Source organism: Hylaeus volcanicus, chromosome 6, assembly GCF_026283585.1.
Source record: "Hylaeus volcanicus isolate JK05 chromosome 6, UHH_iyHylVolc1.0_haploid, whole genome shotgun sequence".
Lineage (NCBI taxonomy): Eukaryota > Metazoa > Arthropoda > Insecta > Hymenoptera > Colletidae > Hylaeus > Hylaeus volcanicus.
This window is the reverse complement of record NC_071981.1, coordinates 15,208,107-15,429,081: the sequence shown is the minus strand read 5'-3', so window position 1 is coordinate 15,429,081 and position 220,975 is coordinate 15,208,107. Positions and strand designations below refer to the sequence as shown.

General features: G+C 40.1%; 2 protein-coding genes across 8 annotated transcripts; one reads left to right on the top strand and one right to left on the bottom strand.

Moving 5' to 3' along the window:
* The first annotated feature begins 19,295 nt into the window (after nt 1-19,295).
* On the top strand, nt 19,296-193,865 carry LOC128878186 (5-hydroxytryptamine receptor 2B-like). Of its 7 annotated transcripts, XM_054126186.1 has the most exons (10): nt 19,296-19,510; nt 34,389-34,586; nt 106,107-106,218; nt 143,028-143,136; nt 143,209-143,474; nt 158,109-158,242; nt 187,651-187,794; nt 190,823-190,978; nt 191,655-191,815; nt 193,284-193,865. In XM_054126186.1, exons 5-10 carry the CDS (start codon nt 143,357-143,359, stop codon nt 193,768-193,770), a joined length of 1,200 nt encoding a protein of 399 aa, XP_053982161.1. In that variant the 5' UTR covers nt 19,296-19,510; nt 34,389-34,586; nt 106,107-106,218; nt 143,028-143,136; nt 143,209-143,356; the 3' UTR covers nt 193,771-193,865. The 7 variants fall into 7 exon arrangements, with proteins under 7 accessions (XP_053982161.1, XP_053982160.1, XP_053982162.1 ...); XM_054126185.1 differs by having other exon boundaries at nt 19,296-19,495; nt 143,028-143,474; XM_054126187.1 differs by having other exon boundaries at nt 19,296-19,499; nt 143,028-143,474.
* Nucleotides 193,866-202,975: 9,110 nt separating this feature from the next.
* On the bottom strand, nt 202,976-209,508 carry LOC128878420 (protein hairy). Its single transcript, XM_054126616.1, has 3 exons — nt 209,189-209,508; nt 207,462-207,689; nt 202,976-206,353 (listed from the first exon to the last, which is right to left on the bottom strand). Exons 1-3 carry the CDS (start codon nt 209,372-209,374, stop codon nt 205,190-205,192), a joined length of 1,578 nt encoding a protein of 525 aa, XP_053982591.1. The 5' UTR covers nt 209,375-209,508; the 3' UTR covers nt 202,976-205,189.
* Nucleotides 209,509-220,975: the final 11,467 nt, after the last annotated feature.

Genomic DNA, 220,975 nt, shown 5'->3' with positions numbered 1-220,975 from the left:
TTACCGACCGAGAATTCAACATTACCGACAGAGCGCTCTACATTACCAACAGAGTAACCTGTATTATCGACCGAGCACTCTACATTACGGACAGAGTAACCTGCATTATCGACCGAGCACTCCACATTACCGACAGAGTAACCTACATTACCGACCGAGCAACCTGCATTATCGACCGAGCGCTCTGCATTACCGGCATAGCAAACCGCATTACCGACAGAGCAACCTGCATTATCGACCGAGCGCTCTGTATTACCGACAGAGCAACCTGCATTATCGACCGAGCACTCCTCATTACCGACAGAGCAACCTACATTACCGACCGAGCAACCTGCATTATCGACCGAGCGCTCTGCATTACCGACAGAGCAACCTGCATTATCGGCCGAGCACTCTACATTACTGACAGAGCAACCTGCATTATCGACTGAGCACTCTACATTACCGTATAAACGTGTTGCCAGGTATTAAAAAGCTAAAGTATTGAAATAGTTTTATGATTGCATATTGAAACGTGTTTCTGAAAACCACATACAACAACTACAAATATTATTAATCTACAGAAGCAACCAAATGTTCGCGTCCCACCTACGTTTAAACACTATGACTCTGATCGCAAAGTGACAAGGGGTTAAGGTACATGGAAATGTTTAAGTAAGAGAAGCAGTTAATCGGATGACTCCGACAGAAACCATGGTCTAGATTGCCGACAGAGCAATCTGCACTATCGACTTTTAACGACACAATTTTTGTGAAAAAATCCGCCAGATGCTTTGGTTGGTCTGAGTTAGGTCTAATAGGTTATCGGCCGATAATGCAGATTGCTCTGTCGGTAATGTAGAGTGCTCTGTCGATAATGCAGGTTACTCTGTCGGTAATGTGGACAGCTTGGTCGATAATGTAGGTTACTCTGTCGGTAATGTGGAAAGCTCGGCCGATAATGCAGGTAACTCTGTCGGTAATGTAGAGTGCTCGGTCGATAATGGAGATTACTCTGTCGGTAATGCGGATTACTCTGTCGGTAATGTGGAGTACTCGGTCGATAATACAGGTTGCTCTGTCGGTAATGTAGAGTGGTCGGTTGATAATGCAGATTCATATACATTAACTAGAAATTATTTCATGCTTTTCATTGGATTTCCCATACTTTTAAAAAATTATATCTAGAGTTAATGCGTATTCATATAAATTAACTAGAAATTATTTCATACTTTTCACCGTACCTTTTTTGAAGTCGGTTAAATTTTTTTCCCAAAAAATTATTTTATTTCACTCTTTTTAGTGGAAAACTATAACCAACAGGTTAATGCAATAACAACAGTTACGAGCAATATACAGGATGACCCAAAATCGTTGGAGGTCCTTGAAAAGGCTTGTTCCGCGGGGGGGGGGGGGGGGTTGAAACAATTTTTCCTTAGCGAAAATGTTGCTGGAGGCTTTGTTAAGGAGATATTCCAGAAACAGAAACTCCCGACAAATCAGAGCGCGAGTATGCCGGAGGAGCGCCTGCGGTAGCATAGGCCCCGGCATACTCGCGCTCTGATTGGTCGGGGGTTTCTGTCAATATCTCCTTAACGAAGCCTCGAACAACATTTTCGTTAAGAAAAAATTGTTTCAGATCACCCCCCCCCCCCCTCCGAAACACCCTATTCAAGGACATCCAACATTTTTTGGACACCCTGTATAATTGCAAATGGGATTATCAGGAATACATGTGTAAATACATGTGAAAGGATTGATTGCGTTTGGTAAATTCCTTGTCGAGCTACACCAGAGCATAACAATTTCGCACCAACAATAATTTTAAACAATAAAAGTGTCCATAAATTTTTGCAAATGGGAACATCACGAATTCATCTATTATGAAATGCGGACGGTTCCATCACGCTCGGTAATTTTCTCACCGAGTTACATCATATAATAGGAATTTTGCGACAAAAATAGTTATAAACATTACAAAAATTCGTAAATTTTTGTATCTGTGATCATTGCGAGAACCTCTCCGGCACCAAATTTTAGGGGTTTCATCGATTTCATCGGTTTCAGGCCAAACATACGTGAAACAGTACGCTTTTTGCGATAAAAAGTGATATAAAGTGGTAAAAAATAAGACAAGAACAAATGTTTTGTTATGGGACCAAATGGCAAGTGCTCTTCCAGATGCAAGAGGTTTCATTCCGATTGGTCAAGACATCTCGGCGTAATCGGTGAACAGACATTAAAAAAAAAAAAAAAAAAAATATACCTGTCAAATTGAGTAACCTCCTCCTTTTCGAAGTCCGTTAAAAATATGTGGCAAGTGGAATCATTTTTGCAAGTTACAATTTAAAAATAGTATTCTATTTACTATTTCATTTGGATCGCGATTGCCTTTTAGACAAAGAAATTATACGTCTGTTCATTGCAACCAATTTTGTTTTTTATATCATTTTCAATAGTCATTAGCGGAAAATTTAACTTCCCTTGAGCAAAAAGGACACGTGGAAAAATCGATTTCCCGCGTGGGGATTGCAGCCGTGAGAGTGTTTTGTGGTCGACGTGAAACTCTACGAGCATGGTCGGCTGCAAAAAGAGCATGCATTTTTCGAAAGTAAAAAGTTTCCACGCGACACCGTTCTTCTCTTGTGAAACTGGGAAAAGTTTCGTCCGTGGGAGCAGACACGGACTATTACGCCTAGACGAATTGAAATGCGTTTGAGCTTTCGCGCGCCCGAGTAATTGTCTTCCCTTCCTTCATTGAAATATCTCGCACGACTCGCAGCGAGATTCTAAAATTGAAAATCTTTTTATTTTCGAACAGCCGAAATTCATGTCCCGTTATATGGTGAAAAATGCTGTGATTATATTGCTGTGACACTATGAATATTTTCGAACATGAAAAGTTGAGAAGAAAATTTAAATAAGTAATCGTGAGATATTTTTCTATATTTTAATATGTATTGGTTGGAGCAATTAAAACTTAATATCTCCGATATAATTAAACATTTGTGTTACATACAGTATCATTCAGTGTTCGATTGAACATTAATGACAATTACGGTTCAGAATAAGTATTCATTCGAGATATTAATCGTCAAAAATTTGTCAATATTTTAATATTTATTGAATGCACCAACTGAATATTAATTTCTGACAATAGTTAAATTAATTATTAACAATACTTATTATTTAAACAATGATGGGGAATATGATTATGGTGTGGTATTAATGTTTCGTAAATTCTTTTGTGGATGGATCCAACGAGTCGTCGAATCGACATGTCACACATGTCACGCGGTTGTTGTTCGCCCTTCCCCTTCTCTACTTCCAGACGCACAAGCGAACCGCGACCCTCGAGACAGGTATACGAGGGGCGAGAGCTCATTCTTCGATGATCCTTCGGTCGGTATGGATCTCGCGATCGTGCGTCCGCGTCTCGCGTCCCTCCTATTTGTAGTTTCCCTCAGTATCAGCTTAGCTTGGTATTGGTTGTGGTATTTAGTTTGGTTTGGTTAGTTTTAAGGCATGCGTGTACGAGTGTCTTTCCTCTGCCAAATAATTATTAATCATTTGTTGAATTCTTTTGTTTGTTCGTAAGTCCATATTGGACTCGCAACATCGTTCTTCACTTCGGTCACTATTGCTTGATGCTATAAGTGAAGTGACCAACTGTGTAATTGGACAGAAAGGTCGGTTGTCGTCCTCCTGGTGGATCTCTATTCGAGAGGAAGAGAATGGGGTCCTCCGGATCGGTTATCTACTCCCTGTATCCCGTCTGGTGTAGTCCAGGCTCCCGGCGCAGTGCAGTAAGTCCAAAATCGCAATGAGACGGGTGCAAGTCGGGTCCGTCGTGGCTCCCAGATGGGTGCAGAGTGTGTAGGACTGGTTCGGAGGCGTCGGTCGTCTTCCTCTCAAGTCCAGATCCATCAAGAGGATCCATAATATATATATCGCAATCTAATATAGGCAATCTTTTAAATAAATTTATAAGTATACATGTGTACATTCGCTCTCCACTGGTATCCATCATATTAATCCATCAAAAATACACTATATTCATTTGCGGATCCATCATTCTTGCGTTTCAAAGCATATCACGTCATTTTATATAAAAGTGTCATATTGCCAGTTCTAGCCTGAACCATTCTGTGAAAGTATGGACACGAATAACGTTTGATCGATCGTTCTTATTCTATTTTCTTTTTCCAATATCATTCATGTTGCAAATAATTTCTCTAGCAAGAATGCAAATTATTTTTTGCAGGACTCTGTAAAATTTATGCTCTTGAGTTGTGTTACTTTAGAAATAAATACGTGACATATTAACGCATCGCTTGTTAAATTAATACTTGCGAAAGTTTGATTAAAAGTTTATTTAAGCATCATTTTTAACGCGCTACCCAGTTTTATTTCCTTCAACGCGTCACCTTTAAAATTATTTTTGTTTTGTTCCATCGTCAGTGAAAAGCTCTATGTGTATCATAAAATAAATCTAGGTAGGAGTTTTACTGAAACTTTCACAGAGAAGGCAAAAACCAGTTTGCGAGCTTGGTAGAAAATTTATTTGTAACATAAATAAAATGGTTGACGCAGTGGTCAACGGATTAAAGAACTCCTATTCATAAAAACTTTCCCCATTTTTCCGTTTTCCTATTTTCTTTCCTCTACCGAAAAAATGTCTTCCATCGGAAGCACGTCATCCCTTTACTATCGCATACTGTACACGTAGTGTCGCGAAATTGCTCCAGTTTATTCGATCGAGAATCATCGATCGCTTTTGTCAGAGAATTTACGTTATGCGACGCGAGGTGTCGGTTCCACTTTGTTATTTAGCGAAATGTTTATCCGTGTCATAAAAATGTGGAGCAAAGTTGGACGAGAGAAGGTGGACGTTACGGATTCTTATTGATTTCCGATATGGAGGGTGATTCGTCTAACCTGTCGACCTTAAGTTACCCGTAAGCTGTTGTATGAAAAATTATTCAAATTTATGTTCCTGGTACTTAGGGGTATACATAATTCAGTGATCAGTTACTTTGCTTTTTTAGGAAGATAAGTACAGAGATCCGTTGGTCTCTGGCGAGGGTAACAATCAAGTGGCATGAGAGAGATTTTCGACTACATGCTGAAAAATTTTATACGTTCTCTTTTCATGTATTTGTTTTTATCGGTATCTAGTATGCGCAACCTATGTTTCGATGATGATACTGTTTCGTGAGGAAAGAAAAGGAGAAAAGAAGAAAAGTTGGATCATTTAAAATGTGTTCACGTCATGCATATTAACAATATGTGTAATTGTATTACACATTACGATATCCAGAAGATAAAACATACTTTAACTGAAGTTTCTGTTCTTTATCTGTGTATATAAAGATATGAATTTGCATAAACATCTGCCAGTTAGTCACTAGTCTATTTTACGAGAATATTTATTAGCGAGATGAATTTAAAAAGTAATAAGCTGATGATTTAATGATCAGTTACCTTGCTTTACTACATAAGTAGATGTGTTCATCCATTAGTTTATGGCCAATTCCTCGACGATAAAAATGCTGATAAGTGGTACTTGTGGTAATAATAGCCACGTTCGAACAACAAGAAGAAGCTGAAGGCCATTATGGACATGTTGCTGTTAAGATCATAGAGTTGAGCGTAAGCTCACCTCCTTTTAACGGGATATGGATGACGCTTCTGACATTATAATAATAATAATGTCTTTATTACGTCCTATAAAGAAAGTATCGGGTGGGATAAAGGCGAGGATCAGTCTCGATGCTATTAAAATTAATTTATGCATAACATCACGATGAAAGTAGCAAAAGGATAATTAATAAACTAAATAGAATATACATATTAGTTTTTCCTACGTTTAAAAGATTTTCCCATCGCACAACAAATCTCAACTAGTCAAGATTCGACTACCTCGCCACCTGACTGCTCTCGGTTAAATTTCGAGGCTGTACGACGCAAACTTCAGTGACAATCGAGAGTTTTCTCGACGATAAAAGAAATAGAAGAATCCTCAGCTAAATAAGGGACGAAAGAAAAGAAAAGTCTCGCCGAGCGATAATTTTTTCGGAAAGAGACAGTGGAGGCTCGCTATCGTTCTTAGAGAACCGACCGTGCGCGGTGATCATTTGCATTTTCGCCTCTTCGAAGTTGGAATATTTAAATTTTTCACTTCTCCGCGGCCTTTCCTACAGCTGGAACGCAAAAAGTTTCGCACCGAGTAGGCGTAACTCCGTCTGGCTGGATTTTCAGTAAGAGCTCCCAAATCCCCTATCTTCCATCTTCTTTTTGTTCTTCGCGAGGGCCGACACCCAATTGACTATATCTGATTTTGATCAAACTTGGCGCGCGTTTAACGTGTTTAGTTAAACGTCTTGGAAACTAACGGACTTATTGTAAGATCTTTAAATATAAAAAGTGTAATAACTCCTTAGACACAGTGGTGAAATTTTATTAATTCTTCCCAAATATATTTGGAATTCCTACAAGTCTATTACATTATTTTCAGAATACTACTTTTATTAACTGAAAGTATGCATGTGTTGATAAGATTTTTCAAAATCTTTGCACATGGTCACGAGTGATGTTTCTAAGCGGCTGTTCGGACAATCCTTTCGCGACCAAGGGACGGTGACCGTAAAAATTGAACCGCGCCCTTTGAAAATTAATGCGGGAATACTTCCGCGAGAGTTTCCCGGGGCCAAGGGAAATTCCAGGGGCGCGACGTGATCTCTCACTGGCGCAGTTTCTCTGAGTAATCGGTCCGTAACGTCAAGCAGCGACTGAGCTACTTTGCGTGGCTCTACGGTCTTGTTTCACGCGCGCCGTACACAGGAAACCGGAAAACAACGTTGATAATTCTGTTTCATGTTACGAAGAGCAATAATTTCGTATGCAAGGTGTTAAAGGGAAGGATTTAGGTATTTAGGGGGGGAGGGATAATTCTTGACTAATTTTGCACGCCATTTGGAACTCATTTCGTGATTTTTTTGTGGAGTAAATAGTTGACATATACTTTTGAAATTTGGTACGTTTATTTGTGCACGTGTATTCGAGACTTTGTTAAATTGATGAGGGTCCTGTTCAATTTGTTTTAAATTAATTAAAATGGTTAAGTGATTGAGCACGCTCTGGTGGTTCGAACCAATGAACATTAATTTTGCTCTATTTATTATGAATATAAGTATCCTTCATATTTTCACAGAAATTTTTGCTTTTAATGACCTGAAAGAAATAGAAATTTTTGACTAGAGAAAAAGATTTACCCTTTGAATCGGTGCTCCTAAGACCACAATATTGAACGTCCCTTACGAAAACATGTGTTCCAATGCGTATAGCATGAAATTTTAAATTCGTGTTCGATTAAATAATAAAGTCACGTAAGATTTCCTTAATCTGTATTGTCCTAAATGTAGTGGACACGAAGTTTTTGAATATGAACGAACTATTTTACTGTTTAAAAGGTTTGTTCTGAATATTTCAAAAATTTTCTGTCCACGTTTTCCTAATGGACGGTTAATTAGGTATTTTATTCTCCATACACACGAGAAGTCTCCAAACTTTTTGGAACACGTCCCACGCAACCGAGAATTTTGCATACAGAGGTACTTTTGCTTGGCGACATCAACTCCAGCAATATTACTACTAAAGCTCATAACAAGAGTTGCTAATTCGAACCTCTGCTATGTCATTTATTATATTATCATTCCTGCACAAAATGTTTCTAAAGTGATGCTTTAAAAATTGCTTAAAAGTCATGTTTCTATTACACTTCCATTCCGATATATTGAAACATAATCTCCTAGTATTCTTAACATTAGTACACTAACGACGATGATTGATCGAACTAAGATTAACAAGGCAAAGGAAATGGTTACAAAAAGATTATTAAAATCATAATCGATTCCTGTCTTCGCCAATTAAATACAAATAAGTTAATTCACGAGCACTGGTGTTTTTAATTATCTAAACGAACTATTATTTAGTTCACCAAATATAATATACCTTCGAATTTCCAAATCACTGTTCCCGACTCTGTACGTTCAAGAAAAGCTGAAATAGCTATTGTAATTATAAAAAGCAGCCTACTTCCTAAGAATTTTCTTGCTATTCTTTGTTTTCTGATATCTTTACATTTTCCAGCCGTCGCGGACGTGCGTAGCAGCCCAATTTACTCGAATTTTCTCTCTTACGACTCGTTCTCTTGCGTTTTCCTGAAAATGCATATTCAGGTTCATTACATACACATACACGGACGTACTATATCGCGAAACTGAACAAATCCTCTGCCGTGAACTAAATTCCACCAGATTTGTATAATAGACCAACGAGATTCGAGTATTTTTAATATCATACCGCGATAAAAATGATGGTCTCTTAACGCTCGAATAATTTCAATACAGAACTGCGTTTCATTTGTCACGTGGAGGTAGGTAGCTCGCAATCTTCGCATTTACAGTGGTCAGGTGCCTGCAATTTGTCAGAATAATTAAGCTCCACTTATTCAACGGGCGGAAGAAACGTAGATTACGTTCTCTTCCCTGCAATTTGTTAACTCATTAAATCTGTCTGTTTCCAGACACCTCCTCGTACAATCTTCCCTCGTATAGCGTTATAATAAATTCAATTCAGTAGCAGAAAACGTCGCGTTTTGTTCGAATCTCTCCACCCTTGGTACCGGGGTCTTTTGTTTGATTTTCGACAGCTTTTTACATTCTGCGTTACGCGATATTAACACGTTGATTATTACGTCGATTTTACAATACTTCTCCTGGTCCCTTTTTGGTCATTTATATTTTTACATGGGTACCTTCATTAATATCTTACTTCATATAGACTTTATATCCTACATCCTATTTTGCTAATTTGTACTTTTAATTTGATACCTTCATTTATTTCATAATTTATGTAGACTTCATATTCTATAAATGTTACTCATAACTTTGTTAATGGAGAATGCATTTTTCGGGTTTGTCACAACATTTGGGGCGTATTAATCGAATTACAGTTTTATTTTAATTGATGTTAATGAGTCCTTCTTTATCGAATTTTTAAGAAAAGCACATTTTTGTTGCTCTGATATAAAGCACTCCAAACTCCAAGTTTGCCAACCGATTAGCTTCCAAACTTCACGGTATCAAGCATGCAAATTGTTTCCTTGTAAAATTCCCGTGAGCTGAATATACGAGGAGAATATTTTCACACAGCCGTCGCAGGGAACCGCATAGAATCCGCGAGGAAGCGTCTCGAGCACCTATTTCGAAATAAGATGAAACACACCGGGGACCAATTTTCGAGGATCCTCGGTAGATATTGCCTTTGATCCCGCGCAGGATATTCTCGAAAGATATTATCGTTGATCTCGCGAAAATCGGGCACGGTTATTCCAAGTATTTTTCAATTCAACGTCGCATTACGAAACGTCGATGCTCGTACGCGAGCCACGGCACGTCGCCTCTCTATTTTCTCTGCGCGTTTTCTTTCGCCGTGTGGTTGGGTGGAGCGTCGCAACTTAAAAACCGTCGAGAAGTTCCGCTCGCGTAGGAAACTAACCCCGCCATCGGAGGGATTTTCGCTGCTTGAAAATGCATGATGCTCGGCGCCGAAAGTTTCGCAATCTCTGCCATTTTGCCAACTATAATGGCGTCAAGTGCGAAATCTTAAGCGCAATTAGAAAGTTTGCCTGTGGCGTGCACTGGTTCGAAACAGACGTTGCATAGCCAAATTCTACAGTAATCAAATAGTATTTGAAGAAACCACCGACAAATAGCTTCAATTTGCACCATTGATAAAATATTAGAAAAAATTAACCCTTTGCACTCGAGGCCTTTTTTTCTGGTATCTATCAACAACTCGAGATGCCTTCTTAGCATTCTATTGTCACGAATGCTAAGCTTAGATTGACTTCGAAAATGAGATCTCTAATTTGAGATTTGAAAATCAGATCACTTCTGTCTCAACGACAATCATTTTATTGGCACTTCGAGTTCCAAAGAAATCAAACCCAAAGGAAACCTAGTGCTGACTGAGAGTCACCTCTCGAGTGCAAAGGTTAATCATTCTTATCAGTATTGAATAAAGTGCTTCCCTCGTCCAACAATCGCATAAATTCCAGGATTCTTCCAAACATTTGACCAATCGAAACAACTCCTGGACACCTGGTAAACCCACTAAACTAATGATCACTTTAAAAATGAATCCCCAAAGATTTTATTACCTTCGACATGCAATGCAGCCGTAATTTCTGCGGCCCCGCCAAAACTCATCCTCGCAAAAGGGGCGATCAAAGCCCGTGTTATTTATCGATGGGTGTCCTTGCCCTGTTTCTTTATAGTCGCGTAACCGACGATTCGAGCCCCGCGGATCACGAAAGTGACCGATTTGCCAATAACCGAACGACCGCGAGCCCTCGTTACGGCGTTCGACTAAATAGAAGTAAATGAAACGCTGATCGCAGCACTCTAGACGATGATGGCATCGATTTGTTCTTTCGACGATGAATAGAGCCTCAAAGCTCTCGCACCGGTTCGCATGCTATTTCTAGACGGGGGAAATTGTTTCGTCTAGTAGTTGAGGCATTTAAAACGAGCCACCTCAACGATTCTCATGCTTTTAATTTAGAAATATTTAAATTGTCAACAATAATATACCGTTTAGAAGACGAAACATACTTTCATTTAAGTTTCAATTCTCATAAGAGCAAATTTTTCATAAGAATTTTTCGTAAGAGCAAATATTTCCGATACGTTCTGTATATGCTTTCTATACTCGTATGTGCCATAAACACACAACAAAAAATTTGTAATCCAACTATAGCCTGTGACCATCTTACGAGGTACGTATCTTAGGTGCCGAACATTCTCGAGCAGCTTAGCGTGATATTCTCGCGAAGGACTCGAAATCTGGCATACATATTTATGATGCGGACGAAGCGAAGACGCCTGAAGTGTTTCGACGGTCTGAAAGCGTTTAAAGTCGGCAGAGTGTCGGATAATAAAGTCTAGGGTTTTGGAAACAACATTCTTTTCAAGGTGGAAGCGCGCTGCAAACGAGAAAGTCGCGGTAAAGGTGATTCCTCGGTCGTATTCTTGGGAGAAAGAAAGACCTTCCGCGTGAGTCGCGTAAGGTCAGACGTTATGGTCACTGTACGTAAGGTAGAATTACTCGACACAGTCCACATTTTACTTACTTGTCGTAGAGCTATGTTCCCCTTAATCCACGACAGTTCCTTCTTGTCTCCTGTAATGCTTCCTCTCACAGGGCGTCGTTAATGGAACGGGCGAGAGCACGGTTAAAAAGAATAAATAGTGTGGTTAATGACGATGGTTTACGTGTCGTGGAAATCCTATGAAATAAGAAATTCTTTTTTGACATAATGTTTCTGTTCTGAGGGATCGGAAACCATTAATCGTCTTCTTCTAAAAGAAATATGAGTTATGATAATCGTGATTGTGACTTCCTTGGTCACTTTCTTGAGGTGATTATTTATCTACAAATTAGTGGATTAAATGTTGAGATAGCTTACTGGTAAATGAGTTTATATGTGACTCTATACTCTATACATATGCACGAATATATTTAATGTACACTCTATACATAATTTATGCAAACGAATTGGAAGAACATCCTGCAATTACTTCAATGATGGAATCTTGGTACCAAAAACACTTTTTAAAATATTCGGTGAGACATTCAGGATACGTAGTGGTTCACAATTTACATTATATTTATCATCGAATTTGAAGGCAATAAGGTGGTAAAAACTCGGGACCTCCAACTACATGGTAAATGGCCTGCACTAAGGGAAGAATGTTAGATGATCCATAATACTTTTGCCATTATGAATTTGCATGACTTAAGAGGGGATACCAGACCATTAAGACCAGAGAAAGCCAACCTGCCATGCGTCAAGCCAAAGACGACAGCGTCATACGGAGGACCTTTATACTTCCAGTGCACTTTAACATTTTTGTATACTATCCATTTTTAATATCTTTATAAATAAGCTGCAGATTTTTTTTTTTTTTATTATTATTTGAGAACCTCAGATAAGGTTCATATATAGTAGTATGTATAATACAGTTTACGTGTACATTATATCCGCAGTTTACATTATTTAAAAAAATCAAAAGTATATGGACAAACTGCAATATTAGGTTTCGCAACAAGCGATTCAACATTAAGTGGGAGACACAGTTTCACATTTTGGAGCTTCTTAATTAGCTTGGTCCTTGAACTGTCGTAGAGCCTGCATTGTCAAATCACATGATTGGTGTCTTCGATTTCATAGTTGCATTTACATTTAGGCAAGGGAAGCAGCAAGATTATAATGGCCAGACCTAATACGATTTACTGTGACAATAAATTCTCTTTTATGTTTACCCCAAAACTACCAAGGTCTGCTACTGCCATTGAAATATAATTGGAAGTATTTCATCCCTTCAAAGGCATCCTGGTCCTTGATCATACTCAAAGTGTTTTGTCTAGCTTTCTCTTTATAAATTTCAAAGATGTCGATGAAAGGAAACTGCAGATCTGCATAGATGATCCGATCTATGCAAATTCGTATTTTTACAAATTCAGATAAGGTAGGACTCTGAACAATTTCGATACTTTAAAATTATTCTATTCTAATAATTATCATTTTTTAAATGTTTCAGATAGTAACTGTTTGAAGACACGCTTTAAACACCCTATTAGATTTGAAATAGGACATTCTAAATGATTGTTGTATCTGATTCTCGTCCAGATGGTATCGGCGAATCGACCAATGTGCGTTAGATCTTAGACACCGCTAACATCGATCGAACCCGACTCAAAACTTTGTTCGCAGGTTGCTCGTAAATCGTCCCGGTTGCCGGTTCAATTTCCAACGACGCGCACAGGCGACAATAATTCACAAAAATAATTCGACGTTAAGCGGCAGTCGTCGTTCCGAACGTGTTTGCTTTTCATCTCGAACGGTTTCCGGCGGATGCTGGAGAAAATCATGACTTCCTATATCAATTTTTCACGTTGGACCTTCGAACCTTTGAGATCCCGTCGGCGTCGACCTGTTTGCAAAAAATATTTGCGTTTCATTCGAGACTCTTGCGTTAGTTCCATCAGGATGTTTCTGACGTTTCGATTAATTTTTTTTTTATCGTTGCATTCGAAGTAAAAATTCATATTTCTTCGTGTCTTTAGTCTTATTGTACTTTTCGAAGAAGCGATTTTTGCGATAATACTAGAAGGATGATAATGGAACCACAATTTTTGTTGATGATTCAACCCAAACTGAAATTAAGCTGGTTCCTATTGGGTTTTTTTTTAAGGTTGTCTATATGACAACGAAAGAAAAAGATAATATAATAAAAGAAGGTTATAAAAACTAACATTAAAAATAAAATATAGTGAACACGAGTGAAGAAAATGTGACCCAAGCCTTATACGAATTTAACAATTGAACAAAGTCCTGAACAAATAAAAGAAGAAGACAATATAATAACGGAAGTTACGCAAAAACTAACGTATAAATAATACATTATCATATATAGCAGTAATAAAGTGCAACGAACATAAGTGAAAAAAATGATATGAATGAATTCCAACACTTAAGCAAATTTAACGATCGAACAAAATCGACTCGAATGATAAATTACAAAAAAAAAAAAAACTTTACCTCCCGTCGCAACGGTTGCAAAACAATTTCCACTACGCGCAACTGTACCAAAAATTAACATTGATCAATCTCCCTTCTGAACGAGGAATAAATTTTCAGCGAGATCGTAAATTACCATAGAGAAAAGAAACAATTACTCGGTTGAAGGATACATCGCGAAGGTGACCTTACACTTGGAGCCGGCAGCCTGGTTATCCCCCATGATTTACGGCCGGATTGCCATGAACGAAATTCACCGATCGAGAGGTATCCCAGAAACACGTATCCAGGATACTCGCGTGTCCTCGAATCTCAGAAAGTAAATCGCTGTCGTTTCCCTCGCTCGCGTTGGTATTTTAACAGCGATAACTCTTCGGCGGCGTGTCACCCACGAAATTTACGTCTCGCGCTACGGAGTTAAGTGTAACCCGCCCTGTGCATTAAATATAGCCGAGAGTACGGGCGGTGCAAATGGCTCCCTTGACGGTTACGTTGCCGACGAAGGGTGATCGCGCGACGCAACAGCGTCGACGGGGGGTGGGTATCGATAGAACGACGATAGGCGAACGAACAGACCGAGGAGGGGTACGAAGTTGGAGTTTCGTGGCTCTTGCCGTTCACACCCTCTGCTTCCAACCCATTGAACCGTCTACTTACCTGGTCTTAGACATCCCTTTGTCCGCGCAACCCTGCGGAAAACTTTCCACGACGTTCAAGAAGACAGAGTTCGGTAATCGTGTCAAATAGTCGCGTTTGCTGTGCGCGAGGATCGTTAGCCTTCCGACTCCATGCGTGGTTCCGGCTACCTTCGAAAATCATTCGATGTCTCGCGTTTATACTCCTTCGTCTCTACGTCGATTCGACTTGAGAGGACGAAAAATTCGTGGAAAATGGACGGTCTTTGAGATTTATTTTTAGGCGAAGTAAAGGTAATAGGGAATTAAAATTGATCGAGATGTGTTGGGACACTGTTGGAGATAATAAAGAAATATTTGAAGAGTTTTCTGGTTTACATGAATTAGAATATGCAAGGGGGTTCATCATTTATTGGCTCCTTGGTTTAGGTTAATATTATTATGGAAGATGTTTCAGATAGAGTTGAATAGTTTCGAACACTAAGCTATTAAATATCTCTTAAGCTGACCAAACTGACGATGAAATCCTATAATTTCACTCAAAACAATTTCAAGACCAGTAGTATTAGTTGGCCTTCAAGTTGACTACGGAGAAACAAGAATAAACAATAAAAGAAGTTCAGTAATCTCGAATGGCCCATTCGCGTAGAAAACCTAAAAGATCGACGTGTTGCAATTGGCGGACGTTCCTCGTTAGTCTTGTCTGAATGAGAGGGTCCTTATAGGTATACTTTGGCTGTTTTCGTCAAGGAATTTCAGGGGTTTTCTCCGAGGAATTTTCAGGGTTCCATCGAGAACGGCCACGAAGATGGCTATCGCTGCACGAATGAAAGGGCTCATCAACCCTTAGTTTCTCGAAGAAAGGCCTTCGAGACTACTTTCTCATCGAGATCGCAATCTTTTCCAAGAAACATGGAGGACGTTGCAACGATTGCCATTACAGCTACGGGACAGCTACACATGTGTGTAGCGTATGCATGAGAGGACAAGCAGAGCAATCGAGGATCAAGAATTGTGCTTGTTGAAACAATTTTGGAAGATTAGTCGAGTTAAGGATACAAATAAAAGGGTCGACCTAGGAAGTGCTCGTGTCTTTTTATTTTGTATTCTTCATCGACGTTTTATGTGTAAACGCAACACTATCTTCCGTAATTTACATAATATTTCACCGATAATTCTGTGCCATTTTCCTATACATTAACGTTCACCAAGCTCCCTGGTACATAATTAAAAGGCACCCAAAGCTTTACGTCGTATTGGATGTAATAAAGTTTCCTTATCGACCAGGGAAACATCGAAAATAGAACAATGGAAATGAATGGAATATCGAGAGATAATTTTGAGCACGTCAAAACGAAACAGTATAGAACGTCGCGAGGAAGAACGTCAGCGGAAGAACGTTGATCGAAAAGAGCTACGCTGGGGGTACGAAACTGTGCTGGGAAAGATTGAAGCGGTATATGTCGATTCTGGAACGACAGCAGCGTTGCCAACGTTACCAACACAGAGGGACGTCATGCGAAATGCATTCAAGGGCTTCCACGATATTTTCCATGGACCAACTTATTAACGAAACCCAGTTTTATAAAATGTATGGATAATACAAAATCGACCATAGTGTGTAGCTCAGGAAAAGGAATATTTCGAACACAGTTGATGATCAAATTATTGTGAACATTTTAAAACGTATTTGTTTGATGTTTTTGATGGTAGTGTAATTTCTGTAATATAATAATATTCGAGATTTTTTTTTATTTTCTCGTATAAATAAATGAATTGATTATAGTTTCATGTGATCACAACAGTGATTTGTTCTTTATTGTGTACGGTAAGATGGAGATTTATAATGATGACATTCATGTCAGCGGATAATCTATAGGAATTATTAAAAATTCATGGGAATCGCATGCTTTTCTTCAAAATGTCGAAGCTTTAAAATCAAGGTAATATCTACTTAAAAATATAACAACATATTTTCTAATAAACAATTTACCACTTTGAATGTCCTTTCAGTTGCACTTTTAACCACACTTGAAAAATGTTGTAATTTAAAAGTGTTCATAATACTTTGATCACCCGCTGTATTTTAAATAGCAGATGACGCACGTGTGATTCAAATAAAATTATATTAAAGGGAAGGATAAATAATATAAATGTTCCAATATTTTCTCCATTCTCTTACACCTTCGTAGAGACGTGTTTTGTCTCATTAATCCACCTAGGATTTTACATGGCGTCCGTTCGTCGCTCGCCGCTGACAGATTCCGTCATAATCGAGATCCGATAATGGAAAATCTGGATAATGAACTTTCGGTTAACCGAAACGATATTCAGCCACGGTCGCGCGTCCCGTCGTACCGGAAATCCGATTTCGAGGGCGTGGTACGTTTTAAAACGGCGCAGCGATCGCAATCGGTGAAAAGGTGTATCCGGATAAGGAGATCTAAAATGACTCTGAACCAAATTCAACTTAGGATGGGTCACTCGATAACTTTTAATACAAAAAGAAAAATATACGCCAAGTATCGCGACTCTTGAAAAATCAATGATCACGTATTTACTCGATTTTTCAAGTATCAAATTTATTAAATTCCCTCTCAAACGAGATTTTTTGTCATTCGTTCGCTTCACGAGTAAAAATTACACGAACGTGTATTGTCACTTTCAGGAAAAATCCGAGATGAATTTTAATTTTAATTAAAACGTTTTAATAAATTCAAGCGAACACAACTCAAGCTTTATAAAAAATGAAATTAATAAAAAAAAAAAAAAAAAAAACGGTCAATCCTTCATCCAAACAAACCATAACTTCACCTCGGATAGCTAAATCTCAACCGAAGGTCCCCGGAAATGTCGCGTTCGCCTTCGTTCTACGTCGTAACGAACGAATCAGCTGGCAAAGCGAGTCCAATCAAATCCTGGAGCGCTCCGGGAAGAAAGATGGAAAAGCATGGAAAAGTCGAGGGTTCGTGCGCCTCGGGGTATCGAAGGAGCACGGTTTCTAATGACGGAGCTGATTCGATGCTTGTAATTCTTCGAGGATCCAATGGCCTTTTCTTTTTCTGTTCCATCGAACACGCTCCCAGGGCTGAGTTAATTTAGATCGATCGCGATTTACCTTGCGATATCTCTTAACACTGTATTACTAGTTGGTTCCGATGAAAATTGAAATACGGTTTTACTATCCGAGGATCGAAACAATTAGGGAATGTTTATGGTAAAACGTTAACAATGAAAATTTTATATCATAATTTGATAATAAATGTTTGAATGAAGGTAGACAACATTCTTGAAAATGGAGATTCCGGTTTGAATAAAATTTAAAAGGAACAAGAATAGAAAAGGAACAGGAAAGTCTTGAATCAGTATTTACAGAAATAAAAGTTATCCGTTTTTTCAATTCTCGTAATTACCTGGTCCCTGTATTACAAGACACGTAATTGAGAGAATGCAGCACAAATATCTTCGGTTTGCTCTCCGCCACATTCACACACCAATGTCTGCGTATCGCCATAATTATGATCCTATATAGTCGCAGCTCGGGTTATCGGCTCTCGAGTAACGTCGCGCGACAGCTAACTTGCTCTATGTATACAGGGTGGAGCACATTAACCGTAACAACAAAACGTTTTCGAAAGTTTTGTGATGTTAACCATTGTCATCACGTAAAATCGAAATGTCAGTAACTCCCATTCCTCTTAGATATAAAAAGTGCACAGTGTAAAGTGTAAAGTGCAAACGTGTAAAGTATAAAGTCAAAAGTGTAAAGTGTAAAGTGTAAAGTTTAAAGGGTAAAGTGAAATTAGATTTAGATTAGCAGGGACAACATTCAGGAGCCGTAGCTGGTATTAGTGGTCCGCAGTGGGGATGGTTTCCGTGCATTTATCGTTATAAAAATTTCTGCGTATAAGGTTTTACTGTAGTAACAAAAAAATATTCCGTTACAATTGGGTCTTAGTGCGTCACGAAGCAATGAATGAGTTTCCTGATAATAAAAAGAATAGCCTGTCGCGGAAAATCATTAAGTATGGTACAGCAGGTGGCGGTTCGCGATCAGTTAGTTTAGTTAGTTAGATTTTCAATCTTTCCAACTCTTGCGTGTTCGCGAAGTCTGTAAATTTTTTAGGTTGATTTTTCAACGCAACTATTATACCTGGAAGTTCACGGTTACTTTACTTTTAATTACTTAAATGAATTTTCTTTTGCGCAAGACCTCTTTCGTGCGTCGATGCATAGTTTCAGGAATTTTTAAGGACGTTGATTCAAATACCCGAAATTTCTGTGTAAAATTATTATAGTTGGGAGTATGCCACGAGCATTATAGTGCAAATGGATACTTTAATATAAATTCCTGTACATTGGTTCTATGAATTCTGATTTTAGCAGCCAAGCTGGAATATATTCTGCACGTTATGAAATAGTTTTGCGAGACTATGAGAGAACAATTATGAATTAAAAGAATTAATTAGAAGGAATAAAACATTGGACATTAGACATAGTCCATGATAATGAACTGATTGTTCAACTGATCTTTCAAACCGATTGTTGTGAAACATTAAATATTAATTATTAATGGTGATTTCCCTTTACCATGAATTATTTATGTAGTAAAAAAATGCTTTTTAGATAAATGTTCACCATTGGACCAATCTCATCCAATACCCATCATCTGGGTCTACTGGAAGAAGAGGAGGGTACATGGTCGTCATAGAAAATCTCTGATACAGAACATACCCATTCAAGAATGCTGATTTCCCTTTATCATGAATTATTTAATATAATAAAGAAATAGTTTCCAGAGGAATGGCACATGGTCCCCGTTGAGAATCTCTGGTACAGAACACTCCGATTCAGAGAGGTTGTCAAGGGGGTGGACGTAGGTGATCGCGAGGCGAACTGTTATCCAGCGCCTGCGTGATACCGACTCTGTCTACTTGTCAGCCAAGAGGAGCTGCCACCACCCTGCCCGCTGTTCCCTCTCGCCGCTACTCGATAACAAACTCCAGAGTACCAGTACTGGCACGGTACTCCGGACCACCGGGTCGCTCCAGAAGATCGCGCGGTTTCCGTTCGATTCGACCGGACACCGATAGCCGGAGTTCGTGTTTACCACCCCGCGATCAGTGAATGTTCGTGTCTCGTGCTTGAACAATCTCGACTGTCCACGGTCGTCCGGCACGTTTCCAGGATTTCGACTGGATTCATACCTAACGCAACGGTTGCGTCCACGCCGGTTCGTCAGTGAAAAGTTTGTCTGCCTTTTATTTCTGGAACACGTTTCGCTCTATATCGTCGCCCGGTGACACGTCGATTCTTGGAACGATCCTTGGGATCGATTTGTCCGTTGGATTTGATGTTTACGCGTCGGTGTCCATCGTGATCGTTTCTTGGGCAGATTTCCCTGCGATCGGCGCGAGAGAAACGCAGTCCTTTACGCTCGTCATTGGTGTGTAACTTGTTGCTCGGGCTCGATGGTTCGGGGATCGTTGGCACAATTTCGTAAAGCCTATTCGCAGGCTTCTTAATCTCGACAGCTGCAAGACGGAATAATGTAGGAAGTAAATGTTTGTGGTTTCAGTCGTTGGATTTTTATTCGGTCAATGACCTTTTGTAAGTTCTCTTTGGTAGTTTTGTTTTGTGGTAACAGTAGACATAAAGTATTTATATGAATTGGTAATACGAATTTGTATGACTTGGTAATAATTAAATGCTTACGGATTTTTGACAAGTGAAAATCTGGAAAAAAGTATGACAATGTGTACGATTCCAAAAATAACCCTGTTTGGAAGATAACACATACTTTCATTTCAATTTCAATTCTTTATCTGAATCTGTGAAACTATAAATTTGCATACCTAGTAAAAATAGAAACTTCTATTATTTATACGAATAAACTGGTATGCAATCACTAAAGAACAAATCTACTAAAGTGAGCTTACAGAGGGTCGAAAACGTTTTGATACCGAATAAATGCCCAGGGACTATAAACACGAATTACAACGTTCCCTGTCACAAAAGCATTCGATAAACAAATATTAACACAGAATATGCTCCCGTGTTTCGTTCAAAAATTACAGAATTTTGCGAACAACAGCTCACAGGGTCGATTCCAAATTATTCGAATAAATTTAAATTAGTCTGATAAAGTGTCGAATCGTGAGCGCCATAACCTTCACGCGATGAACGATCGCCAGGACTCCTTCCTCCAGCATCCTTTCCTTCCCACGTCGTTCGTCGATCTCTCGAACCAGGGTGTCGAATGCACAGTGTCGTGGATTACTCGAGAGTCTAGAGCACGTGAATGGAGAAAGGGATCTTCGGTCCTGTTCGACCCAACTTCTCGTTACTCGTGGTTTGGGAAGCCAGGAAGCAAACACGACTTCTATGCTCGTGTACTTGCTCCACGGATTATCCTGTTTTCCTCCGGATCCCGAGTTCCCGAGGATTGTAGCGTTCACCGACGCTCGAGCATTCCGCGAATGATACTTGTCAACAGGCTGAGCGACTGGACGTCGAACAGTGCACCCGATTCTCTTGTTGCTCCTCGACGCCTGGACGTCATGCGAGATTCTTGGGCCACAGCCGCCGTTGCAACAAACTAGTGACTTGTACTTGGTGCAGTTCTTTTTTCGATAACCATTGAAAGAGTATTTTTAACGGGAAGGGATGCTCGTCAGTAGTCAGATCGTTAGTGATTATTTAGGTGTCAAAGGTATGGTCTATGTTAATTTAAACGAATTTGAGGCATTGTGTCATCGGGCTTCAAATAATAAATTACAGTTTCATAAGGATTAGTGTTGGTGTACTTACTGGAAGTCAGGTTATCCATGATTATCTAAATGTCACAGTCTACATAAATTTAACAGACATTTAAAGGCCTTTGTGTCGTAGCCAGCACGCTTCGAATAATATTAAACATTAATTTTAATTATCGTCAAAGAGGTATCTTGATGCCACAGTTATAGATCATTTCATTCAAAGTTAAGACATTTGTCATAGCCGCCGCGTTTCGAATAATAAATTAAAGTTTCACGGCGATTTGGGTTGAGGCATTCCTTCTTTGAAAAATTCAGGAGTATCTTTAACGAGGAGGAATGCTTCCCTCGAGTGGCATGCTTAATTAACCCGCCAGAAAAGAATTTAAACGAACGCTTTGTCTTGCGAAAGTTATGGTTTGTATCGATTGAAACGACATTAATAAATTCGGGTGAAAATCACAGCGGTATATAATAATAAATGAGAGGTTCGCGAGGACCAATGCTGGGGCATTTCGCTATTTCGGAAGAATTTAAAAGGAGTATTTCGAATGGGAAATAATGCCTCTCTGGAGAGCCATGGTTAATTAACCTGTGGAAGGAGAAATTAAATGAACGTTCTGTTGTCTAGAGGCTAAATGTGCCTATATCAATTAAAACTAAATAATTAATTTCCGCCATGACCTCGACGTTTGAAATGATAAACGAAAGGTTCGTAGTGCGGGTATATTTCCTCTTTTGAAAGAAATTTTGAAATGCATTCTTGTTCTCACGCGTAAATTATGTACATGTTTCCTACGATTAAGAATTCCTCTTTAAAGTCGACTTTAAAATTGCAACGAACGTTTAGTTCTCCTTTTATACCCCTTTTCACTTTCGTATGATAAAATATGAAATGAAAGCTTGCTCATACTATGCATGAAAAAGTACGTCGAGCAATGACTTTTAATCTCTCCAGCTTCGAAGCTTTTTCCCGAACGTTGTCTCTAAGTTGGCGGATCCTCCGTGACTTATCGACATACACTCGTTCCCTTTGGTATTTTCCAAACAAGAATGTGTAGCGCTGTCAAATATGTCCAATAGAGAGACAAATTGAAGACTGAGCTTGCTAGGTGATTCGATTTTCGAAAATTTACTTCACCAGCTACAATGTGTATCTAGCCGCATGTGTAGTTGTCTCGTCTTGTTATCACCGCGTCTCAGACTTCACCAGATTAGACAGATTAGACTCGGTTAATGGATATTTGCGCGAAGTTACATCGAAACTTCCTCGTTGGTAATAGTAGAGTGCGATAGACACTCGTGACGATCGTTTAGTTTTGTGGAGTGCAATTTATCACATATGGCATCCACCTGATCGGATTCTGCAGGTTTTAAGAGGAATTAGACGTAAATGGTTTTGTGCATACAATTTTTATAGACAACAATCTTATTTAATTGAAATGAACCATACATTAAGTAATGTTATATTTTATTCTCTCTGACACTCTGTTATCATATTCATTTACCAAGGAGTTTAATTAATTCTTCTCTCGCTTCTGAAATTTTAATTTAGGTTACTTGATGATTATAACCTATCGATAACCTTTATTTATTAATAATTACTGATCGACGACTTTATTCGTTTATTTAAGCTTGACTATGTTGTATACATGTATCTACAAGAAGTCTATAATAGTTTATAATAGTAATAATAATCTAGTGGTCACAAAATATGAATATCAACATGAAATTTTCTTTTTCACAGATTCATTCTACATAGAATTACAGGTATACCATTAATCGTGAAGAAAGGTATCCAGCCTGATTCTTACCACATAAATAAAATTTTGTCCTACTCTTCAAGATACATACAAACATTCTGTACTCGACAAATTCGATACTTTCATCCACATCCTCGAAATTAATTTCCAAAAGAAATCTTACAACGAAGCAATTTAACATGTTTAATATTATCGAAGGTCAGCACCCCAGCAAACAAGATTTCAAGCTAAAAAGAATCCCAAAAATGGAACCAGGAAGAAGTGTCACTTTCACTCCGTATGTATGTGGTATTTTAGAAAAACGTATTCCGAAGACGAAGTGACTCGTTCGCTCGAAAGTTTCCCTCTCCCGATGGAAAGTCCTAAAAAGCCGATGAAAGAAAGAAATTGGAAATTCTCACGGGGACAAGCGCGACGCTTTTACGACTACCCCGATGTTTATTCCTCCCCTGATTCGCTATGATTCACTACGATTCTCTGGTGACCGAGATCACTACGCCGTAAACGAGGTTTCCTCCGATTCTGATAATTTCGATATGCTCGGACTCGGTTATTCGCTCTTTTAAACGCGTTTCTCGACGTCCATCGGCGCCTGCGAATAAAACGGACATCTGGGTGAGCGACAGGGGCTGCCTCGTCGACTACGAGGTGCGACTATGTCGGGGTTTCAATTTCACGCGTCGAAATTCCGTCCCGTAACTCGCGCCGCTCTAACCCAGTCACGGAGAAGTCGATCCCACGGTGCTCGACAGATTGAATCTTTCGTTCTCGGATTTCTTGTCCCGCCAGAAAGATCCTGACGAACCCAAGACCATCGAGGAGACCCGTTTCGACGCTCTACGGACAAGGGACGTCTTCATCGGTCCTCTTTTGGAACGCTTCTTTTGGAATTTGGTCGCTTGTCGGGAAACGTTTCCTGAACCACATTTGGAACCCTTTGAGAATATTGTAGTAAGTGAAGTTTGATGTGGCGACTTGTAGGATATCAGGAAATTTGGTATTTCTTAGAAAATGTACTTTTGTAAGTCTTAATACTTTGTGACAACAACCCTTTCCCTCTTTCCAGGAACCAGATTTATCAAACAAACTCAATTTTAAGAAACTACTCTTTTTTCTGAGTCAAATAATCGATTCTTGTTGCCTAAGATTTTCTAATCTAAAATCTCTCTATTAAATTACATTGGAGAAATTACATTTCCATAAATTGGAGCAATGTACATATTGCACAAATGCATTGTCAATGTAATATCCACTATCCTTTGGAGTATCCTCATCGAGGAGATTTCAGCATCGATGACACTTCACCATTTCTCATTAATTTTTTCCAGCGCTAATAAGCAACCTGAATTGCCCCATGATTGATCAACCGTGACCAATCAATCACTGCATCGACAGTGTTTGTCGTAGAAAATGAGCCATGGTTATCAAGTGGTTATAAAGCTTTCCACGCTATCAATCATAATCTTCTTATTAGTAAATTTAATTCCACATACTTCGGTCGTAGCACCGTTGCTTAACTTCAATTATTTATAAAATACAACAAACCACTCGTCCAATGTTATGTTTGTTCCATCAGGTTCGCCACGAGGATCTTAGATTCACTTTTATTTATTCCTCAACCACATTTTCATTGCTTCTCAATACTGCAGATTTTCAATTCTTGCCGACGACCTATAGTCGACAGAGTGGATTCAATTTCAAATGTCATCGCTACACAGAGAGACCTGATCAACCGGATCAACCTTAGCGATCGGAGTAAGAATAAAATACTAAAGGTCAACGCTTTCAAAGGGCATATCATTTCGTTCCTTCGACGAAGAAACATAACTCGATCTTGCGACTCCATTAACCCAGTTACATTCGACGTCGTTCCAGAATGATATGGAATACGTCTCGACAATAATTTAGATACATTGTTCTATCTCCATTATTACCTTGCTATATTTCTAATCGACTAATAATCTTTCAGAGTCACAAACATCCTTTGATTTCGTCCTGAGACAACGAAGGCCTCCATCGAGCTCGGGATTAATTTCTAGCGATCGATCGTTTCATCGTTCGTGGGATTGATCCTCTTCCGCATTTTCAAAAGGTTCGATGTTGGGATTCGGTCGTCCGACAAATTGAATTCGCAGTTGTCCTCCGCGGGGGAGGACGTTGCTCTCAGTGGAAGTCGGTGAACGGTTCGCAGGACTCGTTCGAATAGTTTTCCATTGTTCCCGATTTTCGATACTTGGGTTAGAACATGCCAACATCCAGCAGCAAAATATTTAGAGGCTCCGAAATATGTAACTAATTGGAACGATGGTAAAGTCGATGAAATTATTAAAGAAACCGAGGAAAAAATATTTTCCGGGTCTTAAAGGAAACAATGTTAATAGAGGATACTGAATTTGTAAGCATCGAATCTATTCAATTAATTAGACGAATTTCTTCGATAGTCATAGAGGATACGAATACTTATCGAACTGACTGTATAATATTATACATTATGTATCATTATATGTATATCAAATCGATTGTATTCAAGCAATCAGACGATTGACACCATTATTTAATAAACGATTCCGTTACGACTAGATCGTTCGTCAAAACAATAATCGATTTGGCGTGAACGGAACGTCGGAATCGCGTTTCAAAAATTTCGTTTCTCGCCGCGCAAATCGTTCCTCGATGCTCCTTTGATCGCGGCCACGTTACGGAATCTAAATTCCACGAGCCACCGAATACCCAGCTCTCTTCGTCGATCGACCGATACGTAGATCCTTGTTGGCAGGCAAATTGAATTTTTCTCGACTGTTCTCGGTCCAAAAGGGGTATGCTCTGGTTCTTTATTAAAAAGTCTCCGTTTCCAGCGGCGTTCGGCAAAACGTAATCCACGATTATGGTTATCGAGCAGGCAGAAATCAATGGGAACAATTAACGAGCAATTGGGTATGATTAAACCTGAAAGATCACAAATTACTGATTTCCGTTTGGAGGTTACGAATTTAAGTCATAATTAAATTATTATTATTGTCGTTATTCAATTATTTTTCTTCATTAATTTTAAATATATTTCGAAGACTGGGATGAATGAAATTCTTTACGGATCTTTGGAACAGAACAAGCAAAATATTTAGTAGATTCTTAAGTCGTTATAGTAATTTGAAATATTAGATATAAAAATAAATTCTATGCCTTTAGATTTAATTATTTATGATTGTAGCTTATAGTTGACAACTTCGAAATTTGGATTGTGCAACACTATGGGCTCTCCGAAAGTGTGCGACTCGGGAAAGATTCAAATTTGCCTGTTTTTTTCTTAAATAAATCATGAAATCATTTTAGGAAGATATAGAATTAATGTTTATAGCTAACATATACATTTGGCAATGCATTAATACGAATCAAGAAAAATTACGAAGAATAAAGGAACACTTTGAGCCTCATTAATATAGTCCAATCTAAAGATTACGAATGTTTATGCAAATTCATATTTTCAAAATTCATATTTTCATATACACCGATGAAGAGCAGAAACTTGAATTAAATTATGTTTTGCCATCTAAATTTCATTCTTTACATATACATGCATTAGTACACATCCTTGTACATTTTCAAATCCTGTATGTACACTTGCCATGAATGCATAAATACCCGCGAGTCCACCGACTAATCCGACAATTACGAATGATTATTACAAAAGTAATTACAAAGTAATCACCGGCCAACTTTCATTTCTGGGAGATTAATCGACGAAACAGGCCACTCGTCGCGGTTCCTCGGCTCGTTACTAGATCGCTGGAGCTAGGAGAATCAAGCAATTACCGCTTCTTTCGAACGACGTTAACCCGACCTCAATCCGTGCACTCTCTTTTTCTCGTTTGCCTGATCGTCGACGATCTGTAAAGCTCCTAGGACGACGGCGACCGCAACGACGTCGCCCCCGGAGTTCGACGTAACGCACGGGAAAGCACCGATTACTCGCTTCGAGTAACCACCTTGGATCGTCGTTAGAAACGTTGCTTCGAGTATTTACAGTCACACAGGACCATCGGTCCCTCAGGATCGGCTCAGGATGTAAAAATAAATATGCGATTTGAAAGCTTACGTGCAATGCATTTGGTCCTCTCTTGCGGTATCTCTCAGACTTTGCCCTATCGTAAAGTCATTTATGGAAGCGTATCTTTGTAAAATTGTTTGAGAAATCGAGTTTTCTGGCATTTCTCGGATTTTAACCGTTTGAGTCCCAAGCAGCGCGATCGCATTGTTCAGACATTATGTCGAGAAAATCCAGTACTCGTTTAGAGAAAGCAGGGTTGCACTGTTTGTGATTCTTCTACAGTGTTTTTTTCAATACCCCCTGGGACTCAAACGGTTAAATATCGCACGCCTGAATCAAAGATCGTTTCTTTTTAACACACATTTTGAAACTACCCGTGGATTGACGAATATCGATAGTTGGGAGACCACCAAAGGCACTTGTCCTCGACCAGCAGCCAACAGCAACTCGAGTCCGTGTAACACGGTGACAGCATTACGACCCACACACCCCCTCCCCCCTGCCGTCGAAGTAATGCGAATCACCCTCTTTCTTGGAGGCCACGGACGCCTGGGATTTGAAACGAGAGATCGCGGACGATCTCTCGCGTTGCTGCAACGGCATCCATCGAATCGACGCGGTCCAGAGTTTTCCCATTACGGAAACAACGCGGTCATTCGCTTAACGTTGCGGCTTTTCACCGATCGCCGACGAGTTCCCCAGCCACGGAACGACAATACGTTGCGACCTAATCGTTGTTTGCGCTCGCCAGTTAGAGTGAAAGTTTTCAGAGTTTTCCGTCCACGGTGCAATTCTTACTGTTCAGTCTTCGTGGTCGCAAGAGGTGTTACTGTAATTTAAAGAGACCCCGAGCTTTAGAAACGTCCACCTCTCTCGTAATTGAGCCATTTATTGCACAAATTATTACGAATTAACTCCATAAAACAAAAAGTTGAGAAATGCGATGAAATAACGTACATTGTTTTTTTTTTTTAAATTTCCTTCGTAACATGAATTCAAATAAACATCGAAAAAAGTTCTTTCTTTTTCGGGAAAGTTGATATAAATATAAAAAAGTCATTACTAGACTTTGAATGTGCAAGAAACTACAAAGTGCAAACAATGTGCAAGATTATAAAACAGATTGAAAGTAAAGTTCGTGTTATAATATTTTCAGAATAAAATAAATTCCTATTTAGGTTCAATTTTTGTAGACGCGTGCACGAAGGTTGTACTTTGCATAAAGATCCGCAGTCTAGTCATCACTATACCAAGTGCTTTGCACTAAAATTTAAGATTTCACAAAAAAGTGGAGTTAATCGATTCGTGCAGTGAACGGTTCGATTGTTCATTCGTGTCAGACAGAACAGAGGGACTGTGTTTCGTTTGACGAAAATCGAGGATGGTTAGGTGAACGATCCACCGTTTTGTTTCGTTTCTTGAAGAGGGGTTGGGGGCCAACCTCCAACCCTGCGATTAAGTCTGGCCGCTGTCTCTCCCCGCCAATCTCATCCGGTGGCGCTAAAACCATTCGTCGGAGACGGAGAAAAGTTTCGATCTCGACTTCGTCGGAGTCCGACAATGAAAGTTCTTCGGATAGTTCCCTCGGTTTCTTCCAAAGGCGATGCAAATGCACGGCAGCGATGAAAGGAAGTTCGTCGCGACGTCTGACAAGTCGACAGCTCCCTGGGCTGATTTCTTCCTTTCGACTCCACGGAAATGAAAATGTTCCACGATGCTGGCTCGGATATAAACGTGACCTTTGTTTCCATGAATTTATCGACGAGATATTTTAGAAATAGGGAGGAGTTGTTTTTGTAGAGAGTAAGCGCCGAGTTCCGGAGATCCTTGCGGGATACTTGTTAGCGAAGCTTATTAATTATCTGGTAGCGCGACTCAGAAGTTGCATATCTATTGTGTACACTTTTAATCTACGATTTCATTTTATTATCGATGTTTGTATATCTATTGCGATCGTAATAGAAGAGAATAGTCTATACATCTGAGTATAACGACTCTAAACTAAAAAAAGAAAAAAATTAGTATAAATTTAAATTATGCAACAGGGTTTGTTGTAAAATATGAGCCATGGTTATCAAGTGCATATAGAGTTCAAAAATTTAAATTTAAATGAATTTAAATTTTGGAAGAAGTTCTTACATTTTGTCTATGACTTTACCCATGCCTCCACACTATGGGGGATAGTACTTCAACTTAACGATGTGGTGATTAAATATTTCAGTATAAACTAGCCCTACAAATAATTCAATGTAATCACGCAGGATTCATTCCTACACTTAACACTTTATTTACCAACTATTATTAAAAATAGTATTTGAGGTACTTTCTCTGTAAATTATACCCAGCTCTGTCGGAAGAATACGTTTCTCTACTTCATCCGTCTGGAGTTCTTTCGAGTTTCCTCTCGCCAAGTTTCCCTTTCAAATTCCCTCGCAGCTTCGACACTCCCGTCACGTTCTCGACGGAATAGGAGAAACGTTCGATCTCGACGCGACCCTGTCGGCCCTTTGTTCGTCACTCGCGATTATTAAAATTCATTAGTTCATCGAGCGTGATAACCCTCGCTCGACGGAGCGTAAGATCGTCGGATTAAGAAAGGTCGTTAACAGGGTCACCTTTGTCGTCCGCTGCTACGCATGCCAGAAATACATCCACGATCGTAACGCGTTACATAAGGTCTCGTCGCGTATCCTGTGGCTCTGGTTGGAACTTCGTCCCGTTTGCTCTTTCCTACGGGACGTTAAAATGGTAGAAGGTAAATAGTTTTATAGTAGAGTGGGTAATTTAATATGTCAAGAAATGTTGCGAGTTGGTACAATGGTTTTACGATCGTGGAAGTTAATGATTTGAAGTATCAACGCTAAACTTACGAGGTTTTCAAATTTTTGTATATAATTCTTAATTCTTATTCAATTTAGGTTCACGTGAAATATTTTTGCATTTAATTGAAAAAAGTGTCTCTGAGACTATTCGCTTGTCCCATCACGATAGAAATAGTTATAAATGATCGTCGGTAGGTTTAGTGTTAAGGAGAGTGAATGTACTGAAGAAAAAGTCAATTAAAGTATTTCTTTTTTATAATATAACAATATTTTTATGGAGATGTCTGTATCCCAGACAAAGGGTTCCTAGATCATTATTCTCAATTTTTATTATTCCTGACAGGTACGCTTCCCGTTAAGTTCCAACACCCTACTGCTGTTGACAAATAAGGGACTCTGTTTAGAGAGATATTAATTTCTTTCCCTCTATTTAGTTTATTTTCTCTAGCTAGGTACTTCTGGCTTAAAATATTAAGCTTTCCCATGTAGATGCCTATAAGAAAATTGTAAAAGACAATTTCTACCTCGTGGCGCGAGAAACGAGTAACATAACGCCCTTCCATCGAAACTGTGACATCGAGAGACCTGTCCCTCGCTCTGCAGTGATTCTATCCCATCCCATCCTCCCTTTCCCTTCATTAACTCAGTCACAAATTTTTCTTTATCCTCTTATCGGATTCAATTCGGTCCCGGCTTAATGGCCTACAAAAATTCCCAGCCACCTAACCCGCCGGTCCTCGCGCAAATACTTCATCTCGAGAGGATGATTTCCTTAATCTACGGACAGTCAGAGGGGGAAAAAGAGAATTAGAAGAAGTTGGCTTCCATCTGCTCCGAAGTCCGGCTATTGGCGATTTTACATCGCGGCGAATCAATTAGTACGCTCTTTGAATGTTAAATATTGGCGACGAATATTAATTAAAATATTAAAGACGGGGTGCCAAGATCTATTGTTTCATCGTCTTGGAATGAGAAAGCTTCTCGTTGTCATCGAAACGAATGATCGTTTGACTAGAAACCGCGATTCATCGCTATTTGATTTAACAAGGAAATTATGGGCAGTCTTTGTGGGTTAATGGGATCGATTTTATGTGCGTGGAAAGAAAGACGGATTAGTGTACTTCTAAAATATAATAATGGGAAGAAACATATTTGTATGAATATTCGTAAAAGTAATATTGAACTATTCGCATAGATACAATTATAACATTAACAATATTAAAATTTTCATTCGAACCTAGAAACATATGTGCAAAACACCAGCAACTATTTCAAGGACACTAAAATCTACAACAGTATATACTGTTACGCCGGGAGGTGGTGGCACATCGAGGAGTAGACATTTTAAATAATCAACGCGTTTACACTTTACACTTTACACTTTACACTTTACACTTTACACTTTACACTTTACACTTTACACTTTACACTCTACACTTTACACGTTTGCACTTTACACTCTACACTTTACACGTTTGCACTTTACACTTTGCACATTTTATATCTAAAGATCTTATTACCAGTTCGCAGCCATTAGTTCTCGATATTATTCGCGACGAATGATTGTTTGTGCGTCTCGAAGTAGAGAAGGGGAAGGGCGAACAACAACCGCGTGACATGTCGTGACATGTCGATTCGAAGGCTCGTTGGATCCATCCACAAAAGAATTTACGAAACATTAATACCACACCGTAATCATATTTCCCATCATTGTTTAAATAATAAGTATTGTTAATAATTAATTTAACTATTGTCAGAAATTAATATTTAGTTGGTGCAATCAGCAGATATTAAAATATTGACAAATTTCTCACGATTAATGTCTCGAATGAATATTTATTCCTAACCGTGATTGTTATTAATATTTAATTGAACACTGAATGATACTGTATGTATCATATACGTTTAATTATTTCGGATTAAGTTTTAATTGTTCCAATCACAAGATATTAAAATATAAAAAGATATCTCACGACAAGCTGTGTAACGGGACATATTTATTCTGATACTACGTACCCATTTCGTCGCCTCACTGCATTTTTCACCATATAACGTGACATGAATTTCGGCTGTTCGAAAATAAAAAGATTTTCAATCTTAAAAATGTAAAAATTTCGACAATGATATTGACGTAAAGTCTATCGATGATAGCAATTCGTTGTGTACTTGAACCTCGACTACCTAGTTCGCCTAACTCGTACCTACTTGACTTTTTGGTTCCAAGCACCTAAACCTGTTGCTGCACAAATTAAGCATGCAAGGATGACGACCACCTCGGTATCTCGCAAGTTGGCTTCCAGTTAGTTAACGCGAAGTGCAAGGATTCGCAATTGAAGGGTTAAACATTAAACTCGGAAGAGAAACAAATAACCAAATTACAAAATTACATGTAAATTTGTTTGTTCTGCGCGAACAATTAATAAAGTATTAGGAGGAATAATTTATTGGATTTAACAGAACATTCGGGTAAACCGCACGGTACCGGAAATTTAATATTATATTAATCGGATTACAATGATGTGTACATATAGTCACAAAAGTACCTCTCCACTTCATTCTATAGTATTAACAATTCTCATTCACTTTAATGTGGACCTTAATTAATGTACTGCAAAATATTAATTATGCAGCTTGATAAAAGAAGTGAGATACTCCTTTGACAAGTACAATAGTTATATTTAATTATAATGATGTTGCAAACTGTGTATCTTAATATAAATCAAACCTTGGATGTTCAGTAACATATGAAAGATTTAAACCAAAGGTAAAGTAAAAGTATTCGTAGTGATGGCAATTATTCTTATAATCAATTACATTTCTTTTGAGTAGTTTCGTGTGTGGATGACCTAATAGGTTCCGAAATATTGGACCACGTAAGTTTCGTCCCGCTAGATCGCTGAAATATCACACTGTGCGTTCTCTTCTTTATTTGCTGTTTTCTTCAAACTGTATAACAGAACATATTTATTTTCTTACTTCTTACCCATTTCATCGCCTCACAGCATGTTTCACGATATAACGAGACATGAATTTCGACTGTTCGAAAATAAAAAGAATTTCAATCTTAAAATTAAACTAAACCTTCGCCCATTAAAAAGTCAGGATCTGCAGAAATCGGACTTAATGCAACCATTTCTGGACTCGCAACGACAGCGTAATTGGTCCCCGCTACTGCAAGTACTCTCTTAACGCAGAAGCTCATTAGAAACCGTGCGTTGCTTGTCGCACCGCGAGCTCTTCTTGGGAGACAACTATTAGCAAAGGCTCCTCTTGCGACGCGGTTAGCGCTTGGTACCCCGGCGGTCCTAAAACCGCTATAAAACGGTGGTAGTTTGCGCGGAGTCGAAGCTCACCCCCTTCGTCGCGCGATAAACTGACCGCGGCCCAGAGTTCTGGCACCCCAGAGAGGCGGACGCCACCGAAAGTACACGAACTACCGACAGACCATCGGGCGAGACTCTAATACCCGCTATCACACCTCTTACTCCGTCCCTTTCAGCGTCGTTCGTTCCAAAGCCTGACGGTCCCGGATCAACCCCCTACCCCAGATACTAAATCCACCCCGAGGCGTCCTGTTCGGTGCTCCCAGCGAAAAACGAGGCCGCGCCGCTCGCTGGTACTTTCAGCTTGGCTAAAACGCGCCCGACACCGGATTATCGGCCGTCGTGATTCGGTATTCGTTAGAAATAAATGGCCGCTAATGGTATTTCCGGCAGGTGTCTCGGCCGATAATGCGCGGCCGCGGCTAAAGCGATGATAACGCCGCGCTGGTCACTGCCCCGACTCCTGGGGGGCCTCCGTTAAACCACTCGCGATCCAATGACGTCGGGAAACTGTCTTTACTGGCTTGGAAATCACGCGAGCGGATGGTTGGTTATCTGGTGAATTTAATTTACGAAAAGAGGAAGGATGGTGTTTTTCGGCGTTTCGATTGGGAGTGGTAGGGTAAAGATTGAGAGAGAATGTCTGCCGATGATATGCCACTTTATCTAGGAGTGGAGCTGTATATTTTCTGGAGAATATTGTGATTATTAGACTGGCGGATCTTTATGCATTTATAGAAAATTTGAATCTGCAAGAAACTACAAAATGCAAACGATATGCAAGAATATAAAAAAGGTTGAAAGTAAAGTTCATATTATAATATATGCAGAGTAAAATTATTTCCTATTTAGGTTCAATTTTTGCATAAAGATCCGCAGTCTAGCAATAATGAATAGCAGAAAAGAATACTTAAGGAAAGTGTGAAGAGTGTAAGGGTAGGAATAATGGTTCTAAAGATTCAAAAGGAAATGAGTAGTTATTCTCTTATGCTTTCCAAGAATATATGCACCCTCTTTGGAAATTGTTGTTCATTGAAGTATTACACAAGAATCAATGGTACCATTGAACTGTAAAAATATTAATCTTAAATTAGAATTCTTTAAAGAGGAATGTTGTTTCTTTTCAAATGTAATTGTACACCTTCCATTTCGTTACTACTCCGATCTTTCTATCAAGCCTTCAGATGGCTAATATCGTTATTTAAATTCTTGACGAACTAAAGAATTGTTGAGAGAGTTATACGATCGAAGAATTTGTAAAATTATTAAAAAAATTGTGAAATTATTGATTTACAAGTTCACGAAAGTATTGGTAAATTTATATTCTCTTATCGAATTATTTGAACATTCACCTTTTATCGATCCCCCGAAATTTCAATACAATATAAATAAAGAGAAATTCATATTTTGGTTTCCAGGACAGCTCGTTCGAGGAACGCATGTTTTAATCCTCGCCGTCGACCGTAAACGTCGAGCCACGCTGGATCCATCGTTGTTCGATCACGTACAGCGACGTCCTGGACCTGCGTCGCGCTGTCTGGGGAGGACGTCAGTGGCGACGATAATGATGCACGTCGTCGACCGCTGAGGGATCGAGGCCTGCGTCAACATTTAAGGTAGGAGCTTACGAAACAGTCACGTACACACGCGCGCGTGACTTCTGCCGAGATGAATGTAACGTCGATTGGTCGACTGAATAAGGATAGCCGTTGCGCAGGGGAAATCTTTTTCGATAGATTTAGCGACAGAGATAACTAAATACAGAACAAAGATATTCATAGAATGGATCCGAATTTTTTCTGATTAAATTTGAAAGTGTATTGTTTATTTCTATAGTAACAAAAATGGTAGGAAATAATCAGGGCGTGATGTAACTTCGATAATTGTTTCTTAAGAAAGTTACGAACATTTTTTGTGAACAATTTCTTTCAGAATATTTTGTATATTGGTTTCCCTTTTACTACTAACAACGATTATCTAAAATATAGAATTCAAAGGAAAATAAAACGATTACATGCTAGTTTATTACAATAAATTGAATTTGGCTAAATGTCTTCTATAGTAACATCGGGTATAACGTAAAATTTACAATGCTCAAAATTGGAAGGGAAATTGCTTCCTGGATACTCTATAAGTCAGATGAGATTGTTACGGTGGATTTCCACGCCCAGAAATAGCCTCGCATGTGACCTTCGATACTAATCCGTGGATAGCAGATCAAGAAGTTACCTTGTCAGCAGAAATCAATTTAGGGTTAAAAGATCGAATTTTCTCTACCCGCGGCTTACGTCGCTCGATTTATCCAGAAAATAGGCAATCGTCAACCACTCCCGTCCACGAGTTTATACTCTACGGAAGAACGACGCGAATTATCCAACCTATTTTCCTTCCATCGACCTAATCGCGAATACATTATCCGAGCTGAAATCGTCGGAACGGCCGTTTTCAGTTACTGGAAACATCTGCACGTTCTCACAGAGCATAGGGTCGAGTTCGACGGGCTGTGTATCGTATCATTGCTGTCAAGCACAGGAACACATTTTTTTTTATTTGCTCCTTTCCGTCCACGACGTTATCGTTGGCTGCTTCTACGTTCCATTATTCGACCGTGAACAATTCAGTCGCGTTGGATTCCAGGCAACGGCGAACGTCTGTTTACTAGAACAAAATAAACGGTCCTATTCAATGTCTAGTCTTCACTGGACTGTCAATGTGATAGGGACGCTGTCGTTTCCGGTACAAAACATCCCGAATCTTTCGCTTCGCTTCGATGCTTGTAACGTTCCATGCTATCGGGATGGCCTTGTCTGTTCATGCATCTGCCTGCTGGTATCTTCATCGCCGATGGAAAATTGTTGTTTCGCCATTAGAAATTGTCACGTAATTTCGCTGAGGGATCCAGTCGCGTGGAAATGATACTGATGAAATTAATTGTATTGTATGACAATCATAATAAATTCAAGTCGAATAAATTCGTTAAATATGTATTTTAAATATTATTATATTCAATATCAATCAATTCATGTTGGGTATACTCATTGTTAATGTATTGTAAATATTGTAATATTCATTACCAATAATAAATTCATTCTAGATGAATTCCTTATCAATGTATTATAAATATTGTAATATTCATTACCAATAATAAATTCATGCTAGATGAATTCGTTATCAATGTATTATAAATATTATTATATTCATTATCACTAATAAATTCATGCTGGATGAATTCGTTATCAATGTATTATAAATATTATTATATTCATTATCACTAATAAATTCATGCTGGATGAATTCATTGGCAATGTATTATAAACATTATAATATTCATTATCACTAATAAATTCATGCTGGATGAATTCATTGGCAATGTATTATAAACATTATAATATTCATTATCAATGATAACTTCATGCTGGATAAATTAGTTCTGATAAATTCATGTTCTTAATATAATTAAAACCAGGAGTTCTATAGAGTTATAAAAACTCTAAACACCCATAAGAATAACAAATTCCAAATAGGTTCCCTGTCGAGTGATTTCTAGGTCCTACACAAGGTTTGTCCAAACGCGTTCCCTGAATAATTTAAGTTCCCCAACGAATCCCGATCGAGCAAGATGGAAATAGTTTGCCTCACCTAAAGATAGCTACCACGGACAAGAATTCGTATTCTCGCGGAACAAGGGCGCGAAATAAATGGACGGTCATCAAACCTGGAAAAAACCTTGGAATTGGACGGGTGTACTCTTCCCGCGTTTTACGCTCGCCCTCGAGAAGCACGAAGGATATTTATGCGTTCCCATTCGAGTGTTCCCATTCTGTTAGCTTCGTTCGATCGTCGTTCGACGCGATTAAATTCGTCTTGTTAACGGTTTTCGAATCAGTGAGATTGCCTTATTTACAGTGTATGCGGTTAATTGCCCGGTTTTAGCTCTGTTTCGCGCTAGAGGATCGTGCCTCGGAGCTGCCTTGTCGCCGGGTACAGATTCGCTAAGTCCACTTAAGCTAATAATAAATGGACGTCCGCGCGCTCTCCCCCCTTTGCCTTATACAAGTGAAAATAAGCGCATAAATTTCGCCCGCGATACGTGCACGCGCTGATACATCGTACGAATACAAAGACGGGTTACCTGGGAGCGAATAATGGAGTGGAAACCCCCTCGATGATCTCGACTCCCGCGCGGCATCGCGTTTTCCCCGTTCGCGCGTCGTTTTATCTCGCGAAACGTGAAATTTATTCCGTCTCTCGCTGAATCCGTGCGCACGCGAACGGTTAATATTTTCCGGCCTCGATTACGCTTTCATTCGCGCCGATTAGCCCCGACGGGGTTCCCAGCGTTCGCGATATGATTATATTAAAAATTGTACCGAGCCTTTCGTGGAAATGTGTTAGGGAATTGTTGAGAAAATTGAAGCACTTATTAACAGGGTAGCTGAATGATATGGAAATTTTGAATATTTTTAAAATCCGCACATTCGTTCTGTGTCCCTACGAAAAGATTTGAGCTGTTTTTAGTATTGGCTAATAAGCGAATAAGTCCTTTCGTCCTGGTCAAATATATGAAATTTTATTTTCAATAAATACGTATGAAAATCTTTTTAATAAATGATTTTTATTAAATTTAAAAATATAAATAGTAGCGCACCTATTCGCTGTTTGAATGCGTAAGATGGTTCCAAAATTACCGAGAATGTACGTCTATCGTGTGTAATTAATAATTTGCTCACCCACTGTGCATTTTACTATCGGGCTCGAACGTTGTACAGTATTACGCCGGTCAAAGTGTTTCTTATCGTCCAAGCAGAGTCGAGGAAAGATCAAGGGAATTTCCTACGTGGAACACTCTTCGCGAGGAAACGAGCGGGAGGGACCCGGTATCGGCGCAGCCTTGACGGCGAAACCCTTGTTCCTTTAATCTAGATCCCTCGCGAATCTCGCACGGTGCAGCCGCCTTTAAAGGCTTGTCTTCCAAAGTGAAACTGTTAACTTGTTGAATTCACGTTCAAGAAGTCTCGCTTTCAGAGAGACCGAGACTCTTTCCCCCGTTAGCTTCACAGCGGCCAGTCAATTAGGCCGTAATATTTAAAGAGCCACGCGCGCGCCTTTTCCTTTTGACCATTCTTGCTGCTCGCGTACTCGCAGGACCAAAGCTCTCGCATTATTTTTTTTTCCTACTCGACGACGGAAATCTTGGTAGCATTTTTCGTCAAATGATGTCTCAATTTTTTACTCGTTTCTTTTTCATTACTTGTTTGTAGTCGCGTGAATCGCTCGAGTCAGTCATTAGCGATTCGGTGGGGGCTATTAGTTGCATGCTACGGGTTCTTTTCCAAAGGATTCGTTTGCATAAAATATTTTTGAAGCTGCGATACTTTGGAACGCCTTAAATTACCTTTATGCAGAGGTGGAATTAATCTCAAAAGCTGTCGGTAGGGAATTTGATACAACGAAGGATTAAAGGAAATTTATGTGGTAGTTACACTCGAGATAAATTCTTTGAGAAGGGAAAAATGAAATAATTCAGTTTCTTTTGAGCTTGCCTCACGGGTATTAAATTAATCCATCTTGTCCATAATTATCTTGGGACCATCGATGCACGTAGTATTCAATAATTTGTATACATTTTTTGTAACAGGCATTAATAATTGTTTTCGAACGTTATGTTCTAGATACACTTGAGATAAATTCTCTGAAACGAGGAGAGTTAAATAATTTGTTTTCCTTCGAGCTTGTTCCACGAGTACTTTTATAGAAATAATTCTTCTGTGTCGAACCAATTCACTTCATCTGGAATTATTTCAGGAAAATCGAAGCACGAACTACTCGGTAATATTTATAAACTTTTTAAAAGGGGTATTAATAAATATTTGTGAATCCATTTACCCAGTGAATCCTTTTATCGAGAATACGTGTCACGGAATTATCGCCACATTGTCGCGAAATGATTCGTTCCTCGAATTGAATTTCCATTGAAATTTCTGGAGGTATAGAGACAGGTTGAAGGTTTGTTTATTCGTTCAAAGTTTGAAATCCTATTCGCAGCGATACAATCCGTGAAACGATGGTTCAACAGCTACCGATGATTTTGTTTTTCGTTTTTCCTCGTTATTCTTCGCGTTCGTTGCTTCAGCTGCAGTCGGTGTAGACAGTACAGTATTGACGAGCAACAATTTTCACATTTCAAAATAATAACATTGCCGCACGCTTGCTTTCATTTTTAACGCAAATAATACACGCTTTCGACACTTCTTAGTATTTACTTACAATTTTATTTATGTATTTTTATTTTTTATTAATATTTTACATCTCCAATCTGGTGCAATTCCACGTCACTGACTTTTATAGGAATCATGTAAATAGGGAGTACCTATGGGAGTACCTAACTGCTGAGTCCAAGTGAAATAACTCGATATTTAGTCAGACAATGAAATATTTCACACATACAGATTCGCTTAAATATTTAATGCAGTCTTGATATATTATGAAAATTTAATTTTTTAAATAAATATAAAAAACTTAAACATTTAATAGATCGTATAATTATTCTTCATGAAAACGAAAATAACTTGCAAATCGCAAACTATCGAGTTTAATCGCGTTACTAAATATCTTTCTAGTGAAAATTAATTATCCTCAATAGTTATTTTCATTTCTTTAAACAAATTCTCAGCGAGAAGTACCTCCTAGAATTCCGAGCATTTAACATCTAAATTCAACTACAGCTATAAATCTATTAAAAGTTTAGTTCCGCACGATTAGAACCAAAGTAAAATGTGTGATTAGAAACAAAACTTCCCAATGGTTTTCCCAACGAATCTGAACAAATTAACAATTCACAAAGTAATAGAATTATAAATTTAATTCCACGTTACGCTCGAATAATATTATACGTAAGGATAATGTTTTCAAATTTCATTAAAACGCCTCTATGGGCACGAGAATGAATACATTTAGTTTAAAGTTCGAGATACGCTGAAAAACTTTTCAGGTGGTGTGCACGTGAAAGCCATGAGTTTTCGTTTGATCATCTCCCTCTGGTCGCGTTTTATTGCTACGCAAATAATTAACAGAAAATTCAGCTCCAATGTTCGCGCGCAATATTAACGCGCAAATATCTATAACAAAATTTGAATCGTCCATTAGGTAAATGGACATGTTTATTTAGTTACACGTCCTCGTGTTACACAAGCACTCGGCCGTTGCAGCGTTTGAAATGGAATTGAACACGTTACCATCGCACTGCACGCCAGAATTCATTCGTAGAGCGACAAAACTAATTGTCTAATTTCAGAAGCGATAACGATTCATTATACGGGCTTCAAATAACGTCACAATCTGTTTATTTCAAATAAAACGAACCGCTGTGCAGAATATTTTAGTCGTTCAACTGATCGTGATGTTATTTTCGCCGATGGGGGTTGATTAAAATCAAAGGCTTTTCTTTGAGTAATTCATCGTATCAATAAGAAATTATCTTACACAGAAAAGTGAGTAAATTATTTGTTGAATATTTTTCTAAATATTAAGATTCTATTTTCGTCGATGAACAAATAATTTTCAAATGAAAAAAAATATATTATTTAGTTACCTATGATACAAAATCACTAATAAAAGAATGTAACGTTTCTTATAATGTATTTTCAAAGAATCGAGAGTTAGAATCCTTCGAGACTAACATTTCGAAAGGCACCTCTTCAAGAAAATATGGAAAGAAAGGAATCACACTTTTTCTTCCATCTTCTAACTGAACGGGCCCCTCGACTCGATCGATTCTCGTGCAACGAACAACGAAAATTCGAGGGCTCAAAAGTCTTTCCAGCTCGTTAAAAGTTGTTCATCGAAGACACGTCACCAGCCTCGGGATTAAGTTTGCTCTAAGGTCGCAGTCGGTAAACGCGCTCCACTTTCAAACTCGGGCCACTTGATTTTCGTTCGGCGCGATCTTCGACGCTTTCAAGCGACGAACGAATGCTTCCGTGAACCCGTTTTCAATTTTCCTTTTCGCGAGGAAATCGGAGAAGGCCGCAGAGAGGAGACGACGCCGACTAGCGACCGATAAATCATTCCGATTAAACTCGTGGGAATTCGCGTACCGTGAAACCATGGTTTACGAGTGTAATTATCGTTCGCTATAGTAGATCTAAGCAGATGACATGTTTATGGTTATCCCCGAAGATCAACGCGAGCACACGTTTGTTTTCAATGAGCTTCACACCCATACACACCCCACGACTTCTTTTTTATCAATTTCGAGGCAATTTTCACGATTTCCGAACAGGTAACGTACTTGACATAAACTCTTGACGTTTGTTCATTTTTGTGGAGAAAGAATCGAATGATGACGAAGTGGTGGGACATTAAACCTAGATACAACCAATTTTTTTTAATGTAATTTGATAGAAATATTTTTCATACCTCGAGCAAAAAGAATATTAATATTCCGTTATTTTATAATACAAAAAAGAAGACTACACTCTTAAGAAAGAACAATGTGGGACTATTGACTTCGTGGATGCGTGCATTATCAATCATAAACGACATTTTCTTGGTATCATCTGCAATTGTTATTGTTGATGAAATACAGGACGATGAAATTTTCATTAGTTCTTTTCACCGGGAATCGCAACAATGGCTCGCGTTGCTACATGCTCCGACATGAATTGCTAAGGGAGAATTATCGCAGCTGTAAATTGCAGGGATAATGGCGAGCCCGGAACGACGTCGTTTCATTTCACTTTTGCGAGGCAGAAGACGAGGAATTAAAAGCAGTCAGGCTCTTTTACGTATAAGTGAATCCGATACGGTCGAAGTGGAAATTTCCCCTGACACAGATACCGGATAACCAATGTTATTGTGGAGTATCGACGATTGGGTTGAAAGTAACCTGCTGGCGAGATCTTAAAACAATATCTAGCCCTTGTTTTGAATCTGCTTAATTGGACAAGGGAAGCGTTCAATTGATATTTATAATTCGAGTCTTTGTAACTTCGCCAGAGTTTATCCAGTGTCTACGTTTTAGTGAATTAATTTTGTTATTAGTATGTACAGACAATATATACTTAGATGGAAATGTGTATGATTGAAATTTTCATTTCAGTTTATGGTACATTCGTGTCATTGTGTCCTATCACATTCTTATAGGGCGTTAGAAACTGCAAAATTTTTGGAATATTCATGATTCGAGAGATACAAATGTCAACAAATCTTTGAAAGAATGTTTCTACCCCTGGAATGTAATTAAGAATTTTAACGAAAAATATCGATACTTGAAAAGTCAGTTTCGTATGTACCTCGCGTATTTCTGAAAACCTCTTGAAGTGTCTTGACTGGCTCCACAAGAAAATTACTCGATGGATACCCAAAGAAAATACTCGTATTTTCTCTGATATTTCTTACAATTGTATTCCAGTACACCCGCAATCAGTGGAGTGTGCAAAGTCTCTCGCGACAGACTGTAAATGATTGACGCTGAAAATCGATTAACTTTAACGCGCGAGCTCGAACAAATACACGCTCGAGACCATAGAAACGACAATCGAACGAGTTTCTGAAACGTGTAGCACTTTTCCAATGAAAGAAGAGTATTTAACCGACGGACGACGCTCGAAATCAGCTCGGAAACGAGTCGGGTCTCGAAGAAGCTCTGTAAACTCAGTGTCGAGGAAATAATAAAGTTCCAATTTGCGGGCTAAAGGGAGCACGAGGCGCTTTGGTCGATCGTTCGGCAAAGGGTTTGCTTTGACGTAGGCGAAGTGCGCTCGCGCGGCATCCTTGGCCAAAGGTTTTAATTGTTTTCTCGTGGATTGCATCGCTGCAGGTCGCAACTTTCGAGGCACTAACTTCGAAGCGGACTGTTGCTGAACATTGTCCATCGTCGTGTCGTTCCATTGTCCTCTGTTTCTCTTTCGCCAGGCCATTCTTTCCCGGTCGCTCTTCAATCACCACGGTACGCGACGAAAAGATTGCTTCTTTTCGTTTTATTTATCCACCCATTACTTCAAACACGATAGACTTTTTCTTTAATCTTCGCTTCCGTTGCTGTTTTCGCGATGGACGAGGTGTTACTCGAAAGGGGTAATTGATCTCTGTGCGAAAGCAATACTATATAAAATTGTTTGATTTTAATTTAAGTTGATTATAAATCTACATTTTCTTTGTCTCTGTAATGAAAACGTTGTAGTAATAACAATAGCAATTGCTATCACTCTTGTAATATTTCACACTGCCACTGATTGTTACAAAATACATTATAACAGATAATTGTGATATCTGAAATATATAGCTTGAGAAAATGAATCACATGACGTTACCAAATTAAAATTTCGTAGTAGCAACACCTATCGCTATTTGCAATGTATGGTACTGCTCCACGCTACAACTGATTGTTATAAAATATGTTTAAACAGGTAACTGTGGTATATAAAATTTGTAGCCCCAGAGAATGAGTAATTTTAAAGATCGTGTACATTACTGTGCTTTGTAAAGAGAGCAAAGCTATTCCAACTCTTTGATCGTGACACTTTTCATCGATCTCCTTGATATTAGGAGAACTGGAAAGTAATGTCATTTTTGCAATTTTAAATTCTTGTTTATCATTCATCAGCTCAGTGATTTTTATCGATCTGGCATTGAAAGTTCGCACACTATATGGCAAGAGGCTGTTAATTATTATGTATTTATTTGAATTTAATGTAAAAGACACGACATTACTTCCCAGTCTACCTAATACATTTTCTGTCAAGCCCTTAGACCCTACAAAAACCCAACATAACACGGTAAAAAGTTTCACAGCCAATCAAGGGATTTAGTATTCCAGTCGCGCAGATTTGTTGGCAATAAGGTCTCGACACGCGCGTTAAAAAAAAACTCGCCATGCTCGATGGCAAGAGTCGACGAGCACGTAGAAGAGCCCTGGAACCTCACAGAGAAATCTTCCCACATATTTTACCTGTAACGGCAGATACCCACGGGGCTTTATCTCACGATATCGCGCATTCATCCAGGGCGAATTGCGTCGCGTCAAAGTGCTTGCGCATAACCGCGATGATCAATGAACGCTTTCGACCGCGTTCGTGTAATTTAGGAGAGGGAACGAGGGTGGCTCGTTGGGTCCTCGATGTGATTCCTGCGATCGATGCATCGATAATTACTATGACGAGTTCCAGATCGAGATCCTCCGCGCTAATGGAAAAACCGACGAATATACAGCCCGCGACGAAGTGATTGGTCTGCTTGGTTCTATTCAGCCTCTGTTAGATTGATTGTTTACAGAAAAATAAAACAGAGTTCGTATAGAAATAAAATTAGGAATTACACCCAAGAACGTAGAGCAAAAAAAGGGGTTCACAAATTATATTTCTCAAGATACAATTAAACATTGATTTTTCTTGAGTCTCATGAATATCTACATACTTCGTGGACGTGATGATCCCCAAATGAGATGTTTGTCGAGCCCACGAACGAGAATATAGGACCGTTGGCTTTCATCGAACGCCATGGGAAGGATTCATCATTCCCAAAGGGTTAATAGAAAGACATCGAGCCCGTTAATGAATCATCGTGGCACGAGCATCCATTATTCCAAGATCAATGTCCCGCACCCAGCGATTAATCGAACGTGCAAAGTGTGTTCCGACTTTCGACAATGGGAGACGACACGCTCGTCACGGTTCAGCCAGAGAAAGCGACGAAGCGCTGCCTCGATACACGTACCTCGGAAAAAAGGTCTGCTAGAATGTCTCCGACGACAAAATTTTCGATGAACGGTTCGCAGGGGACATCGAGCCGACCGTTACCTGTAATCGATTTCCTGGAAAGCCGTGCAGTGTCAAATTGCACGCCGTCGGGTACACGCATCGGTGCATTTAACTCACGGATGATCGATGAACGTTCCGCCGGGTCCGCACGAGCAGAAAATTATGCCCTTGAAATTTATATAGCTTCCCTGCGATATAGGAAAGGGCTGACCTAATTGGACCACAGCGTGCAAGTCCAAAGGGGGTTTGGAGAGCCCAAGAGCAATGAAATTAATTATCTCGAAAGTTGAGGGGGTACACGTAGATATCATAGTTGAAATTAAAGCTGATTTCAAGATTTAAATATATATATTTCTATTTAAAATAAAGAGGAAAACTACAGTACAAGTATCGAACTTGGTATGCACATTTTTCTATTGAGATGTATTTAAAAATGGCTAGGATGCATCAATCATCTAGAAACGCTTCTTTTTTCGGTGTTCGTGATAACGTGTCGCGACGTAACGCGACATAATACAATATAACGCTACATAACACAACGCGACACCACATAACACAGCATGACACAACGTACCACGACATAAAGTTTCATCGAAAAGTACCAAAGACATCCAGACGTTCCCTCCAAGATTCGAATGGCCCATCCTGTATATTCGTCCCTGCATAGTATCCACATTTCACCGAAGTTAGTCGAAACGAATAGAAAAGGTCTCCTGACTTGGTCGAACGGTGCGCCGCGCCGTGCGAAAGCGCATCTGTGGGATAAATTTATCGCCCAGTTCAAGGGGGATCAGCATTATCTCTGAAATCGCCGTGAATCGACTCGTTCATGGACTATGACGTATCGTTTCGGCGTATCTCTGGTCGCTTCGAGATTGCGGGAACCGTGAAACGGAAATTAAGTATCAAGCGATCGCAAGCAGCGTGGCTCGCTTACTTCGGAACCACTTTCGAAACGACGCTGAGGATGATGACTAAATCGCCCCGTGCAACTAAGCACGCCAAACTTGCACACGGAGGGGGATGATAGATGTTTCACGGTATTAAGAATGAGATATTGCCACGGTCCGGATGATGTATCGAGTGTATGCGCGCGAGATCAGAATCGGTGACGGAATAGCGTTTTATCCGTAGGAATAACGTGGCTTTTGCGGTAACGTTTCGAGATGTGTCAACTTATGGGAGAGGATAGTAATGCATTGGTGGAACGTGACTATAAAGATGGAGCTGCGTTGAATGTTATCATACTGATATGGAGGTTTTCTATGCTCGATCGATTTCCAACTTACGATATCCGCGAGGTAGAAAAATGCAGAAATGAAACGGGCAAGTGGAATTGGATGGTAATGGTCAAACGGGATAACATTGATAGAACTGGAGTGAACCCTTTTTCAACTAATAATATTTCCGAGTGGATAAGAATGGTTTGATTAGCTATGGACGAGCTGATGATGAAACTATAGCAAACAAGATTAATAATAAATGACTCCCTTAAAGTAATTATCATCCAATTAATAATATTGCAGCATGGACAAGAATGGTTTGTTTACCTATGGAAGAGCTGATGATGAAACTATGGTAAATAAGATTAATAATAAATGACTCGTTTAAACTAAACATTACCTTCCAACTAATAATATTTCAGCATGAATGGGCATGGTTTGTTTACATATGAACATGCAGTTAATGGAATTAGAGAGAATAAAATTAATAATAAATGGTTTAATTAAACTAAACACAATCTTGTAGCCAATTACACGAATGATCATAGTTTATTAGCATATTAACGTGTGAATTGTGAAACTAGAGAGAGGTTAATAATATGTGACTCGATTAAACTAAACGCAATCTCGTGGCTAATAATAGCATGGTTTGTTTACATATAAACACGTACAATACATGACGAAAGTAGACAGAATAATATTAATAATAAGTGACTCGATTAAATTAAACACGATCTTCTAATGAAATTGCTTCTATACACATGCATTTTATTTATAACCTTCACATAGAAATTAAAAAATGAAAAATAAAGGTATAAACGTGTTTTGACAACTCTAAACGAAACAAAATACCCAGAACATTTTCTTTTATTCAAATAATTATTACTCTTCCCAAAAAGAATATCTCCCATCAATAATTGGACGTCGATATAATTCGCTCGCTCGTTCACTGGCATTTCCACCCGAGCTATCTTGAAAGGGGATCAAACTTTTGCGCCCGTGGAATGACACGCGGAAAAAAAAACGTTTCAACATCAAGCGGTTGAAAAAGTTTCGAGAGCGCGTTTTTCTCGTTTTTCGATTCCAAAACGCGACTCGAGGTTGTAACCGGCGTGGTTGCTTTTCAGGTCTGTCCTCTCGTCGGTCCCGTCGATTACGCGAATTACGTTCAAAGGGCCTCGTTTTCACGGAAAGTTCCCAACGAATCTAACGGTCTCGCGATTGGAATACGAGGCACGGACACGGGAGGGCGTAATTTTTAACGTAAACTCGCGGACCCTCGGATAGAATCGCGCTACAAAACCTTTTTGGTTCGACGAGATCGCCGAGGGTCGAAATTCTTTGAGTTTTGTGTTGATTTCATATGGACAAAGCGTATCCGGTTCAATTTGCACTGAACTGTCGAAAGGAGAGCACAATTGTTGGTGACTGTGTTCTTTCGAAAAATTAATTGCAAAAATTTCAACACACAATTTTTGAAGAAAGTGTAGAATAAGTATAGAGCCTTGGTTATCTAATTGAATTTGGAGAACGTGGATGTTCGAAAAAGGAATTTTCTGACAACAGAATATTTTGTAGAACTTTCTTGATGATGATCTTGGTATACAATACAGTGTCTTTAAAAGAAAAAAATAAACATAATATATCGACAATAAAAATGAGAAATATTGAAATTAAATATAGTTTGGTTAATATTTTAATCTATTACTAACTATGCGCCATTTTTCATAGACTTTTATACCAGAGTCAGTAATATTATTCCAAAAACCTCGCTAATCTTCTTCACTAGTGAACATTCCTACTTCCTCGTCCTTAAAAAGAAAAGTAACTCATTTCCAAAACGAAGATTATTAAAGAGCGTTACGTAGGACCAGTCTAAGAGATTCTTTTGCGATTTAACACATCTCTTTATTTTCGCGCGGATGGTTAACCGCGATTCTTCCGTGACGGGACTTCTTACAAGCGCGAGTAACAATTTCCTCATTAGGGGTTCCGAGAAGTGTCCCCGTCAGAGCGGAAAAGTGGATTGGTCGTTCATTTAAGCGATTCTTCCGCCCTAATTCTGGCGCGCGGGGGGGAACAAGCGAGGCCGCGAGACCAACGTTCGCGTCTGATTATTGCGGTCCTCGTAATTCGAGGTAGCAGGTTCGCACCCACACGGCCGGCTCGCAAATTTATGGCGATTCGCAAGGTGCCAGTTGGTCGGACCAATTTATCACGAGACACTGGCAGGGCTCCAGTAATCTTTTTACGCGGCCCGCATATGCGGTGTAGGCGAACTAGCGCCCTGGCGTGCACTCGTTTCGACCCTTTATCTCCTTTTATGTAGAAATGAATGTGGTCGCGGCGTTTAGAGAACGTTTGAAGAAGGCTGGAAACAATTTCTGGTATTTTCACGATAAACTAAGCTCCGAGGAACGACCTGGAGGAATGGGTGCTCGAGCGTTGTTTTTAGGTGCTATGAATTGAAATTCGAAGATAAACCGATTTGGCAATACTTGTGTTATTAATTGTTTGTTTCATTCTTGATGTACAACTGGTTGCTGGTGATGTCATTTTACGTTGTTTTATATTTATTGAAGAGATTGATTTTTATTTATTTATTTGAAGTCAGACACAGACTTTTGGAACACTTTTTAATGTAGATTTCTAACAATAAATTGATTTTAAATTCTTCATGTTTATTTCGTCTCATTTTTGGATGTGTTATTGGTTGCTGGCGATGTTTCATATTTTTCAGGGAAATTAATTTTTATTTATTGGAGTTCATGAGCAGCTTTCAGAGAAATTCTTTAACACAATTCTTTTTAATTGTAGCCCTAATTTTGAGTTTAAATCTAATCACGATTATTATTTTCACTATTGTATATACATTAAATAATATATATATTACTCACACGTACTGAAACGTACATGTTCTCCAATTCATAAATAAAGAAATCATCATGGGTCGTCGCCCTCAATAAATTGCAATCCCTTCAATCGCGTTTCCTATTTTGGGTCGCAGATGTTCCTTGTCAGTGCCAAGAAACACATTTACCGAACGATTCCACAACCACGCTAAAAAGAGAGGAAGTAGAAATTTACTTGCCCCCTGTATCGTTCCGGAAACAGGTTTGGCGAGCCACGCGAGATAGTCTTTTATTAAATTGAATCCCCGATTCCCAGGTTTAATCTCGCCGTTGATCCCAGCTCAGCGAACGGAACGTCGCGTTCGTGAGATTCTTACCTGCATTCTCTGTGCGACTACGATTCATCTCATAGCGAATCCCGTGGTCGTATCCACGTCACCGTGCTTTGATCAACCTGCTGCACGATACTTTGGAAATATTGGCCTACTCCGTGCATTTCCTATTTCGCGATGAATATCATCAATGGCGACAGGTTGTCGATGAAGAAGCTTTGAAAGAGAATCGAAAGCTTCTCCAAGAAGCAGCGGAGGCTGCTAGGCGATCAGACGAGCGAACGGAAGTTTATCGCCATTTCATCACGGTGTTTCGAGAAGCCTTAATCTGTCGTGGCTGCCACGTCATTGGAAAACTTGTATTATTTTTAGGTGAAAGTAGTTGCAACACGGTGATTTTCGTAAATCACCGATAGTTCACTACTCACATAAATAATTCATAATAATAAGCTACTTTTCCTTTTTTATTGATAAATCGACTCTGTACGTAGATATTAATTTGTTTTTTAAATTTTATGTATTTTTGAAGGATTTATCGATTCGTTTCATATGGATTATTCGGCCAACCGTGGAACCACCAAAAATTAAAATAAATATACTGATTGCTAATTGATATAGTTTACTATTCAAGGATTTCTTTTCGCGTTTAAACTGAAAATCGATTCGTTCAGTCGTACGTTTACACCGCTCTCGAAAATATGATCATCAACGACACACGGGATGTTAATTAATTATATTCGGGTATTTAGTTTACGAGGGAATCGATATTCATACAGTTACGCACTGTGTAAACCACAGGGCACAGTTTTCACGGCGTTGATTGGCGGCTCAAAATGATGGCCGCTCGAATTTATGCCTCCGAATATCCCCTTTTCGCAAATTTCTGTGTTGGAAGTATTATTGATTTAATATTAATTAAAAATATCTTCCCGATGCTCGTTAAATTTGTTAGGTAGTTTGCGAAGGTGGCTTCATTTAATACACTTTTTCCTTCCCCGGTATGTTATTCATTTAACGTTTTAATTTCACGTGGGTTCCTTCTTATGATTAATTAATTACAACCAACGTTCATATACTATAATGTAAAAAAGGGTTAGAGAGTAATTAATTAATTGATCTACCTACGCGAAAAACGGACAGAGAATAAGGTAAGTAGGAAGTAGTTTCTCTTATACCTGAGAGCAGATTAATGCATTTCGTATCCTACCTTCTAGTGGACTCTTGAATAAAGCTTGTCTTGCAAATTCTACCTTTGTTACAGTGAGTCATTTGAACAGTCTCTACTTAAGACTAATTGAGAACAAACTTAACGTTGGGAAGAACTTCGTAGTAGCAATACTTCAAAGTAAGAATGAAACTGTTGGAATAGAGAATTTGAGGCTCGTCGGATACAATAATTGTTAAAAGCACTTTTCTACTATTTTCTTTTTTAAATATTCGACCACTATATAGCTACTATATATTCTTATCGACACTCGTGATTTTAAATAAAATATAACGTATTCAGGACTTGAAATATCGTTCTGTATCGTGTGCTTCGATATTTTTATTAATTAATTTTGGAAGAGATGAAACCTCTAGTTGGTATTTGGAATTGGTCATACCACAGATATCGATGTCTATCTGGAATCATTAGGTATCATTCAGACCAATGAGGTATCGATACCTGCTTTCCATCAAACGTTATCACTATCACTTAGTAACCATTTCAAATTGTCTGGTTATTGGTATTAAACATTGATATCAGCTACCTCAGATCGATACCTATCAGATGATACCTCAGACTGATTACTTTAGGCTTGAATTTACTTGAGTATCACTGATACTACTGTATCAGTCTGAGAACCAACTATAATGCTTCCCACTCGTTACGTTACTATTGAATTTCCTCGATTATAATTGATACATGCTGCAACCCTTCGACTACAAACTATAACACTTTCCCTCCAGGAAAATAAACCTGAAATACCCAATCTCTTAATGACAACCAATTCAACCCCTAACTATAATGCTTTCCTTACAGGGAGGTAAAACTGAAACGATCGGTCTCTACATGAGAAAGCAAATTAACGTAACACAGCGCGGACGAGCGAGCGTTTCTCCTCGTTAGGGGATGATTCATCAGACGGTTGAAACGGTTGGGCGAATTTCGATAACGCGACGCCCGTTGTTCGATCACAATTTTCCGCTTGTAATTACGCGTTAATTATTCCAATCGGCGACTTTCGACGCGGCAACGATGATAACCGATGGGGAGCCGGTAATTTCGTCCCTGTCGTTCGATTGAACAATGAGTCCCGGCATGCGCGCGGATTATTCGAGCCGCCTCGGTTTCACGGAGGTAATCGATACGCCTAATAATTCAAATTTTATTCCAGGCCAGGATAGCGTTAAAACTATCCGACGAACTCGCTCCGAATATATTGGGTAATCCGGGAAGCTGGTGGAGTTTTGCAATACGCAACATTAACATAATTTAATGTTCGAGTGGTACGTGTGCGATGTTCACTGGGGGATGTTCAGCTACCGTTGGTAAAAATTTTGGGGGAGATTTCGAAACAAAAAGAAAATGGGGAGTGAAATTGCTTTTTGGGCGATTTAATTTCCAACCTGAAGAATAAGGTGTTATAATGGAGACGAAGGGGAATGATAAAAAATGATTAATTGTGGGGTGGCTCGTAAAGGGGGTGGTTGGAATAAATGGATCGATATTAGATATCTTATTTCTATAGTTTTCTCTAGAGTGTTAGTTAATATTTGTGCGAACCTTTCCTGTGTGAAATACAAATATAGACTTTTATTAAATAGATTTGTTAACATCGTCCTTTTAAGATTACAAAAGACGAATGGTTGGAATCACTTGCTGATGTCTACTAAAACGAAATGTCTTCATAAATATTGTACCATATATCAATGTGCTATATGTTAACAAGATAAATGCTACAAACCTTAGAAAATTCAGCACGAATTTCCTGAAATTACTATTACATCCAAGTTCATGTGCTAACGATTAACACGAACAATAATACACATGTGTATTAATTTTCATTCAGTCCTAATTGTTGTGTCGCAGAAAAGCGATCGAAGTTTTCAATTTCAATTTAAAGTTCATGTCATTTTAAACTGGACCAATCAGCGTTAATGGCGATTTCAAATAATCGTTTGAATAACTCGTCGCGTGCCCGTCCTTTGGGAGACAAACAGAAAAGGCGTGAAGGAATCGGTTACGCAAGTGTTCAGGTGTACACCGCAGCACGACGTAATGCGAAACGCTGTTACTGGGATGGGGTGTAATTATTTCGTTCCACGCGGATCTGCTAATAAATTGCGCAACCATTGCGGGTTGACGTTGACCGTTGAAAGGGGCAATGAAATGTTAATGAACATGTGTCTGGGAACGCACGCTTGCGAAAATATTTTATTGTTCGCTAGCCAAGCGTTAACAAACTACTCATGGTCTGATCCTGAACGAAACGAAAAGTTATGTGGCTTTGGATGTCTCTGGAAGAAAAAAGGATTAGTCCTGGAGGGTGTCACAAATGCGAATATTATGGATGGAATATAAAATAAATTATTAAATATTTTTCATTATTCCTATAACTCTAGTTAGCTGAAAAAAAAACCTAAACCAAAGAGTCGAGATACTAAACTAATGACATTCAAAATGAGTGCTTCGAACGTCCAATTAATAATTTCCCTAGCAATAAAGGAAATAATTAGATACTTTATTTTACCCAGAGCCATTTCCAAATAACATGCTCATTCTTCAGAATTCCCGGTTACTTTTTGACTTGTCCACGTAGCAATGACGGACGTTCCAGTGGATAGCGCCGATATGAAACGGGACACGCAAAGGAACGATGGAAAGGTGTAAAAGCACGAGGAAATAAGAAAACGTTCCAGATGATGGAAGGGCTATGAAGAGCGGTAAAGTCGAGTACCGGGGGAGCCTGTTTACGGGGATGAATGAGAGGAATAACGCAAACGAGAAGCTCAAACAAGGGATGCGAAATTTTTGAATAACGTGCGCGCGTGTGTCAGCGTTTATGTCGCCGCGGGCACATGAAGTGGTAACGAAGAGTTGTAGAGGAGTGAAAAGAGTGCGATCGCGGGCAAAGAGCGTCGGAACTCGAGCTCAGCAATGACAATAACGCTGCGTTAGAGTTAAAGAGACCTGAAGAGCGAAACTTGGAGAACCAAAGTGTTACGGAATTGCGTGTGTCGTATAAGCTGTATAGTTGGAGGTAAAGTCTTCTTAGGTAGACATAATAATCGACACAGTGTCTTATTCCCTAATATGAATTCATCTACTTTCATTTAAACTTTATTTTTGTACGTGTAACAGTAGAAACATGAATTTGCATAAACATCTGCGGTCTAATGATAATTCCTACGTGAAATTAAATGTCCTCATAAGTAGACTTTCATAAGATCACGCGAAGTAACGGAAGAAGGAAACGTAAGATGAAACGTTTTCATAAGTAGCTATTCATAAGAATATGTAAAATAATGTAAAAATGCTTAGGTAGGACAAGATGTCTCCACGAGTCTACTTACGAAGTCTTTTCGCTTGACGTAAGCAGCTTTACATCATTTTATCGTTTAACTTCTGTACTTTTACCATTAATCCCTTAAAGGTTTCTTCTGCCAACATGAATTCAATTTTCATGTTTTAGGTGGAAACACTGTCTTCATTAACGATTATGTCAAGGAACGTATAAGGTACTAAACTCTACTTGCGAAGGTTATATAAATTTAGGTTAGAAAAGCATTTGAACCAATCACTCTTAGATGACATTGTTATCGAATATTATTATTAAATTTCCAGGAAAAATCGGTCCTGATGCATTAGCTAAACAGCCCTGAACATTCTCCTTTCTGTTAGCATTTCACACCCTGTTGCTTCCTCGTTTAGAGCATGTCTGCTTCCACAAGGAGCGACTCAAGTGTCATCCAATCAAACAGAAAAATACAAATTCTTCAATCCTTCCACCTATCAAAATTACTACAAAATTATCCAATAAATAAGAACAAGTATTTTGTAATAACCCTCAGATACACGATAAATTGTATCATATGTAAACCTATGTAACGCCATATAATTCACATTATTCAGGAGTTTCACAGAGGCTGAAATAAAGAGAAAAGTTATCCAACGAAGCACAAACATAAATATAAAAATTCCAATGTGCTTTTTAATAGTTACGACGAATCAATCCCGGAACATTTTTTACAGGAGAAAACAGATCGATCAGAGCTCTTCGAAATTAGCATACTAAAGCGATACAAATCGTTTCTTGCCATCGAGTGGCAGCGAGGCAAAGGGAATCGAGCGTTGCTCCGACCGACGACGCCGACGATCGCGGACGGTCGTCTTTCCATTCGAATTGAAGTGGCCAGCCTCGACGAGGTCTGAAGAGGTTTTATCGGCGCTCCGATAAATGCGCAACGTTCAAAGTAATTTTCGAACCGCGAACGAACCGGCCGGGAACCCCTTGAGCTTTAATTTCCGACGATCGATCCGCCACCGAAAAGGAATACAAAAAATCTGGAACGTAACCAGAAACGGTGCAGTTTTGGTAAATTGAATTAATTTTGGGGCGGGAAATTTTTACCGGATCAAATTAAACGGGAAACGCCCTGGATAGAGGCCGTGTACGATCGTTTCTTTCCTTTTATTTTTTTATCATGAATTTACTGGGCGCAATGTATAGCGGAACAGTGACTGCTCGTAATTTGCAATTTAATGCGCGCGATCCCCACCGGGTTTGGACTGAAACGCTCACCCGCGATTGGAAATACAAAACATAAGTTTTTATTGCACATTTGGTTTGATTTAAATCACAGGGACTCCGTACGAGCTCTAGCCTGGGTGGAGATTAATTGAATAAAATTCAAAGCTCGCGGGTGGACTTGGGGAGGGATATACTCGGTACTGGCCATCTGAATAATTCATTCGCGTTCGAAGGTAGGTATAGGTACTTAAAGTGTGCAATTTTGTTTAATTTTTTAGAAAGACGTCATCTTTTATTGTCGTCCGAAGAGAATTGTCAGGCGTCCATAGTTGAAATACTTTGTTGATTAGTGGTCAGTAATAGTTGGTAACAGTGTAATCTATGGATCGCTAACTGATACGCGGTAAATATAAATATAATTAATATCGGCTGCGATAAGCACGATAACCCTTTATCTTTTGTTACGAAGAGTTAATAGGGTTAATAATAATAATTGATGGCGGGGACGCGCAAACTTTGACACGCTGTAGGCCACGTTGGGGAGTACAGTGCGACGGAAATAATTTACAACGCGTCGCGAATGGTGAATGGAGTCACATTAAAAAATGTTAAACCAGTAATTCATTCTTATCGGCTGATCTTTATGTTCGAGGGGTGAAAACTGCCCCTGAACGTTGTAAACGAAATACCTAATATTCCATCTCGATAACGTGGATCCATAACTTATCAAATAATAAAATATTACCATTTTATTATCGTCTATATTATATCTATATAATTAAAATACATTCCTGATAATAAAAATAAATTTTTGTTTACTTCGAAAAGTCAATACGATCTGGAGAGTATAGATACCATATTTGTTTTACAAAACCATCCACTTTACTTGAATATATAAGAAGCTCCAAACGACCGAAACGTTGAAAGAATACAGTACCCGAAAGCAGAATATGTATTGCTTCCTATTCCCAGTACTCGATAAAGGAAATTGTACATTCTCTACGTCCTATGCTCCTCCACATATACTCTCCTTGCTCTGTACCCAATATAAAGGATGCAAACTGCATTAATTCCATATCTTCGAAATTTAATATCTCTCGTAGCAAAGAAAAATATAATATCCTCTAAACAACCCAAACAATTCTATCCTATTCTATCCTGCATGCCCCTGCATACGTAACGAAATTGAAACGTTATTACCGTCATCGAATCCCCATACTTCTCCAAAATAATTTCGAGAATTGAATTCCGCGTGTATTCCACGCGATACGGGGTCCATAGATTTTGCTGAAAAAAATAGGCGCGCCAGCTGGACGACACGAATACGCGACAGCCGGGATGGCGATTCGAAAAAGCGATAGAAATTTTCCGGAATAAATTTAGCAGCGTGAAACCGTTTCGGGGGCAGGGTAGGAGATAAATTCGGAGATTAACGTGAAATTTTCGTGCATCGATCGAAGGAAATGCGTTCAACAAATATGGCCGGACAGCCCGTCTCTGACGCGGAAGTAGAAATGTGTCACTCTGGGAAACGATATCCGCGCGCCAGTGTGCATGTTAATTTTATAAAAACGTTTTCGTCATTTCGGCCTCGGACTTGCGTTGAGCGCTGACGCACGTGAAACGCGTTGTTATAACCAGAGATGAGCTGGACGACGAAAGTGGTGGTTTTTATAAGTAGGATACTTTTATATAACGTGTCTGTTGTGGGAAGTCTGAAGAAATAAGTGGATAAATGGGTTAGGTTGGTAGGTAAAATAATTTTCTTTCTTTTTTTTGTACTGTTCAAGTTTAATATTTAGTAATGTATGGTATATGAAAGTGGTCATGTTGTATATCGTTCAAAAATATGGATTTTGTTCTATAATTTGATGCGAAATATTGTATGTTTATCATCTAATGGAACAAAAAATTATTACATTTTCCATTACATCTTCACAGTTGTGCCAATAGACTGACCAGGTTTCACCAACGAATCTATATAAGACATTTTTCCCTATCCAAAAAAAAGTCCACTATCCAGTTGCTGCGTTTCTAACAAAAGTTTGATCAGGGAACTAAAATTCTATTTCCAGTTTGAGCAACAAATACTTAACCATCATTTCGACCACTTTCTCAATTAGCACCGCTCAATTCTGACAGGGGCTCGTTCTACGCAGTGCAGATACCTGCGAGTGTCCTCTTGAAGAATTCATTGCCGGGAATAATCCCGATAATTGTCGAAAGCGTAATTACATTCATACGCGATATCACGTATTGTCGCCAGACCGTATCGGAGCTTTAATTGCCAGCGGTGATATTACAACATTTCAACGGCAATATTTCGGTTACCGATGGCGGTAACTAAAAGCGTTCCAGCGCAGGATCATTTCACCGCTATTGACTCGTCCTTACGAAACGTTTATTCGACGCGTCCCATTGTCGAGTCCCCGTCCGTCCGGGTCGGGCGTCGTTTTTAATTAACACCAGCCCCATCAACGCTATGCAGCGCCTGCACAGCGGGGACAAAATTACTTCTGCACGCTTTCTAACGCGAGAATAATGTAAATACGATTAACGCGTCCTCTCTCGGCCCCGTTGTCCGCTCGATTCACCTGAAAAATCTGCCCTGCGCCCCTCGCAACGTCGTGCCCCTCGCTTCTTCCGTCCCCAAAGACGGGGCGCAATAAAATCGTATCACGAGATCTGCTCTCTCTTAGCTCGTTAGTCGCCGTCACGGGCACGCAGTTTGCATTTTAAACGAAAAATAATGCAAATGAGTCGACGCGCCGACGCGGACGAAGCGCGCCGCGACAGAAATTACGTCGTCCGCCGGAAACCGACGCACCAGCGTTCCGAGGATCTATTGGATCATACGGAAAGTTCCCAGCGTTTCGTCGATGGATCGCGTTATTAGCATAGCTTGAGGCTTCGGTCCTGTACTTAGCTAATTGCTACAGTTTAATTTTCAATGTTTGGAATCTAATCTCACTTTACATTCTACACTTTACAAGTTAATTTAACTATTGTCAGAAATTAATATTTAGTAGGTCCAGTCAATAGTAGTCAATAGCCTTAATTAACAGGTAAAAAATTGCTACCGCTTCAAATTGTAACGTTGGAGTGAATTTCAATGTATCCGGAAAAGTAATCACATGTATTTGTTAACAATTTCTCATCGTTATTTTCCAATAAACGCCGTTTTCTTTGGAAAACAATTTATTTTGAACAAACAACTGCTTTTTATAGTATGTCATTCTTACTAAAAATAAATATTGGGAAAGCTGAAATTTGCTCAGTATATTATCAATATTCTAACAGCATTTTATCAACAGCTTCTGTTTAAATTAATAAGATGCACCCTGCTTGGAATGTTTCGTTTCCGGTGAGAGTTTCGCTGGAAAACAAAGAACGTAACACATAAATATTACCTTTGTCGATAATACCATACTATTCTTACCTCGAGACTGATTTTTCTTTCTCTTTACAATACATATTTACGCGAGTCGTCTTGCGCGGTGTTTGACTCGCACTGAAATCCTCCAGAACAAATTAGCAGCGCAAGTCGAGGACTGATTCTATTATTGTATACTCTATTATTGTTACCAAGTTTAACGACATGCAAACCAGCACTCTCGCCATTAAGTTGGCATGAGAGCAGCGGAACATTGCAATTAAATTCAACGTAGCACGTTCCGTTCCCAACAATAGCCGAGTTCAACAATTCTACACGAGGTAGTATCCCTGTTTGGCCTTATCTACACTATTAGGATTCTTTTCTTTATTTTCTCTATACTAATTTCGGTACAAGTTAAACCGAAAAATTAAATCATCTTAATACGAGAAAAAAATAATTCAGTACACTATGACTTTGATGTGTCCCAGCTATGTCGTCCCAATAACACACAGTGCAACGATCCAACAATATTTTTGTATCCTCACAGTGAGTATAATACCCTGTTAAAGTTAGCCCAACTGTTTCTGGAACACTCTGTAGAGATGAACCAGTACTTTTCCGAGGGTAGAGGAAATGCAACGGCTTTTAAGGATTCTGAAGGCAGGAGCGAGGGTGATAGGATGTGACGGGGTTTAGCAAGTTTCGTAGGGGACAGGGAGGGCGACACAAGGTTAGTAGGGCACGGATAACACAGTGTTTACGGTCGCGAGTGTTGCAGCCTGTACGTGGGAGAAGTCGCGCGTAGATTAGGGTGGATACAGCCTCGATAATTCGACCTAACCAGGGCGGAAGTCGTCTCGAATTATCAGATTCCCAATTTAACGAGGATTTAGGAGGAACTTCTTTTGCATCACTCTGTTTACTATACTTTGGAGATCATTATTCTTCAGACTTGTCATATAACCATTTAGATGACCCTGACAGTGTATGACAACTTTCCTTGTACGAATTAACTTTCCATAAACTTTTGTAACTTTCACGTCACTTCTAATCCAGCCTATTCAGCTAATTTTTAACAACGCGATCATTTAACCTTTCCAGATTTTTCCATTACGCGATCTTCATTCTGCACATATTCTGTTATTCCGTTCGTTATCCATCATTGTATTACGAAGCTACCACGTTCGATTGACAGTGAATAAATTATTTTTCCGCGAGTAAAGTTCTCGTCGAATCTTCGAACGTTTCGCCACGTTGGATTTCCGAATGAAGAGATTAAGCAGTTGAAAGCGGCTCGGATACCTGGTTAAATGAATAATTAACAAGCGTGTTCGCTAATGATCTTGCTTCTGCCTGCAATTTACCGGATCGATGGGGCTAATTAATAAAGTATCGGGAAAGTTCGCCGCGGGTTTCCGTCACGAAGCAGCCTGGGACAACTGCTCGAAAAAGACTTGGTTGCCGTGGGGAGTGGAAGTTTCGAGAGGTGAATCGTTCAATTAGCCGTTTTCCCTGATGGCCGACGAATTAATGGCGCGGTCCTTTTGATTGAGCGTCGCGTAACGGTGGCTCGTTAGCGAACAAATGACAGAGAATGGTACAGGTTTCTTTCGTTCGTTCGACACGCTCGTTCGAGAGGCACCTCGTGATTTATGGCAGCTTGTGGAATAATGTGCAGCATGTTGGCTGTCCCAGGGAAAGGACAGATCTTGGTGGTCGAGCACTTGGCGTAGTTTTTCCTTAATATCAAGAAAACTCGGTGCCTTCGGCGATACTAAGTGTAAATGATTACCTAAAGTGAATGAGTAGTGAAGGTACATGGATTCTGCGACAGTGAGAAGGAAGAGAATATTGGATGGTAATGTAAACTACTCTGTGGGTAAGATTTCGAGGTAGTGTTCTGTATTGCCACCAGAGTAATCAGCTTTATCGACTGGGTGTTCTACTTTACCGAAGTCTTACCAACAGAGTATTCTATATTATCGACTAGGTCCATTTCACTGTTACAGGATCCTCGAGGATTGCAAGGCTACCAAAGGGTCAGTCTTTTGAAATAAATCTTCGAAATTAATGAAATTACAACTGATACTCCAATCAATATGGGCATTCTAACTTCTTAAAAATCTCTCACTTCGAGCATAGCAAATGACAAATCTGACGAATAACCTACTAATAATCAAAGATATGTACGAAGATGATTATTCTCATAAAGAATAGCCTTCATGTAACTCAGTATTCTACAAGATAGAGGCATTTTATAATAGAAACTGTGCCTGGTGCGTTTCAGGGGTGAAGCGTTCTTGAACAGCCAATTGAGTTTGATCCGATTATAACTCTCGACTAAACCGAATCCTACTTGAGACTCCACTCTTTGTTCGTTAGGCTGCGTCTACTACTCCAAATCCATTGATTTGAGAATGCATCGGGCATTTGCAATCCTCCTAACAGAGTTAACATGTTAACAGAAAAGAAAACTAACTCGTTTTTCAGGTATCGTTGACTCTCAGCTTGACTTTCACCAATGAAATCCTATCTTAAAGCACAAAACTCATAGACCTTGACGCCAGCAGCTCTTATTGGTTGCCGTAACACAACCACCCTTTCGAATATATTTTTCAATGAGCCCGAAACTTTCTCGAAAAGTTCAAAGACAAGATAACAAGGACTCCGAGCTGGTCTTCGCCCTTCCACGTTGGATCGTGTCGCGGAATAAAAGCGAAGCCTGACAATTGCGAGCTTTCTTTGTACAGGACGAGCTTCGTAGTTCAAACAGGCATCGCGTGCACGTGTATTGACATATGAGGATTAAGGAAAAATCGCGTCTATGGTGGCAGCGATTGCTCGACAGGATTTTCAGAATAAAATTCCAAAGGCAACACCGACAGTCTGACGGTGAAAGGGTTGTCTGGATTTTTACGTTCGAAAATTGAGGGTTGTTTCTCATTTTTATTTGGTATGGTGAAATTGTTGGAATGGAGTGTAACTTGGTAGATGTATACTTTATATAATTGTGTTTAGCGAGGTGTACTATTTCAGTTAAAAGGGTGTATTATATCTTCGAAATAATTATTTCTGTTTGATTACCTTCATTCAAAACGTACTTAGAGGACAACATTTATATAACTAATATATTCGTGCACGAAATGTACAAATGATAGCACAAAGTGTATATAGTGTATAAAATAATAAGAAACATTCGCTTCTTCATCCCACTTGAATAAAAAATTTCAAACAGATATATATATATATTTTTTAAATGTATCACCTTTATGAGTTTATCTCATACAGTTACTAACAGAGTTTGCCAGACTTGCGATACCTCTCAGAGGAGACACCATTTATTTTCGATAATGTTCGAATAAAAAGAAATCCACAAAGAAACGCCATTTCTTAGCGTTCTCGAGGAGAAAAATCCGCAAAGGCACGGAGGAAGCAACGCAAGGATGATTTTGACGTTCTAAATTCTCCGTAATGCGATCAGTGATATCGCCTTATGTGTCATTAAAGCGGGGCCACGGATGTAGTTTCCGGTTCGGGCCACTGCAAAAGAGACTTGGGCGGAATCGAGCCATAGTATCTCGATAGGGATAATAAAATTCGACCGATAATTCGCGTGTAGCGTTGCACGACAGAGCGTCTTATATTTATTAGATTCGTTACCGACTGTCGAAACGACGTCCTTTTGTCCGCACACCGAATTCAGGGGACCAGAAAAAAATGGGTCGGGCAGATGGAACGCAATTATCGTGATCGTAATTCTCGCTAACGAGTAATAAAATTGTTCGAGCATGTCGGGATTTCAGGGTGGGTTTCTATAAACGCTGCGAACCCTGATTTGTGAAAAGAACCACGAAGTTTGGGGATGAAAGAGGTATGTTGAAAAAATGGTTTATTTTAGGAAAGCTAGGGCACCGAAATTAGGCATTATTCGTTAGGTTTCGAGAAATTATAAATTCACAATTGTATGTATTAATTATTTCGAAAAGTCGACGAAGTAGAAATAATGAATATTTCTTGCTTGGTACGTACAAAATAATGGTTACCTGATATCGTACCTTCGTCGGTTTTCACGAGTGTTAATTAATATTCACGCGAGCTTTCTCTAAATAAAATACGAATATAGATTTCCATGTATACAATAGTCTGTGAATTTTTGTATTTCATCATTTTGACATCCTTCTTTAAGTGACTTGCTTTCTATTAACTTTCAAATCTAATCTAAAATTAATAGTAATTTAAACTCGAGCAAACGGTATTTCGATGCTTAAATTAAACAATATTTGAAATCGGGATTAGTTTGCAAAATTCCCCGGGTTTAATTCAAGTTTCAACAGTCATCCAGTTTTGGACGAAGGGTAGATAATTATAAATTTCGAAATTTCTCAAATTTATCCAGCAGCGCACCTGGAACGTATTCACTGGATAAACGAGCTCCCGTTTCATCGAAGATTTATAAGGAATCCGTTTCGTGAATCGAGGACCGTTTTTCCTCGTTATGCCAACTTGTCAATGGAATTTTCAACGGTCTATGTTTATTTAGCAGGAAGAGAGATCCATTCGTGTAGAAACATTATACAGGATGTATCACGAGGAATATGACACCTTAGTCCGTTCAGATAAAAATGAAATGAAAATGTCATAAATAAATGTTTGCTCGTGTTGACGTCAATCTCTATGCTGTGAACTTTCAAAGACAATGTCAAATAAATGACCTGTTTACATTTTCACACTTTACGTTTGTACTGTTTATATTTTCACATTTACAATACGATCTTTTACCTTGACATATTCTACCTCCCTCCATTCTAACAGAGATACTTAGGTGTTCTGTTATTCGTGTTATTCTGTTACTCGCCCTGTATTCCGCAGTACCTAAGCGCGTGCATCTAAGCCTCAATCAGCACGCAAGTTACACTAGGTGTATTTACAGTGTCGCGCCACGTTTAGTTAGCTGTTGAACACGATCAACTACAATACCTAAGAGGTGTTCGATACCAGCCACTGTTTGGTAAACGCGAGGTAACGAAGACCCATAACAATTTACTACCCACACCCGACCAATCTAACCATACATAGAAGCTATTAATTACCAGCTCTAACTATCAGCAACGACCCTTGATTAGCCTTGATTATTCTCGAGTCGTCGAGACAGGAAATTACTTCGTCCTTTAATTCTCGATATATTTATAAAAAAACTGAAACACTGAGTCATTATCCTCTTTCCTAAATAATATTTTTGTGTTTCGACTCTGTTAACGAAGACTTAAAAAATTAGGAATATTACACGGGGCAGTAATATACAATTTAATGAAATTTCTTTAATTTTAATTAGTAATTTCATATATCCTAAATCAATTCTAATATTTCTGTCTCGACTTTTGTTTAATAATTCACGGTGTTATTTATGTAAATCAAATGTTCTTCGTTAACATTTTCAACGCCATTAAGATATGTGGGTCATCGAAAAGGCAGACGAGTCGACGAAGGAAAAAAGAGAAGATGAAATAGAGAGACGAGGGATCGTAAATCTAGTATCGCGCGAAAATCGAGAAAATATCGTCGCACGGCAGGCAGCGTTTTTCGCGAGCATTTATCAGCCAGATCTCGATCAATCTGCTTGATCTATCGCATTCTTCACGCGGCATCGGACGTAGCTTCGTACGTGCCTGGCGTTAACCATTCTTCCAATAAAAGAAGCAACGTCGCCGTTTTTCATCCTTCTATAGCTTGCTATCTACTCGGTGACAAATAATGATCTGGCCGATGTGATTCGGGATTAAACCAGAGCCCAGTTTCGAGCATGTAAATTAAATCGTCGGCCCGTACTATCTCAATCAATTTCATCGAATAAATCCAAGAAGACAAGGAAATTCAGTGTTCGTAAAAATACAGCCGTGCATCTAGGTAAATAATTTTCGTCAACAGTTCATGCTCAAATTAGGGCCCAGTTTCGAGCATGTACATGTAAATTAAATTGTTATCAACCCACCCTTTTGATCAATTTCGTGCAATGAATCCAAGAAGACAATGGAAGTCTGTGGTACCAAATATAAACCAGTGTACCTATTCCAATATTATTCGCCAACAGTTCAGGGTTAGATCAGGAGCATGAGCATGCGAATTAAATTGTTCTCAGCCCCCCCCCCCCCCGCCCTTCCCTCTGATCTATAGCGGAACTGGGTCGAGCCTGTGTTTCGGGGTGTGAAGTGGTCGATGCCGCGAGGAGTGGATTTCTGATTGAATTTAGGACAACCGGAAAAAGGGTGTCGACCCTCACGGAGTGCGTGGCCTACTTGTCTCGCCCCTGCGCCCATCTGTTCATCCGTTTCCGTCGTGTTCCGTTCGTTTATACGATTCGAGAGCGGCCAGTAACGCGATGGGATCGTTTCCCCCGATGTTATCATCCGCAGTTATAACCGCGAGAGGATATCAAAGAAAAAATGATACCAACCCGAACTCCCTGTGCGCTCCTTTGCCCGAGAAGAATTTCCTCTCTCGGGAAATTGCAATCTCCCCTGACTTTTCCTTCTCGTTCTCTTATTCCCTGTTTCATATCACGAGTGCTACAGATATTATTAGGGGAACGCTGCCAAAACCATACGACTCGAGATACTTTACATTATGATTCCTGCTTGGTACGAATTTGTAGATAAATTAATATTAAAAGTTGTAGTTTAAACTCCAAGGTGTCTCTTAAGCCTGTTTTTAACACGATATAAACTACATCACAAAATTAGCGGGACACTTTTTTAAATGTTCATAATTATCAGAGTTTTCAACCGATTTCGGTGAAACTTCGCGAGGAATAGTCTTCAAGTGTCTTCTGGGTGTGTGAAAAGTTGCATTGGCGAGGGTTAATGCGAAGGAGTTAATTCATCCCCTTAAATGATACAAAATATAACTAACACCCTTGTCAGTATTAAATAATTTCTATTTCTATTGCAACATCAACTGTGTGTTCTTCTTCTATGGATTATCCTGCAATGTTCAGCATTACTAGAGATCACGTTCACTATTATTTTTCATGATAGTATCTTCATTTTCATTGTGAATTAAATGGGACAACTACAATAATCGAAATTTGTCAAGTCCAATATAAAGTTCTCTACGTAAACAAGCGTCAACGTTGGCTTAGGAAACTCGCTGCAGGTAATTCGGACCGTTCCCATGCTCCGCGAAGTGGGAGACCAGTAAAGTCTGATAACGAGGCTTTAAAATCCTTTCCACAGTCTAATCCCAAGTCGAGCATTCAGGGCTTGTCAGACAAACTTGGCGAAAAGTGCAATATCCTGGAATATTGCGGGAACTATTACTCTTAAGACAAATGCGGCTTAAAACTTCTGTTCGTAGAAATCATTGTTTTATCGACTTCCAACATATTATGAAGGACTAGTAATTCCACTTCGAAAAACAAAATTAATCTTTCAATCTGTTGCACGTTACGTCTTCCTCAAACGATAGCAACTTTTATTACCAACGCTTCTCCTTGTCGTGAATTTTCAAGGAGTATTTAAGGGAAAACTTATAAGGAATATTTACCTTAAAAACATGATTGTTCGAGCGTTGTGTTAATTTCTTTTTTTATCTGTTATTCGAATAAAGTGCTACCAATCTCTGTTCTCTGCCAAGTACCGATGGCTGTATTTTCAAGCGATCGGTAAGCCTGTACGTACGGAACGTATGCTTCAGTGGTGGCTAGCGAAAGGAGTGAAAAGTTTCTGACACATAAAGCACCCAGCTGCCCAAGAATCCTAGTTGATGGAGTCGCAGGCAATAAAAAACTTACGATCGTTTCATTTTCCGCGATTGCATTGCTAAGTCTTCGGCGACATTTCGACTCGCGATCCTTCGACATTTAAAGGTTGTATTCGTTAATCTGCACGCGGGAAACGAGTGGTGGGTGGAATCGGAACAAACGAGAATTCATTAGCAACGACGTTTCCACGGTATTGAATCGCTGAAACTGATAAATGAGGCTTGGAAAAATCGCTTTTAAATTGCCAGACGGTCGGGCGTTAATTTCCAGCGTGAAGTACACCGAACCAAGTACGGCTAACGGGTACGCTAAATTGCTGGATCCCTTTACTGCCTTTTGACTTTTTCCTCGAGCAGTTTTCCGCCCGCTAAAGAAGATTAAACGGCCCGTCTTCGGGAGTTTAGAACAAGAATACTGTTAAGCTCTCGCGTCGAGCGTTTCCAGGGGGTTTCGTGAAATCAATCTTTCTTTTTCGGCTCCCGTCGCTTGTTTAACTTACTTCCCGAGCAACCGAACGTTCGAAGGGATTCGTTCGTTTACTCCTCGATGAGTCGAAAAAGAGTACACCTCGCGATTTGTTTCGTTAGCAAATCCAAGAAAAGTTTGTCGCTAATTCCACCAAGCCTTTATTGATGTATGATTTGTTCAGTTTGGAGAGAATTAAGTTTAATTTATATTGACAATCATTTTACAAGCGTAACTGTCCATCTCCATCTGTATTCTTGCTAATATTCGTTTAATTATTTCAAAATTTTCAAGCGATTATTTTAACAGGAATTTTTGTAACGGTATTATGCTGACCATAAAATACCCTTGGACTAAACATAGATTAAAGAGTTAACGAACTTCAAGTGTACTCTCGTACGTAAACTAATTTAGTATAGACTGTCCTTCGGTTAACGCGTAAATTCATTTAGACTTGTATTATGTTAGGGGATCTGCTTAATCACTCTAGATAATACAACTGTACTCGCGTAGTCCAGATGAAGTTGTGCATTTAGAGGAGTTGATAATTCTGGGCTAATTATACGATAAAAAATCAAGAAGGTTCATTCAGTGAAAGTTCGAAAACAAAAAGAAAATAATTCCTTTCAATTTATGACTCATGCCTCGCCACAACTTACGGCCACTTCTCAAGAATTCGTACTATACGCAACTATATTTTCCAACCTATTACAAACACCACACGTAATATCTTATAAGAGTAAATCACAGCAATGTTTTCATTCACGTCCCCGGCGATCCTAACAATGGCGACAGGTTTACGTTCGTCGATGAAGTGATAAAAACAGCGAGAGAAATGAACGCGTTCGAAGTCCGAAGCGATCGTCGAATAAAATACGCTCCACGCATACATCGCGCCTGGAACGCAGCATCCGGCTTGTCAATCTCCTCCATTTTTATCGCCAGCGCACGGCCCGTTTAGTTTTTGTTTTATAGACGACGATTATCGAATGAGCCACGGCCGGCGACTGGTGCTGAAAACCGAGTACCGATTCGCGATTTACGCGATCTTCATTTGTCGTCGGTCGTTGCGCCATTTCCTCGATTTTCTTTTACGGGCCCTGTCGCTCGCGATACACCAACCATTAACGCTGATTTATTACTTCCACGAATGATGAGGAGCAAAAATTTAACGATTATTTGCGCCTAGCTTGCGTTAATTAAAGGTATATTTGTGCAACGCAAATTCGATGGTTTATCGACACTATTTATTCGAGTGAGTAATACTGCAAACAGATCAGAAAAGAACCGCTGGTATTAATGGGAAATGTGTCGGTTTTTGCGTGCTTTTGATGAATAATTAATTAAGGAAAGAAAAATGGGAGTTTTTCTACAAATAGAGCAGACGTAATAAATAAGCAAAACTAGATATAAATAGGAGGAACTGAACTGTGTTGAATATCGTTGTGTGCATTGGTTTATTTATATCATGTCTTGATGAATATCTATTAAAATCTTTGATTTTTCCATCAAGCTTGAGACTTGAATAGCTTGATGAAGACATTAATTTGTAAAATATCAAAAATATCCTAATTCGCGTCAGTAGTGTCTTTTATATGTATGCAAATAAATATAAACGGTCATTATACGGGCAATCTTGAAACCCTTTTAAAATAATTTGCTAGAAATATTTGAAAGACTTAAGTAATAAGACAAATCTATTCTTAACCCTTCCAAAGAGTATCTCTTTAAATGTACATGGTCATTTTTCCACGATGCACGAAAGAGTGAAACGAACTGTTCCGCGTTATAAAACTCGTACAGCTGTTCCTCGAGTATGCTAACATTATCAGACTGATTTTTGACACGCCCGACGTCGTCACGGGGTTCAAGTTTTTTCATTAATCCCAGATTCGACGTCGGGGAAAAAGTTTCCGTTCCGTTCTGTCGCGTCAAAGTCGAATAGAAGGGCTGAGGGTTCCATGCAATCAGACAACTTATTCATGAGGCTGGATCCACCCAGCGTCGACTTACAAAATTTAACAGAATTCTTCGTCGAGCGACCCGAGAACGGAGTTAAACAACTCTTCCATGGAGAGTTTTAAGAAAAAGTCGCTTAAACTACGACTCCGCGGTCCAGCGTCTGTTTCCTCATCGGAGTCCATTTCGCGGAAAACTCTAACTACCGCAACTACTTTTTCTCGGTCGTTTTACTCCCCTTGCCTAAAATCAACCAGGGTGGAAAGTTAATGGCGACTGTCTCCAGCGACGTTCCACGCTCGAAAGCAATTTATCGGTCCATAATTGTTTTTACGATTCGTCTTCTTCGTTAGCGGGCAAGAAATCCACCAAGCGGGGGCCTCAAATAGTTACACTCTGTCGTTGGACCGCCCTTTTACTCGTACCACGTGTTTTCTTCGGTGAGTAATGACTGGGAGGTTCCTCAGTTGTTTTGGAGAAAAGCGTGGCGATGGTTTTTTCTCTTTTCATCCATTAGCCGAATTTGTATCGAAGAGGACATCGACAGCCGGAGAGCACTATTTCTTCGTTTCGATCGTGAATCGTCTCCGTTTCTCTCGAACGTCGAACGAGGGGCGTTGCAGTTCGAGATTTCACGAATTTTCAGTGAATTCACGAATGTAGAAAAATGAATTTTCTTACAGGATCGTTAAGCAGAGGAAAATAGTTAGAGAGATTATTTTTATTTATAAAACGAAACTATAAATGATGAAGCAGACCCTTACACCGAAGAATTCTATTTTTCAAATTTAGGACAATTTTTATTTCGAGAAGTAATTGACAGGAGCTCTCCTTTGAATTTATATTATTTTCGTTTAATTTCTGACGGCACACTGTACAATAATGTTAGCAAAATAAAATATATAAGCAGGATCAATATTTGTACTTTCTTCAGCGGTGAGAATGTACCATAAGTGGACTAAAATATTTGCGCAGTCCTGTTAAAAGATAATCGTAATCGAAGCCAATAATTTCGCATGCTATAAGCGTTCTGACGTTCACGGCGCAAAATCTATTTACGTGTTTGGCGGAATTGCATTTTGCTACGATGGAAATCTCGTTCCGACCGACTTCACTCGACGTCGACTATTATTGTTTCGGCTGCAACGATACGAAGCTGGGAGGACAACGCGTGCAATTACAATGCAAAGTACGAAACAACGAGGTTGCTCGATCGACGGCAATGGCTTGCCATCGGGGGAGCCCCGTCGATGCAGCGTCGCCTTATAATTGCATGCCATCGCATCGCGGAAACCGGAGTAATTAGAAAAGTTGTGTTACGACGCAACGGCGATAAATCTGCTGTTTCTGGTCTATATAGCTGATTGTTGTCTGCGAAATTTCGCTACGAAGACAGTTCCATTACCCGACAGGCTATATAAACTCTCCTTCTGGATGTTTGCCTTTAACAGCGTTCAATCTACCCTTAGAGCAACCCACCATACTCTTCTAGCTACATATTCATGATACGATGTCGTACAACCCACATTCTATTTACCGAAGACAAACTTAGCCTACTGAAATAACAAAATAAAAAAAATAAAAAAAATTAGATCATTTAACCTATCTTAATTTTATTATTAATAGTTGTGTTTTAATGCCAATCTTCGACTTGGACATATTTATTCTGTTACTATCCATCCATTTCATCGTCTCACAGCATTTTTCACCATACGTGAGACATGAATTTCGACTGTGCGAAAATAACAAGATTTTCAATCTTAAAAGTGATTAAATAATGTGCATTTACTATTTACGGACAATAAATATAAATGACATTCAAATTGTTTTGCAAGAAGACTGTAGAACACTTGGAAATGTATGATTTAAGTGATAAGCAATTGCGTACCTCAACGAACGAAACTGTACGCAGACATGAGAATTTCCGTGTTCCAGTCTGTTTTAAATATTTCACGGTGGTGGAAAGAAGTTTTAGAGTTCTCGAGGAAAGTCAAATATTGAAACACGCTACGTTGAAGGCAAGGATTCGTATGCGGTTACCTTTTACGACCCTCTAGGTGCATTTCTCTAGGTAATAGGCACTGCGTAGAGGCCGTGCACGTGCTCTACAAACGATTTAGATGCTCAAATATTAACACTTTCGTAACCGGCTACTACAGCCTCGCGACCTAAAATTCGGACCCGAAGGCAATTTACAAAAACTTACAAATGCTCCCCTCAAGAAGCGAAATGAATATGAAAATGAAAAAAAGAAATTGCTTTACGAAAGATTGTAACATCGTACTTGTGACCACTTGATGTTTGAAATTAAATGAAATTCGTTTAAAATTTAAATAGAAGACAAAAGATGGACAATTAACACAGTGTGTGCGTGGCTCTTATGATGTTGAATTAAATTTTATTGAGATACAGAATAGCAAACATTTATTTACAAAACTTGAACATGTGTGTGTAGTTTGTATATGAAAGACAGAGGTGGATGAAAAATTTAATTTATATTTTGTAATTAATATACATAAAATTTTCTAGTTGGCTTTATTCAGGTCAGTTATATTATTTAAGATTTGGTTCATGCAGTCAGTTAATTACAATCACCACAAAGGTTTCTCTTAGAAATTCATAATTAACATTCTTCATAATTATAATTCAGAATTTATATTTTTATGATTTCGTCTAAACCTTCAAATATTAACTAATATATTTTGGTTTTTATTACAGTTCCAATTTAAACATCAAATGCTAACTACTTCATACGCATGATGAGTGTTCTCATCAAAACCCGAAGTGTTTCTATTTCTTCTCGTCAAAAGTAGTTGACGGTTAAATTGTTTTACTAGTTGACATAATGGAAGTATTTCCTGTATTTGATAAATATAGTCGACCAGCCTTCGTTGAAATAAGAAACAACGACATACCGATATACATCGTGCCACGAAGCATGTAATACGGTGTGAACGACAGCTGGGAATGGACAACTTAATTAACCTTCAGCCGCCCCTGTGCATATTTCAGGAACGCGACGTTTTTCGACGGAGAACGGTGCAGAGGGGCGGCAGAGAGAGACTTAAGGGAAGAAGCAATTTCAGCTTAAACAGAATCATCCCTTTAATCTGAAAACATTGTTCGCCGGGACAATTATTGTGAAATAAGTTTCGTGAAGCCTTCTGCTGCAGATATCCCTTAAAAGCCACGGCGCCTTTTCAATAAATGGAACAATTATCCCGAATTATCTCGTGCATTAAAAAATTACACAAACCCGCCTTTTATCGGGGATCCCCGCCTCTGTGTTCTTTTTCTGGCTCTTAATCCTGCTTTCCTGCTAATTAACGGCTACCGAGATAACTCAGCGTGCATCTGGGAAGCGTCTTCCCGACGAAAGAAATAATTATCCCGAAATTACGCTTGTTCCTTCGAGATTAAATTTTCTCTCGTCGGAGATCAGAATTTCTGTTTTCGTGCTTGTCATCGGGCGATCCATGCTTCCGTAAAATAAATCTGAGAGGATGGACATTCTTTCGATTCCGCATTTTTCTTTCAGGATTTGTTTAACTGTCAAATATCATGAGAAAGTTGTTGAAAAAGTCGATGAAGTGTATTGTACAAAATCTGTGAATCTAACTTCGAAACAAAAAAGCAAGAAACATACAAACTCAAACACTATTTCACATAAAAAAGTGTATATTTATACTACTAATATATAAAATCATACACGTTATCCAATAAATCAATCACTATCATATAACATCAATTAATAAATCAATTACTTCTATACAATATGATTTATTCTACTCGAACGCTTATTTCCATTTATGGAAATAACGTAGTCATACGTAGTCATACCGACCCCTTTTCCACTACTTAAACTACGCATTGGCCGTCGAGTTTTGCCACGTTCTGAAAATTCACGTCGCCCTAATCAAGTTGAATAAATCGTTGTCTCCTCGCGAGAGAAATTTCTTATCGCCCGAAGCATGGCTTGGAACATTTGATGTTACACCCAAATTAATGCCACGTATGCCTTGTACACGCCGAACGAGTGATTCGCGTTGACGACCGACGGAGAAATTTATGGAACACAAGTATTGTGCCAGGTTCCTGTTAATTCGACGCCAGTCGCTGGCGGCGAGCGCGTACGCGCGTCGTTTCGCTGCCGTTGAGTTATGGCGGGCAACAATTTAATAAATGTCACTGTCGTGAACGCGAACGCGTCCCTGGATTGAAACACGTTTGCCGTCTATCGTTGACAGTCCGCGTGCGATATCTTGGACCAGGAGGATTCACTGTTCCCATTTTCGATCGTGGATGCTCCATTAAAGGGATGAAGTTGACCATCGGGGGAGGAACCGTTGGTACGCCTTTCCTCGAAAAACAACCCTTCAGGCTTCGATGCATCATTCGAGCTGGATTTCGTAACAGGTTGGTGTTCTCCTTGCTGGTTAAATTGAACTTTTAATTAAAACTTGACGGATACCAGGCGGGATTTTCGCGCAGGTGGTCGAAAACGGCGCTGCCAAAGTGATCGGTTTTTGTTAGTAATTCTAAGACACTTAGAGGTGTGAATTAAAAAAAAAAAAAATTAGCTTATAGGGAATGATAGGACGGAACTTGTTTATATTTACAGTTTATTCATAGGACGTTTAGTTTCCGAGATAAAAATTTGTTTCGAGGAATGTTGTTTGAAAGAACTGTTTCTTCTGTTGCAGAGAAATCAATATTTTGTAGATAAATACGCCACCAGCAGACAGGAAAACAATAATGAGAAGCACGCGTGTACTCGACGGAAGATTCTTTTCCAACTCCTGTTTCAGCAGAACATATTACCGTCTTTATATTTTTTTATTTGCCAACAAAGTCACCATTTATCCATTCATGTAGATACTTCCTGCATTGATAGTGGAAATATGTTCAAACATGCCACGTAATGAATTTAACAGTTCACCTGAAACAAAAATTAAGATCACGAATCGGAAGCTATTATCATGAAATTAAAAATTGTCCATGATTATCAATTCTGTGAACATTTCGAAAATTTCCTGTGGAAATAATCGTCGAGAAACAATTACTACACCTGTATATATACTGTATACTATATCGCAAGGTTATACTTCATAATATCGTGGAACTGTTCGATAGAAATTTTCGCAAATATTATACCCCGAATACCATGGTATCTCGTGGAATAATCCCTCGTGCGATTTTTCCTTAATTCGAGTTCCCCCCGTTTCCTCGCGGTGGAAGGAAACAGAATTTCATCGTGGAACGCGAGCTCGACGAAAAAAAATCCAACGATTTAAGGAGCGAAAATTCTCTCTCGGTCTGATGAAAGATTTCTTTCCTGTATGAAAATTATTCACCCCAATCTTTCCTACGGAATTTCCCAGCGTCGACGGTCCCCGGGAATCGTCGCGGTCAGGGGAGCAAGAAATTTTTCATTTGATGAAATTTTCCGAATCGTTCTCCGCCCGGTAAATAGAATTAAAATATTTGTCCCCCGGAGGGGGGCAGCTGTTAAGTTATACGATCCCTTCGTCGGGTAGGGTACGAAATTCTCATTTTTCCGTGGAACGTAGTAACTCCTTTCGCGTCGAAGTTTAAAGACAAATGTCTCCCAGTGACGGAAATACGTTTCCAAGAATAAGTTAACTAGTTACCCGGCGCGGATGATACTCGGTCGTCTATATCTCTGATTGGTTCAGTTCAGAGCACTAAAATCTTAGCGAAATCGGAGAGGTAAGAGTGACGTGGATAATCCAATTACTATAACTCGGGACTTCGGGTTGAAGGAGAACTCGGCTCGAACTGCTTCGGAGCTCGTGGTATCTCGAAATTCATTTTGAAATTAATAACGCATTCGGTTTGGCGTGCGGTTATTGTATTTCTTAGTGGATTCTTCGTGCGACGCACCGGCGTGTCGCGTTACAAGAGTGCTTTATATTGTTCAGGAATAAAATGTTCACTAAAACGCGTAATTCTAGTTTGTTTAATGAGTTGAATAACTGGGGGAGTATTTCTGTATACGAATTTAAATATACTTCTTTCTGAAACAGTTTAACGTAAGGATTTCCATGAACTAATAGTACATAAAATATTACCCAGTGGACTGTGATGTTCTATAAAACTTGATTCATCTATGGTGACACGTCTGGTCCAACAGATCCTGGTCCAATACCAACAAATTCACTACCTCCGGGACCTCACGTCGCGTCGTGCAATTACGTCCAATACAGGTCAAAACATTACTCGCAGATGTTCCTTCGAAAATATCGGATTTCCCCCTCGACGCGTCCTTATTATTACTAACATTTCGAATGACCAAAAAACACGAACGTGTTGGTGGATTTCCCAGAGATAGAATTCCATTTCGATTAAAGTGCCACGGTGGATTCACAGGACAGACGCGACAAGAAATAGCAACGCAGCGCTTTCGTCACGCGTGCGAAATTCTAACAACGCGATGTCGGCTGTAATGCAACGGTATCGTCCAGTCAGTCCCATCGTTATGGGATCGTTAGTTGCCGCATTACACGCTGCCAGTTCGAAACACCAGACCCACGCAATATCTACGACGATGACGTGGGGAACCGTTCAACGTGAACTGCAGATTCTCTCGGGTGAAATGGCTCTGTTCTCGAAATGAATTTCATGGTGACGACTGGATTATGCCGAAGTAGGTTCTAGTTATGATGGGGGACTCGTTGGTTAGGTATCAAGTGTACAAAGAAGGATGTCGATGCTTTAGATTCTATTTCAAATGAAAGGATACTGAATACACTTGGTACTCGAACGAAAATAATATTATTTTTATTAAAGTTAATCTTCCTTATTTTGGTTATCATCAATTTTGTTAGGGCAGGGTAATATAATGTAACACGATCGATGTGAATGTTTAGAATATAATATATATATATATATATATTTGTACTATAAATTTAACGAAACATCTTTTGGAATAGCCGATCCGATATAGCCACACGCATTCCAACAAGGGAAGTAGATGGCGCTCGAATTGATATCGGTCCAACAAATTTAGTCAGTAAAATTATAAGTATTAGGTAGAATAATATAATAAAACCTTATTGGAACATTTATATCATTACCAAGATTTTGGTTACTGGTAAAAAAATACACTGCCTTAATGTTTAGCATAAATAGTGTGCTATTGTATTTTAATGCGTTAGTAGAATATAGTTTACGTGTACGAAATAGCACCTGCGAAGAATTTTCTTCGCGAGAATAACTCGAAATCTTGAAATCTTGAAGCAAAGTGCTTGATGCGATTCTTCATAGTGTGCTTGATGCGATTCTTCATAGTGTGCTTGATGCGATTCTTCATAGTGTGCTTGATGTAATAATGTAAAATAAGTTTCCTTTTTCTTCCTATTTCGCTTGGATTTTCCGCTGCACCTCGAGACATGTCCTTGTAACTTGCATGCAGAGTGGCGTGCGAAAGTTCCCGGACAGATGCTCCTCTAGATTCCTCTGCGAGAGGTAGAATAAAGATAAGTCTAGAATAACATGAGATAGAGCAGGGTGCAAGGAACCACATTGAACTACCTAATAGAAACATTTAGTTCATTTTCGAGGAATACACTCTGCAGGACGTCATCAATGTATTTAAAATAATTACATGCATGTGTTAAATACGACGATATTATAAGAATGAATTGAATAAAATTAATATTCTATACCGATGAAGATATGAAAATCGATAAATGAATTATATTATATATCTGAGACAGAGCAATATAATAAAAGCAATTTGAAATATAGCGAATATTCTTTACCAATATAAATACAAAAATCAATATAGGTCAAATATAGAGATCAATCAATATACAGATGGAACAACATAATAAAAATGCACTGAAACCCGTAAATAAAATTTCACATCTAAAATGGAATAACCTAATATAAATTCACATCTGTCTCGAGGAAATAAATAAATAAATACAACAAAAATTCCTCGACACGTACAATCATCATCTTTTGTTAACAACACATGCTAAGGCAATCACACATTTTTCTCAGACGGATCAACCATTGCACGCCCCAAGTTTTCAGGTGTTTGGACCAAAGTAGTCGTCGGACACGGCTCATTAAATACGAGAGGCGTTCCCTCCGCGGACCCGCAAATGCTCTTAAGAGATAGTGTGCTCAGTGGGTTTATTCCGTGTCAATTCGAGCAATCAGCGGGGACGGCTTATCCCCGAGCCGCCAGAACGACGAACAAATTGCTCGAGCATCAGAAAACCGCGGAGGTCGCGTTGCAAATTTCTTGCCGTCGAAAAGAGACCGCTGATGAGGTGGTCGGGGGCTTCCAAGCATTAGGTGCACGCGGTGAACGCCGCAACGACAGACAATTTACCAGCGAACCGTTTACCCCGCTTAAACAGATCCAGCTGAAGTTAAGCTATCCGCTCGTAAAAAGTCCAAGCTCGATCGACGTTCCCCTGGATTACGCTGAATGGATTTCGCCGTTTGCTCGTCGAATGCGGTCTTACCATAATTAAAGCGACGCCACGTTTCGCGGTACAATAACCGCGCCATCTCCGATGGAGGTTCGTCCTGATAGCGGTGATTAGCAGCTACAATAACGCGATAACGCGATCATCTACACAGCCTCTCGCGTTCCTACAAACTTGGCGAAACGACGAGGCGCCGGTTTACGGGCGTCAATAATTATTACTGTGGGTTGTATCACTGACAGTGACTAGCAACAGGAATGAGCTCGGCATCCAGTTGAATTCTGATCCATTCGGTGAAACACACAGTAGTGCCACTACGAATTACACTATTTTTAAAATATTGTAAGGTATGCTTAACCCTTCCAGGCCAATTAGTTTTTCTTTCTCGTGCTAATGTAATTTAATTGTTAGTGTTAACTTGGACTAAAATTAAAAAACTGGTCTTTCCTTATGTGAATAAATAAAGACAGAACAAAGAGTTCTCCAAAAAGGGCTTCGATAGTAATAGAATCCTAAAGACTTCATTAAAGAAAGAAACTCTCACCTGAGCATCGTCTGTGTTATAATTTCTATTCCTACACTTTAGTGCACGATGATCCCACATGGAAAAACTGAAGCATAGTAGAATATTTTATCAATACGATTTTAATCCAAACTTTGACAGGAGTTTACGGATTGCTGCTCCTCCCCATAAACAAGACATGACATATTTGTCCTGGAACGCTTAATAAATACGACTCCAGCGTAAATTTTGGAAGGTTCTTGCGTGCAACTGCTCCAACGCATTAATAAGAAAGGATATATGTATCTCATCTGAAGGAATTCCTCGTTAATTCCAGAAATGAACCACCCAAGCTCCACCCGCGGTGATCCATGTATTCGTAAATGCGATCAACGCTATCTCGAGGCGCTTCCCCGGTCGGGATTGGCCGCTGTACAAATGAAATACAACGAAGAAGTTCCCTCGTTCAGCTTCGTCGGGAGTTGGGGATAAACTTGTCGCTTTGCGGCGAAGTCACGCTCGGATTGTAAAGTTCCGCTAATTTCATTTCTTGCGGGACATTACATTCATCGTCGATGCAAACGAGTTAGACAATCTCGCGGAATACGTTATTACGCGTCGAATTGCAGTTCCTGAAGAGCTTTCACTCGTGTTTGCGGGCGTATCCGCGTCCCGTGTCTCTCTAAAACTCCTAGGGCGTAATTGCATCTCTGAGCTTCGCGAACTTCGTCTCTCCGGCTTCTGTGCGTTACTTTGAAGTCGTAGAACGCTTGTCGCTCGTCATTACACGGAGGGGTTGGAGGGGTGTCCTGATTATCTTTCATTTCGCTTTGCTTAACGACTTTTTTCAGCATGTTAGATTACGAAAACACGAGAACGAGTACGAGATAAACTGCATGTTGAGGCGAAGGAAAGGAGTCTTTGAATTTAAAGAATTTTTTTTATTGAATTATAATCCTTGGTTCCTAGTTGATCTCAAAGCATACTCTATGACTAAGGTTTTGAGACATGACTGTCACAAATGAAAACTTTGTATTCGAGACATCGATTTCTTTTACTCGGGCCTTAACCCTTAGATGCCTGATTTTCCAAATTAAATTCAACAAAATATCAATGTATTTATTGTTTGAACAATGTTGACAGCTGACGTTTATTTTTTTGACTTACAGCTAAATATTAAAAATGAACCAATTGCAGGTGTACAATTCGATTTAAAAACATCCTGTTGTGCACAAGAAGAACAATGTAAATATTATGGAGGATGGATAAGAGTACAATCTGTAAAACGTATATGAACAATAACAAGCTGAAGATAGTAGACAGGCGCGCAAATAGAGGAAGCTTTCGACAGTTGATAACGTGGCAAGAAGTTGCAGGAAAACGTACACAAAACCTGGTGGCACCTACGTCATTGATATGTGACATTTAATGGAGGCGAAGCAAAACAAGAGTTTTCGAGGCAAGAACTCGTAAACAAGAGAAGAAAAATGAAGAATCCGTCTCTGTCACGTTTCAGAATGCTGGAAAGAAGGAGTAACGTGGTCGAATATTTTGTTCGGATCACCGAACAGAGAGGATAGTTGAGAAGAAAGACAGGGTCCATAAAACCGCAACGCTTGAAACGTTATAGAAAGTAAAATGAAAAACTGCGCGTTACCCCCGTAACACACTAACTCTCGCTCACGTTACGCGAAGTCAAGGTAGATCCCATAAGTGATCGTGGAATTATCATTTGGCTCACGTCACGTCGAAGAGGAATGGAGTTGGCGTTTCCTATCGATGGGAAAACATCGATAAACCGCGGCGATAGCGGAGCCTAGTTTAACCAGCTGCTGGCGCACCAGCGGAATATGAGCAAGCCCGAACAGGAATGCTTTAGACACTGATAACATTTAAACGCCGAGTAACACGCCATTCTAGGAACATCAAAGAGTGACGTGTATTCCCCATTGTCCCATCCCTCGTGTCAATAGTTGAATTCGCATTCGAAGCGATCATTCTTTGCGATCTTCGGTCGAACTGCATCCCCGCCCATCAATCCGCTCGACCTGTCGAGCTCGTCGCGTTCCTTTTTTTTTTCGACGAGAGAGAAAAAAAGAAAATAAGGGAACAAACAACCCGTCCATCCATAGGATACTGCTGGCCGAAATTTGTTACTCCTGTCGTCGAGGATGAACGCGCCTGTTAGGGATTATTCGCTCTGTTGCATAAAGATAGGAATGCCTAGAATTTTGGGACACCTCGTTTCTTCTATTCGATTATTTTCTGTTGGAATATCTACTGTAATTCGACCTTTTATTTTGCTACAAAAATAAATGTACAATGCATAAACAGTCAATCGCATGAATATTCGTACCCTCTATGTCTGTCGAAGAAATTTGTTTAAATTAAATTGTAGATTTGACGTTTCCAGACGTATGTTTGTATAAATATGTTGATGATATACATAAATATACATATTATATATATATATGAATAAGCTTATACATGTGTATATTTATATATACATCAACATATTTATATATATTATATAAATTTATATACATATATATATTTATAATGAAAAATTCATTTGGTAATATCGAATCTATTATTCAATTTAGTCAAACTTTTTCAATAGACATATGAGCATAGACTTACGATTTATGACGTTTGTCTGTTAGTCTTGACCAGCTCCTCATAGAGAAAAGATTTCAACTTATCCGTGACATTTCAGAAATAAAACCAAAACTTTTAGTTAATAAAATTAGTATTTCGTTATTTCATTATACCCCATTTTCAATATTTCCTTTTTTGCGATTGAGCTGAAACGTATTGACTAAGTAACTCGTGGAATAATATAAATAATCTTGAGAAACAAACATCGATGTGTTTGAAAAGTCGTCTCCCAAGTATTGATATCGTTTAGAATGATTTAACGTTTAGAATTATTCGTAAAAGGGATAACGCATATCCTTCCTTATCATTCCGCAATAGAGTGTGCCACTGGCTGGAGCGAACACTGGCTCGCTTCACACGGTACGAACTTTCCCTTCAAAGAGCTTCTAGGTTACGTTGTTGCTCGCAGTCCTCTTACCAGAAGACATCGAAACATTCTCCATTCCGTGGCCAAATCCCTCCCAACAATACCTTCGATCCTTAAACAATGCAATGTGGAACAGCTTGCCTCTCTCAATACATCCAAACCTACTCTAAACAATGAACCCTATGGTACTCAGTGGCTACGTGACTTGGAGTTCCATTCAGTCTCTGATCCAGTCATGGAGCTGGTTTCGACAGCCAAATACTGGCCAGCGTTATTCAAAAGGTGTGAACTGCACCCTGGATGAAGTATTTGGTAGGTCGAATGTAACTGTTAGGAAATGAGGATCTATTAAATAAATAAATCCTTAATAAATAACTCCTTAGGTTGTAATTCCTTTTATAGCACTTTTATTATATACGCAGCATTCCTTCCTCAAGCTCTTTCTGAAAGGAACTGAACCACTGACGAAAACGTACAAAGCCGATAGTTTAAAGCATTAGCGACTAAATTCGTGTGTGTGCGTGGCCCCAAATCGATTAACTCCACTTTTTGAACATTTTTGTATTTATAATAACTTTCCTGAATAATACAGATTAACACTATTAAACGACCAAATTTGTATGATTATTGAATAATAGATCATTTATTTCAGAGGCTATTTCATTGCATTTCTCAATCGTTCGTTTCCTGGATTTAATCGATGTATGCAATGAACGGTTAATATATGCTATATGTTTGGAGAATAAGGCGGAGAAATCGATGTTTCGAGACCTTCAAGTTGATGATCCCGCTTAACACCAGTATCGCGGCTACCATGGAACCTCCTCGACACGCTATTATTATTGTTGCACGAATCGAGGCATGGTACGCTCGGGTACTCGGAAAAATCACTTTGCTTTCCCGCAATTTTCAGTTATTGCCATTTCAATTACCGTATCGCGGGAATGTCGAGCGAATTTTAGCAATTTCGTAGCCGTAGCTGCCGGCTCGTAGGAAAGCACGATTGTTCGTGTACGAAGGTCGATGAATAATGAGGCGAACGAAAAGGCGATTTGATTACAAATCGCGCTGGCGTCGCTTTGCATACAGAGGGAAAGCAGTTCCATTGGCATGCGGAATGAAACAATAGGGGAATTCTGCAACTCCAGCTTTGATGTTCATGCCTTTTCGGATAATCACGTCGCTCCCATTTAAATCGCCGTCGTTTCGTTTGTTTACGCACGGCACGCGCGCGTCGACATCCGACTGTTAGCCATTTCGTTCCCTCTTCCCCTCCCTTGTTTCCAAAAGTAGTTAAAAGTGACGTAATTCAATTAATAATCGCTCGAAATTAACTGCGAAACAGTAATTTAAACCGAATCATCAACGTGACTGGAATGGCACTTGAATGTCACGGTGGATATACATTCGAAATGGAATTAAGTATAGTTAAGGGAGAATGTTAACGTAAAAATGGATCATCGCTGGTGTTCAAGATGGGATTTGGAATAACTATACTTTCGTATGTTAATATTTATAGTCGTGGAATAACCGAAACTGAAATAAGTTTTTGTAATAAAATTTCGTAATTCCATTAATTGGAAGCAAAAGTAACATTTCTATAATTAAAATTTTTCATTAACCCGTTTATTGTTACGTTCGTAATTTACGTTCGTATTGTTAAATTACATACAACATTTTTTCGAATTTAATTATAATTGTATTCTCTTTCGTTTAAAATAAAAAAATCGGATATTTTTATTAGGAAACAAAATCCTGGAGCTTTCTTACGGGGAACGCTCGGAAAATGCGCGCGGAGAGAGTTCACGGGGTAGCTAATGAAGACAAAAGGCGCGATAAATAGTCGGTTAGGATTCTAACTGCGCGACGTAAGAGACGAATAAGCGAAAAGCAGTGTCACGAGTCTGTCGCATCCGTTATTCCTGGACGTATGACCGAAGAGCAGAACCTGGTAATCCAGGAAGTACGTTCACCGTTTATCATTGACTTCCACGATGCTGCGTGTATCCTCGACTCGGTACGAGCTGGATAAGTGGTAGAAACGAGAAAGGAGGAGACAGAGAACAAGGGGAAAAATGATATTAGTGGCATCGGACTCATTTCACAGAAGGAAGACTCAAATGTTTCCTGATACCGCGCTTGACAGGATGATGTACAGTCTGTGGCTCGATATCCTCCGACCTCCAGCGTGAACATAAGCGAGTAGTATGGGAATCCCTGGCCACGCGACGCTTTAACACCAGAAATATAAAGCTGACTACATAGATTCACGTATGTCGGAATTCTTTCTATAATTAAATCTTTGCAAATGTATCCACAAAAATTGAACCTAAATAGAAATATTACTCTGAAAATATTACAATATGAACTTTAATTTCAATACTTTTGTATATTATTTCATTCTGTGTGCATTTTGTAATTTTTTTGTACGTACGAATTCGTTGTAAATAATATGATTATAATTACTATTAATATTATATTTTATATAATCGTACCACAGCAACCTTGTTTTAGCTAGAAAGTGATAGAAACTCTTGTAAAATAAATTGAAACAAGTGATCACTCGATCTTCTCCAAGAAAATTTTTATTTAAGTTTGGTTCTACGTAACGAAGACCATCAAAATCTAAAAATTTTACGAGAGATACAATTTTCAGAATAAAATAAACAATATGTGAAAACTTGAGAAGCCAAAAATAATAATAATACTGAGAGTACCCGGACAGCCAGATTTGAAATATCTCGATTCTCATAAAACACGAAAGCATACGGTAAAATTGAAGACTCAGAATGAAGACTCGGTGCGCCACATGGCGCCACTCAAATTTCCCCACGCGTTCCCAGGAAAACTCGAATTAATTTGACGCCGGGCCATTTCACTCGTCAGAATAATGAGGCTTAATTAAAAGGTTTATCGTAATTGCCAACGCGCGTGACATGCGAAACTCGTATTAATGATTCCCGGAAACGCGCGCCGCCTGTACTATTAATATCACTCGCCGGGGCGCTGTTTAAATCAATTCTTTTTTCTCCGTCGTAATTAATGCTCATTACCACGCTCCAGTCGTTGTATCGGACGCATTATAAACACATTAACTGCGAACAAAGGATTGGTGTAACATTAAATGGTACGTTAACAATAGGATTCGTATAATCATTGAAATCGTTCGCTGAAAACATGATTATAATACTATTGGGAAATGGAAGTATCGTTCAATCGTGAAATGCCTTTATACAGGGTGTCGAAGAAGCACGTGATACGACACTTAAAAGAAGTAGAATATCTATTTAGTATCCCATAATCCTATACCCTATAATTATGATTCCAAATCTGAAGGTGACGTAAGCGTTTGTATCGTTATTAAACTGGAGACGTTTCTGCATTTATAAAAGTATGACTAAGTGTACGAGAATGTGCACTAATTCAAAAGTGTATGAAATATCAACAATACATGTTACACTGTCCAGAAGATAATAGATACTTTTATTTATTTTCTTTATCTTTACCTATAGAACTACGAATGTGCATGAACATATTTGTCAAATCATTACTGTAATGAACCACGATTATACTCCCATTTCCATTCATTTAACAGCGGAAAGCGTTGCTTACAAGTGTCACGCGTCTCCAACCGCATAAAGAAGCGGTTTTCAAAGAGCCGATTCGAGAAACTCGAGTAGCTAGGGAAACAGAGTTGGCTTTTAACGGCAAATTGCGACCATCTATTACCTGTTGCCACTGAGAACCGTTTGCCAAAAAATCTTGGCGTCTCGGTCAGTGCCAAGGTGCGCGTGACTATGATCGACGACGACGAGCTCCCTTTTCCGTGCCCCGTGGCTCGGGCAATTCCCGAACGCGATCGTTTCCCCCCGAGATCGATGGATCGGTCGTTGGGATCAATTTGAAGAGAATTCTTTCTTCGGCGTGCGCGTTTCAAACGAACATGTGACGAATTGCTGAATTCTTTCAACCGCGACGCAGCTCCACGCTCGAAATTGGATCCACGCTCGAAATTGGATCCACGTCGATCGGCATTATACATCCTGCGCGACTCACGGGAAGAATAATTGTGGAACAGGAAGATGCGCATGTATTATGGAGAATTGTGTGGGATTTATGGCGGTGGAGATGATGTTGAAGATATTAATTGGTTTCTTGGTTTATAAAATTTCAGTAGACGAATATAATAGTATCGTGTTGTCGAGAGAAGTTCGAGGCAATTTTTAAGAAAGTCTTAAAGGCAGGTTACCTTTTAAGGAACGTAAACGTGTTATTTGTTTTTAAACATTCCGATATATTCAGACCTGTGCGACCTACCAGAAATCGACATGGACTATATAACCCAATATAATAGATATGGATGTAGCGAGGACAGAGATACATTAAACGAATCTTTTGTATTATAAGCGAGAAACAGTCCCAGATTTAATAAATCCTCCTATAGAAGACATATTATGCCATTTATTTGTTTCTCAAGAATAGCGCAAATGATAGAAATTATTCTAACAGTACTTCGCCCGTGGAATTTCCTTACAAACTATATTCTTTTTATTAAGTTGAGACGCACGCGAATCGCAAGATTATACTTTCGACACAAAATATTCCACTTTAATTTCGAATGGAGCCTGTCCCATGGAAAACCTAGCCGTGGCAGGAATATCCCGGCGCACCGGTGACAACGTATCGAGGCACGGCCGAATATCGGTTTTCATCCGCACACATTTTCGATACAATACGAACCTCGGGCGCGGCTCCGATACATTTACAATTCTTATTTCGGATTACGTGGCAGCCAGACCCCGTTCGGCCGCAGATAGACCGCAGATATTGAATGTCCCTCGCAGTACCGCAGAATCTGCGTGAAATTTTATGGATACTTTCGGCACATAATTTGTCCCCAACTACTGGAATTACCTTCAAACAGGACCACGAGGCGCATTTTCTACTCGTTATCGATGGAATGGAGACAACTCGAGACATCCGTACTGAAGGAATAAGGGATAAGTATAGTTCGTTTTTCAGTGTCTGACAATCCAACGCGAACATCGTCGTTAACGACACTTTGGAGGCGGAGTTCTAAACCGAGTACGGATGTTTCAATTCGCGGCGCGATATCTGCGAGGCGGGCAACTCTGAATATATGGAAATTACGCTATTACGCGGCGAGCGTGCGAGAAAATCGGTGGAAAAGCGAGACGGTGGCCGCGTCACAGAGGAAATTTACGGACTATCCTGGCCGAAAGTTTTTCCATAAGGCCGACCGAACGCGCTGGAGTAGCAGGAGCGTGGATAGTTAGCGCCGTTCAAAGTTTTAAGTGGCCAAGCCTGCGGGACCGCCCTCAAATCGAATCGCGTTAAGAGAGTGCCGCTTGTAAATATTTTCGGTCGACACGATTAATCCGACGATGCACACGTCTCAACACCGGCCAGCTAAAAACTGACTCGGGCTGAATGAAAATAAATCGCGAAACTTGCTGCAGTCTTGGGCCTTCCCTTTCACGATCTTGTTTCAATCTTAAGGCCTCTGTTTCATCAAAGGGTTAACGATTCGTTTCAAATTATTCCTGTTTTTATTAATAGTGGTCTCACTGAATCTCTTGTCTGGGGCGAGATCACCTGCATTCTATGAACAATGACTTAGACACAGGCCTCATTAAATCACTTGACTCAAGTGTCTTCATCTTCCTTCTGCGTGTTATGGCTTTGACAAGGGTCTCGCTGAATCTCTTGTCTGGTGTAAATTCATCTCCCTTGAATATTCTATGATTTAGACAGAAGCCTCGGTAAATCATTTGTCTGGAGTGGGTTCGCCTTCCATCTGTCTATTGTGGCTTTGGCAGATCGCTAAATTTTTTGTCTGAAATGAGTTCACTCCCCTTGTGTATTCTACGAATTAGACAGAGACCTTACTATCTGACCAGCATGGCTATGCCTTACGTCAGCGCTACTAGAATATTGCCCTTTTCATAGAGCATTACGAATATAATAGTAAGTAAATTTCACAATTGCACATGCTAATGTAATACATTATACATATTCAATAGCGAAATTCATAATCTTCGATGGGATATTGAAACGACTAGCCTGGGGATTTTATGCATTTATGGCTTATGTTAATAAGGAAGATTCACGTAGAATATACTCGATTTAACAACATAATAATATTAAAATTTCATTTCATATATCTGCATTGTATTTGGCACACGATTAGCATATGTTTTTCATGCCCACGTACGTCATAAATGTATAATATTTGCAAACTAGTAGCAACATTATAATTGGTTAAAACAATACCGCGGGGGCGAAAATAATTAACTTTCTGTTTATAATACGCGACAGAAGCGTTTGGTTGTGAATTTCCTTTTCAAAGATAACGTTTTGAAACTTTGTTCAGTTATTCGCACATCGACAGTTACGATAACGACGTAAATAGTACAACGTGTTACCTAACGAACGACTATTTTCTGGTAATAATCCGTCCCGGTAAATTCCGAAACAAATTAACGCGACAAAGGTAGCAGTTTCAGATTAATTTGATCGCATCTGCCACGTCTTTCGAATAAACGTTTCGTTATGTTTACGCAACATTAATTGGACGAAATAGGATCGTTTACCTTTATTATGAAATAACAATGGATCAACGATGGGTTTTCAAGCGTCGAGTATTATCAACGCTCCAACAATGCAACGATGGGTAGACAGACTATCCAGAATTTGGGGAGGGGCCATTCTTCCGTTCTGGTTGAATTCGGTTTTTCGCTCGTATCCCGATTATACGAAAATGAGAGGCAAGTTAAGCTGCTGTTTAACCGCGCTGCATGATATTCCTATAAAACAATTAATTTGCTGCGGTCAGAACGTGGCTACGCACGGATTTCCATACAAATAACCGCAAATTGGGCTGCGCGTCGTTATTGTATTTCGAAACTGCGGCTAATTCCCTCGCATACCGCACATTTTCACACTTGTCCGCCATGTTTGACGTAATTTAATTACAAAATCACGCAGAAGAGGTGGAAGTTAAATGTCTTCCGCTCCGAGCACATGTGTAAGGTGTGCTGGGTTCGAGCACATAAAACGTTAGAAACATATGTAGAATGCCGCTGGAACAGAAGTTGGTGCAAGCTGGAGAATACAGCTGGAGATATTTCTTCTACAGTTTTTCTAGATAAATTAACATTTTTATATGAAACCTACCAGAAATATTTTTAAAAATATGTGGTTTAACATTTACGTTAGACATTCATTACGAGTAAATGAAGAAGTATGAATTGTAAGAAAATTGTATAACAAATAAAGTATAAGACAGTATGTGTCAATATATAGTACTTTTTGTTGCATAATAATATTTGAGTGACCCTTCTCTTTACCTAATTATCTTTTATTGTCAACACATTAAATTTGGAAATGCCAGAATTTTGTTTGCCCCACTAGTTTCGTCTCTCCTCAAACGTATCAAATTGAATAAATATTCTTTAACAACAAGTTTGCCATCATCGCATCGTTTAATGCAATAATCTGCTCTTCCCTCTCCAATATCCCCGTGTAGTCGTTCCAAACGCGTTCGCTTGAACTCGAAGACAACGCCAAGACGGCTTCCCCAAACCTAGCGTTGCAGTTTCGGCGCAGCTTCGCAAAAATCGCAATAATCGTGGGTAAATGCTCGTCGCGAAATCGGAAGACGCGTCCCAGTTAACTTGTTAATAGCAGCGCACGGTGATTTGTAAAGGACTGATTCGACCAGGCGCGTCGAGACGCGGCTGGAAACTGCAGCCATTGAATTCGAAAGTTTCGCTTACTCGGGAAGCGTCTTAGTTCGTTACTATGATTTCAGCGTTAAACCCACGAGCGCGTCTCGGATTACTGATTTAACCCTGTGTTTCAGCTTGAGAAGAACCTCCGTTTCCTTGTCCCACTCTCTTATTTGTTACTCCTATTTTCGATTTATTTCCATACACTGATTATTTTTAGAAATCGTAAAATTTATAGAAAGGTGAGCAAGTGCAAGAGAGGAAAGAGTATGGTTACACACTTGATAACGATGCTAAAATATCTCCACTGTAATTTCTCTGAAAATCGAAGTAGAAGTGTTAACGTTCCTGGCGACGGAACGCTGACGCGGGTAGGCCAGTTTCGATGGAACGATGGAAGAACCGCTTGGCCTTCGTCCAGAATACAAATATTTTTCACCCGCCGCGCCCACGATTTTGCTAGGAATAACCTTTTTAAAATTCTAGGAATACGGGGAACGCTCCCCGCGACAAAGTGTTGCCACGGCCACCGCGCGCGTACACTTTTTCCTTTAATTAAGGCAGGTTTCCTGCACGGGAAATATTCCTGCTGAATTATTGCGCAATCTTGGGGGAAATATTTCGCTAGTAATAGCGTAAAAACAGACGGTTCCATTTGTACCGCTTTTGCCGAGCCGCGAGCAAAGCTTCGCGGAATAAGTAGTATAAGGGTCGCATTTGTCAGACATCGTCCGCCCACGCCGGGGCCATTCTCCTTAATACAACGGTATCGCCTGCCAGTGACACGTATTACGTGCTCCAGCAGCTCCCCTCCCCCGCCCCTGCTTCTCCCGTGACTATTCCATGGCATGTACAGGGTGTCCCCAGCCGAAGAAGGTTATTCAAAGAGTCTTTCTGCTGCGACCACCGAAAATTAAGATTTTCTTATTTTCTTATTTTTCAACTAGGTAAATATATGTTTCGTATCGCATCGTGTAATGGATACAAAAATTCCGAGAAATGTTTAGATGTTTGGGTGGCCTCCTTCATTAGGGGCACCCTGTATATTCTGTCCAACAGACAGAACACAACGGGAATAATCAGTTTTGGGATTGTTCGGTAAATTGAAAACTCGACGTGTGCGCCGCCGCGAATTGGATACCGCCCGCCCTTGCAGCGCCGCTTATAAAGCAGATTACTGGAAACGATTTTGTAAATTGTTCGCTGTAGCGAGACCTCGGTTAAACGCGTCTTCGAAACGGTGGACTTCGTTTCCAGGTGATGTCGTTTGATGGGTTTCCAAGTCCAAAGACACGCGCATACGAGTAAAACTAACGTATAACAATTCTTCATTATGAAATTCTTGTACGTGTTGTGAAAATTCTAATTTGTATTTAATGTAGAAAGAGTAAATTGAAATTGATCTTTGTATTGTAAAATACAAATGTTGTTTCGTTATTATCCTTCATTTATTTGAGAACTATTTATTATAAATCGTTTTCATGATCTGTAACGCTTACAGTTCTGAGCATGATACTGGACGTGAACGAGTTTTTATTGGAATAAATTTAAACTTAAAAAATAGGAAAGAATTAGAAATTCACAAGAGGGTGATACTATTTATAAAACAAAAAAGAAACAGATGTAGGTATTTTGTATTAATGGCAAACGGTTATGGTAGATATCGTTATAAACCTAGTGCCACAGATGAGCAGGCATGTTTTCTATAAGCTATTGAAATTGTGAGTCGAGAGCTCCATTAATTCTTGAGATATCACTTCCGTAAGCTTGAAAAGTGAGGTTCGAGAGAAACTGCTTTAAAGTTTCCAATCGCCACTCGCTGCTTCAATAGTCCCCTTCAAACTCTCATAACTTTCGTCAAATTTTACTGTAGCATTCTTAATGCCGCGGATTGTAAGAAAATGTAACAAAAAGATCGAACTTTCGATTGCGTGAAACGTAAAACTGCCTTTAAGAGGGTCTTTTACTGTGGAACTCCATACAAAAGCGTTTCTTTCCGAATCTTTTACCCGAGCACTATTGATGACAGCTTTTTCAAAGATTCCCCATTCAATTTTATATACTTTAAAGAAACCTATATATTTCTTTTCTTAAGAAACATTAGTAATTCATTCAGGATTTTAATAAACACTAATATTAGAACTAAATAGTGACCAAAATAAATGTTACATCAGATCAAAAAGCTATCAAGGCGTTTCATTTAATATTTCTAATTTAAATATTTCTATTTAAGCTATAGCTACAAATGATTGAATGTAAAGGCACAGAATTAATTTCAACGCCTAAAAAAGCAATCTAAATAAATAAATGGAGCTAGAAATTTGGAAGTGTGTCGCGTCCAAAATCACGCTGATCACGAAAATTTCGGTGGCAGGGAGTTTCCGTCCATTTCCCGCGACTTCCAGCCGCGAGACGTTACTTCGGAAACGCATCCAAGTAAACCTCGGCTACCGTCTATTCCTCCAGCTTAACTCGCCATTACGCAGGGAAACTTAAATTAGATTCTCGCGGTTTAACTTTTCACTTTTGAGTGGCAAGGCCACGAAGCGGGTTCGAAACTTCGTAACAGAGAAATCCTCCCAGTTGGAAATTGCGCGACGCTTGGATTGATTTATCGCGACCGATCTCCATCCAATGCGCTCGGAAACTAGCGGTTCGCGACGAATCGTATCTCGTAACTGCTGCTCGAAATTCCAGAATATGATAACTATTCTCGTGATTGTTTATCGCATCCAAGGTCTAAGAATCACGGTTTGCCATCGCTGCCAGGGTGCAGAATTTTCCGCTGAAAAAGCTCGTTCTCTTGACGCTTCGCAACGATGATAACGCCGCGTATGCACACGGTATCCACGAACCACGTGGAAAACAGCGACGAAATATGGTCGTGTGCTTCGCGTGTACACCCCGCCGTTGCGCTTCATGAATTTTACACAGCCGACCGTTCCGCGATCTAACTTCGTGCGGAATTTTAATATGAAAAGCACGAGCGTCTGCGCGAAGAAAAAGTGACTCAGCGCGAGAGTGTTTCGAAATGATAATTTCGAGGCCACAGCTGTAATTATTTCGCGAAATTCGCGGTCAAATTTCGCGGGGATAATTACAACCGACCGAAGCGTGCGTTTCAACCTCAACGAGGGTTATAAGTAGTCGGTGTAAATGCTTGCAAAGTAAGAACGAGTGTAAATTTAATTTAATTTTCAGTTGAATATCGAGCGAGTGTTTCGTGGTTTTGAGGCTTGGCTAAGAGTATAATAGACTGTGGATGTTTATGCGATTTCATGTTTTCCTAGACTCAAACTGTGATTTAGACGGAAGCGTATCTTATCTTGTACACGGTGTGACAGATATTTTATATCTTGCACTCATGCACATCCTCCTACATTTCCCCATATTTAGTAAAGATTGTTTAATTTATATTTATATTGATGAGCGACTATTTTCGTATTCGAATTTTTGTGTTTGATTTGTATACCCACAAAAAAGTCATTATAATAATTTAACGAACAATCTTTCACGCTGTGAATTTTTTTGCGATTTCTTTAAAGCGTAATCTACACACAATAAAAGTTCATGGAATTTCTATTCAGCAGTTTAATTTCCATAAATTCCCAAATAAGTACGCGTGTTGCGTATTTTAAACGATCCATTTTTGAACATCACTGATGCCTCATAGAAAAAATATAAACTCCGGTGAAACTCTGGAAACGTATTCGTCGATCCGTTTCGTCCGCCGCGTGTACGCAGAATAACCGCGAGAAGAACAAAATCCCAGGATAATTTCAAGCGTAAAAGCGTTAAAGCGAGCGTAAACGGTCTCCTACTTGGGCGGGCGTAAAAACGAACGTAAAACCGTTGATTTATATTTTGTGATACACGGCGCGCGCATAACCGAGTCGCACCGACGCCGGGAGCTTAATTTAATATTTATTTAAACAGCCGTAAACCGGCGATAATAATAACGGTAACGCCGGTCGAAGAAATTCGCGGGGACGAGCAACATTTATCGTCCTCGTAAATTCGCCCGTTATTAAATCGAATAACTCATCCGCCGTGATTATCGACTTCTGCTGAATATCAATGAACATCCGAGCAGCGGGCTTGCTCGAGGCTCGCTTTGTTTTCCAACCTGGCAGAGTCGTTTCTCCGCGACGCAAGAAGCCTCGTCTACTCTTACTTGTCGACATTGTTAATTATCCTTGTCGAACGCCTCCTTTTGGACGTTGCATCATAATTGCACGACTACAGATTTCGCGTAGGACCATCGGTTCTTTGAAAACTGGTGAACAATTCTGTTAATGGTCACAGAAATGGACTATCGGTCTTTCTGGGTTGACACTAGAAGGGTTCTTTATTTTTAGATAATTCAATTGTCCTTGGTTCTTGGTCTAACACGTTGAACGCCACAGGACATCGTCAACGTATACAGAGATTGGACTTAGACGTGTTTGATACTAGGACGCATTCGCTTCTGATACCGATACTCTTGGATCAATCAGTTCGGAGGTATATCTACGAAGACAATGCATATCAATTACGTCTAGTTTGGATTCATCGGAAATGAAATAAGCGATGGTAACACTCCTGAACGGCAGGCATACTTGTTTGACAGAGTCGCGACTCGTTTGACATATTCTTACTGGTATTACGTTTCCTTTGATGATCATACGATCTCTTTGAGAATGTGTAGAAATAGAAATTCAAAAGTATTTAAACTATCATGAATATATATTGAACATACCATAAATAAATAATAAATACATCATAGAATAAATGATCCGCAGTCTAGATATTAATAATAACTTCGCATGTGAAAAAGCACGTGTAATAGCATTTAAAATTATTTTGCAAATTTATCGATAATAAAGATATAAATACTCTTGTATACTTATCTACATGTTTCTGGGCACCATTAATGGTTAATATTTATTTTAATGGAAATAGGAATAGGAATAGGAAATAGGAATATGGCTATTTCTTCTAAATGCCATCTCCCGGAAAGATTCGCCGATTCCAGCATGCTTTCCAGATCATTCACGCGTTATCGCAAAGTATAAAGGATGCTCCTCACGCTGTAAATTCATTAAAAACGTGAGATCGCTGCGCTGGCGCACATTTCTTCCGTAAATAATGCTTAGCAATGCACGAAACAGATGGCAGACATTACCATGCCGGGTAAACCGCGGCGAATATAAATACGTTGGAAGGAAAAATCTCTCTGAAACGTTAGTCTTCATATTTTATCAACGATCATAAATCACCTTCGCTTCTTTATTGCTTTCTTCCATAATTCCAACGCCGTGGCTCTTCTCATCTCGCGACTGACTTCGTCTTTTCACCCTCTCGCGATGACATCGCGTCATGCTCGTTATGGCTGAGGGGATGCCAGGATATATAATAATAGACGTCGTCAAAAGGACACTACACCTGAAAGAAAACATTTACGTCATCGGTAGGAAAAATTCTAGATAAATATTTCGAACGAGGAATAAAATTGTTCTAATCACGTGAAGCAGATCGTCAAGATTATAATTATGTCTCGTACCCTTCGAGAGCTACATCAAAGCGGTAGACAATGTATTAAATTTTAGTTTATAAGCAATGTAGATAGAATTAATTTTGTTTAGGAATATGAAGGATGTGTCCTAGTGTAAGGATTCTAGGGGGATTAAAGCAAGGAAAACTACAAATAAATGATTTCATATTTACCAATTCAGATTTTAAAAGGTACACCAAATTTTCTTCTCCTATTAGTATTAATATTCCGCGGAAAATGTTGCTTGCCAAATGTCAGAACAATGAAATTACTCCCAGCAATAAAACAATTTCAGAAAGCTGGTTATGCTCCACGAATTATGTGAAATATAATTTTTGAAGCTACAAAAATGTAATTTTGCTATACGTATGTCTAGATACGAGTAGCACAGAGGAATCGAGGCTTTCGGCAGTGAATATGTTAAAGGACCCTCAGGCATCATCGATAGGTATAATCGATTAGTTTGAGAAACTAATTTAGACAGGAGTTGGCTCAACGAGCAATCAGTCACCGAGCACACAACCACACACACTGTCACTGTTATCGGCTTGTAACTTCGTTATTTGTTGAAATCGACACATTGAAATCAATTTTCCCTCGAGAATTCCTTCGAGCGATATTAACAGCATTTTCGTGCGGAATTCAAGGCTGTGACCACCAGGTGCCACGTCGTGGCCTCAACGAATGTGCAGCCTTCTTTCTAGGACACTGTATCGACTTTCATAGTCTATTTTTGTAAATGTGTATCACGTATCTCCTCGAACTTGAGTTTCATCGATGCATCCTGCTCCTTTCGCTGACATCGAAATAAGGCTGAGAATTGTTCGCTTACGACGATGAATATTCTAGGAAGCATACATTTCTTTTCACCTTTAACGATAAGAAGTTCAATTATATTCAATCGAGATATGGATTAACTTTTCCTTCTCGCAATCCCCTCACGTAGCTTCTCAGAATTTAAATTTAAAATAATTCGTAATTTTTAAGCGGTCATAGTAATTTGATCAACCCCTAGATGGAAACGCCGTAATTAAAACATCGATAAATTCGTGAATTCGTTCGAGACGTCGCTTAACCACATCGAGATGTCAATTAACCACGTCGGGAAACAATGTTCTAAGCGAAACTGTCGCGACGAGCGTCGGGCTTGTCGCTGGCAGAAAATTCCATTCATTACGCCGCGATTGCTAAACCGCACGAAATTTGTATTTCGTGAGTTCGGTAATGGCGTTTCGCCGGCCGTTACAAACGGCGCTTTTAGTCGGTCCACGGAAAAAGGAGCAAGAAAGGACACGTCCCGATACCGCAGACGTTCCGTCCGCGCCGGGGAAATAACAGAAATTCGCAGGACATTTGAAACAAGCGAAACGACTCTCGATCCCTCGACCAACCCCTTCCCGCCCTTCTAAATGGAAACACGTCGCTCGGTTTTATTTTCACAGGATATCACGGTCCTTTTAGCGATGTTTAACTAAATCCTCGACGGTTTCAATACGCGACCGGGGAAACGGGGCGGTGGCAGCCGTGGAGCAAAATTTATGTTTGCGAGCTGCTTGAAAAATGCACTCACCGGCTGGCGAGATCGATTCGCTTAACCCTCGGGCGATTGCGCGATTTCAACCCACGACGAACGTCCGATGGTTTTTAGGAAGGGTTCTCGACGAAAGAAGTCACGCGTCGTAGGATACTTTGGTAAAGATCGATGTCGAGTGGGGAACTAATCCGTGATGTTTGTTAGACGGAATAGAGCGGTGCATACTTCGGAGTGAGAATAGTTATACGCGCGTTGAATGTGCGCGTTTTTGTGGGATTCGATAATAAAACTTAATTTGTGACTTAAATTGTTGGGAAAGCATGTTGGACAGCGGATATGTTGTTGGTATGATTGTTATTATTTAGGATTGTGGTTTTCCATCCAGGATGGCGGATCTCAATCATTTGCATGATTTCATCGCATCGTTCTGTGATTGGTCGACCACAGCGTGATGCATCTTTAACATCAAAATTTTCATAGAGCATTTTGTCCGTAAAAACCACGAATTCTTTCACAAGCTTGCGTAGCATTCTTACTTTAATCGAGCGACAAAACTCCACGAACTTTTTCGAATACCCAATATATAATGTAAGTTGTACAGGCACTGTATTATTGTTTTAAGATCAGAATTGAACCTTGAATGTACAGAACAGTACGATATGAGAAACAGTCTTTCATGCGTTTAAATAAAAACAATATATGTATCAGCCTTCTTTTAAATTAATTCCAAGTACATATCGCCTCAACAGTTGACTCTTGCAATCTAGAAATACTCCCATAGTATAGAAATAAAAAATACGTGTCTTAATTACTTTATCCCGCATCGCAGACAAAGTCGCAAAGCAACAAAATAAAAATGAGAAACTTCCAAATACTAAAGCTCCTCGCTGTACTTCGAATACGTCAAATGACGATTGCGTGCCCTCGATTCGTGACGGCCCGATTAAAAATGAAACCGCCGAACCCAAGAAATCGCGAATCAAGCACGACGCAAGCCGGAATCTCGTGTTCTCGAATAATTTGCATCGCGCGATGATTATGGCGTTCAAGGTCGAGAAGCACCGGTCGGTGCTTGTCTCGAGGATCGTGATTAAATTATAGACCGCGATAAAACACAAAGGACGACCCTGTCGCGTCATTATACGCGACGAGGCCATAAAGTTCCGCGCAGCATTGAAAATCCTCGCGGACAACCGGCATACTTATCGTCCTAATGGCGGTCGTCGTTAACAGCAGACGCGGTCGCGTAAAGCGGAATTTAATTAATTTATCGCCCGCGACGACGGACCGGGATCGGAATCGGTCGACGCTACTTCCGATCAAGTCGTGCCAAATGTGCAATTGACCCAGAAGCCGAAGTCGGCTCGTGACATCTGTAATGGATAAGAGGATCAGCTGCTATTGGCTCAACCAATACCGTTCGAGCGAATGCAGGACCTGGTCTGTTCGCTACCATCAGCGCTACGTTAACTATCTTCGTGCGAGTGAACGAGTTACGTCTCGTGCATAGACGCTCCTTCGAGGGTGCATCATTTAACATACAACATTTAACATATTGTAGGATTTTACTAGATAGTGGCAATGGATGATATTATTACTAAAATTGTGGTGCAGGATTATAGTGAAACTATCGTTGGTATGGATATGAACTAAAATAACGCCTTCGTTGTTAGTCGCACACGGAGTTTGACACTCTGACTTTCGCTGTTCTTTACGCTTCGTTCTCTAACTTAAATCTAAACTCTTGCATTCGTCCAGGCGTGACTTCCTCTTATCATTCATTCCCAACCTGGCAGTTACTCCTGTAACCCAAACATTCGCTTGATTCCATGAGTTTCCTTTCAGGCATACTTCAAACTATTTCTTTCCAAACGCTCTTCTTTCACGCCTCAGGTTCTCGTCATCCATGCATTCGTCGAACTCTGCTATGTTTATTGCAATAATTGATTGCATCAAAAGTGAGATCAGATGTTTATTCAAGAGTATCAATTATATACTTGTACCGGACTAATCATACATAATTGAAATAAAGATAATTTTATAGTAAAAACTTCTTCCCAGTTTAAGAAAGGTTTCGGTCCTGAGTATAATAGATTCATCGCTTTGCCAACAGAACTTCGGAACAAGGAGATCATTTCTCCCGAAAGAGGATTCACCGTTTCAGGTTTACAAAGTACGCGTCCAGAGGCACGCCTCTGTGGCATCCGCTGCGTTGAATTTTTGAAGACCAAAGCGCATTAATAAGCCCTTTAAAATTGAAAGGACTCCGTGCTCACGGATGTTTCTTACCCTGAATTCGGAACCGAAGTTAATTACGATTCCTCGGCCCGGAACGTCTAGTGGAGCGAGTCAATAATTACTACCGTTTCGGGCTGCCTCGAAGTCGTAGGTCCACGTTCGCCAGGAGAATGGAATTCTGATGGCATCAGAATTCCATTCTCCTGGCGCACAAAGAACTCGAGAAGCGTTCTGCGCGTATAAACAAGCAGCTAACGAAGTACTCGCCTACACAAAAGCGTCGCGGCGGGCCGAGAGGACTTCGAAAGAAAGCGCAGCTGCTGGCCACGGTAAATAAAGGGATCCCGTGGAGACACCGTTCCCCTCGACGGAATGATTAGAAGTAGAATCGTGTGGTACCGAAATACCCACCGTTCGAGTGGGCCTAATCGAACCTGAACCGGACGACTTCGAGAAGCTAATCCGAGATTACGAGACGGCGAGCACTCAGAGGCAAAATCGGAACAATGATCCTTGGTGGTTGGCGTGCTCGAGCTGACCGTTAAGGTGTCGGTCGACGATGTCTGTACAAAAGCTCTAGTTCTGGGCTAATTATAGAAAATGTAGAATCGAATATATTATATATTCATCTTATATTAATCATGCAGCCAAGGTCGATGAATATTTAAAATTCTGCTATTTAATATCTTTAATGCATTAATTGAATTTTTTACTTAATAGTTTCTCGCCTGAAAGAGATATTTACATCTTTCTGTACACCAATTCAGCAAATTCGTTCTACATATAATTTCGTAAATCCATATTGTACATTAACGTACCAATAATTAATTAATTATATCAATTTATCATAATTTCTTTCTATCTTGTTTCACGAGAGCCTAACACACTCGCAACTTAATTCGCACCAGGACTGGATAATAGCTGCATTACTCGGCGTTCTAGATATACGATTAGAAACATCGGGTTGTTGTAGACGACGTTATTAATGCGCGCTTCTTTAAATTCCAGAGGTTGTTGGGTAATAGTGAGCTTCGTACACTCGAAAGTTTCTCCCGTAACACCCAACATCGAGGGCCGCTCCTTAAAATCTCAGACGGCGCGCTGGTGTGTTCGTACGAACTCGGGACACTTTTGCGCCTCCGAGTATGTACTTGCTTTGCTACCCGTTCGCTCGCGGCGAACGATCTTCGAGCTTTGTACACTTCGAAAATGTAAAGTTGACTGGCGGGAAGTTCGTAGAGGCAGAAATGATCGATTTTCCCGGCGTCGAGTTTCGAGTGCGAAATTGTAACGAGTTTCGAGCCTTAATACGAAAGTCGAACGAGGAATCGAGTTGCAACCCTTGAAATTTTCGAACGAGACCCTGTAACCGGAAACTTCGCTACATGAAAACTCTGGATTGTCGACGATATTGATACTCACTTTTTGTAATATCGCATTCCTGGCGCGTATAATTGATCTGTGCCGGAGGAAAAGGTATTCGGTCGTTGCGAAGTCAATTACAGCCATTTAGCTTTATTCTTTCCGGCTTCAAAGAACGCTGGGTAATTACTGGACTCCGGAGCTTGATGCAGGTGCATGTTTTTCTATAACGTAAATTGAAAACTGGGACCTGGGTTGAAATATATTTCCTCATTAACCCCTTCACATTTCGCATCGCGAGACTCTTTTTTTTTGTAATTTCTGTGTTTTCCGAAAATTAGGGAAGACTATGAAATTCCACTTGTCAAGAAATAAGAACGGGCTACTCTGTTTCATTAAAATCAATATTCAGCGATGGTTTTTGATTAAAATTACGCTTGTCTGCAATATTGAATTAATTCGTAGAGGGTAATTAGGTAGCCCAGTTTGAAAACTCGATTACGTCACTGGAATTTCGAAGGATGCAATTGTTGAAAAACTAATGAAGCTTGGAGCATATTGTTGGCTCAAATTTCAGTTTGCCCCAGTTACAGTTTAACTAACGTTTCCCGCTGGTGAATTAGTTTAAACCGATAAACGCCGAGAATTAGCAATTGCCAATAGTTACAACTTCTAAATAATTAAGGTTTCATTATCGCATCATACGTCGAATATACTTTTTCCATGTATTAGGTGGGTATCGAATATTCTCATACGTTGTATATGTTAATACATTATAGATGAATGTTTCACATATTTTACGCGTGAAATATTTTAACGAGGTTTAGTTGATGTACGTAACATAATTCATTAAAAGTAGTCACATTGGCGCAATAAAGTGTTTCTAGTGTCTATCACAGTTCCAAGGAAAAATACATCTTCTGAACATCCATTGACAGATACTTCATAGTAAATAAGGAATACTAAAGTTGTCTTTTACTTAACATTTCTAGTCCTTTATTTAAATACTTTATTAATCTAATTTTTCGAGGGGATAATAATACAGCAATGTTTATCATTTCTGGTCACCCTACAGATCCGATTTGAATACATCTATAAATAAATGATACTACATATATTTCCCCTAATCTAACCCGAAACTGTACTCAGTAACAAAAATATCATTCCATTTTATTCAAGCCAGTAACGAAAAATTATGCACATCGCCGGACTGCGCCATGGAGCTTCGTCTTCCTTGAATTTTAGAAGCGAATAAAGCAAACGTTGGAATTTGAAATTTCGATGGAGCAGACATTATTGAGCCGCGCTCCTTAGACTTCTGTGCACAGTAGACAATAGCACGCGTCGTTCCTCTGCAAGAAGCAGATAATATTTCGCCGGGTACCCTGAGAAATTCAAAGCGGAGAATCTTACTGTCTCGCGGTCGCAACTTTTCAAATATAACAAATTCCTGTTCATACTTCGCAATCAAGGTATGCATTTTTCTATTCGTATGCACGTCACCGGGTTGTCCTTGGGGTCAGGTCGCCGCGAGGTCGAAATATTCAACGAGTGTCATCTCATCGGGGTTATTTTCCGCATTCCCATCGTCGTGGACGCGACGTCAGTCATACAAGAAAGTCTGAAACATCTGAAATAATGTTACAAACGTAGAGAAAATAGCTCCGTATTTACTGGACTGATATATAAGGAAATAGTTAAGATAAAAGTTTGAAATTTTCGGGGCTTGTTCCTACCGTTTCCACGTAAGAACCTTGCCAAATTTCAAATACTTTCAGCAATTTTTACCGGAGATATAAAACATCCATTTATTTTCCACTTGAAACTTCCGAAGGTTTGAGGCACGTGTTAATGTTAACATATTGCAGGAATTTTCATTCATGTATTTGCAAGGTATTTGCGACCGAATAGAGCGCTAAATTTTTACTAGTCGTTTGAAACATATATTTAGGATTTTAAAAAATTGAAAATCTTAATCCTTCCTCGTTTCGAGGGCTGGCTTTTCGGTATATATTGTAAGGTTAACGCGTGAATTTGTGTCAGAGGGAACTGAAAATGCGAAGGACTGGAACGCAAGGGACCAGAAAGTTGGGAGGTCGGGGAAACGAAGTACTTCCTAAAATTAACGAGACAGTGTCAGATATTAAGAAGTTTGGATGGGGAAAGATTTTGGGAGGGTGACATTCTGTAAATTGAAACTTCATTTCTTCCTCCCTATTCTTTGTTCCAGCGAAAGAAGGGATGCAAATAGAGAAGACATAGACTCTTACACAGTATGTTTATGTATTGATATGTTCGTGTATTAGTATATCAGGTAGCTAGTATGTATTGTGACAGTCTGCGTTGTGTGTGTTTTATATTAACACGTTGGTGTATTAATGTATCAGTTAGCTCGTACGTCGTCGGTGTATTGTGCGTTTGTTTGGTGATCCGTTAGTGTATTTATGTGTTTGTATGTCAGTGTGTCAGTGTTCTTTTTTTCTTTTTGACAAGATCGCAATACAAATGTATCGCGCGCGAACACTTTGTACCGCCTCGATGGTTCACGTTCGATTACTTTCTGGCCTGTTCCCCTCGGATTTTCGCAGTTCGCGGGCGGATTTTATCGCCAGAAAGATCTCCTGCCAATATAAACAGCGCGTATGCTCATGCACCGTGCAAATCGTGCCCGCTGGCCTTAAAAACATCACACCGCGCCTTCGAAACACGTACGCTTCATTACGCTATCGATTTCGAACGGGGGCCGCAGCTACGGACGTTCAGTTCGAGTAAAAATTCCACATAAAAATCGTGCGATGAATATTCTGTATTCTTTAGGTATTCGCAGGCTACAGTAATTGTCTCGTTTCTTTCAGAAATTCATTCTTGAGGCTAGAATAAACAGAAATTGAAACCAATATTGATTCGACGTCGATGGTTTAATTATCGATATTTATTTATAACGTTCGTTGGTACTTGCAATGTTGCGATAGGAATAGGTATGAATCAAGCTGATCTCGTATCGAAGTATATGCACGAGCACAAGGATGCTCAAAGCAGCAAAATGTCACCAGCCCCAGGAGAAATCATCGTGCAGTCATCGTATTATATTAACACGAAGCGTGCAGATATTGCGAATACAAATATCCAAGAATTCCAGAAACTCATACTGGCAAAGTGCATCGAGAATCAGACGAATTTTCCTTTTCATGCCAGAGAGTACACTTTTTAACATTTCGAAACAATGCTCGTATCTTCGTTAACCTTGTACTTTTGGAGGAGTTGACAACGATAATATGCGCTTAGTTCTTTGCGAATAAAGGGTAAAAATTTATACGAAATTAAAAATCGTGGAACATCTTGATTCATATGAGTGCCTCTAGTGCTAAAACCAGAACTCTTAGGAATTATTGAAAATTAAAACTCTTTGTTATTTCTGTTAACGATACACTCCAGTCCTATAAATATTCGTAATATCAAATGATGGGTTTGATGTTTTCAAATGAATCTTTCCTTATAAATATGTACATAAATAAACTTTACATTTGTATATATATAATGAAAAACTTATTGGAAAACATCAAACCCATCATTTAATTTAGACAAACTTCTTTAATAGACATAGAGGGTACGAAAATGTATGAGGCTGTATATGAAACTTGATACAAATGCAGGGAATCAAAGAACAGTCACGGGTCTCCCTAATTTTCGAATCGTTCATTAATTGTTTGAATTCGACAAATATAACAAACGTATTCCCAAAGTTCTACACTCCAAGAAAACACCCCACAAAAAATACATTCTTTAAAAGTTCTAGAGTATACTACTTCCTTAAAAAAATTACAAGTACCAGCATCTTTTTGTGACTGTATCATCCCTAAGTTGCTTCGATAACCTGTTTCGCGACGTACCGTTCACCGTAACAGCATGTAGTACTGTCCCGTGTACATTCCCGCGGCTGGAGACCTTCGATAACCGTTCGATTTAATTTTTAAACGGACGACACGATTCCCATGACGCAGTGCCCGAGCCAAGAGCGAGCGAAGCTCAGGAAACGGTGCTTAGCTGGCAAGCCAGCTTTAGCCATCGTGACCCCTCCCCCTCTTTATCGGAACCTTGTTTCAACGCGAGAACTTGAGATCTCGCCCACGGAGTCGTGACTTGCCAACTTTCCACTTAAAGTCATCCGCCGGACGACATGACCCAGAATCGAACTCTCGAATGGGGAACAATGACGCAGCGCGAATCATTGTTAACAATTTACCTAAGCGGACGTTTCCGTTCTAATCGTCGAGGATCCGTAGTTTCGGGGTCCAAAGTTCATTAAAGAAAACGGCTAATCAGAATTTATCGTTCGTCTGTCTGTATGACGGCCATGTAATTTACAATGGACGGCGAGCCCTTCGTGCTACGAGATTGGTTAATGAGAACGTAATTAATCAAACGTCGACGTTGCTGGTATGGAATTCTCGAAATTCAGGGACTTCGATTGTCTGTTAGTTTTCGTGGAAACAGTTTAGTATGAATTTAGCTAGTCGAAATCTGATAATTGTTATTATTACTCATATTATTGTTGGGATATTAATGTCACATACCTTGAATAAATTTTATTGAATAATATAATTTTTATCATTATCTTTGACATCTTGCCAGCGTGATTGCAATTTGTATATCATTTTTAATGAATACGCGCATATGTGGTGAAACTTGTAACCGGAACGGACAGAACCTTCCGGTAGACCTCATATAAATGTGTCCCTTTGCTAATTTTTATGGAAATCATTGTTTTCGTTATTTTAAGTCTCGCCCATATTTTCCGGTAACATGACAGATCGCGACAGGTATTTGTCCAAATGGAAAATCTTCATTGAAACGAAAAGCATTAAAACGGCAATAAATATTTATGTTCGAGTTCGAAATATAGAGTGATTTATAAGGGGAAAAGATTTCAATGCTGGATTATAAAAACAGTTTGGAATCGATGGTTATCAACGTGTCAGAGTTGTGACACAAGTACAGACGTCATACGTCCAAAAATAAATTTTCGATTCAATACACATGTTAGTAAAAATTATTGAAACTGATCCTTCCGCTACGTCAACCGACATTATTTACTACTAAAATAGTAAACAATTGCTGTGATATTATTTTCACCGACGTAGTGATTGAAATTGTCCCTTCCATGACAATATTTATTTCTAAAAACGTAAATAATTACTGGCCCATTATTTTCACCAGTACACCCTAATCACGAGAGACAAATAAAATTGTAAAGCTGCCCACAAGACAGAAAGAGAACAGAAGCAGACATGAAATTTTTCCCGCGAGAAACGTTTTTCGCCAATGTTTACGCGCGTTCCTCGTCGAACCAGCATCCGGTGAGTTATAGTTAATTAACGAAGGGATCCGAGCGAGTTGAAATTTTTCAGAACCACCAACCCGTGCATGGTAAGTTGGCGTAATTCGGAATTAATCCACAAGGTGGAACGAGTTAATACACACGGACCCAGCCGTGGAAAGTTATGCCGCATAACTTCGAAATTTATGTCTCTCTTCTATCCCAAAATGCATTGCATGGCTGCGTTCAACTGTCGCGCAACGTAATTTTCTATTTTCGTACGCTCCGTTTCTGTTTTGCACTGTTTCTTCAGCCTCCCATGCATTGTTTCGTTGTTCAATCGTTCGAAGGCCTAATCTATTATGTAAAACGAAGTAAACCCTGCAAAGATCGTAAATCGTTACGCTTACACATAGGAATTTTCAATTTCCTCTGATAAACATTCCACTTCGCGAACTTCGCGAAAGTTACCATCTGCGTGCCGAATATATCTAACAATCGAGCAAACTGAACCGAATATTTCCACTTCTGACTCGCGACAACGTTAGGAGTTCGATGCGTGACGATTTGACGCGAATGGTTCACGTAGCCCTCGTTTATGTCTCTCGCGCTCGGAAGTTTCCCTCGAGCCGGAGAGTTTCTTATTTTCCAGGCTAAAATAGTCCTGTCCAGTTTTTTCATAAAGTCTAGCCCAAGGCGCGATTCACGAAGAAATCTATAACCGAGTTTGCATAAGTGAGCAGCTCTCGCGAAGTCAACATGGCGTCCCTATGCAAACGGGATGATTGATTAATGCCCAGTGGATTACTGGCCGAGCATCTGAAATTTACGCCTGCGGAGAAACATTATAGGTAATTAGGATCGCTGTTTGTCGGCCTCGACGAGAGAATTGTTTATTATAACCGAATCATGGATCTCGCGTCTCTGTGGCGAATCTACTGAGACTATTTTTTAAAATAAATTCTATATGGATGATTTAGGAATTTAATTAAATGTATCTCGAATACATGCACTTGGGTAAAATGAGGGTGAAAACTTTCCTAAGAGTGGCTATAATATTTTGTTTATTACATAAAACCAAATGGCACATATACTCATATACATATATTTCTATCACATATCTACTTTAATATTTCCTTTTTCCCTTTCGAGGGTAGCCATCCCTTCTATTTCGAAGGACACCGAGAATCGGTGCACCAGGATCCATACCGAGACTATAGTTAATCCACACAGACGATGCTGATATTCTTCGTGTTTGCGAATTCTCGTGGCACATATCCATGTATGGCCAGAATACTGAAATAATCCAATCATTCGATCTATTCGATATCGATTCAGCTATTGGCAAACTTGAACTGGACGCAGATAGGATTCCAAGCTGGTCTTGTTTGCATGGGCTAAGATTACATCCTTCCAAATCCTCCCTCTCTTTGTTCTATCGCCGTTCCTTACAGATAAACTACCACCAGTTTTTCTCACTGTTAACACTGTCGTTATTCATCCGCCCGAGGTCCATTAAAAACCTAGGCCTTCGTCTTGATCCGACTTGGAGTTTCAGCGGTAAGCTCTTAAGCTCTACCGTTATATTCGGCTGCTTATCGTACATCCATCGCAACACCTTCTCCTTTCTACCCAGAAAACTTGTCTCTCGCCATTCCTCGTGATCTATCTTATAGATCATCGCGATGTTGGGTATAGTCTTTCTCTTGTCGCCTCACCTCCCACCCCTAACGGGTCCAAAAACTTTTTTCTCTGTTTCCAGAACAGTCCTAGTAAATTGTAATTTCTCCCCCTCTGTTTATAAAACTGTCTTGGTTATCTAAGAAATTGTAATTGAATCGACAACACTAAAATTTCTTTCAGTAATTTCTATCATAATAAATAACAAATCAATCTAATTCCAAATGAATTCGAACGAAAGTAATACAAATCCTCTGTTCTCCTTTTCTTAGGGAGGATGCCCGCCAAAATGTTGGGAAACCACTGCCACCCGCAATAAGACAAGTAAACCAAGATCGTGGTGCACCAAACGCTGATCATGCGCTGCTGAGGTCGATCTGCTAGGTAAGTACATTTCTCGAAGACTATTCTCGACTATCAAATTATTATTTCCGTCCACTCTTGTACGCCGGGGTAGCGCGACGACGGCGGGGAAACGCAGTGGAATTTTCGTCGCTCGAAACTTTCACGAATCCGACATTAACTTTAATTGAAGCCATCGAGAGGGACTTGGAAGCGCGGAATTTCATTTTCGCCCGTCGCGGTCGCGTTAAACGCTCCTGTTAATTCTGGTTCACCGTCCACAACGGACAAACTCATCGACGAAAGTTCTGTTCGGGATTACGTTGACACGGGCCGGACGATGCCATTTTTCAAAGAATTTAATAAAATAATACTCGCACAATTTTGTTCGCGTGGATTAGACATTCTTACGAAATACAAATAATTTTAGTTTATTTCGCAAGATGACATATACGTCGTAATTATATAATGTCCTTACGATGATATTTGCCAGCACCATCAACTTGAAATATCAGAGTCTTGTAAATTGCCTGTAGAACAATGAAATTCGGCCCACAGAGGGATAAATGACTGAACATAAACGCACAAATTAATTCGTGCACCTAATATACATATGTACTTACTATACTTCTACTCATGAATACGTAATATTTTTGTTTTTATTACTAGAACTTAAAAATTGTTGAGATATGAAAATCGAAAATATTAGAAATAAAATGAACACCAAACGATCGCGTATCATCGAGATCAGGGACGATCAAACGATTCAATGGCAAATATAGAGGGTCGCTTCGTGCACTGGTGGCGCCGTTTCTTGCTTCGCGATCAGAATAATCCGAATCCGATAGCTCAGCGCTAGTATATCTCAAAATATGGAGGCTATCGCAGCCGTATCAAATTCTGTACGGCCAACCTGTTGCTTCGAGAAATTTCCAACTGAAGTATGCCGGTATGCGGCCACACCCTAATTAACCTACTCTCCGACGTCCGAACGAGACAGCTGGAAATGGACGCTCGACTTGCCACACGGAAGAATACATGCTCGGGGTTACGCCGTGTTGCTCGACGGGAAGGATTAATCATCCGTCGCCCTTTCTTTTGAGCATTGAAACTTTTAGGAAAACTACCAAGTAATACTCGATCGTATCTAATTCTGCAGAAATTCCGATTTCTCGTATTGCTTTTCTCACGCTGCATTTGAAACGACGAACTTTCGTGGTTGGTTAACGAATCATATTTGAAGACTTCTATTGTGGTTAGTATTTCCGAGTGTTCAACTTCCGTTCATCATATTGGAGTTGGAAGTTCGTACTTCTGGCAAGGGTACCGAGTGCAAGCTTCGAACGATGGTTTTATAATACGTCAGTCGCTATTGAGGACAAAGCAGTAAAACTCTAACAAGGAACATCCACGAAGTGCTTCGCTCTTTCGATTCTGATGAAACTTGGCAGGTTTATAGGATATAGCCAAAAATAAGGGGCAGGTATTTCATTTTAGTGACGATAACTCAAGTATGAGGGCTGGGATTGCTCTTGAAAGTATCATCCTTATCTTGGGAAACCATTGGAGAACCTTTACGAATTCCTTATAGGCTATGATGCAAAAGAACGCCATCGAAAAGATTAATAAAGAATGAGGTACATTTATTTTCGATTGGTTATACATAATACGTACATAACCATTGGAGAACCATTGGAGAATCTTTCTAAACGAATTTATTATGGGTTATGATGCAAAAGAACACCACTGAAAAATGAGATACATTTATTTTTAACTGATTGTATATAATGTATAACCAACCAGAAACCTCCAAATGACGTTAACAAGATTAAGAATTGGTCACGCAAATCTAATATACTGCTGGGTAATAATAAAATCGTAATTACAATTATGCATCTCTTGCAATAATTGAAGAATATCGAGGAATGGTGAAGGATCGAATAGAGTTGAAACTTGAAAATAATTTACAATTAATTTTCAACAACAAAATCGTTACTTCAAACTAATAAACATATGAAGTGAAATGGAATATACTAGATACGTATTGAACTGTGACACAACTGATATCATATAATATTGTCATCCAATCCCACGAATTCCCACTTACTCCTTTCGATATCTTTCAAACAAAGCGATCAGATGTGAATCAGAAGATGTGAATACACCCTTAAATAAAATAGCTATAGAAATAGATATCGAACTGTGACACGACTGATTTTCTATAATATTGTTCTCCAATCCCACGAATTCCCACTTACTTCTTTCGGTATCTTCCAAACGAAGGAATCTAAATCGATACCAGTTTCCCTCAGCCAATGTGAAAATCACCACCGTAAACGTATCAAGAGAGGGGTGACCGCGGTAATCGCCTAAACGACCCCGGCCGCTATGAAGTCGCAATGCAATCGCAGTCACGCGACGGAGGGAAATTGAAAAATTCTTGCGCAACAGCTGGACCGTCGCCGTCGTTCTTTCCGGCACGGAACAGGGGTTCTTGATACGGGTGTTGTTGCACGCCGCGGCGAGGAACGCAGATTTCAGGCGATGCTGTTTCATTCCGTGCTCGTGCTCTGAGAGCCGTCAGGATTTTACGAGACGCGCTCGAAGAATTACCGTCCCCGACCTCCGTGGGAAATGCTCACCCGACGAGATACCGTTTTTATTTCACACCAGAATTTGCAACGGGGAGAGAGCTGAGAGCTACTCGCGAGCGGCTTCCCCAGTAATTTTTGCGGTTATTAAAACTTTTCAAAGAATTAACGCCTCGAGTGCGGCTGGTTTTACGCGTGCACGCACCCACCCAGCGAATTCCTCTCGTTCTCTTCGAAGCCTGGATGCGTGAAACGGGGATCCACTTCTCGACCTTTTTTACCTCTTTAGGGTAAAGTTATTTTACCTGTTAATGACAAAACTTCGCAAGACTGTGTCGTAAGACTATTCCTTACTATTGGTTCCTTTGTGAATTTCTTGTTGGAATTCTGTATTACTACATTTTTGTGGTCTTGTGTATTGGTAAATGTACCAGAAGGATATAAATATTTTTTTTTAATATAGACAAACATGAGCCGTTCGGTGCACGAATCGATTGACGCCATTTTTATAAAAATCTTAAATTTAAGCTTTAAAGCATTTGGTATAGTCATAACTTTTTATAATAACTTTCCTGAACAATAAAGATTAACACCATTAAATGACAAAATTTTATTTGCCATTGAGTAATAAATAATTCATTTCAGAGGCCATTTCATCGAATTTCTCAACTTTTTGTTTAATGAAGTAAATCACTACGAGTCTGAAACCTTTAATATTTTCTCGTATAATCTATTAAAAATTATGCATATGAATTCTATTACTCTACAACCACTTTGACTCCGTTTCATCGCCGTACAGCATTTTTCATCATATAGCGGGACATGAATTCGGTTGTTCGAAAATAAAAAGATTTTCAATCTTAAAAAAGAATCTTCCCCAATGATGATTACGCGCATCGTTTCAAGCCTTTTGACATCGTGTCATGGAGAGCAGCATTCGAAAGCTCGAAAGTTCTCCAGAACGGATTTGATCTTTATCGACAGGGACATGGAAAAAAATGAAACGGCGTCGCCCGCGTATCACGAGTGTCAGGATATTCTGCGAGTATCCAGAGACAGTGACACTGCTTTGTGACAGCACGTCCGATGCGAAATAACAAACGCAGACTCTGGTTGGATTTTTCGCGGACGCTCGCTTCCGACAGGCATTAAATATTTCCAGCCCCATCTACCCGGCATGGTTGCATTTCATCCGACAATGTTGATTCCAATGGAGTCCCGTAACCCTGCGAATTATGGCTCTAGTTTTGCGTCGTATTTCCGTCGAGAAATGTAAAAACCGCAGAAACTGCCAGCTGTTATGCGACAATTATTCCAGCCCCTTTGAGAATTACGTCGTTAAATAACTTCCGCGGCACGATAATGGGCGATGTCGTTAGCCGTGGCTCGCCTAAAATAAACTCAACTTGTTGCGTGTGCTCGTTGCTCGAGGTATGCCGAAAGCGGAATCTTCGATCCTCTGCGATTTCGTGTACGTTACCGCGCGGTCGACGCTGCGAAACAAGATTAATCGTCAAGTGCTATGGTTCATCTTTTTCGCAATTAATGTTTCTCAACGCGGGCAATTTTCACATTACAATTTCGACGATCATGATTATAATCTTCGTGAATTGAAATTTTCTTTTTGGAAGATAGATTGCGTGGACGCAGATGTACGTTTTTAAATCCTGGCTCCATCATCCTATTTTTTCTTCTCCTTCTTCACTCAATAGTAAAGAGACTATGATTAATTTTTCTAAAGAATAAGGCTGATACCACATTATTAAGTATATGAGAATTCTATTATCTTTTTATTAGAAAGAATTTTTTCCTGACATTCTTGGCGTTCTTCATCATTTGGTAAACAGTATATTTGGAATGATAATACATTTTTTCCATTATATCTGGACTCATTTAATTTGCAGTAAGTTGCAACTTCATCCCCTTTCTTCCTTCTCCATTTTCTCTCAAGAGTAAGCAGTTTGTAATTAATTTTTCCAGCATAACAAGGTTGAAAAACTCACCACTGGTTGATATTTCATCGTTACTTGTAATTACACAATGGAATGTACAATTGGGGAGGTTGGGAAGGCTAATAGGAAGACGTGAATTTCGCCTGGGAAATCTTGGAGACAGAAGGAGCCATTAGTTCGAGGGCTATCGCAGTTTCTTGTTGTCCGACTTAAATCCCAACGTATGCTAATCCAACTCTGGGCTATCGGGCTATCAGAAGGAGAGAGACAGTGGAATTAACCTTCGTCCTGGTTAGGCTGCGTCTAAATTAAATTGGGACGACGTTATGGCCAACCGTTTCGCTTCTCGACTAAAGGCGAGGATTTAGTTGCAAATGCGATATTCCCTTGCGAAAGAAAAATGGGAGGATTTATCGTAGCTCGAGCGATATGTTGGTCAGCTAGGCCAGATCAGAAGTGTACGGTAAATTCTCGACTTACGGGGTTAATTTATTCTGGAGCTTTTCACGTAGAAGGATCAATCTTGGATGGATCATGGTTACAAATGATGTGGCAACTTTGATAAGGGAAACGCCATTTAATGTTTTACATATTTTGTACATAGATAAAGCTAGAAATGTATTAGCCACATTTTTTTTTTATTATTACATCATTCTTGTAGGTTCGATATTAAATCTTCAATTCTGCCCTTATCTTTTCATGTTTATTATATTGAATATTAAAAAAAGATCAAATAACAAATAATTTGATATTTATTTAAATTTAATTTGGAAAATCAGGCTTCTAAGGGTTTAATATTGTTTGCAGTATCTCTTAACTCTCGTATCAGTATGAACCTGCTATCCCCCCTATAGCTCGGCTACCTCGGGATCTACAGCCCCTGAGGGCTTGTACGTCTTCAAATTATAAAAAAAAAAAACACAAATTCCCGATTTATTATTCATAAGAAACGCGCGATCTGCACAGTAGCTCATGGGTTATGTTCCCTCGTTCGCGGAAGTCTCGATATCGCGGGGGTGCGGATTTATGCGACATCCACGTCGCAAGGGTTTCATATATTTTTGGTGACGTGTGTAATGTGGACGGTTTCATAAACCTGGCACCTTCTCCACGAATTCATGTCAGTTCTCTGGGGCATCCTGATCCCCTGCCACCGGCGCCTAACAGCCGAAGACATCCTTATCGACTATCGTCATCGATAAAATGTTCTCTCGTGCGAGATCAATATAGAAGCTGGACCGGATGGGCGAGTTTTCCCTCTTCGAGGGCAAAAACTTTGTAATCACGAACAGAGAGGCACCGAACTGACCCTAACTTCCACCGTACGTCAAAGATCGTAGACATTGCCCGTGAATTTAGTGGTATTGAGACTTCTCTGGAAGAAAAATAAACAGTAGCTTCTCTTGTCTGCTGGATACTATAGTAAGACGTTATTGAATATTGACTAGTTATTATTAGGAAAAGACTCGCCCATTCGACGTTCCAAATTTTAATTATACAAGTTGAGAAGTAAAGAATATCTAAAAAAAAAATGAAGTGGCATTGTATTGAAATAAAATTACACTTTCAATCAAGCAATTTGCCTAGTTTCTTTTTTAATAATGAAACGTAATATTCATGGCTGAATTTCCTTGATTACGGTAGCAGTTAAATATTTTCTGAAGGGCCTTGCTGAATGTTAAATCGATCGATATTGTGTTGATATTTTTATTTAGTATTTAGAAGATCGTCTTCATTCATATTATTAATGATGATTTTGACTTTCCATTATTTTCTTCGAAAAAAAAAAGGTTATTTACTCCGTACCTTCGTACGTAAAATAGATTTTATTCTTAAGTGCAACAACACAAGATCACTTTGTACATAGTTTGACAGGAAGAGCACCTGAGCCACCCAGGTGAGAACGAAAGCTTTCGAAGAAAGTGTGGGAAAGAGTAAGTGGGCCCCATGGCACCGCGAAAGACTGCATCGAAAGCTCGCAAAAGAATATCGGTTGGTATTCAAATCCCCAGGCAGCGATTCTTTGAGAGATTTCCCTCGCACAAGACTCAAAAATACCCTCGTCTCACGGAGACAAGTGAAACCTGGAAAAGGTGTGGAGGAATGAAGTAGAGACTCCTTGTCCGCAAACGAATGGCTGTGAATCATAAAATCTGGAGTTCTATTACCCTCGCCAACGCTGCGCGACACGATCTAGAAAGTGCTTCCCATGGAAATAGTACGGATTTCAACGGGAAAATATCCTACGGAAAAATAAAGGAGTTTCTATCTAAAGAAATAAATAGAAGAATTTACCTCTATGATAATAATTAAATTTGAGAATTGTCCACGTGTTTAAAAGGTGAACAAATTTTAAACCACCTGTGTGTTATTAAAAAAGAAACAAAATCCTATAACTCCTTTTTACAAAACCCCTTCCCTTCGACCGAGGAAAACGAAATTCCACGCACGTCGACCGGAAATACATCTCCGTTGTTTCACTCTGTTACCAACCCCCTGTGCGGATTCACGAGACCGCGAATGATCCGATTTCGCGTTACGAACACGCCTACAGAATTCTTTATTAACGATACAGGCGTGCTTTGTCGTGGCTTGAACAATAAATACTTTTGCAATTTTGTAACATTTACAGTCAGTCCCATAAATATTCGTACCCTCTATGTCTATTGAGGTAGGTTTAAATTAAATTATATGATAGGTTTGACGTTTCCAAGTGTATGTATAAATATATACATGTATAAGCTTGTTCGGAGTGTGATTTGAAAACAAGTAAAAAACTCACTCTGCAGGTACGAATTGTAAACGAATTTTCACGTCCGATTAAACCGCGAGAGGGATCCTCCAGATTAAAGGAAACCATTTTAACATTCGTATCGGTGAGAGCCGTGTTCAAACCAACCCGAGGAGTTCGTTAAATCAAAATTTCCAGTTTGTCGGTATTTCCTGGACGTGTCTTCAAAGGGGGATTTCCATTAGGAACCACGACAGAGGGACAGATGATCCGAGAATGACGGTTTCCAGAAGTCGTAAATAACAAATTCATGAATGCCACGCGAATGAAAACAGCCCCCAACAAAGGAGAAAGTAAAGCACGCTCGCACAGGGATCTCGCGAGCCTTCGAGCCCCATTTTCCCGGGCGCGTCCACGGGGGAAAAGCCGCGACACTTTAACCCTTTGCGACGCTCCGACCGTCCTGTGGGTTGATTTATTTTTATTGCGGCCTGCCCGTCAGCCCACGAGCTCCCTTTGCCCCGTTTAGGTACTTTAAAAAATGGCTGAACGTCACGACGAGTCGGTTGAGTGGTTAATAGGTCGATTTACATCGCGTAACACGAGCCACCCCTGATTGGTCACGACGGGAGTCCCTTTTTTTAAATATCAACCGATCGCCCCCTCGTTGGTATTCACGGATCGTCTGGAAATGGGACGCGTGTGTTGTTGATACCCGCGCGGATGTAAACTCTATCTGTCGCTGACGGATTTACGCGCTCGCGCTTTAATTGAGCCGGTGTTTTTATTTAATTCTTTTTTTTTCTTTTTTTTTTTTTTACAGCGTTCCTGAAACAATTTTTTTTTGTTTTTCATCCCGGAGATTTTTCAGGGTTCGCGTTTCGAGAGACATTTCAAAAATGTTATTTAACAGATAGAATTGTTGTATTTTTTACCATACAGGAAATGTCAAAATAGGGGAGCGTTGGGAATGAGTATTGTTACGCGTAGACCTAATATTATTGCTTCGTAGTCACCAGTGCGATACAGTCCCGTATATTTCTATGTAATAACATGACAATCTTTAATTGATCATTATTTATAGTCCACGTCGATCTGTGCTATTTAGAAACGTCAAAATTCGTCTGTCCAAAATTCGTCGCGGAAGGAATAACGATGGCATGGAAATTTTGTTTCGAGTTTCTCGAGGCGTACACGTGTCGTCGAAATTTGCATTTAAACAATTATGAAGTCGAATGGCACGTGACTACGAAACACTGCGCTCGATAGCGCGGCGGGAACGTTTGGCTCGATACCAATCGAATAACGCAGCAATTCCCCAATCGCATGACTCGAGACTTGTATACATATTCAAAGGAACGTATATATATATATCCCGAGTATATATCCCGACAGAATGACTCTCAAGGTTGGATCGCGAAGAATCGGATTCGATTAGCTAGGCGATAGAATTCCTAATGCTAACTATATCTCTGATATAAGACAGAATTTCTAATATTTTTTTTTCTATATGAAGTATTATCCCCTTCGAAATATTTACCCTACTAAATTTCACCCATAGTTACTACGCGTACATCGGAGATTGGATATTTCACTGCGAATCGTTCCATTACAGTTCCGCGATAGCACCTATGCGAAATCGTTCCACTTCGCCCACAAATAACTAGAAGCAGGGTGATTTCTCAGAAACAAATGCGTCTAGCTCGCTTCGCCGATAGGATCGGCTATTTTTCCCCGTCGGATCTCGTCCAGCGCGAGGCAACGTTTCACCCAGGAATTGTTCCAACCCCACCGAAACGTCATGACGAAAAACACTCAGCTCTGGAGTTTTGGCAGTCAGGAATCCTAGCTGGGACTTCGCCTTGTCCGAACTTCCGCGTTTGGAAAGTTCCGATCGGGGATCACCCCCGTAATGCATTTACGACAGTTAAGAACTTCCGCGCGGTGATTTATTTAACACACCGAGCTGCGTCGGTACACTGCGGGGAAGTTAGGCAACATAAAATAAACAGGAAGTCACGACTGTTCCGAGTTCCAAGTTGTCGCGCGCCAAATGTTGCGTGGCGCGAGCCAGCGCGACTTACTGCTTTACAATTTGCTTTTACTCGCGTTTGAAACTTCGGGGCGCCATTCATGAACCGATTTTCGTCAACTGATATTATATCTTTACCTTCGTGATGAAGAAAATGCGATAATTGAAGGGGTGAATAATTGAATCTTGGTGAAAATTCGATTCCAGTAATTATTTGGTGTCAGCTGTACTCGTAGGTTTAACTCGTGTTAATTTACGTGTTTGCACGTATTAATAAAAATATAACAGTTCACCTTATAAAGACAAACAAGGAAGTATTTAATATGTTCAGACACAAAAAAAACAGTGAGTACCTATATTCTTTTAAAATAGAAATAAGAGTACAAATTCAATTTTTCATTACTCATAACCTCCAAGTAAAATAATATTTCCTTCCGTTCCAGGTTAAAAGTGAACGTTAACTATATCTGATAATTAAAGCATCCGTAATGCCAATTAAAAAGTAAATTTTATTCCAGCCTTATTTTTCAAAAGCTCCAAGCGTGTCTCATCGTATTACGTTCTTTTTACAACTGCGTATACCAAGGTAGATCCAAGCAAAGGAGATCCAGTTTCCCATTCGGAACGAATGAGAATTAGAAGAAGAGAATGAAATCTACAAGTTAAACATCGTCGGAAACTGAGAAGGTGAAATTACGTGCGCGGTTTACGGTTATCAAGGACAATGGCGGTGCACGCGAAGGGAAGCGAACGAACAGACCACCAGGGTAAATTTAACTAGAGAATATTGGAAGCGCTGTTCCCAGACTGGTATCTTACAAGTAAAACGAATCGATACCGCGCGAGGTAAATTGCGTTCATTATATTATGAACAGGATTACCCGCGTTAATTAGATTTGCAAATTCATGGTTCGGCTGGTCTAGCACATTCTCTCGTACAGAATGCATTTTAAATAGTCTGTTTGTGAACCTATTTATACCTATAATTTTTTCTCTTTTCATCTACCCTTCATTTGTTCTACAGTTTTTATTAAAATTATATGGGGAACTTCATGAAGCATACATGCACATATACTACGTAGTGGCACTCTAAAAACCATGCAATTTTGCATGCAAGAATTTTTTTTATGTAGATTCTATTTCAAAGGTTATTCGAGGCAAAAGTGTTTTACGTATTTTACATCAATCAGTGTAGGCACTTTTTAATTATTATGTGTGAATTAATATAAATAGTAGGAGTGTAATAGGGGAAAATTATAGATTCGAAACAAAAGTTACAAAATATATTACATTGACATTGGTATCTATAGTACCGCATTTTTTTACCATTTAAAATGCCGACATTCACAACCTGATAATATAGTTTAAAGTCTTAGAGCAACGTATTATCTAACAACAGAAATGGTTTGAAATCTCTGTAGTGGCTTCACCCCTTAGCACCCCTCACCAACTTAATAGTTGAGGTACACACAAACACAAGAATTCCAACACTCATCCCCTTCAAAGCACTTATCCTCTCTATCTCTTATATGTTTCTCATTTCCCAAAAATTCTTGCCTTCTGAAGATAAATCACCGCCACAATTCGGCATTAGCACATAACGTAAATCCGTTACAGCGTGACTCTTGGCGACGAAGGATCTAATGGCTCTCGCGAAATTAAAAGTTGCGATAAAGCGTATATTCGTCGACCGCGGTACATTGGTTCGCAGTTCGATTCCGAGAATTTACGCGATAATCCACTGACGCGGATTAAAGCATGATTTTTGCGTCTAGGAGTCTGAATTGCGCGCGAGCCGGTTTCGAGTGCGATCGGCTGTGCGCAGATTACGCGCGTTTAATGGACGGAATTTATCTCTCGCTATACACCAACAATCTCGGGATATTGCCGCATCGAGATTAGTGGGCATGGACACGTCCCATTTTTAACGCGATTCCGCTAGAAAGGGATGTAAAGGGATGTGCTTGTTCGTGCAACATTTGCTACGTCTTCCGAATAAATCGCATGAAGCGCGCTTATGCGTACCAAACACGTGTTGTTTTGTTTGACTTTCATTTTACTTTTCCTGCTAACGTCACTATTATTTGTGGTATTTTTCTACCTTTCCCTTTTCCATGTTGTTTTTATTTTTTTTTCCTTCTATTCTCTTTTGATTTGTCTGTGTTATTGTAGCAACTGCCTTGAGATTGTTTGTTTTGAGAATTATGTTTACTTCTTTGCATTAATTTTCTTTTCCTCCGCATGTGGTACTGAATTTTTCTTTTCGTGTGTAATATAAGTACAAATAAATACGTAACGATATATAAATTAGCATCATATATTTTCAAGTTTAATTCTTTTGGTGAAGGTCGTCTTCAGAAAATAATTATTAAGTAATTATAATATGAGGATAGGAAAAATGAGAAAGAATAGCGATTCAAAAAAAAAAAGAATAATGATTCAATAGTGTTATGTACGTGTCAAAATTATAAAGTCTGGTATAATGGTCAATCATAACCGAATTCAACTGTGTTCGAATTCGACTGTACGTGTTACATAAATAGGTTGTCAAGTTGTCGGGTTGAGTCGTACATCCAACAAGTGCTTCCAGCGACCTGACCTTAGAAATGGTCCACAGGGAGCCACTCTATTGGCTGGTCGTACCCCCGGAACCGTCAGGTCACCAACCATGGAAACACAGTAATCGCATTTCCGATTATCGGCCCCCTAATGGCAAAACTAACGTCGAGTCCTCGTGTACTACAATGGGGTCCTTTGTGTTCCTGCCAAGACCGACCATTGTTCGCTGGAATCAATCTTAAAAAAGTTCTGTCGACGTATGCGATCAACTACAAATAGCTAGATAAGATTATGATGATTCCCCTTCGATTCGAAATTGAAAATGCCCAAATCGCGTTGAGAACCTAAAATGCAACGCTTTGATTCTTTCCAACCTGAATTTTTATTCATACTATTTTTTGTCAGAATTGAAATTAATTCAGTTTCATTGGGCGTATAAATTATTTCTGTGCCTTTGCATTCGATCACTTACAACTATCCAAAGGTCTCGCTTTCATTCTATTCTACCAGGTCTGAGTGCATGGAATAGCTTTCAGACTACTAAAACATGAACGACCTACGTTCGATGAATAGATTATCAAGCGTCTTTCGAACACCTGGAGAAAGAGAAAAAAGAGAAAATTCGACTGGTAAACTCGACCAAAGTCAAACCATCTCGAGAAGAAAGGCAAACTGTGTTTCAGCTAAAAGAATCAAGGCTCGAGAATCCAAAACATTAAGAATGTTCATACGTCGTTCGTTATATTAACAATTCTTGCTCTTCTTTAAACATTATTTAATGTTTTTCATTTTCATTCAAGCATAACAAGTGACTTCCAATAATCCTTCGAGTATGACTTGACCAAAATCATATTTTTTTGTAAGTAATCATTGTGAGCTTTATTTTAAAAAACTATTATCATTTATAAATTACTTACAATCTGAAAAATAGCCTTCCACTGTACACACACGGTACACGAACAAAGAACGGGTTAAATGACACAATGGAGTTCCGGGGAAGGAATCGTCCAACGAAGGAAAGCATCGCGCCCTTATGCATCGCCGACGACGAGCTTGTGCCTCCCTCCCTTAGCTGAAACACAATTTTGCTCTCTCCTTGAGTTCAATGTTTCCACTTACTGGCCGAATTTTTTCTCTCTCAATCGGCAGCTTTCTTCTGCAGGTGTTTCAAACACGCTTAATCCATTCATCGAACGTGCCTCGTTCATGTTTCATTATTTTAAAAGCTACGTGCACTCGGCGACGACAGTCCACGAGAAAGGTGGGACCTTCGAAGATCTGAAACGCCATTTTAATCTAGCCCACGACTCGACCAACCCATTCTTGCATCCGTTGGGAAATAGTAAGCCACGCTCAGTGTTTAGAGAAAAATGAAACCGGATGAAACTCTGAATAAAACGCCAATACGTTTTTATAATCCTCCTGTTTTGAAATCCTAAGATTGAAATGAAACATGTAATTTTTTGAGGATGTGATTATGGTTACAGAGTTACAATTCTAGAGGCATAGTCCATTAAAAGAAGTTGTTTTAGAAACATTTACATGGTATAACGGAACATAATACAATGTAACGTGCCACACTACAGTCTGAAACAGCATAAAGACAGCAAATCACAGCATAACAGAAAATAAGAAAGCATAGCCTATCACGAAACAGCATACCACGCGATAACACGGAATAACTGGCTAACTAACTACGAATAAATGACTGTATTTCGGTATCATTCGGCTCCTAAATTTCGCCTAAACGACCTCTACGATCCGCCACTGTGACAATGTCTCCGCTAAGAGAATTCAGTAGAAATGGGAGATCGTCGTGAAAAGAAAACACGGATTTCGAGTCGGACTCGTCACTTTTTATTCCGTATTTTGGAACGCGCACTCGTGGGTGTACGCGCAGGTGTTTCACAGCTTCCTCGTGTTAGGAATATCCCGTGACACTGTCCAAAGACAGAGGGTACATTGCTTCCGGATAGAACAAACGGAATAATTACTCTACGCTGAACGTTAACGACCGTTTCGTCAGTGGAAAAAAAACGGGGTAGAAAAGGGAAAACAACAGAACTCGGACCGACGAGAAAGGAGGAAGCGAAGGTAGAGCTGTACCTCCCATTTAATTCCATTCCACCGCATTAGAACACGTGACGGTTGCACAAAAGCCGCGCACAGTCACCGCCCGGATCCTGTTTCTAGCGTGGGCCGCGTATAATATGACAAAACACGGCACAAATTGCACGAGGGCTCGCGGTACCTCGTTTTCAACGAAGCGTCACGGTTTCGTTGACCGTAATGGGCTGTGTCGGTAAACACGGATTCGCTGGACTTTCTCCTTTCGCTCGACGGACGGACTGGATCATATTAACGTGCCTCGAATGAAACAAAAGTTTGTCCAAAATTAAGTGCAACTCTATTTGTTCCAGTAAGCATCGTCCCGTTCCGCTTGAACGACGTGTTTCCGGTCAAGGAATGCGTTATTTCATTGGAAACCTTATGCGTTTGACCAAGCGCCGATGCGTTCTACTTGAACTGCAGGCGTCTGACCAAGTATTACCATATTCTACTGGAATGTAGTACTGGTAACAGTTGCACCTGAAATTAATTATTTTTACTAAATTGTAATACAAGTATCTTCAATCTTTTCACTGTATCGTTCACTTCATTAATCACTATATCGAACATGGCATCTTTGTACGTGTTTCAAGTGGAGAAAACATCCTTGAAAATTGTTTCAAGCGTTTAATTTAAATGAAGTATTACCGTAGGTCAAAATGTTGTAAAAGCGCAAACCTTTTAACTCTGAAAGCAACTCTCGTTATTGTTACGTGAACATATTAAACGCACAAATATCATTTATTCTGTACGTGTTGTTCTAAGGTAATGCATGTTTTACGCTCGTTAGCCGACTGTATACACATATCTACCTCACTCCACGCAATTCGTGTTTGTATTCCGTAAATTTGCAAAGTAAATATCCAGCTCCGATCGTGAAAATTCAAAAATTAGTGAGAAATTACTAACGAAGAGGTATAGTGTGTAGATCGTGAAAATTCAAAAATTAGTGAGAAATTACTAACGAAGAGGTATAGTGTGTAGATACCTTATATATTCGGTTTAAATAACGCTATAGAGGGTGAATTCGATCGAAAAGGGTCGATTAATCCCTAGGAACGATCACGAAACACCGAGACATCATTTCGTCGATCTCCGGTTGCGTTGACACGGCTTATCGGTGTCCAGCGGTGTCCATCCAGGAAATTATATCCCGTGAAACGTCAACGCTCACGTGGCACCGCATTGCAGCCATAATGTGCTTCGGACGTGCCATTTCCCGAGGCTTATTGGCTGCTCGAGCCTTCCTTTTACCCGAGGTGATCTTTGATCGGGATGATAGAACCATTTACGCGTACAACGTGCTGGAATTTCACTTTTATCCTCTCGATGCTCCACGTTCTACAGAAAGGACGTGGATTTCTCAATTTCGTGGCAGTCTATTGCCAACGTAACGAAAGAAGATCGATGTTTCTTTCGTTCTTGGATGAAATCATTTTCGCGACATCTACGATGAAATTGGTTTCTCAAAGGAACCAGCTTTTCCTTTTGTTTATTGCTCGAATAACATTTTTTTAATTACGGTATATAGTTAGGAGATACTTTGTGAACTTTTGTGATTATTTGGTATTGAAAAAATCCTGACAAATAGCTCATCAAAAGAGTTATTAATTAAAAGTATCTCTTACAATATAGAGGTTGAATTTGTTATAATTCTCACATAAACATAGTCTGTGATGTTGGGTATTAAATGCTTTAATTGTAAAGGAATTGATATATTCCACTGTGTTTTATTTAAAAGTAAAATCCTAAATACTTCATCAAAGGAAAGAACTCTCACCTGAGCATCGTCTGCGTTATAATTTCTATTCCTACACTTTAGTGCACGAGAATCACACAAGGGAAGATTGAGATATAGTAGAACAATTTATAAATAGGATTCCAAAGCATCTCTTGCGATATATAATACCTATAATAAAATATATAAAACCTATATATCTTGAAATAACTTAGGACCATCGACTCGGAAATCGTGTTCGTCGACCGAAAAAAGAAAACGGCAGTCTCCTTAAAGAGTACCAGCGTTAAGGAAACCGTTGGTTGCCCTGTTTCCACAACATCCGTCGGAGTAGGATATTGCGCAACGTCGAAAAGGCTCTTAAGTAGATTTTATGAAAGGATAGATTGTTACGTCACCGGTAGCCAGCCACCCACAAAGACGGGGCTCTTACGTCATAGGTCACGGAAGACTCGAGCGCAGCGAGCAATATCCCCGGTGCTCACGGATTATAGGCACGTCGTTTCCATCGAACGCGTTTAAGCGATTAGATCGAACGAAGAATTACGAGGGGACGCCGGCTGAATTAATTGGACGAATAGTTTTCGGTGGAGGGAGGGGACATAAATTTAATGAAGGCCCCACGGTTAGGGAAGCCCGTAAAAAAAGGAAGTAGGAGAAGAAGAACCGAGAGGCGACCTCGGTTTCCTCTGCCCAAGAAGAAAAGTTCGAAAACGATCCCCAGTTTTAGATTCAAGATTCACCACCGCTCCCCCGACCTCCTCTTTCTCTCTTGCTTTCCAAGTTATCTTTCAACCGGTTCACCTTTTTTTTTCCTTCTCTTCTCCCTGTAGTTGTAAGTACTTTTATACGAAAGTTCCTTCACGACTTTTTAATCTGGCCACGTGCTGCGCTGACACCAAAAATGAAAGAGCGCTCTTTCCCGACCGTATCGTTTCTCCCGGCGATCGACTCACGAGTAAACGACGACAGGGTGACGCGTCTCCCTGACGAGTTTTCTCATCGGATGGATACACGCGGTGGATAGATTGTTTCGTTGCCCAGCTATACGACAGATTGCTACAACGATAGGTATTCTCCGTTGATCGTTCGTCGATAGATTCCACCGTTACGGAGACGTTTAGTCTTCCAATCGGTGGGAAGGTTCTTTTCTGAGTGTATCGAGTCGTCCCGTAAATGAACGCATCGTGTATTACCAGGAGATTGGTGCTCATCTGGGCCAGAGGTTCTTGATGGAAACACGTTGGAGCCTTGTCCAAGACACAATCGTAATATTTTCAAGCACTCGTGAAGCACTGGCTGATTCCTGTACAGGCTGAATTTTACTCATGACTGTAACAATATTTATGTCACGAAAAATCAACGATATAGAGCCCATTGTATCTTGAAATTTACATGAAAACAAGTTTGTCGTATCATCGATAGTTATTGAAACATGCGTCTGCCATTTCTTAGCGTGGACACCCTGTAATTTTGTGACACCACTGTGTGCAAAGAAATCCTAAATTAAATTATTTAATAAAATGTGAATATAGAACCATCCAACTTGAAAGTTATACGAACACACGGAGGATCAATAATTTAAAACAAGAATATCGATACTAGAATATCAAGCTACTTCGTTATCTATTTGCAAAAATCACGATCTGTATGACCGATTAAAATAGAAGAAACCCTTATCGAAAGATACGACGCGAACGTGGACGAGATAACGAGAACACGGGGCGTGCAATGTCCCCATGCTCTTCCTTTTCTATCGACAAGGAATTAGATTATGAAGTAGATTGCTTCTCGAAGTACAACGACAGCGGAACAAATGGCTTTCTCGTTTGCGATACTTTGCGAGTTTCGTTTTCTTTCGAATTTAATCCTCTGGCTACGTGCATATTTCTCTGCGTTTTATGCTTCGCATCCTCTTGCTACTGTATTTCTGAACAGCCCGACGGCGCGAGGAAGTTCTCCAGCCTGACTTTCATTGCGACTGTTACTCGTTTGGGCGTTGACTCGACAAACGTCCGGTCAACTCGCGGGGAAACATAATTATCGTTGAAAACTATTGCAAACGCGTGAATGTCCAATTAAACTCGGTTGTACGATGGATTAAAAATTACGAATGTATTTTATTTGGAAATTCAATACATTGTAAGGAAATATACCCCTTATTGATAATTTTAAAGAATATTATTTCCGCATTGTTCCCGTGACTGTGTCATTTCTGATATCGATCAAGTCAATTAATTTTCATTTCGTAACAAATAATTTGCCACTTGTATTCGATGAACGAACCAATATGAGAAATGTACCTTACACGATCCTAAAAGTTTACACAAAGACTTCTTGTTGAAGTGACTCTCACAAATTTGAAAGTGACGAAAAGATATTCTCCAAATATCGAACAATTGAAAATGCCACGCAGATTCAGCGTTTATTAAGAAACGCTGTTGCGTTTGCGGTTCCCGAAAGTATGGCGAAACATCTCCGATTTGCCCTGTCGAATGCGCGCAGAACCGTCTGCGGAATAAGCGACGCGGCATTTTCGCAGGAGACCCTCGCAGTTTTCCGAAACAAAAATATTACGGAGCCAGCGGGGTTCCGTATACAAAGTGTTGTCCTATCGACGTCCATGAATATTTCATTTTTGTTGCGCAACCACGTTTCACCGGGGGAAACGACAACTTAATTTCTCTTGTATTCCTCCAGTTGCAGTTTCTGCTTCTAAAGAATGAAACCCTCGGGACGTGGACGACGTGTCCGCCGTTGCTGCTGCAGTTGCAAGCGATTCAATGTCCACGACGAGCAGGCTGGAAAAATACCTGGATATATTCCATTTAAGGATACGTTCTGGTGTAAACGTCTAAATAGAGGGGCTCCTATGGGAATTAAAAAGAGAAAATACGTCCTGAGATAATAAATGATTTTGGACATAACATTATATATCCTGAAAACTAAAAGAATTTGTTGGGCAATCTAATTATTTACCTATTCTATCTCTAATGAAACATACATTCTCAAAAGTTTCTAGTTGTTTTTCCAAATGTTTGAAGCGTGACTAAAAATTGTCGCGGAACAGAATGTTATCGGGTTAAAAAGCTCCGCGCGCGAGCTTCTGGATTTCGAGCTGGGAGTCACGTTTTCCATTTTTATGCTTTTAGAAGTTCAGCGATTTCGAGTTAAACCGTCGCCGAAAAAAAAAACGTCGAAACGAAAAACTGTTGGTCCAGTTTGGTATTTCGATCACGTACCATTACGTCGAGTTGAATAATAATTCCCAAGAGTGGATGGCCCTCCTTCGCCAGCGGTTGAAGGAATTCAAGCCTGGTTGGACTCAACGAACACAAACAAACGGAATGATTGTTCTATTAATGGTAGTCACGTGGTAAAATTCGTTGTACACGTGGAACTAAATGAAAGATAAATTCGTTATTGCAGAATTAATTTAGAAGTGATACTTCAGTTTCAAATAAATTGAAAATGTAGATTGAATTCTTTTCTTGCGTGGCTTCTTTTTTGAGATAACTGACTTTGAAAATGTGTCAGCAAATTTCAGGTGGCCATTGCTTATTATTGTTGCTATCATTTATGTTCGCAAACATTACTATCTGCTGTATCTGGTTCCATCTAAATGTAAAATAACAAAATTGAAAGAGACAATATTGTACCACAGTTAATGTTTCCAAACATCAACACAAGCAGCGATGAATAATAAACGGGCACGTTTATTTATGCAAATTTTCGAAAACAAATTGTGTCGAGCACGATGTCTCGTACAAAAATGTATTATCCTATTTTATTTTCCTTCTATTTGTGCACGATGAATTGCCAGCTAAATGGAAAATAAACTACAGTGGGCCAAAACAGTATTTCCACGCTCAGAATGTCCATGTTCTAGTGCTTCGTTATATGGAGACATAATACGTTGACTTAGAAACGTTAATAATTTTCCATTCGAAAATAACAGAGCAAAGAAAAACTTGGGATCACCATGTATCACCGGCCAATGCTATGTTGAACTTTCGTTACTATTACTCCATTTTTAAAAAATAATTCTCTGCTCCAATTTTCGATCAAAGCTAAAAATTCATTTTCTTCTTAAATACTACGATGCTTTCCACAAATAATGTCTCTCAATTTTGCATAATCCAAAACACACATTTACAATTCCAAGCTTAATAAATTGCTATGCTAAGGGTGAATTTCCTGGTACGATCTGTTTCCGAACCACAAGCCCCTGAAAGTGATCATCCAACAAACCAGAGCTCCGCCTCGAGGGACAGAGCGAAGTGTTTCGAAAACAATTTGGTAAAGTAATCACCGATGGGACATAACAATGAGCACGTTCCGATACGCGGGCTCGCAGTAATTTTGTAATTTCCTGGGATGCACTTCGTAATCAAGGTTCTGCCAAGAGCGAGTACAGGCAGGAAGGTAAAGGGGGGTTGGTGAGGAGGGAGGGAGGGGGGGGGGAAACAATGGCGAGAATCCTGATCCATTTTCTGTTCGAAGCGCAGACAATGGAAACGCTCGAGAATTAATCCATAACATTGCCTGGCAGTTACAGTACAATGCGTGAATCCTATTTCCCGATTGCCTTCGTCCCCTTTCACCCGAGTATCCGGCCGTCTCTGACGTCGAAGTAAATCCGTTTCAATTGTCGACGTTCCCTTTCATTAGCATCCGTACCGAAGTCATCGTTTTTGCCTCTCCGTTGGTGTCGTCAACGATACAAAGATGAAAACACCGTGCGACAGGCGAGAAAGTTATCTGTTGACACTTAACGGGAGGGTGTCCGTTATTTACCTTTCTTCGTGTCAACTTTCCAAGAAAGAGAAGTAGAAGTCTAGCAAGATCGAAAATACCAGCCTTTGTAAAACGCGCGACAACTAGTTTGAAACAAAAGATTCGTTTATAACTAAAATTTTGATGGGTTTATGAAGCGCATAAATTAATTCTGTACACTAACGCTCGATAAATTATGACTACAGTTTGAATACAAATATTTAATTTGTTTGTTGCGTTAAAAAGCCTGTGAACAGACTCTCGGTAGTTGAAATAAGCCATGGATCCTAACCCTCTCCCCACCATCCGCAAAGTAGAATGTTGAAGCGGCCCGAAACGAAGGAAGAGTTTGAAAGGTTTTGAAGGAAATTTTGTGACCAAACTCGGGGTTCTTAGGTTACCAGCGACCACGAAACTCGATCGAAATTCCGAAGCGAGCCGCGAAATCGAATTATAGGAGACTGGCGTCCGCTGGATAGCACGTGGACAGCGATAACGGCGGTGGGCCGGCGTTGTTTCGACGGTAGTGTATTTTCGTGGACGTGTCAGCGGCGATCGTTTGATGTTTACCGCGATCAAATAGAAAATTGGATTTCACCTACATTACCTGGTGACGAAATATCGCGCCGTTGTTCGCGTTTCGACAAAATTGTCACGAACGTCGCTGCCACGGCATTATCGACGACGCTGCAGTTGCGGTTTACGACCGAATTCAAGAGGATTTCACCCTCGTGATCGCGTAAGAACTAATTGAGACGCGTTACGACCGGCTTTATCGTCGCGAGACATTGTTACATGATGAGGAAGCTTTCGTATCGTTTCCTCGCTTTCTTACGCAAGGTTTTCTAAAAGAAGCTTTAAGAGTAGGATTGTTACCGTTGCCAAGATTTGATGTTTAGCAAGAAGCTAAAGGTGAAAAAGTGTTTGCTTCTGACGAGAACATTCTAAAGTCCAAGAAGGACTTTAGAAAAATCGTACTCGATAATTAGTAGAGATAGTTTTCATTTACTATAGCGAATTAAAAATATCAAATTGCATAGTAAATGAAATGATTTCCAAGGTTTTAGCGTTGGGATAAGAAGTTACTCTAAATGAATTTCTTTAGTGGAACACTTGTTTTCATTTACTATAGCGAATTAAAAATATCAAATTGCATAGTAAATGAAATGATTTCCAAGGTTTTAGCGTTGGGATAAGAAGTTACTCTAAATGAATTTCTTTAGTGGAACACTTAGTCAAAGAGGCATGAAATAATTCATTAAAAATAATTTGTAAATAAAAATAGAAAAAGAATATAAAAAATATCGAAAGCAATCCAACTGGAAAAATAACCATCGAATAGAAATGTTACAAGATCATATTCTTGTGGAAGTGCGAAGACACCATGTAGAGGTTGAAACAATGTGATCGCGGTCCGAATATTAAATTTCCCGTGGATTGGACAGGAAAATTTTTAAACGCGTTACGCGGACCTCGAGAGGTGCGAGGAAAGTCTGTTTCCTCTGGTATGAGCATCGTCCAGTTCATACTTTTTAATCACATAATGCAACGGTAGTATGGATGCTTTCAGTGGTGTGCGTGGGGTCTGGTGGTCTAGTACATCGTGGTTACGGTTAATGCAAAGACGGACCCTTGTGCCAAGAAGTCACTAAGCCACGAATATTGCAGCACAGCAAACGTTTTTCAAATGGGCTCAGAGAAATGTTTATATTCGTTAAATCAATTTTTTTTAAATATTAGCTTATAAGGGATGACGAGACGAAACTAAACGTCGTATGAATTAATTGTAAATATACAAAAGTTTCGACTCAACGTTCCCTATAAGATAATATTTTGTTAAAAATTGATCGTTCGACTGTTGCTTCTTTTCACGGCAACTGCGACAGAATCACTAGACCACTACGAGATCTTAGGAAAATGGTCTTTTAAGTTTTCAATTTTTATTTTTGAAACTAAACATTCTATGGATGAACTGAAAATACGAAAAAGTTCTGTCTTATCATTCCGTATAAGCTGATACTGTTTTTTTTTTTAATTTACACTTCTACCCCGCTTAGAATTTCCAGGAAAACTCATTCCGCGGTCAAAGGGTTGAAGAGCGCTATGGTGTTATAAGACAGCTTGCGATTCCCTCTGAATAAAATTTCTCTCTAATCTATCTATGCTTTTGTACGCACTGCTGTATGCACTCTGTATATATAGAAATAGTCGGGTGCACCGTGGTCATGGTTAACGTAAAGATCGATGTTCTCGTCAAAAGCAAACACTTTTTCACCTTTCTGATGATAGTGCACGGGAATAGTTCGGGGAAGCCGGTTTCATTATACTTAGATAGGTAGGCTCCGGGGCTATTTTTTCGCTTTGCAATCGTGTCGGTGCACGAGAAAGCCGCAACGCTGTCGCGATCAAAGGTTCCAGAGATGTATTAAAAATACCACGGTTTCTCGGCCAGCAAAAGCGTACAAAGACATAAGTAGAAAAGTTGAATACCGCTGGAGAGAATAAACAAACCTAGAGGAAAATTGAACCATATACAAAAATTTCACATTGTTAACTATGATATAACAGCATATCATAAATTGCAAAATATATTTCAATTCTTAAATCATCAGTCACAATTTCATCCAAATTTGTTCCAGAAACTAAACAATATCTAATAATATCGTTACAGACTGTATGTCACATGGCTAGTACAAATTAATATGATTTATTATTTAAGAAGGTAATATTAAACGTCATAATATTAAATGTATTTATATATTGCGTATAAGAAGTATATACTAAAGTTTGAAGACGGTCATTTGACCGGTCGTGGTGGATTTAGTGTTAATGGTGGAAAAAGTTGGCCCCCGCCGTATTTCATCAAACAAAACTGCTAAACAACGCCGCGAAGCAAGTCCTCGCGAAGAAACTTCCTGTCCCGTACGATGAGCACGAGACGAAAGTCTCCTCTGCCTCTATATATCACCGGAAGCCGTAATTATTGCGTTCAAACTTCGTCCCGCGCGAGGATACTGTATTCACGAAGGCGGAATTAGACTTTTTGATAACGGGGCAACTGCCACTGGTGAATTACCAGAAGCTTCGCGTTAGATAAATCACGGCGTGGATACGGTTTCTTCTTCGAACTTGCTCGCGGCTTATGCAAAACCACCCCCGGTAAACTACGGCTAACTTCCCTCGCGCGAGTTTACCCCTGCGACGCAAATGGCTGTAGCCGTCGCACCGGGGACAGGATTGGTGGTTGCTGGACAAACAAATTGGTCTTGATAGATGGCGTTTATTGTAGCCGAGTCATCTTAGTCGAGCACTTTATGCAAATTACGCGAGAGTATCGCTTTATGCCGGGGACTTTGATTTTGATATTCTGTTCCATCCGGTCTTCTCAATATTATTCGAATTCGTATCCCTTTCAGACCTGAATTACTTTTTTTTTCTCGTACCAATGAAATTTAATTTTGAGGGTTAACTTGGCCTAAAATTAATATGGAAAAATAAAAAATAAAAATACTAACGTGTAGTTTTCGAAGAACGCTGGTCTTTCTCCGCGTGGTACAAATAAGGACATTCGCCCTAAACGATAGCGTCGATAATATATGAGAACTTAAATTTTGTGTCCTCGATTTTGGACTTGTGTAGAATCCTTATAATCTGTTGCTCCTAAGCCATCTTGTTTCTTTAAATACTTAACGAAGGTAAGCTGCGCTTTAGCGTTTTGAACGAAGACAAGATTCCGAAAAAGTCCTAGGCGAGCTGGCAAGTAACAATTACAATTGCGAAATTGTGCGTCATGCTAACGACCTCGACGATTTCAATGACCGTCGGTATGCGGGAAGGTGTCGAACCAATTGGTTCAGGCTACCTGTATCAACACGTGGTTGATGTGTGATTATATTGCGTCTGTGTTTAGTGTTGACGTTTCGTGAATTGGGGAAAGACGAAGGAGAGGTCAAACCGTGATCACCAAAAATATTGTGAACAACGTGACTTGATCTTACTGGAAGTTTAAAGTGAGTTAACGCGTTGATTGCCATAATATATGGGTGACAGTGGTTTGCACCGAAGATCTACAAAAATTAATTCTAAATATTAAGCATCGAGGAAATGAATTTAAATGAAATTCATGTATTTTGATGAACTCACAACAATAAATACCACGATCGAGATTCGATTATGTAGTCTTCAATAGTCCGAATAATATTCAATCCTAACAGAAATTTTCATCCGAATATTTGTCTGACAGTCAATGTGTTGAACGGAAGAATCGTACGTGAAACAGGTTCGTTTCGAAGTGGCTTCGATAGTCGACGTGCAGATAAAGCGTTCACGCCATCCCAATAAAATTTATGAACAACAAAAAATTACTTTCCTTCGATAAAACATCTAGTCAAAGAAACATAAATTTTCATGAAATAAAAATCGAAGAAGAACGTAGAAAATATCGTAAACTCGTAAAGAAAATAAGTCGTAAACTTTATACTTCAACTAAACATTTCATAAAAACGTGCCTCCTATTGGTATATCGAAGCATATAAAATCTTCAAACCCCCCCTAACCGAATATCAAAGGATTGTTACGCCACTGCCCCAGAGCGTTGAATTGCGCTGTGCGGTAGTGCAATCGGTGTTTCTCTTCTTCCTTTAGCGACTGAATAATCGCATAAACGCAGGTTGCGTCTCTGCGCCTCCGTTTGTGTACTCATAATCTGACGCCCACGGCGATACGCGCAAACCCGACCATACATTCATCGTTACATCAACACGAGAACGCGAAGGCTTTACGAAGTTAACCTCCTGGATAGCAAGAAAGGCTAATGCCGTTTCTCCGACAAAGAGGACGATATCCGCGGGTACCTGCGTGTAATCCGGCATCATTTGATTATCTTCCGCTATTCAACGTTCTCCCTATCTCCTCCTTCGTCTACCGTCTCGGCTCGAGTCACACGCTATAGAAACGGGTCTTTTCACGGTAAAATTACAACCGGAGGAAGCAAGACTGAGCGATATTTATTGCGCCACGTGGACTCACGTTTCGCTATTAAATCGATGTTTAACCTTCTCGAGCTCGCACTTTATTTACCGTATGGATGCTTTAGAATGAATTTCTTAAAATAATCGACGAAAGACAAAATTAATTTTCGTGAATCATTTATGTACCTTCACGTCAATCTGAGGAACACGTTTCTTTTATTGGATTTCACTCTATTTCGTCGCAAATACGACGAGATGGACAGAGTTCTCTTTGAATATAATGCAGATTCAGATTTGACGTTATTAGTACACACTAACACAGCTGGTTGTTGGTATCATGTAATGCATATAATGAAAATAATTATTCCTATGTTCGTAAGTATTTCGTCACCACTGTAATACAAGGGTTGTTATACTTCTCTCTTCGTATATATACAGGGTGTTCATCTACTGAAGAAAGAAACATTAGGTGACACCATTGCAGGTGATGTTACTTAAAACAAGAAGAAAATTAAGACTGACAAATGACGAAACTAACATTGTTATCGTTCCTTCGATACTTCTGTGTCGTATAAATTAATACCTAAACTATTTGGCATACATTCCGAAGGTGGCACCGATCAAATAACCGAAAACGTTTAATAATCGCTCGTTAGGAGCTGGGGTGAACCGTGTATTTTAATTACGAGTAATACCGTGCGTGTATCCTGCTCTCGGCAAGTTCCAAAATTTCGCCAGCGACTGAATTAACGCGCGACGGTAACGCGTTAGGGGCTGTAAATCATCCCTGAAACAGCCGCTACCGCTCGCATTGTAACTGCGCCTGGGAGTATTAGAGCCTCGAGCTCGATAAAGACGATACCGCGGATAGGTTTATGCCGCGCTGGAATACGTAGCAACGCGCCGTTTCAAAGGTTTGGATCACGTTTTGAGTTTCCGGTTTGTACACCGGTGCGTGAAGGCAATTTTCGCAGCGCTTGCTACGTTGCGCCGCGGTGTACTTAGGGTGCTCTATTACCGGCGTTAACGCCCTTATTGCTTCGAAGTGAAGGCGAACGTTAATGGTAGCGTGTGTCGTTTAATGTATGCGCATAATCTCGATCGTTGAGCAAACGGTGTGCAGTGTGGCGTATGGTTAACCCTCTTTTGAAATTCTGAGACGCTTACCTGCCGTCAGGGATGGGGAAAATGTATTTCTTTGAGTAAGTCCCGAAATATATGTAGGCTTGGGAAATTAATTAAGGTGGCGGAAATATTAGACACAAGTGAAACTTAACAAAATTGTTTATTTAGGCGGGATTGCTATTACAGTCAGTCCCATAAATATTCGTACTCTGTGTGTCTATTGAAGAAATTTGTTTAAATTGAATGGTAGGTTTGATGTTTCCAAGTTTATGTTTCTATGAATATGTATAAGCTTATTCGTATACGTATTTGCAATTGCAAATTCATTTGATAATATCAAAACTATTATTTAATTTAGTCAAACTTCTTCAATAGACATGGAGGGTACGAACATTTATGGGATTGACTGTATGTAATAAAAGATCGTGTGTATACTATGTAAATTAATTTCTCTTCTTGACAAAAGAAGTTGTAGGGGCACATCATAAATTTTGATTTCGATAAGAATAGCAATCGAATCGATGCTCGGCTAGAAAATGCCATCGTTAATTGGCGGTCGTTGGAATTTTCTTCTCAAACTGTAGCACCCTCGACGTAAACGAGAAATCTTCGGAATACTTTGTAATTATCTTGTGGATAAAATCTGGAAGTCGATCGCGAGATAGTAAAGAGCTGCTTAGCGGTGCTCGAGTACATTGCTTCGACTTCGATAAGGTATTTATTATCGAAACGAAGAGGGTCAAGCATCCCTTCCGTTTCGTTTTGGAAAATCAAGACAGCAAGTCCGGTATCTTTTGAGGCGCGATCTTCGAGATCTCGTTTTAAATACGAAGCAGTATATTATATTAACGTAATCAAAAGGATAGCCAGGCTGGGGATGGCCGCTGCTGATAACCGAACCTAGCGAAACGGAATTTATGGAAAGGATATTCCGTCATAATGGCGATGCCCGAGTTGCAATTTCCTCCTGCATATCGGATGCATTATCCGCGGATATAATTTCTCCGGCTTTCCACCGTATCTCCGTATCTTCTTTCTTATCTTTTCCGTAGCGACTTCCAGCCCCTCTGGGGTTTACACGCGGAAACGTTAGATCCCGAGTTCAGGTGGGCTTGGAATTCGGATTTACGACCACACTTGTGCATTATACGCGTGTATTAGACGTATAAATTAATTATGTGCCTTTACAAGGTAAGCTTATCGTGTATTCATAAGGAAATACGATACGTCTTTTAATCTTCCCTCGGTCATACATTCTAATCAGTGTGTTTCATTAGTAGAAAGTTGGTTTAAACTAGAGTTATGAACAACTAAACCTGAAGGCAAGGGAATTAATTTCCACGCCTAATAATTGGCAACTACAGTTGTAGAAGAACCAAATATATGTATATTATATATTTGATATATATCATATTTCCTTGTGTCATAAATGCATAAATCCGCAGTTTAGTTAGTTATTCTCACCGAATTAATTTCAACGTCTAATATTAACCACTGACAAAGAAATAGACCGATATTCGGATGATCATAAAGCACTAAACACCTGTCACATGAAATTGACATCACAATGGATCTTCGCGTGCCTGGAACGCTGCCAGCCTCGAAAGAATTCCTCAAAAATTTGCCAACAATCGCTCCCCATGCACGACTATCGCTGCGTTATATTCATTCACGTTTTCCCCGCAACGAGATGATTTATTTGTAACAGCTGCGCACGCGAGCCCATTTTTGCCGCGTTCCCTCGCGCCCGGATGGATCGGATCGCTGAAAAAAAATCCTCGGGGACCGGATAACAAAACAAATCACCCAACGATGATTTACCGAGACCTTAATCCTACTATACCGCGATACACGGCGTGACGATTTTTCATGGACTCGATGACCGCGTGTCTCCATCGAGCGTCACGCGCGAATACCTAATCCAGCGATTTACTTCCGTTTCCGGTTGGTACAACTACTTCGGTTTGACAACCGTGAGTACCGTTAAACGCGAAACAATCGTAATTCCTCTTTCGGGAATGAGATTATCGCGGGAAAAAAGAATTACAGTTGATGCATTAATATAAAAAACCATACAGAAAACTTACAAACACTTCCGTTCTACCAGAATTATTACTCCAGCGTTTCGGAGCGAAGGACTATAAAAATACTGTGACGTTGGTGGATTTTTCTTTTGTTAGGGGTCAATCGGTTCCATCCTCGTCGATATTCGGCGAGCTGCCGCAAGTTATGAGTGCTCGGTTATTGACAGACGAGCAGCTCGGTGCCGAAATTGATTCCCGTATGAGCCGCGCAGATGGCAAACCGATTAACTCCGTCATTTGGTTAAATTTGAAATTTTCATACATAATGTAGCGTCGATTCTGCCTCTTTCAATCTGACCGAACAATTCTCCTCTCGTTCGCAGAAAGGTTTCACAGAGCGACGCACTTGAATCGGTGAATTAAACCGGTACTCTAACATAAAGTTTCGTATTTCATTAAATTCCAACTCGATAAAAGGTTTCGTGAATGCTTGATATTTATGATACGAAATTAATTTGTCGATCAAATTAAATTACTTGAATTATTGAGAAATAATTCTTCTGGTTAAGAAAGTGTAGGTGAATTTGTAACGACAAGGAAAGGATCGTCACTCCAATTACCTTAATAAAGTGTGAACAAAAAGTTATTTTTTAGTTTCCAATTAAATTCCGTCATCAAGAACACTATCCCGTGATAATGTGTAATCTTCGAGCTAACCAAAGGATGGTCTTCCGAATTCCCCGCTTTTTCCACGATCCCTAAGCAAGCGACACATTCAGGTCAGTGAAACTCTCGTCAAACTTGCGTCGTTAAGTCCACGTGTACTTTAATCAAACTCGATTCATCGATGAACGAACGTGACAAGATCTCGAGGCGGAATCGTTCGCAGGGAAGGAGCGGCAAAGTCTTGGGCGTTATTAAATTTTAAGCCCACGTGGTGTGTTCAAAATGAATATTAATATTCACCGGGTAGTAAATCTTTACTAGTGTTCTGGTATCAGGGGACCCTGGAATAATCCATCATAGATACTAATAGTAATACTTAAGGGTCTAATGTAAATAAAAGTTGCACGTATAAAAATTTCTATTCTGAAAATTCGATGGCAGAAGTATGACAATTTTTCTAAAATAAAACAAATAATATAAATGAATCCTAGAGAGTCATTTGGGTGTAATACAAAATGGAGGAGCTCTGTTTAGGGTCGATTCAATACCAAATTAAATTAAAAAATCTAAATAAACAACCCTAAAATATTTAATAATTGTTTTATAAACATATCTCTTAATCTTAAATCCTACTCCTATTATGGCAATAGCAGGGCATTAACTACTATATCCCTAACTCTTTGATTGTACATAGTTAACAGAAACAGATAGCACTGTCGCCTTGTTGATATTTACAAAGCTAAGTAGAAATAGCAAGAAATAGTCAGACATGTTTGCCATATCATACTGCATCTCACTCGCATCAGACAAAAGTCTAGAATGGATTATCTAAAAAGTGAACCATCTATATCAACCTCAATACTAGTCCTGTAAAATTACACCTTATTCTAGACTAAAACACGTACTTAAATCATAAAAAGAAAATTCCCTAATTTCCCTAATAATATCCCATTTATCCTTTTTTTGGATTATTTCACTCAACCTCTAGCATCTCATCCATACTCTTAGTAACTTTATTCGTCTCATTTTCTATATTTCTTCGCCAGTGTGGAACTGGTAACTCAAGAGGCGATGGGTTGGCTACCACTGTCTTAATCCATGTGTCCCAGTTGGCTTTCCAGGCGAAGATCAAGCTGCATAGCAAGTGTCTCGACCGTACTGATGCTGTGAACGCGAACACACGCGTATACGTGTGTCTCCGATTCTACTGATACTCAAAGTTACTCGCTTAACTAAGTTCCTGCTGAATGCGCTTAACAACCACGAGCCTTGTCTCGCCCCACCGTGCAGCGTCTGCTGTATAATTTAACGCCAAACTTTGCGGCCTTACGTACAAACGTGGCCGAATTAGCCGGATACGTATTGCAGCAGGCTATTTCGACTTGCGTTGGCAATTTTATAATTACTTGGAGAAGGCAATGCCGTTTTCGAGGGCGTGTTGCGCTTGTTAGCGAGATCATGGCAAATAGGAAGGTCTTGTTTCGTACGGAACAGGATCGATGATAATTATCGTGTCGATGTTATGGAAGTAGTGCAGTATCTGACAGTAGTCAGGAAATGCGTTGACTTTGGTTATAAATAAAATTCAGTGCCAACGAGGTTATACTTTTTGTGATTAGGGTAGTTTCTAGCTCGAGATGCTGAAAATTGAGAAATTGTAAAGAATATTTTCGAACAGAACAAGTGAATTCAAGTGAAATTCTAAAAGAGAGTGATTTCTAAGAATTTGTTCAACAAACCAAGTGAGTTTACGCAAAGACTCTGACGAATCTTAAGAATTGTACGATTCTACGAGAAATTTATGCGATATCGAAAATCAGATAGAACCCAGCAATCAATTTGTCACATCAGTAATATTAATGGCGTGTTAGGAGTATGACGGACGATTATCTCAAATCAGTCGCAGGTCGCGAACGCTATTGATGGTGGTAAGATGTACATGACTAAACGTGTAGGGAAACATAATTATCTGATAATTACGAGACAGCTTACTCGCGCGACACTTGGGAATATTAAGATTAAATCGGCTTTGTTTGCGAGTCATAACGGCTTGTTGGGATCTAATTCTAACGCACAAGGCTTATTAATATTATATTCTTTGCAACGAACACGAATATGAGGTCACGAGTACAAAGTAGGGATTTAGCTTTACAGAACGTGTGAGGTAAGTCATTCATGAAAATAATAGTCGTAGCCTCACACTATGACTCCTTTGATCCACGCATATTAATTTGATAAAATTGTTTCAGTCCAACATTCAAAGAACAAATTTAAAGTTAATCATTCAAAGTCGTTTTCACCATATAACGGGACATGAATTTCGGCTGTTCGAAAATAAAAAGATTTTCAATCTTAAAACCATTCGTGGTCGATCGATATTTTAATCCGTACAGTGATCTAGAAATCCTGTTTTCTCGCGTGCTTCTGATCCAGCTTCTGATCCACGTTGTGATCCCTCCCGCGGGACATGATGCGAAATATTGCGGTCAGCGGTAATGTCTGGTGACAATGGCGACGCCAGACGTTAGACTGGCTTTAGAACGTCGGGATTTAGCGACGCTTCGTAACTCAAATCTGCGGGAACTGGAATCCAATAAGAGGTCTCTCGACAGCGCAGAGATCGTTTCGTGATGTATTTCCAGTTATGACTGGCACACGGTTTTATTAGTTATCGCATTTTATGATCAATGCACCTGCGATGAATCTACATTTGAATACAGTTCACCGCAAAAGTCTTGAACTACTCGCAGCTGATGGTCTTACGTTTGTACTTTTGATTTACACTGGCATTTCTCGTGGTTTATTTTCATCTTTAATTAACAAGACTCAAAGGCGTTGACATTCTTTTCATTTTAATGATGTTAATATTTTTACACTCTTTATATGTAGTATTATATTTTCACATTCTTGCTTCTATCTTTACCGAACAAGTCTCAAAGACATTTACATTTTTCATTTTTCATCTCCTGTATCTTTATTTAATCGAACAAATCGTTGAATTAATCGCCGAATCGCTGCTCGGATTAAGACGTAACGCGCAGCCGTCGATTCCACGGTTTTCCCGACCGTTTAATTAAAAGTTCCCGTGCCAGGGAATCTGTTATTCCGCGCTCAAAGACGTGGAAAATGAAGTTTCGACTTCATCGTCGTTTATGACCGATTCCTTAGATAACGAGCGTTCGCAGCTTCACGGAAGTTAACGCGATTACTTTCATTGGCCCGATACATGTCGAGTGTTTTCTCATTAATCTGTATTATCGCGCGACCGTGGATCCGACGTTTTGCTTAATTAGGAGCACTACAAGCGAGGAAGAAATCCGCTCGACGTGATATACTGGCCAAACACGCGCCAAGCAGATTATTTTGCCAGAGAGGTAGACGCTAAGTGAAAAAAAAAACCGCGGCGACAAGGATTCTAACGCCCTGACGCAAATTATTATGGTTCGTTCTTGCGAGTTTACGGTCGACGTGGTAGAACTGCAAAATACGAGTGAACCTACGTGGTCCGATTTTTTAACAACCATTTGTTCATTGTCGAAGGATGACTAATAAGAAACGACATTACTTTCTGGCCCCCGTAATACATTTTCCCACATTTTCACATGGCATAAATAAATAATTCGTACATAAGGTAATAAAGTAAGATTATACAGTATTTACAGTAATAATAAAGTCTCAAAATTTATTTCGCACTTAGCAGTTTTCAAGAATATTTTATTCCTTTCTTGTATCCATTCTTGAACATCCCCTACTCCCAATAAATCACGAGAACAAATAAATGAATAATCCTTCAAGCCGACATTCACGCAGGGGAAAAGGGCGACAAATAAACGAACGACATCGAGCGAAAGACAAATGATATTGGTTGGTGGGGAAAAAGTCTTCGAGTTATGATAATCGAACCATGTGGCGCTAAAGTTTGTCAACAAGTTTTCCCGCGCTCCCCTCGATCCACGAAACACTCTGGCCGGGCAGTATCACCCAGTGATATCGAATTGATTACAGGAACCACTCCCTCTCGCGCCACGTGGCAAGCGTAACTCGGTATTTCCAAATTAACTTAACTTCTGCAGCCTTAATTACGTTTCTTGGCCCCGGCCAACTTTGTTAGCGTGTCGCTACCCATATTGTTTAGCTGTGCCGCCGCCGGCTTCCATTAGCCCCGTGTAACTAACTTCCCTCCTCTTCGGAGGACTTTCCGCTTTCGAGGGGGCTTACGGGATCCGCGGATTAGAAGCGGCTCTGCCTTCGAAGGACACTCGAAGCAGGTTAGATATGGCGCGGGACCGATTACGTTTATAAGTGCGGGATTTAAGTTTATGGACATAGTTACAAGCAGTTTGTAAGAGTCTCGACACGATATTTTTGAAAAAAATTCATTTTCTCGCGAACACTTGCATGTAGATTGTAAATATGTTTAAGTAACTGGTACGCTTTCGTTTAATTATGAAATCGATCTCCCTCATTAGCTACGACCCAGTGACATAAAGTAATTACATATACGAGATGCACGAGTGAACGTAACGAGTGTATTCGAATAACAAGGTGTAATCGAGCGGTGTTTTCGAGAAAATTGGTGAAATTTTAATAGGATTTATTAGTAACTCACAAACATTGTTATAATTGACGTTCTAATGAATGTAAATGAATGCTCAAACTACCACCAAGTATATCCACTTTGTAAGAAGAGTTCAGAAGTTTTTTTTCATGGAAACAGGTGGTTCCCAGTATAAAGGTGTTTCGTCCTAGGTTCCCGGTGGATTTGTTTAGGTAGTAAGATCTGGTTTACTGATGAGTCCACCAGCAACCTAGGACCAAACGCCTTTTTACTGGCCACCATCTGTTTCCATAAAGAACTTTTCCTGAACTAGAAGAAGTGATGCAACCTTAATTGAGCCCCCATTTTGCCATGTATATTATTATCAACTGAATTGGCAGTAGCTAGTATAGCCAAACTTTAGAGTGACGACAGTTAATAAGCATTAAATTGTGTTCCGTAATAAATATGGCATAAATAAATAATCAGAATCGAATCATCAAAAAATGAGTTAACATATAAAAGCTAAATAAATAAGTTAACTAAATAAAAATTCTCCTCCAACCATGTTCAATATTCACAAAGAGAATAATTCACATGAATTATTCTCAATTATTCGCTGAAACTTTGCAACGAGAAACACCTGGGATGCAAAATAGAGCATGCAAGGTGTGCTCGCGACACCGTCGCATGAGTAGCCCGGAAAGAAGAATTATTTCCGTCGAGACGGAGGATCCCGAACGTCAGGGAGACAGAAGGGATCCTTCTTCCGAAAAATCCCCTATAAATGACTCGGAGACTGTCAGAAACGTTGAAACGCTTTTCGCAGTTAAAGCAGAAACACGGTAATGGATCGTGGATGAAGCGAGACGTTAGGAAGAGCTTCCGGGATCGTTCTTTCACGCGTAATTGACGCTCGAATTGACGTATGAGTTGCGTCTTTTGATCAATTTCTTCGGAACGAGCTACCGACTGAAATTATTCTCTCGTACCACCGTCTACGTGGACGAATTTTAGTAATTGGACTAGGCTGACTCTTCTCTTAATAAAAATAGAACGATTGCGCGTTACTTGCAAAATTGACAGACGACAAGTTCATTACAAAGGGCTAACAATTTCGACGACTGAACCTTTTTCTACTACGATTCGAAACTCGTGATAATAAAATATCTTACTGCTACTTTGAAGTGTACCAGTTTAGGAACCTATTTATAAACCAATGTCGCTACGATTAGTTCGAGACTCAACGAAACGTAAGGTGAACAAAGGGTTAAGCATTTTCCGTGATCGTAGAAAACTTCACACTGTACGAAGTTTTATTTTATAATAAAAGTCGTGATTATTGGCGGTGATCGAAGCACAAGTTTATAATGACCTAGTGATAATTTCCATCATCTATTACTATCACTTAAATATTCATCATTTTGATTATTCAGCATTCATGAATGCAAAGGTGGAAATATACTTAATTTTTGTGAAAGCCCATCAAGGGAGAGTAGATTCAAATTATCCAAGTAGGGCGAGGTAGATTCGAAGAAGGTTAAAGAACATGGGCTGATAAGACACGTATTGAGTATTCCACACCTACACGTTGATACTATATCTCGCTTGATTGCTCGTACTCCTCTTAAGATCAAGATTTTCTGTGTACCAGCACGTGTACTCGTTATATCGGTGAACCAGTATCCTCCCAAATTTTTGGTTAATTTGTTACAACTAGAAATAAATGAAACATCTCCAAACGTATTCGATTTTCGAACATTGCAAGGGCATCGACGGACTTACAGAAATATGTTTTCGTACCATATTAGCTTTACCTACCATTCTTTTTTATTTTCCTTAGTCTATGACCTGGGCCAATTACCCGATCCACTTTGTGCAATAATTTCAACTAACTAACTAATAATTTCAATAATTTGAAATTGAACTTACAATTGGTTCTCGAGTGGAGTTCTCTCGGCTCGTGTTTCTCTAGAGATATTTAATTCGAATAGCTTCTGTGACGACGCGAAGCGTTTGCCACTAACGAAACGATGATAGCATTCGTTAATATAAAAACTCTCGCAGTTTGACAGCGAAACGAGAACACGTTACAAAAAAGGAATCGTCAGGGAAAAATCGAGAGCGCTCTATAAACCCAAGTATCCTGCGACGCGTCTCCGAGAGAGGCTGCGCAGTTCATCGTCGAACGAACAGCCGTAAAATTTACTTAATAACGTGCCAAAGTGCCCTGCTTTATCTGGCGCATCTTTACGAGAGTCCTCCTCTATGTCCTCTTAATCTTTAATGGGCCTAAGGAAAAGGCAAATTTCTTTGCGCAAACGAGCTTTCGTTTTTCCTTTGCCTTTACAGAGCCATGGAGATTACAGACTCTCCAGGTTACGAAAATTTGTTACTGTTTTTGAATATCCAGGGAGAGAATTTGTTTGCTGGATTTACGATACGAGAGCTAAACGATGTGCAAGTTTACAGAGATCTTGACAATATTCGATTCATAGGATCGTAGGATAATATAAAAATTCATAAAGATTGTAAATAGATAAGACACCAGATTTTCATATTTTATACTACTACGCGTTTTGATAGACCAAATATCGTATAATAATTACTTTCGATAACGACGAGGGTCTAAAGTACATTGATCAACACTGAATCAAATTCAGTTATACTTATCACAGCTGTTGGCTGCTGAACATCGTTGGTCATAATAACGCAACAGATATTTATGCATCTCTGAGAAATATAAATATACGAAAATATACGAGGTATCCGAACGGATACATAAATATATCAAACATAAAATATAAAATACAAGTTCCAATATTTACAACTCAAAACATACTTTACATCCATAAAGATACGAATTTGCATAAACCTCCACAATCTACTCCCAATTTATTCGCTGTCTATATTAACGATCAGTCCCACTGTACCAAAGGAAACCTGAGATTCGAACCATTCATACGAGACAAACAAAAAATTGCTTAGAATTTGAATGAGAAAGTTGGAGCAGAACCTGATTATCTCTATTGTTGTTGCAGGCACAGTCGACGCCGGGACGCTCGAGTTCAAAGGGGTTGTACGTTCCCTGCGAGCGTGGGTCGTGTTATCTCCGCGAAATAGATGCCGGCGGTGGTTCCCGAGGGAAAAGTAAGAAAGTCGTCCAATGACGTGCGTATTAAAGTTTCAACGGGCAGACATTAACTCCGTCTCGGGGAGCAGGGCCGGCCAAGGTCGCCGGGAATAGAAGATTCATATCCGCGGTTCTGCTCCTGACGGCGGACCATGGTACATTATTTAACGAGATGATAACCAGCGGACATTGAAGACCCAGCCAGGACAGAGAGAACACGTGTATATCTCGGACGTCATGGAGGAACACGTCAACCAGGCTGGAAACTCGTCCGCGGATGGTCTGGTCTTCACCGACGCCTCGATCATCCTCAGGGCTTTGGTCCTCGGTCTTCTGATACTCGTCACAGTTGTCGGTGAGCATTCTTTATTCCACTTTTTCTTCTATTGTACTCCTTTTTAATTATTCCGTTGGTTGTGTTACGTTTTGTTCGGTTACTCTCGAAGAGGAACGATGTATCGTTACGATCGAACCAAGGTCGATAAAAGGTTAACAAGAATTATATTAAGAAAGAAATTAAATTAGAGTGAAAAGTATAAATTAGTGGTTATTACAACAACAGAAACGATTTTATACCCTGTTTTACCTTGTCAGTGCAAATTTTGCATATCTTCGCGCGATACTATTTATAATATTACGTTATAATTCTCCTCGTTCTCTGGACAACAGCATTTTATAATTAAATTACATTGACGCTATTTTTAAACGTAATAATTCCCACGTATAATAAACATGATCGAATAGCAGATTTAGCGAACAATTCCACTTGTAAATGTTCTTGGCGGAACCTCTGGAAATAATTTTAACTAAGAGAATTTAAAATAAGAGAATCTAATTTACCCTGAATTCTTCTAATTGTATCGTCCTGGCATCTGTAAAAAAAAGTAGCCCAAAATTGACATCTAAAGCTCCAGCGGCAAATAGAATTCGCGAACGTCTCCATCATCCTCGGGGCTTTGGTGCTCGATCTTCCCGATCCACGTCACCGTTGTCGAGTTTCTCCGATTTCGATTCTTCTTCATTTTTTCTCATTTCTCGTCGCGAGATTCGAAGAGATACTCGATAGGTTGTCGGAACAGGTACGGCAAACTTTTATTTGTTTTCGACAGCCCGCCTCTGTCTCTCCGAGGGCGCGCAAGTTTTATGAAAAAAGATATCGCGAGTAAAATATCGGGGGTCGAGAGTGACGTATCGCGAAACATTATGAGGCATCGATGTCGGATATGCGGCGAAACTTGTTGGCAATTTGGTTTTCTCCACGGGTTCGCGTCAGTTCTATCGAACCGTACGTTCTCGAAAGTGTTCCTCGACCCGAGAAAACCGTAATTGCGTTCAGACACGTCTGCGAAGGGGCTTCGAGGATAGACTCCACCGCAGTTAGCATCGGGATTGATTTAAGGCGCGAAATTCAGGATCCACGGAGGGTTGGATTGATATCGGCGAGAATCGTTTCGTTTCCACGGCGCCAGAGACGTCTGGGATGATGTTTCTTATTTATTTACTAGCCGCATCCCGCGATTTCACCCGCGTGGAATACCGACGTTGCAACCCCTTTTAACCTCTTATGGATTGAATATTCGAAATATCCTTTCTTATTCTTTGTATACATCATAAAGGAAACCTCTGTGCAAAATTTCAACTTTCTAGGTTCAAGGGTTTAGCCTGGACGTTGATTGTAATCAGTCAGGACTTCATTCTTATATATATAGATGATTTTGCGAGGACAAAATAAATCGAAAATGAGCAACAGAGTCTTTCAATTTGAGCTTTTAATTTTGAGAAAATTTATCTTGAATCTCCTTGGAGCACGTGTACGACTTGACCAGCGTGTCTGACCATTACTCGCCATTTCTACTCGTGTTGCTAATTTATGTTGCTTCTTTTATGTTAGTGTCCGTTTCGATTAGTTGTAATCATTTAAAAAATTGCAGTTTGCATAGAAGACTTCTGGTACATTAGACAATGCCAGAATTAGTAGAACTGGCCAGTCGTGGTCAGACATGGTTAGCCAAACCATTCGATTTATTTTTACGAAAACGAAGCTTCCTACGAAAAAATATCATTCTTGTTAAATTAGATGGAAATTCATGTGATAATCTGTTATACTGAATACTACTATGAAACAACGTGGCAATAATACCAAAACCGTGATGGTTATAAAATATCTGGAATAAAGCCCAAGGTTTTTGCATGCAGTGGAAGCAACCTTCGCAATGTAATCAGGAAAAGTGAGATTTAAAGCGAATATATGCCAAGGTCCTGTATGCTAGAGACAGAAGTCAATGCAACACTAATGAAACAATAATCATAAATGATTGTAAGCTTCCTACAATGGAAGGAAAAGATTTAAATTAGAGGTATTTGAGGACAGATTATTCTTGGAAGTATCGAGTCTTTAAATCTCATCATGTTTCACCGAAGTAGCAAGGAACATCTTGAAATACTTTTTAGCCCTTTGACTGCAAAGGGCGTGTATATACGCCTCCGAGAAATGAGCTCAGAGAAATCTTTGTATTCGTTAAATCAATTTCAAAAAATATCAGCTTATAGGAGGTGATGAGACGAAACCTTTTTTAGATTTATAGTTTATTCGTAGGACGCTTAGTTTCGAAAATAAAAATTGAAATGTTACAAGTTCGTTGCAAAAGATGAATTTCAGGAAAAAGGTCTAAGTTTTCAATTTTTATCTCTGAAACTAAACGTCGTATGAATAAACGTCGTATGATATAGAAAAGTTCCGTCTTATCATCCCCTATAAGCTGTAATTTTTTTTAAATTCACACCTCTACGCCTCTTAGGAGAGTTCTGGGACACCCTGTATAATACATTTTATATTATATTTTATATCCTATATTACAATATATTTTATATATTTATATCTTCATAGTAGACTTTTAATAATGTTTCCACGAATCAAAAGTTCCAACCTAAAATTCACAAAGTACAACTATACTTAGTCAAGGGCCACATGGTCCCCAAAGAATTTCGAAGAAGAGTTGCTGTCAATGCTGCGTGATCAATTAATTATGGTCCCTTAGGTTACAATGCGAGGACGGAAACAGCCCACGCAGCCCGTCGACTGATCTAATGATGTCGTTGTCTTGTCTCCGTGTAGCTTCGTAGCACGCGTGTACAATAGGAGAATAATTTAAACCCGACGCGTTTCCGCAGCGAGCAATATATTATAGAGAATTACGAGACTAGCTCTGACCGCGTAACGCGTCCGCGCACGAACCTACACGAACGAGATCGTTTAGGATTTTTGCAAGCACTCGCCCAAAGAGATCTTTTTGATCTAAACGTCCACTTCGTCAGATTCGCTTTTTAATTTGCCCCCTCTAATTTTTAAGAGATTAAAATTGTATAATAATCCTCCCAAAAATGTGGCTTTTGTTCAGAACAGCACCGAAACTCATTTCAATTAAATATGAAGTTAGAAATGCCATAATTAATACTCGAATTTTTATCCACAGCGAGCAAAATGTATCAAATTATTATTCAGGATTCACTCATATAAAGTGACGCGTCGTCACCCTCAAAAATAGATAGTCAAACCGATTACTTTAAGGTATCACTCGCTTATCAGGGAGCAGTATTGCTCACGTTGAGAAACAATGGACTGAAGTTGGGAATAAGTCGTCGGCGTTATCGAACACCGGCTAATGGTGCGATTACAATTTCATGAAGTTTCTCCGATCGCGAACGTGTTTTTAATGCGGTCGAAAAAATACGATCGCTAAACGGCAACGTTAGTAGCGCGATAAAGTGAAACGTTTTACGAGTAGAGGAGGGGGAAACCCCGAGAATATACTTTGACATTCGACTCGTAAACCGTTGCAGCCCTTACATGGCGTTATGCAAATTTCTTTCCGGGGCTGTTGCAGACTTTTTGAAAGTCCTGGTACTTCTTCGATGGAAATTAATTTTTTTATCGAACGTACTTAATAATATGACGATACTAAAACGATGTTTTCGCGTGTTTCTAAATGGTCATAAGTGGCCCAGTTCTGGACTAGAATGGACATTACGAAAATATTTTTATAAACCTGATTTCTTGCATATACACGTATATTAAGTTGTTACAAATAAATTTATAATTACGTATAAAATATAAATATATATTACTAAATTAAACGAAATTTTATAATATACATTAATGTATATTATTAAAACATATATATTTAAAATTATTAAAATATAAATGATACTATTTATAATTATTTCTACATAATAAACGCTTCAATAATAACCATTTTCAATAAACACAGCAGTCTTTGAAATACGTATAGAAAACTCATGTGTTCAAATCAAACCAATAAAAATATTTTCATACTTACATCCAGCATGACTGAACTATAAAAAGTAATACTTAAGCATCTACTAACAAGGTTACTTTGCTTTACCATTCTTATGGCTGATAACTGTCGACAGATAATTCAATTTATCCATAAAAAACACTTCAATCTCATTAGTGTCCTAATAAAATAAGAAATGTTACTAGTGGAAGGAAATCTCGTGAATAAACTTTGACGTTTGCCTAAATTTCCCCAGATACGTAACGTCCCTGAAATTCGGACTAATATGATGCTGTTATGACGCATCAGATACCGAAACAAGATCCCCGGATTTCACGAGCTCGTGCACGTTAATTACGTTAATCGAATGGAGACGAGCGTCTCGCGAAACGACACTGGCTCGGTAGAATTTAATGAGTGGAGCAGGAACTAACGAGATTAGAAAGATAACGAGTATTCGCTGATCACCCACTCCTCCCACCCCTTTTCACAGTGTACGAATAATCTGTTTGATAAGCTGCAGACGCGATGCAGATCACTTAATTTCTAGCTGTCTCAAAGGGAAACAGGATTTCCTACGGCGAAAGAGTGTCCAGGGAAAGAGCGACAAAGAACGTCCTTAACGCGATCGTGTCGCTGAGAAAGACTAGCGAGATTACGGACAGCGCGAAAAGGGATTGTTAATTATATTTTTTGTTCTATGTCCAGCTTGTCGGCTAACGACATTCCTTTCGCGTCCCCGTTCGACGCAAACAGTACTGGAGTGGTTTTGTAATACGTATCTGTACTGTGGAGATCTAAAAGATTGTAAAATGTTACGAGTACCCAGTAATAAACATTTAAATATGTAATGAAATATGTTATACGTTAGCCTGAATATTTACTTATTTTTTTCTATAATATTCCAATATGTATGCGAAGGCTTGTGTATTACACATACGTGTAATAAACATTTAAATATATAGTAAAATATGCAACAAGCCTGAATTTTTTCCCGTAACACTTAAATATATTTTATTATTCGTACTAAAAGTCAAGAACCATAACACATTTCCACTCGATCGTAATACACGTAAATGCACATTTACCTATACTGCTTTCATCGTCCCAGAGGTTTGAAAATACACCCTTAACGTTACAGCGACGAATAAAAATTGAAGCTTGCGAAATCCACTTTGAACATATTTATGAAACAAAATTGCTGATTTCATATAACAAACACGATTAGCCCAAATGGCAGACTGTTTAATTATTAAAGTTGCCACTGTACACTCTAACCTACGTTAGTTTCAAATTAGCTCAAGAAATAGAAAAAACAAAGTGCCTCTGTTGCAATTCACCCCGGTGTCCCCTACTAACGGCGATTTTTATAGAACGAAACTCCCCCGGAATAACGAAGCACTAAAACATACCGAAATTGAAAAAGAGAATTCGGTTAAAAGGCAATTTTCGAATTTCGCCGAAACTCGAATGGTATTCAAATTGAATTTTTGGGAGGTGCGCTGAATTGTCTTGTTTGGGCGAAATGGCTGCGAAGTCGGGGGAAATTTCCATTAAACTTTATGAAATACTCGGTGGATGGCTAAGGGGGTGATTGGTTTTTTCAGATTAAAAATTAGATTAAATCTTTCATTTAATTAAATCTGAAATTTTTCAGAATAAAATGTTCATGGCGAGACAGTATATAACTAATGGAATAATGTTACTTCGGATACGATGAAGAAATTAATAGCTAGGTTGCCAAGATTAGTAAAAGATGTTTTAAAAGCATATACACGCATTAATAAAAAGAAAATTTAACACTCTATGGACTCGTGTGACTTTCAGGTCACGTGCTAATATGTCGATATTTTAACAAAAAATATTAGGCTGTTTCACAAGATTCGTTAATTTTATTCCAATTTAAGAAGTTTTCATATGCTTCTGGACGGGATGTATACAATTATACAATTTAATTCACTTTTCTAAGCATTAACTAGTATCGACTCCCAACATTTCTTGGCCAGTACAATTTTTCCATCGCTATATTATTATCAAGCCACTAATTTAACACAACCACTATAGATCGAAGAAAACATACACTTAAATTTTGCACAATTCTACCTTCGTCCCTTTTTACAAATAATTGCACACTTCGGCTTATCAAACAAATATATCCTTAAACTCACGAATCAATTTTCTTATATTTTCCCACAAATTCTGTAGGGGCAAACGGTACCACAGCACGCCGGCGTTTTACCGTGCAAATTCGGTGGACCTTCAAACTTGGACGTTGCGGTCAATACTTTGAAAAGGCAATTACCGGGGCCACCATCGGCACAGCACTAGTAACTTCGTAGTTTCCGGCGGCGTGTCGCGGAACTTCCGCGAACGTTCTGGAAAATATGAGAATAAAACGACACGACCACCGAACAGCGATTCCGGCGTAATAATAATCACGAACAGGTATCGCGTCGCGGCAGCGCCGAACAACGATATTCCCCGGCGTGTGACCACGCTCATTCGCATCAGCAACCCCTATAATAGCGGTTAATTAATTTATTTCATTACCGTGTTCGTCTCGTCATTAGCGAACCGTTGAACGACCCGATGATGTACGAGCACTGAATCCCGGAAGCCCGTCTAAAACGCAACGCTGGCCGGCTACGGGCCGATCGAACAAACGGATCCGTATTTAGAATATCTGTTTGTTTGATTTCGTTTACACATAGAGGCACGACCAATCAGAACCACTTTGGCGACACTGTAAACATTTACTGTATCGAAAATTGCCTCGAACGAATCTTGCGTGGATGATCGGAAATGGGACAACGCAATGGCGTCATTTGATGTATGATTCTTTGTTGGGCCGGTTCAGATTTGAAACCTGTATTTTCTTGTTTAACCCATTCACTGCCAGGTAAACTGAACAGTGACAGTGCTTTTCACTGATTAACTAAACAAATTATTCTGAAAGTCAAATGTCAAAGTATTATAAATGAATTTGAATGAAGTTCTTGAATTTCGATGAAGTTACAAAAATAAACAACACGATAAATCTTTGATTATAGAGATTTCAATTGCCTGTAAGCGAAATTTGATCCCAGTAGAAATTTTAAAGAGTATTAGTCTGGCAATCAACGACTTAAAGCGTTTTGTTTTGGGCTTGGCGCCCATTTGATAGAGATGTGTAATCTAGGTTATTTTTTTGACAATAAAAAGTCATACCAAATTTCTTTTGCAATAATTCGTGACTCAAAAGGCTACAAACTTATCCCTTGTACCATTCATTCATTTATTTAAAGTGCGTAATTAGTATACAAAGTTATTGCACTACTGCTTACTTATTACTAGCTTACTTTCATTCTTCTTATCATCTTCTTACATGACTCCTGCATTATTTTAATACTGTTTGCATCTCTTACTTCTTATCTATTGGGGACCCCTGGTCCCACTCTAGCTCGGGTACCTCGGGGTTGCTAAGCCCGTACTGTATAGCTACAAACACCGCTAGAGCCCTTGAGGTTATCCCTTCGTATCGTACAGGTATCGTATCGTACAAGTTTGAAGAGATCTTGACGAATAACTTATTAGGAGATAATATGTGTCCCTTACAATATTACGAGTGAAAACAATTGAAATAGATTTTTATTTCTAAATTTAAGATTTTCTATCTTCGAACTCTTATGATTGCGATAATTGTTCGTAACTAGGGAACTTTGGTCGTACTTTGGCAAATTTATGCAGCAGCCTAATACCATCATCACCTTTTCTCGAGAGGAAACCGCTATTCTGAAACCTTCCGATACATTTCCATAGACAGTTTGCTTTTCGAAGTAATCCAGATAATAACAAGGTGGTCGAGCAAAAGCGCAAGGATCCGCAAACACGTTCTCCCGGCAAATTGGAGCTGAGTCGAAGTCATATTCAGATGCAATTAAAGCCGCGATCCTCTCAGACCCGAGTCAATATTATGGTTTAATCAGAGTTTTAAATTTTACAACCGGACCTCCCAGCGAAGCGAAACCAGATCGAGTTGGATGACAAGTATGAAATTAAATAATAAACTCGAATAAATGCTGCTTATTCTGTTAGTATCGGTGATAAAGCACTACAGACATTTATTTGTTAAAATCTCTATTACATAAGAAGAAATTATTTATTAACGCTGGTGTCATACTAATCAGCTTTATCGATGAGATAACATTAATCTGAAAACGATTCCACTAGAAAAAATAAATATTGTATAATATCAATGTTGTGATAATAAAAACTATCGAGTAAAGTATGAAGGAGTTCAAATTCGTAGCAATAATTACGATTTGTTCTCATAATCGAACCAAGAGGAACCAAAAAGCAAACGATTCAATGATGTCGGAGAGTTCAGTTTCGCAACGGAATATTATTTTTTGATATTGAAACGATGGAAGTCTCGGATTCGCTAGGTGTGCGCGATGATATCCACGTAGTCGTGGGTTATCACGACACCGACCTAGGCTTGATTCTCCTGCGTCGGATGATAATACGCGAAGGGGATGGCAAGGCAGTATGGCGTGGCATAAAGGTTTACGATTCTTTTCTATACAGCTTAAATAGGCCATTCAGGGTCCAGGACGACTAAACTACCTTCTTTTTACTCGACCATCGTAAACGTATAGAGAGACGCGGTCGATATATGGAACTCGCCGCCTATCTCTCCTATCCTTGGCACGAGGAGACGTTCTGCCTCTCGGAAGAGGTATCACGTATTAAAGGAAGACGGTGATTTCCTGACGGATTGGTTCCTGACCAAGCAACGATCTTTTCATTTGTAATCGGGAAAGTTCTGCGATTCGTATCGCAGGATTTAATAAACATGAACCTCTTTCATCGACGACGAAGATCAGCAAGATTGAGTTTCCATCGGACTGGCTTCGGTGTCTTTCATTCCTGAATACAGATATTAGGGACACTCGCAAGCAGTGGAGTTCTTTGATACTGTACATTTTATTTGATTAAAGTGACGTTCGGTTTTAACGTGCAATATAATCCTCATCGTTAAGGATAACCATCGCTCATCTGTCCGACGAGCTTTCTATTCCCTTTACGCGAAACCAGAGTGACTTTTATGAAAAATATTCTTCAGGTGCAATTTTCATTGGAAATCGCTAAAAAGAAGTTAGAGTTCACCAGTTAATTCAAATAAGGCCATCCGGTTATTCTCAGACGAACAGAAATTCTTATAACAAAGCCAAGTACGAATTTTGGATGTGAAAAATTGCAACCTATGAAGAAGTAAAATTGTTAAGTTGGAAAATCATAAGATGTTTACTCCTCTTGTTAAGAGATTCTGTAGCGAATAAGTTATCATCAGATTTTTGTTCTTTTTATTAGTGACATTAATTACGATTATGAAAAACTAAACGTCCACATATGTGACCAAGGGCGCGAAGACGCTAAGCATACGTTACAATTAACAGTATCTATCAAAAATACATTTTCAAATTAATTGTAACCCCGTTAAATTCAAGTGCGAAGACATAAAAGTATAAATGCTGAAAACTTTACCTCGAAAACAACAGTGGATTTTATAGGACGCAAGAAAGTCGCGTACTTTGATTCCAAGTACCACGAGTTTCGAAAAGATAAATATTTGTCTTTCGGACGGGGCTCAAGCAGCGCCCTAATAACAGTTAAAAATGACAAACGGTGGCTGTTCGGGGCGGTCGAAGAAAATCGCGAAGGATATTGGGAAAGCCCAGAGGGATGAACACGGACGCGGAAGAACAATAGAGTTTCCCAGCTGAAAATATGAGCCGAGACGGTACGGGGCAACAACGAAGTTTAGTTTAATTAGACCGAGCAAACCGCCCCGTTGGACCGAGGATTCTTCAAGGCGGAAAAGTTGCAAGACGTAAGTCTCGGCCCTGGAAGAATTCGGTGCAGCTCGCGGAAGTATTCGCCGCGGACCTTTTTCCGAAACGTTTATTTAAGATGGCTGGAGATTGCAGAGCGGCGAGAATTCGGTTACCTCGAAATCCGGCCGTCGTTAGAAGTTAAAGCGAGCTGGCGGACGGGCCAGTCCGCCCGGAAATAAATATGACAGGGCATTTCCGGCGCGCAGTTTCGACGAACGCCCGAACGAGCGCGCACAAGCGATTCCTTCGCATCCGGGGAATTCATTTCGATAAATGTATCGTTTATTCGAGACGAGACCGCTGGCTCAAGCCTGCTTATGAATTTTAAACCGTGGAGACGTCACGCGTGTCTGCGAAGTATTGTCCGAAGAATTTCAAACCTCGGTCGGAGAAGAGAGCTGTCGGTACTTGTTTAAAATTCTATTCTTCCGGTTGCCGTTTCTAAAGCTCTCGCTCGAGGAGAGAATCCCAGCGATATCAAATGGTACCGGCCATTTATCTGAATTTTATCGCGAGACTTGGCGAGCTGGTTCAGTTTTGTAAGTGTTTTATATTATTTAAAGGAATACAGGTCGCTATGCCCTGCATCTCTTTAAGCTGGTGATTTTCAAATTGGGTAGTAAGTTTCTTTAAAAATAAAGCAAATTTTAACTCTCTATGGATCCTGTGGAAATCGGTGATAAGGTTGAATCTCCAACTTGATATTACGGGAAGAAAATTATCAAGTAATAAAGGTTGAGAATTAATAAAGATCGATACTTTTTTATTCACAATTCGATACTCTACCATATTTTTTTATAAAAAATATAGTTGTTCTAACCAATTGATATCAATATATAGAAAAATTTCTCGCGATTAATGTCTTCAATGAATGCTTATTCTGAACCGTGTTTGTTATCAATTGAATACTGAATACTAAATATTACTGTATACATTATAAATGTTTAACTAATTCAAAGACATTCATCTTTATTCCATCTCGAAGTTTCAGATCGTTACCCGATGTCTTTTGAGAAAGTAATATGCCCGAATGCGAAAAGCAGTAATTCTTGATTAATCGCGTAACGCGAAAGCATCGCTCCCGTTTATGCGAAAATTGCGATACGTCGTTACTTTGAGCGATTTGCTCGTTGTCAAGTACTCGTGTAATTACCCTAATTTGGACACGGGTATACCATCCGCGCGGTGTTCAACGGACCGTTATATAGCCAGTGAACTGCACTAATAACAGAATTTACAGTGGGACTACTCTGTGAAAACGCGAAGCATTCCTGCCCGTATGAATATGCATACCGAAGAACTCCGAGAGGATCCACCTTAGTTAGTCGCTGGCCAGTAATCGTATCAATTTTCTGCCGAACTTTCTAATCGTATTTGATGTTTCAAAACGTTTCCCCGGCCGCGCCAAATAACCGTGAATTAGCCCGGGGATGGAAAGTTCCATTAACTTCGTTCGCGATTCGACTCGATTGGTATGTAACCATTATTGCATTATCGCCATCGCGCTAATCGCGAGCGTCGTGACCGACGCATCAAAATTTCGAGCGTGTACACGAATAAACTTTACACGCGTATACGTGAAACGCGCATGATTATTCGATTTTTGTTGTTGTTCCGTGTATTCGATGGGTCGTGCTTGTTCTGTGAATTAACGGAACCGTGAAACACCAGCGGCGCCTCGGGCCGCGATTTCCGCAGTCAAACGATTCGGCGAACGGGCAAGTCAGGAATGAAATAAAATAGACGCGAATACGTTCGTTCGGCTCGCCAAATACGGTTTTATCGGTGCGCGTGGCACGGACCCGATCGCACACTCCGAAGTGATTTAAACCGCTGTTGACTTCGTATCCGGTTAGCAAACCTCTCGATCGTAAACAAGATTTAAACGGAGGGGGAGCTGGAGCAGCGGACGCGATCATATAAAAGTTATTTCGTTTGACGGCTGCGCGATGCTCTCGCGCGCCGTCGCGTCATTAACTTTGTCGTTGGTCCAAATGGGCTAGAAAACCATTTAACGGGCCACGTGACGCATGTAACGTTAATTTCAACATTGATTTAAATCGCGCCGAGGCCGATTTAACTTGCGTCTGATTGCGCAACCCGTTGCATCCAGTGCTGAGTTACATCGTCCATTAAATTAAATATAAAGACAGGTGTTCTTCGTTAATTTCAACGCTGCCTACTGTAGACGCGAGGTTCGTGTGACTATTACAGTTGAAGTGAAAATGTTTCGTTTACTGGGTTGGTTGGATGCAAAATTAATTTCTATGAAGCTAATATTCATGTATTAAATATTTGTCTACATTAATTCTTGAATATATTTCAATATCAATGGTTATAGAATATATCAGTAGTTTATACAATGACACACTAGCAATAATAAAGAACAATTAAATTTTCTTTTCATTGATGTATATAACAATGTATATATAAATCACATAATATCAACAGATATTTACCTATTTTTAAATACTTATTCCAATTTCGGTGTCCGACGTACTTCTGGACGTGTACGTCAGACTCCAACGAAGTACTATTACCCCGTGACGCGTGCCACTGCACCCTCATAATTTCAGTTCGAACAGACATTTCGCACGTAATTAAATACGAATCATATATAAACTCGCGCGTTTTGCTAGAAATACTTGATTTGCATTTCATAACGAATAAACGTCCCCCTTCGTTTGTTCGCCACTCCAGCCATTAATTATTCGTCGAACGAGCACGTTCGATGACAATTGACACCGTCCATCGCCCGGTGAATTAAATTTTCAAAAATATCGTATAATGACCGAAATCGGCCCGAGGTAGTCGATGTGGCGAATCATTCCCACGGAAAAGCGGACGAATTGACTTCGACGTCTGTCGTCGTTTGTCGGTCAGCACCTACCGGTACAAATAAGCTGATTACACGATCGTCAAAACGTTTACGAGGCCTTCAAAGCGACGTCACCGTCGACGAACTAATTGGAAGCGGTTTTAGCGTAAAGCGAACTGTTTCTGGTCGAACATCTATCGCACGGCGAACGAACTTTACCGAAAACCGCATTGACCGACGCCACGTGTAACCACGGCCCTCGACGAAGACGAATGGACGACGATAGAACAGCGAGGGGGGCCGAGTGGGGACGGGAACTTCGTGAACTTGACTGGGAATTACGGCCAAAGATTACGCGTCCTTCGCTTAAAAATTCGCAAGTTCGAAGCCCGGGATTCGCGACAAATATTCTGGCCCTGACACGAAGGAAACGGAGCGTGGCCTTCGGCCAGGAATTATTAACCACTTCCGTGCCGAGCTTATTTTAGTAGGTGGCCTTAGAGACGGTTCACTTATTTGAAATCACTGGTATTTCGTGCTTGCCAATACTTTGGATCTGATTTACAGGTTTAATTTCTCGTAGACGTTTAGTCGTTCGCTTTCAAGGTCCTGTATGAAATGTTGGAGAAAAGATATTCTTTCCTATTTAGTAATATTATCCTTCTGTAAATTCACGTGACTTTGAAGTTATGTAGCTACTATGTACATTTTCGAGATAAGATTTAATTCAATTACGAATACGTATATATCCGTATTCCGTTTAGTTTATTTACATTTTTTGGTGTCTATCTGAATAAACAAATTTGTTTCTATGAAGTCAATATCAAATATTTGTTTGGCGTATTTCGTGCCTTTATCTTGTACTAAATTCCCCTTCGTTAGGTACTTGATGACAGTTATTAAAATATATTTCAGACATCCTAAAATTAATTTTAAATTGCTTCTCCTATTTTATCCTTTATTATCACACTCGCGAAAAATCTTTTCATTTGTTCGTGACGACCCTGCTACTTATCTCGAGTGTACCCGTTAATTGTTTAATTGGAGCGAACGATACCTGCGCGACGTTTCACAGAAGTTGAACCGTCCAGTTCTCTTCGGGAATCCTCACTAATCAGCTTATGAATTATTTACACGAGCCCCGAGAATCGCGCGCAACTAACTGGATCGCTGATTTAAAGCCGTCTAGCGCGAAAATAGAGAGAACTCTGTGAAACTCTGATATGAAACGGCTTGATAACGACTAGTAGCGATTCTTCCTTCCGTGGTAATAAAACACACAGCGATACGATGGAAAAGCGAGCATCAAAGCGCTCGGTTTTGGACAGAAATTCGTCTAGTCCGTTTATTACAGTTTCGAGACTTCGCGTCTGTATTTTATTTACCGTGACACAGCACTTCAAAATATGAACTATAAAGTGAAGATCGTTTCAGCAGAGATGCGTTCTAACGGAACAAAAATGAATCGATATTCTCAGAGGAAACAGTGATAGAGAGAATAGTAGTAGAAGTTTGGTGAATTTTAAGATTGACTGGCAAAGAAAATTTTTTACTGGACTGCTGTTTTGGGTTGATTTATAAGTACCTTCCGTTGTATAAGTGATATATGTATATATTATATTTAGAAGACAAGACATTACTTTTGAATGAATTCTTGACTTGAATTTTTCTGAAATCTACTCTTAAATGAAAAATAAGACATTACTTTCATTTAAGTTTCAACCCTTTTCCTGTGTCTGTAAAAATTTGAAATTTCATAGACAATCACGGTCTAATAATAGTATACGCTGTACACTTATCTTCAGTTTTATATTCATATGTTTATCTTTCTCTCTATCCTATTTCACTCAATACCTAATTTTCGTATGTTTAAACTCGATACGATAAAACAACAAATTAATCAGACAGCTGTATCCAAGTAAAGCTTCTTTTGAATGGTTCTGTATAATCGAGCGCGGTTAATTATAATTCAAAACACGATCAAAAACTGTTTGTTTCAGGAAACCTGTTCGTGATAGCGGCGATCGTGTTGGAGCGGAATTTGCAGTCGGTGGCGAATTATTTAATCGTCAGCTTGGCTGTCGCCGATCTTATGGTTGCCTGTCTCGTCATGCCTCTTGGAGCCGTTTATGAGGTACGTAGTCTGACGGGTTTATTAAGCGCCGTCCGTTATGGCCATGCAATCTGTTTCAAATCTCGTTCCCCTCGCAAATCCGATAAAAATCCGTTCCATCGTCCAACCCGCATTCCGTGTACGGGAATGTTATTTAAAAGACGCCCAGAAAAAAGTCAACCTGGCCCCTTGGGCGCGTAATCAGCCGATTCATTTTCATTTCACGGAATGAATCTTTACTATCTCAATGCCTGCTGTACAGTAAATACGATAGCATTGAATTAGTTAGTACGATTGGTACAAAACTACTTTTAATATTGATACATTTGCTTTTTATAAGAATTTATGAAAATTCTTGTTATATCACAGGTACAATGGAAATATAGGTAAATGTTAATAGTAGTGGTAGATAAAACAAAGCTATACTTTCTTTCAAAACATTCTACTATTATTTTTATATAAAATATATAATGCATGAATAATATATCTCCATCTCTTCACTTTGAGAGTCGTAATAAGACTATTACTAAGACTTACTATTAAGACTATTATTGAAATTTCTATTTCGTATCAATCATATTAAGTAATTAACGAATATCGAATATCGATCTCACTAAATTCTCGATCCTTTTAATAATTAATCTTCGCTCAAGAATAACAAAGTTTCCAATGGCATATACAGTCAGTCCCATAAGTATTCGTACCCTCAGTGTCTACCGAAGACATTTATCTAAATTAAACGACAGGTTTGGCGTTTCCAAATAAATGTTAAAAACTTATTTGGAATCGTCGAGCCTATCATTTAATTTAGACTTCCTTCAATAGACATAGAAGGTACAAATACTTGTAGGACTGACCGTATAGTAAAATAACCAACAAAAGCCACGGCTGAGCGAAGAGTTTTTCGAAAATACAATTAAGCGAGGCGCGGCATGATTAAAGGGCCTCGTTTCGCGATGGAGGAAATCGGTTGAGCCTACACGGATAAGGGACGTGTTTTCATATTATACACGCGTTATGTTCATTAATGCCCAGCAGCGTGGCGGTCAGTTACAGGGTTTCGAAGCCGCTAAGCCTCCAACGAAACGTACCAGCTTAATGCTGGATATCGACAGTCGCTCTTCGAGGGCTCGCTTGTCCGTGACTGTTTGCACGGGATTAAATTTTGCGACTTAACGACCGAAGAGCCTCTAAAGCTAAACGAGTTCCCGTTTCGCACGTTTCAAACTAATGTGCCCGCGTTCACTCGTTCTGTAAAGCTGGGACGAGTGCGGACACATAAAAGTGTACATGAAGGAAATCAAACGTGGGGAAGTTTAGGGTAGCTCGTTGGTCGAAGAAGGGCTCGCATGAAAATAATGATAGTGAGAAACTTGGTGCGATCGTACTACGTGTGAATCCAAGGGAAGGTATTATGTGATAAACATATTGCAAATGTATTTACATCTTGTTATAGAATATCTTTTTCGTGACGAATAACTTTCTTGGTGTTAATTCCAAAGGAAATATTTTGGAAGCTGTATACAGAAAGAATCTAAAGGGACCGCTTTACATAATTGTCGTTATTGTTTCTTCTACTGGTTCATTTTGTTATTATTTTCGCGATTATACAACATATAAGTACCTATCAACCTGACTTTAAATTTTAACATGTACGCGTTAATTGTTTTATACTTCATCGTGAGAAAATTCACAAAGCAACTAAGTAAATATTGCAAAGTACCAAGATATTGGAATCGCTTGAAATGTATTTTCACTTAAATTAAAATTATAAACGATCCAATATAAAAGCATGGGATTAATATCTGCACCTAATATTATACAAAAATAAATTCGTCTATGAATGGAAGAATTTTAGTGACGCCATTTTCGTTCAGTTTCATTGGCTGGTCCGAAGTTTAGCGGGCTATTTGGCTTTAATGGATTCCGATAGATCCGCGAAATCTTCGGAGACCTCGAACAGCCTCGAGGTCCCAGGCGATGATGTATAATTAAACAGACCCTCCTTGTGTAAGAAGCTCGTTACGGCGTCGCTCTTATCATTTCTTGCAAGTAGGTCGAATAGGAGTTACCAGTATACGGAGCTTTAAAGCGTCGATTTCGATGTTTATGTAATTAAAGATGGTAAGAAATAAAATTTATTTAATTATGAGGTGTCTAAATTATACAGTGACTGGACTACGACAAGAAATTGCAATAGATGTTAAAATTATTTGATAATTGTACATAATAATTTCTGTAGTTTCTTTTCTACGAAAGCTTTCGGGTAATCATAATTTCCATAGAAATTGCCTACGAAGACAACTAAATAAACAAACGGAGACGATGAGACGATATATGCAGCGTTCATGAAACGTCTTTGGAATTTCATATTCTTGCCACATAGCGATAACGAAGGTAACTTCCTGCCGTGAAAAATGCAAAGAATCGCAAACCAGTCTGAACGGTGTTTGCAAAATTCTCATAAAGGACGTTATTGAATGAACGTTCGAGAGAAAGAAAAGCAAATAAACACTCCGCAGACGCCAACGAAATAGAAAGCCACGCCGGTCGCGTAATTGAAGTTTCTCGCAACGAATTTCGAAAACGTTAAAAGGAATTAGTGACATCAACGTCACGAGCCCGAGTCTAAACGCGGCCCAGGAATAATTTCAGCCTCGAAAATACTCTGACGTAAATCGAGGATTATTATCCCGTCGCCGAGCTGTTGCCAGTATATTTCCACGAGAATAGAATAATGCCCCCGTTCTGATTCCAAATGAATTCACGGTACACAGACGAGGCACTGTTTTGTTTTCTTTTCCAAACTCCGTCGTGCCCACCGAGATCCCAGCCCGGCGTTTCTTTCCGCTGGATGAATGTGTTTCGCTGCCATGGCGGTGCGCGAAGCTGCGGAGCGCATCGAGCTTCATATTGTGGTTTCATTATGTTTACTAAAAACAGACGGGAAATAATAGGGGCACACAATGAGGCGCGTGCAGGAATTTCGTCGGGAATGCGGGGGGTGAATAACGACCTTAGATAGTTCCGTTGAATATTCGAGCTTGTTGTCGGCGAGTGCACGAAGTTGTAGGGAAATTCGAGAATTTTCTTTTCGTGATTTAAATACATGTTTTAGTTCAGAACAAGGTTTAATTTTACGAGACTAGTAAAATATTAAGTAATTAATTTGATGAAACCAGATGAATATCGAGTATGGATCTCGTACAATTCCCAACATTTTAAATAATTAATCTTCGTTTAAAAATAATAAATTAATTGATGATTTAAATACATAATTTAATCCAGAACGGTTCCACTTTTTAGATAATCCAGACACACTCCAGGAAAGTATCCAACATTCTAGCTTCCCTGTTTTAAGACATGCAGAGGGGGGTGGCTCACCCTGAAACTTTAGATGCCCACGAACATTTCAAAATTTATTCAAGTGGAAGTGTAACGGACGTGAACTTCGACGAGTGAAAACCTCTTGTAGCTCCCACTGTCGCCATTTATCCATCGCCGAGAAGAGATACAGCTGGAATTCCGAGGCGTGTAATCCTTCGAAGTGAAGCCGCTCGATCTCAATCTTCGCGCAATTTCTCATTCCGTGATACACCTTGACTGATGTGCCTGCCATTTAGTTAGACAACGCAACAAGCAGCTTCTCATTAGGTAAAGAAGCTCATTACGTTATTGTCTGGGAATTACGGGCCTCGCTGAACGTCCCGCGATGATTTACGAGCAATTTCTTGACTGCTGCCGCCGTGCCATTGTTAGGACGCATCCGAGCCCCAATTGACAGTTGCTGAAATTCACGGTCTTCTTAACGCTAAGGGCCACTTTCGACGCGTTTCAGCCCTTCTGGCGCGCGCTCTCGAGTACGCTTCACGGTTGCATGCATTCCGAAAGCGCGTAACGTAGCGATTCTCGGCGAACTGCTCGATCGTGGTTAATATTCAACTTCGTAGCCAATGTGCGATTCAATTCTGACCCGATCAATATTTTTCATCGTTCAACCAAGTACTGAATATACAGTCAATGCCATAAGTATTCGTACCCTCTATGTCTGTCAAAGAAGCTTTACTGAATTAGATAATAGTTTTGATATTACCAAATGAATTTTTCATTATAAATATGTATATGGTCAAGCACTGATGGTCGAAAAATTATCGGTTTTCAGGAATGTCTTTTATAGAAATGGAAAAAGATACTAATTTAAGCCAATTGCATATAATTTGGTAATGGTAAAACCACTTACTTACATTTCTTTCATTGGAGGTTTCATTCCAATAAATATTAAAATATCGATTTAATTTTTATCTAAGCAGAATGAATTATTAGATGGAATAATATTCTATTGAAATTGACACAGAATTGTTTAAAAGTATGGAGAAGTAACAAAATGGTGGCTCTTTGAATCATAAAGTTCTGTGTTTTTCAGGATATTCCTCGATACTCCGAATATTCTCAAAATACAATTTTTTTAAATCCTTCCCCAATCATTTCTGCATCCAGACGACAGTCTGGACTGGTCCACCGCTTTCGCTGGTCGTCACTTCTTCGCGACATCGTTCACCGTGTGCTCACAATTGCAACAAACAATATTCAAGCTCCTGCTGTTGCATTCTTTCGCCTCTGTCCTCCGTCGAGCAACATCGTTCGTATCTTCGAGGCGGGAGTGGAACAGCTTCAATTCTCCGTCTCGTGTTCGTGTTCGCGTGAGTACACTCGCGTTTAAAACACATGGCGTGGAAAACCATCCTCTCCTTTCACCGTTCTCCCATTTCTTTTACTAGCTGTCTCCTCCTCCCCCCTGTAGTCTTCCATTGTACCGTCGCGCGTCGTTTGAGTCTTGGTCCGTGGTAATGTAATTGGAAAGCACTACTGGTCACTGGCGTCTACCAGCCGACGCGACAGTTGCCTGCCTGTTCTTCAACGAGAAAACGCGACTCTTCTCTCGGTTACAAGCAGAATTCGGTGATCACTGTTGGAGTTAGGGCTCCAGATGTCGGCCGTTTTATTGATACAAGGGCAGGTGTTGGCAAAGTTTTGATAAATTTGGAATGATAACTTTTAGTTTCATAAGACACGATATTTTCTTGAAAATTATCGATATAATACTCGTGTATAGAATGAAGAAATGAATTTATAAAATTTTATATTCGAAGCTTTCAGTGTCCTTCGTGGTATTTCGTGATTGGTACTAACCAAAGCTTTTGGGTATATCCTTCTTTCGTTTTACTGTTAGAAGGACAGGAGTTGACAAAGTTTTGATAAAGTTGCAATGATAACTTTTAGTTTCACGAGACACGACATTTTCTTGAAAATTATCGACATAATGCTCGTGTATAAGATGAAGAAACTTAAAAATGTATAAAACCTTTTGTTCGAAGCTTTCGAAGCCCTTCAAGGCCTTCGTGGTTCTTCATAATTGCTACTAACCAAAGCTTTCGATGTGTAAGCCATGTCCATTGGGTGAGACACTTACGTACAAAATTCCCTCTGTTGGTAACAGAATTTGATATCAGAAAGGAGATATTTCAAGTACAAAGCTGGTAAGACTTGGAAAATTCTTTGGTGCATAATTTTCAATAAAATTCTAGCTCGGAGAAGGTCTGTAAATTTAGAATTCTCTATAAAAGTCTCCGAAACGGTTATTGTCGAAAATTCTGTAGCCCCACTGGCCCTTTCACTGTGCCGTGAGCCCGGAAAGATTAAGAACCGCTGCCTCGAGGCGTCTCCGAATTTATGGGATGTTAGCGTAGTACGCGGGAGATCGAGTCTGCAACATCGCCAAGGATTTATTCGAGATTCGCCGAGCGTGTTCTGTTTCGTTCGCCCTTCGCGTTCCTCCGTGTTATGATCGACGATCGGGGTCTCTCTTTATTCGGGATCACTCGTCGGTCCGTTTGATTTCAAAGGAACAGGGTCAGTTTGTCTTCGGAAAGGAAGAGAAATGTGCTGGCCGACTTCGCTGTGGATACGACGAAAGCTTTTACCGTATAAGAATTTTGACGGTATATAGAGAAACAGTGCTGTTAGAGTCGGGTAACTGGAAAGGACAGATTTTCACGGGCGATCATTCGTCGAATGGTTAAATAACGGCGCTGTCGATATCGATGATTGATTCTATAGTATAGACTTGATTGGAAGCGTATCCTACCTATCCGGTTATAGCGACATGCGAAAAATCAATAAAGACAAATCGTCGACAAGATCCGCAATGTACATTGCTCTCTCTCGTGGATTTTTATCCCGTTGACCGAACAGATTTTCCACTGTTGACTTCGGACGATCCGTTGTTATTTCAATATTCGTTGGTAATCGAACGTTTCGTTCCAGCGATCGGTTCATCGAATAGAGCTGCAACTTTGGATATTTTTTTACTACAGTCGATAATTGGTGATACTCGGCCGACAGAACCTGCTAATTAAGGTCTCGATAACAAGCCCCGTAATAATAATTAATAATTAAACACACAGCCTCGTTTCGATCCTCGAGCCACGGGAACAACGGTTACCGAATTTTTTTAATTATGGGACACACCTCGTCTTAAAATACTCTCGCGGATTGTTTATATCCCATTATGAATTTTTTTGCTTGATGCTTACACGCGTTTTATTCTTGAAATTAAAATAAAGTAATTCTTCATTTGTCATTTTCTTCGACAAATTCATCGAACTTCCTCCTCACTTTCTTTCAGCGACTTTCACCTCTACCCCGTGCTCTTTGTCCTTGACGTTCCCCCTTCCAAAGACAATTTTTTTCGTCTCTTTTCGATCGAGAGAACATTTTATTTCCCCCATCTTGCACACTTTATCTTCCTCACGCTCCCCGGCTTCTTTCTCCTCCCTTCTCGAATTCTTCTCCGACCGCGCGTATATACTTTCTCCCTTCGTCGAGTCGCTCGCCTTTTATTCACCCTCGCGATTCTTGCCGATATCACGACCGGCTACATTAATGATCCGCTGCGGCTCCGATTTCGCTTTATTCCGCTTCGAGCCGCGCACCGCTGGTACCGTTCTTTGTCTCAGGTTTCCCGGCATCGCGCACAATTTCTTCCATTGACGTATTTGCTTGATTACTGGCACAGATTTACCGCGGTCCCCCGCGAAACTTGCGAGCCGGTAATAACCAAAAAGTAGAATGAAAATGGAGATTGCTTACTCTAGAAACGGAACAGACTCTAGGCCAGTGATTCTCGAGCTTGAAAGTGCATATAAACATGGAAATTATTTGCTGTAAAATAGGGATATTGATGTCAATGGTTTTTAAATTGTTTGGATGTCAATTCTTAAAGAAAGGAGGCAGTGGTAATTGAGAAGTAAAATATCGACGATGCAAAATAAAAATAGAAATGAATATTGTTTGCTGTTAAATAGGGATATTGATGTCAATGATTTTTAAACTTTTTGAATGTTAATACGTAAAGAAAGGAGGCAGTGGTAATTAAGAAATAGAATATCGACAATGAAAAATAAAAATTAGAATTAAAATTGTTTCCTGCAAAATAGGGATATTAATGTCAATGATTTTTAAACTTTTCGAATGGCAGCTCCTATCTTACTTCTCATCTATTGGAGCCCGCTGGCCCCTCTCTAGCTCGGGTACCTCGGGGTTGCTAAGCCCGTACTGTAGCTACAAATACCGCTACAGCCCCTGAGGGATTATCAAAGACAATATATAATTAAGACGTATACGTCGTCTTATGAAAAAAAAAATTAAAATTATTTGGTAAAACGTCGATACATGTGATCTGAAAATTACGCGGGCCTAAAGAGGGTTAATGTCGTCACTCTATGGTAGCAGCTCAGTTTTCGTAATAGAACACCGAAATAAGAAATTACATCCTCCTACGTATACACTTTTGGGACAGACATTCCAAAATAATTCCAGAGAACATCGCCACCCTCCAAATCCATCTTTCTAGATACGATCGAGATCTCTGGACCTTCATATATACTCTCGAGTCGCTGTTAGCGGTCCAACGTAATTATATAGATATCCGTGGTTTAGGACACGGGACACGGGACTCCCGTCGCGTTATATTTCCCCTGGCCTGAAACCATCCGAAGAAGTCATCTCTCGAGCATTCAGTCTCTAGCCAGCTACCGTCGTCGTGGACTTCGGATAAAGTTAATCCAAGTTTCCATCTTCTCCGCCACCCACTCCCCGGCTCTCGCGGAAGAAAAAGAAGCCAGGCAATACCAATCAGTGTATTAATATCCTTCGTGATAGAGGGAGCCTGGGAGCAAGGATACAGCGGCTTCGAGGGATGATCCCGACGTACGCGGCTGAGCGTGGCGAAATGGGAAACGAAATAGTATGCGAAAGCGGGGGAAAATTGTGGACGAGCCGTGTTGCAATAAATAAGCTTGCCCGACTTGGTCGGAATACAGAGACAGGGCACGCTCTTCAGACGGGTATTTTCGCCATCGTCGGCGCCTTTGCTTCGTCTTTACTGGAGAATGCGCGAATACCATATCCTCGGGACACGCTAAGAACCGGTCGTAATATCGCGAGCAACGCTCTCTCAAATAAGTGCATTTACTTTGAGGGAGACAGCGACGTTTCGCCGCAAACAGTAACCAACCCCCTCGTGCCTCGTCTTCGGTCTTCGGTCTTTCCCTCGAGTTTTTTTTGCCCTCTTTTTTCCCCTCGTTTTTTTTTCTCTCCCAGGTCCTCTTTTCCCTCGAGCGATAACCCATCTTTCGAGAAAAGTTAACGCTTCGGATCAGACACCGGCGTCGAAAAAGAGAAACATCTTCCCTCGGATGAGACTTTCTCCGACGCGCCATCTCGTCGCGCACATCTATGCTTTTGAAGGCGACGGTTTCTACCAAGTAGGGGACGGGAAAGATGAGTTTTAATGCGAGGAAATGTTGGTAAGTTGAAACTGTGTTTGCGATGGGCTTATATTGGATCAGAACGATAATGCCTAAACAAAATATGTAAACAAAACCTCTTCGAGAATTTTTATGCCCACATAAAAGTTCGATAAATACATGCATACCGTTTGAAATTATTGCTCCTCCGTGTTTTTAAAGTCGAAAGGAAACTCCGAGGAAACGTTTTATCTTTCGTACAAAGTAGAAGAACGTCTTGAAATAAAAGATTGGAAAGTCACGCTACTTTTCAATCGCGTTGTTGTTCGCTGCGTGTCACGTGGCAGAAATTGAATTCAGGGCGTTTAATAGAAGTTTCTGCCAGTACGACCCCGGCGTTGTAATTGTTGTGCAATGGTTCGTTGAACGTCGTCCATTTGCGACGAGCGTTCTCCCACATTCTTTACCTCTGAAATTGGTTACATTCAATTCCGCGTCGGTCGCTCTCATTTTCCGAGAACTGTGAAAGAAGCTTTTCAAAGTTTTTCGTTTATGTTTTATGACACAATTCCGCATTGTTCCCTCGTTTTCCTCGTGTTTCATTCAACCGCATCGATGGCTTCCAAGCGCACATGCCGTACCTTCAACGTTTCAACGTTTCCCGAGTAAAAGTTGTTTTAAATTTTAACGATACTTTAATACATCAGTAAATAATTGGACCGTTTAGGAATTATCTCGTACGTGCAATGCCACGTTTACGTGGTCGAAAGTCCGTATTGTGTTGTCTGTATTCTATATTATGTTTTTTGGTATGGAGATACAACGTTTGCGCAGAAATAATAACGAATTTAAACACACGTATCGAACAAAAACGTGTAATATTAAAAAATGATTAACCTCGCCGAAAAATACCGAAGAAGATATTACTTTTCCGAAATGCATCAATTTATTAAACAAAATTTGACGACAACTTCAAGCTGAGTCAATAGTTGCAACTACAAACGTGTGAGTGAAATAAAAAAAAAAAGTGTAATATTTGTGCAACATAAGTAAACAATAAATATCTATACAATATGTGCCCTGTAAACTGTCTATATTATCACTGATCTCTATTATCTATTCTTAATCTCTGCTCTTTCTTCCCCTTATTTGTTCCCATTAATTGGCTCTTATTAGTAAATAGATAAAATGTGAAGGAAAAGCAGATATTAAACCGAAAGGAGTCCATTAAACTTTCCGAAGAGTTTATCTGGTTACATTTCCGCATGACCGATAAAATGTCCCGGGTGATGCTCCGAGCAGTTTACCAAATTGAACTCAACTAATTAACATTCAGCGTAATCCCCCGGAAGCCTACGTAATTGAGAAAATGTCTAGGGGTTGTGCCACGTTTGTAAAACTTCCGAGTGCCGGCAGGGATTAAGCGGATGTGCTATGAGAAACAGTCGTCGTTCGTGCCTCTCTTATGTCTACTTAAGGCACTGTGCATCAGGGTTACAGAAATGGCTACGAATTGAAATGAAGTCTCTCGCAAGGGTGGGATTATTATTATAGTCCTCGGAACATTGATCATATTTTTTGACATTACCCACTCTTCGAAAATCAAAGAGTCAAATTGTTACAGCAACTCTGTAAACTGAAATTATATTTACATATTTATCCATGTGTCTGTTTTGATTACTAAGCCTAACGTTACGGCGTGTACTTGTGTTCTGATCCTTCTTTAAAAACTGTAATATTAATGTATAATCTCACACATGTCAACAAATCCTAGTTCTACTAATAGTCTATTCTAGTAGTGGATATTTCATTGGCTCGCATGGCCTTCTTATGTATACTCATTACTACTTGCTGCAAACTATTTACTCTATTATACTTACTTGGAATATGACAAGTAAAATATTTACTTTAACAAATGCTATTCTAAAATGTCATAAAATAATATGAAATTACGATAAATTAATTGAACAATAATAATAGAACGTGCACCTTCAACGTGCAGCTTTTCCAGCGTGCAGCAGTTCTCTTCCATGAAGTTCGCGAAGGCAATTTTAGCGTGGACAGTGGATTTATCATAACATTCTACGATAACACTCCTGGTCTAGTACGATACGCGTCGCTAAATGTTTCTCTGCGATATTAAATTCGACGTGAAGTCAAAGTCCATTCTGCGAACGTTTGCTTCCAACATCTTCACCTTTTCACGTGAACTTCTGCCATCTGTTTGTCAAAGAGATTAGCTCGGCCAGGTGGAGACGTACCAGTGCACACATTCTGCCAACGTTCTCGTTGAAGGATGCTTCTGCGGCCGGCTGCCATTACTTCCTTTTTCTGAAAACAGTGGAACACCTTTATGGAAGTTCCATCGACTTCTTCAGAATTCTTTTTTAAACTTTGAACTTCCATAAATGTTTGTTATTTCATTAGCGTCAATTAATTAGTACAAAACAGTTTACACTATGTCTATTTTTAGGAGCAGAATAATTATCACAAGACGATAATTTGTTCTTTAAACTAAACAATGTAGTTTTTTTTCGCACAAATTGATTCCCTTTCATCACTCAGAACATAAAACCATTAAGGTGTGGCCATTGAAAAAGTAATATTATACTTTACGAGATATTTCATATTCCATAGTAGGAAATTACTGTACTCCAGCAGATGTTCAAGCGCTCCACCGTGAATGTTAAACCATTTTATTACTCGTTTCTTTACATTTTTCATTACATTTTTCAAGGCATGTGGCCGTCATTCTCCCGCAATTAGTTTTAATTTTAATTTCCATCTCGTAAATTCAAACGGAAGCTCGTGAATACCTTTTGTTCCTTACAAAAAGTCCAACATGAAAAAAAAAGAAATATAATTTGACACAATAGCATGTTCGTGGCGATTAGAATATCCGATACTGTGCATTTGGATAACGTCCCGCCCTTTTTAACTATGCTACGGTATTTCTTAAAATAATGATTAGCGCGGGACTAACAATTAGGTTCAATTTTGAAATCACAAAGAAATGGCAAGGTTTATAGGTTTCATCGACCTAGTCACGAGATTATGAACCGTAGCAATCGTAATTTTAAAAATTCCATTGGAACGCTGTAGTCGAAGGGTTGAAGATTATCTGTAAATTGCAGCGCAGCTTCGTCCTCGGTAGATGTTGCTTCTGATCGTGACTATCGCGCTGCGGCGTCATTACAGGACGGAGGGGAATCCAGTAAATTTTCGAATACGTGACTGATGCACCGTTTCAGTCGCCGAAGATGGCAGTGCGCAATCTTCTTCGCTACTAGATCGAATAAAACGGAGGAATATTTTCTGTAACTTGTTAACTTTTTATAAAATAAAAGAAAGAAAACAAATGGGAATGATATGAAACATTTGTTATGAAAACCCCTTTCAGATCTGGGGACCACAATTGAAGACACAAAATTTAGAAAGACTCGTACATTACCCGCGCTATCGTTTAGGGCTATTGTCCTTATTCGTGCACATGAAAAAAGACCAGTTTTCCTCGAAAACTACACAATTAGGATTTTTTTAGGAAATTAGGAAATTACGTTAGAACGAGAACAAAAATAATTCAGAGTAAGGAAATTATTTAACGAGAAACTGTTTGAAATCTAGATTGATTAGTTTTCAGTCACCTACAAATTTCAATGTAAACAGTTTTAAAGCAATCAACTTATGTTTCAAACAGTTTCTTTTTTAACACTTTTTTTCAAGACTGTTTTCATAACAAACGTCTTAAATTATTTCCAGTCTAACTACGTAGTAGATGTTCCCGTGAGAGATTGAACCGTCAGCCATTCGACAAAGAAATCAGTTTCCCGCGTTGCTATAAAGGTTTATGGTCACATTTCGTGTGTCGACGTTATAGTACGAAGTATCAAACGTTCGATAAACAGAGAGCGGGCACTGCTTAAGCTTTATTAGATCGCAGCTCTCGCGTGCCCTTTCAGATTTCACCCTCGGCCCTTGCTCGACCATTCAGCCGCCCGATGCCTGTAAAGCACATTTCTGGCTTATAATGCCGCGTAAGAGCTGCGGATCAATAATCTGATACTTCCGGCCAGGCTGGCTGGCTATGGAGAGATCACGTTGAGCACACACTCCGACTGGGAGTCTTGGAATTCGGCGTTCGAGGTCCAACCGTTCGTCGAATCACGTTTCCTTCGATAGAGATAAACCACACTTCCAGGCAACGGCTCGATATTCGATGATTAATTTGTTCGTTCCAACATCCCGTTCACGGTTGCCCTCGAAAAACACGGAGTACGCGATGAGTCGATCTGAGCGAGTTTCGTTCGAATCTACGCTTCGATGTGGACCCATTTCAAAGCAAGCAGGAAAATATAACAGATGAAAAACGAGAAACGCTTTGTCACGTCACAAATCAGAGATATGTACCTACATTGTTTCGTGCTAGAAATCTAACGTCAGGGATATCGAAACATACAGACGGTCCTATAAATATTCGCAACCTCTGTGCGTATTGAAACGATTTGTCTAAATTGAACGATCGATTCGATGTTCCAAATAAATTTTTCATTATATATCGGGGAGGAGGAACGATGCTACAATATTTGTATGTTAAAATCGATTTGAGGATCAAAATTGCTTCAGTTAGTGTGTATTCGATTAGAACAACGAAATCCGTTTAAAATTCGCCTCTGAAGGGGTTAAAAAACACGATTTTTCCGCGAGACTCGAGCGGAAAGATGAACGAACGCCTCCGCTGAATTCGCGTCGCGTGCGAATCGGATTTTCGCGGACGGAAAAAATTTCACAGACGCGTGGGCGATGTGCACAGGACTCGATGCATCGATCGAGGCCCAAGATTTTCTGCGTCAGCGGTGCAGACGATCGTGAAGACACTTGTAAATTTGAAAGCCGTTCCCGAGAGTCTTCGAGCCGAGACGAGACTCCCACGAGTTGCGATTTTTCCCTGATATCAATTCCAACACTGAAAAGACACTTTTGAATTTGCCACAGAGGCAAGATGGCCTTTCCTGGGAGAGGTTTTTTCGTCTTTTTAACTTGCACGGTTTTCCCCCGACGTTCATTCTATTGTGGGAGATAAATCGATTGGAAGTACGGTAGCTTTATAGAAGAATTTAAATATTAGATTTCTTTTGTTGAAATCGAAGGGGTGGTCTTTTCAGATCGTACATTTCATTAATATTATTTATATGGATATAGATTTTATTATAATTGTACACATCTTTCTATCCCAAAGCATTTTTAAAGCTTACACAATGACTTATTTATTTATTCGACGTCCTTGTACCCAAAGTATGGGATTCAAGTCGGTTATTACATTAAAAAGGTCGAAGGCGAACATCCCCGAAAGCCGTTAGTGTAAAATATTTCCCTCCGGAAACTGAATTATTCCCCCACAGAACAACATTTCGTATAACACACAATTCAGAAGTTCTACTACTCTCGGGTGCCTCGCTCTGTAAACTTGCGGTTCTAAATTTCAAAACGAAAGAATTCCTTTCCAAAAACACATTTCACGAACTGTATTACCACGAACAGCGGACAGGAAAGTTCGTTATAAAATCATCTCGCCGGTGAGACGCGACGAAGCGATAAAAAAAAAAAAAATAAATTTCGAAATTCGCGAGGCGTGCATGGCCGATATCTGAGTCGTCGGACTTTCGTACGGGCGTTCGATTTGTTTCATCCGGACAAATAGTTTAACGAGTGCTCGTCGTACCGTGCAATTTTCCTGCAAGACGTGAGAAACGGTCAAGCATTTTCGACGGCACACGTAGAAGAAACGCGACGGTGCACGCGACCAAGTAGAAGGGTGTCAGGCAGTCGAAGGAACCCTTCGATAACCGTGTCCGACCTGGCAAAAGATGCATCGCAAATAGAAATGTCAGTCGGGGTAGATAAAGCATCGCTGGTTGAAAAATAAGTGGGAAAAGCCAGCAGCCGTATCTCTCTCTCTCCTGCCACCCACTTGGGTTGTTCGTGGCGGGGAAAATAAATCGGGATCCGTGGACTATTCATAAGACCAACACACGGTATTCAGGGTACACCTCGTGCTTACTCCGCGCGAAAAAGATAGGGAACGTGTGAGACGATAAGTCACGTGTCCACTTTTTCACCGACGACGATTCCATTTATAGTCGAACGCGTCAGCATTAATAATACAGAATCGAAGGTCCCTTTTCGAACGTTATTCCGAATCCTGAAATGCGTCTCGTTCAACAGTGCCGAAATGTCCGTACTGTTTCATGCCACGCAAGGAATTCTCGCAATATCGTAGACAAAATTATTATTTTCAATTGAAATTGTTAGATTGCGAACCCACTAGATGAACGATTATCCTGAGAATGTCACTGTATCTATTCGTGCTAATTTATGTAGGTAATGCTTTCCATTTCTGAATGTTCACAGAATATATCTACGTGTTTGTACTCGAATGGAGTTCCTTGAAATGTTTTCTCAAAATGTCATGGTCAAAATTACTATTTTCAATTAACATTGAAACTACATATTATTATATTGAAAATATTAATTGGAAATAATTGAATAATTATTCTGAACAGGCACCAAATGAATGAATATTCCGAGAATATTATCGTGTGCCTCCTTCCCTATGATTTCTGTTCCCCGAGTAATCGTTTATTTGTTCTTTACGATGCTTTTGGACTCGATTTTGTGAGAATTCGCTTCCGTTCGTCGTCATAATAGGAAGTCGAGCACATGTAGCATCAATTTGTGTCTCGTAAAGTGGGGGACAAGCGAAACAAATGCATCTAGGATTATAGTGGTATTTACGAGGATTTTAAGAGAAACCTTACGTCATCTTGACGAGCTGACGTAAAACCTACGAAGGATGTAGTTAAACCTCCGTTGATCCTATCGTCGTAAAATCTTCAAAGTAGTTGCTTCTGACTGTTATCCAACTCCCAAGATCGCAATATTGGTAAATGTACTTGTTTGGTCTGTGATAACGTTGCTAAAAATCTAAAATATATTATTACAATTTCCAAAACAGTTTATCTGACTCGACTTTCAACAGGCTTTTAAAATTCCATTTAATTGAAACAAATTACACCGGTTTTGAGGATAGGAGCTCGTGACGCTTTAGTTGTCTCGCTTCGTACATATGAAACGAGACAAACATCGTCGAGATGAGACTTGAGACGCTTCGGCATCGCCGTTGGTATCGAATCATGGTGTGGAAGCATCCATTGTAAAGGGGGAATAGGTGAAAGAAGATATCACTTTCTGAAAGAACCTTCCGACTGAGTTTGAGGACCCATCGAGCCACGAAGTATTTGTCGAAGGCTTTCGAAGAATAGAAAACTTATCCTTCGCAAACTATGGAATGCTCTCGAGGCGACCGGACTATTTTTATCGGAATATGCGAATTTCGAGCGACGAGAAAAAAATGTGAACAACAGTTTGATCTCAAAACTAATCGTTATTTTAATTGAATTATAAAAAGGAGCTTGGACTATTCAAAAAATTTAGAATTTTTGAAACCACTCGAATGGATGAAGGGTGGACTGGTTTTATAAATCCATCGGGTAGCACTTGAAATAATTCTGCTCTAGTTCGAGACATTTTCTTGCCAAACTCTCAGAACGAGCTCGAATATCGTGTCGACCGATCTCCAACTCGTACTGTACATAGGAACCAATCAAGGACAGAGAAACTCGCAGCAAACAACGATCCCGTTCGTTAATTCTTATTGGTCGTTTAACGATTGTTCTTCGCTAAGGAGGTCACCACACAAGACAAACCACAGACCGTGCGCCGGTGCGAAATCGTAATCGTTACATAAAATCGTAGCTCCGCGAACTTTGGCTCGCTTTTCAATTTGCCGCTCCGTTCGCGTTGCTCGTATTTGTTTGCCAATAGCAAATATCAGCGAGCCGCGTTGTATACAGTTCGATGCCATTCGTTAATAAACCGATTCACTCGACCGGCGAGTTCCACATTCGAAACTTCGATCGTACGGAATACGTAGTAGAGCTCTTTAACCCCTGGCCGATACGATTTCCTTTCGATGGTTCGTTTCGGTTGGTTTGCATAGAAATAGCCTAACAAACACCATAGGAGATGGCCACCACAGCTGACCTCCTACCAATTTCCACGAATTCTCGCCCCTATTTGTGTATCGGTCTAAAGGTGAAAGAGCTCGTTCGTTCTATATTGGGTTGTCCAGATAGTTGGTGCCAGTTTTTAAGGAAAATGTTCGAGTCTACAGTTTCGATCCGAACGTGTTCCGAACACAGACGAGGACTGCGATGGGAATCCAGAAGTGCAAGTCAAAGGTTAAATGAAACTCCAGGGAACACTTCTTTCTTTTAAATATTAACGAACCGTTTATTCCCATTCCTTTGAGGTTAAGCCCAATCCTTGCTTAATTAAGCCTCTGTCTACTGCCAAAGTGTCCCAGAAAATATTGCACGCGTTCCATCACTTCACTTCCTGTTACTTTTACGTCCTCTATGGAAACGAAGCGACTCGAACAACTTTTATTTCGAATAAAGGAAGAAGTAACTATTTGAAAGGAGTTGTGTATTTCCCACAGTATTGTTTCTGAATAACCAAAATTTCGATTTATGTCGAATAATAAATATTTTAAATAATTCCTGAGATAACAGCGTCGTAAAACAGTTTTCAAACTTTGATTGGTTGCGGTCACTGATTCCCTTGCAATCGGTGCGCCCTTAACATTAAACCTACCAATGTTTCATTTGTAACTATTTCTATCCTGATGGTACAGATGACTAGTTTTAAAGACACGTTTTTCAATTGAATGGAAAAGTGTTTCGCGCGGTGCTAAATTGTATAATGCATGAAACAATCGTGTATAATTTATACATTCTATTATAAGAACTGTACATACAAGCTCATTTTATCGTTCGTGGTAGGTTTAGTGTTAAATAAAGTAACTCGAAAAATAATAAAACCTACGTACTTAAATTCCACAAGTTATTTTTCTATACGATCCAGGTTTGCACCAATTATGTAAATATTCAGAATTAGAAAATATTTTTCACAAATTACGTTGAATGCATTAATATTCCTCAACTCAATCTGAACTACTTGTACTCGCATATAAATTGTCACATTTAGTGTTACTAGTTTTTCTACGTGCGTACGGCGAACGTGCTTGCAGAGACATGCATTTTCTATCTTTCTGTCGCTTTTAAAAGCACTTAAGAGCCAAGAGGTTAAGTGTGTCTGCCTAAAGATAAACGGCGGACCGCGTGAAAATGAAAAGTTACCGTTTTCTGGAAAACTGTTTTACTCGTCCTCCCATTGAATTGTGCAACGATTTCGTTCTCTCAAAGAGAGAGCGTTCAGGGTTTTGTTCAATGTGTCCTAAATGGGGACGCGTTTTGGTACTTCCGGCTTCCATCACCCGAAAGAGTCCCCCGCCGCGCGAGTTAAAAAGCTGCAGTTTCTTTCCGTAGCCATCCTATCTCGGGACGTTCGTTATTGTTCACTCGCCCCACTTCTGCTGATCTCGGCCACGAAATATACTCCTATACAATTCCTCCAGTGCATCACGTTTTTCTGGATCACTTTTTTACAGCCCCAGCGAACGTTCAAACGCCGCTCGAGACGATATCGTTCGAACAAGGAAACGCTCCATCGGCGTATTACAATTACTTTGAACGTCCTCGAGGAACAAACAACAACGATAAAAAAATACGACGTAGCGTGCTATCGGTACCGTAAGGGTGCTCGTATAAAAAGGAAAACGCTGTAGCGTAGCATCGATAATTCTCAGTTCTTGCTTATCCATTTATGAGGAATAAAGATATTCTATTAGGTGGAGAAATTAATTCTACGTCTTTCAAAAGTAAATTCACTATTTATTTACGAAGAGAAATCAAAGAAATTTTAATCTTTCCTCGGTCTCGTGTTCCAGAAGAGCACATAAATTTATAAAAATAAAATGTCGAAGCGATCTATGTGTTTTATTACGATGAATGTTGGTACTCTAACATCACAGAATAAGTAGTAAATATGTCTACCTATAACTAAAATTATAAATGTATCAATGTAAAGTCACAGAATTAATTTCTACGCTTAATAATTGTAGGAAAAAATGTACAGACCTCGCGCGCACGCAAGAATTGTAGAGATTGAAAATCAAGTGACAGGATATTGCTTTGTGACGCACTAAGACCCGATTGTAACGGAACATTTTTTCTTACTACAGTAAAGTCTCTTTTGCACTTTACACTTTACACTTTTGCACTTTACACTTTGCATTTTACACTCTACACTTTACAAGTTCGCAGCCATCAGCTCTCGATATTACTCGTGGAAGGATTGTTCGTCACGAATAATATCGATTACCAGGTCTCACCACGTGGAGGTTACTGCGACTGGAGACCCGGAGATAGAAGGAATCAAACTTCCTTCGATCTCTCTCTATATAGAGTATACATACGTAGATGCATACTCTACATAGAGTCGACGAGCTTAATACTAAGTACGAAACGATGAAAATCAAAGGAAAAGAAAATTCCCTTCGATTTTCAAAGTCTATGTCTGACTCTGTCGAACAATTATTTGAACTGAGAGGGTGAAGTTAAATTAAGATCGCGACGCGACGCAACCATGAAACTGGACCTACTGAGTCAGTCCCGTTTCCTCTTGTTGGATCTGGACTCGAGAGGAAGACGACCGACGCCTCCGAACCAGTTCTTCACACCCTGGACCCATCTGGGAGCCATAATGGATGCGACATGCACCCGTGCGCTTTGGACATACTGCACTGCGCCGGCAGCCTGGACTATACCAGACGGGATACAGGGAGTAGAGAACCGATCCGGAGGAGCCGATTGTCTTCCTCTCGAGTATAGATCCACCAGGAGGACGGCAACCGACCTTTCTGTCCAGTCACACGGTTGGTTACTACACTTATCACATGAAGTAATAGTGACCGAAGTGGAGAACGGAGTTGCGAGTCCAATATGGATCTACGAACAAACAAAAGAATTGAATAAATGATTAATAATCATTTGACAGACGATAGACTCTCGTACACGCATGCCTTAAAACTACCCAAACCAAACTAAGGTACCCACAAGCAATACCAAACTACGGGAAACTACACAAGCAAAGGTAAGAGGGACGCGAGACGCGGACGCGCGATCGCGAGATCCATATCGACCGATGGATCGTCGAAGAATGAGCTCTCACCCCTCGTATACCTGTGTCGATCGAGGATCGCGGTTCGCACGTGCGTCTCTAGGTAGAGAAGGGGAAGGGCGAACAACAACCGCGTGACATGTCGTGACATGTCGATTCGAAGGCTCGTTGGATCCATCCACAAAAGAATTAACGAAACATTAATACCACAGCCAAATCATATTCCCCATCATTGTTTAAATGATAAGTATTGTTAATAATTAATTTAACTATTGTCAGAAATTAATATTTAGTTGGTGCAATAGATAGATATTAGAATATTGACAAATTTCTCACGATTGGTGTCTCGAATGAATACTTATTCCGAACCGTTATTGTTATTAATGCTTAATCGAACACTGAATGATACTGTATGAATCACAAATGTTTACTTATGTCGGAGATATCAAGTTTTAATTGTTCCAATCAATATATATTAAAATATAGAAAAATATCTCTGTATGTAATCGAATTTATTCTGTTACTACCCACCCATTTCATCACCTCGCATCATTTTTCACCATATAATGGGACATAAATTTCGGCTGTTTGAAAATGAAAAGATTTTCAATCTTAAAAACAATTGGAGATATACTTTAAACTAATTTCAAAGAGAATTAGGTTATACGTAAAACAGTGAAATAAATTCGATGAAAACCAGATACTACTTTTGTTAATCTAAACATCGAACGAGCATCGTACTCCCGATGCAACGAAAATTAAATCCAGGTCATCTTATAGCGATAGAAAATCATTTGCAACGTTAAATCCACACGCAAAACGAAACAAACAGTGAACGAAAGCTTCCGTGCGCAATTTGTAATTACTGTTACGAAACTGCCCGACAATCGTCGTTGATAACGTACTTTATTTCCCAGGGAAGAATTAAACATTCGAATGCGGTTCGTGCAAACATTATTCGCTGCCGATTTATCGGACAACATCGGTTACAGCGTCGAACGAAATGCTATGAACAAAAATTGCAATTGAGGAGTTAATGGTGTTTGATTGATTTTCGAAAGCAACTATTGATCTTTCTTGTATTGGACAATTAAATCGATTATTTCGAAAACTATGGGGTTTCCATCGTTCTGTTGCATCAATTCTAATTCCAAGAATTCGTGAAAAAACAATTCTTTCAACTGAATACTTACATATTTATTTTATATATTTAATCAATCTTAAGGAGTGAGTAACCAATTCTAACTTATAAGATATAGAAATTAATTCTGTGCATTTCTTAAGTGAATTTACAATTTATTTATAAAGAAAAACTATTATATATGTGTTCTTCTGGAATGTTGGAGGATCAAGAGTTGTATGATTCGCCTTTATAAATAAATAATAAGTTTATGTTAGTAACACGCGGAATTAATTTCTGCGTCTAATACTTTAATAGAAACGAAAAATTATCCGCAATTAATTTAAGACGATATTTTTTATCAGGAAGAGTGACAGGAAGGCGCATCCAAAGGGGTTTGCTTACAGTCAATACTTATTTCGTATAAAAACTTTTGTATCTGGGGTCTCAAGTGACCCCACAGATTAAACACGACAAAAATCACCCTCGAGCTTAGCGAATTTCTCTCGAATAGATTTCAGCTACCAATTCGAAATGGCGGAAAGGCCACGCCGGGAGGGATGAGAGAAGAGAGGCAGTAAAGACAAAAGTCGATTCGCTTTTGAAGGTGGATTCCAATATCATGAATGGACTTTTAAGCAGGCATGCGTCAGTCCCTTCCTACATCCCCACCCTCCAGATCTCCCCTCTTATCAGCATCACTCTCTATCCATGCACCTTTCACCCCTTCCAGGAGGATTCTCCTGTCCGACCTCGTTCTCGTTCCACGACGAATTTCCTCGCAAGAGTGCAACGCGGGCTGTCGTGTTAATTAGCACGCAGACTTTCTACGATTTTCTTTTCTCGACGCCGAGAATTTCCATTTCGCGTAAATTGTCCGATTAATAATTCCCATTCGCGCTGATTAAGGTGTGTAACCACCCCTTGACCCCACCAAGGAGGCGGACCGATCTTTGAGAATTTTTAACGTCTAAACCGTGCGACGTGGAACGTTCGAATTTTAATATATAAGTGTCCAGACATCAGGAGTATACCTTGCGTTTGTATCGAAAAGTATCGGTGAAAGGCGTGGCATTGGCACGATTCATCGGAGCTCCCAAAGCCCCTCCTGCGACACAGTATTGGCTGATTTGAAATCGAAAAGTGAGAATTTGTTCGTTTCATTCAGAGATTCATGAGGCAATTATACGGGGTGTGGCCGGACGGGCGGTACAACCGAGCAGAGGATGATACTACATATAAAAATAAGTCGGAAAAGAAAGAATAACATTTTTTCGTTTGATGGTTCGTTTTCGAGAAATAGCAAACTCTGCAACGAGCACCTCTGTGATTCCACAGATTCCATTTTATGTATTTGAAATTTGTTGCAATATACAGAGAAATATTCTAAATATGTGATCCTAATTCGATGGCGACGGGCTGAATATATATCTGAATCTTTTACATTACGTAGTTTCCACGTTAAAAATTCCCAAAGAGTGACCTGTCCGGGTAGGGTGGATCAGGGTAATTATGCGCCATGGGCGGCGAAACCTTTGACCGTGACTTTTCAGGACACCTGGCTGAGAGAGGGTAGTTATTAAAAAATCCAAAGTGGATCCGACTGACAAAGGAGCTCCGTTTCGCCAAGACCGCGCAATTGAATTTTTTTTTTTCCTCGTCGACGAAGAAAAAGACACTCTAGGGTTGTTCTCGCGGGCTAAGCGAGGAAAAATGTTCTCACATGAATTGTATCCTTTGTGAAGTGTCATTAATTTCCCAGCACGGTCGGTTCCCTCGGTAACTTAAAGTTATATACCGACGCCGGTCGTCTCATTTAACCGGAGGCTCTCGATTCAACGAGCACTGGCCTGATTCCGTTTATCCGAGATAACCGAGGGCCGAATGTAAGTGGAAATTGAGTTAACTAGAGCCGTGTGACGTAACACTTTCGACGTAAGACCTTCTTTCGAACGAGTCCATTGCTAACATATAACGCGATGTCAACTAACTGCACAGGGTCGGTACAGGTGTGCATGAATTAAGGGGATGTTGCAATGACAATTAGGCTTGTGTGTTTATCGGGGGTCTTCAAACTTTAGACGATATTGAAAATGAAGTAGACTTGAAAATTTCAGAGGCACTAATAAATTGTTGTTAACAAATGTGCTTGAAGGGACGTTGCATTTTAGACACTTATAGGTTTTCCTAAGTATGAGTCTAGTCTAAAGCTGATGGCCTCTATTTGCTTTCCCAATCGAGGATCACATGATAAGATAATGTATCATAAAGTAATGTACTGATGTTATATTAAATTATGTATAATACAAAATAATATACTGTTATAATATTTTAAAAATATATTGTGTAGAATAACATATTGATAGGATATTCAAATGTGTATTATACAAAATAATATATTGCTGTGTTGTCCAGAAAGTTCGTGGGTAATTTCAGAAAAAAGGAGCATTTCATATTGAAATATATTTATTGAATTACATTTCATCCCACAACTTTAACACCTTTTAAGGGATGCCATGCATGTTATTTGTTTTTGATCATTTCAATATATGCAGACCTGTACCACCTACCAAAAATCGACATGGGCTCTTCAGCCAACACAATATTCTTAATCTATATATCTAAACTACTTGTAACAATGACAATAAACCATACGATCGAATTAATAAGGTAGCACATCTTGAAGAGCCTACAGGAAATGATTGTCCAACAGAAAAATTTGAAAAATGCAGAATATCCTTTTACCCTCAATCTCCATCCCTAACAAAAAGATAGCAACCCTCCTCGTGGCTCTATGTAAACTTCAATGTTCCAAGGTAGACTATGCCACTAAAATATTGCCAACCCCGGTATCTGAATCGTAACGAAGCCTCCGTTTGTCCGATTACAATTTTTCAATCCTAAGCTCATAATTCTCAAGCTCATAATCGTTATAGAATGTTACGCTGTCGAGGTCGATTTACGCTAACGATCAGTTCAATTGATAATGCTTCAACGGGCGATATCCTCTGAATTACTCGAACCGACGCGCGACGTGAAGTTGCCGAAAAGGTATTTACTCGATGGCGGATCGTGTCCAGAGAATTTCGATGGTTTGGCGTTGCCCGCGAGTCGACGATCTATCCGCGGCTGTTTCGAGTGCTTCAATTTCGCGCCGAACGTTATGACAGTTCAGCACTTGTTGCTCCGCCATCGAGGCATTAATTTCGTCGGAACTTTCAATCGGGAGCCTAGCACTCCGAATTACTGCGCGGTTGATCGATTTAAAGAACCGAACAAACAAACCGCTGACTCCGTTCCAATGCCCGAAGCAATTTTTCATGCAATTGACAACGTTTTGCGCCTAGCCCGATATTTTCGACTCGATAAATCCACCAGGTAATTGAACAAACATCCCCCACAATCCGAATCAATTTTCAAATTCGGTATTCGTCTGTGACGGGGGTTACAAAAGTGTATAGTCCAAGCATTTTTTGGATAAAACTGCGTCCAGGTAATTTGTTTTATAGAATGCAGGAAATATGACGTCAGAGGTGACGTAAGAGGATGCTCTTTTATTCCAGGGTTGAAAAATAGATTTTTTTTTGTTAATATTCTTATTGTTTTATTATTATGTCATCGAAATTTAAAGATGTATCGAAACTCGCATTTCAGATCGAGTTCAAATTTTGCACATACATAAAAGACACTTCTAGCTACAGCGTGAATTAGGAAATTTTTTTTATATCTTTTGAAATAGTCTTGAGGGGTCACTAGAGTGACAAAGTTTAGAGGAAAAATCGAAGACTTGAGTTCAAAAGGGTTAACTAATGCGGAAGATTAATCAATAGATCAATTTTTTAATGGATTCGAGAATATCCCAATGTTTCGCAACGCGATCGGTCCGCTGGAACTTCGATACCGATATCGATCCTAATCTCCTTACTAGGGAGTACATATGCTACTCGCTGACGCGAACAGATGATTTACGAGGCCGATCCCGCTGAGGCAGCCGAGCCGGAGATTCTATTGCGCGCTGAACAAATGCTTTCCAACTCTCTCTCTCTCTTTCTCTCGATACCGTGTATTCGGACGTGTAATCATAGCTTGTTTCCAACACACCGATGCATGACTACGGTGTTGCGATTACATTCACAGTTCCCGATCACCTTGGTCCCTCGTGTAATGGATGTCCAGGAAAGATCCTCGCCTCGGGAATTGAATTTCTTTTCTCAGGGGCCAAAGGGAACGTTCCCATTGACGCTTTGTTCCGCACTTCTTCTCTCCTTTGTAGCAAATTTGCACTGGCTGATTGGCAAAGTTTACAAGTTCCCTGTATCGCGTACGTTCCCTCTACACGTGTGCGTTTCCTTTGATCGCAAGCGTCCCGATTTATTCGAGTATGAAACTTCTGCGCGATGGTAGAAAGCAAATGGTTAATGTCGTGGAGCGACACCAACGACTCTAACAAAATTGAGAATCGGCTACAGAAATCTAACTGCTTGATTAGAACAAAGTAATTGAATCTGTATCAAAATTTAAAGATTGGTACAAGAACTAATGCGCATATTATTATAGAGACTTCCGTATCCGTACCTCCATTAAAATAATTAAAGATCTTGAAAGTGGCGTAATTGCAACAAAATTAGCGAGAATATATGGTATTGGGAAATTTACGATTACAGATATTAAAAACCACAACGGGAATTCTACGCAGCTGCTTACAATACAAAATGTGCGACTTAACGGTTAAAAAGTAATGGGACCCTCGGTTGTTGGAAGAAACTCAATTTTGTTCATTTCTATTTGAATAAATGATATTTAATGCGAGATAAAATAAATATTTAATAAAATAATATTGTTCTATTATCCGGAAATTCCACTATCCTACTGTATTCCTAACTGTATTATTCCACTATGCTACTGTATTCCTAATAATCTCGTAAAGGGCTGCGTAGCGTAAATGAAACCAAAAATGCAGACTGTGAAAAAGGGCGGCTTCGTAAATCCCAAGGAAACTATTTTGCGCAACTTTGGCACAAGCAGAAGGAACTTTGTTTAGGAAATGACGCTCGAAATATGGAAAAACCTTTTAAATCTGCCATACCGAATATACGGGCCACCCCGTCTCTCTCGTGATTTAAAATTTGTACGCGAGCAACTTCGAATTTAGAATCTGCGCGCTCCCTACACGCCAATACTTCGCCTGAACGAACGCACTCGCCACTTTTATTATTTATTGCATATGAATTATTTATCGCGACTGCGTCGCCCGTCCTCCCTTGGACCTCCTAGTTCTCGCCCGGTGGCTCGCCATAAATTTTCGCGGGCGGATAAATTCGTCGCGTTTACCGAAACCCTTCGTCTACGTCCACCGGCTCGACATTTCTAATTAACCGGGCGGGCATCTTTAATTAACCAGGTGGGAACATCCGAACGGATGCGGGTAACAAGACTCTCAGGTGCGTTTCCGGGCGGGAAACGCGCGCTTTAAATTAATGAGGCCCGTGCAAACGTAACGTTCGTAAAATTGTCAGCGACGTTCCACCTGTTTGGCGATTAAAAAAGATTTTCCAGATGAAAACATTGACGTTTACCGTTTGTGAAGGAAAAAGGAAATTCAGAGCACGTAGTGGCTAACGTTTATCGGTTGAAGTAATTTCCTGGAAGGAGCTTGAATTGGAATAATTATTTTGTGAGTTTATGTCAGGGTTAAACGACGAAAGATAATGTGCAAAATAAACGTAGCCGAGAAGAAGAATTCTTTCCTTCTCTTCTGGCTAGCAAAAGGAACGACAAGTTGCTTCTGCCATAAACTTCCAATTCCTAAATTCCCTAACAGCAAATCTTTTGAAAAGATCGATGTCCTACTCGTTCCTTATTAGCGAGTACCGTGTACACATGTTTCCTCGACGAAAAAGAAGATCACTCGCCGAAGATCGCGTCTCAACGAGAAGGGAAGCCTCCCCGTTTCTTCCCGAGGCGAACAAGGCACCGTTCATAAAACGAGATGCTTTTTAGCTCCCTCGCCGGATATCCCTGTCACCCTCGCACTTCCTCCCCGTCCTTCGCTACCCCACGTCGACAAAACTCGTACCTTTGAGCCATCGTACTCCGATATCCTTGTCTTCGGCCAGGGCCGAGCAGCTTCTACCACATGTTACGATCGAAGTTACACGAGACGTGCGTCGTAGAAATGAGCGATCGTAGTCTGGTAACTAGGCCAATTACGAGGGGGAAGTCTTGGTGCGTTCCCTTCGTGGAAAGCCGGGGCGATTTTCCACCAGGACGCGTTCGGCCTTCGGACTCTTACCGGTGCGTGGGTGGCTAGGGACGAATAACGATGAGTAGGAATTTATTTTTAGGGTTTAGACACTCTGGATTTGTCTTTGATGCTATTAGACAGTATAGCGAGAAGTACTACTTTGGTCCACGATATTACTGGTATTTCCACTGTCGACTCGGCTGCTACCGTAGCGTTCCTTATTCCGTCTGTTATTGCTACGGTTACTGTCGCGGAAACAGATATTACAATTTTGCCGTGAAACTACCCCGTTATTATGCTTCCATTATTGTATTTTCCGCCATAGGGACCAGCTGTAATTAGACTTTGGCTTCGATGCTGGACCAGGGCTTTCAGCGCTGCCTCGAGTAAATTCATTTCGAGAGCTCCGCTTTTGTTTCGATGAATGCCCAAAAGTCGGCGAACACGGGTCGGAAAAGTGTCCGTTAAACGGTTAACAAGTTGAGGGGGATCGTTAGATGGAGTTTAACCCGGCGGCAGCGAAAGTTGAAAATCAATTCCACGTTCGTAGGACGAGAAAGGATGTTGGGACGTGCAACTCGTAAGCCTGCGAGCGGCGTTGAATACGCTCGACTGAAATCCTCGGCGGACCTTTCATTTCCTGTTTCAACCTCGAGGAGACGCGCATTGTCGCTAAACCTGACGTTTCGTTCATTACAATCGGGAGAATAATCTTGCTCGTGCACAACTCGTAAACATTACCGGGAAAGTTTCGTCGAAACAGTGGAATTAAATTCACTCGTCGCACTCTCGCTTCGCGGAGACTCCCGACGGTGCGACGGTGGACAGCGGAACCGTTTATCGACTATGAAGTAGCGCGAATGTATGGATTGCTGATAGGTCGTTGCTTATTAGGTCACCGCGCGAGTTCGGGCCTTTTATCGTTCTGGTATTGAAATTAATGTGTGAAGCATACCTTGAAATACTATAAAAAAAATGTAATCATTGAACTGTGGATATTTATGCTGATTAATGATTTCTTAGACACGCAAAGAGAATTGAAAGTATATTTAATTATTTTGAACGGTATAATACGTATATTATTGCTGGTATTTAATACATGTTTGCATTTGTGCACCTTCTCATACATTTCCCCACGTTTTCATTTACGATAAATGCACAGTTTTCCTCGCTAGTCGCTATGCAACTTTTGTAACTTTTTTATCAAACATAAACACAATCTGTGACACGAGCATATGAGATGATTTATCAGAACCTGATAGACGCAATAGAAACTTTTATTGTTTCTTAATCAAATAATCAGTTGAAGGGATATAGGTTACAACAGCCTAAGTCACGTTGCGGTCGGTAGTGAGTGATTATGCAATCAATCTCAACAGATGACCCACGATCTGACAGGTTTGCCAAGATTGATGACGAAAGTTAATTGAATGTAATCTTTACCCAACAGATTGATTGAAATCGTACGAAGCACTTCTTGTTCATGGAATGGTCGAAAATAATTCTTCGTGTAGAAATGAATCGACGATTTCGAATGAATTTTAATTATATTAAAATTATGTTAACCTTCTATGAGATGGAAGTTTTTTTCTGCAAACAATTTGCAAGGGATTAGTTTGATATTTCAGGTTGATGGTAATGTCAACCGGCATCGATATTATTATCAGAGACATAATATAATTAAGACGTATACGTTGTCTTGTAAAAAAATCGTCGGTAATGTACGAGTATTTTGTGTCCTTAATTGTGGACGCCAGGTCTGAAAGGGTTAATAACTTAAATAACTTGTTCGACGACTATCAAATACTGCTTTCCTTTTTTCCCCACACTTTCCAAACCATCTCCATCGCTATTTTTTCTTTTCTTTTTTCTTAATATACAGAGCCACGAAAACTAGGCCAATAACTGACCGTTCGATGAAACTGTCCTCGAGATGATCCCCAGACGTTCGAACGCTCGCGTACACGGGTCCCAAGGCTCGATGCCTCGAGGATCACCCAGGAGAGGGTGTCGATGTTAAAGACACCCTCAGGATCCTCGTGGCGCATCGATCCATCCCGACGAGGCACGAACGACGCCACGCACACACCCTCCTAACAGATAATTCTGTTTATTACAGATAAACTCCAGCTGGTCGCTCGGGCCAGAGCTTTGCGACATGTGGACCAGCAGCGACGTTCTCTGCTGCACCGCCTCGATATTGCATCTGGTGGCTATCGCGGTCGACAGATATTGGGCAGTCACCGATCTCAATTATATACAGGTTAATTAACACCCGTCGCGGTCGACTGCGATCAGCGAACCGTGCACCGGAACCCCGAACGAATGACGGAACTTGCGTCACGATCGCGTGCTAGGGACCCGTAGGGACGACAGTATCGCGAAGGAGATCAGACCGCGCTGATACGCTCGTATATCGATCCCAGGATGTGATTCGATAATCGGGTTCTCGGTGTCCTGCTCCCTTTGTGCCACCGTGGAACGGGGGATCGTTAAAGTGGAGGATGCAATTAGTTGGACCGTTGCGTGCACGACCGTGAGCGACGTTGTTCGGTTCCTTTTTCTTCGAGATCCCGTTGAATTGCGCGGAAAAGTGCTCTGGAATGAACTCCTGTAATAGAGCCTCCTTTCTTCCCGCGTAGCTAGAGGGGAGAGTTTTGTCGCAATTTGAGGAACTCGCGAGTCTTTGAAACATCGGAGCGTGGCACGGTGCGACGAGTATATGGACGATCCAGGCAATATTCGTGATTCATTTTCAGGCTGGTCGGTTTTTAATCCGAGAATCTTAATATTATTTTGAAGAGAACGTAGTAGTTTAATTTAAAAAAAAAATTGAGTTGGCTTTGATCTCGTAATAAATAAGATCATTTGTCCAATTTTTGCTACCGTTTGTTAACCGACTAACTTTTCTTTGAAAATCGTGGCGATCATTTTCAGTATTTGGGTATCTGGAAGAAAAATGATGAATCTGTCAGGAAAAAACTAAAGTAATATTGAAAAGAATAAAGAGCGCTATCGGATATCACGTATTACATGACTAAGGAGTTATTCTCTTTGGAACAAAATTCTGTTCAATCTAAAACGGCACGTGCTTGTGCATCATGCCAATATGTGTATGAGAATCTGTCGAACGGATAGATCACCTGCCATGCTTCGGTTAAGGCTTTGTATCTTCGTCAATTTCGCAAATATTGCCTTTAAACTTTTACAGGATGTTGGCGAAAGATCAATCATGTTAAAACAAAGGGGAAAAATGGATTTTTATTTATCCTCCTGAATGTATAATCCCCCTCGAGAGGTTACATCTACCAGGAGGCCCGAAAAAAAAACAGAAGGGTTGTGGAAGTGTTTTTGTGAAAAGTATAAGCTCGTTCTTTTTAGAAATTTTACTTTACAACTATTCCAACGCTTCAAATACGTTTCAAATCAATTTTAAATAAATATACAAAGGAAATATAAAATATTATTTTTATTGAACTATGCGTTATTTTAACTGCATTCAACACTTTAATAACTGGCCTACTTAGAAGCATTGTACAATTTAAATAAGGATTTTCTAGATTGCTATATATATATATATATTACTCTACAGTATATCAAAACCCTTGCCTGTTTTCCCAAGTTGAGTCTGCACTTTAGAAGAGAACTTTCTACATTAAAATATATTAATAGTGGCTAATATTAGCTCGTACATACTGTTATAAGATAAAATTCTGAAGCTGGACATCGCAAATTTGTATCGTTAGAAAGAAGATAAAAATTACAAAATATGTTTTGGAATATCAATGTTGTAAACGTGTAGCTTATAAAATAAAAAGATATTCATAATTCGTATACTTGCTTATAAGCTGGATAATAGACAATCAAGAATAGAATTTGAAGCGACGTGAATTATTTGTTTCCACAATTAAAATATTATTTCTTTTATTAACGCCTTATTTATTTTCTCAATTCGTGTATTGTAAGTAAGCAATCAAGAACGAAATTATTAGAATCCTATAAATAACCTTTCTTGCAGATAAAGTGTTGGAGTAGTATTTAAAATATTTTTCTCTAAATTGTACCCAATCCTGTATGCAGCCCCTCGAGGCGCGTCGAAACAGATTTTGATTATTTAAGTGTGGTATCGGATGAATGTATCGAAATTCCGTGCACTGCTTCGTATCGAGCAATCAAGCTGGTATCGTATCAATGACAGCCGACAGTTAATCGAATCTAAATCCTATGATATTCTGGTACCGGTACCCGCATATTCGAGATAGTTCCCTGCTCTGGGATTTGAGACTCGGGATTACGATGATATCCTTGTAGTTCGAGGAGCTAGCTATCCTGAGCGAAACGGTGAGTTATATTGAAATAGTTCTGGCAACGGAACAGGGCGCATATCGCAATTGCCTAAATCGCGCTCGATCATTCGAGAACTTACTTGAACCGTTCAGTCTTCGGTTGAAATCCTCTTGGTCTTGGAGTATCGATACACCCATTCGACATAGTCCAACGGAAACTTTGACAGATGGGTTATTTGCGTCAACCTCGTAACCAGAGCTTCGTATTAATTACATTATTGAGAAAATTCGCGTCGATTACTTGCTTTAATTTAATTTAATAACAAACAAATTGTTGAGTAAAGAAAAACATAACTTCCGTTCGTCTTGAAACGTATATGTATAACCAATAATTTGTCCTTAGGTCTTTAGGTTCTCTTTAGGGAAACATTCTTGAAGTAAAAATTCTAATATTTATGATAAATTGTATTTTAATACATTCGCAACCGCTGACGTGATTCACGTTGCTTTAAATTCTATTCCTGGTTACGAAAATATTATGAAAATCTTTTTATTTTATACGCTACATATTTACAACATTGATATTTCAAACTCTAACCCTAACGATACATATTTGCGATGTCCAGCTTCAGAATTTTATTATTTTCGTCAGTACTGCGTAAAATATCTGCCGGTCCCGAATGTGTTAATATAATATAATTTATAACTTCGGTTTTTAGTACCTCAAGCATATCCTAACGAAAAATCTATTTCTTGATCCAGAGAAAATATGGCAGCCCCTTAAACTTGAAGAGAAATTACGAGTACCTTTTTATTTACAAAAATGAAAAGACACTGCCAATAACTAAACGTCCTCGATACGCAAGCGTCCAGACCTTGGCCTGAATACCGTCTCGAACACGGGGATATAAAAATATCTGGCGCAGAAAAATAGTGGCCCCGATGGGGCTGAAATCGAGGGATTCTCGAGTGCGACAGCCGCTGAAGGAATTTCTTTACTTCCAGGCGAGGAATCCGAGGAGGATCGGTATCCTGATCGTCACCGTCTGGCTGGTGTCCTTAGGAATCTCGTTGGCACCCCAACTCGGCTGGAAAGATCCTGATTATTTAGACCGTATAGCCGACGGAACGTGTCTGGTGTCCCAGGATCCTGCATACCAGGTTGGTGCTTCTTGATAAATCAGAATCGACGACGCGCAATTTCGGTATTGGCCAGCCTTCCACCTCGATTCAACCAAGGCACGACAGGGATTTCTTAATTAAGATGCGATTATTAACAAAATAAATGTTCGATACATATTCCAGATCGTTTATGATTCGAATCGTGTATGGGACTCTTTTAGTCTCGTTCAAACTTCAATAAAAATCACACGATTCAAATTCTCAAGATTTTCTGTGTGTACTTAAACAGAAACAGTTCTTTATCAATTATTCGAATAGAATCACTTTTAAGTAACTGTCATCCTAAAATAGATCATTGTTTTTGCTTCGTATATCCTTTCATTTGAAAAAATAATTTTTTGAAGAATATTGGTAATGTCATTGGAATTACAATTCTTCAATTTTTCTATTTTTGTACGTGTATACGGTCTCAAAAATATCTATTTAACCCTTTGCACTCGAGGGGCAACATAGAAGCGACAGTCTTTGTTTATTATAGACTTCGTTAAATCTCGAATTATTCGTAGCGATATTTGATAATGACTTTTCTCGTCAAGACGCTCCTTTGGTGACTTTTTTACGAAAAATTGAAAACAGTGAGAAAATTTTTAACTGTAATTGAAAACTACGCTCGAAACGAGAACAGAAATGGGAATTTTCTTGAAATATTTTGCAGATCTTCGCCACCTGCGCCACTTTCTATCTGCCCCTGCTCGTCATTCTATTCCTGTACTGGAGGATATTCCAAGCTGCACGAAAGCGAATCAGGAAGAGGCCAGGCACTATCGTGCAACCACCCCGTGAAAGAAGAGGCATCCTCAGACTCGTCACAAGAAGGTCGCGGTTCTCCGCAGATTACACGTTACGAGACTCGTTAGAGGCGCAACTTAAGTTACCCTCTTTCATTCAGTACTTCCGCGAGACTGATTTTTGCACGCGGCGCACTAATTACGCTTTCGAACTGTTAGACGTTACCCTGTCGTCCATAAGTCGCTGGACTAGTTTGTCCGCCTTGGAAAGTGGAAATTAAGACACGAATAGAATTTTCTCTAGCAACCTTACCGCTCTGTTTCGTTAAATTTCCCATTTTTAAGTTATTATTCTGTTACACATTATTTTCCGTCACTTTCTCATATCTGTGTTACAATGTTCTGTCCTCTTAATTTGCTTCTTTTATTCAATTACTTTATTTAAGGTCACATCAACTACGAGGTTATTAATGACATCGTCAATGATTACAATTTAATTATAATTTATTTAACACGTTATATTTCAATAATATCTTGAATAATTTGAGGAATTCGTTTCTGTTGTTAAGGATTGTATGCATACTACGTATTTGAAAATTTAAACTCTATTCGATTGTGTTGTATTTCCTGACATTCTTTAATTAAATGTTTTACTGGGGCTCGTTATGACCTCTTAAATTCGATAAAACGATTTTTGGGCTAACGAAATGACTCTCAAACTTGCACGTCAAATAAAATGATCGAAATGGCCTACTTTCGGAAGGGTCGAGCTTCACAATATCATCTTGCAAATTCTAATCGTAACTTTCATCGATATCTGATACCTATCTCCGATTGGTTACGTTGCGCCATCGTGTTCGAGCGGATTAGAATCGTGTTTGACATGATTGACGTTCGGTTCAAACACGTTCGCTAATTAGAAACTTTGGACGAGTGTCACTTAGCAACGGGACGTTTGCGGACCTCTGTACGATATTTTGCCATAAATGCAATTAGTTCTATACACTTATTAATTTCTTTATTTGTATTACTTCTTAACTGCCTAATTTAATTACTTTGTTCGTATGAAGTTACCCTAGCCAAATAGCTCGCTACATATACCATACAATAAATGAATTTTAACACTTTGAAATGAAATATTCGTAAAACAGTATACTATACTTTGCAATTCTAAATATTTTATCAAATAATAATTAATGTTCTCTTCTTTTACCGAAAAATAGAAAGGCATCATAAAATTCAGACGGCACAGCTACTAAATACATAATATATAAATAGAATTTCTTATTAGAACGTGTGCTAAAAAATATAACCAAACATCCCTATGATAAAATGCTTTTTAGCTTATGAAACAAACGCGCGATAAAGAGTGCAAAGTCGTTCGAGAACGTCCCGTAAAGTAAGTTCAAACCAGCTCGACCATCGACAAAGTTTTCCACTCGAAACTTCATCTATCTCCACGCAAAAAGAAAAAAAGAAAAACAAGTTATCCCCCTGTCGTTTTAAGCGTTTGCACGCCCCGAAGGTCGCTGGTAACTCGATGCAACTCGTTTCAGGCCAAGGGAGGAGTCAACGGCGTTCACCATAACGAGATCAACGCCAGACCACTCGTCGATCTCGCCGGAGAAATCGTCGTCGTACAACGGTGCGAATACGACGCAGTCGGCCACGGTGACGCCGTCGACGGTGTCCACGACGACGACCACCACGGCGACCACCGTCACGCACCCATCGAGCAGCCATTCGACCTCCTCCACGAAGAGAACTCGCGAGACGATCGAGTCGAAGCGCGAGAGGAAGGCAGCGAAGACGCTGGCGATAATAACCGGCGCGTTCGTCGCCTGTTGGCTGCCTTTCTTCTTGGTGGCGTTACTACGCGCCACGTGCGACGTATGCGAGCCACCGGAGCTCATGGCGAACTTCTTCCTGTGGCTAGGCTACTTCAATAGCACCCTGAATCCCGTGATCTATACAGTGTTCTCGCCAGAGTTCAGGCAAGCCTTCAAGAGGATGCTCTGCGGTAGTTCCAGGATAATTCGCTAACAGTGGATTTAAACTGTATCGTTCTCGGTGCCAGGGAATGCGTGTGCATGAGACAAGGAGAGAGAGAGAGATAGAGAGAGAGAGAGAGAGAGAGAGAGAGAGAGAGAAAATTAAAGAATGCGCGAGTGCAAGTTGTGTACATACAATCGGCGATGGGATTAATATGATACGTATCGAGGATGTTCAAATAATTCGATGTCCAAGTATATTATTTAGAGGAAAGCGACCAATGACGAAAGCTTTGCTGGTTTTGTTACGTAGTTCCTGATGATAAGTGGTCCCTGACTACTTCGAAATAGTGTCATGAAAGAGTGTCGTAATTTGTTATTTATCATGAGACGTGTTTATTTTCATATTCGTAATTTGTGAGATTGCGAATGTCCCCTCTTCTCTTCGATACACAGTTACTCCCATAAGTATTCCTACCCCCTACATCGATTAAAGAAAATCTAAATTAAACAACAGTTTTCGTATATTCAAATAAATGTTTCATTATAATTATGTATTCATAATAATGAAATAATTATTTGAAAATATCAAACCTATCATTCAATTTAAACATATTTCTTTAATAGATGTAGAAGGTACGAATATTTATGGGACCGACTGTACGTAGTGTATAAAATAAAGAGGTTTTCATTATTTGTTCATAACCATGAATAGAATTTGAAGCAACGTGAATTCGTGTCAGCGATACTTAAATAATTCAATTAAAATAAAATAAAATTGAATTCTATCATCGATATTGAAAATGTTAACCAAGAAAAACCACTTGGAGTGTCCGACTGGTCGATTTCCTCCGTTACGTGTATATCGACAGAATCGATACGACGTTAGTCCCATCGCTGCATAAAGTCAACACTCCTTCCTTCCCTTTGGATAGCGTTCGACTACCGTGTCGCGTACTTAGGCACGTGTTAGAGAGTCCGTAGACGTTTTTCCTTGAAAGTTACCGCCAGAACGACGCGGCACACGACGGCCACTCGACGCTGGTCGTCGCCGTGCGACGCCCAGAGACGGCGAATAGCGGACATTCTTCCATCGACGTCGCCCCGGAGAACTTCCGGTCTGCGGTGCGCTTCGACACCTTCGGGGCGGCTCGACGTTGTTTCGTGGCGACTGTTCCTAAAGATAGAGCCACCTACGAAAGTTCTCTTTGAAATAGCTGCATTCTCCAATACGTCTATGATAATACTTGCTACGTTCGGTTACTCGAGGAGAGGAGAGAAGAAACGCCTTTCGTGGCGGGAGTTCCTCGCTTCAGGACTTCATTTTTTCTCCGTTTACAAGGTGCAGTCACCTCCGTCGCTATTTGTTGGTTTACTCGTGAGGATTTTGTAATAAAAATGAATCCAAGCAGGATCGTACTCTGAATAGTTTTAAATTGTGGATACAACGAAGTACTTTTGAATTCCGTAAGCGTGGACGGCTCGGAACGAGGTCGTGTTTGGAATCATTTTTACTTAAAGAACCCCTTCGATACGTTAATGATAAGGATAGATTTTTCATAATGACGCGATGAAAAATATAAACGGAATTGTATCCTTGTTGGCTTTCGACTACTTTCAAATTATTTTAGCAAGACAATTTTCGATCGCATAGTCTACACGAGTCTACGATAGCTAAAACATAAGTTAAGTCAATGAAGCGGGGAACTGCTGTAATTAGACCCGCGATTGCTACATACATTCGAAACGTTCTCTATATGCATATCAGAGTGTTTCAAAAAATATTGCACGTTTTCAAATTTTTTAGTTCATCGAGTGACAGCCAAAAAAAAATTCCATCTGCCATTATTCTAGAAGAAATTATATTCCTTTGAAACATCATGATGGTTCTTCGAATGCCATAAAACTATCAATATCCATATTTATTGTCGTCACTATTATTAAAACGCCCGCAACTCAAAACTACGTCACGATTTGTGCAAAACTGATTCGAAATCTACACCGAAACTCCTTCAAAGAAATAACACGCTAACAAAACAATAAGGGCGAGAGACAAGTTTGCCAACTATATATTAACACACGAACTTCATCTCGACAAAAGTTTTAACCGAGTTACAATGGACGTTTGCACATCTCCCACGCGTTTTGTTTAATTTGGAGGTAATAGTTTGTTTAAACAACGAGAAATAAACGAAGTGCACCACCAAAAATACGAAGTCACGAAATATGAGAGACAAATATTGAGAAACGCAACCGCGTGAGTTCAAATTTAATTCCAGGTCATATTTACTCGAAGGGAGCGGTAGGGTTAAAAATAACATAAAGCAATGTGAACGAAATACGGAATATTTTTTGAAAGGCTCTGAAACTAGCGATGGGACTGGCACGATTAAACGTCGATGTTCGAGCGATTTAGCATGAAATTAATGCACAGAAATGAGACGATGGCTCCCGGGTCTGACTAATTACGGTATAATCTCCTTCCTACGGCTCTATCTTCTATAGCATAATCTAGGAGATTATACCGTAATTAGTCAGACCCGCTAGCGAAGCTCTCGTTTCTGCGTAGCACTCACAATCAATGGGAAGTATCGGAATGTACCGACATTTGAATTAGTATGCGGTATCGATTTTCGATATCGTGACTTTTGTGATTAATACTTAAACGATACTATCAAATAGGCATTGATGGTATTGTAAGTATATCAAACGAAAGAAACGAAGTCTTCGTAAAACAAGCAACTGCACTGTGGAAGAAAATGAATACACAAAGTTATATTATTGTTAAATAATATAGTAACTATTTAAAGTCGTATATGTCTCCCAGTGGTTTGCAAATTTCTCATTTTATATGAGAATTAATTGGAGGGATTGTAATGTTTTCTTTTCAATAATAAATCTTCATAAAATACCGCGTCTTCTCCAGACCTAATTACTTGACGAACAGAGCGTAAGAAATAATCGGGAAAATGCAGTGCGTGTACAACACGACGTAAACTAATATTATTGAAGAGTTAAGATTAAATATAAAAGCAACCGAAGTTGAGTAACTTTTGTACATAATAATATTACAGGAATTGTTCCTCTGAAAGAGTTATTATTCAACGAATGAAAATAGTAGAAATCACTGAAACTGATTTTCTTATTTTTATGTCAATGGTATAGTCAATGTATACCAGAGTAGGGTAGAGATTCATTACCTTGCGATTACGTTACGATCAATCATGAAATAATCATCCTTGAGATTAACGGTCACCGATCGTTAGCCCGATTAAACGGTAATCCTAATTAATAGACCACGAATGTTTATGCAAATTCCTACCTATTTTCACAAATGAATCGAAACTCAAGCGGAAGCATGTTTCATCTTCTAAACGGTATAGCATGTATAATATTGTTTATGATTAACATATTTTCGTATTTGTGCGGATTTTCATACATTCTCCCATAATTTCACTTACCATAAATGCATAAACATCCGCAGTCTGGTAATTAATAACCAGATTAGACTTCGCCCGACGCTGGTGTTCACTGGAAGCAACACTCGTTGCTGAATTATTGACGTATCGAAAATCGATACCAAGGAGATACGAGCTGTTGCAATTGACGCGTGTCGGTGTTCTCGCGCTGGTATCGAAACGGTTTGATGCGAAACGACACTTTGTTCACTTTCGTCGTCTGTGCCGAGAGTGTCTACGATTCAGTCCCGTCGCTATACGAAACCATTCTCTATAGACGCATGAACCACTCGATTTCCTCCGTTGCTGTTCACAGCACAAATCGCTGCGATTTTCGTTTAAAGGTAACGAGTAATAATAGATCTACATAGGTATTGACGACGTTTCCTTCGTCAGCAGTAGTTTTCGCCCGATCATTCATCGATCTCGCGCGAATCTTGGCGACGTTTCGTTCCTTTGTCGCGGAAAGGAAGTTGTTCCGTTGTGGATGATATACGGGCGCACCCCTTCGTCGAATAGAAAATTCTATGCAGGAGACGTAGTCAGAACTTTTCGTATTTTTGGTTAGAAAGGTGTTGAAGCTTGTCAAATTTTCTATAAACACACGGTATATTGAAATTTTGACAGTGTTAAACATAATCTTCTGGACTCGTATCGAGCACAGTGGTAAGTCTATTAACACTTTGACTTCGTGTTGCATTGAATAGAACTGTTATTGAACATGTTTATGCACTTATGATAAGTGAAACTATCGGAGTATGTGTGAGGAGATGTGCAAATGCAAAAATGAAGGGTATTTTCATTTAAATTCCAAATCTTGTTTTGTATCTGTGAAAATATGAATTTGCATGAACATCCACAGTTCAGTTACACCTATTCCAGTAGTGTAGATCGTTTGAAGAAACTACAATGAAACTGATACATTCCCTCAACTTTTTTTATCAAAAGCCGAAGCTGTAGTTGTTCGAGTACGAAAAGATAAATCGTTCCTGTAGAAGTCAAAGAGTTAATATTTATTATGTATGTTATCCTCCTGTCTATTGGATGGACACTACGACTTACCAGCTGACCAAAAAGAAACGAAACGTTGTAAAATACACGGTCCGGGAGGACAGGACTTGTAGCCGAAAATCTCAAAGAGCTTTCGTTTCTGTGTCACGTACTGTGACTTTGTACGCTGAAAGAGACTTCAACGTTTCCTGCGCACCTTTGCCAGCTTCGGGCCAAAAAAGGATCCGAAACTTGTATGCTTTGAGACGTTTGTCGCTCTTTCAGTTTTCGCAGAGACTTCGCAGAGAAAAGAATCACTCCGACTGGGGATGACTGGATCGAACCTACCTTCTTCCCTCGAAAATCTTTTGTAATTCTCGAAAGTAGCGTCTTAGAGACGTGTCCCGGTATACAAGGAGGTCCAGGGTCTAAAAATTTTACTTCTTTTCGATGAAGGAGGTTTCTCGTCAAAGGATTTCTGTGCGAACGGTCCCTTTCCGACGGAGCACCTCGCTCGACCGAACAAAATGTTTGCCAAGTGGTCGGGGATGGGCAAACTTTCACGCGAGTAACGGACAAATGAAAGCAACGTATGGCAGTTCACTCGTTAAATGTAATTGGTGTAACAGTCGAACCCTGAAAAGGTTGCAATGGGGAGTCGAATGCAATTCGTACTATATTTTAACGTTTCATGAGAGACTTTTTCTTAGACCTTTTTCAGATCTGAATTATTTTCTTGCTAAATTTAATGTTTAGGGTTCACTTGGACTAAAATTACTGTGAAAAAAAATTCTTTTTTAAATTTCTAACAGTGTAGTTAAACGATAGTTTCGGTAATTTTTTAATTTTGTGTCCTTAATTGTAGACGCCAGGTCTGAAAGGGTTAAGAAGGACATGACGTGCAACATTCTACGTAACTTCGAAACGAATTGAGCTGAGCAATCGAAAGTTTTAGGAGTTCTTGTGTACGCGTGTATGAATAAACAAACCAAATTTCAAAAATAAATGTCAAGTACTTTCGCGTCTTTTATCCGTTTTTCGAAATTTGTATCAAAACAAAAGTTTCGCCCATCCCTGCGAACGATCGCGATCGAGTAGACACGTTCACCGACACATTTGTAAATTAAACCGATGATTGTGGTATCGACGATCGTCCGATAACGCCTTACTATATCATACTCTACTATCCGATAGTTGCGCGCGTTTCGCCCTTTTACCAGCGTTCAAGTAATCTACGACGAGACATCGTGAAACCAACCAAAAAAAAAAAAAAAAAATACAAGAAAAGATTGTAAAAAAAAAGGAATAAAACGAAGAATGAAAAAAATACACGTAAGTGGCAGTAGTACGGCGGTACAGTTGTCCAGCGATTTACTTAGTTTAAGGCTGCGCCAATGACCCCCTTCCTCCCGCCCCATTTTCGATGATGCAATATTACGTAAAACGATGGACGAATAATAACGCGATAATGGAGCAAAGTAATCGTTTCTCGGCGAGGAGAGCGAATGTACGTTCCATGAGTAAGGAACAACGAACGAAAAAGTACGTTTACAACGCTGCTTCGTGTGTATATTTCTTTGCAATCACTGATGTAAATAAATGCAACAGTTTCGAAACGGTCGGTCGAGTCGCTCGACCGACGTCAACTTGACATTTTGTGGTTTATTTTCACACGGATCACCCGTTATCAGTGCGTACATTAATCCCTGGTTCTGTTCCTACACTGGGACACTGGAGAGCTAATCTTTTAGTAGGCAATAAATATTTTTAAAGCGAACGGTAGAAGATAAAAGGGAGCCTAAATTTTTTCAAATATCCTTGTCTTTTTTATAACAATAACCCATACATCATTTTTACATTATGATCTATATAGTTCTTTCCATTGCTTTGTTTTACGTAACTCCTTAATTTTGGGATTCTGCAGTAAATGAAGGCTCGGTTCGCGTTATCATAACACCGCGCCGTACATTACATTCACATTACGTCCCAATCCAATGCATGTCTGTTGGAGCTCTCTGGCCGCCCTATAAATCGTGTACCTCGGCTATTGGCCCTGAGGGCAAAGTGTAATTCAAGATGAAAACAAATATGATAACGAGAAAAGGTAGTTGCACATATAACTATTGATAACAACTGTATTGATCAAATGTCTGGATCAATTTCATCGAAATATCCGCAACTTAAAAAAACCAGCATGGTAAAATCTAAAAGTTTGAACAGATCAGTGCCTTACCAACTGTAGTTTCATAGAATGGAGCAAGTATCGACTGTAGAAATGAAAGATTCCATTCAGGACGATCTGTGTTGCCTACGGCTCATCAGTTCAATTCAGTTCAGTCGTTTATTTAAGTGATCAGCTTTTTACAATTGGCAAAGCTATTCCACTGTCGCTTTCTCTATTTGTTTACGTTTGCATTTTATTTCTCATTACAGGTTAATTCCTCTCTTGCATTGTTTTAATACTGTTTGCAGTATCTCTTACTTCTCATCTATTGGAGTCCGCTGGCCCCTCTCTAGCTCGGGTACCTCGGGGTTGCTAAGCCCGTACTGTAGCTTCAAAAAAACACCGCTACAGCCCCTGAGGGCGTACAGCTCATCGAAGGGCGTGGTAAGAGCTGGAAGAACCCCTATTCACCACTTCCCTGTCAAATTCAATCTTATCGACTGTAAACGGAATAAGATCACAACGCCATACCATAGCGAGGTATGGAAGGAAGCCAGACATTCAATGGAAGGACAAGTATAAAAGAAATATAGTATTCAAATATTCTGTAGAATCGTGTATTCTATATCTTGTTTATAATTGAATATATCACACATCCTGAGACTCGTTACTTTCATTCCTATCGTTGATAACGTTAGATGTGATACCATAATGGTAAAACGAATAGTCTACTCTACCATGGCTTGATGATCCGTTGCTTCATCCGGATGCTGTAGACCTCTTACTCCTATGCGATAATACCGGAATCTGTTACAGCGGAATACTACAATATCGATTGCACTCATTTCTACGTGGCGATAGCTATTGGTAAAGACGGAAGGTGTCACTAATGTTCATAGTACACCACGTACGATATACCGTTTGATTTCATCATTGCGTGCAAGTTGCGATACGTAACAGAATTCGCAAAACTTTCAACATTTTAATGTTTCATAGATTCTACTAATATTTCCACTGCTATTAATTCAAAAATCGGTAACGTCTTACGAGCGAGAGCGTTTTAATCTATTTTACGGAAAGTCTACCACAAACGTCTATTTACAAACTCATTTCTGTAACGTATGAACCGCCGATGATGGAGCAAAATCTATTGTCTGCTTCTTTTTCAAAAAATTGTCTTCCCCTTTGGTAACTGTGATTCTACGGTTTTACCAATTTCCGTAACTACAGAAAATCGTAATAATTCTCTAAGTAATAAAAATGTCCCACCCTTATTGAGCTATTTATCTTACTGTTGAAAAATATCTAAGACAAACAAGGTTCTGCCACCTTCATTTTTCTTTAATAAATTCTCAACAAATTATTCGTATTAAAACATTTTAACCAAAAATTGTCCATACAGTTACTAATAACTAGCCAGCGTATTTAATGCATTTATGACAGAAACATTTATGAGAAATCGCGGCACGTACGTTTGTACTGGCTATTGCGATTTCTCGTTCCGCGCGCAATTATGGTGCTGAGCATACATCATACCGTTCGCTTTACCTGTTTGCGCCAACTGTCCGTTGTCAGATCAGCATAATTTCTGTAAATCGGAGCGCGCTCGCGCTCGATGATGAGTCGCATCGTCGGAACGAAGCTGCGTTGCGTCGATTAATCGGCGAACGGATGCAGAAGGGACGCAGAAGGGATGCACAGAGCGGAGGACAAGTTGGGATAGAGTTTGAATAAGGGTGGGAATAGAGCCGGTGCGTCAGGGGTTAGAGCGACGCGGGGGAGTGCTCGTGTGTTTCGCGAAAAAGAAAAGCGCGGAAGTTCGGCGCGAGTCTCGACGTAACAGGTGGTTAAACTGCTGTAAAACATCTACAGGGGCTGAGGGAAGGTCAGACTTTGCTGTCGAGTGAAAGTGCAAGCGACGCCACTCTATTTCCGTACTTTTCTTCGCCCACTCGAACCCCACGTGTCTTGTAAATTGGCTGTTCGGTGGTGCAGACGTGTGAACGCGAGCTGAAAAATTATTGCACCGTCGTACCTTGGAAAAAAGGTATGACGAGGTTCGGGGACTCTATTTGGAGACGCTACCAAAACTGATTTTCATTGTAAGTTAACACTTTTCCGAACGCTAATCTATTAACACATTCGCGACAGCTGACGTGAATTCACATCACTTCGAATTCTATTTCTGGATTCTATTTCAAATTATGAAAATCTTTTTATTTGATACACTACATCGGAAAATCAGGCTTCTAAGGGTTAAAAGTATACAGAAAAAGCCTCTAGAATAATGATAATAATTAATCTGACGTATCTTAATCGTTACACTTTTATTTAACACACTGTAATTTATTATTATTTCTTTTAATTCTAAAGCCCCTGTCTCAAAATCGTCATAAGTCACGAAGTATTATAATACCCGGCCTCTGAAAAATCTCAAAGTGTGTCTTACTTAATCTGACGTCTTCTACATTTGCTTTTCTCCTAGTATAAATACACCTAATAATTAACAAACCTGAACATGGTTGCCCTTCCTTCTCCCGTTGATGTTGTTGCCCCATGCTGAAAAGATCCTCGAATTTGCAACGCTCGAGAAGGATGTATGAAAAGATGATCACAAGGTATTAATCGATAGATCTTACAGCGTCTCACGAGTTAGTATGTACATACGTTTATATTGACCGATGTCTAAGTACATTGAATAATGAATTCGAGTCTCAACATAGCAATTACGCGGATTCGGTTGGGTCAGAACCGTGATTCACCTAAAACCTGAAACGTCGCTCATTGCAAAACACATTCGCTACAGATTCGTTCGCGCTACCTTTCATACCTTCTACGCTATTTTGTACGCGTATACACCTAGTTAACATCAAAATAAATCTATACTCGGCATCGCTTATAATTCCGAACGGGGCTATGTACACGACGGCGGAATAAAGTAGTACTATGCGCGGCACCACTGGTTGCCCGCATTCTAAAACGTGCTAGATGCTTTCTCATATACATGTACGCGAGATCGTTATCTTTCAACGTTTCGAACAGGTAACCAGGGCCGAATTAAGAGTGTCCAGGCCCCCAAGCTACGGGTACCGCGTGCAACCACGATATTCTCGGATGGAGAAACAAAGTTACAGAACGATCAACCTGCACTTTTGGACGAAAATATTTTCTGAAGGAAATCTTTTATTTTATTTCTGGTATTTATTTTTCTTAAGGTAGTTTGAACTTCCTGAATCTGCTGTTTTATAAAATTGCGCAATTTATTTTTAATTATTTACTCGGGGTTACGGTAGAACGAAACGGTGCAGGAACTAATTTGGATGGTACGTACAGTCAATACCAAAAATATTCGTACCCTCTATTGAAGAAGTTTGATTAAATTAGATACTAATTTTGATATTATCGAACGAACGTTTCATTATAAATATGTATATGAACGAGCTTATACATGTATATATATTTATATAAACATACACTTGGAAACATCAAACCTACCATTCAATTTAAACAAATTTCTTCGATAGCCATAGAGGGTACGAATACATATGGGACTGACTGTATTTCCTTTGTCTTGTATGTCTTTTCTGAATATTCTTTTTTGGTGTGAGCCAAAGGAGGACCGAAGAAAGGTTGAGACAATATGTCAGACTGCCATGCGAATCCAGGAAATCTGTAGTAGCGTGAACTATTACATTGCGATGTTGACACTTTACCGACTGGTATATTCCTAACACGGTATGAATTATGAAACACAATAATCAGATTTTATTAAAATCAAAAATAATATTGAATAGGTCGGTAAAGCGTTAATTATTACGAAACCGTAATATTACAAACGTAATACGAAAATGAAATACAAAAACTCATTTCGGGAACGCATCTGAAAATAATTTTACTGTAGATCTAATCGACCTAGAGTCCACCTATCAAACAATAAATATTACAATGCGTAACGTGTTACACTTTGGTGGCCCTCGAATCGCTCGAGGCCCTTGGGAGGCCTTTAACACGTTGGTCGCCACGTCACCCAGAAATGAACGACAGGTCTTTCCATTAAGGAACTAAAAAGTTTCATCCCAAAGATGTGAGAATAACAAAAAATAAATCTGGACAAGTTTCGTGTACTTGGCGACGTTAAAAAATGAATTACTGCGACAAATGTTAAATTATCGAATCTTCGATAGTCTCGCGACAAAATATCAACTTTATAGACATTGTCACGAGTTTCGGCAGCCAACGTGTTAATTCCTATAGCCCGCGTCTTAATCCGGCCCTAGAGATAACGATACACTCATCTCTAAGACGTCGAACGATTTTTCAATGTTTGCTGCTCTTCCCTCTTCTTCTATCCAGCCGGAAGTCTCCTTCGAGTCTCTGGGTGACACCAAAGGCCTGAAGACCGGTTTAGAGCAGCAAATCTAAACAGTTTCGGGACACTTACCCGGCTTGCTTCTTGGAGCAATCGTTGCGAAAGTTAAAGATTGCTCGGGGTTTGCGAGTTACTCTTGGGTTAACGATGCACAGCACACGATCGAGGTGTCCGTCCACGGCGAGAGGAGGACCATCGTCGTCGGATGGACTCCTGCTCGCGGTTATCGACGACGATAACGCGTGACACATCCTTTTCCTCGACGCGGACACGTTTCACTCTGGACGGTCGCGCGGATGCGAATAGTCCGTCGATTACCGATACATCGAGGTGACCCGACAAGCGTCGTCTTATCGGTGGCACGCTCGGACATGTCCTACCGTATCGTCCGATAACGACACTCGCAAACAGACGCGCCGTCCTGCCGTGACGCTGGGTGACCTAATTCACCGATACACGGGGGAAGGAATCGTTGGTCGCGTTCGAGGGTTTACCAAGGTCTCCACATTCCCTCCTCGTCCCTGACGGGTTGCTGGGGCAGCGGCGACGGCGAGCGTATCCCCGTAACGAAATCTCCGCTCGCGTGACTGGAAGGCCTGTCGTCGTGCGCGATCGCTTGGTCCTGGGGCAAACGAGTCGCGTATTGCTGCTGGTGCTGCTGCTGCTGGAGGTTGTGCTCGATCCCGTTGACGGGCAGAGCGGTTCTGTTGCTCGTTTTCAGTTTCTTCGACGTGGTGGTGAAGTCGAGCGGCTGCTCGGGAGGCTCGAGCCTTGGACTTTTGCTAGGCTTTGGACCGGACGTGGGGTTCGCGGCGAAGGTAGACGCGGGGGCAGATGCGGAAACGGAAGCGGAGACGGAAGCGTTGGCGGACGTGGCGGCGGCTGCGGCGGCGGCGGCAACAGCAGCGTTAGCGGCAACAGAGGCGGCGTCCTGCCACTCCTGCATCTCCTCGTGGGGACGTTTCGCGAGCTTGTCGGTCGCCTTTAGCAGCGACATGTTGGTCGCGGCCCAAATCGCCGTGGGCGGGTTGGGACCGATGCTGATGCCGTTCGCGGCGGCGGCGGCTGCCAATTGAACGTAATGACTAGGGAGAAGGAAAACGACCTGGCCGTCGGGCAGCCTCGACGGTATCACTTGGACGACCGACAGCATGTTCGGATTTTGCTGCGAACCGGAGGCTGTCTGATCGATCACCGGTATACCAGGCGGCGGCGGAGGCGGGGGCGGATGATGGTGAGAATCGAGGGTACCGGGATTTAGCTGACCGAAGGCAGACGTCGGCCGACTGTTGCCGCCGCTACTGCTGCTGCTGTTATTGTTATTTTCGTCGCCGGCAGTAGTACTACTGTCCGGCCTGGCCGGCTCGATGTCCGGAATCTCCGCTTTTATCAAGCCGGCCGGATTCAGAGCTGTACTGCAGTGCGCGGTCGGCGGCACGTGGTGCTCCAACGGACCGGGACTACCCGCGCCCGTCACTCGATCCGTCACGCTTCCGGGACTGCTGCCTAATCCGCTATCCGGCCTCGAACCCAGATCCAGGTCCAATTCTGACACGCAACTGTCCAAGTGTCGCAATAACCTTTGTTTCACCGCTGGGTCCATCGGCGTCGTGTTCCCGGTGATTATGTCCGGGGCATCGAGGTATCGACTTACCTGCAACACCACGCTCAGATATGGACGTGTCTCGACGGGAACACCGGATTCGTTTAAGGTCGATGCGGTCAGGGGTCGTCGCCAGTGGACGGACTGACGCAACGTCTACCGATATAGTTGATATTAACCGAGGATTTCCGAAAATACTGGAGGGGACACTGGAAATATCGCTCATTAGTATTCGAACGATCCACTCTTCGACCTTTACTCTGCCTTTGAAACACGGGGAATTGTTTTATGAGTATTATTTGAATGAACCGTTTGATTGGCAATTTTGCTTTACGAAAATGACGTCAATATCTAATCCACATTGATTTATTTGTGCACTTGGATTTTGTTTCAAGTTTCATTCACATGCCGTTAAACGTTAATGAAATGTACATTTTTGTTTACAATCATGCACTTAAAGGGTTGATAATCTGGGAATAGGCGAAAACGTGTACTTTGGGATAGAAAATATAGTCAATGACCCAGGCATGAGGACAGGTACCTCATAGGCTGCATAACGCACGCAAATATTAGTGATCCACTTGATCCTCAAAGAAGCTAGTAACTTCTAAAAGTCAGAAGGAGCCTCGGTTAATATCAACTACGAAGAACCAGGCTCTAAATGCCTCAAATGTTTTAATATGTGTCGATGATACTGAAGTAAATTCAATATTAAAGTAATTAATGGGAAATATTGATAGGCATCAAGACCTGAGGTAGTTGCAAATATTGTTTGATACGGATACCTTTAATTAATAGATTATGCAGTTTGATACCAAGTAGATATTAATACCGAAATAAATAATACCGATTGAGCATTAATACACCGATTCGATTAATTTCTAACGGTAACTGAAGGCTTCGTTTGTATTTATGTCACAGATAAAGAGAAATTAATAAGAAAATCAAACTGTCTGACTATCTTGCTAAAAAAAGTAATGTATTACTATGAATTATTATGTGAAAATAAAAATAGCGCATTCATTATATCGTCCTTCAAATTATTTTGAAAATATGTATGGTAAAAGTGATCCTTTGTGTTTTTGTTAATTTAGTATCGCCAATGACATTTTCCATCAAGAATCATCGTTCGATCGGCTGCAACATCTCGAAAACTTACCTCTCTGGAGCAATCTTGGTAGCCAGCTTTATACCTCGATAAGCCAGGCTGAGCAAGAGATCTCTGCCTTTGTAAATGCCGAACTGTTAATTCTAATATGTCAGCTTTCTCAAGCTTGCTATGCTTCGTGTTCTCCAGCCGGGCGCTGTCAAGGATAAGCGCCTTCAGCGCCGCCAGCGACTGATTGATCCTCGCTCGCCGTCGCTTTTCCATTAGTGGTTTGTTAGCCTAAAAGGTAACGATTTTTTTTTTAGAACAAGAGAACCAAGGCTATCGAGTTACAGTTATTACGAAAAACGTTCAGAAAGCGTACATAACGTAATAATTTATATTTATATCCCTTAAAATCAAGAATTTTGTATTGTACAATGTATACACTTCAAGAACCTCAGAACGTCCAGCAACTGATTCTGCATCCCTTCTTTTCTTACTAATTAATGAGACAAAACCATAAGAAATATAAAATGCATTATAAACAACGCCACATAGCAGATTCAACGATATAGTTGGAGGGGACGAAAAGTGAAGGAATGTGGTCTAATATGCTAATGATACGGTGATTATATAAATTATTATATAAATGAACGACAATCGCTACTCCGATCGATTGAACTTTGCCTATCGATTTCTGTACTCGTGCGTAGATTACGATCGATAGTAGATATAAGGTAGGATGATTCCACGCGTACTTTTTTTATTTACCAAACGATTTCCGCAATATGCTTAAACGAATGTAACGTTTTAATTGTCAAGTGAACGTCGTATGCATTGGATAACGACTCCTGAGTAGAATCAGACGTTATGGTCAGACTTCGTAAGACCTGCATCTACTTCCTGCTAGGGCCACATTTCCCCGATAACTTTCTGAATCCTGAATTTAGTCTTAAAATGAACAAGGCATTCTTAATATTTGACCCAAATAATTTTAGATATAACGAATGCAATTAATTTTTAAGCATTGCGATATATGTATATGTAACAAGGATATTTATTTATATTAATAATGGACTCATTTCTAGTTTACCAGTCTATCCCTAGCCCACATTATCGTTATCCTTATCGTGTCTTAAAATCGTTGAAGTTAAATTTCCAATCAAAACTTTTACGATTAGCGAGGTGCACCTACTCCTTATATGTGCACGATAATATTCCCGCGCTTTTTTACTCGCGCGGGGATTAGGACGAAATGGCCACTAGCACGTCGAATTCCCATAGCAATGGAAACAAGAAAATCGGGAGAAGAATCTACAATGCTTACATCTCACATTCAAGATGTTCGCTCAGAATGCAGGAGCATCGATATTAGGGTTAGGTTGTGAAACAGCTGTTCCTGAACCTCGCCAATTTATCATAGTACAATCAGAGTCTACGTATACGTTATATCTATTTAATTTTGCGGCTGTTGAATAAATGGAAGGGAAGAATCACTATTGACATAAATATCCCCTTCCTTGGTGTTACGATGTGCCCAAAATATGTATGTATGTTAATTTCTATTTCTCCCGAAATTTAGAAATAATTTTGAAAAACGCGGAAAATCATGAAGCAGTTCTGCCATTAAGTTTTGTAAGAAAGAATCAAATTAAATTTCCATAGGGCGGCTATGTAACTACGATTAAACTGATACCAAACAAATTCTACAACAATAATAAAATTATAAATACGACGAATAAAAAAGAAATCGGTATAATATCCAAAAGAGAACCTCGTAAAGAAACTTTACTCACTCGACGACCGTCCGAGTGTTTAGGGCTCGGGCTGAGACTAGGACTGGGACTAGCGGTCGGGCTGGGTCCCTGATGCGCGCTCTGTTGATGCTGTGACTGTTGGTGATGGTGGTGGTGGTGTTGTCTGTGACTATTGCCGGCCGATTTCTTCTCCTGATGCCTCAACGAGTGAAGACGAGCGGTCATCTTAGTAGGCCACGTGGGCCCTTGGCTGCGGCGACAGCAATGGAAGTGACGATGATAACGGGGACAATAACAACAACAACAATGGCAACAGCGACGGTGATAACGAGAACGACGGCGACGGCGACGGTGACGACGACGACGACGACGACGACGAGGACGATGATAACGACGGCTGCGGCGACGACGACAACAACGGCTGCGATGGCGGCAACGAAGACGACAACAACGACGATGACGGCGGTCGCAGCGGTGAGGGCGGCGACCGCAACGACGACGGCGACCGCAACGACGACGGCGGTCGCGGCGGTGACGAGGGTGTCGAAAGCGATGACGGCGGTGACGTTGACGACGACGACGACGACGACGACGACACCGACGACGACGACGACGACGACGACGACGACACCGACGACGGCGACGACGACGACGACGACGACGACGACGACGACGACGACGACGACGACGGCGACGACGGCGACGACGACGACGACGACGACGACGACGACGACGACGGCGACGACGGCGGCGGCAGTGGCGTCGGTGCTAAAGACGGTGGTGGTGGCAAAGTTGATCTCAATGCCCAAAGTAATCGGCCTGACACAGCTGAGACACTCAGCATTTCGCGTCCGAGGAAGCTACGTAGCACTACGCTGGTTTGATATCAAAGCTCACTCACTCGCGGGTAACACGCGGCTATCATCCTGTAGTATTTCTGAACACAACGTGGGATGTTAGTACGCAGCCGCTCGGTTATCACAGTGTAAATACCATTACGTCCGCGAACGATACACGTGTTCCGTCAGCTGGACTCTCCAGTCGCTTCTTATTCCACTCGAAGCGAACACGTCCCGCCCCACTCTGTAACAACAACCCCTAGATGGAGGCGCGCGCTTTCCACGCGGTCTATGCACGCGACTCGATCACCGAACTTCCAACCGGAGAGTTTGAAAGTTTTCACTCGATCCCGAGCAGAGGCACATTCTGGGCGCAAACCCCGCAACCACGTGGCCTCGTCACGCGTTACACTCACAACCACAAATTTACTTCCCGCCGTTCATCCCCGGGCACCGGTACGCTGTCGTTTGATCCATTGTTTCCTTCACAGCACTCATTTCATTCACTCATTTCGGAGTTAACCGTCCCAACAACTGTGCTTCGTAGATTCGACAGTCTCCTTGGCGGGTCCACCGACGAAATCTTCACTCTCCTTGCATTTAAAAAAAAAAAAGGGGGCTGAGGAGCCTAAGGGTTGGATCTCGCTTTGAGATATATCTCGCAGAGATGTCTCATTCGTCGCGATACACTTGGCTACCCCGCCGCGTGGATACGTGGGCATATGAGAAAAGAAAAGTTTCTTTCGGTAACGTTCGCGTAGAACAACATTAAAACGTGGAATTCTTTACGAGGAATTGGAGAATCGTTATTTTTCGTGGTACTCGTGAGAGCTTGTATCGAAAAATATCTTCGATTCGATGTTTTCCCGTTTCTATCGTTTCCCGCCTCGCAAGTATCGTCGCTGTCCTCGCTCGACGAGCGACGGTGACGGACTGTGAGCCGACGAGCGGTAGCTGGCTGCTCTCCGCCGAGATTCGCGGGTGTGTGAGTGCAGGCGAGAAGCCGGGGGCCGCGCGCGGAGGATCGCGCCGCGGTTGATCGTGCGTGAGGCGGGGGTCGGTTGGTGGCTGCTTGCCAGAGCCGCTGCCGTCAAGGGGCCGAGAGGGAGAGGATGAGGCTCGCTTGCCCGCTCACGCGCGCCCTTGCCTACGGCTACGTGTGCTCCTCTCGTTTCTCTCTCGTCCTCTCTCTTTCTCTCTCGTCCTCTCTCTCTCTCCCTCTCTCACTCTCTCTCGTTCTCTCGTTCTCTCGTTCTCTCGTTCTCTCGCTCTCTGCCACCGTTTCTCTCAGTCCTAGGGAATTGCTAGTTGTACCCGACCTACCTTGATCTCTTTTTTTCTCTCGTTCTCAGTGCCGCTTTAGCGCCTAACTACGCGATGTGTCGCTGAAACCGGCTACCAATTTGAATCGCCTCTAAATCCCCCAGCCTCCCTCCCGCCCTAACCTGTCGAAGCAACATTTTAATATTAAATTTCGTCGTCAGAGAGGCTGTCGTATCTTAACGGATTACCGTTCGGCGCCTTCGTTGTCCGACTCTCGCTTCTGTCGGGCGAAATACAGTCGGTCACGAAAATATTCGGACACTGTTTGATATTTCGATCGATGGCTTGAGTAGGTGGTGCGTTGGACGAATGAAAGAAACGTGTGGTGTGATATGCAAGGATACAGTTTCTAGTTAACGATTTAGCTTGGAGGCGTTTTTGGACCAAGCTTGACGTTATGATAGTTGTGTAAATTGTCTGGTTCTGATCGAATATGACATCGCGAGGCTGGAAGGAGTTAACGAGTAACGAATAGGCGATTATTTGTATTTTATTCGGGAATTATATGTATATAAGATGTTTTACTCCTGTTGTGGCTTGCTTTTTGTTATAATCGTGATGTATATTACGTTAAATCCACTTTTGTGTTATAATTGGAGAAGATGCAACTGCTGAAGATTAAGACAGGTGAATCTATTTGGTTTTCTTCCACTCATTTTAAAACCATACTTGGTAGATAATTGTAGCGTTTTCTTGGACGCGACTGTACGATTAACAACTCGGATCCAACGGATCGATCTACCTATCGCTCATCGGGCATCAGGCGATTATAATTACGAGCATAAAAAGAAATGACGTTCGAGAGTGAGCAACCGACCGCAGGCACTGAAATTAGAAATTCAAAGTGCGTCGAATCCGCAGAGCGCGACCAAGGATTTCCTTCTCGTAAAAGCAAAAGGATCGTGAAACGAGACTCCGACTGTCACTGAATTTAGTATAAAAAAAAGAAAAAGAAAACGGAAAAAAATTTTAAACCAAGCGCCCGTCGAAAAATCGGGGAAACGAAGAATTCCGCATTACACGCATCAAACGATGAGCATCGTCGCTGTCCGCGACGTCCTTTAATCTCCCTCCGTCTGTCCGTCTGTCTGGGCTGTCCCTGACTGACGGCATGCCCGTTTCTCTCTCGCCTCGCTTCTGTTTTCTTGTTCGCTCGTTCGCTTCGTCCTTTCTGGCTCGGGCGTCTCTCGCGCCACGGGAACGAAAAGGCGGCGATGGTAACGGGCGACGGGTCGTGTGCGTGCGACTGGATATGGACGAGGATAACGCCGCGGCGCAGGGAATTACGACGACTTGCCGAAGAAAGGTGGGAGGAGGAGAGGTGGGGGCGGATGATGGCTCGTTGTCGGTGCTGGCACGGCACGAGCGAGCACGGCGTGGTCCTGAAGTGGCGTGGCTCGATGGTGCGGCGGAGGTTGGGGGGCAGCGACGTGGCGCGGCGTGGCACGGCGTGGCGCGAGGGGTGGCGGCGTGGCACGAATCGACTCCGCTCGACGCAGCGGCGGTGGTCGAGGGAGAGGAGCAAGTACCGTCACAGGCCAAGCTCGATCCGTGCTGTTCGGCTCGCCGAGGCGATGAGCCCTCGAGGCGGGTGGCGGGTGGCGGGTGACGGGTGGTGGGCGCCTGGCGGCGGGCAGCGGACGAGAGGCAAGAAGGGCGGTGGCGTGCGGCGTGCGGCGAGACGGGCGGCGGCCGCTTCACGGTTGATAGGGACAGAGAAAGAGCGAAACGGTCGAACGGATGGACCGTAGAGACCTAACCCGACCGTGAGGCGTGTGGCGAGTGTGTTGAAGAGCGATGAGGCGACGACGCTCGAGGGGAAACGAGAGAAGCACAGGAGGTAAAGAAGAAACGAGAGAGAGTCGGTGAGCGAGGAAGCGTGTGAGCCGGTAAGGCGACGAAGGCGGGGTCGGGTGGCGGAGGCGGGAGGCGGCCGTCGGCACGCGCGGCGCGAACCGCTCTACCCACGCAACCTAACCAACGTACGTGTGAACGAGCTTGTACGTGAGAGCGTGCGTGTCAGGCTGGCTGCCCCCGGCCTCTGCCTCTGCGTGCCAGCGTGCCGGCCTGTCGGTCGCTCTCTCGGCCGCCGCGGCGTGTCAGCGTGCCGTTTCCTCTGCCTACGTGTACACTTATGCGTGTGTTCGTGAGCGCGACAAACTGACGTCGCGCTGCACGCGCCTGTTCAATGACAGGGGTGGTCAATCGTTCCGACGTTTCGTGTCGCGAAATTGATCTCCGACGGCTACGAACGGTTGCGATGCCGAAGGATTGTCGGAAAACTTGTGACACGCGAGTTTATTTTGATTATATACGAACATTTACGTTGCAAAATATTCCTCGAGCTTCTCGAATTCGTTGAACGAAACGGTGGCCGAGTGGTCAAGCAAACGGTACCGCGGTTCAATCTTTTTCCGCGCAAACTTTTGTAACCCAAATGCTCTACGAATAGAACGTTCCACCCACTCGAACGTTCTATTATTTAAACGGTACGTTTTCTTATAGAATGTGTCTCTTTCCATTGCGAAATATTCTCCTGCAATTAAAAGTAATCCTGTTCGGCGCAATAATAGACTCGAAGCTGTTAAGGTTCGACTATCTAAGTAAATCGCGAAGTAATTTACAAATTCGGATGCATTAGACGTTAAAAATATCGTCTAGACACTTTGAAGAATGTATACTATTAGAGAAAAGGATTAACTATATAGCATGGGGATGTTTTTCAATTTAATGTTCATACTACTTAATGTCCATGCCTTTCATGTCCTCTCGCATTGGAATTCTTGCATTTGAATTCGATTGTCTGTTGTACTTCTGCAACTTTCGCATATCTAATTACTATCCTATGTTTCCTATTAATCGAGGTTATTAATGTTCTGAATAGAGTCACTGACCTTGAGATTCGATTTAAAAGCGATCACTGATTGTAACTTGCTTTTATACGGTACATGTATTACGAGGAGAAAAAAAACCAGTATCAGATTAAAGAGAATGCAGTAACACTACAGAAAAGAATGTGGACAGGGTTGTGTAATATTTCCTTAAGAAGGCTGACTATAATGTCTGACCCAATACGTCTTTTTTTACTTTCTTCTCCGCAAACACCTTTCTTTCTTTGGATAACAATGACATGGTACCAAACATTAATTCATAATACGTGTCCGTATACTTTTGATTGTCTACAAAAATGTCAATCCTTAAATAATCTACTCCAAAATAACATGTTTCGGTAGTTTTAATAAAAATTCACTCTGACATAGACATCAAGTGTGCCCTGATTTTTCATGCCACCCAATTTAAGAATTTCAAATAAATTCTCAAATTTAATCCTAACAGGCCCCTCGTACCTAAAATCTGGCGATATCAAATTCTCAACCTGAATCGTATCAACTCCCAAACAGTTCCAGACAAGTGTTTCACACTTTTACCCCCTAAAAAATGGAAATTTCGTTAAGATTCACCGTATACGTCTAAATCGTATCGAAGACTGCGCGCGATCTGCAGTAGGTTTCTGAGCAGGATTGAGACGATGCGACGAAGCAGATCCAGGTCCTCGAGAAACGTCGACAAAAAGAGGCGTCGGGAAACCCGAGAAAAGAAAAGGCAACCGGTGGGAAGTGCGAGGAGAACGCGAAACCGAACTCTAAAACGGAATAGCGGGAACGGTAAAGGCAAAAGGGAGAACAATGGTCGGTGCGGTGGATGGGGAAAGGGCGAGCGAGGGAGGCGGTCGGTCGGAGCTGGGCGGGGTGGCAAAAAGGGAACGAGAGGCGACGGACTATTTTCTCTTGCGGCAAAGACGTGCGCCAGAATACTCGTTGTGCTCGGGGATAGAAGAGGAAAGTAGTGGAATAGCGAGGAAGCAGTCGCGAAACCTAGAACGCGCGGCGGGGGCAAAAAACGGAATCCCCGAAGCTTTTTCGCGGTTGCGGTGTATCGCGCTGTGACCATGCCATGGCCACGCCATTGCCGTGCTGTTACCACGCCGTTATCCCGCCAGTTCCGTGCCACTCCACGCCACGAAGCGCGGCGTGCCGTTTCGCACCGCGTCACACTACACTTCTGCGTAGAGACCTGAGCTCCTCCCTTTCTTTCTCTTTTTGTTATAAACGCTTCGTTTCGTTTCGGTTCCTAGACACGGTTAGGTGAAACCGACGAGGACGTACCACCGCCCACGCAACATTGTCTACCGGCGCGTTCGAGTATCGTTGACGATACGCTGCCACGTGCTCGTGTGCTCGTTCCAAAGGGGAGGGAAGAAAAAAAAAGGGAGGGATGAGAAAGGGAAGATCGTCGGCAACGAGCGCGGACTCTCGGTGCACGCGTGCAGAGGAACAACCGAGGAATCGCGGCAGGTGGGAGACATTGCTCGGTGGAAGAACAAACGGGGCTCATTAACACCGCTCCGCTATCTCGATTCTTTGCCTTTTTTTTCTTGCCCGCATCTTCTCGCCCACTGTCTTCTCGAGACGAACCGCGTTCAATTGTCCTGGGGCCTCGTTTCCGCGAAAGAACAAATATTTCTGACGATCCGATCGAACGATGGGATCGTGGAAACGTGTCTCCGTGGAAACGACGTGACCGCGATCGAAAAACCCACAACCCACAACTTGGGACTGACTTCTATTTGAGTTTCTATGGGAATATATATTGAATAATTATATACAAATAATGTAGTTCAGTATTATCATTATTCGTCAGCTTCTGGCCATCGAATTCGGACCACTCAAACTCTCCTATGTTTTTCATGTTTTTGATCAAATTTAATGGCGTAAATGAGTTCCAATACCCAAGTTTATAAATTATTAAAATGTTATGCACGTCATATTATTAGTACGTGATATTATTATCTCCGCTTGGCTTAATTAGGTCTCGTAACCTATTCAAAACATGTTTCGTATGCCCTGCTGCATCATATCTTTACATCCTCGTTATTTTTCCAAACATCCTGAGTATCTCGAGTTTTTTAAAAACGATTATTTCTCGTTTAAGATATAGTGTCGCAATTACAAAATTAAGATTCTTGCAAGTGATCCAAACTCGATAGCCAGGAGCTGTACATCTTAAAAAAGCACCATGTTTGCTTATACACAACATTTGATGTCCCCTATCAGTTTTTGAACATCATGTTATCAAAAAGCACACGAAAAACAAACAAAATTTCTGATTTCGTGATTTTTCGACACGAAGAAATATTTTTGACTTTCTTTTTAAATCCATTTTTCCAATTAAAAACATTTGACGTTCATAATAGAATACTTTATTCGAGTTTCCAATAATAATTGAAAAAGTGGAACTCCATAAATACATTTTCCGTATAGGTGGATTTTTATTTTAACTTCTATTCGAACAGTGAAACACACGTTTGTTGCGTTATTAAAAATTGTTTCATTCTAAAAACCAAACCGTCACAAATGAATCTAAATGTTCCATAAATATATTGCGAGATAAAGTGATCCGTTGCTTAAAATCTTTGGGAAACGTTGCCTAGAACCTGATCGTTACGCGTGCATTAACAGTACCGCTTTTACAGAAACGATAATTTTCGAGATTTAAACGTAATATTTCCAGCACTAGTTCCGGAAGACTTTGTAGTAAATGGAAATACACAGAAATAGAAAGAGAAGTATGATTTTATTGCCATCTTAAGAGATGAAAATTTTTTCTCTTTCATTTACTTTAATTTAATCGAAATATTTAGTTACAATTCTAGTTTTCAGAGTTTGCACACCTTGATTAACTCCTAAAATGTGAATGGTTTTTTAAAGACTTTGTATACAGAAATTGCAATAATTGCATATGTTCTAGGCCAGTCATTTTAAACACCAAACATTGTAAAAAATACTGTAACTTTTCTCATCAGGACGTTCCCTTGGTGACATTTTTGCGAAAAACTGGAAAAAGTGCGAAAATTTCGCGGTTTTTCGGCTGTAACTCGGTCGGCTCACGGTTCTGAGGGCTGCAAATCTAGATTTATACTATCTGAGTGGTCTCTAACAGCATATCAAAAAAGGAGGTTTGAAGTATAGCAAAAAAAATTGTCTAATATTACTGGCCTATTCCTTTTGTACGTGAAAATGTTTTGGAGATTTTAAAGCTAACTCTCTTATTCTAAATAGAATGCCATATTTTTGATATCAATACATCGAAGAACGTGGAATTCTGAATAAAGAACTATTGACCGTTATCAGCTCTAAACCTAACAGTTAACGAATAGTGTTCGCCTCGTTTCTCGACACCGAACCTAGTAATATCCGACCTCATTCGTAGTATATCCTAACCACAAATTAAAGTATAATATACCCTGAACAGGAAACAGAAGAATATTAATATTAATTTTTGCCTTCATTTCGTATAAGAATTACTATTATTGTGATTACGAAGCTCCCTCAAGCGACGTGCGTGCTGCTAGTAAGTAGAATATGGACGCGCCACGTCTGACTACTACGTCCGACTAAAACGTCTGACCTAATACGATCCGCAGTTCCTTCCAAGACCGATCGTTCTCCCTGCCATGCGCTGCTGGCATCGAAAAACTTGTTCACGCTATACAAACGCGTATTCGCGCTTCGACTTACACTTGATGGAATGCGGTTGGACGCGCAAACTGATCGGCGAAGACCCCAGAGCATTTGTAGTGGCACGGACAAGTTTTTCTGGAGACGATGGCACGGGAATCGAACCTTTATGCCGTTCTCCCACTTGCGCGACGCGTTCTGTAAATAATCGCGACTTGAACACAATTAGAATCGAATAGCAGACGACATTATCCATTTATGCAGAATACACTTTACAAATTAATGTAATGCAATAATATTTACATTTCATTCTACACGCGTGAATACGAAATGTTTTCGGGGAGTAAGGCATACTCAATGGAACCATGTTTAGGGAAGAAAAAGGGTTTTAAATGTTTTTTGTAATGGTGAATTTAACAATAAGTTCTCGTGTTTCATTTTGTATATTTGTGATTACTAGATCGTAGATGTTTACGCAAATTCATGTCAAACTTAAATGAAAATTCGCATGTATATAATTTTTTATTTATACATATTCTTACATATTGTCATAAACATCCAGTCTAGTAACATCCATTCTTCTATAAAAGACACAAACTTCATTCGAATATCGAACATTTCTCGTTGATTGAACCGAAAATGTACAGTTTTTATTATTTTCTCCCCGCGATATATAATGTAATCCAACTTTTACACTGACTACAATGCAGCGTTAATAATCTCGCGTATGACAAAAGTGTCGGATTCGAAGGAGACATGGAGATTTAATTGGCTCGAGATCGTTTTCCCGAGGACTCGCCCCGAGGCTTCCATCGCCACTCTTTGGAACTGTCGTCTCCATCGGGCACCACTCGATCGATCGACGGCGAACTCAACGTGCCACGTACTTTTCGCGATAAGGTGCAGGATAGATGAAGAGAAGGGCGGGACGAAGATAGGGGGGAGGGAAAGAGCGAGTTTGCCCGGTGGCTTCAGCATTGATCGTTCCCAGAAGGAGAGAAGGAGGCGAGCGAAACGAAGAAGAGGCGTACACGAGAAATTTGAGACGCCCGGCGTCGCCCGGCGGCGAAACGTTATCCGGTATGCAAGAAAGGACGTCCTCATTAGCGGGCTCCGACGTCGTTTCAGCTCAACAGGAGCGATCGTGGCGTGGCTCGACGTGATATCCCGTCAACTCGACTTCGTTCGGCTCCGCACAACTAGTCGCCTAGCGGATGTTTATGATTTTCCCTCGTGAGATCTATATTTAAGAGGGAACGCCACCTTTTGAGCCGAAAAAAAAATTCCAATATTTCAGAATTTTTCTCCGGACAATATCAAATGTCCAACACAAATATTACGCAAGTGTATTCAAAGAACGTGCTTCGAACAATATTTCTGCCAATTTTTATACAAATATTTTAATCCACATAGAAAATATGAACCATTTCACGAGACAGTATTTAAAAAACAGAGACTGACTAATCTTTAAAAACAATTCCTTACGTGCTTGGATTATGATACTTTATATACTTCTTGGAAATTCTAATTTTATTTCATTTTGATCATTCAGGCAGAGAAATCAACCCCTCGCAATGCAACTTGGAATTTCTGGTGATGTGCTTAGAGGAAATTCCGTATAATTCGAATTGACGGAAATGCCATTTGAAATGTGTGCTGTTATTGTATGCATGAAAAATTTATGTTAGACATTTGGTATGTTTAGAAAAGAAGTCACAAACACACCCATCTTACCTACCTTGTAATTGCTACTTATATCGGAACTACTCGTAACGAATTCTTCTTAATGTTATATTATATTATGTATATGTACATGTATATGTAATATTTTTGTACTGTGTTCAATGGCTAAAATAGCGATGAAACTATGTTGAACATAATTCAAAACTCAATAAGTTATATGCTTTTTACTTACAAACCTAGACTTCTTTAAAGAAAACAAAAAAGATGTCGGTACGTATATTGAAACATGGCTGCATTTCAAAAGACTAGAAGACTACTTATATCAAGGGATGGTGTATCAGAATTTTTTGAACTTGAAAGGTAGTTCCCCTGAACTCCTTCATATGCACAACTCGAATAACATAACTATATGTGCCTTGGCAAATCGCACGTTTGGGCATAAAATTATCATAGCGAAGTTCTGAAGAATTCAAGAATTTTCTATTTAGTCCTAGATCGAATAAATTTCATCACACCTAGCATACGAAAGTCTACTCGATCAAAATAATGGTAGCACAATTTTATAAATTTTTCCGGAATTTGTGCTTCGAGTTTAGCCACGTAGCATTCCTTCTTCTATTTAGTCCCAGATCCAATAAATTTCATCACTCCTAGCATACGAAAGTCTACTCGACCAAAATAATGGTAGCCCCATTTTTTTTTTTAAATTTTCCCTGAATTTGTGTTTCGAGTTTACCCAGGTCGCGTTGTTTCCGCTTTTGCGTGTCTACGCCGCCCACCATTAATTCCATTTCCAGTTCCAGTTTCGAGTTCAGTCTCTCTTCCAATCTCCTTTTAAATCTTAGCCGCGCTTCCATGCCTCACCCCTTACCCTTGATGTCCTCGCAGTCGTTGAGCCATACGTCCTGCTGGGGCGTCTCCTCGCTGAAGGTTGATCCCCCGTGCCGCGATGCCCAACCACCAAACTACGGCCTCGGGTTCGAGTTCGCCGTTAATCCGTTTATCGCGTTACCGCCACCACCGGCCTAGCAACCCCCGACCAACTCACCTACCGCCCTCTGCTCCACCGTTCAACCCTGTTACCCGTGCCAACGACCACGGAGACGCATACCGACGCTATCCACCCGCCACAGCGTAGAAGAGCGCTACACCGACACCACACCACAGTTCCAGCCTTATTTTTCCTCGACACCGACTCGAAATTCTGCTATATCGGTCAAAATTGCGCTACGTTCTGGATTTTTCGTTCGAATAGTTACTTTTTTCTCACATGAGACGAATGAGAGAAGCGTACGTACAAAGAGTGGACAGTATCAAAGTATTGGAAGTCTAAGTATTGGTAGTCTAAGTATTGGTAGTCTAAGTATTAGTAGTTAAAGTATTGGGAGTCAAAACATTGATAGTCTAAGTATTGTAAGTCAAAGCATTGATAGTCTAAGTATCGAGAGTCAAAACATTGATAA

What these genes read in the sequence shown, in the direction of transcription:
- LOC128878186 (XM_054126185.1), top strand. Translation starts at nt 143,357, where the DNA reads ATGGAGGAACACGTCAACCAGGCTGGAAACTCGTCCGCGGATGGTCTG. An exon ending in CCGATCTCAATTATATACAG is followed by an intron (nt 187,795 to 190,822) that starts GTTAATTAACAC and finishes CTTTACTTCCAG; the next exon opens with GCGAGGAATCCGAGGAGGAT. An exon ending in CCCAGGATCCTGCATACCAG is followed by an intron (nt 190,979 to 191,654) that starts GTTGGTGCTTCT and finishes AATATTTTGCAG; the next exon opens with ATCTTCGCCACCTGCGCCAC.
- LOC128878420 (XM_054126616.1), bottom strand. Translation starts at nt 209,374, where the DNA reads ATGACCGCTCGTCTTCACTCGTTGAGGCATCAGGAGAAGAAATCGGCC. An exon ending in AACACTCGGACGGTCGTCGA is followed by an intron (nt 207,690 to 209,188) that starts GTGAGTAAAGTT and finishes GTTACCTTTTAG; the next exon opens with GCTAACAAACCACTAATGGA. An exon ending in ACCAAGATTGCTCCAGAGAG is followed by an intron (nt 206,354 to 207,461) that starts GTAAGTTTTCGA and finishes GTGGTGTTGCAG; the next exon opens with GTAAGTCGATACCTCGATGC.